Here is a 243,793-nt window from a genome sequence, read left to right on the forward strand (position 1 = left end):
ACTAAAATTTCTAAGCAGGTGTCCAATATGACACTCTAAATCTAAATTTCAAGGCATACTGATTATAATAGATTTTTGAGTTTTTTAGATAATTTAATTTTCTTCTTTTGACATACTTGAATCTTTGAGTTTTAGGAACTCAAAAAACTATATTTCAAAAGTTTGTTACAATGAGTGGTGAACCTGCGTTGTCATCACTTTAGTGCCTGGAAATTCAATGGTCTTAATTAAAAATTATTAAAATTTTGACCATCATTCACTTTCACTTCAATGAATTACCCCCCCCCCCCCCCTTTTTTTTTTTTAATACAATTTTTGTATTTTCTAAAATTCAAAGATTTAAGTTTATCTAAAGAAGAGTAGAGAGAAGTATATTATCCAAATAAAAGATTAGTAGTTGGTTAAAACTTTTTCAAAACTTAAATATTTGAGTTGGGCTCAAAACTTAAAAATCTATTGTAGTTCGTTACCTTGAAATTTTGAGTTTTTCACCTTTTACAGTGCAGGAATTAATGGACACCCTGCAGCTAATCAGAACCAAATATTCATTCAGACCATTCATTCAGATCTAAACATGTTAGATATGGGGGTGAACTATCTCTTTAAGGTATGTGAGCCATGAAAATAAGTTAAAATGCAGAGTCTTCCATATTTTCTAAAGCTGCACTAGCTCCTTTTTCAACTGTCAAGGTAGTAACATAAGTTCTTAAAATGGTAGCACAGTAGATGTCTGAAATGATTCAGCATCCATATGAAGTTGGAGAGATTTTGGCTGGTGGCTGGATATCGCTTTGCTCAAGGACACTTTGATGTGGCTTGACACGTTCGCCATTTCCGAGATTCTAACTGTGACCTTCCTTGGCAGCCTCTGTGCCACCTGCTACCCATGCCCTCCAAATGGTACCGACTGTCCATATCCATGAGACTTGTGAGTTTGAACTGCAGGAGGGGTTACAGCTAGAAGTGATTCAGGATGACCCAAACTGTCATATAAAAATGGTGTTGTCATTTAAGGCCAGTGTAAAGTTTTAGAGGTTTTTTAGAGTGGAAAGTTGCATAAAAGTTGCTGTTTTTTGTCAAGTGTAAACCTGAAGGTGGAAGGAAGGAAGGAGGTCAAACTCACATTTCCCTCATGTTATATATAATCTATACGCCAGCATCTAGCCCAGCAATGACAAAAAGTTGTTTTTTAGGTATTTTAATTGTACTTTAGAGTTGGGGATTTTGTAGGGAAACAGTGAAACAAAAATGTTGATGAATCATCCAGCTTTTGGAGTTTGGAGTTTGGATGAAAAGGAGAACACATCCCTGCGCCGGAGCAGAATTTTTTTGGAGGCTGGGCCTTACTGTGCAAAAGAGCAACTCTTGAATTTGCGATAAAAACACAACTTTAACTGGATCTTACTTTCTTGTGAAAATATTTCCCAGTTTTCCCTCTGATGTTCTCCAGCTACTCAGCCTCAACTCTCAGTGATTTAAATATAGAGTTTCCCCATGGACAGAAAGGTTTATGCTTGCTTGTTGCTCCAGTAGCTTACCGTAACTGGTAACAGCGTTCAAGGAAACTGGGTGTAGCAGCCACCCAGTGAACACAGCCAGATTGGGACTGAACAAAGGCATAATGCAGATTCAAGTAATAAGCACTCCACCAGGGAGTTTCATGGGAACTTTAAAGCTGCACCAGTCAATATTTTTAATGACAATTGATCAAAATGGCTAGTTGTAATGTGAACTGGATCACATGTAATGACAAACCCATGGAGAATGTTATAGGGCTGCACCCGATTCATGTTGTCAGCTGAATCAGATCTGGCTGTTCAATACAAATATTCAACTGAACTTTTTTTTTTATGTAGACTGATCAAGCAGCACTTTATTGAACTGCTAGAATTTTGAATGGGATTTGGCAGGATGGTCAGAGATGGTCACATTAAACAACTCAAGTTAAAGTCTGGATTATACTCCCAAGCTAATGCACACTAACAATATGGATCTGAAATGCGCAACAACATTTTTTGCAATAGTAGATATCAAATTTAAAAAATTCACTACTTTTAAACAGAAAGCATAAGATAATGTTACCTTGGAGTCTGACCGGACAGGCCTCTCTTCCTCCAGGCTGCCTCAGTCTCTTTTACTACTGTCGCAGACATCTTCACTGAGTGTAGGACCATTTAAAATGGTAAAACAGCTGCATTTATATTGTGCTTCTTTTTAGTCTTCTGACTACTGAAAGCACTTTACACCCATTCATTCATATACTAACGGCAGAGGCTGCCATGCAAGATGCCTCTGCTCCTCACAAACTAACCATTTGCACACAGTCTCACACCAAGGGCTATTCCTTTGGGGGAAGCCTGGGGTTCTGTATCTTGCTCAAGGATACTTAAACATGCAGACTCATGAAAGCCAGGGATTGACCTGTCGATCTTCTGATTAGTAGCTGACCCTACTCTACCACTGAGCCACAGCCACCCTGACATAGAATGATTTTACACCGGAGAAAAAAAAAGGGAAGCTGCAGCTACTTTTGGGGACCAAAGTGTAGCCTGATGTAAACTGCACACAGACTGACAACAACAACAACAAAAACTGGGGGGGTCTCCCTTCAACTGATGATTTGAATCCTTCACTTTCAGTAGGCAGCTCAAGAATTTTACCACCCAACTCACTTATTGTTTAATTTACTGCTGTCATGAACCTTGTTTTTGTGCAGCAGGCAGCTGTTTTTATCAAAACTCTGATAAATTGACTGTACCCTATATATTTGTACCCCAAATGGCCATAAAAGAAAAGAAAATTAATCCAAACTATTGAGTATGACAGCCATGTCTGTAAAGTGCCTCCATTTCCATTCATTTTACACTATGATCACCCTTCAGAGCTTATACTGCGTTATCAGGTGTTAATTGAAAATAGTATTTTTTATGGCTGTTGTAAAGTTGAGTTATCAATCTTCATTCTATTATGCTGAGTGTCCTTTTAGTGTCTTCTACAAGTACAAAGTGAATATCAAGCACAAAGCAGCTGAAGGAAGAGGTTAAAGCTTGTATAAAAGAAAAAGGGAGTTTTTCTTCAAAACACACTGTACATGTTAGAACATAGTTGATGAAACGTGAAAAGACTAAAGAACTATGTAGTACTCCACTGTGTTCACCATTTTTTGGGCGGACCTGAAACATGGCTCAGTGACGTGTCAGAGCCATGGTCCCAAACAAATGTATCTTCACCAACTCTATTTCAATCAGGAGAGACTAAGAGTAAAAGAGAAATGGTTTATTGGCACGTGCATGAGATATGAAACATGAAAAGTCTTTGGCGGTTAGACCCCATTGAGGTGAAACAATATGCACATATATAAATGGGGGTGATGAAGCTGTAGTGAAGAGAACCCCCCGGGGTCCAGACACTGGTGGTGGTGGTGAAGAGGTGCAAAGCAGAGACTGGTGAGGTGAAGTGGTTCTAGACTCCTGCTGCCTGGACCTGAAGACTGGAGGAGAGGGCTTCAGGGAGGATCAAGGTGAACATCTTCTGGCTACCTGGGTCCAATGACTGGAGGAGAGAGGGGTTGAGGAGGGCGCGCGACTGACTGAATGACAACTGATGGAGCAAAGACAGAGGCGATTTAAAGTTTTGGCAGCAGCAAACTGACTGGCTACAGCGACCGTGGCAAAATCTGATTGGATAGTAAAGACGAAGGTGAACGCCCACAAACAGCTGATTAGAGGGAATAGGAGGAGAGAGACGGAGTAAAGGAAAGTTATGAATGAAGGCAGTGTAATAGACGGTCTTCCTGATTGAACTTCATTAGTTCAAACCAGCCCCGCAGTTCACTTCAGCTCAGTTGAGTTTCACCAGCCCTGCATGAAATACCATCTTGTTGCTGTCCTCTGGCTCTGGTGGCTCTCTGGACATGTCCAATAAAGCTGCTAGACAGAGCGTCCATATTTCAAGTCATAGTGGTGTTTGACACCTTGGCAGTGGAGCGGTCACGCCCACATCTTTCAGAGCAGAGAAAACTGCCAATTTTTTCATGATTCTGAGACCTAATTTTATACACTTAGGGATTTTTTTCAGCCATTCAGATGTGGTGGTTAATAACACACGTCTCTGCGGTGTGACAAACTCAGAACACAGTTGCTTTACATGATCTTTAAAGGCACTTCAACTGACTCACAATGAATTGCAGGGCTGTCCAGTGCTCTCACTATCGTTTGAGTGCGAGATGCATCTTCATCAAAGTCAAACAGAACAGAGACTCATATTTTCTCTTATATAACCACCTCTAATTAGAAACTCATTCAGCAAATGCTGAAAAAAAAAAAGGAGAAGCCCAACAAACTGCATTGGAAAATTAAATATCAAAACAATTATTCATGAATGGCTGTTAAGTTAGGTACTTTTCCTTTTGTCTTTTCAGATATTGTATAAGTGTGAACACTGTGTGAATGCAGTTTTTTTGGGGGGCCCTCCCGGCCTGTGCTGAATGAGTTTCTAATTAGAGGAGGTTATATAAGAGAAAATGTGAGTCTCTGTTCTGTTTGACTCTGATGAAGATGCATCTTGCACTCAAATGTTAGTCACTGAATAAAGTTTGCTGTCTTCAGTCCATGTGTTCCAGTATACTTTAGACTACTTTCCCATGTATCTCCCATCGCCAGAGCAGAAACTCATTGCACAAAACAAGATAGCAAAAATTGGCCCTTTAAAAACACATTTCAGACATCTTGTAATGTTTTAGACAAATTGTATCCATTAGAAATCCTGGCCTGGAATAAATGGTAATCACTCTGAGAAGATTTGAAGTGAAAACAAAGTGTATACTGTCAGCAGATGGAATTACATTTGGATTTTTGAGATGCCATTTTAAAGAGAATGACAAAAACAAAAAAAACTGCACTCTGACAGATGTTGAAAGAAATAAGAAATAATACACAGACATCAAAAATCACAACTGAATACTGACTAAATTACTAAGTTGACATAGATTTGCATCCAGGTACAGCTTACTGAAGGCAACCAAATGAAAGGAGCCATGTAAGAATTAGCCATCCATCAAATTTGTACTCCAAAGAGCAGCAATCACCAAAAAGTTTGGGTGTCCACTGTAAGAAACCAGGAAATGCACAATCTCTCTCATAGGTCTTTCTTTTGACAAACTGCTAATTTAGCGAACATTTTAATTCTCTCAGTAATGGTATACAATTAGCTACCTTTAGAAGCAATTGCTAAGTAGCTAGTAGACTAGTAGTAGTCTAGAAAAAAGGTTGCAAGTTGAGAATAAAACTTCATCCCTTTATTCAAACAAGAGCGTCTCCAGCGGTGGAACATCAATGACAATGTTAACTGTTTTGCTTCTATTTCTGTCTATTCTCTCTTTGCCACTGGTTATGGTTTCTTACCATAGATATATTATAACTCACTAGATAGGGAATGCAAAAATGTTGCCACTCAGGTCAATGATAGTTGCTCACCTAGCACATAAGCTGAAAACGTTTTCTAACTTTCGGCTTTACTTCTTGGTTATGCAGTCCACTGAATATGCACAGCGGTGTTTCCCCCCTTCCCCTGCCTGTGAGTTCCCGCACAGCCCAGAGACTTTACATTGTAGAGATTTAAAATCGTTTCGAACCCATGGCTGCTGCTGAAGACTCTTAACCTCTGTATATGGGATGTGCACTCTACCAGCTGAACCACCAGAGCACCAATTTTCAAATGTTTAAAACTAAAATTCTGACATGTAGTTTCTTTAACCACAGTTGACTGGTTTGACTTTGTTTAGAATAACTTCACCTGAAATGATGCACAGGAGACATGGGATAGGTTCTGACCCTTAATAAATTACAATCCTTGAAAATGTAGGGTTTCTTTTGGAGTCGCTACTAAGGCTGTTAATGGGCCTTATTTTACTCACATACACAGAACACAACAAATCTCCTTAGTATCTGAAGCCCCTCATTCCTTTCCAAGTTGGTCTGAGATTTAGAAACTTATTTAAGAATATGCACAACAAGAATCATATCAACTGACAGAGGTCTCACAATGCAGTTTTGACACAGGGCTCATCCACACAACAGGGCCTCAAGAATAGTTAAAAATACAGGAGCTATATTTTAAGGCCCCTGTCTTCTCAATTTATTTGGTGTTTTGTGGTGCATAGAAACTTGAAATGAATCAAATTGGTATCAAACAATTATTATACAGTGAACCTGGTGTCTTCCAGGCGCCTAAGGGTCTTTGGCCTTGGGGCAGTTATCCGATTTGTCTTGTTGGTAATCCAGTAACACCCAATATCCTAAAAAGTTTAGCTTACCCCAATCACAAAAACATATTTTCTTTCACCGTTGTGGTAGTTCAGCCCAGTCTCTTCAATCTGCATAGAAATAACACAATCTTTCTCCTGTGGTTCCCCCTGAGGTTTGTTCTATTTTTCTCTGTTAAATGGGGTTTTTGGAGGGACTTTCTCCTTACCCAATCAAGATTCTAAAGGACAGGGGGTGTCTCACAGGATACGGATTGTAATTGTGATATTGGGCTATATAAATAAAATTTGACTTGACTTAATGAGTTTAGACTTTGAAATTGTGTGCAATGTATACGCCAGAGTCCAATTTTGCATGCAGGTGAGACGCCAGGCCGTCCCTCTAAAAAAATGTCAGGTGTAAAGATCAAGAGTCCACATATGGAGGAGGTGGGTTGGATGGTTGGGTCACACAAACACAGGTCTTTCACTCAAGAGACCAGGCTTTTTCTCCCATGTGGAAACCAAAAATCAGCATTGTTTACATTTTGAAGTTACATAACATCACATTATGAGTTGTGTCACATTACCAAGGGTGTTTCCAGACTATCTAGACTGGGATGGCCCAAGTGGGGCATTGACTTATGCAGGAGTGGCATGAAGTACTTATGCCGACACGTGTACGTTAATGCACCATTTCTCATATCCATTTTGGTAACATAGAAATATAATATAAAGCTTCCATACTTCATTCTCCAAGTGCTCAAAAAGAATTTGTATCTCAAAATTCATCTTCCACACTCCATTCTGAAAAATAAGATTTATTATTTAAGTAAATTAACTTGAAAAAAAAGTATAGACTACATATAAGAAAACAATGCACATTTAAAAATACTCACGCTAGCCAGTCATACTTGAGGATAATGGGGTGGCCACTCAGATTTCAGGAAAAACTTGCATAAAGCACATATAGGGTCAACTGCCTCTGCCTAAACTCCAACTGTTTCACAACTGTGACCGCATGTTTATTTTTGTAACCATGACGAAAAAGGTCACCTGACTGTGGATAATGACAAAGGTCACCTGACTATCGATGTGCTCCCCACAGAAGTATATGGGAAGGATTTGTGTTTAACCAGCAAGCTAAAATGAACCTCAGTGTGATTTAAAAGCATAAAGTTATGTTATTTGTACGCACATTGAAGAGACTTGTTGGGTATCTAGTCTTGCAGATGGTTTTGAATTTACTTGCCCAAGTTTTAAGATGTCTGTTTCCATCCTGTCTGAGATTTTTGCCTCCATTTCAATTTAAGGGAGATGAATATATGAATATAAAAAGTTTATTGTGCTCATAGCACTGAAAAATTACTTCTTAAAAATTCTGCAGCAGTATATCTTCAGAAAAACTGCTACTCTGGGAAATAGCCCTCACTATGAGAAGTTTTCATGGGGATGATTATTTTTATTCTTTTACACGCAGTCCAATGTTTAATGTGCATTTATTATTTATTGTTTATTTTATTATTTGTATAGATTTCTAGCCCCAAACTTTAGTTTCCTCTTAAGGAGTGTTAAGATTATTAAAATCATCTGCATCAATTTATTCAAATTACATATTTGGTATCTTTGGAAACTATGATTTCCACTGGAACTTAAAATAAAGTTCTGTGGGTTTGAAGCAAGCTGGGCTGCACAGCTTGAGCACTCACTGCCCCACCTGTGGGTCAGTGAAGTATTAAGGAGCTATACTTTTAAATTGTCTTTGGTTTCTTTTCAGTTTGAAAGTTTGTGAGGGTTTCTTTGTTTTTGAAGTAACAAAAATGTGAAGCAAAAAAGAAGTTTTTCTTCTCAATACATTAACCATGTTATAAAATAGTTGCTGAAAAAAGACTGGGAACTATGTCATACTAAATTATGGAGTTGGACCGTTAAACTGTTGCGCAAGATTTCTGTGTTCAATACTTTTTGGGCGGACTTGAAACATGGCTCAGTGACATGTTTTTTTTTGTATGATTTTGAGATTTAATTTTATATTCTTGGAGATTTTTTAACCATATAAATTTAGCTGGGTGGTTAATAAAACATGTTTTTGTATGACACACATTTATGATTGCTTAACACAAACTTTAGGAAACTTAGATTTCTAAAAAAAAAAAAGTATGTTATACATAATATGTGTTCACACAACTCTTATTATACCCAATTTTAATGGAAATCTTTTTGTGCAATTACAAATGATCAGTAAAGGCTACAAAATGGATTAAAAAATGCAAAAAGAGTTTCATTCGTCACATATAAGATTTGCATTTGGGCATCAATATTCCTGAAAAGGTGGAGGATGTTTTGGCAGTAACACTCCAGAGCCTCTGAACATGACATCCACATTGTCTTGTCTTCCTCGTAAGGAAGAGTCAGGGTCTTTCCTGAAAATGTTAATGATGTTTCAATGAACAGATGGCGCAAAGGGCAAACAGTCAGGATGAACAAACACAGGAGGCCGAAAGAGTGGGTCTTATTCCAGCCAAGTGTGCCGTTCTACATGTTAATCACAAGATGAGGACAATAGATCATGTTTTCAATGGAAGAAACAAAAAAAGGACAGTGATGTAGCAAGCCAAGTAAATAATCAGGGGGAGGACTGAGACAAAATAAAAAAAACAAAAACAAAAAAACAACAGAAAAACAAGAATGGCAATTATTACAACTAGCCAAGCATTCCCTTATTCCCTGCACTGGGATGTTTGGGATGAACGTAAACACCTTCAGCTCTCAGGGCATGATACTAAAAACTAAAAAAATATTGCCTCCTTCTGGTTGGGAGCAAGGTGGTGCCCCCTGTCAAGGATACTCCCTTTGGGTTTTTACTTTAGATATTTGGTGTAATGTAACCTGGGAGAGATGCAATTAATGCTTCTGAGGAAATGAACCTGCACTGACCGCACCACAATCTGCTGCTACAGTTACATCATTTGGATTAAAGTTTATACCTTCAAAATCTGAGTCACAAACAGAAGATGCCCAGATGTGACTGTTGCTCCTGATGTGGCTATACTGTTTTATAGTGTTGCTTTAATTGTAAATTGTACTACATAAGTTATGCTTGCAGTTGTAACTAGTACTGTAATCAGTGGCAATGTACAAATAAAACTGTAATTTGAGCAATATGCTGAGCTCCACCATCAGAGACATATAACATGACTACAACTGAAGAAAAATAGATCCCAGCTGGGCTCCTTAGTGACCACCTAGAAGCCAACCATGAGACACACACACAGACTTTGATCGACCTGGGTTAGGCCTGCCTTGACTGAGGGGCTGCACATTGGGCCATCCCTCTGGTCGTATCCTGAAAATCAGTGCACTCTAATTGGATACATTTCACTGGCAGTTTTAGGTATGCAGAGACCCCTGGCAGTTCAAGTCTTAAAACTGATCCACAGACCAGAAAATATAGAAAGTCACTGCTGTCTGTTCTTGTAGGCACACTTGATTTCAGAGCTAACCACAGTTACCTCACAGTTTGCCACCCCATGTTTTGCCAGTTGAATACTTGATTTCCTGTGAATCCCTCACGTGTGACAGCAGTATGAATCCAGTGGTGAAATGGTGGTTTCCGCCATTAACAATGGCAACCACAACGCATATATGAGGGTTGTGTAACCCGCTAAAAATAGGTGACTGACCCTTTTCCCATTGCATGTGGACGCGTTTGCTCATAGACGTGAGACAGAAATGCAGAGAGAATTTTCTTTTAAGTCTCTGTGTTGAGCTCTCAATACTTTTGAAGTTTTCCTCTCCTTTGTCGCAGTTTGCACTTTCTGATGTGTACCTTATTTATTGTCTCATGTTTGCTCTCAGTTCCAGAGGACTCATATTAAGTTACTGATGACGAAAACCCAACATTAGCTAAATGGCACTTGACTCAGTTTGTGGTACTCAAAGCACCAAAAAAAGTGTCTCTTCCCAAAAATCATGACATTGTTACTCAAGAAAATCCACAGACCTTTTTGTGAGCAGTTTCTTATAGTTCTCTTTCTAGTAGAAAGACAGTAGCTCTGGTTGATTCTCAAGTAGGGCTGTCAATTCTACTGCAGGAAGAAAGTAGTTCCTATAAGTAACTGGGTCATGATCTTTGGAAACAGACATTGGTTTTGAATCGTTCTGTGTAGTTTTTGGTGCTTTGAGCACCACAAGCAGAATGCTATTTAGTCCATTATATTAGAAGGCAAGACATCTCTATGCACAGTATCTCCCAAACTCTGCAACTCACACCAAAGGATTGCATGGATAAATAGTACTACATGCCAGGGGAAAATATGGATTTTAGTTTTTGAGGTGAACTGTCCCTTTAAGCTGCTGTAATTGACACGTTGGGAGTGAGAATGGGCTGGCTGGGTAGAGGTACATCTCAGCTACTGTATGTGGACTCAGCCGTGACCGGGAAACTGATAAGTGGAAGAAGATGGATAGATGTTCAACCTTTGTCTCTGCATTTGCAACGTTTCAAATCAAATTATATTGTGATGACTAAGTATAGCTCTGCAGATAACAGCATTAGAAGACTAAATGGATTGGCATCTTTTGTTGAGTCACTGCTTGACTTGCTCACATTCCAGGTTCAGGCAGTGCACCCACACACCTTTGTTTTTTAAAATAATCTTACTGCATCTCAGATTCATTAGCAGAAATGCTGAATGACAAAGAAGACATTAGGTGATACTACAGTGTCCTGCAAAAAAAGCAAACAAGAACGAAAAAACTTTGCAACAAATAATGCGGTGCTAAAGGTTTGGGAAACACCGATACAAATAACTGCTACAGAGTGTCACAGAGCTTTAGTGACACTGGCCTTTCAAACCGATGGAGCAGACACAAGTTTCTTTCAGTAATGAGTCTCTTATCGATCTCCACACAGTTCTCTCGAACTACTGTCTGGATAAGACAAAAGCTTTTGTCACTTACAAGAGAACAGACTTGTCTGGACATCCAGTGCTGTGAGGTGCCACTTCTCATAAGATTAAAAAACTTATATTTATCACGGCAGTGCCACCTCACTCTGTTCTGACATAAAACCTCCCCACAACAAAGAAATTAGCCAAAGTCATTAACTTGCTGATAATTCACCAAAAGAAATGAAAATTAAAGAGCCTCTCCAGTGAAAATAAGGTTTTTAACCTTGTTAACATGTCCATGTTGTTTTTGCATTTGTTATGAGACATATTAGGAGCAAAATAGGTCGTGATCACCATGTCTGAGCATTTCTTGCTTTGAAACTGCAGTGAGCAAGGGCAGCCTAAAAAAACAAACAGATTCAGTCAGGCTGGATATATGATGTCATAATCCTAAAGAACCAATTCTGTTAATCAAAGGTCTGGTGCGACACATATCATTAGCAGTGATGCTCAGTCCACAGGAGAAGCCAGATGTTAGTTTCTGTGATTAGCCCGCAAAAGACAGGAGAAGCCAGGTGCAGCTGCTTTTCTGGGTTTGGGTGTGTGGAGTGTATGGAGAGGACAGGGACTCTTTGCATATTAGTGAATCCTTGAATAGTATATGGAGGCAAGGTGTAGAGTTATATGTAATAATAAACCATGTTAACAAGGTTTTATTAAAAGGAATTAATAAACATACCAGACACAATTTATTACTTCTTGAAAAGAATTTTATATTGTTTAAAACATGGAGGTGGACTTTAAATTTACATGTTTAAAATTATTATTATTTTTTGTTTTGCACTTTATGTTTATGTATACTTGCCAACCTTCTCCCTATTTCCCTTGGGGTCACAATTCTCCTGTATTTCTCCCACTTACAGACAAATTGTCATGGACAATACAGCTACACCAAACCGGACTGCCTTAGAAGAATATCTGTTATACCTGCGACAGTTCAACCAGAAATGAAAAAGAAAAAAAATATCTTCTCATCCTCATGCCGATTGAGGGTCAGGTTTAGTCCACAAAACACTGCTGGAGTTTCACAGAAAAACTTACCAAACAATATAATTGAATGGTGACCAAGCTGGAAAAAATATCCGAAAGAAAAAACAGAAAATGTCTCAAAACTGCTTGTCTGGTGTATTCCAAGTCTTCTAAAGCCCCAACATGGCAAAGTTGACTTGAAAGACATCATTTACACCATGTCTTTAGCCTGAATCGTCACTGTTCACCCTTGACTTGGAGACACGTTCACATGTGCATGCACACTATCTGAACTAGGTGTGTGGTGTGAGAGTGTGTGCCATGCAGGTGATTGCACCAGGCGAGCAGTTTGGAGGCATTTTATGGTTCTTTTTTTGGTTGTTTTTTTCTGTTTGAAAACTGCCCACTATTTTACTTCAACTGTTTGGGAGATTCTGCAACACTGCTTTCCTGTAAGACCCCAGCAGTGTTTTGTGGACTGAAAAACTAAACCTGACCTTCAATCAGCTTGAGGGTGAGCAGATAACGACTGAATGATCAGTTTTGGGTGAACTATTCCTTTAAGGGAAGTTTTAAAGGGACATGCATTTTGTAAATTCTTCTGTGTCAATTTTCTTTTAAGGGGCTGGGCAAAAAAAGAAAGACAAAGTTTATGCAAGAGATTTACAGACAGTTCACACTAGATGGACAATTTATTCTGTACTATTTTCTGATAATTCAAATAAAATTAAAAGTATTCAACATAAAGATGCAGCTGCTAAGATTTTTCATTCTGGAAAAATCACCAGAATGCCTGAAACAAAGAACTCAGTTTTTTGGGATTTAAATCCTCACAATTTTTGAGGTCTTAAAGTTGGCAAATATGCATTTATCTTCTATGTTTTACTTTTTGTGTTCCATATTGTTTTGTTTTTCGTTTGTCCAGATAAGAATAGATCATTTCAGTGGCACTGATATTTTACATCATAGATCAGCTCCTTTCATTCAGCAGCTTGGTTGTTTGATGAAACCAGTGTGTGAATGAATTAACTGAGAAAAATGTGAAAGAAAGAGGGTCCAACTGATACACTTGTGAAGGCGAAAGCTGGCTTGAGTCAGACGATATCTGGCCATTCATTGTTTGTGGAGCCAAACTGCAAAAACAAGCAAGAGTGAACTGTCTTGGAAAAGAGTTTTTATTTTCAAATGCTGGTAAGGTGTCCATTGAAATCCAGAGCACAAAAACAAACCCACAGCAATTACTGAAACCGATAAAAAAATTGATATGATCATCACAAACAAAATTATTAGAGCCCTTTCATTTCCATCACTGAAATACACAGCTCATAAACCAATTCTTCTGTTGATGAAGAAAAGACATTGACCAATTACAAGCTCTTAAAGACATCAAAACACTTTGATATGGGTTTAGCTGAAGACAGGTTTTACAAAATAACAACACAGATGGCATGTGCATTCCTTTAGGTTGTAAAAGATGTGTACACATTGGCCGACACAAACATATGACAGGTCAAAACCTCACACACAGATAGACACTTCTGTAACACATGAACCTACAGTAGTATAAAAAATGAGTTTTTTGTCAGATGCAAAATTAAAATCTCTATCTAGAGTAGGTCAAGTATTAATTGCAAATAATTATTTGTGTTTATTTTAACCTGCTTGGACTACTAGATGAGTGGGATTCACCACACGAGGACAGGTACAGCAAGTTGTCAATCACAGAAAAGCGTGTAACATTAACTTTCAAAAACTTTTCTGTCATTGTCTTCTGGCACTCGTCCTTGTCCTTTGTTTTTTTAATTCACCCATCTGGAGAATTGGGTTTTTACACTTTTACGACTCAGGCCCTCAGCCCTGCACGGACACTGGCCAGGCATTCGCTGTAAATGACTGAGTCCTGTAATGGCAGACAAGGAGAGGACTTGACACTCGGTTGTCCAACTTAGTGCACAGTGCTATGGCGTAGAAGTCCCCGAGAGTAGGCACTTGGACACAATCAACTCCTGACCAGCAAAGTAACCCATAATTAAAAAATATTTTCAGTTTGTGTCCAAACTAACAGTGTTATGCTACAATCAGATCAATATGGCATTGTAATTCAGCTTTTTGTGGTTTGTTCTTGTGGTTCACTGATAACATAAACTGTGTGGTGTTTGACATTTCTGAATGTTCACATTCAACATAAATACATTCATACATACAGGAAATTTGGACCCCCAAAATTGCTAAGTCTGAGCTACTTAAAAAACAGTATTGTTATATATGTTTTTGCATGTTTCTCACACCACCATGAAATTACAACAGACTGCAAGTGATTTTTAAACTTGTTCCCAGGGTACCACAACTGTATCAGGCAATCACATAGGTCTTAAATACTGAATTAAAAGACTGGTTCAAGTTATCACTCAACTATGAGCTTTTTCGCCTCCTTAACCTCATCTGATACTGACCAAAATCACTGGAACTGATATCAAGAAAACAAGTAGAATCTGATACAATCATTAGTGTAACCTGTCACATAAATGCTTAAAGTGTAATTTTATCCCCAGGTCTGAGCCTAACTCAAGAAAGCAGAGTGGGGGTGCACATGACAACGACTGTAGTGGCTATGTAGCATTTGAGACAAGATAGCTAGTAGTCCGTAGATATTTATAATGAACTGGATAGTGGCGGCAAAGATGACACCTATTCAGTCCAATGAGCTACCAGGTTTACTTCCTGGTTATGTGGTGATGTCACAGATTTTTATATGGCTTGTCAGCTCAATTTTTTTTTACAGGTGATCTTGTTTGCATTTCAGTGTCATGTCTGGTCCATGGGCGAAAATGCTTTTTGGGCTGGTGAGGAATTTTTCGCTGCAATACCACGAGTGCTCACTTGAACGAAACTGGCCCCCATCCTGAGCAGCAAAGCCCTGTCTAATTCATATTTTCCATCTGTATGGTTAGTCAGAGCTAACTAGCCATGATCAGCTGCTATAAGATTGTCCAAGTCCAAGCTGGAAACACAGAGAGTCTGCTGAACTCAACGTAAAGCAAATTCATGGCATTTGTAAAAATGTTGTAGTTGAGCTAACCGTTGGAAGCTCAGAGAGGCTAAGAGCGAGGCTCTCCAGTGTCAGTGAGGCAGTGTCAGTATGTAGCTGTAGCCACCGCTGTGAAGTGAGTTTTTAGTTGAATAATCCAGAATATGCCCCTGGTTCTGCCTGTTGAATATCCAGCTTAAAACTAACTTCACTGTGGTGCCATAGTGCTGCTGTTTATTGTGAGATCATCAATCAAGGGAAAGAACAGACACACCAAAATTGAGAAACACGGATTAGAGAGTTAGCAAAAAACAGTGCAAACTCCGGTGAATGATGAGTCAAGATCAGCACAGATATGAAAGTGAGCACAGACTCACAGCACATAAGAGCAGGAGGTAAGGGGTGGTGGGCCGCACAACTGATGAGAGGTCAGCGTTGGGAGATGTTTGAGGGAGATGGAGTTGGTCAGTTACACGAAAGCGGCGACCACATATGTCAACTGCCCCCAGATCAGCAAACAATAAAATTCAATTGCAATGTCCGGGTTTCAACCAGTTGAGGGCGTTACTATGCACATTTATGACACAATATGTGTAATTCAAATACTTTGCACTACAATGCCAACACTTGAACCTGAATCAATCAATGCCAGTAAAAGCTCATATACACTGGTTTTCAGCTTGAAGAAAAGTGAACTGAGGATTAATTAACTCCTTACCTAAACTTTGAGCATGAGGCTATAACCAGAGATGTGTCATGACAAACAGCTGAGCAGCATGTGTCACATGAACAGTAGCTAGAACGTGAGTGAGAACTGTCAGCAACGCTGTCATCATGTCTGCTGTGTGGAGTTAATTTAGCTCAGAACAGCAGAGTGCTATTTATGTGATTTATTTAAATTTCATTTTGAATATATGAATGATGCTGACAGATAAAAAATGCTGCTGTGTGTGAAAAGGTTGAAATAAAAAGCAGCAGCAATACTGCATAACTGAGTCATGTCGTGTGTTATATATTTGTCTCAGCTTGAGTGTTATGATTTTTACATGGTTAGGTTAAGCAAAGTATACACACACCTTTATGAACAGTTCAGCTGTTTAAGAGGGGGTAAAAGACAGTGGATTTGTATCAGTATCGGCAGATACTCTAGCTTGCAGTATTTGTATGAGACATGAAAAAGTGGTATTAAGTTATCCTTACTTTTAAGCTCATTAATTTAGTTTTTACAGGTGCCACGGTGAGGCTGGAATGATGGTTCTCCAGGCTGCATGTAGGCAAACATGCACAGAGGTTTTTCAATACATTGCCTCAGCCAGTCATTTTGCATGAACAACATGACCACATGAATGAAAATGCAATTAAATGGATAGTGAAAGGTGGGTTTACAGTCATCAGTTGGCCACACAAACTTCAGTGAGATGATTATTTTGCTGCATGTTTGTTGTTTGTAATTAGGCAGTTGTTTGCTTGTGCGTTAACCATGACAAACTGATGTGAAATTAAAAGATCTGTGAGATCTACAGAAATTAAAGGGATACTTTAGATTATTTGAAGTGGGTCTGTATGAGGTACTTATCCATAGTCCATGTATTACCTACAGTAGATGGTGGTCGGCACATCCACAGTTTGAAGAAACAGACAGGAGCACCGGCATGGAAGGTAAGCAACGTACTGCTGTAGACAAGATCAACAGCAAAATGTATTTTAGCCACCTCAGAAGATCAATATCAGTCTAAGTGTACACTATATTTATACTATTTTCCCCACTTTACCTTGCCGTCAGACAGTCTTAACCAATGCTCTCTCTACAAAACAACCAGACTCCTTTTGCAACTGTAATTTTGCCTCACAGAACAAAGGAGTTTCTGGTCTACTGCTGCCTCAGTGGCTTAGTTTGTTTGTGTCATTGTGTAACTTCAATTTAATTGCTACTTTTCTTTTTTAATTTTTATTTATGTTTTTACATTTTTTTTGACTGCTGTAATGTTTGGCATGTTGTATTGTACACATAAAATAAGCCAGCAGCCTGATGATGGTAGATTGAATTGAACTGAAGTTTTAAATCAAACATTTAGGGCAGCGATTCCCAAAGTGTGGGCAGCGGTAGGTGGGCCATGACAGGTCATGAAAATAATTTAATAAAACAATTTTAGTTTCAATTTTATAAGTTTGCAATTACAAAATATTATATTATTATAAAATATGTATGATTAAATCCCACAGCTTTGTTATTTTAGGTAGTTGCTTAATTTCAAAAATTAGATTATGTGTTTATCTGTTACACTGTGCTTGGTGACCTGTCACATTAACACCAGAACCAGGGTTGCCAGGTCCGCATTTTTTCTGCAGAAGTGGGTTACTGTGGATGAATTTTTGAGCTGCTATTTTACATTCAAATGACATTAATAATATCTATAAATACATACCTGTATTTTAAATGAAATCATTTATTTATTCCCAAATCCTACCAAACTGACTCCAGATATGTATTACACACCTGGATCTGGCACACATCACATGCACACTGCCATAAGCACACACAAAAACAATGCACCTATGTGCTCCTTATTGGTTATTGCCATGGTTTTGGGCTGATTTTGTCAGAACCACCTGGACACCCTGACCAGAACACATCTTGTGTCTCATCAGTGTTACGATTAAGGGGCCTTCACATGATAAGAAACACTCACTGCAAGGTAGAGTGCAGAGAGGCAAAGCACAGCGCTGCAACTGCTACGTCCTGTCTGCCGGGTATACAAATGGCTGAGCTAACTTTAGCTCTGGATTTAGCTAAGTTTGTAAAATATATGATTTACAAATTGTATAACCCAAGCTGACTGTTTACATTTTGCCAGGCATTACGTTTACTGGCGAGACCATAATCTGTTTTTGATGTGTTATAGAGTTTGGGGAACCCTGAAACTTTTTTACTTCGGTCATGTCTAGAAGGGAACCCTTGATTTGCAAAACTCTCGCAAGATTTTTGCATGTTGTTCCTTCATTGTGATGTTAAAATCATCACTCTCTTGAGATCTTCCGCAGATCTAGGGTTCCCTTCAAGACCCGGTCATTAGTCACTGTCTCCTCTGCTTGTGTTACTTGAACACATCTGCGGTCTCTTCTGCCTGCGTCATCACATTCAGCTGTTATCTCATTGGTGACAAACGACGTCAAAGTTCAAATAATTTGAAATTTGCGTGCAGCGGTCAGCGGCAGATCCAAGCAGTGCACCATGCTGAGGGTAGCAGTGCTGCTTGGTCGAGTGCCACCACTCTCTCCATAGGAAAACAATGGGACAGCCAGCGCAAAGCGTTTTTACCGCTGGTCATGTGCTGCGGCCCTTAGTCTTGTGTGCTGATCACAGTTATGATTTAAGGTTTGGGTGGGCCGCAGAAAATTCTCAGATTTCAAATTGGGCTGTGGCAATCTTAAGTTTGGAAATGGCTGATTTAGGTAATATCAGGGACTAGCTGTTCAAATGATGAACAAAAAAGTGTGTAGACCTTTTCCTGCACATAAACTGGTATTAATAACAAAGTCTACCTTGAATAATGTGCACCCTTTGTGCATAATTTACACCATGTGTAACCATAGTTTACAAGAGATATCTACATAGGAAATGATGGTAAAGTGAGAGGTAAAGCAATGAATATTATAAATACAGCATAGATTTAAACTGATATTGATTTTTTATGTGGCTAAAATACATTTTGCTGCTGACTCTGTCCATAGCAGTACATTGCTGAGCTTCTTTCACTGGAACTCCTGCTGCTTCTCTAAAGTGGGGGCATGTAGATAGCCATCTACTGCAGGATAAGGGATGTAATAAATTGTGGTGTTTAAATTTTTCTTGTTACATTCAGCCCTACCCCCATATCATCAAATATTACAGTATGCAGATCTCAGTCTACAGCCTTCAAAGCTGTAATAACACCAGGTAAGAAAGGAGACATGTTAACATTTATGGCATGGGATACTGAACTGCTTGAAGAAATCATTTTTCAAAACCACATTAGAGCTGCAAGTGCATGGCAACTTTTTCTTGTTTGACTACAGTTAGTCTTTCACATGACATGATGCAATGATTGCACAGAATAACCTTATTTCCTGGGTCAGTTGCTGTGTAAGGTTTCACAGAGGCAGGGCTGTTACGTATGAGTTATGCAAACTGAATGTTAACACCTTGCCCTATTTCATATATTATCCGGTCTAAGTCTCATAAAAATGTCTTTAACTGTGACGGTGTGACGTGGAGAACACGCATCAATCAATACAAAGTAACTGGGAGACACAGTCGTTCTTCTCATTCGTCTCAGTCTAAATTCAATCACACTGTGGATCGACACCGGGGTTGGGAACATTTATCTCTCCAGTCTAGATTTCTTATCCCTGTGAGTTGAATTTAATTCTGTTTATTTTGTGCTATCACTGTTGCCCTGTCTGGTTGTAGAGTCAGATTTACTCAAATAATAAATAAATAAATTAAAAATAAATGTTTTGAAATATTATAAAAGATTTTTTTTCAGATTTGTGAGGCTGAAAAAAATCTGAATGACCCCGTTTAAGTCACTGAAAGACCTCAAATAATGTGCTCAAAAACACTGCTTATTCTGTGTTGCAACAGCTTTTCAGTCATTTTGTACATAACCACACATTTACTCATGTATTTACAGTCACACACACACACACGCCATGTCCTCTGCTAGAGAACAGTGCTGATGGTGTCAAAGTCCTTGCTGATCTGAGAGCTGCTGGGCAGTGACTTGAGGTACTCCAGGTGCCTCCTGGCATCCTCCTGATTGTGTCTCACGTAGTAGATGACATACGCGATCACCATTGTGAACCATCCGAACATGGTGACGAACATGGCTACGTCGGTGGTCTTGTGGTGAAAGTTGCAGAAGTTGATCCCTGAGTCCAGCACCTGGATGACCGGCTTGCCTGCGTACTCCTCCTGCACCGCTGTGTGGCAGATCACCTCGTTCACTGTCTCGGGGTCCAGCCGCAGCTCCCGCAGGACCTCCTGCAGCGTACACTCACAGTGCCACGGGTTGTTCGAGAGGCTGATTTTTGCTCGTAGCCGGGCAAATGCCTCTTTGGGGACGCTTTGGATGCGATTGTTTGATAGATCCAGGACGAGGAGGCTGTCGGAGACACCTTGAAAAGCTCCGACATCCACAGTCTCTATGTCGTTGTTGGACAGGTCCAGCTCCTGAAGGTAGTGCAGCTCTTTGAAGGCGTGGTTGGGGATGTGGGTGATGTGGTTAGATGCCAAAAGTAGGACAACAGTATTTCTGGGAAGATCTGACGGGATCCTCTCCAAGTTGCGAGACATACATTGTACCACGGTCATGCCACTCTTCTCTATGCAGTGACAACTCATGGGACAACCCATCACTGGTGTATTTGCCACAAATAATCCAATGAGCAAGCCCCAAAAGAGGGCAAAGCCATCAAAGATGGAGGTTTTCCTGGGCATATCAGGCCCCGCTGTATCCTGCATATTCAGCAGCGACCTCCCACAAGTCCTGTCAGGTCAAAGCAATCATAGTTTCACCTGTTTCTCAGCATCAAATTGCGGTTTAATTATGTTTACTCATACAAACATAAGGGCCTATCTTGAGAGAATCCTTCAGAATTGATTTGATAGAGGTTTCATAATCTTTTGAAATAGATTTCAAAGGAGCTCATCCAAACATTGAGCTGCTCACCGAGCATATTCCAGCAGAGAAGTGTAATCTCAGGTCCTATTGTGAGGATGTTGAAAGCTTCAGAGAGTTAGGAGCGGGAGGGGAGCGACACTGGAATCAACACGTCACGTCGTGCACTGAAAGAAACAAAGGATGGTATTATTCTTGGACAGAAAAAGACATTTTTAGGTTAAGGTATAAGGTTGCTGTCAGTGAAGGATCAAACTCATCCAGACTCCTGCTAAGATCAGTCATTTTCTAAGTGCACAGGCTGTTGTCTTTGTCTTCCCAAATTGAGGTGAGTAAATGTGATCCCCACAATGTTTACAAATGGATAATGTGATTATTGAGAAAAATCCATTTCACTTTAGCAAATCTCATAAAGCAGCAGTCACACTCATGGGTCATCGCCAGCATTTTCTCATTCAATTAGGGAAAACAGAATTTTGTTCTGCATTGTCTTCTATAAACATTACATTAAATCATTTTCTGATGCCACAGCACTAAAGTGCATATCAATATTAATTACATTACTTCATAGCTTGACAGAGAAGGACAAAAACAGCTCATCTCCCTTTGACTCCAGCAGTGAGGAAAAGCTTGTCTTTTCGCACAGCTCCCTTGTTTCAAGGACTGCCGTCTCTCATTCACAGGTGCATGATAAGAATAGCTGCGGGCTCTAAAATGACTCCATCTGTCCTGCAGGAGGATCATCACTTTAGGACTGTGCACCCTCTGCTGGGCTAAAGTGATCACACACAATGAACCCCTCGCTGCGTTCGAGGTCATTCGCCCCATGGAGCCACGTCTTCTGCACATTTTTCTTTTCTTTTTCAATTTGTCTTTGGCAAGGGCTTCACAGATTAGGGCCACACACACACACACACACACACACACACAATCTCTCACACTCACTGTCACACAACTGAGTCTTAAATAAGCCCTTCACGTTCTAATCAGTCTGAGCTCAGCAGGAGATGTGGACAAGATGTGGCATCTACACTCAGAAGGGCGGCTAATACACCCCGAGGTTATGACACCACCAAACCATTAAGTAAAATAGTATAATTCAGGGGTTACGCATGCACACTGTGCTGTAGTTTATCTGAGCTCTGTTTTCCATCATACTTTAGTGGTAAATTGAAATCTGGGGGCAAATTGGCTCTTAAACAACCTCATCAACAGATGTTTCCTTCAGTTTAGCAATAAAATCAGTGTTAAATCACAAAATTTAGTTTTCAACGTATGTATTCTAAATAAGAATATTAGATGAACCCGTAGTGGCAAAAAACACATTGACATTTTTAAATCACGTTTTAAATGATAGACATTTTAATATTTTTCTACCATAGAATTACATATAAATGTAACAAAAAATAAAAATAAATATACATTGATTAATAACTGGACTATAATATAGTTCTTGTAAAGGTACTTACCGGAAAATAGTTTTATTTTGTAACGTTTTTAATCCAGCCTCTGTGGATAAAATGTAGTATTGTGACAAAGGGGAAATATCGTGCTCTTTACCACATCTGTATCATCGCTGAAAGAAAACTGAACCTCTGTAAAAACACACACAGCATTCTTTCAAAACATATTTTAAAAAAGAGATTGAAAAAGCACAGTCAGGGATTTGAACGCGTCCACATCTCCGCGAGGGAAGAAACAGCGAAAAGGGTGAAGTTCCTCAGCTGCACGCGGGGAAGTTCTCAAGTCTCCGCGTGAGATCATTCAAATCTCCAAACGAGGCTCTCTGTACGTCTCCTCGTGCAGCTCAACACGGCAGTCACACTTGTTGATGATGATGATGATGATGGTGGTGGTTGTGGTCCGGAAAGGTCTCGAGGAGCCGGTCCGACTCATCATGCGCCTCCCTGTCCGAACCGCGCGCGCATGGCCAGAAGGAGTCCCGGCTGCGCGTGGAGTGGACTGCTGTTCTGCTGGCAGCTCTCCTCGTCCTCCAGTCCCCTTCGCCGGTCTGTCTGTCCGTCCGTCTGTCTCTCTGTCTGTTTGTGCTCTTCCCTGACTACATCTCCTGCGCCTCTCCTCTGAACTCTGCTCTGTGCTCCAAGACAGCGTTTCTCACATGGGGCTGCGGGAACCCCCAGGGGCCGTGGCATTTTCCAAGAAGGTCCATGAAAAATTATCATGATATTAAGAAAATATTTATTTCCATACATATGTTTATTTACAAATGGCTTCATAGTTCAACAAGCAATATTTTACGTTTTAAATCTAAAATCATTCATGAATTGCACAGATTTTTAACTCTTAATTAATATATATTCCTCCCACTAGAAAAACACATGTGAACCACACGTGACCCAACAACGCTGGAAACTAGACCTCTGTCATATTCAAGTTCCAGACTAGGCTTATTATTGTTATTTTTGTGGTTTTTATTAGGCATATTTTATATTTTATATTATTTTTATTCTACATTATAAAAAAGATAATCAGAATTTGCATTTTACTTTACATATGTGTGTAACACATGTTGCATGTACACAGCAAATTGAGAAGAATTATATTTCTGGTGTTGGTGAAATCTAAGCAAAAGCAGTATTAATTCTACTCTGAATAAAATCAAATCCCTTATCTGTAACTCTAACCTTACAAATAGTTGGTGTCAAACCAGAGTGTCAAAACGAAGTTTCTTCAAAATCAAATCTTTGAGTGTCATGGTAGTAACATTAACTATTTAACTTTTAACTCTACACCTAGATGTGACACAAGGTGTAAATTTTACCCCGCCCCCACCGTGCCACACAGGGACAGGAGCGACACACCAACTGAGGCGCCTCTCGTCAAGCAGGTGTTGTGATCGGAGACGGTGAATTTTGGCTCCGATGACAGGCAGCCGAGTGTTGTGGTTGGCGACAATGAATTTTGAAGTTGGTGTATAAACTGAAAATGATTGAAGATTATAGTAAAGTTTTAGGAAATAGAAGTTAGCCAAGCCCTTAAAGATGAATATAAACTTAAATGGGACACAAAGAAAATTAAATACCTTGGCATCAGTATCACTCAGAATTTAGATGAACTGTATGAGAATAATTACGGTGTTCTGGAAAGTAAGATAAGGCAGGATCTGAAATGATGAAGATTAATATCAGAAGGAATACTAAGCAAAGCAGAAACAGTAAAAATGATAGTACTTCCACAATTTTTATTTTTATTCCAGACATTATCAATACCAAGATCAAGAGCAGATTTTAATAAATGGAATAAAGATATTTCAAATTTATATGAATACAGAACTACTTTTAGGCCACAAATCCTTACAATATTGAAGTGGATGAAAGGAGAAACAGAAGCTAAATGGATCAATATAGAAAAAAAACTGCAAGGATATCACTTTGTACATTACCATTTATAAGAAAATGAGCATGGAAAACACTTACAGGGCAGAGCCAATGCACTTTAGATACTGTAAAAAACTGAAAGCATATTTGCAAAATATTAAAAATAAACAGTGAATGTGTGTATTTTAGAGAAATGGTGCATGACCCGGATTTTATGGCTGGGCTAGGAAGAAATTATTAACCTGCTCACAGCTACATAAAGTAAAATAGATTCATTTGAAATTGTTGCTCCAAAGTATGAGTTAGAAGTATTTACAGGTGAGAAGTTATTTTCTGAAAGATTTAGAAGTGGATACACTAACAAATGAGTTCAAAATAGAAATAAAGCTAAAGAAAATCTTTCAAGTACTTATAAAATATTGCAAAAGCATAGCACTGTAGATAATAGCATAAACGAAAAATGGGAAAAATAATTAGAAATTAATATATCAACAGACAACTGGAAAGGCTCCTTGAATGGAAATCTTAAGATATCACAATCCAAATACTGGAGAGAATTTTCCTGGAAAGTGTTAAATGTTACCCTTTTAGTGACGTGTCGGTCATGAATGATCCGGCTCTCTGAAGTGAACAATGGGAGCCAGAGCCGGCTCCTGATTGGGAGCCGATTTGTGGTTGGTTTTTTTTTTCCTCCCTTTTTTCTGCTGAAGCCACACGTGATTGGTCAAGATGTGTAGTGGCGTAATTGTGTCCACACTGAGTAGAAGGGGGAGGGGAGGGGTTACAGACACACAACACAATGAGCACAAGAACAGGAGGGAGGGAGGTGAGAGAGAGAACATGCGCTGCAGACAGAGACAACACGCTGGAAAGGTGAGAAAATAGGCTAGTTTGAGATGAACTGCACTTCGCCTGGAAAATAGACGAGATCAGGCGGCCGCAGCAGGAGGTAAAGACAAAAAGCTGCAGTTAAGTCAGACAGTTTTCAACAGACTTAAGAGAGTGTAGAGGAAGAGACACTAACATCCTGTTAGATCACCTGTAGGTTACCTGTAGTCTCCAGACTGCGCTCATAGCTGAAGTAAAGTAAAGTACGTTCTTGGTCGCTGATTGAAGTTAAAATAGAAGAGATCCCCTTTCTGTCACATGTAACATCTGTTCTTTTATCTGCCTTGTAAAGCATTTTGTTACTATTATTCTGATAAGTCATATAAATAACTTTTTTTATTATCAGACAAAATATCTGCTTGTTCACAAATGTATCCAGTGTTAAATATTACAATTAAACATAAAAATTAGTATTTTATACAACACTTGGTGTTTGTTGTCAAAATTTAGAGCCAATCAGAGCCTGTCAGCTCAATGATCAGGTGACAGCCAGGTCACAGTCAGTAGAGAGCAGTTGTGGCGCCTGGCTCCAAAAACTGCGGCCGTCTTGATCTCGTGAGGTTATCGTTGCCCACATGTGCATGATGTCAGAGCAAGTCGGGATCAAGTCGGACACAAATCTAACTGGCATGCACTGTACGAAGATCACTGCTGATCGATTCTGCACAGGCCTGGCTCATCTCAAATGCACCTATTGAGTGACAGCAGCAAACACAGTAAAATTTGGACGCATATCAGTGTCATAGACCAGGGGTCTCCAACCTTGTTCAGGTCATGGACCACTTGCATGCAGGAGAAATTGTCCGCAGACCGGGTGTCTTTTTTTTTTTTTTTTTTTGAATTTTAAAAATTTTAAAAAAGAAAGAGGAATGTAAATGTAACCACTACACTTTATATTATGCACTTTTAATAAATATTAAATGATTATCACACAATTATCTACTCACCATAATACACAACCAGTGGGAGTCCTGCGCTTGTTTCTCTGCAATGAGACGGTCCAATCTGGGGGTGATGTCCAGTCTACTCTGTAATCTTGTTTTCATTGCTGTCACTGCAGAAAACCCCGCCTCACAAAGGTCTGATGTAGGAAAAGGAAGCAGAGCCTTCAGTGCTTTTGTAGCGATGTCAGGGTATTCTGCCTTGACTCTAACCCAGAATGCAAAGAGGTTTGCAGTTGTTTCAAACATACTTTTAAGGCCACCATCATTTGCAATCTCAACCAGCTGATCTTCTTCTACCAAGATTAAAGTTGATTCACCTGGCTTGTTCACAAACGGGTTGCGGATCCATTCCTTCCAGTCCGTGGATCCTTTTTGGTTGGGAAGTAATGCTCAAACTCTTTTGAAAGCAAACATAGGTGATCCTGCACCAGCTAAGTGAAACCAGTGAATGTAGGCCCAAGCTCAGTCTCTTCCATTATCCCTGCCAATGTGTGAAACATGTCAAAAATCCCTGTGTTCACTCGCCTTCCCAATAATTCCAGTTTGTCTTTGAATGCAGCAATCTTATCTGCCGACTTGAGTCAGTGGTCATTTCCCCCTGAAGTGAGAGATTGAGTTCGTTGAGCAGATGGAGTATGTCACACAGGTAAGCAAGTTTCGTGACCCATTTTGTGTCACTGAATTGCGCTGCCAGGGGTGACTGTTTTTCTGAAAGAAATGTCTGGAGTGGCGCTCGTAACTCAAAAACTCTAGCCAGCGACCTGCCTTCAGAAAGCCATCTCACTTCTGTGTACAAGAGAAGACGTTTGTGCTCTGCATCCATCTCCTCAGAGCTGCTCGAACTGACGCGAGTTAAAAGCATGCACCTTGATGTGGTTGATAACTTTAATCACATCTTGCAAAACGCTGTTTAGCTCAGGTGACATTTTTCGGCTCACCAGCATTTCTCTGTGAATGACACAGTGCGTTGACTCACATTCAGAAGCAACCTCCTTGATCCGTGTTGTGAGACCAGAAAGCCGTCCAGTCATCGCCGCTGCTCCATCCGTGCCAACCTGATATGTAATCGTACAAAGACTTGAATAGTTCTGCAGCTGTGGTGTTTGTTCACAAAAACAGTGCACATAACAAATCCTCGTTCACATCTTCCTGAAAAATATAGCACACAAAAATGAGCAATATTGCCTTGTTGTCAATATCAGTAGATTCATCCACCTAAATAGTGTACCACAGTGACTCATTAATCCTCTCTAACAACTGTGCCTCGACATCCTTCGCTATTTCATCAATTCTTCTTGTTATGGTGGAAGCAGAAAGAGGAACATTTGCTACCTTTTTAGCTGCAGCGTCTCCATAAAGTTCACCGCAAATGTCCTAAGCAGCAGGCAAAATCAACTCTTCACCAATAGTGAAAGGCTTTTTCACTTTAGCAATCCGGTTAGCCACTAAGAATGATGCTTTCAGCGCAGAAACATTTGCTGATGTTGTGGCTGTTAATAATTTCTGCTGTTCTTCGTGTTCATGTTTTTTTTCTTTAAAAAAATCCCAAAGGCTTGTTTTTTAATGCAGGGTGTTTTGTCTCTCTGTGGCGAAGTAGTTTTGACAGTTTCATGGCTTCATTAGCTAGCCGGTCACCGCATATTACACAGAGCAGGTGTGGAGCGTGTGAATCACCTGTTGCGATGAAACCGTAATTTAAGTAGGTCTCTTGATATTTTCTTTTAAATGCAGCTTTCTTTTTGCAGTCTCTCTGAGATCCTTCTGGTGTCTCATCGTTGGCTCCTTCTCCCTTATCAAAGAAACTCTCCAGTGACAACTGTTTGCGGCCCATTTTTGCAAGGGTTAGGTTGCCGACTTTATGAGGCATGGAAAACACCAGGGAGTCGAGCGGAAGTGAGGCACAGGTGGATGTGGCAATTTTTCAAAATAAAATACCCGGAAAACTACTGAAAATAAAATACATACATACGTTTTAAACAGTTTTATTCTTTCGTTGCGTCCCGGTACCAAATGGTCCATGGCCTGGTACCAGTCTGCGGCCCGGGGGTTGGGGACCCCTGTCATAGACAGTTCAAAGGCAGAGTGTAGACTGTGCAAGGTGAAATATGGAGCAGGCTCCACAAACAACCTGTATAGGTATACATACAGTCAGAGATTGGACCTTTTTGTCTAATTGAGACGGGTCTTTGTTTTTGTGCTTTATAATTTATGTTTTGTTGCACTCTGCTCGATGTTGAGTATGTTGAGTATATAAAAAAGTCATATAAATAATAAATATTTGATACAATGTATGTATTTTACATTAGTAATTCATTTTGTATATAATTTTTAGTTTTGGTAATAAATTAATTTAAGCAATAAATAATCTGAGGAGCCACTTGGGAGCCGAAAAAGCCGGCTCTTTTTAGTGAGCCGAGCCAAAAGAACCGGCTCTCTAAAAAGAGCCAAATTCCCCATCACTATACACATTAGTAGGGACTAGTTGTTGGAGAGGATGTGGAGAACTAAATGCAAACTATACACACACATTTTTTAAGTGCCTAGTGTTAAAATCTTTCTGGGCAGAGGTTGAGAAAACCACAATGAATATCTTTAAGTTAAATGAACCTCTGAAACCAGAAAATTATTTAGGTACAAATTTGCAAGGGACAATAAATACCACCGACATGCATCTTTTTAACATACTACATGTAACAGCCATGAAGCAGGTGACAAGGATATGGAAATAGAAAAATCCACCCCAAAGTAGAATCATGGGTAACAACAATAAAACAGATTAGAGATGACATACAACAAAAGAATAAGATACACCCTAAAGACAGACTTGATAGATTTTTTAATTATATTAATAGAACCTGAGATCTGGCGTAGATAGGCACCCTGAACTCCACCCCCACCCCTATAAATTTGTGACATACATGAAAGAAACAACTGTCTGGATTAATCATTGCAATAAAAGAAAAAAAAAATTTTGGTTCAGAAGACATGCAGTCGGGTGTCGCTATTAATAACAATGAATTCAGCTTCTTCCCACAGTCCAAAGACATGCATGCTAGGTTAATTGGTGACTCGAAATTGCCCGTAGGTGTAAATGTGAGTGTGAGTGGTTGTCTGTCTCTACGTGTCAGCCCTGTGATGAACTGGTGGACAAGTCAACAGACTTGTCCAGGGTGTACCCCGCCTCTCGCCGAATGTCAGCTGGGATAGACTCCAGCTCTCCGCGACCCCTTGGGAATAAGCGGTTACAGAAAATGGATGAATGGATGGATAGGCTGCAGGGTGTGGTTTTTAATGACAAACAATTTTGGCTCCAACGACAGTCGGCTGGGTGTCTTGGTCGGAGACAATGCATTATGGCTCAGACAACAGGCCGCTGGGTATCGTTTTTGATGCTGATGAATGTTGGCTCTAATGAAAGGTGACAAATTTTGGCTCCAATGACAGGTTGCCGGGTGTTGTTTTTGATGACAATGAATTTTGGCTCCAACAACAGGCCACCTGGTGTCGTTTTTGACAACGATAAATTTTGGCTCAGGCGACACTCCGCCAGGTGACATTTTTGATGACAATGAATTTAGTTTCGACCACAGGCCGCCGGTTGTTGTGGTCGGCGACGATGAATTGTTGCTCTGACAACAGACCGGTGGGTGTCGTTTTTGATGACAATGAATTTTGGCTCCGATGACAATCTGCCTGTCGTTGGACAACTGGCAAAGTCTCATTGGAGCCAAAATTAATCGTCATCAAAAGCGACCGCCCGCGATCTGTCGTTGGAGCAAATTACATCATTGTCAAAAATGACACCCAGCGAAGAGTCCTCGGTGCCAAAATTCATCTTTCGTCAAAAATGACACTCAACGGGCTGTCATGGGAGCCAGAATTCATTGTTGTCAAAATATACACCAATCAGAGCCAAAATTCATCATTATCAAAAATGACACCAATTGGAGCCCAAAAATCATTGTCATCAAAAATGGCACCCTGAGGGCTGTCGTCGGAGCCAACATTCATCATCATCAAAAACGACACCAATCGGCACCAAAATTAATTGTCATAACGTCACCAACACTCAACGTAACCATAAACGGCTCCAAACGCAGCCAAAGGTCATCCCGACATCAAAAACAACACCCGGAGGGCTGTCGTCTGATCCAAAATTCATTGTCATCAAAACCGACACCCATCAGAACCAAAATTCATTGTCATAATATAGTATGATATTATAATGTGACATAATATAGTATGATGTTATAATGTGTCATAGTATAGGATGATGTTCTGTTACGTCATAGTATAATGTGTCAAAGTACAGTTTAAGGCAATTTCATAGTATAGTATGACGTTATAATGTGTAATAGTATAGTATGACATTATAATGTCTCATACTTAAGTATGATGTTACATTATGTCATACTAGTGTGACGTCATAATGTGTCATAGTATAGGATGCTGTTATAATGTGTCATAGAATAGTATGATGTCATAATGTTTCATAGTATAGTATGATGTTATAACATCTCATAGCATTGATTATAATGCATCATAGTATAGTATTATGTAATGTCATAGTATAATATGACTTATATAATGTGTAATTTTATAATATTATGTTATGCCATAGTATAGTATGGTAATATAATGTGTCATAGTATAGTAAGATGTTATAATGTGTTATAGTATAATATTATGTAATGCCATACTATAGACTGATATTATAATGTGTCATAGTATAGTATGTTATAGCGTGTCATAGTATAGTATGATGTTTTAATGTCTCATAGTATAGTATGATGTTATTTCATAGTATAATATGATGTTATAATGTGTCAGAGTATAGTATGATGTTATAGTGTTTCATAGTATAGTACGATTTAATGTCACAGTATAGTATGACATTACAGTGTGTCAAGTATGATGTTATAATGTGTCATAGTATAATGTTATAATGTGTCATAGTATAGTATGATTGTATAATGTGTTACAGTATAATATTATGTTATGCCATAGTAGGGTATGATGTTGTAATGTGTTATAGTATAGTATGATGTTTTAACCTGTCATAGTATAGTATGATGTTAGAATGTTTCATCGCATAGTATGATGTAAAGTCATACTATAATATGACATTATAATGTGTTATAGTGTAATATTATGGTATGCCATAGTATAGCATGATGTTATGTGTCTTAGTATAGTATGGCACTCTTCTGAACAAACATTTGCTAAGCTAGTTAGCTAGCCTGTTAGGAGTCGGCATCTGGGCTCTTCACCTGTGCTAGCATACCCAGTTAGGGCTTAACAACTTATGTTGCTAAATCCCAACTTATCTTGCTAACCCTGCATGTCATATTTATAAAACAGCTATTTTATATATTTACTTTAAGTGAGCTTACCTGAAGACCAGTCATGGCTGACGTGAAGTAGCCTCTCTGTCTCCAACGCCTGCCCTCAGTTCCGTTGACAATGTATCGCTCCATAGCCGACCTATTGCCGACTTTGAAATGGAGCACATAACCTCGCCCTCTGGCAAACCATGTCCCTGCTATGGGCCGATGCTTCTCAGATGCATTTACAGACGTCAGGAGGAGAATGCAGACGCACGATCTGAGGCGAGACGTATGTGTGCTATTTGGGTAGTCTTGTCATGGGTTTGCCACCATCAGCGATGAAAAAGGGGATGCCAGTGGAAGTGTCAGGGATCGATGACGGAGGAATTTCATCATGGAAAAGAAAGGAAAGAAAATGGTGTTAGTCTTTACAAAGATAATTGAGTCCCTTGGCAAGATTTATCAGCCCTTAAGTGTTTGAGGAAATTGAAAGCAAGTGCTCTTCTGAAGTAAATCAGAGTAGGTGAGATGATGGTGAGGGTTAAAGGAGAGAAACTGTAGTTACCAAACCTGGGAAACCCATAGAAAACATCAACAGAGCTGCTTCCAGCATAATATCACTATAATGAGAAATAACCTTAACTTGAGCTGGACACCAAATAAGCACCAGTGGAATAGCGAGAAGCAGTCTATCGTTGCCTGAAGGGAGAACCTTTAGGACACTGAGGAGCAAACGAATGAAGAGGTTGGCATCAAATGAGAAATCAAATTCCCACTAGCATGGCTTGATACTTTGCAATAAAAATACAATAAGAGCACAACTGCACAGAAGTCTACAGGCAGAGGACTGTGGAGGAGGTTGGTGCAGAAGGATAGTTGAAAACCCAAGTGGAATCAGCGGCTTAATTTGCACTTTGGATAAATCAAATCTCATGCATTTGAATGCAGCGAACGACAGATCCTACAGCGGCTTGAGTCCAGATCACCTGACTGAATACAAGGTAGGGCTAGAGGAACATAGGTTATACTACTGAAATTGAAGCATGAGAGAGTATAACTACTCTAGTTAATGACCAGGGATGGAAGAGCTTGTTTAAAGAAGTTGTTCAATACATGACCAAGTCAATTGTCACATGAGGTATTTATTATTAGCATGTTGAGCTGCCTTAATTATTTATTTAGATGTAGCTACACTGTCACAAAACACCATAATCTGTTCTTGGTTCATCTGTTACCCCAGAGAGAACAAGCAATGACAACTGGGTAAAGCTTGTGAAGAGCAGGATTGATCAAGGAATTGAATTTCAGTTTGCCAGATATCTGACACTCATATTGAAGAATCCCCCAAAACCAACAGAAGCGGCACATAGGGGAATCTGAGGGTTCAGTGAGGTCGTTATAAAAGCAGTGGAAGTTCCTGGTGTCTAATCTCCTAGTGGATTAAACGCAAATCAAATTTAGACAAATCTAATGGTAAGAAAACAATTGAAAAGCAGTAAAATTGAGCAACATTTATAAATCGATCAAGTGTAATGTTGTCCATACTCCTATGTGTAAAGAGCTCTTTGGACAGGACCGTCGTTTTTGACGACAATGAATTTACAGGCCGCCGGGTGTCGTTTTTGACGACGATGAATTTTGGCTGTGACAACATGCTGCTGGCTGTTTTTGACAACAATGAATTTTGACTCCGATGACAGGCTTTTTGACGACATTGTTTGGTAAGTAAGTTAAGTGAAATGAGCAACTTTTTGTTCACGTTAGATTTTGATATTTACATTACTCCTATGGCACCTGGTCTGACTTCCATTGCGAGCCACTGTTCATGGCAAAGTTATGCCACCACATTAGCCACGCTAAGCAGTGATAATTTTAGTCCATCATTCGGTGCACTAAAACTTGAAATTTGATGGCTATGATAAAGGCTTTGGGCCATATTCTTGTGTTGTTAACTTGGCTAAGCAAGTCTTAATTAAGCAGCATATCGATTGTGGGCTTTTAGCATTAAGTTAGTGTTATCATTATGTTAGTTAAAGACTAACTGTGTCGCATAAGCATAATCTGTATGGTGACCTAAGACAATGAGTGAGCACTCAGTATCAACAGGCACTGTCACATCTGTCTTGCTTGTCGACGTTGTTTTGGCTCAGGACACCATGATAGGGTAAAGCTGTAGGCTGCTTTTCTCATGCTGACCACATCGATACTGTAAGTTCTCTTTTTGATGTGTCAGACAAAAATATAAACTTTGTTTTATATAAGCAATGCCGGTAAATTAATGTATGTCGTTGGGAATTGCCACACAAAACTCAACCTGTATGCGACTTCAGATGTATAAAAACATGTCTATGAAGAATTTATCTCCTCAGTGTTTCAGTGGTATTTTGCTGAAGATTCAGGTGCCTTCAAAGTATGCTTATTACTTTAAGGTTGGATACCCCCAGTGCCCAGTAACAGGTAAGGCTATTAAATAAATATTTAAAAGTATTTACTCAGTCTTGGTCTGATATGCATGTGTCAGTATTTCTCCTAAAATTCACCTACTACTTCTTCATACAAAATTATTTTTAGGGAATGGTTTTAAATAAGTTACCATATCAGTTTCATGTGTCTTCCATGATGTTGATGGCTTAAACTATGATTTATTTAATGTGGTAATTAGATTAAAAATAATTTTAAAAAAAAGTTGTTTCCACCAGTCAGTATATGTGAGTATGTATGTTTTTTTCATTCCCCTTTTGACCAATCTTCAGATTTTGACATTAAATTAGTGGAAAACGAATTACAGTTATCGGTATTGCCAGACCCCTCAGCATCATCCGCTTCTTCTATTTCATCTGCTTCAACTATAATTCTCCCATCTACAAATAACAGGCAGAGAGGCACAACAGAGCTTGATCTCAACGAAGCAAGACAAGTAAACCTAGAAACTGTCTACAAATGTATTAGATTATAAATATCAGATTAGCAGCACATGAACTATTATCATGCAACTCATACCACTTTCTTTTAGTACACCAAATTTAAATCAGACAAAGCTTGCTGTCCAAATTCAATGTAATTTGCTGAAATGTGAAGTTAATGCTTTGAAAACACACTATTTTTTGCAGAAGGTTGATACTGTTCTAAGGTCCAATCCAAAGGGTGAAGAAATCTTCAAAGAGTATGACAAAACTAAGACACTGTCAGATGCAACACGTAGACAGATGATCAACATTCTAGTTGCAGAAATGACAGAATCCTATGGGTAAGAAATCGCTTCAAATGACCAACACATAAATTAGACACAAATGTAATGAATGTTTTGTTTCAAAAGGAAGATTCCACCCACAAGTGTGCGGACCAGTTGTGCGCTGGGAATTGTGACCCCTTTCCCATATCTCCAAGATCCATACATGGATATGTAAGTTTTAATGTGTCTTTGAAATCTAAAAACTGTTGCTTTAGTAGTTGTGTCATTCGTCCATATTTCTGCCTTATATTTTTCATAGCTGTGATTGTGTTTTCGTGTGTGTATGTGCATTTTCTTGACATAACTTGGATGGTAATGATGTCTATATATTATTTGATAGCAACCTAAATATGGATATTTTGTGTCGATTTAAATATTGACCAGGATTTTTCCATGATGTTTGGAGTAAACAGTAAAATAAATTTAAATTAGCAGTACTGAAATATGGTCATTTGAATATTTACTGCAGCTTAAAAATGACTTAGAAGTTGAACTTACAGCTATTTAAAACAGGTTGAACTTAATTTTAGCGTTATTATCAAAATGCCACAGGGCTGTTGTTTTAAGTTAAATGGCAGTAGTATTAAGAAATAAGTAATCATTGTTTTCCAATTCTTTTCCCTATTCTGTGTTCAATACCATTTTTGTCTTAAAGGCTGGGATAGTGATATATCAGCTCTCTTGTTGCTGTTGCACCTCCTGCCCCCTACATCAAGAAGCCATAAGAAAACAGCCAAGATTAGCTCAGCACAGGCAGCCAACCATCTTCTAAGATTTGTTAAGGTATGTACCATCATTTTTTATAGTACCAAAATCAGAATTATTCTATGCTGCAGTTGTATGTAAAGAAGTGTGAGATACAGGTTGATGTAGGACTAAGGGGGGAATCTGCTTATCTAGTATGTTATACTAAATATACTATATATATGCATTTGTGTCATTCAAACTACAGCAAGAAGCCAGTGGACCAGAAGGCTCTCCCATGCAATGCTTTGACATCAGTGGCTGCCTCTGATGGGCTGTTCAAAGCTCACTATGTTTTCAGCTTGTCTTATGATGAAGCTCTTTCCAATTTCTACACTTTCATTCAAACCACAATCTACCACATCAATGTTGGAAACACAAAAGAAAGCCAACAAGTCAAGGAGCTGAGAGCATGACTGCTGCAAGAGCATTAAAATGCCACCATTGCACAAAGGTCAGAGCATGGTAAAAAAAAAAAACTGTTCAGTGAGTATCTTCATGTGTTTTGTTTGTAAAATGTGCCACAAAAATGATTCACTTCTTTGCCAACATTTAAAGTTTCTACATGGTTTGTATCCAGCCAAAAACTTAAGTTTAAAGCATGGAGAGCAAGGATGTCCTTCAACTTTTTGTACATATAATGGCTTCAGAAAGCACCTTAACACTGCACATAGTTATTCCTGTGATGAACATGTTGATGCTAACCAGGAAGCAGACATGCAAAGACATTTTGAGGTTGAATTACAAGTGATCAGCCATCAACTTCTGCATCTATGTTGTAGGTTCCCCCCGTTAACACAGAACTCACTGGATAGAATGTGCAGTTCTGTTGTTGCATACTTACAAACTTCTGGTCTTTCTGAAAGCATGGTCCAAACAGTTTGTTCAATGGAGGAAGTTGTAAATGATGTTCAAATTCAGGTATAACAAGCAGTTCACCAAATGTTTTCCCCTGAAACTAAGGAGTCAGAAATTTATAAGAAAATAGAGCACAGTTTAAATCAATTAGATAATCATTTTTCAACATTAAACACAGAGACAAAGAAACAAAAATATTATGATGGAAAATGGGAAATGGTTGAGCCAATAGAATGTGTCCTTGGTGTGAAATTTGATATACAAAGAGACAGAACTACCGGTGTCTATAGTCAGATTCCTGTTACAGGCAAGTACATGTATGTACCATTTTCAAAAACACTGAGATAAGAGAATGCTTCTTGCAAGAGAAACACAGTAAAAAAGGGGTATACAAAGACATTAATGATGGGTCATTTTTCCAAAGCCATCCTCTGTTCTCACAACATAGGTATGCTCTGCAAAGTTTGCTCTACTATGACGATTTTGAAACAGCTAACCCATTAGATTCTAAAAACACATTTCACAAACTTGGATGTATTTATTTTACTTAAAAAAAAAAACTCCCACCAAAATTGAACTTCATGCTAATGAATGTACATCTTTTAGCTCTTTTCTACAGAGAAAACTTAAAGATAAGGTTTTGATGAAATACTAAAGTCACAGAAGATAATCTTGCGTTAAATAGCTTGTTAGGTTTTGTTGAAAGTTTAAGTGTCTAATAAATAAAGACGAAGCCCAGTCATTGCAGTATTTTCATAGTACTGATGATTATGCAGTTGAAATGCATGATTTGTTAGAGGGTATCCTACAGTATGAGCTGAAGCTGTTTTTTTAGTACCGGATTTAAAATGGTTAGACCTCTATGAACACACTGTTAGACAGGATACAGAGTTTTAATTATGGTTACTTAGAATGTAAAAACAAAACAAGTAGGTTAAAAATAGATAACAGCAAGCACTTGGGTTTAAATGCTATTCAGTCATTCTGCACTCTCCGCAATGCTCAACTTCAGTGAGTCTTGGCCAAATTAGCCAAGTTTATTTTAAATATATAAAATATCTGTGCCTGTACAGTTCTATGCAACTGGAGGAATGTTGTTCATAGCAGTCTGTGGCGCTCTGCAAAGGGGTCAGTGGAAACTTTTCAGATTCACTCATTTGAATTATCATGCAATCAAAAAGTTCTTTATTTACTTATTTATTCATTAATTTGTTTATTTATTGAGTTAAAAAGGCTTCATAGTTCAACAAAAAATATTTTAACTTTTAAATCTAAAATAATTCACAGATTACATTCTATTTTAATAATCTATATCACTCTTAATAAATATAAACCTTCATTCCACCAGTCAAACACACATCATCTATTAATGGTGGAAACTGGCTCTGTCTAATCAGAAATACTTTATTGATCACGGGGGACATTGTTCACATTACAGATGCTCCCATTCAGTAATCGAAAATATATAGCATAGCTCAATTAGAAGAAAATATAAAAAATGTGTGTAAAAATATGTACAGTCTACTACCATACATATATATATATATATATATATATATATATATATATATATATATATATATATATATACTGAGACAAAACAGCAATAATTGATAATAGAACAAAATATTTACAGTAAGAGTATGCAAAGATATCTGCCTTATTTTCCAAAACATCCAAGGGACATATATGAGGGGGGGTGGATGCAATTGCCCTCCCTGGTGCCCCCATGTTTGAAAAAAATACAGTAAAAGTGCAATTTTTTCGATTATCCTATAGTAGATAAAATATGTCCTCCCAGTGGACAAATTTGATGTAGTGCATCAGGACTTTTGGCATGCTGGTGCCCTACCACATACAGCTGGTGTCCTTTTTATTTTTTTCACCCCTGCCCCTCAGACAACCTGAGTCCGTGAGTGGTCATCTGTAAATTTTCTATCTCTTAAGGGGTCCTTGGCTGAGAAAAATTGAGAACCTGTTTTCTGAACAGTCTGTTTTTTGAAGGTTTTTCAGGTTGTGGTGTTGTGGCTGGTAAACTGAAAAGGTCACTAGAATGCCCTCTGTGACACAATGGTTGTTGGGGAAGAAACACAATGACAGGAACATTTAGCATTTTTTTTTCTTGTGTCTTCCTGCTCAGGATATTTTATTGGGTGATTTGTGTAGTTAGTTGCCCTCATTGTACGTTCAGTTTGTCAATCAAACCATGCTGAGTAACACAAAGGTCAGTTGTCTCTGTAAGGCAAGAGTGGGCACAGTGTAAACTCAGGCTGTCTGAGAAGCAAGGGTGAAAAAATAAAAACAGCACAAGCTGTGTCAGGGCAGCAGTGCATGGAAACTCGTGATGCATTTATGTGCCGTTCCAAACCCTGGTTTCGATCAAAATCATTTTATTTTGTGACTCGAGGACAACAACATGCACTACATCTGTAATAACTGTGAACTATTTAACCATTTAGATGCACATAGAGGCCAATTAAGTGTCTAGCATGTAGGGCAGCCTATTGGGAGGGCATTCTAGAGGGCAGTTCACCATGTTTTCTCCACAGGAAGGACACTCAAGAGGGCACTTTATTAAATGCACTTCCTCTGCACAAAGCCAGGCTAAAGTTGCCCAAGCAAAAGCCCATTTGCTCTCTTTGGCTAAGCTGCCCCTCTAGAGGAAAAAAAAAAATAAAATATTCTTGTTGTTGTGGTTGAGTAACCCATAATTGCTAAAGTTTAACCTAATTAAATCACTATATCATCCAAACTATTATTACTTTGTCTCCATGGGACACAGAGATGGGGCAGCCTGCTTGTGGGAGAAGTTTGCCTTTCGAGCTTATTGCCAGAAAGGATAAGGTTAGGGAAATGGTTCAGCCCTGGAGGCAAGCCTCTCCCATGTGCAGCCAGTCCAGAGCCATATAAAAAAAATAAAAACACATGGTGTAAAGCATTACCCTGTCTGCCCTGACATGTGACAATGTAGCATCCAAACTTGGAACTTGGTTGAGCGAGAGCTCCATGTGAGTCTTTGGAAGTTATGGAAATGACTAATGACGAATTGGATGCCCTGTGAATCAAAAAATTCAATATGATCTAATATTAAGCTAACACATGAGCCAATCTTACCTAGCTAGCTATCTGGCTAACTTATAGACAACAGGGTGAGGGCTATTTTTTTCAGGTTAGATCAGGGCTCTTAAATATTCAGAATATGGACCCTTTAGTTTATAAAGAGATGGAGTACAAAGAGTCACAACTGAGCTGGGGGGGGGGGGGGGGGGGGGGGGCGGGGGTGGTTTGAGCAGTACCAGCTAGAGATAGTCAGGCTCACCACCACACAGTCTGGGCTCTGGAACCCAACTCCTTGAGAGAGGCTGGACTCTTTTCTACTCTGGAGTTGCCCATGGTGAGAGGCAGAGAGATGGTTTGGGCTTGCTTATAGCCCCCCAGTTTTCCCTGGTGAACGAGAGAGTGGTTGCCCTGCGCCTTCGGGTTGGGGATAGGTGCCTCACTGTTGTTTTGGCCTATGGGCCGAACGGCAGTGCAGAGTACCCGGCTTTCCTGGAGACCTTGGGAGGGGTGCTGGAAAGTGCTCCGACTGGGGACTCAATCGTTCTGTTGGGAGACTTCAATGCCCATGTGGGTGGCGACAGTGTTACCTGGAGGGGCGTGATTGGGAGGAACGGCACCCCCGATCTGAACCTGAGTGGTGTTCTGTTATTGGACTTATGTGCTAGTCACACTTTGTCCATAACAAACACCATGTTCAAGCGTAAGGGCGTCCATCAGTGCATGTGGCACAGGGACGCCCTAGGTCAGAGGTCAATGATCGACTATGTAGTCGTGTCAGCTGACCTTCGGCCATCTGTCTTGGACACTTGGGTGAAGAGAGGGGCTGAGCTGTCAACTGATCACCACCTGGTGGTGAGTTGGATCCGCTGGCGGAGGAGGAAGCTGGACAGACTTGGCAGGCCCAAATGTATTGTGAGGGTCTGTTGGGAACATCTGGTGGAACCCTCTGTCATAGGGGTCTTCAACTCTCACCTCCGGGAGAGCTTTGACAGATCCTGAGGGACGCTGGAGATATTGAGTCCAAATGGACCATGTTCTGCACCTCCATTGTTGACGCGGCCATTCGGAGCTTGGCCGTAAGGTCTCCGGTGCCTGCCACGGTGGCAATCCCCAAACCCGGTAGTGAACACCGGAGATAAGGGATGCCATCAGGCTCTGAGGACCTGCTAGGGGTTGCAGAGCCCCTGCTGAAGATCCAGAGATCAGAGCAACAGCCCCTCAAAATGTCTGTGCATGGTTCTGCTGCAAGGCCCTTGCTAAGACAAGAAAATACACACATCTACTCTGCACAAAGCCAAAAATGAAATAAAAACATTGTATTTTTCTTCTTTTAAACAAATTTCAATGTACTGTCATATTGAAGTTCAACATTAATTTAAACTTCCTCCTGTTTTTCAGTGAAACAGAAGTTACTAAAACACTCTGAATCAATTCTCATGTAAAACATCCAACCTCCAGACCTTGTCCACATCACATTGTGATATACTGATGAATTTAATCAAGCCAAGTGCTGTATCAAACAGACAACCACAGAGCTGGGGTGTTAGGGATTTGGGCTGCACGGTGGTGGATCAAGATGTCAGCTTTGAGTTCTGCACCATATTCTCGTGCTAATTGCCCTTTTCAGACCGCAGAGGCTTATTCCCCCCTCAAACTGCATGCAGAGTATGCTATATGTTTTTTACTTAATGCTACATGACTCTCTGTGACTGAATCGAGCACCATGCATGTCTGTATCATCTAACACCAAATGGAAACACTCTAGGCTATTACTGGTGTTTCATTAAAATTATGTCTTCAAAGTGTTATGCAGCATTTTACTTATTATAGAAGCAAACTTTTTTCCACCTCATGCTGGAGGAGTGTCAACAACACGATGAGTGTAACTGCATAATTATGGTAAATAGTTTCAGATCCAGTGTAACCTTCAAGGGACTGTTTGCCCCCAAATCAAAGATACATATTTTTCCCTGGCCTGTAGAGCTCTGTGTCCATCTAGATTTAGTTGGTGTAAGTTGCAGAGTTTTGTAAATATCAGTTGAAAAAATGTCTACCTTCTCTGCAATATAATGGGACTAAATGCCACATGGCTTATGTGCTCAAAGCACCAAAACAAATATACATTTTGAAAACACAAAACCAGTGTCTCTTTCCAAAAATCATGACCATTGTACTCAAGATAATCCAGATACCTTGTTGTGAGGAGTTTCATGTAAAAACTACTTTCTTTCTGCAGTAGAATCTACAAAAACTGTTTTAGAATCTACCAGATCCACTTTCTTTCTACTAGAAATAAAGTATTTCCCACATGAAACTGTTTTTTTCAAATGTAATTTTTGGTGCTTTGAGCACCACAAGCTGAGTGCCACTTAGTCCCATTATATTTGAGAGAAGGCAGACATCGAAATCTAGGATAAATAACATTACTGGCCAGGGAAAAATATGCATTTTTGATTTGGGGGTGAACAATCCATTTAAAAGATTGATTGTATCTGACAGTGCATGCAGTTGAACATCCAAAATTGTTGTTTTCATTAGTGTAACTCAAACAGTGTTGAGCTAACTTACAAGTGCACTGAGCCTAAATCATACAGTTGTTACTGCGGTTACAATTTAGTGCAAGTTATATAAAAAAAAAAAAAATGCCAATCTTCCAGATGACCTTGACAAGAGCACAAAAAACTGCAAATATTAATTTAGAAAAGTGAGTTTAACCAACCACTTAAATCCCATTTGCACTCCTCCCGTGTGATTCCAATGTAGGTCAGCCGGTCCCGTTGCTCCAGGTGTCATTTGAGCCATGGAGGAGAGCACGTTTTTCAAGGGGGCCAGTCCTGCCACAGTCTCAAACTTGTGTTTGTGCCAGCAGGCATGATGAATTGCTCTATATTAACTACTGAGCTCTTCAACTTGATGTAATATGGTACACTATAATGCACTATATTGCATTTGGGGTAACTGTGGGGCTGTTAGTCATGTAATATGTTCAATACAAGAATCTAAAGCTCTTTAGTTTACATGACATTATATTTGTAATCAGCCATGTAATTGTCTCATAATGACCTTACTGTGATTTATTTCATTTACTGAATGGCAAATTGTGTGGAGCTGGCTGGTCATAATGACATCTTAAAGCAGCACTAATCCATATTTTTACATTAGCGATGGATCAAATGACTGTGTGCAATGTGAAAAGTGACAAGCCCACAGACAATTATCATCAATCTCTGTAGTTCCCCTCAGCTTAACAGAGCATTTTTAGCATCTTTCAGCCAGTTTTATGGCCCACAACTTGACTGTTTTGGTTGTGGTTCTCAGCACTCATAAATTTCCTGCCATAGCACCCAGCTGTGACAATAAACATAATGGAGCATTTAGCAGCTATAAAGAGCCAGCTATTTCCCTCAAGAACTGGTGGAGATCAAACAAAGCTAAAAGAAGATTGAATATTGGACTTGAATTGACAGGGTGGCTCCGAATGAATGCTGAAGCTGCTCTATGTCTGCTGGATGTGTGAACAGGTTAACACGTTCTCACTCCCAGTTTGGTCAGTGGCTTTGTGCTTCAAACAATGACCTTGTCTGTATCCCTCTAGCACCAGTTTGCAGGTGCAGGGCTCCATTTACCTTGCAAGACAGCCGTACTTGTGAGATCACATGATCACACGATCACACGAGAATCCATCTTGCCAGGCTTCAGGATAATCTGTTTGTGTCCGCACAAAAAGTGGCCAGCAAGAGGTGTCCATGGCATGACTTGTCTCAAACAAGACATGGTGGAAGAAGTGCAGATACTGTGATAGCATCAGTAATAACAGAACTGGAGAAAGAAGAGCAAAGAAGGCTTTTCTTGATAGAAAATATGTTTTCACTCTTCCCCTGACCATCTTCTGCAAGAGTTTGATCTGATTGGTTGAAGTTAGGCTACATGGCTCATCTAATCACCTGCCAAGTGTCTGCCCTTTTCCAAACAGTTTCTAAGGACAACTTCCCAGATGATTCTGTGGAACAAACCATCTGGTGTGTCAGGTTAGGGCTCCATGGTCAAGCTAACAATAATAAATATGCACCATCTTTCAAAATGTTGGTTATGTTTCATAGTTTGGGTTAAAATAACTATGTTTCTGATGCAAATTCACATGCAAAACACACGTAAGTATGCACCATAATGTTATGGATGCCTTAAAAAGAATTCAATTGCCCTTTTAACACCAAGATCCGACAATTTTGCCACGATGATGGCTCACCTTGAAGGTGGCTTTGTGTATTTACACATTAAAAGAGGCATGACACAGCACAACACCACACCAATCAACAAGTGATTCTGCCTGTCTGCTTTTTTCTAATCATATATACAGCCGATAACCTCATAAGTCTGTGATATAAAGCTTTTTATGTGTTTCTGTATAAACAGACAGCTGCTTCTTCTGCATCAGATGATCTGTGGGAAGAAGTTTCTCTCCTCCTGTCTGTCTGTGTTTGTTTTATGTGCATGCAGCACTGTGTTAATGCTGTAAAAAGTCTTCTCATCTCTCTCCCCCTCTACCTAAAACAGCTGACAAATACTTGGAATAAGTTCATAATTTCAAGAACACAATCAAAAACAACTCAACAGCATCCTAAACCACCATGGTGGCTTACCCTTTTGCACAGACATTGGCTCAGCTCTGTTATGGCTCCGGTAATACCTCCCTTGGTGGATTAGTTGCAGAATGAAACTGGAGTGGGAAACCGTTTGTAAAGAAGCCACTGTGCATGCAAAAAGCGACTTTGGAGCCATAGACTGTATATTAAATAGGCTGTAATCCTGTTTAATATATGATCTATGGTTGAAGGGAGTTGGTTACCCCCATCCCCTCCTCCCCAGACACAGCAGACACAGGCAGGCTGCAGGAGCTTTACGGGAGCACAGGCTCTGTGCAATCTCATAAAGTGACGACAAGTCCTACACTGTAAATTGATCAGCTGTTTACGTCTGTCAATGCAAAGTTAAGCCTGTTTTCCTGAGTGTGTAGTTTCAGAGCAGTGGGCTTTTGTTTTCAGGATAACGAGTTAAGTGGCTGTTTGTCTCACTGCCTGCCAAACTCCATTAACATTTTGCTCAATTTAACAATTATAAATATCTATGCCTTTTACAAGATTATTAATAATTTCATAATCAGCCATTTTGTCATTAATTTGATTTCTAATTAATGTGACACAGACATACAGGACAGTTAGGAGGACAGCGCAGCATGTTACGCTGCCCCCAAATGGCCAAAAACTAGTTTAACGCAGGGTTAATGAACTGGTCATACAATCAACAAAAACTTAGCATTATGGAGAAAAACAACAAGTCGCGAGAATCTCAGTGTTCTGTCAGCTTGTGCACCAGTCTTGGCAGTTTTCAGCATTCAACATAGCTGGAATATTTTGAAAAAAGAAAGACCTTGCAGACCAACTTCATTTTGACGTTAAAGTGAACATTGTAACTCCAAGATCACCACACATCATCACTGTGTGCATCAGCTGTTCCTATCAATTGTTCACGTACTGTTCTAAGCCTTCCTGTCTTCATCTGGTAAGTTTTATTAGCTGAAAAGGCAAGTGAAGGAAAAATAAAGTGTGCAGCTTTTCAATGGCCCAATAAAACACTGACGGGAGGCCTTGAAACACCAATCTAATACCAGGGTGTGACAGCTGTTATCATGGAAGTCTACTAGAAAATCAGTTCTCTGCAAAAGATGCCCAAATGTAAACAAATCCGCAAGGCAGAGACAGATAACTGTCAAACATGGATCTCAATTAAGATATAAGCTCTGATGATAATATCTTCCCTTTTGATTAGATTTCTCAAGCATTTTTCTACATTTTTTGAGTCTTCAGGCAAGGCACAGGACATCTAAAGAATGAACCCGCCACTGACAAAGAGGAGTCAGCCTATGGCAGTGTAGATAGTGTGGCTGAAGGAAGATACTATCTTCTTCCCATTCTTTGCGTTTTGTCATGTTGTTGGAGTGAGAATGCGGGTGCTTAGATAAGAAGGTGTTCATTTGTAAATTTACCTATCTGCTCTATACAGCAGAGGTACGGCCTGATTGTCATGCAGTGTGAAAAATGAATTTCCACGTTTGGATAATGAAGTTTCCTAAAATTCCTCGAGATGATGCCTTACAGAGAGTTTAAAGACAGAAAAGGTGTAATCCCTGCACTCAGGTAGTGTCACTGGAGCAAGTTTGACTTTAAACATTCAATTATTGATAAAAAAAAAAGAAAGAAAAAAGAAAAATGTTGAAATATGGCGTAAAACAAATAAAAACAGAATGCAATGATTTGCAAAAACTTTTCACCTTGTATTCAAGTAAATATAGTACAAAGACAAGATATTAATGTTCCAACTGATTAACTTTATTGTTTTTTGTTTACGTCCTTTACTAGTCCCCCTTGAAGGAAATTCAATTTTTCATTCCATTGGTAATCAAGGCTACACTGACAGGACCCAGGAGGTGAACTGGCACTTCTCCAGCTACCAGTCCACTCTGTACTTTTTGGTCCGAGCTGTACAAAAGTACAGAGTGGTACTGTAATAACATTACTTTTTTCAGTAACTAGTAGTGTAAGGCATTACTCGTCTGAAAATGGTAATATTATTACAGTTTTCCCAAGCTAGTTACTTGCATTACATTTGCCAGTAGCACCTTCATCACACACAACGCACACAACACAGAGAACAGAAGGGAAGGGGAGGGGGGCGTGAATGGAACAGTGATTGGTCTGGGTTTGGCACGAGGTATCATTTACCGTCACCGATTGGTCGACAGCCAGCAGCCAGCAGCAGAGCGGCACCCGCAAAGACAGATGGGAAAAAATGGAAGCGTCAGCAACGGCAAGCTCTTTTTCAGAGGAAGGTTCCCAGCAGCAGAAAGCTAGTTTCGACGGGTGGAGATTCAGTCATTATTGTTCATATTGTTCAACGGAAGGAAAATAACTTGATGGTGAAGTGCACACTCTGCCCGGGGAGAAAGCTGCTCTCCACCGCTTGTAACTCTACCTCCAACTTGAAGAAGCACCTGGAGCGACAGCACAGACACATCAAGCTCGTTGCGAAGCGACGGAGTGACATGAACGAGCAGCCCTGCAAGTAGCAAAAACTTTCATTTGAACATAAAGTACTACCAACATCAAAATCCGAGATAAATAAGCTTGTTGCCTCGTACGTAGTAGAAGAAATGTTACCTCTTTCTACCGTCGAATCGCTGTCTTTTCGAAAGATAATCGGCAAAATACCGATAGCAGGGGGAGACCAGCCGTTTTCTGACAGGAAAACCTTCACAATGTACTTAGATAAATTTTACGCCATGATGGAAAGTGAGCTGAAGAAAATGTTTGAGAGCATTGAGTATGTGTCAACGGCCGCTGACATCTGGACTTGTCACAACAAAAGCTACATAGGCATGATTGCACATTGGATTGATCCAAGCAACTTCCATCGTGAAAAAGCAGCCCTTGCCTGCAAAAGAATCAAAGGACGACACACATATGACATTGTGGCCACTGAAATTGAGCAGGTTCACTCATCTTATGGACTGTCAGAGAAGGTCACAGCAACAGTCATAGACAATGGATCGAATTTTGTTAAGGCTTTCAGGTCAGTTGAATAATAGTTTACTTACTTGTACTTATTTGCAAATGTATAAGTTAATGAATTGTTTAATTTGATTGCATTAATCAAGAACACACATGATATGATTACATTTTAATTGAATAGGCCGCACATTATAGTTTTTTTTGCTTCTTTCACTTCTCACATTCAGGGAGTATGAGCCCAAGCCAGCAGCAGCAGCAGCATCCGATTCAGAGGACGAGGGATCAGGGGAGGATGAAGAAGTGACATTTTCTGATGTACAAGAAGTGCTCTCCACGGAACAAGAAGGCCCAGGACACTTTACTCTCCCCCCTCACTTAAGATGTGCCTCGCATACACTTAATCTGATATCAACTGTTGTTATTGAAAATGGGTTGACAGTGACAAAACAATTTACAGAAGTGCCACTGCAAAGTGCTCTGCCCTCTGGACTAAGGCCAGCCGGTCTACAGTAGCTGCAGAGCTAGTGGAAAGCCTTTGTGGAAAAAAGCTCATGGTGCCTACAGTGACGAGATGGAACTCTTTCCACAATGCAGTTGCACGAATAACTGAGATATCCATACCACAGTTAACAACTCTCTGCAGTCAGTTTGGTGTACGAGCCTTTTCTGAGCGAGAGTACAAATTCCTTGTAGAGTATTGCACAGTCACAAAACCACTTACAAAAGCTTTGGACCATTTACAAGGTGAGATAAAGTAGAGGTTAATGTAAACCTGTGGCTTCTTGCCTTTCCTTTTTTTGAATGTTAAACATTTGAATCAAACAAGTAATTCATTAATTGATTCATATTCATTCATTCCAGGGGAAAATGATTGTTATTATGGCAATCTATTACCGACACTGGAGTTTCTGATGTCAAAGACCTTGGTATTGCATCCCAGCCTCTCCGAGATGATGGCAAATCTGCCTGATGTCATAGTGCAGGTAGGCTGTGAGTGTGTATTTAAGACTTACTGACTGTAACTTTGTGTGATATGAGAGAAACCTGTCATATGCACAACTGCACATCCCTCCACTATCACGGATGCTTCCATTATCACAGTCTTCTAAATTTCACACTGAAATAGGCTCTTAGAGAATGTAAGAATTGTATACTGGTACTGTGTTTCTGAAGACCTGGTATAGTCAATATGCCTGTTGCATCATTTACATGTCAACTCCTTTCACAGGAAGGTATGCTTTGCCTCTTTAAGAGAAATATCTAATTTTAAAAATCTCTTTCTTACAGGCCATCAAAACATGCTTTGCCTCTGTTTTGGACAGTAGGGAGGCTCTCCTGGCTGCTGTCACTCTGCCGAAGTTCAAGGTAAGGTGGCTGAGGGAAGAGACCAGGAGAGAGGCCCTAAAGACTCCGCTGATAACACAGTGTCGTGCTTCACCCCTGGCTGCCCCCCACAATGAGGAGCATGAGGTCAGGCCTCCACAGATTAGTCCAGCATCCAGCAGTAGTGAGGATGACTTTTTTGTGTTTGAGGAAGAGCAGGATTCAGGATCTTTTGGTCCTGACAGGGAGGTGATGGAGTACCTGAAGTCTGGGTCAGAGATGGGGGTCTTTAAAATACAATACAGCACCAGCATCCAGTGCTCCAGTGGAGAGGCTATTCAGCCTGGGAAGCCTTGTTCTCACTCCAAGGAGGAACAGGCTGGGAGACAAGCACTTTGAGAGACTCCTCCTTATGAGGTATAACCACTACTTTGACAAATAAGGTGACACATTCAGAAGCTCATATTTTGCACCAGAAAAATGCACTACAGTAAATGCCAACTGTATTTTTCATTTATTTACTTTGAGTCTATTGTATTTGCTTTAACTCATTTCAACAACCTACCTCTCCTCTGCACTGTGTTTTGCTTTTTAACAATTTACCTCTCCTCTACACAGTGCTGGTAAGACCAGTCTTTTTTATTTATGGATATATTTTTTGAGGAAGTTAATATTTTTTGTTTGTACTTGTTAATCGACAATCAAATTGATTGTTTGTACTAGATGGTTTTTGTTAAACATTGAGGAAGTTAATATTGTCTTGTACTTGTTATAAATTGACAAATTGATTGTTTGCACTAGACAGTGTTTGTTAAACATTGAGGAAGTTAATATATGTTTGGACTTGTTATAAATTGACAATCAAATTGATTGATTGTTTGCACCAGATGGTGTTTGTTAATCATTGAGGACTTGATTGCACAAGTACAGTTGTTTGGTGTAATAAAGACCCTAAAGAACACTCCTCCTTTGTCTGTTCTCCCTCCATCTGATGCATCTCAGGCAATTATAGAGTAATTAAGAAAAAAAAATGTAACTAGTAATATAACTAGTTGCTTTCTCCAGGGAGTAATAAAGTAAGGCATTACTATTTTTGAGTAATATGTAATATGTAATTTATTACTTTTTTGAGTAACTAGCCCCAACACTGCCCATACCATCACAGCTGCTGGCTTCTGAAGTTAGCGTTGCCAAAAATCTGGATGGTCCTTCTGCTCTTTAGTAAAGAGGTCACAACATCCATGATTTCCAAAAACAATTTAAAATGTGGACTCGTCAGACCACAGAATACTTTCCAGCTTTGCGTCAATCCATCTCAGATGAGCTCAGGCCCAGAGAAATCTGCAGCATTTCTGGATGTTGTTGATACATGGATTTCTCTTTGCATGGTAGAGTCTGAACATGCATCTGTAGATGCAGCAAGAAACAGTGTTTACTGTCAACAGTTTTCAAAGTGTTCCCGAGCCCATTTAGTATCCATTATGCAGCTGTGAGGGTTTTTAATGCAGTGGGTCATGGGCATTTAATGTTAGTTTTGGGCCTCTCTGATGTCTCCCTCTCGTTCCTCTTCCAATATTTTCACATCTGAGGCTGTGAATTTAAGGTTTATTTCGACCACCAGCCAGAGTTAATGATTGTTGGAACAGTGGAAGGATGAGGTGAGACATTTTAGGTGAGATTTATTTTGTTTCTGTCGAGTTTAAAAGAAGATGACAATGTTAAAATTACAGTTTTGCAAAGGGAGTCTGGTTAGTTTGGCGAGAGCAATATAAGACCTAAAAAAGGTGTATTTCTGTACGAATCCTCTCCATTATGTTGTCAGACCCTCAATAACAATCTGAGGGTGTCACTGGCAAAAACAAGCACTTTTAGCTGACTTAATTTGATGGTGCAGTTGCCCACAGATATTAAGTTGTAGCTTAGTTTCTGCTGGCTGCAGCACTCTCCCTCAGTTGTGGACCAATTTAAAATATATTGTTTCCATTAGTCACTTAGACACAAAATTGGGAAGTGAGGACATTAATTGTTGAAGGTTTGAAAGTGAAATTCTTTTCTATTCTTGCTTGACATACAACTGCGCTGTTGGCGCATTTTGCACCCCATAATGCACCACCATTCTTGAAGGGAGACAAGACTGAAATGCAGGACAGTCAGTCTAGTACCCAAACTCTTTTACTAAGAACCCATGCAGAATGTGTCTTGGCATTGTCTTGCTGAAATAAGCAGACGTCATGTGGATGGCAGTATATGTTGCTCCAAACCTGCATGTTAGCCATGCCTTAAATGCTTAAACACACTTCGGGTTAATTAGGTCCAGGTTGAAAAATACCTATGTTACCCTTTAAAGAGGCTAAACCCTATCAGCCCAAGGGTAAATAAATAAAAATACAGTATTAAGTAATACTGTAAAACCACTCGAGGTACTGCCTAGACCAATAAAAACACCCACAGAGTGGTGGCAAGCTAAAGTGGGAGTCATCGTGCTGGGCAGCAGGATAAGTCCAGGCAGAAACAGTAATTCAGAGAGCCAAAATCACTTACATCCAGAGTTTACTGCTTCAGACTGCCAGACAGCTTTATTTTCATCCGTTTCCTCCTTTTATATAACACACACAGCCGCAAATCATCATCCATCATTCTCTTAGTCCCAACAAAGAAAGACTCCAGCAGCTATAAATATGTTAAAATAGAACAAATGAGTCCAAAGATATATATAAGTTGAATACAAAAGCATTACTCCAAGACAATACAAGCCACTAGAGGAGGGATTTTTATCTTCAGATATATCTGCTGAGCTTGATGGTTCTTACGCAAGCATACACAGACATTCAGACACAAATTTCACCCTTTGTCTGATTAGATAAAGGGCCATAATGGGGCTCACTGGTGGTTTCATTCTGTCAAAACACACACATTTGCTGGGACAGAAAATGGGAGGTTTGGGGCAGTCAGATAAAAGAAAAGCCAAGGTCGGGAATTTGGAGCACAGCTGTTTTGTCAATGGCAGAAATACCACGCATTTGCTGCCAGAGAGATGCAGCAGGTTTTCCACATCAGGGGCTTGGGCTAACCTTCTTCAATCACTATAAGGAGGCATGCAGAGAAACACAGAGGTAGGAGGGGGGTATGGGTAAGTGGCTATTCATCTAGATGAACAACAGCGCCACGTTAACCTCCATATCAATTTATCGTGATTAATGTAGCCACAGTGGAATTTCCTCTATGTCAGGACTTTTTTTCCCCTGCAGAAAATGGTTTTGTCCCAAATGCCTTGTGAGGCTGGTTAGTGGGACACTGAATAAGATGCCGTTATTCCACATTCGTCCCATGATTAACGCCCCGGTGAAGTGTTTCTAATGATCACCATCTATTTATATTATGCACAGTTTAGGAAAATTCGACTAGTCCCTGCCTGTAATCGCCCCTGGGACAACTAATAACAGCTCTGAACACAAAACACATTCATTCAACTCCGCCAAGAGCCAGAGGAGATGGGCCGCTGATATATGACCAGTTGGTTGTGACAGTGAAGATAAAAGACTGATGTGTGGTTTGGTGTGTGTGTGTGTGTGTGTGTGTGTGTGTGTGTGTGTGTGTGTGTGTGTGTGTGTGTGTGCTGGCATTGGTAGAATTTGCTCAGCAGGCAAAAACCTCTCGTCCAGTTGTCACCAGGAGGCCTTTGCCATCATCTTCCTGTTCACCTGTGCCTTAATAGATCTCGAAATGCTTTAGAAGAGACAAATTACCCACGTCCAACGCTTCCAGTCAGTTCAACCTCCTGTCGCCTACTTACTTATTCAAGTGTATCATGTTAGATTCCCTTTGACAAAGTAAATTCATCTTTTTTTTGAAGGGGGTCAAGATGCTGATGAGTGGAGCCTCTAGTTTGGAACAATTCATCACAATTACACACTTAACTGTAGCAGCATCCAAGGGAGCAGAGCATTAGCAGCTAATGGCATTCACTGGCAAGGACATGGGGTGTAACTGTATGATGAGCTGCTGTAATACATCTAGAGCTGTTTGTGTGTGACAGGATGACGTGTAATAAAACAGATTCCACTGATGTGTGGCACCACGTAAATTGGCAGAACATGTTTAATGTGTTATGACTGATGTTGAACCTGTGTACGTATATAGATTACCCAACCACACACGCACGCATCTTCCCCACATGAAACAGGAAGCAGAGTGATATTTGCTCTCACACACCGCCTCTAAGACCAGCAGAGGTTTGAGGAATACAGTTCAAAGGAGGTTTCATTCCCTGGCACCCCAGGGATGGGTCAGCTGATTTATCTACACAGCTAACCAAACTGACAACAGTTAGTAAAGCAAGTAAAGCTATCTCTCCTTCAGGAAACTCCATAAATGACCTCGGTACCACATACAGAGGCAAAGTCACACCCCTTCTGGTGGACCACAGGGAAAAAATATAAACTATAGTCTAAGGTGGGAGACTGTTTGAATTGTGCCACGAATCACACATATGTTGTTTGTCAATTTGAAAGATGATTTTACAGGTCAAGGAAATTGCTGTTTGTCATAAAACTGTTTAAGCACCAGACTGTGAAGATAGGCAAGTAGAGAGACTACACACTCAGGGGTCATATGAGTGACATCGTAACTTTCTGCCTTAGCCACTGAGGCTGTGATGCCTGTGTGTTTACGTAGCAGGGTGTGGTCACGCAATAGCGGGTCTCAGTCATTTTTTTTCCACAGCTAATGAAAGGATCAGGAGTCACTGAATAAAACATTTCACATAAGATAACATTACAAGAGACAGTGATATTCATGTTGATGACATATATTGTGTGAGACGAGAGATGTAGTTCACTGAGCAGTTTCACACAAAACTAAACTGCCTGAACCAAACACAAATTGCAACTTTCCTGTCTTATTAAATTATATTCTAAATTGACAAAGATTCTCAACAAAGACCATTCATATTTTTTCTGGAGTAAAGTTGCATGGGGCACCTCACCTCTTTATTATCTTGGAGGCTTACCCACAATTTCCACCAGGCGCAGCCGCATCATGTTGATTCCACACCACGGCAGCCAGAGCAATCCGCAGCCATTCTAGAGAATGCTTGCGATTCCAGCAGAAGCGTTGCGGCACGTCCCAGAAGTGGCTCTCTGCGTCAAATACACGCCGAGTCCATTTTTGACGGATGCCACGCCACTAAGCACAGAGTAGATCAAACGGGCAGGAAGGACAGACTCATGATCATAAAGACAGACAGAAAAGAAACTATTTCACCATATAACCTGCTTATCCATAGTAGAAGAGTACACATAACCAGGCGTTTAAAATGCTTTACTGCTGAAATGCTTCTGAAACACTGCTGGTGGGCGCTGCAGCTGTGCGGAGGACAGACCATGGGCATGCTGTGCTTGGTGGAATCAAGTGGTTAACGCCAGACAGCGAGGGACATACAGAGGGAGAGCATTTTAAATTATCCAGTTGTACCTAAATCTGTGAATAGAGTCACTGAGTTATTTTATGTGTGAACGCAAATGTTGGCCTGGACTTAGGCCTGCCAGGTCCCTAATACAAAGTCCTGGTGAGCCACATGTGTGAACATATCAGAGTGAACAAGTGGATGTGTTGATGATGTTGCACCATGTGTAGCTGCTTCATCTCCTCTCTGCCAGCCTGTATGTTGCTTTCCACTATGTCACTGATCATTTCATTTTCATATGGAGTATTCGCCAATCAATACCAGCCTACATGAGTATGTTTTTTAGCTCTCATTGTAGTGGTCTTTCCTTGTCCTCTGAGATGTGAAAAGATTAACAGATTAAAGTCAGAGAAAGTCATGCAAATCCCAGTGCACCATGAAGCTCCTGCCAGGCAACCAGACTCAAGTAGCCTGGTGTCTCTGTCCATCACCCTTCTCTGCTTCTATCACAGGTAATTCACAGTGAGACTTAGTTTGTATTGTAACTCCATTACTTTTTGCAGTAACTAGTAGTGTATTTAGTTACTTTTCAAATTCAATAACACTATTACATTTACTGAAACTTAAAAGGGCACACCTGTGGCTGGTTAGCCAACTTGTTGCGCTCAGCATGATCAACTATGTGATATTAGTTTGATATTTTGCAGAGTTGACCGAGTGTTTGTTGGTTTGGCACACCTGTGTGCACCTGTGCTGCTTTGCCATGACTGTAAAATAATTTCATCTTCATCTTTCTCCATCTTCATACTCTGCTCTTCGCTGAACTGTGACAGTGCTTAACTTTGGCCTACGCGGTCTCAAAGCTGTCGGCTTTATTTTCTCCCAGTCTTCATCCACTCATTGAGAACGTTTGATGTTGTACTGAGCTGCACGGCCTGAGCGCATATGAGGTTCTGTGCTGTGTCACTATGCATGACACTGTGGTATGATTTCATATTGCACTGCAATTACCTGTTTAAAGTGATCATACAAACAACTACTCACTGCTGATACTGTTGCTTATAGATAAAAGAGTGATACAATACAGGATATGCTTTGAATTTCTTAGATAGTGGAGAGTGGGGTAAGATGAATCAGTGGGTAAGTTGACCCAGCCCCTGTTTCTAGGCAACTATAAACAACACAATAGGTGAATCATTTAGCTAAAGATTAGCTTTGATTGCTAAATTAGCAGTTTTTACTGATACTAATGCATAAGTTACTTTGCCTAATAACTAGTTACTTTTATAATGCAGTTACTCAGTTAGTAATTCAGTCACTTTTTGCGAGCAGGAACTAGTAACTGTAACTAAGTACTAATCTTCAGTTACTTGCCCAACACTGATTATCAACCCAAAAGTAGTCATTGTTACAGATGAGTTCTCCTCCTGCTACACAACCTGTATGGCACCACCACTCGCCTTAACCATATGAAGTATTTCCAACGTGTAAACATGTCTAAAACATGCTGCATGTGTGAAAGGACACATGACACAGACAATGTCCCAACCTGATTCTCAGGGCATAGTTTGGAGTGCATATGTGAACACTTAAGTACCATATCTTAGCCTTAGTTTTGCCTGCAGCACAAAATGTTGAAGACAGATTGACAGGTGGATGCACAATATTACAGGGCTTGATAAAGGGGTAAAAAAAAAGACATTTTTCATATCTTCTTGACTTTAATTTTTTATTGACATTTCAGACATCCCGTTGTGATTACAAAAAGAGAAAAAGACAATTAAACAAAAATACAAATATACATATATACATCAAAATAATTTTAAGAGGGTCCATGTACTGTATCTCATAGAATTTGGAGTTAATTTCTTGCAGGAAGTATTTAATTTTAACCAATTTGCAAGTGAAACAGTACATCCTTCAACCATCTGGCATGACAAGGGGGGTCTAGACCCTTTCCAATTTCACAGAATAAGGCAGCGTGCCAAAAGTGTTGTAAATGCTATCACATTATGCATATTAGGCTACCATTTTGCATTCACACACCAAACAAGGCAGTAATGGGTTGTACATCAATAGTGATACCATATGCTTCACACAGAGATCCAAACACAGCCTCCTATTAAGCACAAAGGCTGGGGCCAGGCCCAGAACATATGAAACCGAGTGAATGGAGCCACTTTGCACTTTGTACCACTCCTCTCACCACTTTAAAAGGAGTCAATATTTGGATATATTCTTGACAGTTAAGTTTTAGAAAGGCAAGAAATGGACTATTTCCATCTGGATAAGACCACGTCTACACCGTGGGTATGATTTGTGCATTTGTTCTACTGTTGCCTTCCACATATCCTCAGAAAAAGGGCCGCCCGAGTCTTTTTCCCAAAGAATTCTTAAAGCTACTAAAAGGAGTTTTTCACTGGTTATGAAACAGTCTCTGTTTATTATTGGTGCTTGACCTACATGACCAAACAAGACCATCCTTGAGAAGACTGGCTGTTTCTAGTTATTCTTAATGGCTGCCACCAGGTCGAAGTCTTCTTGAAATGAAATAAAATGAAATAAAAAAAAAAAATACATAACACAATACAGTACAATACAATACACAATGCAATACATAAAAATACATTTTCCATGGCACAGTTACACTGAGTAGTATGTTATCCCATTAAAAAGATTTATTTAGATTTTATTTTATATTTTGTGGTTATGGTGAAGGAAACACTACTGCTTATGTCAATGGAGGCCTCCAGCAGCTTCCAGTGGCTTTAAAGTATTTTTATGTTGCATTCTCAAAAAAATTATTATAGATGAATGTTGGATCCTTACTGGCAAGGGTTCAAGGACAGAAGTTTATCTACAAAGGCAGGTGAGTAAAGGAATGTAGCCTTTTAATTGAAACTCTACTTATTCTTCAACCAGTTGGTTGGCACATGGGGAAAAAACCTGCACATTAACTAACTTGAACTGAGTGGCTCTACCTGGTAGCCTAAATGGGTGCTAATCAAAATTACAGCACACACATACAGCAGCAACACAAACTGACAAACAGAACTGACTTCCAAAAACAACAAAACTGCAGTATAAACCACAAAAAGCAGCATGAAGAAGCAGTAACAGGCATCAAACCTACAACTGTTATTCAGCTGGCCTCAAATGAGGCTTAACATTCACAGTTTCTCTTTTTTGTCCCTCAATATTACAGCATTAGCCCAACATCACCCCAGCCTGTGGGAACAGCCACATTAGCAACAACATGATAACACTAAACATCAATCAACTCCATAAACACCTCTAATGTACGTAAGTGATGAGGCACAAAATCTGCATTCCTCAAAGGTAAATTTAAAAGTTAACTCATATAATGCTTCAACAACCTATGTTTGGATGTTTTCCAAATTTGTAGTCCTTTCATCACAAAATTCCCTTGTTGTGTTTCCACACAGCATTTCCTTGATAAACTACAAACTGATAGTAACACAAAGAGGAAATTAAAATGCTGTAATTTTAGATGAAACACTTCATTTGTCTCACTCCAACAGCTGGAGCCTCGAGTAAGTTCACGGCACACACTGGAACATATTTTTGCACAGAACTAGGACTGTGGATTTTGTTTGCCATCACTAACAGTGAAGTTGCATTAGAAAGGGATTTCTTCGTGGCCAGGATGAACAGGACCTATTATAGCAAGAAAACCCTGTTTTAATGTTTATATGGTGCCTGACTATTTATTTAAGACAGACTTAAAAAAAAAACTGTAACCCTATACCTTAAGGGCTAAGGTAACATACCAAAATGTCCATAGTAGTAAAGGATGCACAATATGTTGGTGACCAATATAATAACAACCTCTGATGGAGGTTGATCAATTCTTATTTTTGTCACAATTATTGAATTTCAAATCCACTAATTCCATATGATAATATGGAGTGTTGCAGTAGGAAAATCATGAGAAAATGGCCTCTTTAATGTTAACTACAATTGTTTACAAAAAATAGATATTTACAGTGGGTAAACAAACTGGTCAAGCTAAGTTAGCCTTTGTTCTCTTCATATTTCAGCAAGTGTAATTTGTTGTGGGTTAGCATGGTTGCAGTGACAATTATATGGTTGCTTACCAGTGGTGGACAAAATAGTTAACCGCAGTACTTGAATCAAAGTATAGATACTCCTGGTCAAATATTACTCAACTACAAGTGAAAGTTTCTCAGTCAAAATTTTACTTGAGTTAAAGTACTAGAGTACATGTTTTTTAAAAATACTTATATTATTATTCAAGTATTATTCAGTATTCAGAAGTACAAATTACAAAGAACATTTTCTAATATCACTACATTGCTGTTTTGTTTTCATGATGCATTTACAGAAGCTTGTAACTCTCTGAAACCACATAATGATGCACTGACTTGTTTGTAGAACCACTCTGCTACACAAAGTCTATAGAAACACCTATAAAAACTTCAGTATAGAAATACAATCAAAAACTAAAAGGACAGCTGTTGTTATTTTCTGATGTAACTGTTTTAAAATCACCACATAAAATTAGATTGAAGTCAACTGTAAGGAGTTCTCCAAGTCTGTTAAATAACTGAGATTTCTTTCTGTCTTCAGAGGCAGTATGTACAGAAATTATGTGGTATTTTTCACCATGGTAAAAAAAAAATCCAACTTTAAAAGCTACCTGGAATAATTCATAATTATAATAACATCTGAGATTTAATTTAGTCTTTCTCCTGCCGTCATCATTACCACTTTTTGTTTAAATGAAAGAGGGAGAGCTTGTTTGTTCTTGTTACAGAGCGTCTGGATGATGTATTTCTGCTTTTACATCAATCCCAGTTGAGAGCGAGTACTGTGATTGGTTTCCTTCTGTGAGGAACACAGCATGTGACCAATTGCATTTTAGAAAAGAAAAAACACCAACAGCTGACTTCAAAGCTTAGTCGAAAAGTAATAACAACAATACATTCTTTGAAATGTAGTGGAGTGAAAATCAGACGTTTCCAAAAAAAAAAAAAACAAATCCTCCAAAAAGTTGGAGTTTTAATTGTCTATTGAAATGACACTTTGATACAATGTAAAGTAGTCAGTGTACAGCTTGTATAACAGTGTAAATTTACTGTCCCCTCAAAATAACTTAACACACAGCCATTAATGTCTAAACTGCTGGCAACAAAAGTGAGTACACCCCTAGGTGAAAATGTCCAAATTGGGCTTTTCCAAACTGAAACTTATAAAATCTTATCTGAGCAGCACAATGGGACGGACCTGTTTATTTGTCAGTCAAGAATGTCCATGCCTGCCAGCTGGATCTAAAGGATTTAACAGACAACTTCATACAGCAAAAGGCCCGGAAAGTGCACCTATAATCTAAGTAGAATTAATTTACTATTTATTTGACTAATAATCAACCCACAGACGTGTTGTATATTTATAGGCTAATGGCTGTGCTGCAACATGAATAATGTTGTCAATGTACAGGTATGTCCTCAGTGATTACATTTTCATCTGTGTTATTGTACACTGACAGGGCCCGGTGAGACAATCTTGCATAGGGGCCCAGCACTGACTAGCTACACCACTGCTGTGAGGACATTACCTGAAGACAAGAAGAAATAGAATTAGATAAGATAGAGCATAAAATCTAAAATATAAAGTATACAAGGAGTGAATGCAAAGAAACAGAATAACAAAAGACGTAAGACAGGTTAAGTACAAATGTCAGCTACAATAGAAAAAGTAGTGATGGCAGTTACATTAAAAAATAATATTGGCTTTCATACTGAGAGGTTAAAAAAAAAAAAGAATTGTATTGCACAAGTTAATGAAGGTAAAATAGCACATGATATTGAATGTAATTGTATATAATGATACAATTTTTTTAACTTAACACATGGTATTAAAAAATAACTTTGGTTGTGATAGAAAAATTACATAATGAACGTAACGTAGGCTGTGATATTGAGAAGTAATATTGTACATGATATTAAAATGTTAAACCTATTAAAAAATGCTATTGCACATGATCATGAAATGTTAGATGAGTAACTTGTGCTTTTATAGTGACTTTGCATTTTTAGATTAATGTAAAAACTTACATTGGATGATATTTGGTTTGACATTTTTTCCAAACTTCATTCCTTCTGCATATCATATCCAATAAATACAAATCATATCAGTCAGTGCCTAGTAAACATGGTATCAGGGAACACTGCAGAGTTTTAATGTCAGTGTGTAAATAATATTTTATTCAGCAACATGCAGTTTTCAGCAGGGAGAATGACCTCAGTTTCAACTCATGTTTTTCTACAGTGTTTCAACATGAATGGTAGGGAATACTCCTCAAATTAAGCCTAGGGTCTAATGAAGGATAAACTGTTTACAGACACTCATATACACTTCACAGCAGGGGTTCTGAAAGTTTTGATGACTGAGTGGCACTTCAGGCAGAATATGATTAAGGGCTGCACAGAAAAAAACATGAACATGTTGCAGGGTTTGTGATTGGTCTCATAATAGAGTTTAACATTAAATGCCTTCAACACAGAATTCACCTGTTTGCAGATAAGGCAGATCATTTCATCTGTCCTCAGAGGTCAGACAAAGTAAGAGCTGATCTGGTTCTCTTGAAGCCTCCTTTTCTCTACAGCATTTTTTCATGGTGGTTTTTCATCTCACTTTTACCTTAATCTGCAGAGTTCTCCACCAAAAGCGCACACACCAGTGGGGTATTTCCATTATCACTGTTGGCTGCGCCGAGTCAAACTGTGCCACACTGATTTGCATTTCCATTACCACTTTTAACATGCCAAGCTGTGATATGAGGCGCCAGAGATGGACCTTCTCAGGAGTATGGTCAAAGCGCACCCGGGCTGCAGTTGTGAATCACCGACTGTGGCCAACCTGTGACAGTCCCCCTTCTTCCCCCCTGGCACATGTTGCGAGAGTGAACTCATGCCTGTGCAGGAGCCCAGAGAGAGAAAAGTTTGTGTTCAAACCACAGAGATTCAGTTGGAAGTTACAAAAGTACTGAGGGCTGAAGTTTAGGTCCTGTCCTGTGCTCATCTTTTTACATTCAGATATAGTTTCATGTTCACTTTCAGATTGGTAATAATCATATGAAGTTATCATTGATGAAAATCCAATATGTCCTGGTTTTGCTGCTTCATAATAAAAGCTTTTGAATAATGAAATAACGTGGGACTTTTATTGTGAAAAATTAAGGTGTTTATTCACCATTCTACAGCCGGTTGACTCAAGCTAAGCTCATCTTCAGGTAAAAGACAAATCCCTGCAGTGCTGGGCTGATGTGCCAAGCCAAACCAAGTCAAGTGTGAAGAGAATTTGGGTAAAACTGTGGCAGGAGCTGCCACAGAGGCAGATTTGAGTACAAGAGTTTATATGTCTATCTGTGGACAAATTTTGTCGTTCAACATGCCCTTGTTGACTTCCCTTGGCACTTGCCCTAGGGGGATCACGCCATCATAAGTGTTGTTCTATTTGTGTGAAACACTGAAGTGAACTTGGGGGAGAGATACTTGGAAGGCTGAGGTCAAGAGTGGGCACTTCTAGGAATCATGAATTTGGTGCAAAAATATATCCATTGTTAAGTGGCAGTAATGGACATGAAACACTTAATTTGTCAATTTATTTAAAGGAACAATGCATATTAATTAACATCTCAGTTCACACCTCAGTGTAAATGTGGTGGCAGCAAATTGACTGGCTATCGCGACCGTGGCAAAATATGATTGGATAGTAAAGACGAAGGTGAACGCCCACAAACAGCTGATTAGAGGGAATAGGAGGAGAGAGACAGAGTAAAGGAAAGTTATGAATGAAGGCAGTGTAATAGACGGTCTTCCTGATTGAACTTACGCTGAGCTTCATTAGAGATGATTTTTTCTTTTCAGTTCCCAGTTTATTTTGATCTGTCTCATAGGTCTGTAAAGGTAGAATTACATGAGTACATCTAGTTAAAGTCTTATTGACATTTTTATTGTACTTAATATTTTCTTAGAGTTGAACTGTTCAGCGATGTTACGACCAAGTACAGACAACGCTTTTGCCTCATTGAAATGAGTCTGCAGGTTTTTGTGGAGCTTTTTGAGCCTTTATTCGATAGGACAGGTGAGATGAGGACAAGAAAGAGGGAGAAAGAATGGGTGGATGACATGTAGCTGTAGAGGACTTACTGACTCGGAACATGGGGCGTACACTCCAACTGAGCTACCAAGCCACCAAGTATTTCTGGTGATCATGGATGCATGTTACTTTGGCTTGAAAGTATGCAAGGGCAACTGCGTTTCATTAAAGTTCCCCACTAATCATTCCTCCCCCACTCACTTTCCCTCTGCTCTCCAAGTGGCCTCTATGTGAGGCACAGGGTTGGCAGGGTTACGTATTACCCCTTTAAAACAATAGTCAGTAACCTAATGCAAGTATCACAATATTAAGGTAATGTAACTTGATTACTTTCCATTACTTTTGGATTACCTCAGTACCAAATATGGTGACATTCTTTTGCTTTTTATGGTGTTTATGATTGTTTTCATCAACAATTAATGTGTCAATTATTTTCTCAATTAATTGATTAGTTGTTTTTTTAAGTGTTGATAAAAGCTCAAGATGAGGTGTACACTCAAATGTCTTGTTTTGTAACTTAAAAATATTAATTTTACTGTCAAAGAAAAGTAAAGAAACCAGAAAATATTCACATTTAAGAAGCTGAAATCAGAGAGTTTGGGCTTAGGACTCTATTTTATAAGTCTTCCCTGTAATACAATGGAATTTTCATTCACCGTTAATCTGTCAACCATTTTCTCCATTAATCAATTAGTCATTTGGTCCATTAAATATCAGGAAATTGTGAAAAATGTTGATCAGTGCTTCCTGAAGTCCAAGATGACGTCCTCAAATGTCGTGTTTTCTCCTTTAACTGAAAGATATTCAGTTTACTGTCAGAGAGGATTAAAGAAACCAGAAAATATTTATTCTTTTATTTGCAAAGCTGAAGTCAGAGAAGCTTGACTTTTAATTAAAAAAGAGAACTCAAAATGCTTAATTGATTATCAAAATAGATGCAGATATTTAATAGTCAATTAATAATAGATAAATCATTGCAGCTCTGTGTGTTTTACGTATGTTGTTAGGTTTATTAGTTTCTCCAGCTGTTCCTGCCTTTGTTGTGCATAATTCATTAATCGACTGATGGATTTAAAGACAAAAAAATTGTATCACTAAATGTATCTGTCATCTGATTATGTCTTTTTTTTATCTCTAACTATCCAGATTAAATAATCCATTACTCCGGTGCCTGAGAGTTAGTAAATCAAAGAGGAAAAACAAGTCATGAAGGATTTTCAAACCATTGCATTTGTTTTTTGTTTTTTTTACAGTGTCACAACTTTTTTTTTTAATCAGTTGCTGTGGATGAATGAAATTATGTGGGTTGATTTTCAGTGTGGGTTTTCAGTTTTTACCATGAGCCTAATCAATAGTGATAATTTATGGCCCAGCTGAGAGAAAACATGAAGCATTTTGTCCAGCAGTCTTGCCAGCACAGCACTGCTAATGGACTGTGTAGCCTGGGAATCATTTTTCTACACCTTTGTGGATATCTTCCTTGTGGCTGACTCCATCTGGACAACAATTTCATGGCTGAAAACAGTCAAATTTAAAGGATATGGCTGGTTCCATTCTCTCTTTAATATTATCAACGATTACCCAAAACTAACAATAAATTTATCCTATTGGTATTGACATGAGCTTTTGTCTTTGTACCACAAAACTCTGTTTTCCATTCCATTTTCATGGTCTTTTTCAGTCATTAAATTAATATTCACTGAAAAATATGTACATCTGTTGAAAATCTTAAATTATTTAATTATGTTCAATTTACTGAACTTCTGTTTCTTAAACTACATGACTCTGTCAACTTGACAATCGTGTTTTACATTAGTACATTCAATTACTGTCTGTTAACTTGATGTATTGTATGTACAATGTTTGCATGTTCTCTTTCTTTTTAGAACTTGTGGAACAACTTAGACACATACATTTGTTATTAGGCTGATATTCTTTTCATGTCTGTTCTGAGCATTGTTATGAAATTATTCTTCTGCACTGGCAGTAATAACTTTTTTGGTACAGGCAGCAGCAACCTTGAATTAATAATATAATAATTATACTATTCACTTAACATACTTTGTGGCTTCTCACTGGAGTTTAACTAAATAAAATTTTAAAAAAGACAAGTGTACTCATAATAAAAATCAAATAAAGATTAAAAAATGAAATAAATACATGTAAAAATAGAAAAAAGAGAGAAAAAGAAAAGGGGGCCAAAGAGATCTGACATCAGCTGTATTAAAGGTAACAATCTTTCAACCACCCTGTCTGTTTTCTATCATAATCTCACTGTGATTCTCTCCATGATAAAGACCTTTTTTACTGTCTCTCCATTGCGATATGTTGGGGGACTGCGGCTTCAACCAGGAAACTCTTACTATTTTCTTAGCTATTGAGAGCAGAGTTCTCAATAAAGAAATCAAATCCCTATCCGTCATATTATCAGGGAGTGTATATAAAAAGCAGGATCTAAAGCAAAGTTAATACTCAAAATCTGTTTTCAATGTTTTCATGTGCAATATGCTCAAGTAAAAGCTCTGATATGATTCGTTTAGCAATTTTATGATAATTTGTAGAATCTGATTTCTGATTCATTTTTGAAAGCAAATAAGGAAAACATTTCTTGTACACACACATACACACAAAAAGATTTGTATTTGGTTACAGAATATTAGACTCATGGAATGTTTTCTCTCTTGCACATGTCACAGCAGATGGCAAATGAAGAACAATCTCAACAAGCCACCAGTGCTAACTTCAGCCCCAACTTTACTAAAGCATAGAAAGATTACAAGAATAAATAGATAGTTAAATAAATAATTTCAAATTGCTAGAATTACAAAAAACACATTTACAGTTTTTATCAATATAAAGACAATTTTCTGTAAAAAGCTTTTTTAAAGATTTTTTCTGTCTTCTTTCTGCAGACATTACATGGACAAATTATACTTTCAACTTGGCAATTAAAAGAAATCTGAGCCCGATCAGACAGATATTTCCGTTATTATGGCACAAAGAAAACAAATGTTGCCAGACAGTTTCCAAGATAAGCTGGAAGTAAAACAAGGCTGAGCAACAGAAGCTTAGACTGACGTAGGCACCAAGATGTCCAGTCAGTCCTCGAAATTAGAGCATCATTTGTGTGGGCTGCAAGTGTTGCCAATCAAAAAGACTCCCACAGGGATGTCAAGGTTATTTCGCTGTCTTTGCTCGCTGAATAGCAGCTTTATGGCTGAAAGTCATTTGTGTCAGAAAAACTGCTGTGCTGACACCACTTGTAAGGTTTCTCTCATAAATGATAAGCAGCAGAACAGGCAACATGCCTTATTTATCCAAACTTCAAGAATACATCTTTCATCCCCTTGGAATTAGAAGGTTCTATCTGACATTTTTGTCAAAACTGAGATATTCACACATTTTTATTCTGTGACCACTTATTAACAATATGTTAGACTTCGTTTTAAGTTATATGTGATTTTGGGCTTTTAAATTGGAAAACAAAATCACTAAAGTCAAACTCTTATTTGGTTTCATAAGGTTGAAACCATGCATAAGCCAATCAGCACAAGACGCACAAGAGGACCAATCAGGTTCAGCTTCTTTGTCATGTTGCCACATTGCTCAGTGACAACAAAAAAACAATGCAATGTTTATAAGGAACCTGAACATAGAAGATTTCACTGAGTACCAAAGCCAGGAAAGTTCCGTTTTGTTTTGTTTTTATAATTAAAAATTAGCTTGCTACCAGTAAGCCAGCTAGCTTCCTGATGTTAGTCTGCTAATGCTAACAGGTAAGTTAAGGTATTTGCATTAGCTACCAGCCACATGCTGGTAAAATAAGTGGCTGCTAGATTCCAGACACAAAATAACAATTTACATTTCAGTGGCTGCTGAATTTCAACATTTTATCTGTCAGTGGCTGGTAGATCACATTTAATTTCCCAGCATGCCTGCCACACTAAGATTAGGAAGCTAATGTTAGCTGGCAAGCATCATAGTTGACAATGAAAATAAACTCCCAGCAAAATCTAAAATGATTAAAAAGACTGAAGTTGCATTGCGTCACTGTTGTCCTTCACAAGTTTAGAACTCAAATGTTAACTCAGGAGTTTAAAAATGTATTTACTGAAATATTCGCCGTCTCCTTGCAGTTTTTTAAAAAGTCTTAAAATGCCTTAAATTTAATGAATATTAAGCCTTACATTTCACTAAATAGTAAGGTCTTAATCACAATTCATCCATCATTTTTTTCTTTTCTTCCCCCCAAAACAAGATGCATACTCGGTGTATCAGAATCAACATTTCTGATATAAAACAAAACCTCATAAAAATGTCATATACAGCAATAAATGTAACTTTATATACATATAGACACTCTGTCACAACACTAACTTTTATGGTTTAAAACAAATTAAGACTAAACTGTTTTTGTGCCTTGAAAAGAATTCTTTTTCACATTTTGCAGGTAGAACCCTATAATTACAAGCAGAAAATGAGTTCTTAGGATAAGAAGGTTTATCTGCATGCGCCCTGTTCCAAAAATTACAAATTAGATAAGATTTTGATATTGCACATTTAGAATACATCTAGGGTGTCTGACATTTGCATGTGTGAAAGAGTAATTTTTTCTATTTGGAATGCGAAAAGCAAATATCTCAAAACCACTCAGAACACAGATATAATTATAGTTATAATTCCAAGGAGATGATTTGATGATTGAAGGATGTTAAGTAATTATAAATTATTTAACTGACTAATTCACATGTTGCAGCACAGGTCAACTTCAACTTTCACTCAGTTAGAAATAAACCCTTAATGGGAGGGTGAATGTTCTGGTTAGATTAAGTATAATTAGTTGTACATAAGACTCAGCAGCATCACTCACACAGAAGAGACTTTTGTTGCCCCAAAGCCGCATGTAAGACCATGAATTATTCATAAAATAAATTACCTAATTGCATAGATGTAGATTTAAGAAGTTTTTTTGGTAAGAACTAATCTAAACCCAAGGGTGGATTCATTTCCTACCCAGCATGCCTTGCAATTTGCTCTGAGACTACTTAGAAGAGCTGCATCTCTGTTAAGGGATAGAAACAGCAAAGAAAGAGAAATGTGATGTGGTGAAAGAAATTCACTCTAAATGAGATGAGTAATTCCACAGTTTGACCCTGAAATCTTCTGAATGTGGACCACCGCCTGCATTCAGACTCGTAATGCAGCATGACAGATTCATGACACAGATGTTTGGGTTTTTTTTTCGGTTTTCATATAGAATAAAAAATAAATAACATCCTCAGCGTCCTCCTCTGTCTGATGACAGGCTAATCTGGCCTTCTGTCTGACCTGTTGTATTGACATCATGCTGTAATGACGCTGCCACCAGCATAACCCTAATCCTAGCAAAGCTATTGATTTCAGTGTGTTTTTAATGAAGAATGGGTCGAAAGAAGCCGTCAAATGTCAATGGAAATTGGTGCTCATGTTTAAACTCTAAGGAGAAGTAATATGATGAGAGCATTAGTAGCCGTGCTTCCATGAAGGTATTTTTATGCACATTTTTAAATATCACATCAGAAAAGGTTCATGGAAACAGTCAAATCTGAAAAAAACTTCCCACTCACTTGAAGTGGTTTTCATCTTTTTCAAAAAAAAAAAAAAAAAAACCCTCATGCGCTTAATGGGAGATGGATGTTTTCTGACGTAGCGAACATTTAGCTCATGACAGATCAGCTGTTTCTGCTCTGATAATCTCCTCACCGCTCCCATGCTCTGTGATGAAGATGACATGATCCATGATGGCTCCACACAGATCTGATGGAACCATTTCCAAATTCATGAAACAAACAGATATGTCATATTTCCATCGTGTTTGATTTAGTCACCTTGTTGCGCCCTCTTCTTCTGCAATAGTGAAATGGTTTTCCAACTGAAAAATACAATTCTGTGAAAAAGTATTTGCCCTCTTACAGATATGTATTAAGCTGTGTTCAATTTCACTAGCCACACCCAGGCCTGATTACTGTCAGACCTGTAGAATCAAGAAATCCCTTAAATAGAATCTGTCTGACAACATGAAATAGGCTAAAAGATCTCAAAAAGCAACACATCATGCCCCAATCTAAAGAAATTAAAGAACAAATGAGAAACAAAGTCACTAACATCTATTAGTCTGGAAAGGGTTCCAAGGCAATTTCTAAGGTTTTGAGACTCCAGCGAACCAGACCTGTGTGTTTGTGACCTTAAGGTCAACCGTACTTGGGTTCTACAGCAGGACAATGATCCAAAGCACACCAGCAAGTCCACCTCTGAATGGCTAAAGAAAAAAAAAATGAAGGTTTTGGAATGGCCTAGTCAAAGTCTGGACTTAAATCTGATTGAGATACTGTCACATGACCTTAAACAGGCCGTTCATGCTCAAAAACCCTCCAATGTGGCTGAATTAAATCAATTCTGCAAAGAAGAGTGGGCAAAAATCCCTCCAAAATGATGTGAAAGACTCATTGCCAATTATCGCAAACACTTGATTGCAGTTGTTGCCGCCAAGGGTGGCACAACCACTTATTAGGTTTAGGGGGCAATTACTTTTTCACATAGGGCCAGGTTGGTTTGGATAGCTTATTCCCTTTAATAAATGAAATCATTTAAAAACTGCATTTTGTATTTACTCAGGTTATTTTTGTCTGATATTAAAATTTGTTTGATGATCTGAAAGATGTAAGTGTAACAAAAAAGCAAAAACAGAAGAAATCTGTAAGGGGGCAAAATTTTCTAGTATAAATTTTCACAGGACTGTAGACCTTTTTCATAGCAGCCATTTTGACCTGAAGTAGTAAACACAGGTGTTACCAATAGTACTAGTTAACTCTTTTTTTTAAGTTGCCAGCTCACGGCAGTGTTAAACAAAATTCAGATTTTTCAACACCCACAGAACATTCAGGTCTATGAATATGTTAAACTGGAACATATCAAAAGAAGGAACAGATCTGATACTTTCAGACACACAAAAAACAGTTTTGTTCTAGCTTTAGTCATTCTTTTTTTTATAAGAACTTGAATGCTGGCTGGAAGCATCACAAAATCAAAACAAAACAAAAAAATGAGAAAACTCTTTGTGACAAAAAAAAAAAAAAAAAAACATTTCTAAGGAGTGAAAACAGCAACTGATGGATAATCTCATCAATGATGGTGAAAGGATTAATGTTCTGTTGGTTAAATTGCTGCAACTGTTTATGTTGGTTCATTGGAAAGACTTTGCTACACCAAATGGAACAGGACCTGAACTATTGTCACTGGTAACACCTGTGTTTACCCTGCTGTTTCTTATCAGTATAGTTGTTACGAAAAAGGTCTATCGACCTTATTGCATATCTTGATGAACCAACTCTTAATAATTGTAACAAACTTTTGCATTTTTTGCTCATTTACTCAAAATTCTGTTACATTTGTGACACATTTGGATGGAAACAAGGCTGGTGTTCACTCAGATAATACTAAATGTTTAATTTAGGAAACAGGAATATTAAATAGTTTGAATTCCCTACTTAATCTACAATCTAGAGTGACGAGTGACTATGAGCCCTACACTGTAACTCTGTCCAAAGCCTGTCAGTATAAAGTTAAGCCTGTTATCCTGACGCAAAAGCCCACTGTGTTGAAAATAAACACCCTGGAGTTGGAGTTCAGTGACTGCCTGTCAGATTCCATCAAATTATTGCTATTATAAACATCTGCTCCTACTAATCTTACTCCTACATTAATGATTTCTTACAACTCATAAACAGACACTGCCAGATAACATTACTTTTAACTAATAGATGTCAAATGGATGAACATCGACAGACATTCTACACCAGAATGAACATTTCAAACAAGAACGTGCTGGCCGTAGCAGAGAAGTCAGTATTTCAATGGCCATTTTAAAATTTATGACAGTAAATATTTTGTGATAAAAAGTCGAAATTATGAGATAAAAAGTCATAATTATGAGATAAAAAAGTCGAAATTATGAGATAAAAAGTCGAAATTATGAGATAAAAAAGTCGAAATTATGAGATAAAAAGTCGAAATTGTGAGAAAAAAAGTCATAATTATGAGTTAAAAAGTCGAAATTATGAGATAAAATGTCAAAATAATGAGATAAAAAAGTTGAAATTATGAGATAAAAAGTCGAAATTTTGAGATAAAACATTATTTTGACTTTTTATCTCATAATTTTGACTTCTTATCTCATAATTATGACTTACCTTGAGGATATTTTTTTTCTTTCAGTGGCGGAAACGGGCTTCCACAGTATTAGCATCCTGTGTGATTCAGTCACAAGTGGACAGCTCTAAGTACAGGTCTGAACACTCTCAGGACACGTTTGAAATCCAGTCTCTCAGACCACATTCAGAGGTGGTCTGAGTCGCACATGACCAGATTCTTTCAGCAGCATAAACATAAATGTGTCCTGGCCCACATTGAAAGACCACCTGGCACATTATTTGTTTCATTGTAATGCAGATTACGTGTTTGAGCTTTTGCCTGCAGCAGAAGTTTGTGAAGACAAGGGTAACCCCAGACTCCATTAACAAATCATGCTATTTTGACAGTTGTTGAGTGAGGAGAAACTTTATAAAGTTTGTGAGAGAGTGTCTATAACAAATTCTGAATTATTTGAGTCTACTTGTAAATTCTGCAAGTCTATATGCAGTTATGTCTTCTATTGTGGAAAAAACGTGTCTTCTTGTCTCAAAAGCACATTGGCTATGGCGAATTATTAATCAGTTGATCTTTCCGTAAATTTAGAAAGTCTGTTGAGAGAATTCATTGGGGCTTTTGCATTTTAGCAAGTTTGTTTATTGTGTTATGATCCATCATCCATGAAAGTGTCCTCTACCTGGAGAGCACCATGCATATTCCACTGTATAAAAATTAATTTACCAAGGTCATTTCTTCTTTTGGATTTATGTGAGCTGACAGAGGTTTCAAGTGTTTATCTGTGGCTTGTAAATGAGTTTGTCTTAAACAATATCCAGCAGGCTGCTTAGAGTATGCTGAGCATCTGATTTCACTAAGCTGCAAAACCAACCACAGAGACGATTTTACCCCACATGGAGTACCAGATGGAGGGGACCCCACACACCACAGCACAGCAGATTGTGTCACATAAGCTGTCAATTAGTATCTTAAATTAAAGTTTCAAATAATTTTCCTCCATAAATTGCTGGTATCCTGAGGGATGTTCATTGTTTGTACTTAAAAGCAACATTCATTTCCAACGATATGGACTCATTTAGGATTAGGGTTGTTCTGATACTGATAAGTATCACAATGCCTCAGATACGACCTAAAATGCTGGATCACGTGTATGCGAGTAAACAAGTCTATGTTGTCGATTCCAACAGCATCCTGTACATCAACTTATTTTAACCTGAGCCTGGCCATACAAGTATGTTAATCACATTACATTCATACAGGGTTGCTAGTATACAGCTGTTCAAAAATAATAATAATCCACTGGTGGTACAGGATTACCTAATCAGGATACAAAACAAAGGTAAGAATAATGGAAAAAGATCAGTTTATTACTTATGTCAGATGAAATCCATGTCTCTACTATCTTCTATTCACTGGTCAACACGTCTAACTAAAGGCATTCGGTTCTTTTTTTGGCCCATACTAAAGTCTTCAAGTTTCATGAAAACTGGGCCTGTAGCTTTCAGTAATCCTACGAACAAACAAACAAAATGAACCAAAACTTAACTTTCTTTGCAGCTGAAATAATGATAAGCTTCCGAATCCTTGGATTGATTGCCCTGCTCCAGGCTGCTTTTGGAGGGAGGACACCACTTTGTGTTTTAACCACTGATAAATAAAAGATGGATGACATGAGGGCTCCAAAAACTGTGAAGCCAAAACATCCTGCTGCCCCCCTGGTGGCTGGCTGCAGTACAGGTCATAAACCACCCCCCCTCCATTTTAGCAGATAGGACATGGGCTAAACTGGAGTTGGTGTCTGACGTTTTAGGTAATTCTTTTCATGCAAATTTGTATTTCAAGTAATTCTTCTAATAAATTTGGTTTTAATTAGTTATTTGATGCTATAAAAAGATAATGGCAGTTTGAAATTTGCCAAACCAACAGTGCAAAACCCAAACAAAGTTTCTTCCAGGAAAATAGTGAGTGGAGGTGAGAAGATGTTTTGTTTTTTATTCTAATTTTTCTGAAAATAGCAGACACACTTTGCCTGCACTAAAACAATGCTGTGAGAAACCCTGATATGCAGTTTACTATTATATAAAGCAGATTGAAGCTGCAGATATTCCGTATTTCATCCTTTATTTTCTTGATAAATGACACACTGATTAATTAATAAAATAACTGATATGCAAAGATAAGAAGTCAGCAACTCAAATAATCTCTTTGTAAACATTTCTTTGTGTTTTTTCAGTTAACATAACCTGCATGTCTTTGTACTGTGGGATGAAACCAGAGCACCCAGAGTAAACCAAAGCAGACATGAGGAGAACATGCAAACTCCATGCAACAGGACTGTGAGGTTACAGTACTAACCACTGGGCTGCTAATGACACCCTCACACCCTCAGTGAGGACAAGGAAAATATCCTCAAATGCTTCAATGTGAAGGCAAAAGGGAAGAAACCTTGGGAGGGGAAGAGATCCTGTTGTTGCTGTTGTTGCATAATGCAGTTGTAGGCTGAATGAGGGATTAGTTGGTGACATGTTTTACAGGAAGGGCGCGATTTGTCCTTGCTCTAAACATCACGTGGGTGCATGGCATTGATAAGGTGCACCCATGAAATGTGACGCACACATGAGATGTAGATGGTCATTGTACACATCACTCGATACACATCTGATCGTGAAGCATTTACACCTTGCATTAACATGAGTTTTCCTTATCTGGATAAAGATACAGATCACATTTTAATACCAGGTGCAAATGGGGTCACACATTGTCATTTTCACATCACGTTAAAGATGACTCAAGGGAAAGTCATGCCAGTCCCACTGAACTTTGCCCTCTAGGATCCACTTTATCATTTACTTTAATGATAAATGACGAACTGCGGATAGAAGAAAATAATCAGTTACAGTCTAATAGCTTCCTTCTAGCTAATCTCTCTTAAAAATAAATAAATAAAATCAGTACATTTTGTAATTAGTGGCACTTTAACTGCTTGAAAAAAAATGAAAAAACAAAATACCATGTCAAGAAATAGAAATTTCCAAACCGATACAAATTTGGAACAACCCACCAAAATTCCCAACTACACTGGGAGATGTTGATAAACGCTTGAATTCAGAAACTATCAGAGATTATAAGCCATAACTCAGTAATTTCATTTAAGGAACTAAAGAACAAATAAACTAAAAGACAGATTTTTTAAAATTATTTGCAGCAGTAAAATTGGATGACAAAAAAATTTGACCGTGGAAACTGAGATAGATGGAATTCTAAATAACAGCAATAAAGAGACAATAAGAAGGCACTGTGTACAATATTCTTCCCAAAGCTGGGAACAATGAAGAACTGCTGCAAAATATATGATACAATATACTTTATTGTCCCCATAGGGAAATTTGTTTTGGACTCAAATGCTGCACACAACATGCCTCCACAATAATAAAACAAACATAATAAATTGCACATAATCCACATTGCACATTACAAGATATTGCACATACAAATACATAACACATATTACACATACCATGTGGTAAAAAAACACCATGAAACTATTGCACAGTCCCTGCAGCCTCAAACAGCACTATTTAAAAGTTTAATGGAGGTAGGAATAAATGAATTTTGAAATCTATATAAGAAATGGAATAAAGATCTCGGTATGGCAGATGCAAACAAAACAAAATAAATAAATGGAAGGAATGTTTACAACGTACATAAACTCACCACTAATGAAAATTTAAGTTTCATTCAGTATAAACTAGTGACAAGAATATACTATAGCACAAACAAAATTCATTAAATTCAAACCAGCTCCTCAGATAAATGTTTGACTGCATTGCTTTGTTAAATACTTGTTTCTGATTGGTCAGTAGCCATATTCTAAGATCTGTTACTTCTTTAAAGCAGACCGAGTACATTGCTATGTACAACAGACCGTTGTTTTGAAGAACAGGCCGTTGCTATGGACGCAGTTGCGACCATAGACTGGTGGAGCAAAAAATCATTTCTAAATTCTTTTTAAAATCAATATTTTGGGTCAATTTATTCATTTATTTTGGTAAGTAACCACATAATAAGTGGGATAATGTAGATTGGGCAGTAAATGAACAGAAAGTAGTTTTGGTAAACAAAATGAAACTGCTCACAACAAGGTTTGTGGATTATCTTGAGTAATGGCTGATATCTCCAAAACTCTGCAGCTTTCACCAAAAAAATCTAGATAGATAAACAGCATCACATGCCAGGGGGGAAATGTGTATTTTTGATTTTGGGGCGAACTGTCCTTTTGTCTAAAAATCACTTTAAATAGCTCCGGTGGGTATTCTGCATTCCAGCACAGGGACAATGAAAATGAAACCTGCAAACCTGTTGATAATGTGCCGTTCAGGATTTATAGCCACACGAGCTTGTTTGTACTGGGTGTTAGCCAAGTCAAGATAAAATGGGAGGAATTTAATGCCAACACACGCTGAAAGATAACTGCAGGAACTGACTGTGCCAGAGACCAATCTCTGTTGTAGTTTTTATTTCTCATCAAACTGACAGACTGTTTGAGGTTCTTCTTGTGTTGGGTGGGGGATTTCCACTTATCTGGCAAATTACAAACATTCATAAATGTCAAATTTAATTTGTATATGTATATTTAAACCTGAAAGGTTCTCTGTGGATTTTCTGACTGAGGCTGATGTTACATTCAAGTCAGTTCGAGAAAGTTTGAGCTGAAAAGTCACCAGTTAAATTAAAACTTTTGTATTCAATAAGCAAGACACTGCCCTGAATAACCACTCTGCAGTATTTCACTCATTCTTGGGAAACAGGACAGAACAGTATTCTTAGAGAGTTTAGATATTTATTCTTCAATTATGCTGGGAATTTTTTTAAAAAGATCAAAGTCTTGCTGGTTAAACTTTGTAATGGACCAACCTTCTTATGATTTAATTTCTTGTTAAATTGCGTCAACTCTGTCAGACACACAATCATTCATAGCACAAAGACCACACAAGGTTTATCATGAATTATTTTGAATTGAAACTTCTGATTTCTCTATGACAGCCAGCTGACATCACGTATGGAGGTGTGTCCAGATGAAATATTACTGATTTTTTAGAAACATATGTATTTATTTTATTATTACATTTTTTAAAGTACTCATTTCAAACAATTCAATTCATTCAATTATTAAAGAGAACTGAGAGCGACGTCACCTCCATCAACATACGTAGCCGTCAACTCTGTAAAAAGGAAAATCTGACAGAGTTGATGTCTTATGGAGTTGACGAGAAGTCATTTCACAGGAAAGTCGCAGTGAGCAGCCATTTTATTTTTCAAAGCTGATCAGAGTTCTCTTAATTCTAATCAAAATACACATTTTAAAATCTGATAGCAATATAACTTCTGAGTTTGTCAAAAAAAAAAAAAAAAAATAGAAAGCTTACCAGTGCTTTTATAAACCAGGAAGGGAAACAGGGGAGCTAAGGGTACAACTAACCATTTTTATGTCTGATTAAATCATGTTTTTGTAAAAATTTGACAGAATTGAGGGAAATCTGGGACACAAAGAAGTTGTGAATTCTTGTCTAGGACAAGTTTAAGCAGACCAAAACATTTTATACATCACGTATGTTTCATATATATATATATATTAATGTCCTCCCAAAAAATGTAATTAGAGTGTTAGTAATAAAAAAATATTTAGTTTTTTTAGTAGGAAATTATCTGTCCCATTTCTCAAGAACTGGTGATTACTCCAGGAAGATGACAGGGCCTGGTGGCTGAGCAAACAAGAAATTAGATTGCTGATGTGACACTTGGCTCAATTCCACCTCTTGGAAAACATAAACCAGTGAGGGAGGAAATGGGAGCAAGTCCTTCTGTTTATGGGGGGAGAATGAGATAAGCAAATTAACACAGAAAGATCTTCTCATTGAAGTTATTTTGATTGTCACATTTGCACTGATCAGTGTCTGAGTGTACACTTCTGTCACAGATGATGGGGAGTTTCCTCTGCGATGATCATCCTCACTCGTTCCAGCTCTGTTTTCACATCACAGTCATTGTAATGATGATGTTTGTCTTCTCATTTGTAAATGATTTGTTTCATCAATAGAACTTGATTCCACGGCGGGAAAGAAAATTGACCCACCCACTGCACAAATAACAGTCTTATAGCTACGTTCCTTTTAGTGCCAATAAACCAACATTGCATTGGTTATTGACAGAGGTTTAAAAAAGGCTTTGTGTTCCTTCGCTGCTGCTGTAATATTACAAAGATGTCCCAATGTTATTCCTGACATGAAAACAGCAATGACAACAATAACAATATTGAAGCTGCAAGCAGCATTGAACGGGCTGTCGCACCCATCATGGCATGTGCCCGCCATGACCCCATCACCAGGGCTCTGAATTGTCTTGTGCTTTGGACACCTGAAGGAGTTTAATGCCACTTCCTTTCTCCACTAACAGCCACTAATTATGTTATGTTCTAGTATATTAAGTGTAGACAACACTGTTGCCAGTAGGTGGCACAATGAGTATAACTCCTGATAGGATGTAAATGTGATCATGAAGGGACTTTTATCAAACATGTGAAGGGGCTGATTGGATCATAATACTCAAATTACAGTACCTTCCTGTGTCATGGCGAGACATCGAAACTCTACGCTATGCCACGTCCAATACCAATTTTGAAGTCAACCTAAATATTTCTCTGGGAGGAGATTGTTAAAAAACAACACATGGAAAACATCAAAATTCAAAAAATGCCTGACTTCCTGTTGGGTTTTAGGCTGCGGTTCCAAGAGGCTTTTTGTGCACCTGGATGTGATACATGTGCCTACTGATTGTTGTACGTGTAGATGAAATGTACCACATGGGCAGCTTCATTGAAATATTGTAGTGGGCACGATGGATTTGACCATGAAGTACAAAGTTAGAACAACTTGATGGCATGCCACAGTGATGTCCTTCAACAACAGCTAAATCTTCTTTAACTTTTAACAGAGGAGTGCAGCGACTGACTGAGAGCTGAACATTATGATGTCTACATAATTGGCTACTTCCAACATGACCACCAGGCTCAGTTCTTCACTCCAGAATCTTTCAGACCTCTTTTCACAGCAACTCACATAAGTTTGGAGCCATTTTTTATGTCAATGAAACAGGCAGTGTTAAATAATTTTGATTACAGTTATATTCCAGTTGTTATACGAAGGCTTTAAAAAAATTTCCCACTTTCCCAAATTTCATTTAATTATATGTGACTCAAGACTCACAAATGAAGTTATAAACTGAGTTAATTTGCTAAAGATAAATTTACAGTGTTTAGGGTTAACTATTAGCAATTTTATGTTTACAGCAGCGTCTTTTAAAACAGTTAAATTTGCTGAATCTGTCTCACACATTTACCTCAGTCTTCTTAATTTACTACAGCATTCAAAGGAAAGAAGGAGACACAAGAGAAATCAGTAGAAGTAGAAAGGAGGACATTAATCAGTAATCCTGCTACAGGTGATGTGGACATTGTGAACTACAGAAAAAACCTAATTTTATACTGCCCAAGATAAACATGAGACACTTAAAACTACACTTCAAATAAATTAAATAACATAGAGTATAGACATTAGAGTGTGATGAGGTCTGTCTTATGCAGACTGGACAAAAGTTTTAAATACACACATGAGTTCAGGCCAGAGTCCCAATAACATTTGGAAAGCTACAAAAGTAAAAGAGGTTATCCTCCATTTGTCACCTCTAACATTATCACTCATAAATTTTTCATACAATAAATTAATTAATTCTTGAACGTACCTGTGAGTCCATAAACGCCTCTTTCATGGAGCAGCTGTCTCTTTGGCTGAGGAAGGAACAAACCTGTTGTTCTTCTTCTTCTTTTTCGTTTTATGGTGGGTGGCAACCAGCTTTTAGGTGCGTTACCGCCACCTATTATGTTGGAGTGTGGACCAGAGGTAGAAGGAGGAAAGAAAAAAAACAAGATTCTTTTAATCAGATTTGTTTCTTTCACAATATTTTTTAAGCTTAGCTCTCCTATGCCTGTTTCATGACTTCCCTCTTCCGTGTTTCTCGCTCTCTGGAATACTTTTGGCAGTGAAGAATTACATGTTCTACTGATTCCTGTTTCTGACACAAAACTGTTGTGGAGGCAGGAGTGAACAGATATAGTGCCTGAGTCAAACCAAATAACCCACAAAGGGAAAACAAGATGGACGCCAACTACAACTAATACAAGACAAAAATTAACTAAAGCCTGACCCCCCCTCTGACTTGGCAGCACATGGTTTGGTCTGATGAGCTGGCTTTCAGATTTAAGAGCCTCCACCCCTCCTTGAACCGCCACCTTATCGTGGTGGAGGGGTTTGAGAACCTAAATGATCTTAGGAGCTATGTGTTCGGGGGCTTGTTGCCCCTGGTAGGGTATCCCAAGGCAAACAGGTCCTAGGTGATGGGTCAGACTAAGAGTGGTTCCAAAGCCCCTAATGAAGCGTTCAACACCAGGATTGTTTACGTCGCCCGGATTGGCATTACTGGGGCCCCACCCTGGAGCCAGGCCTGGGATTGGGGCTCGCAGGTGAGCGCCTGGTGGCCGGGTCTTTGCCCACGGGACCAGGCTTGCTTATAGCCCCCCAGCTCAGCCGCCATGTGTTGGAGTTTTCCCCGGTGAACGAGAGGGTCGCCGCCCTGCGCCTTCAGGTCGGGGGTAGGTGCCTCACTGTCGTTTCGGCCTATGGGCCGAATGGCAGTGCAGAGTACCCGGCCTTCTTGGAGACCTTGGGAGGGGTGCTGGAATGTGCTCCGACTGGGGTCTCCGTCGTTCTGCTGGGGGACTTCAACGCTCACATGGGTGGCGACAGTGTTACCTGGAGGGGCGTGATTGGGAGGAACCCGAGTGGTGTTCTGTAGTTGGACTTCTGTGCTAGTCACAGTTTGTCCATAACGAACACCATGTTCAAGCATAAGGGTGTCCACCAGTGCACGTGGCACGGGGACGCCCTAGGTCGGAGGTCAATGATCGACTTTGTGGTCGTGTCAACTGACCTCCGGCCGTATGTCTTGGACACTCGGGTGAAGAGAGGGGCTGTGCTGTCAACTGATCACCACCTGGTGGTGAGTTGGATCCGCTGGCAGGGGAGGAAGCTGGACAGACTTGGCAGGCCCAAACATACTGTGAGGGTCTGGTGGGAACATCTGGTGGAACCATCCATCAGAGGGGTCTTCAGCTCTCACCTCCAGGAGAGCTTTGACCAGATCCTGAGGGAGGCTGGAGACATCTGAATGGACCATGTTCCCTGCCTCCATTGTTGACGCGGCCATTCTGAGCTGTGGCCGTAAGGTCTCCGGTGCCTGTCACGGCGGCAATCCCTGAACCCGGTGGTGGACACCGGAGGTAAGGGATGCCATCAGGCTGAAGAAGGAGTCTTATCGAGCTTGGTTGGCTCGTGGGACTCCTGAGGCAGTTGACGGGTACCAGCAGGCCAAGCGCGCTGCGGCCTGGGTGGTTGTGGAAGCAAAAGTTTGGGGAGGCCATGGAGGAGGACTACCGGTCGGCCTTGAGGAGATTCTGGCAAACCGTCCGGCGCCTCAGAAGGGGAAAGCAGTACCCTGCCAACACTGTTTACAGTGGTGGTGGGGAGCTGTTGACTTTGACTTGGGACATTGTTGGATGGTGGAAGGAATACTTCAAGGATCTCCTCAATCCCACTGACACACCTTCCGTAGAGGAAGCAGAGGCTGGGGACCCAGATGTTGACCCATTCATCACCCAAGCTGAAGTCACTGAGGTAGTTCAGAAGCTCCTCAGTGGCAAGGCACCGGGGGTGGATGAGATTCGCCCTGATTACCTCAAGGCTTTGGATGTTGTAGGGCTGTCTTGGTTGACACGCCTCTGCAATATTGTGTGGCAGTTGGGGACAGTGCCCCTGGACTGGCAGACCGGGGTGGTGATCCCTCTATTTAACAAGAGGGACCGGAGGGTGTGCTCCAACTACAGGGGGATCACACTCCTCAGCCTCCCTGGTAAAGTCTACTCTAGGGTACTGGAGAGGAGAATTCGGCCAATAGTCGAACCTCGGATCCAGGAGGAACAATGCGGTTTTCGTCCTGGCTGTGGAACACTGGACCAGCTCTATACTCTCCGCAGGGTGCTTGAGGGTTCATTGGAGTTTGCCCAACCAGTCCACATGTGTTTTGTGGACTTGGAGAAGGCATTCAACCGTGTCCCTCGTGGCATTCTGTGGGAGGTGCTTCGGGAGTATGGAGTTCGGGGCCCTCTGCTAAGGGCCGTACGGTCTCTGTATGACCGGAGCAGGAGCTTGGTAAGTAAGTCAGACCTGTTCCCGGTGAATGTTGGACTCCGGCAGGGCTGCCCCTTTGTCACAGGTTCTGTTCATTATTTTTATGGACAGAATTTCTAGGTGCAGCCAGGGGCCAGAGGGAGTCCGGTTCGGGGACCACAGGATTTCATCTCTGCTTTTTTTTCTGCGGTTTGCAGCCAAGTGCGAAGCGGCTGGGATGAGAATCAGCACCTCCAAGTCCGAGGCCCTGGTTCTCGACCGGAAAAAGGGGGCTTGTTCCCTCCAGGTCGGAGAAGAGTCCCTCCCTCAAGTGGAGGAGTTCAAGTATCTTGGGGTCTTGTTTACAAGTGAGGGGAGGATGGAACGCGAGATTGACAGACGGATTGGTGCGGCGGCAGCAGTAATGCGGTCGTTGCGCCAGTCTGTTGGGGAAAGAAGGAGTTGAACCAAAAGGCGAAGCTCTCAATTTTCCGGTCAGTCTACGTTCCTACCCTCACCTTTGGGTCATGACCGAAAGAACAAGATCTCAGATACAAGCGGCTGAAATTAGTTTCCTCCGCAGGGTGGCGGGGTGCTCCCTTAGAGATAGGATGAGGAGCTCTGTCACCCGGGAGAAGCTCGGAGTAGAGCCGCTGCTCCTCCACGTCGAGAGGAGTCAGCTGAGGTGGCTTGGGCATCTATATCGGATGCCTCCTGGACGCCTCCCTGGGGAGGTGTTCCGGGCATGTCCCACTGGGAGGAGGCCCCGGGGAAGACCCAGGACACACTGGAGTGACTATGTCACTTGGCTGGCCTGGGAACGCCTTGGGGTCCCTCCAGACCACCTGGAGGAAGTGTCCAGGGAGAGGGAAGTCTGGGCGTCCCTGCTCAGACTGCTGCCCCCGCGACCCAGCCCCGGATAAGCGGAAGACAATGGACGGATGGATGGCACCCCTCAGACTCACCTTTGGAACTTATATCAAACCTCAAAGAAATGAGGTTGAATTTGGACATAAGAGATATTTTACAGAGAAGTTCAAGTGAGAAATGTTATCAAGCACTATTACAGTACCTTAGATGAACAAACCTGATAAAGAGAATATAACTGTGTGTAATTTAATTGTCTAACTTTTTTTTTTTTTTAATTATTCGGGGCTAGTAGAGTTAAGTTAGATTCCCGATCCACACTCCATACCAGTTGGTGGCGGTAATGCACCATAAAGTTGTTTGCCAACCGCCATAAAACACCAAGAAGAAGAAGAAGAAGAAGAAGAAGAAGAAGACTCACCTTTGCTCAACCAGGAAGTGAACAGCCCCCCCAACAACCACAGTAAGTCAAAGACAAAGAAACACATGGTTAATAAAACAGAAAAAAGCCTGTTAAAGGCCACAGAGTCAGAATGTGTTCACTCCATTTAAACAGAGTGAGGACACAAGCAAATTAACAAGATTTATATCAAAAAAACTGTGTCATGTGAATTGTTTGGATGTCTTTGACTGCAGATTAAATGAACCTGTGCAGGCAAGTGTGAATGGCTGTTAGCATGGATCTTAGCATGTGTGGCTGTTAGTGTGACTGTTAGCATGGCTGTTAGCATGTATAGCTGTGGTCATCAAACCTTTAGCCCCCTTTTTTAAAGATACCACTGAGCAGCAAAATATTCTCTGCATCTCCAACCATGTACAGAAATGAACCAAAATGGTAAAATTACTGGTGTTAATCTGTTTAAAGGGACATTCATCCCCAAATCCATTTTTTTCCTTCCATCTGTTTATCCATCTAGACAGTTTGTGTGAGTTGCAGAGTTTTGAAAACACGTCTTCTCTCAAATATAATAAACTAAATGGCATTTGACTTGTGGAAAAAAAAAAGTAAGTAATGTCTTTTTCTCCAGTTTCATGTAGGAACTGTTTTCTTTCTGCAGGCATATCTACAGGTTTTGGGAGGGTTACTTTAAAAATGTACTCCAAGTTGCTAATTACCTGCTAAAAATGTAGTCCATAACCTAATGTAAGTGTCACAATATTAAAGTAATGCAATTTGATGACTTTCCATTACTTTTGGATTGCCTCAATATACAATGTGGTGAAATTGTTTAGCCTGCTGTTTAAAGGGCATAGCCAAACCATTTGGCTGCACCCACAGACAAAAGTCATATCATATGTTCAGGCCTTGATTTTTATAAACCATGTGAAGTGTCAGGGAGATTCAACTGTGTACACTAAAATTAATACAAAATCCTGTGTTTCGGCTGATTTGTAGACATGATCGTTACCCCGCCAGGCGAAGGTGGGAGGGGATTATGCAATCACTGCTTCCTGTGCATGAGCATGAATGTGTGTATGCAATCAAAGGATCTGCATGTTGTCCGGAGCTATCTCACATACTATTGGACCAATCAGCCAATCGGGCTCGCTCAACTTCAGGTGGCTGGTGAGCCATACAAGGTATATTTAATAGGTTGAAATCTGATTTAATATACAACCTATGGTTGATGCGAATTGTTTACCCCTGTCCCCTCCTCCCCTGACTCAGTGAAGCTCAGGCAGGCTGCAGTAATACTGCAGGAGCACAGGACAAGCACAATATTGTAATTTGACAACAAGAGAAGTGAAAAGTACACACATTCTGTGAAGTAGAAGTACAGGTACTTGTGTAAAAAATGACAGGTAAAAGTAGAAGTACTGATTCAACTTTTTTACTCAAGTAAAAGTGAAGACGTACAGGCTCTGAAAAATCATATAAAGGTGTAAAGGTAAAAAGTGGCTCTCTGATGGACATTTCTGCTGGCCGTTTCTGTGCAAAGCACTCTGAACCTAAGATTTTCTCTATGGTCTAGTCTCCCTGTTTCTTTCGTCTTGTTACGAAACACTCTCACCGCAAGCCTTAGTGCTCAATTTGAATTTATTGTTCAGAATTTAAAAGATAAGATTCCATGTGATTTGCTCTTGCTCACCCTGCTACTTTTGCCTGCAGTGTGAATGTGTCTTCATGTATTTTGCAGGCACTTGCAGGCCAGACTGTGCACCACGGTGGATGGACATTTCAGCCTCCACTCCCTGGTGCTGCTGCTGTTTTGTCTCCACGTGTTTTGTCTCCACTTCACTGTCCCTACATCGATGGGTTTTACTTTTATGACTTTGTTCTTTCTGCTGTCCCCCCAGCTGGTTCAGCTCTGCAGCTCTGTCCACACTTGCCTTGGCTGACAGTGAATTAAAGCTGCCCATTTTGGATACTGTGAAGATTGTGGGTTACCCTTTAATGTTATAGTGCATGCTTTCTTTTTTCTTCTTTTTTGGGGGGGCCGGGGTTCCTTTTACTTTGACTGATTTATGTTCCTTTTATGCTTATATTTTTAGGTTTTCCCTCATTTTTGTTCCTCCATTTGGTCAACTGTATGTTTCCATCTGTATTTGCTTGTCACAGTTGACCATTGTAGTGACATTATCTGGTGTTGGGGGGGTTGGAGTGCAACACTGGTGTACTTATCGGCTGGAACAGATAAGTGGCCTTTAACTAATTAGACATCAGTATTCGTTGTGTGCCCTCCACCCTGCTCCTCTCTGTTAACTGTCTGCCAGGACAGGAGCTGTGGGCCTGTGGGTTGTGGGTGTGGGCTGAAATCACCTGGTGGTGGTGGTGGTGATGTCCCTTCATTGATCCCATACTGTAGCACAGAGGGCGTCTCTTGGGTTGTGTAGGGTGTTCACACAAGTTGTGTCTCTTTAAGACCCTCCCCTCCTCAGCACTGTATTTAAAAAAAAGTTGAGAAAACTGAGAAAATTTAGTCATTTTCTATTCATCCTCATGCCAGGTTTAGTTTTTAGCTCAGAAAAGTTTCACGCTATAAAATGCTGCCATACTGCTCATCTGGTGTAATTCAAGTCTCCCAAAGTCCCATCATGCCCTTCACTTGCATCTGCACACCACTACACCACACACACTCAGTTCAAGCTAAAGATGTAGAGTGAAGATTTAGGCTGAATTTTCATTTTTTTTCAACTTGATCACAGTGAGCTGTGAAATTACAGCTCTGGAAAAAAATTAAGAGACTACTCTCACAAGTGCTTCTTAAATCAGCATCTCTACATTTATGACAGCCAGTCCATTCCAGTGTTTGTTGGATTCCAAAACAAGCCTCCTCATTCTACTTAATGAGACACTGATTAGATGTTCACCTGAACCAAATCTTATTTTATGAGGAAGATTATAAAAACCACTGCTGTGATTAAAGACTGAGATTATCCCACCAATATTGATTTCTAAACTCTTCTAAATTAAAATATTAGTGCTGTGTTGTTTAAAAATGAATATGAATGTGTTTTCCTTTGCATTATTTGAGGCAACACAGCATCTTTTTTGTTATTTTGACCAGTTGTAATTTTTTGCCAATAAATGCAGTAGACAAGTTAATCTCTATCTTCGGGATACTTTTTCTGATACTGATACTGAAAAGTTTCAGTTGGGCTGAAAACTCAAAAATCTTTTGATGTAAGTTGACTTGAAATTTTGAGGGGGGTTTTTTGAGCTTTTTCATTTAGTACCGTTACCCTTATTGTGGTAAGATGCACCTGTCTCTTGTGTCTTTTGCTTTACATTGCAAACCCATGGGCCTGGTATTATGTAATTTTTGATATGTAGCTAAAACTTTGTGCAATGTTGTTTATATTTTTTTAACTAAGTATCTATCTGCCATTTTAAGAAAGAAATATTATTGCTAAATTTGAATCTATTTTGGATCTCTGCTACGTGCTTTGAACATGTATGATCTTTTGTTGAGCCCTCAACTGATTCAACTGGAGACGAGTCAGGTGCTCTATGACCCATGGGTGTCACAGCCAGTTCTGTTCATTCTGTTATCTGCTCTGTGTTTTTCTTGCCATAGACTAATTTTCCTCTCATTTCAAATCCAGCTACTCCATCCTGCCCTGCGGTAACCTCCTTCCCACCATTCCATCACCTGACCTGCCCCGCCCACTCACCTGTCTCTCATCTCCCAGCCTCACAGCACATATACCAGCCCAGCTCCACTCATTCCCTGCCAAATTGTCTAATTTGCATCCACCCAGCTTGCCGTTCTAAATTTCTGCCTGCCTGATTCTGTTTGCAGCCCTGTTGTCTGACCCCCATCTGGCTTCTTACTGGTATCTTTCTGTCAATCTCTTTGTTTTGTCTTTTTTTAAGTTTTTCTGAGCGTGGACTCACTCAAACTTTTTCTTAAAGTCTGTGAAAAGGGAATTCTGAGAGTTTTCTCTGAACACATAATACATGTAGGAAAATATTTGCTGAAAACATGTGAGAAGACTGAGAACTGGTTCTGAATTGTGGAGTTGATTTCTGTGTTCAGGATTTTTTGGGCTGACCTGAAACATGGCTTGTTGATGTGGTGGAGCCATGGTCCCCCAACACTGTATAAGTACAAACAACATAATTGCCTCCCCCTCCACTCACCATCCCTAATAGTCAATTGCAAACACCCAGCAGTGACTCTCCTAGTCCAAATCAACCCAGTAGTTCACTTCAGCTCACCAACAACCCGACAGAGAAGGAAAAAAAATACCATCCTGTCACTGTAAACCAGGGGTGCCCAATACGTCGATCGCGATCGACTGGTCGATCGCAAAGGGAGTGTGGGTAGATCGCATGTCATTCAACAAGAAAATTAGATGTTAGCCTATCATCCATACCCAGTATGGCATTTGCCACTTGACTGACGTACAGGGCAGCCAGTGTGAGACATAGCCGCAGGAACATATTCTCAGCACTCGCAACTCCCTGCATTGATAATAATGATTAAAAAATACCCGCACAGTAATTAAGACTGCAAAAATCTGTCTGTATAACTGTCCATGGTGCCGATCACCTTGTCAACCATAAACAATTTGTCATGGCTGCTGTCCATGTCACTGTGGTGCTGAACCCTGTGTGTAAAGGCGCCGTGTGCTGCGCGGCGGCAGCATTAGAAAAGAAAAGTGTCTGACCGGCGTCACATAACTCCAAATGTGGCTTTCCTCTCCGGGTTGGCGCTGATGAAGCTCCTCATTAGGCTGCCAATGTCCAGACTGTCCAAAACATCTCCATGAACATGAAACAAACAACGCGATCGCCGTCCTCAATATAATGGAGCCATCTCCATTTGCTAAACCAGCTCGCACTGAATGACCGACAAAACGTTTCTTTACCAAATGACCTTCCCGGAAATGTGAAGCTAGTTGTTTGATGCGGTGCCTCTGAAATACTAGCATTTTGACCTGGGACGTTAGCTTGAGTTGCAGGTGCACAGCTGATGTCCCGGTCCCGGGGGTCACAATCTGGGGGTGCTGCTGCTGTCTTGATCATTTTCGGGGTGGGTGGACTGGGCTGTGAGTCTGCCTCCTCATTTTTAATGTAGGTAGATCATTTTGACTTGGTCATTTTAAAAGTAGCTCGCAAGCCGAAAAAGTGTGGGCACCCCTGCTGTAGAGCTACATGGTGTTACATCAGAGTTTGGCATAAACAACATGAAAGCATGGATCCATCCTGCCTTGTATCAACAGTTCTGGCTGCTGCTGGTGGTGGTGTAATGGTGTGGGGATATTTTCTTGGCACACTTTTGGCCCCTCAGTACCAACTGAGCCTTGTTTAAATGCGACAGCCTGCCTGAGTATTGTTGCTGACTATGACCATCCCTTTATGACCACAGTGTACACATGTTCTGATGGCTACTTCCAGCAGGATAACACACCATGTCACAAAGCTCAAATCATCTCAAACTGGTTTCTTGAACATGACAGTGAGTTCACTGTACTCCAGTGGCCTCTACAGTCACTAGATCTCAATCCAATAGAGAACCTTTAGAATGTGGTGGAACAGGAGATTCACATCATGGATGTGCAGCCGACAGATCTGCAACAACTGCGTGATGGTATCATGTCAATAAAGACCAAAATCTCTGAGGAATGTTTCCAGCACCTTGTTGAATCTATGCCACATAGAATTAAGACAGCTCTGAAGGAAAAAGGGGTCCAACCTGGTACTAGTATGGTGTACCTAATTATGTGACCGTTGAGTGTATATTCATAGTGTTCAATAACCTGCTAGTTACTAGATTTGTGGGGTTTATTGCAGAGGGATGTTAGGAGTAACAATCGACAACCTGTTCCACTTGATTGTCTGATCTATTGAAATCGAATGCCTCTGAGCTTGTCAAGTCCTTTTACTGATGCAAGGCTGTGTGTTGCAAAACAACGACATCAAACTCATGTGTCTACACTGCTGAAAACTTACAGCAAGAAGGAGTTATGGCAGAGAAGAGGAAACTGTCTAAAGCATGGCTTCATTTCACAAAGAAAGATTACAACAGTTCTAGTTGTAATGTCCAATTAAAGAGGAAACACCGGCAATATGCTGAAACATCTTTCTACACAACATGGGCTCAAATTTCAGGAATTCCATCTATTTGACACACAAGTGTCGCTTCCCCGTTGAATCCCATTTGTCTATTAGGGTAAATAACCCATGTTATAAAATTAGTGCAATGCAAGCAGGCTTAAAAGAATTTTTCTTTGACTAAGAAAACCTAAATAAGAAAGAATTCTGTGCAAATGCTTTCTAAAGCTACGATCATTTTGCAGACCAACGTGGCCAAATTTGATCTTTTTGCTCAAATGTGACTCAAATCAGTTTCAGTTTGGGCCACTTTCATAAGTGGTCCTAGATCAAATATCAATCTGATTATTCTTTCAATGTGATCTCAGTATGAACAGTAATATCAGATTTCATGTGACTTTTATGCCTGGAGTTTCTTGCTGCAAAACTCTTATGGAGAAGCACTGACAGATGTCAGGCTAAAAGTAGCCCCTTGACAGCCTTAACTACTGGATGAAATCTGTACCGGGAAGCCATTCATGCCACAAACACATCACTCCCGGTTCTGATTTGGCATCCAAACACACCTCTCTGCAGAGGTAGCAGCCATTGCTCCACAGAAAGCCATAATTAAAAATATGTCTGACGTCAGCTTTATTTACTTTCGCATGACAGCGTACTGCATGTGAAGTCTTTGTTATTGCTCTTTTGTGTGTGTGGGTCATTTCAGGACTGTGAGCTGTTCACACTGTAATTTGATTTTGGTCACATTTTAGGAATAGTGTGAACATCCAAACAAAAATCGTCCATCAGCTCTCAGCAAAAACCTTATGTTCACTGCAAAGGCAGGGAAAATGAGCAAGGACATGGTGAATGTGTGTCTACACTGTATCAGACTCAGAGACGATAAAAATAAAACAGTTGCATTGATGCTGAAAACCTGCTTCACCTATATTGTTCCACAAATTGATCGAGAATCAATAACGCAGCAGAGAATTGGACTGATAAACAGAGTCCACAATGGCATTGGTACCAATAAAATCTTAAAATTCCCATCACTAAGGCCATACAACCATTGGTTTGTTATGTTTTAAGTACCTCATATCTCCTGAAATATCCTGAGCGATCTTAAAAGGACAGCTCATCTAAATGTGAGGTACCATCTCTTCCTTAAGAGGAAATGACAAAGGAGTCATGATGAAGTTATCGAATGTTGCGAAATCACAGCGAGCTTCCGCTTGTCCTGGCAAGGTTGTCAATTGTTTAGCACGGGGATTATCTCCCCGTATTTAGACTTGGTAAATGTTCTACTAAATGCAATCAGGGACTTTGGGAGCACAATCAAGAGCTACTTGAAACTGGGCACATTTAACAGGCATGAAAGATTTGGTGTGGACTGATGGCCAAGCTGTGTACAAGGTGACCTTATGTCGCCCCCGAAGAGCGACGATGTTAATTTGTAACATGCCTGTGGACAAAGGCGTCCCCTGTGGCTCGGTCCCCTGTGCACAGTCCAGCTGAATGTCAGACCGTAGCAAAGCGGCGTCCAATTACCAGCAGGGACTCTTTAAGATGAAACCAACACTTACTGTAGGAGAAATTATAGAGCCTTTTTACCTTACATCTGTTTTTCATTAGGACAGTGGTCACTTTTGAGAATTGTGGTAATATTAAAGTTGTGTAAAATAACAACAAATATGTGATCTGAGTTTGTCACACCACAGAAACATGATATTGGCCACCAAGACTAATTTGAATGATTAAAAAAAATATATGGAAAAATCATGTAAAAAATTAGCTGTTTTCTCTGGTCTAAAATGCTGGGGGAATGTCCACTCTGCTGTCTCTGTGTCAAACACCACTACGCCCTGAAAACAACCTGAAACATGGATGCTCTGTCTAGCAGCTTTATTGGACATGTCCAGAAATGTTTGAGCCACCAGAGCCAGAGGACGGTGACAGGATGGTATGTCTTTTCCTACTATGCCGGAATGTTGAACCTGAAGTGAACTGAAGTGAGCTGCTGGGTGAACTGAGAGTGAGAAACGTACTGAAAGTACATTTGTAACTGACCGTTAGGGAGGGTGGGGGTTGACGAGGACGGTGTCATTTGTGTGTCAGTTTGTGGGGCTTATATAGTGTTAGGGGACCATGGTTCTGGAGCGTCATCAAGCCATGTTTCAGGTCGGCCCAAAAATTCCTGAGAACAGAAATTGTGAAAACAGTTTAACTTCACAATGCAGTACTACATAGTTGTCAGTCTTGCCACATGTTTTCAGCAACTATTTTGTAATATGAGTAATGTGTTTAGAAGAAAAACTCCCCTTTACAGACTTTAAGTGTAGATTTAAAGAAAATGCCTGCTTAACCCTCTTAGATCTCCAGTCATATCGTGCACCTATTTAACATAATACATATTTTTAGTGACAGACAGAGCTGAGGCAGATTACTGGTTATAGCTAGCAACAGTATGGTACACTCTTATAAGATGTTCACCATCCGTTCTGCTTCACCAAAATACTGTGGGTACAGGTTTGCTGGATAGAATTTATTCACTTTGAAGAAAGCGGTATCTGTGACAGTAGACTATGCATGAAACATTTTTAACAGTGCACTCCTTCAGCACCTAACTAATGTTACCTACATGGAACATAAGGTTAGGGGCCCTGGGGTCATTACATTGTGTTTGTGTACAAATTACTTTATTCACTGATTTAGCTGATACTGGATCATATTTTATGGAGCAAATGCTTTTGGGTTTTCCCTCCGATGTCCTCCAGCTGCTCAGCTTCAAACCTGGGTCACAGTTTCTGCTAAATTAGCCGCCAGTAGCTGCAACTGAACCGTGCTCAGCGGCCTCCCAGTGAATGGCTGGGACCAAACACGGCCTCTGAGACCAACGTGTCTAGTCTTTACTTCCTGTCTTTGTTCTTTTCCTGCTCTTTTTGATTGTCATGTGTTTCACCTGTTTGCCCACCCGTGTCTCATTAGTTCAGTCTATTTAGTCCCTGGGTTTCTCTGTGTCTTTGTGAGTTCGTTTGTTGTCTCCTGTGTTGAGGTCCTGAGCCCTGTCTGTGTTTCTTCGTGGTTTTTTTTATTTTTCTACCCTGTCTTGGAATTTGGCAACCTTTATTTTGTATTTTGGACACCCATATCGTTAAAGTAAGCCTGAGCTTTTGTTACCCTTTTGTTTGCAATTAAAACCCTTTTGAACTCTGCTTCCTCTGTTCCAGTCTGCATTTTGGGTCCGCTCTTTGTTTTAATGGTTTACTCAGCACACATAACAGTGGAGGTCATTAACCAACCTTTTTTATGCTTTCCTGAGCACCCTGATAACTTTATTTGTTGCTAAAGTAGCTAACCACTAACTGATATTAGCTCTGTTAGGAGCTTCTGTACAGTCTTGCTGTGTCCACTGGTGGCTCGGTTTAATGGACTGCTGCATTCATTCAGTGCGACTGGCTATTGCTACAAGCCCCTCCTTTGCAGCCCATTTTTACAGGAAATAAGTCGGTATGCAGAAACAATTACACTGATTTCTGTTTCATAAGTACTTTAAACAGGCTTGAATTAATATACCTTAATGTATAGGGTCTCTATATGAGCTCAAGGAGAAAGCAAAGAAAGAGAACTTGTGATGTTGTTTTCAGTCAAAACTATTAACAGTTAACTGTAGTCTGGACAGAGAATAGCAGGCCCAATTAGCATGTGCTTAAATGGCATAAAAACATACCTCAAATACTTAAATCCAAACCTGACACTGACAGTCTCAAGACAAACTCAGCATTATGAACTTCATACATTTAGGATTCTTTGCAGGGATGTTGCAATTGATTGCATCATATTGCAAGGTGTTTCTGGTATTTTGTCCACCCCCCGCACATTCCAGTCTGTTGTTATAGATTCTGAAGTAAGGGCGAGGAAAACAGATCGAGACAAGCGCACGAGCTTTCAGTCAAAACACAGTGGCTAAATTTCAGCACTGATGGAGCACAAACCAAAACCCTTCATAGAGCCTGACAATAATACTGTGAAAAGCCTTATGAGAATACAAGAGAACTACCTTTCCCATCAGTTGTAACTCATTTTCATTGTTTGGATGAACATTTGGCACTGTTGGAAGCCTCTGCAGAATCGATTAATTAAGTTACAACTCAGATATTCTCTTTATTGCCATAAAGTTTGTGTGTAACTTACATTTCAGAGACTTACTGTGGCTATTTTCTCCACTTCATGGCCATTAGGTTGTGCATAAATATGAACTAAGTGACCCCATGCAGGGTTGTCTTGGTCTTATTTGGAATCAGTTACACCCAGTAGTAAAGATCTACTTATTGGGAGACAGACTTGGATTAGATGAGAAAATCGTCACAGACCCAGGTCTACACTGCTCATGTGATGCCATGCTGCTCTAGTGTCCTGGAGCAAGACTTCAGCAAGGGCACAGTTCCTTGGCTGAATGTGACTCTCCCTGTGTGTGTGTGGGGGGGGGGGGGTAAGAGCAAAGCAGCAGGAATCAGAGTGAATCACATATTGTTGCATTAGACTGGTAATGGATTTGAATGTTACTCAGTCAGGACTTTGGAAAGAGTTTTTGATCCCTCTTCTACTTTTAAGCATAAATGGTGCCAAATCATCTTTTTTCTACAAGGACACCAAAGTCTTCTGTAGATGCTTTTATAACATCCAGAACGGAAAAGTGTAATGCACTCCCCTGATCCTCTGATCTGTCCATGACAGCGACAATCATTTGGTCAAAAAAGCAGCTCCCTGAGTGCCTTTAAAACTGAGGAATTGCCATCAGATTTCGTCTATCCTGATGTCTTTGCATTAGTTAGCAATAAGCCAAAGCCAGTCATCCTTCTGCCTTAAAGGGATAGTTTACCCAAAAATGAAAATTCAGTCAGTATCTACTCACCCTCATGCTGGTTGAAGGTCAAGTTTACTTTTTTAGTCCACTGCTCAAGTTTGACAGGAAAACAGCACAGTTGCAGAATGTCCCAAACAATGGGGGTTAGTGGTGACCTGTTTTCAAATGGAAAAACAACTTAAAAAAAAAAACATTTAATACCTCTATACTGGTCGTCTGGCATAATACAAGTCTCACAGAGTCCCAAAAATTGGATGTCTTTTTTTGTATGTAGATATTCTATTTTAATTTCTTTAAAATGTTCAAATTAAAATTTTATCTAATCTAATCAAACCCAGTTTCTTTCCTTCCTGCAACCAGGGTACCAACTGATGAACAACTGTTTTGGTTCTGAAAAGAGAATATTATGGATCCAAGATGAAACTGACAGAAGCAGTACTCTGATAAAAAAAAAATTGGAATAGCTCCTTCCTAAGTTCCTCCCCTTTTTGCTCTTTGCTCCAATAACAATTGGGCGAGCACTGTATTCTAAAGAACCTCGGTCAACTTTCTCCTTTCCTGTTCCCTGTATGTATTTGTTATGTGCTGGACTCATCTATGTTAAAGACAATTAAGTTTTAAAGATTATTAAAAGATGCTATTGGGAGGACCTGTGACATTTATATACTGTAGTCACATGTTAAGTTAGCTTATATTAGCTAAAGTAGCTAACAAGCCAGGTAACATCTGATTTAGATTAGCTTGTTAGCTAGTGTTTTGCTGATAGTAGCTATGAGATGCAGCTAAAGATTTATGTTGATTAACTAGCTAGAATTTTGCTAACATTAGCTAACTTCACGTGACTGGTAGCCCATATCACTTTTACCCAACAACTTTTAATCATTTTCAAATAAGGTTTAGTCTAGCACATAGCATATCCAAGTATTAGAAACAAGGAAAGAGGAAGTTGACCGAGGTTCTGCAAAAAGGGGGGCGGGAAGGGGATGGATTAAAAATCCATCTGCAACTTCAGCACCACAGACAGCGACAGCACAACACAGCACAACACAGCACAGCACGGGGGGCGGGGGGGGCAGCTTAACAAAGGGGATGTGCGTTTTGGTAATTTAGATAACAACAGGGGTGTAAACTATAATTTGCAGAACACTAACGAGAAGTAACCAACCAACTGTATATTAATAAGATGTAACAAGCCATAGTTTGGCTTAGAAATAATATGTTCTTTACTAGACAGTATTAGACCATTACGGTCTAATAAAGAACAGATTAGACTTCATTAGAGGATAATTAGCGACACTTTACAATAGACCTATACTGTAAACTAAAGTGAAATCACACATCTGCTACTTGAGACACACCTTCTTTTGCTGATAATTGGCAGACTGGCTGATACTGATGCTTACTTCTTTGATAAAACCACATTTTCACAATAAGTCTGTGAAGTCACTCAAAGACATATTCCTCCACCTCTATTACTAGATGCGGTTCACATATTGTCTTTAAATGGGAAGTAGCAGATATGTGATTTTACTTGTTTTACTAGTTTGCAGTAGAGTACCTGTAATGTGCTTTAAAATGATCCTCTAATAAAATCTTATAAGGGAGACAATACATTTTAGTTTGTAATACGGTTGTGGTGTAATATGTTGCTGTTTACTATCTAATAAGGTATAATAAGGGTCTAATTAAGGGTTTAATACTGTCTAATACAGAGCATATTATTTTTTGTTTTCATCTCATATGATCCAAAGGTCGACTTGTTACGTTAGTGTACTGCAAGATAAAGTGTGACCCAATAAAAATGGCATCTCATCTAAAAATCACCTAATATCCCTATCTGCTTCAAATTGTGCACAGAGAAACTTGAGCAGATTACGTAATGTGAAAACAGCCTTCTAGCATTAAACTCTGCACAGACATCATTTATCATAGTGAAGAAACGGCAAAAACACATTTTTGAGTGGAGGAGGACAAAAAGTGTTTTAGGGTACAGCCTTTGCTGCGTACTGCAACATCAGAAGGCAGGACCTCTAAATCTATAAGATTAAATTGAATATTTTTTTCTGTGCTATGGTTCCTCCTACTTTCACTGGCTCCATAAATGTTCAGCTGACATGTATTTGAAATTTAGAATAATAAAGGGGACCTATAATGCATATCCTTATTTTCTCACATTTACTGGATATAATGTTACAGTGTTGGATATTCACACAGTGTGCACAGCATTTCCACCCACTTCATCTGTCTTCACTCCAACCACTCTGCTATGTGTGTATTCAGTATATCTCGCAGAAAGTGCTTTTTCATTTGCTTAACTTTTTTAGAGATTTTCTGATGGAAAGATCTTAACATGTTGCCTGCTACACCTTGTTAGCTGTGGACTCCCCCCAGCGTTTTGAGCCCCGAGTCCAGGCAGATTTAGCTGCATGTAGGCTAACCGAGCTAACTAGCAGGTAGTGGCTGATGTAGCTAACCACTAACAATAAATAAAACTTTGTCCATCACCAAAGTCCATAAAATCACCAAAAGTTGAGGACATCACAGAAAATATTTCCTCCATAAAACTGATTGAATGATTCAGTTTCACCAAAATCAGTGAATAAAGTTATAAAGTTGTGTGCTTGTGTACAGTAATCCATTCCTATTAACACTAATTGTTCCAACCCAATTTCGTCTTATTTGTGATCCGACAAACAATAAATTAATTACATTCAAGGCCTCATATCCCTATTTTCCATGCTAAGAGGGAGCTTAGTAGCACTGGGTGCTGTAGTCTCCCAAAGCCAGACCTGTCTCTGTGCAAATTAGCCAATTAGCAGCTAAAGTAGCTGCTAACAACACTTTTCTGGCAATCAGAAAACTCTGTAGCATAAATCACTGAAAGTTGAGGCAGAGCAGCCAGAGGACATCACAGGAAAGACCAGAAAATGTTATCTTCTTGTGTTGTGTTTTCTACAGAAATCAGTGAGGATTAGCAGTCAATACTTGTGTCTGTCGATGTGAAGCAATGCTCAAATGCTCATGAGCAGAGTTCCTGCCCTTCGGTAGGCTTCTGGGGCCTTAAAGTGACAGGAATTAAAACAGTTTGTTTCAGATAGAGAGTGAACAGAGGGGCTGCATAAAGGGCCAGTACAAGATAAATAAGGATGTTTCTAAACTGTGAATCATTCAAATCTATACAATAAAGAGCTGTAAAAGAGCATAATAAACTTAACTTTAACTTAAATAACAGTAACATCATATTGTCTTTGTGTGTGTGAGACTCTCTAGGTGATATTACGCTTAAACTTATGTTGACTCAACTTACCCTCAGGCAGAAGGTTTGAAGTTTTCAGATGTTTTCCCTCAAACATTTCAATTTTCTTTTGAAAAATGAACTCTACACCATGTGTATTGATAAATGTTTCATTTTTATTTTGAAAAACGATGTGTAGTGAAGCTAAATATTTCAGCACATTCAATATCTCAAAAATAATCTAGTCTGTACCTTGCTTCATTGGACAAGGGGTGTCAGCGCTTCACTGGCAAATTGAACATAACATTTTGGAGCTTATATAATAATGAAGACACATATCCAACACAATTTACAATAAGTACAAACTGGAAAAAATATGAGAAAGGTCCAAGTCAAGGGAAAAAACACAAACTTTATTCTCTTCTTTTTACAAAACATTTCAGAATCAATCTCAATAAATAAATCCAATAAATCCAATACAGACCTTCAAGAAGCAAATGATCAAACATAAACATGACACATTCCCTCAAACAGCATTGTACAGCGCTAACCTTTAATTTTTTGCTGCTCTAGCACAGTAACAAAAGAGTGTTCATGTATCAGAAAAATGACAAAAGCAACACGGGAAGTGTTTGACTTGTGGGTGGATGAGCACGTGAGCGATGCCATGATTATGACAGGCAGAAGTTTGACAATCAAAAAGGCAACTGAGATGTTTGTAAAGTAGCATGACTGCAACCAGCAGATACTTTGAACCTCAAACACAACCATTAATGTGCACTTTACAGAAAATATGATGATATTTTAATGATGAAATGATGCGGATGATTAAAAGTTTTTAAATGGCACATTAAAAACTGGTTAGCCCTCGATCACCTATTCCTCAGTTTGTTTGTTTGAAACACATCTGGATGCAGCCAGATGAGCGCTAATGTACAGATTTACATTCGTAATGTAAATGTATTCATGTAAAGCAGCTTTTTTTCAGCATATTACTGACTCACAACCTACCTATTATGTAATCAGTTCTACCAAAAAGCCAAGTACCTGAGCCTGAACTGTAATGACGCAAATAATATTCCATCATTTCTATATTTACCAGCAGAGTAATGCATATCCAGACTTTGAGAATGAAATGTGTTATTGTATTGAAGTGAGGTGGATTAAAAATAGTAGCTACCTGCAGTCAATAACGCACAGCTGTCATATTGCTGCTGGAGTGTCATGTTTGACTGTGGAGTGATGAATATAGATATATATATATTTTAAATCTTATAGCCTACATGTTGAAATGAGAGCTGCAGACACTAATGAGGCCATCCATTCATATGTTTGTAGAAAATACAGGAAAGTCTTGGTTTGAGTTTATCTTTTATATTTAGTATAATAAATAGTCAGATTACATGACATTGCATGTAAATAGTGTAATAAACTGTAGATTACAGTTTTAAATACGTAATCTGACATCATTTTGAGAGTAATCTGCCCCACCTTATAAAATTCAAAACATTTTGATATATAAGCATTTCAACTCTACTATATTCATCAGTCTGCATCATATTCTATTATATTTATTCTAGCGCCTGATTAAAAAGACACCCGTATAGGTGTTATAAAGGTGCAATATGTAAGAATTGCATTTTGGCCACCTATTGAAATCATGCTCCAAACAAAGAGGGGGCAGCATATCAGCAGAGTGTACTGTAGCTGCCATTAGCTTAGTTAGCTCAGTTAGCCATGCAGCTAGTAGCAATCCTGTCAGCTGACTCTGCTCAGATTGGGAGCCTGGGCACCAGAAAAGTGTTTGAACCTCTGGCACTGGAGCTTTGGACCGCCTTGAGGAGGTTTTCAGACCTGGGACGTTGGGGATCCAGTGGAGAATGCCAAAAACCCCTCCAAAGTCCCACCTTGTTTTGCTCTGTGCTCCAATAAGAGTTGGAAACTTGGTACCTCAGTCAACTTTCTCCTTCTTCTGTAAACATGATTTACGATGATTTGATGATCACAATTTAGATTAGCTAATGATAGTAAAATCCAAGCCAACTAGATAGCTAATTAGCTAATATTTTGCTAATATTAGGTGACTTAAGATGGTGTATGGTTGAATTTTTCTGGGAAAATACGTATAAGAATATTTCCTTCTTTGACATTTTGTTAAAAAGTTTACAATGTTTATTAGACTAGATTAAAAATCTAAGAGAGCTTGTGTCACACACAAACTTGGTGCTCACACACACCTCCCAGCTGAAATTTAGGGGGGGTTACCAGAGCTACTCTATCAGACTATCGCCTCTTGAGGTACAAAGTCGTGTTATGAACCAGGACAGGCTGGGGCTAGCTGGTTAGCATGCTAACTATAGTAGATATCTCTGCGACACAACAACCTACTGCACATAACCATACTGTACATTGTTTCTCCACATTCTGTTCATACTTTTAGTAAATTTTTGAATGTTTTAAATGATTACATATTGCACCTTTAATCGAGTATATGACAAGTAAATGTTAGCAATTAAAACATATTTGGAAATACATTCAGCTTTAGTTTGAAACACGGACACATGTTGGCTGTCTGTGCATTTGGAAGAAAGACAGCTTGATTGGCTGACATAACTTGTAAAACCAACATGTGGTTTATTGTAGATACATATGTTAAAAAATACTCCGATATTTCATACATGTAATGTGTAGCCTGTTCCCTACCGAGCATCTGTGAGGAAGGAACTGAAAAACAGACATGATTGACTAACAGAGTCTTGCTTCCCAGGAGCTTTTCAGCCCTTTTGACATACACTGAAAAACAACATGTGAGTGCGAATTTACACCAGACAGTTCTCAGACCTTTCTATATGACCCGTGCCTCTAATACATAATGAGATGGCAGCATGAATAACATGATTGCATGTCTGTGTAGTATAGGTGAATAATGTATGGTTTATTTATAGCATGCATTTGGAGCTCACTTTCGCTGCAGCCATTTGCTTGGCTTATATTCATTTATCTTCCCCACTCCGAGTCTCGGGAGGACTGATATTTGTGCATTACAGTGGATGCTTATTGGCCTGTACTGACGAGGTCATTTCAAATTGGCGTGATACATCCAGATCATGAATAGACCATTCAAGGCTTGTTCCGTTCCCTTTCACCATTCAGTCGATTTTCTACCTGTTTGATTTTAAAATAAATTGCAAATGCAGTGTGTCATGCAGATCAATCTATGGTGTACATACAACACTGAGACAAACAGGCGCACAGAAATAAACTGGAATAAAATATCTGCTCTGGAGTTGCTTATTGGACTTTTGTGTCTAGTAATGTATTGACACAGATACTCAGTAGTTTAAGTATGGAATAAAAAACGTGCCAATATATTAAAGTGTAGGGCAACCTGGGTTTAAACTGTTATATCAGTCTTTAGGTTTACTTTGCATTGACTTTCAGGTGCCTGCAGTACAAAAAACAAAAGAGAAGTACAGTGACGTGTTAAAACATGAGGGAAAACAAAGCGGTGCAGTGCGTGTAATGCCATGAAAGGTACTAGAGTGTCAAAAAAGTAAAGCGACCTTTCAGAAACAGAAACAGCAGGGTTGTCAGATAGGCGTGAGGAGTCCTAGTAACAGTGCAGATTGACATGTTTACAGTAAATTACTAGAAATTATAAAAGTTAAAGTCACTTAAATATCAGGACAGTCAAATACAGAGAGATAAATAAACTAGGTGCAATGCCATTTGCTCAAGGGTCATGTGATGCACTGAGGGAAGATGGGTAGAAATTAGAGTGTGCCCATTCCAGTGACTTCAGACGTCAGCCTAGAACAGTTCAGGGGAAAAAGGCGGGGGGAGGAGGGAGGGGGAGGAGGAGAGGGGATAAGACAGAGAAAATAAAACAGCTGTGAAAGAAGAACTTTCGCTTGAAAGTGAAAGTTATGCTGCAATGGCTGGCTTTAGGCTCCTTTTTTTCTGAACCCTTTTTTTTTTTTAACAGATTTGATACCATATTTTCATCATACCTTTTCACATAAGACATCTTAACATCTAAAAATATGGTAACACAACCATGCAGTACTAACCCCCTTGTGAAGCCATGCAGTGGACAGAAAAGAATGGCAGTGTCATGAAATGTCCAATGTACAAGTTTGCTGTATTTCCCTGACAGAGGCATCACATCACTCTTCTTTCTAACAGCATTGCTCAAGTGGCAGTCGTGTGTTCTTTTTTTCTTTGCTTTTTTGTTCATTTTACATTTTTTTATTAATTTTACTCTTTCCAGACAATGACACAATAGGACTTAATAGGCAAATTCATCTAATATAGTGAAGACAAAAAGAAATACAATATTATTCTTGGAATGAGGCATGCTAAATAAATACTTCAAGGAACAGTTGGACATTTTGGGAAACATGCTTATTTACTTTTTTGCAGAAAGTGAGATGAGAAGATCGGTGCCACTCTCATGTCTTTATGTTAATGCTGGGAAATAGATTTCCTGGATTAGCATAGACTGGAAACATGGGGAAAACAGCTAGACAAGTTCAGTTTGAAGTTAGCCAAGTCTGCCAAGTGGTAGCTATGAAACTCTCTAACTGACGTACTAGAGCTTGTTTGTTCCATTCAGATATAAACTACAGTGTAAAAATGAGAAGTTATGGTTTAACAGGGAGTTACATGCCAAACTGGAACAGTGACTTCCTCGCGTCTTGTCTTATTGTGGTTAAGAAAACCCACGTAAGGAGGTGGTTTGGTTTCATGTTACGTTATGTTACATCGCGTCAGGTCAGGTCAAGCTATGTCAGGTTAAGTTAGGTCAGTTACGTTACATCACATCATGTTATGTCAAATTAGGTCACATTGCATTGTGTTACCTTGCATTGTGTTGCATTATGTTTCTACCATTGCTAACATTGTTAGGTGGCTTCTAGAGGCTGTGTAATTATGACAGGAGGAAGTTAAGTGATGTAGTGCAAATGGTGAGAAACTCCTTTACAAGGAGTTTGTTGGGTTTTACATCACCTTACCTTATCTTACATCATGTTAAGTTACATCACATCACATTATGTTGTGTTACATTGCACTGCGTTGCATTGCATTGCATTGTAACGTTGTTAGGCATCTTTTGGAGGCCATCTCAATTATGACAAGAGCAAAGGAGGAAGTCAAGTGACGTAATGTAAATAGTTAGAAAGTCTCTGTGAGGAGTTGGTTGGGTTTTGTGTTGCGTTGCTGTGTGTTATATATGTGACTTCACCTCCATCATGTAACATACTAATTTCAGCCACGCTCTTTTCCTAAACCTTCAAAGTGCAATGTAGTTTTGGTGCCTAAACCTATCCAAACTGCATCTTTTTCACATTATTAACCATGCACTTAATATTTTGTGACTCATGCAACACACTTAAGGTATAGTATGCCTCTCACTGGTACTCTCCAGTGCTCATATATGTCATTGTGGAAGTCATTGGCAACCTGTTCTGTTGTCTAAGAATGAGTATGTGTTGGCCTTTTATCTCTGAGCAAGGCCAGGTTAGCTGTTTCCCCTTATTTCCTGCCCTTGCTAAGCTTGGCTAATAATCATCTGGATCTATCTTCATATTTTAACTGATAGAGATGAGAGTGGTATGGATCTTCTTATATATTTCCCGAAATGTCTGAATATTCCTTTAACAATACACTGGCTACATCCACTTAAAACAAATCCCATTGTTGTGAGTGTGACTTTTACTATAGGTGTCCCACAGGCTAATGCTTAAGTGTTATGCACAACCAAGGGAGTCTAAGGGAAGTTCCATGGGATAACACATAGAGGTTAATTGTGAGGTGATGCTTTTGATGTTAGCTTCTGCAAACAGAACCAGATTTGGGGTGACTTCAGGATGTAGTCATGGACGAGGGGTCATTCCACATGGCAGCCACGTCCCTGAACCTGCCATCGGAGTTGTGGGAAAGTAATAGCCATTAGTTTCTCAGCGGACGGCTGTCCTCTCCTTAAGAAGTCGAAGACATGAAGTCCTGTTTGTTGAGTGTGTGCGTTCTCCTGTTCTAACGCTGATAACATTTGGCTTTGAGTTGCAGGTAGCTTGTGGACATCAGTGACGTCCAGTTTTCTCAGAATTGTGGATAATGCATTTATTTTCTCTGCTGATAATGAATCAGTTTCAGTGGACAGAAGGGAAACAGAGACAGAGACAGAGACTGTATGTTCCTCAGTATTTTTACTACTGTGTATACAGTATCTCACTGACCAGCCCCTGTTTATTTCTTGTCAGCCTCCACAGATTTAGTCTTGGATTAATTTGCTCATTTAATAACATAAATGGCTCATGTGCAAATACATCAGGGTTAGGTCTTATTTATATCAGCTATATTAGGCTTTTTTGAGGCTAGAGTTGGGTATCATTTGGATTTCAATGATTCTGATTCCATTTCTGATTCTGCTTATTGATACCAGTTCTTAACGAACACAGAGTTAAGATAACGTTAACCAGGTAACCTTAATGACGGTAGTCTATTTTCTGGTTTCGTGAATATCTGGGTGTTTACTCAGGCTACTTTACTCTAACAAGAGAGTATTTGTGAAGCATTTTGTACAAGACCCACAAAATTTGTGCAATTCACCAGCACACTGAGCAACTTAGCAACAGCTCAGTAAGTTAGCTGAGCTTGAATGCATGCAACTTGTGTGTCTATATGTGCAGAAAGTTAGCCAGGTTTACAGTACAATTTTTGATTTGAAACTAGCACAAATGAAATTTAAATTTCTTCATGATTCCTTTGGAATCGTAATTCTGGAATCAATTCTTATTTGGATTGATTCTTATTTGTAATTAGTTGCTGATGCCCAACCATTATAATGTATTACACTTTTATTGTGAAGAATTTGGCCATGAACTCTCCAAACTGAAGCAGGCAGTGAACATTTGATTATTGATCATCTCATTTACTAATCTGCAGGTTCTGTTCTAGGACACAGCTTACTTGTCTCAGTAGTTGGCATTGGTCCCATGAGCCACTTACTTGCACAGTGTGTGCTGGCTGAAACTTAATGCATTTTAATATCTATACTTGGATGAAAATAAGGAACAAAAGTGGACAGGAACAACCAAGAAAAAAGCATGAATAGCCACATTATTCATGGGCTTATCTGTCTCTTGTCAAGACCTGACAGATATCATGCATTTTCTAGCAACTCATCAAAAGTGTCAGTGTTGTGAATGTTGAAACTAAACAAGCAAGTTTTTTTTTTTTTTTTTTGTCAAACAGCACAATCAGAGATAGCAGTTTTTCTCAGATCTTCGCTATGTGCTGGAGCCCAGCTGTTAGAGTTAAAAGGTTACCTGGCATTGATGAGATACTGGGCCAGGCTGATGTTAGCAGGGGTCCCTGTGATGGTGATCTGGCGCTCTGACGAGCCCTCCATGGCGTTGGCAATTTTGATCTGCGCCCCAGACATCTGTCGAATCTCATTTATTTTGGTTCCCTGGCGTCCAATAATGCAGCCTATTAACTGGAGAAAAAGCAGAAGTCTTTGAACGTGAAGCAAGGAACTCTCTGTTTTGTCTCAGTGCATTCATACTAAATACCTACAGTAACACATTCGACGTTAGAAAGGAAGTTTAATGAGTTATGAAATGATGGGGGTTTAATTGAAATTCCATCATTCAGGAAATTAAGCTTGATTAATGATAGTATGGTCAATAGATCAGCTCACTGGGGGTGTTCTGCTGTGCCAAAAGTAAGAAATGAAGTTCACAGGATCATTGTTGGTAATGTTGTTGATCATTTGTTCTTATGACATTGATAAGTTGAGAAAGAATATGATTATGTCAGTGTACTTTTCTAATTGCAAAACTTTTCCTTATCAGTTAATTAACAATGAAAGCTGCCACCTGTCCTTAAAATTTCAGTTAATTAACATTAACATTGTGCTCGATGACAAAGGTCTGCATAACTTTAGGCAATAAACCAGTGATCGACTACTGGTGGCCTGCGGGCCATCAAAGCTTCTCATCTGATGAATGTATTGCAATGTTAATGAATTTGCAGTTTTATGAACTGGGCGAAATTCTGTTACTGCAAATGCAAACCATTTCACACTGCTGCAACTTCACATTAAAAGCATTTAACTGGTGAAATATGAGTTGGCATTATTTTCAGGTAGTCACAGGAAATGCAATGTGTTTGCCAGTGAGATAAGCACTATCGTTCATCAAAAATGCATCCACAAAACAAGATAACAGTAATTTTTGGCATTTTTTTCACAGCAGATCCGTTTGAAATATTGCAGGGAGTAATTTGTGACTAAGTGCTGCAGATTTGTCAAGCTTTGTGTTCCCTACATGTTGAAATGGTGTGCATGGGGCTCTAAGATGAGCAATACTCAGTGCTTCATAAGTGTGGATGGTGGTGTCATTTTTTTGTCATCTTTCAGAGATGTAAAACACAAGAGCACACATGAGGGTAATGGATCAAACTTAAACTTCAACTGTCTTTATCTGATCTACCGTAAGCTGAGAGCATTAGCATGTCTACCTGACTAACTCTACCTCCAGCCAAACTTGTGTTAGATACCACTGCACTTGCCAAACTCATAGTCTATTCCCAGGCTTAAATTGGGATCTGTTATGTGGGAGGTTTGAGGAGGAGGATGGGGGCTGATGCAGAATAAAAGTGGGCCAACGACAACACACACCTCTTACACTAGCTCTCTTAGGTCTAAGCTAAGTTAGCTTAGCTCTTATCCCTAATTAGGCCCCCACAACATCTTCTTAAAAAATTTGTGCCAAATATTCTTGATGAGCCTTGTATTAGATTATGACATATCCTCTCTACAGCCTTTGAATTTATGATTGAAAAATACGCAATTTGGAGAGTACAGAATTTTGGAACATGTATCACTCAAGTCACTCTGTTTCATGAAAGCGTTACTCACATCATTTGGAATGGTGAGTTCATGGGTGCTGGCTGGTGGACTGGCATCCAAACCTGAAATGGGGAGCAATGGGATAAGAAAGAAAATGTGACTTTCAGAAGTCACTTTAACGGAGTTGAAACCTCTTAAAGGACCTTTCGAGAAACATGCTTATATGCTTTTTGCCAAGAATTAAATGAGAACATCAACACGTCTCTGTTTGTATGTTGCATATAAAGCTACAGCCAGCAGATAGTTAGCTTAGCTTTGCGCAAAGACTGGAAACAGGTGGAAACAGCTAGCTTGGCTTTGTTGACAAAATCTGCCGACCAGCAAGAAAGCTGCCAGCAGTCTCCTGGCTCCAGCTTGGTATGTAACAGAGGTGGGAGGTGGGTGTTTTGTAAGTCTCAAGTCTTAACACTCAAGTCCCAAGTCAAGACAGGCAAGTCCTGAGTCCTAAACTTCAAGTGGTGAGTCCTAAACCACTCATACTGTGCTCTTCACCAAATGCTGTAATGTCAATTTAACATCAGAGCCTTGACTTACCATTCACTTCTTCAAATGTTGAATACTGTAGTTTGTTTTTTGTTGACCACCACATAGTTTTGTATGTGAACAAAATTATCTTTTGTATCATTCTTTCTAACTGTGGCTCAGGAATGTAACATTACTTCTTCATGGTTCTCTCCTGCAACCTGATTGGATGCCGTCAGACTGGTTCAAGACAAAGTTGGCATGGGACATTAAGTCGGTTTGCTGAGGATGAATAGCATTAACAGTTTGCTGATTCAGGTGTTCACCAGTGTGCAGGATTTAGTGGCATCTAGCAGTGAGCTTACAGATTGCAAACCCATCATCTTACTCTCCTCTTCCAAGCGTGTAGAGAACCTATAGAGAACGCAAAATGTGTGCAAAACACTGAAGGCCCTGTCTAGAGCCAGTGTTTTGTTTGTCCCTTCTGGCCTACTGTAGAAACATGGCGGTGCAACATGACAGACTCGCTCCCATCTGTAGACTTTAACGGCTCATTCTAAGATAATGAAAACATGATTCTTATTTTCAGGTAATAATAAACTGAAACATACTTATGAATGTCATATTCCATTTCTACCAATCCTCATAACTCTTACAAACTGGACCTTATACTTTTTAATCTTTGAGTTTTGGGGAAGGTAAAAAGTGTTAAATTGGTGTTAAAGTTGAGTTGCAAGTCTATTTTTATATTTTGACAAGTCAAGGCTAAAGTCATCAAACTTGTGACTTGAGTCTAACTCAAGTCCAAGTCATGTGACTCAAGTCCACACCTCTGTAATATACAGATAAGAAGGGTGTATCAATTTACTTTACTCAGTAGGAACATTTTGCAGCCAGCCAGTATAGCCATTTTCCTACTGTCTCCAGTCTTTTTGTTTAGCTAAGCTAATGACACAGGGTGATGGTGATGGTGATAGTGCGTGTATGTGTGTGTGTGTGTGTGTGATGGCTGATCCTACTGACAGTGTCACAAGGGAGTCGTACTGACCCAAAACAGCTTGCAGACAAAAACTGTGCGAACAAATAAAATAATTTATATTAGCTTTTTGATAAGTTAAGCAGATTTAAAACTGAAAAGTCCTGTAGGAGGAGTAAAATACCAGAGAGTAAAGGGGCTCTGGGTTAAAAGTCCATGCAGGGTCTAGACCATGTAAAAGCGGTCATATTTTAGCTTTTGGCAGCAGTCCGTGAGGTCTCCAGCCCTCTGCTGCTTCATGGCGTCTTCAACTGGTGAATGCAGAGGACGACATAATTCAGCAGATTTATCACAGCCTCTCAGTGCATCAATGGTTTATATGAAAAGGTAGAAAATTAAAGCTACATTAACTAATAGGTTTGAGCCAAAATAATTTGTTAAACACTGCAATCAAAACAAACTAAATATACATGCAAATAAATCAAAAAGCAAACAAAAAGCAGAAGGAAATAACAACCTATTAGTTAATATAGCTTTATTATTCCACCTTTTCATATAAATTCTTGATGCACTGAGGGACTGCAATAAATATGCTGATATATGCCATCCTCTGTATTTGCCAGTTGAAGATACCACAAAGGGTCGGGGGACTGGAGACATCATGGGCGGAAGCCAGAATCTAAAATAGGATTGCTTTTACCCAGGCTTGACCCTGCATGGACTCTTTTAACTTTTAACCCAAAGACTTTTTACTCAGTGGTATTTTACTCCTCTTAAGAGACTTTGACTTTTAACTTGAGGTTCCACTCTGCTTCTAACTTTCTGAAAAGATAAAATAAATGATTTTATTTGTTCACCCATTTTTTCCTGCATGCTGTTTTGGGTCAGCACAACTCCACAGTAGAAATGGTTTAATATTTCCTGTAAAGTCACTGTCCACAGCTGTGACAAATTTTGGCACATATAGATTTTCTTACGAATGCACACCATCACCATCCCACTGTGTCATTAGCTTAGCTAAACAAAGACTGGAGACACTAACTTGCATTAGTGTTGTGTCAATATTCTCACTTAATGCCTGTCAAGAAAGTGACCCAAAATATCAAAAGGTTCCTTTAGCATATTTATCAGTGGAACATTTAACTGTAGTTTCAATAGTTTCAGCTTATTGAATATTGTGTGATGAGTCTGAGAAAAGTTGGCTGAAATGCATTTTTTGAAGAACCCATGTTGATTCAATAAATCATTCCATGTGTAATGGTAACTGCCGCATCCTTTTAGAAAACTGGTGAAAAGAAGAATCAAACATGACTGTATTTATTCATGAGATCTTCAGTCGGCCTTTTGCCACGTATGACGTCCGTGTGAAACACTTCAATTCAAGATGTGGGGGGTGAGTCAGTTGGCTATTCTAGTACAATGTGCCTACACTTTTGAACTGGGGCTTTTCATCTTTAATTGAAAGTAAAACAACCTAAAAATGTGTATGAGGAAGCACGTATGCTGTTGCCAGGTGATAATGCCACTTTGAATACATAATTTAAAGTGAAGCCCAGTGACTCTTTTTTTTTTTTTTTTTTTTTTTTTTTGGTTTTCATTGGCGTAATATCCGACAGAGCCGAGAGAAAAATATATACATGAGAAAATCAAAGAAGGAGAGAAACCACAGGGGGCCAAGTCATGCTGTGCCAAAAGAGAGATAAGGTGGAAGGTAGGGAAAGAGAAAAAAATGTTTCTCTGGATGCAAAGAGAAGGAATTATCTAAAGGGCCTCGTGGGTACGTACCAGGGAAAGCAGGGGTGGTCTGTCCGAGAGGGGTAAAGGGGGTTTGCTGCATAGCCAACTGGTGGAGCTTGGTCAACTGCTGAAGGGTTAGGAGGGAAAGTAGAACTAAGAGGTTACTGTTACACAGGTCACACCAAGAAATGAAGTCAACCAAAACTAGAGTGAAGAAACAGTGAGGAGAAAGGAGGCCATGACACAGGGTGGTGGAGGACAAAAAAGTAAGAAGAAGAGATACTGAGAGAGGATGATTGTCTGTCATTGAGTTGCAAATTGCTCGGTAATTTGATGCTATTTACTTTTCTGCCTTCTATTTCCTTGTAATTTTCACACACTCCAATGTCATTTCTTTTCAATTTACAAAAATGGAGAGGCAAACAACTCCTGTTCATGAGCACACTGACCAAATGCAGGGGGGAGGGGGCGATCATTTGCCCCGTCAATTACCGTGTGTCCTTCTAGTTTGCACTTATGACTCAGAACCGGAGAACCTTTTGGTTTTACATGCCTGTCAGAGCAGCCGCTTGCTCCCCCCGACATGGTCACAGGATGTCCATCCCCTGCTGTGTATCATTTCCATCAGGAACAGGGGGAAGACAGATGCTTTCAAGCCTTCTTCTCCTTTTAAGAGGAGTTTTAATGAGGGTGGAAGAGGGTGTCAAGCCCGCACTTGAGTGATTGTACCGTCAACCACCACCTCCAGTGGCATCAATCACAGCCCTACTTTGAATTAGTGGATCTGACACAAGGTAGCTCCTCAGATGCTCTCACGACAAGGACAGATGAAGGCAGATTATTAATGGAGACTATATGGTCCGCTGGAATTAAAAGGGTGTCTACATCAAAACTGCCATTACTGTCTTTGCCTTTATCATTATCGCATGGAGCCACTGTTTTGCTATCGGCCACATCTGGAAAAAGATCTTTCCGGTGGTTGAGCCACAGTCCTCCCTTAACAAGGACAGAGATTTTTGGAAGTCATGATTTATGACTTGCTTCTTGGAGCTGGCGGGTCCATGTAATCAAATGTCTGCTACTATTTTAATTCTATATGATTAAGATACAGGTCATAATTCTTGATTAAATTAGAAGGAGACCAAGAACTCACATCTGGGTGCGGTATGGCGTATTGTCCCTGAATTGTGTAGGCCTGGAAAGATGAAAAACATAACAGATAGCAGATTTTAGCAAAAATCACCCCATAAAACAGTCTGACCTCTTCATAAACCTTATTTAGACTTTTAGCTCAAGTACCCATAGTAAGCTGTTGCTCCAAATTTATTTTGATTTTCAAAAACAGTGATATTACAGTGAATGATCTGCTTATTCATACCATGTTCAAAGCAGTGACATCAAAAGCATATGATATGTAGATGACTGTGCAGTGCAATGCGACCTTGTACATGCAAGCCTTACAAATTATATGATACAACAATGTAAATTTAAAGGGTAGCATCTGTATTTTTCAACCTGGACCCTATTTTCCCATGTTTTCGTGTCACTAAGTCACTAACATTGTAAAAACTCCCACATGAATTCTTGTAGAATCAACTAATCTTTTCTCATTGATTTCTGATTTACTATCAAGTTTACGTCAAACTGTCAGCCATGATAATCCAGACAATTAATCCAGACCAATAAGGATTGTCTAGAAGGATTAGGGCACATCCTCTCAGATGTTTTCAATGCCTAGTATCTAAAGACTAGTAGTAAAGTTTGATTAATAGCAGATTGTGAACATATGCATCACATCTAAGTTACATATGACTGGATTGAACACATTAACAGGACCACTTGCACAACATGGTGTGATCCAAAGTGACACCATCAGCAACTGCAATTTTAAAAGCAATCATAGAGTGGAAACCGCTTAAAGTGATCATGGTTACAGTTATCAACCACTTAATCACAAATGTTGGGACAGAATCATTCCTATATAAATGCTAAATAATTCACTTGGAGTAATCAGGTTGTCCGCTTACAGTGTTTATTTTGGGTCTCTTCCTACATCAGCCATTCCCAAATTTAAGAATGCCAAGGCTCAGTTTGAAATCTGAAAATCTTCTACAGCCCACCCAAACCTTTAATCACACCTGTGATCAACACACAAGACTTATTGTGCTAATGACAAGATATAAGACACTGTATTTGGTGACTTGTGACACTGACATTGGAATGTATAACACCTGTTAAACTAGGTCAGATACATGAAGAATAATGCCTCATTTAAATCCCATGGTTTTGCTTTATTAATTATGATTACTTTTTAAAAAGAATTCATAATTATTTTATGTAATTTCAAACAAAAATTGCAACTTAAAAGTGTTTTATTTATTGATTTTTTGTGACTTTTCAAGGCTCGCCTGCAGAACTTTCACAGCCCACAGTTTGGGAATCACTGTCCTACATGACAACATATGGGGGGAAAACAATATGGTAATTCTATATTTTTTATTTGTATTACTTTACTCTCATGAGCCTGTACTTTGCCTCGTGGTGACCCATCTGCTTCCAGCTGGCTACCTGAGGCTGTTGCTGCATTGAAATGACACACGATGACACAAAAAAAGTCAACACAACAGATATTGCTTTTCAGTGTACAAATGGCTGGAGGGTTAATTTAGCTAAATAAGCAGCTAACCACATTAGCTTTAGCATAACTTGCTCCAGTGTGCTATAACAAGCATTTTGTTTAATGTCCACTTACACAACGGCTTTAATGTTTGGTGGTTTCTGGCTGTAAGTAAAAAGGCTACTTAAATCACACTGACAAGTTCATGTTTATTGAAGGGGATATATGTGCTTGGTCATTCAGAGCAGAGGAGGTTTTCATATCAAGCCCAACCATATTGGTTCATTAAGTTTTACTGACATATGTAGAACAAGGGGAAGTTTGTCCACTACCTACTGGACTGGGGGAGCAAAACAAGACTGTGTATAGAAAATAAAGAATAAGAAATGATCAGTCTGACTTGGACAAGCGTGATCACCATAAGCTATTTCCACTATAAATAATACATTGGAAACTGTCTTAATAAAGCTGAACTCTATAATCTTTACAAAGGTAGTATTTCTGCAGGTGTTTTGCATTTGGCAGCCCTATATTGCACAGGTGCTTGCATGTTTCTGTGTACTCCTGTGTGAGTGTGTTCACTCTTTAAAAGCAAGGGAAAAAAGGCTTGAGTATTAGGTTGTCTAAGGGCTTTAATGCCCACTGGGTACAATTTCCAGATAAAACGCCCCCAAATTGGAGCCATTACAAGTAGTTATGTGCTGTGTTTCTCAAATCTCTCTCTTTTGTTTGCTAACTTTTCAAATGCATCCTTTACAGCTTTTAGACCAAATCTGCTTGTAAATTACCCACATTAGCTGAACAGATATTTGAATTTGTCGTGCAAATTGCCAGCTGACACTAATGTTGTTGTTGTTGAATCACACTTTATGGTGTAACTTATAGTTCACCCTCCCTCCTTCACGTTCCTGCGTGCCCACAACAAGTCACATGTTGTATACATAGATTGAACCAAGCCTGGATGGTCTTTTGTAGCACTTTAATGTCACACTACTTTGACCTTTGCTGCTGAGAGTGGACAGCACCCATTCTCGAGTACTGGGTTAAATCATGTCCTACCAAAATATCTTTAAAAATTATTAATGACAGGACTCTAATTCCAATTTTCAGTGATTTTTTTTTTTTTTTTTTTTCATTTCTAAACTTGCTCTGTACCAGAAAACACCCCTGTCCTGGACAAGAATTCATCACTTCAATTTAAAAATGTGTTGAAAGAGTTCAACATTTAAAACTAACAATACCAGCTGATAACATAGGTATGACAAAAAAAAAATGAAAATGTTGGCCCTTCAAAGTTGTGTCCCAGATTTTTGTCAACTCTATCAAATTTTCACAAAAACATGATTTAATCAGGCATAAAAGAGGGTTAACTATACCCTAAGGACCCCTGTCTCACTTCTTGGTTTAAAAAAGGTAAGAATACTGCTCAAGCGCTGGTAAACTTTCTATTTTTCAACAAATTTATTGAATAATATTGCTATCACATTGTGCATTAACCACAACCTGTCAACTCCATACCCCTTCTAAATCAAAGCTTGTATTAAAAGTATGGATTATGGTTTAAAATTGTGTATTTTGATTAGCTTTAAGAGAACTCTGGGCAACTTTAAAAAATAAAACGGCTACGCACTACGACTATGCTGTAAAAGGAAAAAAATGTAAAATTTTGACAGCTCCATAAGACATAAACAGATGGAGATGCTGATGTAGTTAACATCTACATTTACTAAAAAATGCAATCACTAGCAAGGTTTACTAGCCAAGAATTTGATCTTTTAAAATCGATCTTACCAGCATAATTGAAAAAATCAAAACCCTCTCAAAATAAAGTTTGTCCCAAGTCTCAAGAATGAGTGACAGGCACATTTGCACGACTACAGGAGGTTGCTTGTCAGTAAAATGAAAATCACAGGTCACTGTAGTGTTTGAAGGAACGACTGATGCTGTAGTTTTTCTAACGAGGACAGCCTGGTTTGTAAAAAGGTTTATGACGGTAGTAAGGCTCGCAGTACCAGGCAGCAGCTGATGCTGCAGTAAAAGTCTCAGGCTGGCTGTAGGCTCAAACTAACAAGCTGGAGCTAGCTCAGCTCTTACCTGGCCACCAGAAAAAATGACTGGGGTGGAGGCGGGCTTTGGGCGATAAGGGATCGTGGCACCTTTTGGTGGAGACTAAGAGAAAAGGAAGACAGAAGAGAGGCAGAGTCAGCATGTGCTTACCTTTTGAACATGAGTTCAAGTTCAGCAAACTACTCCTGGTTTAAAGGAATAGTTCAACAGTTTCTGTTTTGCTAAGAGTTAGATAAGAAGGTCAACACCACTCTCACATCTGCATAGCAAATATGTTAGCTTAGGTTTGTGATTTTTTAAGGGGTATTATACTGTACTCAGTGGTATAGTGGTACCTGGAGAAGTGAGTATGCCCTAATTTATGCCACCAGATGTTTTTAAAAGGGGCCTGTCCAGCAAAGTAAAAAAAAGCCCTGTGTTCTGTAGTGACTTGTAAGACCACTTTTGCATATTAGTAGTATTTGCACATTGTCACTGAACTTCTGCTGCTTGGATTCAGGGAGTAATGATCATTATGAACTTAACATCAGCCACAGATGTGCAAATTCTCACAATACTGGCCCACAGACTATAGGGTAAGTCCATTACATAATTAGGCATATTTAGTGAACTATTACTTTTTCCTTAGTCCACCCACACATGAAAATTGGACAACTGTGCTGGACAACTATTCTCTTACTTTGCAAATAGTCTATGGGCCAGTAGTTTCTTTTGTAAGCTGTGTCTAGGAGAAGCTGATTTACAACAGATAGGGTTGGCCAGAGTGAGCCACCATTACAAAATTAACTTTTTAATTGGTTAAGGGCCAGTTGGCAAGTATTACTGCTGCTACACAGGACTAATGCATGAGGAGACGATTTATTCAAGATGAGGCTGAAACACCCTGTTTCAGTCAGAGATTAGTTTATTTTTCAGGCTTTTTTTCTACAATGGTGAAGCAAAGGCATGAGCTGCCTTACTCTTACTGTAACTCTAACCAGTCTCTTCATGCCTAAACTTTACCAACGAAGGCAATGAGAAATAGCCAATCAGAGCCAGAAAAGGTCATGTCTTTGCCATCTTAGGGAAAACAATTGGTTTGCATCACATTACTGAGCAAAGCGAATCAGAGGAGATTTAGATTGACTAAACCGACTAAAAATATACTCCATATACCTGCATTTACCCTGCACTACACCACTGGTCAGACTATTTCTTGGCCAGAAGCAATGACTTCATGTTAATAAGAGCTGTTGGGCAGATTTTCTTACCTTTAGACAGCGCCAGTCTAGCAGTTTCTCCAGTTTCCTGTCTGTATGCTAAGCTAACCTATCCACTGAACAGATTGGGGTTGCAGCTGATGATTAATTTCATTATCAATTAATCTGACAATTATTTTCTCAATTAATCGATTACTAAATCGATTAGTGGTTTGGTGAAAAATGGGACTGTGTTTTGGACATAACAAGACATTTGAGGATATCAGCTTGTGAACTGGAAAATAGCAAAGATTTTCATTTAACTGTCATAAAAGAATTAAAGAAACCCTCTTTTTAAAGCGTGCTGCGGCCCGGGTGGTTGTGGAAGCAAAAACCTGGGCATGGGAAAAGTTCAGGCAGGCCATGGAGGAGGTCTACCGGTCGGCCTCGAGGAGATTCTGGCAAACCATCCGGCGCCTCAGGAGGGGGAAGCAGTACCCTGCCAACACTGTTTACAGTGGTGGTGGGGAGCTGTTGACTTCGACTGGGGATATTGTTAGACGGTGGAAGGAATACTTCGAGGATCTCCTCAATCCCACTGACACGCCTTCCGTAGAGGAAGCAGAGGCTGGGGACCCAGAGGTTGACTCATTCATCACCCAGGCTGAAGTCACTGAGGTAGTTCGGAAGCTCCTCAGTGGCAAGGCACCGGGGGTGGATGAGATCCGCCCTGAGTACCTCAAGTCTTTGGATGTTGTAGGGCTGTCTTGGTTGACACGCCTCTGCAACGTCGTGTGGCAGTTGGGGACAGTGCCTCCGGACTGGCAGACCGGAGTGGTGGTCCCTCTATTTAAGAAGGGGGACTGGAGGGTGTGCTCCAACTACAGGGGGATCACACTCCTCAGCCTCCCTGGTAAAGTCTATTCCAGGGATCCTCGGATCCAGGAGGAACAATGCGGTTTTCGTCCTGGTCGTGGAACACTGGACCAGCTCTATACCCTCCACAGGGTGCTTGAGGGTTCATGGGAGTTTGCCAAACCAGTCCACATGTGTTTTGTGGACTTGGAGAAGGCATTCAACCGTGTCCCTCGTGGCATTCTGTGGGAAGTGCTTCGGGAGTATGGAGTTCGGGGCCCTCTGCTAAGGGCCGTATGGTCTCTGTATGACTGGAGCAGGAGCTTGGTTCGCATTGCCGGCAGTAAGTCAGACCTGTTCCCGGTGCATGTTGGACTCCGGCAGGGCTGCCCTTTGTCACCGGTTCTGTTCATTATTTTTATGGACAGAATTTCTAGGTGCAGCCAGGGGCCAGAGGGAGTCTGGTTCGGGGACCACAGGATTTCATCTCTGCTTTTTGCAGATGATGTTGTCCTGTTGGCTCCTTCGAACCAGGACCTTCAGCATGTACTGGGGTGGTTTGCAGCCAAGTGTGAAGCGGCTGGGATGAGAATCAGCACCTCCAAGTCCGAGGCCATGGTTCCCGACCGGAAAAAGGTGGCTTGTTCCCTCTGGGTCGGAGAAGAGTCCCTGCTTCAAGTGGAGGAGTTCAAGTATCTTGGGGTCTTGTTTACGAGTGAGGGGAGGATGGAACGCGAGATTGACAGATGGATTGGTGCAGCGGCAGCAGTAATGCAGTCTTGCGCCAGTCTGTCGTGGGAAAGGAGTTGAACCGAAAGGCGAAGCTCTCAATTTTCCGGTCAATCTACATTCCTACCCTCACCTCTGGTCATGAACTTTGGGTCATGACCGAAAGAACAAGATCTCAGATACAAGCGGCTGAAATGAGTTTCCTCCGCAGAGTGGCGGAGTGCTCCCTTAGAGATAGGATGAGGAGCTCTGTCACCCGGGAGGAGCTCGGAGTAGAGCCGCTGCTCCTCCACGTCGAGAGGAGTCAGCTGAGGTGGCTTGGGCATCTATATCGGATGCCTCCTGTGCGCCTCCCTGGGGAGGTGTTCTGGGCATGCCCCACTGGGAGGAGGCCCCGGGGAAGACCCAGGACACGCTGGAGTGACTATGTCACTCGGCTGGCCTGGGAACACCTTGGGATCCCTCCGGAACACCTGGAGGAAGTGTCCAGGGAGAGGGAAGTCTGGGTGTCCCTGCTCAGACTGCTGCCCCCGCGACCCAGCCCCGGATAAGCAGAAGATAATGGATGGATGGATGGTCTAGAACAGATATGAGAAAGGTATTGATGGTCTTATCTAACTCTCAGCAAGAAAACTGATAAGAGTAATCAACAAAATGTTGAATTATTTCTTTAAAATATTGTAATGCTCCTGTGTTTTTCTATCTGGTGAATTACTGAGTGTGATTTAATGTATGTAGCGCAGGAAATGTATAATAACACACATGACTATTCAGTTTTCCATAAGGTAACTACAAGGAAACATATTCATCCACTTGGTAATGCAACAGCAGAAAAACCCCTCTGAGGCAATGTTGTGTCTTGGTAACTTGGTGTTCTTATTGTGAGAAATGTTTTAATGTGCTGCTGTTTTTGAAAGAACTGATGTATGTTATTGATAACAACAAAAAGGAGCCATGGAGGTCTCTATTCATGGAGATGATAAAAAATACAAAGGCCTGACATGTGTGAAACCTGATGATCAAAGATTAAATGCATCTCCAGGTCTGTAATTTTTCCTTTCAATGGTGCAAGCTTTTCTGCTCAGACAGCAGGGAGGTGGCTGACGAGATGAAAAGGCAGAGCAGGTCCAGGTTGCAAACTTACTATAATGACACACAGTTATTGATTCATGCTGTGTCGCAGCAACGAGGCTGCTCAAGACAGTGGAGAGGGCTTAATCAGATTTCCTCCACGCTGTCGAGGGAGGAGTATCCACTTTGGTATGTACAATATCACATACCAGCGATGGTGTGCTTAATGTTACACAGACAGGCCTGGGTTCTCCTGACAGTTCAGCTGGATAGTTATTCGAAATGATTATTCAAAAATGGTCAAGTGCCTCCTCTAAACTTTAATGAGATGATGATTTTACTCATTATTCTGAAAGGATAATTATAGTGGTTGTATGAGGTACTTATCCACAGCCAGTGTATTAAAAATGGTGGTTGACATATACCTACCACCACCATGCATGCACCAGCATGGAAGCTAAGCAATGTACTGCTGTGTACATCATATTTAGAACAGGCCAGGGAGCACATAGTTAATAGAAAGATGCAGCAGGGACCCCTACTACAAATATTACATTGAATATTTTTGTGTTTGTTCTTACCCGTAGCTTCTGAGTCAGCAGCATGGCTAACATGAGCTGTGTTAGCTTCACCCTCTGCACTTTTATCAGTGGTTTATGAGGTGGAGGGTCAAGTACAAGTCAAGTTACAAAATGATCCATTGTGGTTCACAAGGAGTGTCTGTACACTTAAAATAAAAAAAAAAAAAAACAATCAGGTGGTTTACAAAATAATAAACCACCTAATTGTAGTAACTCTGAGGTCCCACTAGGGGTCCCAGAACCTCTGTTGAAGTCCTATGATTTAGAGTATTTTCAGTGCTTTACCTTGCCATCATATTGTTTCTGAGGGGAAACCACCATTATATAAGCCAAATATTGCTCTCTCTCACTCAACCAGACTCCATTGGGGAAATCATTCATTTGAGAGAGAGTGATATTTGGCTTATATAACAGTGGTTTCTCGTAGGTTAAGTGGTTAAAAATATTCTAACTAGAAACCACCTTTAAATACGCCAAATATCCCTTTCTCTTGTTCAACCAGACTCCACTGACAAAATCAGTCATTTTACCTCACAGCACACAGGAGTTGCTGGTCTACCGCTGCCTCGTTTGGTAGTTAGTTAGTTTGTGTTATTGTGTGACTTTGGTGAATCTGAACATCTGAACTAAACTTTTAAAACACCAAATTCACACACTAAGACAACTAACTAACCAATCAAGGCAGTGGCAACCCAGCAAATCCCATGTTCTGCAGGGTAAAATGACTGATTTCACCAATGGAGTCTGGTTGAGTGAGAGAGCGCAATATTTGATTTTTATAACAGTGGTTTCCCATCTGAAAAGGGTGTCTGACGCCAGGGTAAATAGGTGAAAATATTACAAATATAGCATACACTTAAACTTATTGCTTAGCATTGCTTAGCTTCCATGCTGCTGCTTCTCCAAACTGGGGGGGGGGGGGGGTTAATACCCTTAATACACTGACTATTGAGAAGTACCTCATACAACCCCACTTCAAATAATCAAAACTATCCCTTTAAGGTAGTATATGCAGTATTGTAGCTCATTATAAATTGCCCTCTGCAGATTGCTTGTCAGGTTGACATTTATGGACAGTTAAAGCCAGGTGTTTCTGACTCAGACATAGCTTAGCTTGTCTGTCATGGTGGCATTTTCTTTTTCTGTGAAGCACATTTGAAACATCCGAAGAGAAAATGTGTTTTACCACCACAAGCAGTGTATACAAACGGAAACATGGTGCATGAATGTCTAGCTGGAGATATAGCACAACCTTTTTAGCCTCTCACTATTTAATACTAGCTTTCTTAAAATGAAAGTTTGGATTATTTTAAGTGAGGTTTTCAGATGTACTTCGATCAATAGTTTATCAGTGGTGGTAGACACGACCCCTGCACTTAAGAGCTCTTTCGTTAAATGTCGACATACTCTACCTCCAGCATGACCACACAGATTTGTTTGACACACTGGATGATGGCTTCTGGGGTCCCAGAGATTGTCACTGCACGTTCTGTGGAGTTGGGCAGCATGTCCCCCGCCACCTGAACCTGGGCTCCTGTGGACTGGAGTAGAGTAAGGGACTTTGAGGGACTCGACAATGTTGACAAGATTCATTTCTATGTCACAGGCTGTGCAGCACTCTGAAGAGTTGGACATGCTCGCTTCTGTAGGGCAGCACACTAAAATTTGAATTTACTTATTCTGTCAGTCATCCTCTATCAAGAAACCCCACCTGGTGCAGGCTGTATAAATGCTGTTTGAACTCTACCCCTGTATCAATATTTAAAAGAGCACCAGGATAAATAAGTTGTTTAGCCTGGTCACTTGTTTGATGTAACACTGCTGCTCTTGCCCTGAGCTGTGACATGTGCCATGCTAGCTATAAAGGTCCATATGCCTTTAGGACTACAGCAATGTGCCTTTGCTTTAGGCTCCACGTCTTCTTCTGGCAGGGGTGTCAAATTAATTTCATACTGGCTAAATCAGTTTTATGGCTGCATTCAAATGGCCAGCTGTAAATGTAAAACTATATAAATGTATCTATTTTTTTTTTTTTATCATGTGACATAATTGCCTTTAAAGTCGATTATCATCTGTTTAAGTAATAACTAGAAATAACTAGCTCTGAAGGAGTTCAAGGAAAATAATGGCAAGTGTACAATGATTACACATTTTTCAGAAAATATACCAAGTAGTATAAGAAATTAAGTCAAAATAACAGTAAGAGTTGTTTCAGTTTGTGTAATCAACATAAGGTAAAATTCTAAATTTTCCAAAATGTATATTTGCTTAAATGATATGAGGCCATTTTGCCACTGCTGACTGCTGGAACATACACACTATCTAGTGTCTACTGACAGTCTGGTGAATACTTTCTACTGTGCACAGATAAAATATTGGGATGCATTCTGGGATGTGGAGTTTATAGACACTGTAGATCTGTATATTCACAGTGGTCATTAGTGTTGTGCATGTTTCACTAAAGGAGTGTGGTCACTGAAAGGGCTACATGTTGGGGGCTACATTTTTCTTTCACTCCAGTTGATAAAGCAGCCAAAAGGAATGTCTCAAATGAAGGAGAAATTAGAGCTTGCAATGTAATGTTTTGTTACCTTTTTAGCTAGCTAGCAAACAATAAAATGTTTTGTTTTGTTTTTTTTGTTCTGTTGACTTTTTATCTAGCTAGCAAAAAATATAACATTTTGTTTTTGTTTTCTGTTGTTTTTGTTTTTTTGTATTTTTGACATTTTATCTAGTTACCAAAAATGTAGCATTTTATAACTTTTGAGCTGGATAACAAACAAATTAATATTTGAAAAGGAATATAGAGCAGCTCAAAGTTTTTTTTTTTTAGTCATAGCTGAAAGAGTTTTCCTTGCTCTTACTAGTCCTGACAGCACTAAAATTGATTGATTGATTGATTGATTGATTGATTGATTGATTGATTGATTGATTAATTGATTGATTGATTGATTGATTGACTGATTGCTTTTAATATTGGTAAGCAAGCATTTTCATATTGATTGAACTCTTTTTAACTTTTTAAATCGTTAATCTCAGGTTTACTAAACTGAGATTGGTTTTTAATTTTGCAACACAGCTCTGCCTAATTTCAAATCTGGACTTACTCATTTTAAACCTAGTTTTGCTAAATTCTCATAGAACGTGGAGCCACACTTGTTTATGTATTAATTCTCGGCTTGTTTTGTGCCCCTTCAATCCCCCAAAACCTCCCACAACTGGGCCAATCATCTGACTTTGCTGGCCTAAACTTGTAAGCTTGTTGACCCCATAAGAGGACAATGCTTGTGTGAAATGGAGGTCGTAGCCCTACTCATGCTGCATGACCAAAGGTGGAGCTCTAGCAGGGGTCACCCCTCAAGACCCTGACATAGTGGATAGCAATTCACTTAGAGCAAGCATTTATATACCTTCACTGCAGGTGAGTCTGTCCTGATTGGGTGAACAAACACGTCAAAAGTTCAGTGTGCTGCCCCGATGAGCTGAACACAAAGACGTGTTACAGGGCTCTGCATGTGCTTTCTAAACTGGAGCTGCAATGCTGTTGTTTCCAAGGTCAGAAATTTGTGCTGAAAGTCATTATATTATCTGATTAAATTAAATTATTATCAAATCAAATTCCTACATACTGCATTATCAAATGAAAACAAACAATAAAGACAGTTGGGGAAATCTAATAATTCAATCAAACAAATAGTCATCCTATTATAGTACTCATGGAGAATGTAAATTTTATGAAATGTTGCTAACACAAGCGGAGAGACAAAACTATTCAGCGGCTCTACATTTGGCCTGACTCATAGATTTGGATAGAATTTTCTAAGTTAGCCATAAAAAATGTTCCATATCCTACCTCTCTCATTTCTTTGATTTTGGAGCCTCCTTTCCCTATGAGGGAGCCACACTGGCTGGCTGGCACTACAAGCCTTAAGGTGACTGGGGGCTTGCTGGTTGCTGGGCTGTTGCTCATGGAGTTGATGATGTCCTACAAAACAAGAATATGTATCTCATTTTTTTAGCAGTAATATTTTCTCAAAGTGATATAAATTTTTCTGGTAATGACTACCCATATGAATCACTTTACAAACTTCAAAGTCAGGACAAATGAGCTGCAAAAACTACATGTGTTTCAATCATTCTGTTAGATCTTTTCTGCCTGCTGAATGAGGACTGCTCTTTGTCCTCTGTGAGGGCACAGCAGTAGGTCTCCTCTCACAAGATTCAGTCACAGTGCTTTGAATGTATCAATTAGATGAGTGACATCAAAGACAGGATCAGAGGAACAGATAGCTGAGAGGAGACAATTATAATTCAGCTATTACAGCCATGGGATACAAATATCTACCACAATGAAGATGATTGTGCACCTTATACACATCTACTATATATGAAAAGTCTTTAAAAAGTTTTTATTTCCTACAACTTTGCATGTGTGAAATGGAAACATTATGAAAACTAAGTTGTGGTCCATTATGGAGTGTTCGGGCCGGGCATATGCTGAAACAAATGAGAGGAGGAAGAATGTTTTTACTTTTTATTTTGAGAATTAAGTAAAAATGTCAAGAATAACATGAAACATTCAGCATTAGTGCCAAGTGTGAGATAAAAATAAAAAATATATAAATAATCTAAATAAATCATTAAAGAAGGGGTTTAGAGAATGGCTGTTAGTCAAAATGTTGGCAATTAAGTCAAAATGTTGACAATTAAATCAAACTTGCAAGAATAAAGTCTAAAATATTGAGAATAAAGTCGAAATTTCAAGAACAGAGAGGAATTTTCAGTATTAGTGCCAGGCATAGGATAAAATAAATAAGAAATAATCAAAATAAATCATAAGAAAACTTCAAATTTCGAGAATAAAGTTGAAACATTGTAATGTTTCCGTTATAGTTTATTTGGGAGGGCACCCCACACCCCCCAACAGATGCCCCTGACCTGCCAACAGGAAGCCCACCCAGAAATTCAAGTTGTAGAATTTTTTTTTATTCCATTATTTAATTTTTATTTTAATCAAAAGGGCCTAACTCTAATTTGTGCAACTTCAGAGTCAAATTTTAATTTTAATTTTGGGTGGGCCACGGTAACTTCGGTTGGGCCTTTTAATTACAAAAGTTAACACTGTTTCCAACTGATAATCTCACTTTAACAAAAATGACTGATATCATACTGTGGATGGCGACGAGCACTTCCAGTTGATTATGACACTTTTAAAATCTTTTGAACAGTTTCAGTCTGCAGTTTATATTTATTTCAGATGGCACAGGATATCTCCTTATCTATGTTTTCACTATGGATCAAGTAGATCAGTACATCAATTCACTGATTGTAAGGAGAGGGAGAAACGAAGCGACCAGAATAATGGGTGAGCTACAATGACTTTTAACAGGAGAGAGAGCGTTGTGTGATGCGCTGTTCATTCATAAACTTAACTATCTGTCATCTGAAGACATCAAGTCAAGCAGCAATATTCAGCTCTACCTCCTGTATTGTCTACATTTTATTGACGTTCTAGTTTTGATGAAAAATGCATCTGCAGGTATAAAATAAAACAATGATAAGCTTTCCTCAGTACACCGATCATCACTTCTGCTGAACAACCGCCATAGTGTGACATGCATGTACAAGCGTAACATATCTGGTGCGACGAATTATGGCCCATTGTGATTGGTCCAGACCTCACATGTGATAATAGCTGAATAAATGTTGTCTTTTTGTCAAATTTTGTCAAACTTTTTTGTCTTAAGGCTGTATTAAAATGCAGATTTTAATAATTAAAAATAAAAGTTAAGTTAGTTAAAGTTAAAATATATGTTCTCCCAGTCATTTAAGGTGGGCTAGTTGTATAAGTGGGTGGGCCCAGGCCCGTTAGGCCCACCCATAACACCAAGACTGATGGATGGATGGATGGATGGATGGATGGATGGATGGATGGATGGATGGATGGATGGATGGATGGATGGATGCATAAATAAATAAATTAATGAATAAATTAATAAAAACAGTGTTGCACTGCTAAAATAAAAAATGTGAACACAAATCAGTGTTAACTGTTTATTCAGGTCCAAATGCTCTGTAATCCTGGTAATGGGGTCCTTTGACGGACCACGCTCATTCAAAGGAGGACAAAATGTCAAAAATAAAATCTAAATGTGGAGAAGTCACGAATAAAGTCAAAATGTCCAGAGAAAAGGTGGAAGTTTAAGTATTAGTGTCAGGCATAAGATAAAATACATTAGAAATCATGAAAATAAATAATTAAAATAAGGCTTTGGACAATTAAGTCAAAATGTCAAGAAAAAAGTTTAAGTATTTACAGTAAATTCAAAATTACGTTTCAACTTTATTCTTGCTATTTCGATTTTATTCTCAAAATGCAAGATTTAAGAAAAATCTACCTCTTTATTTTTTCCCTCATGCCTGGACCTAATGCTTCTCCATGTGATCAGCTTGTGTGAGCAGCCTCAGATTGAGATACAGGAACTGTGAGATTTAACACTAATCTAAAGTGACACTAATAAACCCCTGGCAGACAGGTGCTTTGTGTGCGCATTAGGAGGGCAAACGGACATGAGCTCTCATTTGATCTGATCAGTGCATGTGGCCGGTGAGCTCTGCGCTTTCACTTTAGATAGAATTCACAATCTTATATACCTCTTCAAATTTGTAGGCAATCATAGCAAAAGCCTTGAAGATGGTGTCTGTTGGTCCAGTGATGGTGACAATCCTCTCTGGACAGTTGCCCTCAGAAATATTGATTCGTGCTCCACTCTGTAAAAACAACACACACATACTGTCAATGGACTCAGAGTATTTGATGTGAGACCTAAATCTACTCAACACTAACAGAATGAAGGCCCTATACAAGGTATATATATTTACAAGATTTAGTAGCTGCAACTTGCATGGGAGAAGTGTTAATAATTAATTGAGAGTATTTAAACTGTGCTTTGTTGAGACTGAACCCACCTCTTCTCGCATCTTTTTTACTGTTTCCCCTTTCTGTAAAAAACAAAGGAATCAAGAATTTAAAATCAAAAAATAATTAAAAACAAACTTCCATTTTTTCCTGGAGTACAAACGTGTGATGTAACAAAAATAACATACCTTTCCAATTATACTTCCAACCTCCTGCAATAAAAAGAAGAGAAAAATATTGATTTTTTTCTATGTTTAATAATAGAATCTTATGAAGAAATGTACAGTACTAAAACTGCTTGTTGTTTTTCCTGAACAACTTGCAAACAGGGGCATGCAGAGGTTACATAGCTGCGTACACAGCTGTGGAGCCGTGTTGGGGGCCACACTTTCCATGTGCATGTAATCACTCATCATGAGTTTGGTGGTGGCATGGTGGGGAAAGGGCAGAGGGGCAGCGCTGGCTGCGAGCGTCAACACTCCCTGACCTCTCCTCGTTGACTGCGACGGTTACATCATTGCGGCATTAAACCTTCAGGCCAGAGGCTGCATAGTGTCAGATTCTTCCCCAAGAATTCATTTATATTTGTCAAACATTATGTAGAGTCATTGAGGAGAGATACTTTGTTGTTGCCCTCAAATATTCTTGTGGACAGAAATAAGTTCCAGTGGTAAGCGCACCGCAACTCAAGTACGTTACACAAGTCACATGGCATAAGTTGTGGTTAATGTGAAAGTAGTTTGGTTAGGTTTAAGAAAAGATTTTGATTTGGGTTAAAATAAATATGCTGAGGGAAAGACCCCTTCCTTTGCTGTGGGTGACAGAGCCAGACTTTGGTCATGCTGCCAATGTCCCCCATCGCAGTCATACATCTTCTGGCAGGTCCTGGCTGGGCCTGTCTGGCTGCAGGGTTATTCAGACTGTCACCAGGTCACTGGTGTCTGGAGCTGCTGCATGAGCAGCCGTGCAGTGGGTGAGTTCTGGGGCTGGAGACTGCTTGGCACACAAAGCAAGGGCAAGAGTTTGGCTCTGAGTCTTTGTGATGCACTGCCCACCAACATGGCCAGCTCAGTGGGGGTGTGCAGTCTGGGTCTTAGAGATTTAGGCATTGAAACAATGTGACTCATTACCTTCACTCTTAAAGAACTTAAAGGAGAAATCTGTAATATATTTAGTGTAATAAATAGGGGTGTAACAATTCACTCATGCATCCGATGCATCAGACTTTAATGTGTAAGATATGAGTGCATCAGTTCAGACGGCCTCTATCGGTAAAAAGGGGAACATGAATCGGAAACAAATCGATGCAGCACTGGTGTATCGATACGTCTCATTAGGACGTGCATTTATTTCATTTTTGGCATCAGGGAGCTGCCACTGTAACTTTCCTCTGTTTTCACACAAAACAAGCGCTCCCTCCTCCCTCTCCTGTGTCTCCTCGTCATTTACTCAAAACAGGCCGCGCTGAAAACAGCAATAGAAGAGACATTGTACCGCGTCGTATCGCCAAACTTTCATAACGTGCAAGTGTGGAATAAGTTTTGTTTTATAAGAAAGATGAGAAACACTGCTGCAGATCATTTATGTAAAACGTGTTGGACAGCGGACAACAGAGACACGAGTCTGACCCACAGAGACGTCATGTCACTGTGAGAGCAGGTAACACCTAGCATCATTGTTCCTCCACACTACTCAAAACCACCCTCTCCTGTCACTGGATTTAGTAAAACTATCAGGATTTCTTTTTGTAACTAACAGCACTCTACAAATGTAGCATTAATTGAATGAAAATGTAAAGATTCACACATTGCATTGTCTTGTATTGCATCATATTGTATCATATCGAGACAGAGCTGAATCACATCAAACCAAATTGTTGGCCATTTAAAAATTTTAAGTTGTATCTTATCATTGAAGACGTATTGAAATACATATCGAATCGGTCTCAGCCAGTGAGATATACACCCTTAGTGATAAATAACATGAACACGTTACGTCATCAGAGATTAAGGAAACATACCAAGTTGAATTGTTTTCTTCTCTGTAACAGCACTACGGCCAACATGTTCTCCTTTGAAGCTTCTATTCCAGCCCATAATTGTGTTATTGTTTGCTAGTTTCATGTTAATTATCCCTGCCAGGTGTAAAGTGGAGGGGATCACGTAATCGCCTCTGTGTGTACATGTGTCAATGAGTGTGTGTGTATGTGATCACTGGACCTACAGCTTGTCTGCAGCTAATCTAAAGTAGTACTGGATCAATCAGCCTAATTTTTTTGCACATTCATGACTGCTTACTGAAGGAAAAAAAAAATTTATGGCCACAGGTATTATATTTTAAGGTAGTCCCATTCTTGTGAACACCATATCAAGAGTGTTTTGAGGGAATGTTCACTTGGACGATAAAGGTCACTGTCATGAGGATAAAGGTCACTGTGACCTCACTATGCATCTTTTGGCTAACTCTAGAAGTCCTATGCTAATTATGACAAATTACACACAAATATCGAATTGGATAAAATGACGAGGTGATGACATTTTATATCCAAAAGAGCTGGGAGATGAGTGAGAAGAAAACAGCCTGCAGAGTCAGACTCTTTACACTCTTTTCACATGGTGAATTAAGGATTTATTTTGAGTTTTTTTTCGAGTTGGTGATTGTTGAAAGACTGGACAGACTAACAAGGACGGTTTTGGTTTCTTTTACATGTTTTTCTGTCAAATTTGAATTGAATGTGTTTTCCATGGTGTTAACGAGCCAGTTAAGGTTGTCTTAGTTTGGTAAGAGAGAAACTTGAGTTCAGAAGGTGTACAGTTGTATTTCTCCATTTAAAATGGAAAACATAGTACATAAACAACATGTAACAGTGAATTCACTGCTTGTGCACATGCCTGGAGGAGGTATGAGGGGGATGAAGATATCATCAGTCGCCAATGGATGGGCTGATGATGGTCGTTTGGAAAATTTTAACATATTACATAACTTTTACTGGGAGGCAGTAAGTCTATTTTTTGACTGCTCTGTTTTGTACGACCATTGGCAGCTGACTTCACTTTTTTTAACCAGCCACTAGGGGCCACAAGTGATCAACAACTGCCTAAGTTTGAAATCTTCATGTTAATGTTGGTGCAGATCTCCACTGGTTACATCCGGCAGTTGCAGTATCCTGCAGAAGAAGAACCGTCACTGAACTCAAACTCCAGTGTGTGTATTTTCAGAGCAGTGGGCTTTTCAGGATAACAGGCTTAGGTTTACATCAATAGACAGTTATAAACAGCCGATCAACTTACAGTGCATGATTTGTTGTTGGTTGTTATTGTCAAATTGCAATGTTACACTGGTCTTGCAGCCCTGCAGTGTTCCTGCTGTCTGCCTAAGCCTCACTGAGTCTGGAGAATTCACTTCAACCACTGATGTTATATTAAATGGGATTTCAACCTATTTGATATAAAGTCCCTCTTTAGCACTTTACTGCAGTATGGACATGAGAGCAACAGGAGAGGCCATGTTAACCAAGCATGAATGATCTTACACAAATGAGCCAACCCACACACCCACGCACACACTGCAACTCTGACTCTTAAAGAGTGGCAGGGGAGAGAGAGCACACTACACGCAAGTGCCGATGTTGTTGTCCACTTACAGGTTACATGCTGTGTCCTGGGAAACGTGAAAACACTAAAGGGCTGACAAGACTGATCGGAGTCGGCAGAAGCCTGTCACTCTTTACGTCTGGGAGAGGAGTTTCTATTTGGAAAAGGCTAATCAGCCATCTTGATTCCAGAGGCTCGGCCTGAGATCAAGCTAGTGCAGAGAGATTGACAGTGGCACTTGAAGACAGAAGACAGCTGCTGGGATGTTTCTAGCTGAACCTAGTGGTGATGTGTCTTTGGCTTTAAGGATTGTGTTGTTTAGTTTGTATGTTGTATGTGTTGTGCTTTTCTGTGGCTTTTATTGTACTCTATATCTTAGGACCAAACACAATTTTAGCCCCCATGCCCATTGCAAAAATACTGGCAAACATTTTTAGAGCCCCAAATCCAAAATGGCTGCCATCAGCCATGTTGGAAATTTGTTTTTCAATGGTTTGGGCTAAAGTGCTGCACAGTACCTGGTTTCTGGGACTTTTAGGGTCATAACTGACTTGTTTCTAAAGATTCTACCTGTTTTTGTCCTTCAAAACCAAGATGGCTACCTATTTTCAGCTCTGTAGACCCTTCATGAAAGCTCTGCTCGTGCTGAGTTGAGTTATAAACAATAAAACAAAAACACAAATGTCATCTCAGAAGTCGCAAAGGTCAGTGTATGCAGGAAACAAACCTTCACCATTATTACAGATTTCCCGGAGATAACCCAACTAATTTATGGATGAATTCAATGGAATTGAATGATAAAGTTTGATGTTTCATGGAATACAGCGGCGTTCGTTTATACATCAATATCCACTTCATGGACGTACTATCGAACCTGAATTCAAAACTTTAAAATGTTTATATATTTAACTAATGGGCCACTACTCTTCATCTGAATCTGCTGATTCTCTGCATTTCGTCCTTTAATCATTGCTACTACTCTCATGTGAACAGTCATGAAGTGTGAGCTGCTGAGGCGAAGGGAGGTTGGTTATGACATACTGGTTTTCATTTCCAAGTCACGATTTCCCAGCCATGACTAATGGAAGAGGGATGCTCTGGCAGGGCGCAGTGGAGTTGGCCATTTGTAATATTGATTCTTCAAAATGAACACAAAATGGTCCTGTCAGGGACAGAATAAATATCTTAAGCTCTGTTAGTGTGAAAAATACATTTATGAGATCAGAATTATCCTTATTATCCTTATTGTCTTCTCTGGCAGAGCTCATCATCCTAGTGGTCTTTGCACAGCCTGAGAGGCTATCACACAAAGATCAGCCTTCTTTTACCAACAGCCTCATTTATCTCATCATACAAAACTGTTCCTCCTTCCAGTATGAATGAATTTATTTTCACTGTGAATTAGAAAATGGTCAGAGAGCCTCTAAACTTTATAGGGGGACCATCAGAGCTAAAAGCTATGGGCCAGACACGGTAACAAAAATTACCATGTTGTGATTATTTTGACAGATACTGTTATATGATTCATGATTAGTGGGACTTATTATTGCATCACAATTTCAAAAAAATAGTAATATCAGGATGATGTTACATTTGTTGGGGTCTGTACCAAACATCTTACATTTGGAAATTTGTCAGCCAGAGTATCTCTGCAGTCCCTCATTATTATGGTGTTTTGTCACACATATTTCCTAAATTACAAAATTGCAGCCTGTATGAGTTGGATAATGCAATTGGCCATATTGAGATTTTGATAATATTTGGATTAATTCAGCACTGAGTCAGAATGTGCAGGACTTGTCAGTTCCTCTTTGTAAATGGACCAGAAGGTAATACTTGATTGTTGAGTCTCATTCCCAGGACGTCAAATACAGACTACCCAGAGCACAGCAAAATAATTAGGAAATAAAGAGGTGCAGACAGAGGGCAGGGTCTCTGCAGATGTAGACACTGCCTCACACTTTCTGGTGGGTCGTGGGTGATGGCTGAGAGGGATTATTTTTGTATGAGTCTCTTATATTGTTTTGGGACGAAAATCCTACATAGTTTGCCTTTCACACCAAAGGTCATGTTTTATTCCCAGGCAGACGTCACAGAGCCTAGACCTGTCATGGTGAGTCTGGGGCAGGAGGGGCAGCATCACAGCGAGGAGATAAGATGAAGCCATATGTCTCATTCTTCACACTGATCTTTCAGAATAAAAGTGAGTACCAGGTTAGGATGTAACAGGTGTACAGCTGGTGCAGACTCCTGATGTGAATATGAATCAGCGAAACCAGTTTATTGGACTGCTGTTGCAGAAAAGTAGAGCTATTGTTGCATAATGATTTAATTTTGAGTGCAGCTTAGATTTGTCCATATGGAGGTGACTGCAGATGAAAAATCAGCAATTACAAGGAACAGATTTAGAAAAGAATGTTCCAAATCAAAGATGAGCTATCCTGACTTTTTGTTTCTACTATGAGTCAGAATTCAGAAACTCCTGAATCGATATACTTCCCACAATGCAGCTAATGGCAAATTTTAATTAAACCCCCCAATCTGATAAATATCTTTCAAGCTCCTTGCCTCCAGCTCATAACTTGGGCTCTCTGTTAAAGGGAAAGTTCACCACCAAAAACAATATCCCTCTTACCTGTAGTGCTATTTATCCATTTAGATTTAGATAGAGACGTCTGCTTCTCGCCAGCATAAAGGGACTAAATGGCACTCGGATTTTGGTTCTCAAAGCACCAAAAGGAAAAAATAATACATTTAAAAAATTCAGCGACAACGTCTCTTCACAGAAATTATGACCCGGTTACTCAGGATAATCCACAAACATTGTTCTGAGCAATTTCACGAAGGAACTAGTAGTTCCAGTGGATTCTACCACACCAAGAAAGTAGTTCCCACATGAAACTGCTCACAACTGGAGAATGATTTCTGCAAAGAGACACTGGTTTTAAAATTTTCAAAAACCGTGACTATTAGAGCCAGGACTTCAGTTTGGGCAAAACTTAGCCAGACACCAAAAATGCAGCAAAATGGAAATAGATTGTGCTGGAATAAGCAGCAGGCAGCCAGGCAGACTGTGACATCTAGACATCTCGTCTTTATAGTGTGTAAGTGCCATGTACAAAAAATCCCAGTAGGTGGCAGCAAACACCACACAATGATAGCAGATTAAGAAATGTTTTTTCTTGAGTTTTCTTTACTTAAGCTTGTGTTAAACAGTAGATGATTGCCATTGACTCTGTTACTATTGTAATAATCTACATGAATCATTCTGAATTTCTTTTTATCATTCTTATTTCTCTGTTTCAATACCACGCACACAGTTACATGTAACATACTGTAGGCCTCCAGTGATATTATATCTGTCTGTCAACACAGCTCTGTCTGCTGCAATGCACTGTTGAAAACAGCTTTAAAAAAACAGAAAATTCAAGCATCTGAAAATCTTTTCTAACAGACTAAGGGACGAGTGCAATTTAAGTCTCCTAAATAACAGGCCTTTGCAGATCTTTCTCGACAGCTGAAGTCTGCCGTGAAAAAGGCAGCGCTATCAAGTTAGCCACCTCGCAACAGCATTGGTCTCGACTGCTTTGTCTGAGAAAGATATCTCTGTCCTTCAAGAAGCTCTTAGGGGATTTTTTTTGTCACATCCACTGTAAATCAAATGTGACTAATTACTTCACCTGTCACTTTCCAAACAAACACACACAGCCTGTGGCCTTCTGTTCCAGTGATGAAGCCCTAACCAGTGAGTGAGCCAGATCTAACCTTTCTCCGCCTAGAGAGAACAACAAAAAACCTGATTGGATAACTCTATTTTGCAGTTTTCACGACAGTAACCCTTAATTTCTGAAGCAAATGTGATAGGATAGAAGGATAGAATCAGAAAAGAATAGCCTAATAATTAAATGACATAAATCAAATATTATAAAAAAAAAAAAAATTAATACCGACATGTTAGGACTTCTCTGGAAGCTTAGAAGACCTTCAGGGTTCCCCTCTGGTTACAGGCCAAATGAGCCCCTCTTACAAAACAACTGGCCCCAACTGACCTCAAAGTAAAATTGGTCTAGAAGTGCCACTGTGGGCGCAAATGAAGTGGTTACCTAACAGCTAGCTACCTGTGACAGAACCCACCTGTCACTCAAAGCAGGCACCAGTGTTTCCTCTATCCTGGTCCTCAGAGCTCACTGCCCCGCATGTTTTGATGTTTCCCTGCTCAAACACACCTGATTCAAATGATCAGCTCGTCATGAAGCCTCTGCCTGACAGCCTGAAGCCTGATAACAAGCTGATCATGTGAATCAGGGGTGTTGGAGCAGGGAAACATCTAAAACAGGCCCTGGGGACCAGGATACGGGAAACACTGGGCACACTCTTAATTATGCAAGTTTTAGCATCATAGTTGTCTTGAAGGGGGAAATTAGCTGTACAGACCAAAGCCATGTTTTTTTGTTCCAGGATGTAAACATGCTTATTTCTGCTATGATGTTTGGCTTTTTAATTCAGGGGCCTAATGGGATTGACTCGCTTTTGGGGTCAGCCTCAAGTGGCCGTTCAAAGAACTGCAGTTTTTGGCACATCTGCAACGGCTTTATTTTTCAGTCCTTGAGCAGAGCTTACCACTTGGTCCTCCAAGTCCTAGCGGACATAAACCAGATGATTCAACAAAGTTCCTCCAGAGCCACACAAGAAGTTATACAACCGTTTTTATGGGCTGAATAGATAACTCCAAGACTTATATAAGTGTAAAATCAGCAGAGTGACTCTTAAGGTATTGAGGCTTCTGTACTGCAAGCAGATAATAGGTCTGAGGGTATGCTTACGAAATTTTTAAAGGTAATAAATAATAAAATAAGAGGACCTCATCAAAAAAGAATAAATTCCCTACACGTTTTACTTTTCACCACAGTCAGTACAAAAGTCTGTCTGCTTACTTTTCCATGCATGAGGAGGCGGATGGTGAGGGTGACATTGAGACCACCCTCTGACTGGACTTTGGTGGGCTCCATGCTGTGGGGGAGGTGAGACCAAAGCACCGTCCTGGAGTGGGATGTCCTCAGAAGGAGAAGGAGTGGGGTGGTATTCCAGCCAGCCAGTCACCTGCAAACACAACATCATACAAAAATACATTTTTACATTATTAAATTGTGTACGTTCCTATCAGACAGAGCATAAATATTAGATGATACCCTCTTTGAAATTAAGGTTCCAGAAGGTTCTTCCTAAAGGGCTAAGGGTCTATCCAGAACCATTTGTTTCTGAAAACGACTTTTTAAAGTAGAGGTTCATCAAGGGTCCTTCGTAAGACTAAAGGTTCCTTTAAGAACCCTTTTCATCCAAAGAACCCATTTTAGAAGAAAGAGTTGTTTGAAGATTGTTGAAATTCTTGAAGAACTCTTTTGTTAAGGCTTTGCCAGTGGGCTCTTTGTGCCATAGTATAGAAAGGTTGTTGGCAAAACCCTCTGGTTGGGTTCTAGATAAAATCCTTGTAATACAAAAATGGTTCTAGATAAGAACCATGTAATATAAAAAGGATCTCAGTAGGACCCCCAGATTGCTTTCTAGATAAAACCCTTGGAATATGAAAAAGTTCTCAGAAGAAGTCCTTGGGTGGGTTTTATATAAAACCCTTGAAATATAGAAAAGTTCTTGGCAGAACCTCCTGGTTGGTTTCTAAATAAAACCCTTGTAGTATAAAAAGATTCTCAGTAGCACTCACTGGCTGGGTTCTACATCAAACCCTTGGAATATATAGAGGTTCTCAGTAGAACTCACAGGGTGGGTTCTAGTTAAAATCCTTGAAATGGGTTTTCAGTCAAACCTCCTCGGTGTGCTCTAGATAAAACCCTTGTAATATAAAAGGTTCTTTATAGAACCCCCTGGGTGGATTCTTGTTAGCACCTTTAGAACATAGAAAGGTTCTGAATAGAACCCTTAGAGGGGGTTATGTGTGAAACAATTACAACATAGAGAGGTTCTCGGTGAAACCTCTCATAGGGGGTTCTGGATGAAACCTTTCACAGATGGTGCTAGGTATAATCCTTTATTTAGTTTTTTTGAGGGGCGACCCAGGTGGAACCACAAGGAACCAATGGGGACAGACCAAAGAACCCTATATGTTTCTAGTTAGCACTTTTATTTCTAAGAGTGTACAAACTTCTGTTCAGTCGTGTTACCTTACAAGTCACCACACACCTCATGCTGCAGATGATAACTTAGACAAAAATGTGGGCTAAAAATAAAACACTAGTTTAGTCTGCAAATACAGCACAGCTAGACATCACTTTTATGAGGTCCCTGCACAATATTTGCTCCATGAATGCTGCATAATTTTGAAGAGAAGATCAGGAGATAACCATGTGTAATTAGATTTGCCTCCCCTGGGTCTATGTGATTCTCAAATGTTTTGTTTTTAATTGGACACCACAGTTCATATCACAAGAGGGGGCACTTCAGCCAACCTAAATATTTAATGGTAAATGTACAGCTACTTTGGGGATGCTAAAGTGGTTTACAAATCATAACACTGACCACTATAAGATCAAAACTGTTTGCTTTTCTCAAAGGACTGTGCCAGAAGATAAAACTCGACTAAACTTCTGAAAATTAATTTCTCGCTGTAATAATGTTCACTTGACAGTGCAGCATGATGACTTGCAGATTCCTTAGTGGCAAAGGTTTAAACAGTGAAAGGCTTTTTTCTGTGAGTCAGACATTAAAGTTTTTCCCCAGTGCCCTCATTACAGTGAGTCAAATTACTTTGCCCCTCTTTGCCTTTGCTACTAAGGCAAAGGCAAACAGGACAGTCTGTATGCATGGACGGCTGTGCCAAAAAGTGAAACTTACTTTTTGTCTAGAATAAGTTATATAAGAAATTACCTATTGTTCTGTTCGTTGTAATGTGCATGTATCTTGCCAAGCCGATATTATGTATATCACAGAGAATCCACGGAAGACTGAATAAAGAAAGTTTCTGTATGGTTGCCAAGAGACCGTTATGTTAGCATAACGGCTTTTTCATGCCTCTGCCTAACCCCACAATGTTTTAAAAATTATTAATCATGATAGGGACAGCAATTATTAAAAAAGGATCCATGGCCCTCTGTGAAAGTGGTTGGTGTAATCCAAATTATAATCAATTCATGCAATGATTCAAAAATAGAATTATATCTGCTTCATATCAAAAACTGATGACAAACAAACATTCTAAACTAAATATTTACAAGAAAAATAGAAATTAAAGTTTAACAAAAATTTCAGATGATGATTTGCAAGATGTGTGGAAAACCCATCAGACATCCACCAGTTCACAGATATGGAGGGAATTCTCATTTTTTAATTACGCACAAGGTCAAAAGTACATTTAAAAGTATTAATGTGCCAATGCTGAGGAAAAGCCCCAAAATCTTTGGTTGGTTCAAGAGTTTTATTCCATGTTGGAGACAGTGTGGAGAAACGGATGCCGACCACTCAAACAAATTTTGGAAATGCCACAAAAGATTGAAGTGTTGGAAAATTATACAAGACACTATAGATAAGATACTGGGATATGATGTCCCTATGAGCTACATGGCACTGTACCTTTGTAATTTTAAGAGTGTAAGAATGATGGGTAGCTACAGGGATAGGTAACAGTGAATGGGGATAGCGGTGGAAATCCACACAATAGAAGAACTGACACATCGCCTGACACTACAAGAAACACAGCTAGAGGAAAAGTGGGAGAAATGGACATTATTCAGATTAACTGCTGAAAATGAAACTCCCAAACATTGCTCTTTTTCTTTTCATATGCATGTAAATGTTGAAACTATCAATAAAAACGTAAATGAGAAAATAGGATCCAAGTGGATAGTAAAATAATGAATGAATGAATGAAACCTTTATTGCCCCAAGAAGCACAAGGAGCATAAAAAGACATCAACGACCACACATGACAGCGCATAATATAACATAAAACATAAGCATCATAAAATACATAATGAAAAGCATCATCAAAACTCATCTGGGAAATTCAGGATATAAGGTGTAGCAATGAAGTGCTAAATCCACCATGTGATCAGCTTGTTAAGCAGCTGAATGCTGCTAGAACAAAGGATGCGATGCCTCTGATGTGAGTCTACATACTGGACATGCTGTACTTTTGTCCTGAAGATATAAGTACATATTCAGGCCATAGAGGGTGCAGTGGGTCTGCCATGATCTTGTGAGCCAAACTCATGGTAAAACAGTCTGGCATGAAAGTAATACTGTGTACTGATTCACCTGTTATCTAAGAAAATCTCAGGCAGATCCCCAAATTTGTTATTGTTGAATTTGTCGATTCCACAATGCTGTTTTACTGTGAAACTCCAGCAGTGTTTCATGGACTAAAAAACTAAACCCAGCCTTCAGTCAATGTGAGGGTGGGTAGATAAAGACTGAATTGTCGTTTTTGGGAGACCTATCCCTTTAAAGACAGATCACAGATCAAGATTTTGGTATAGCGTCTATACCTTATTCTGTTTCAATTTGGAGCCCGACAAGGGATGTTCAGGGACTGTGTCGCTAATAAAAACAGGCAACGTGAGGTTAGAGGTACGCTTCAGTGCACCTCTGCCCCACACAGTTAATCTAATATGTTATTCTGTTTTTAATTCAGTTATTGAGATATCAAACAAGAGACAAGTAGTTAAAAAACTTCTAAACCACAATGAATGAGAATATATAATAATTTAATAACCGTGTAAGACACAAATATAACTTTATATCCCAAAAGAACCAAGAACTCAGGCCACAGAGGAGAGGAAGTGGGGGAGCTTTAGGGTGAAGAGTGTGAAAAGTCAAATTCATGATCAAGGGAAGTGTAGATGGAGGTTAGAATTTTATTTTATTTTTGTTTTTTGTCTCTTTTTTCCTGTTTAGTAAGTGAATTGCATTCTGTTCAAATGTGTAGACACACCGATCTTATTATTTTGGGTGTTATCCTGAGTGTATGGGTTTAAGTGTTTTTTATTTGTACTTTTATTTTTGGTTATTTCACTTTATTTCAAGCAGTGAAGATTGTGAAAATGTATCTTCTTCTAGAAGACAAGTTCAAGACATTCATGCTAGAACCTGTGGTCAGCCTCACGTACTCTTTTCTATGTCATTTACAAAAAGGGATACACAGTTGATAGATACGTATGAAACTAATATTGTTTGTAGTGACGCTGTGGTTTGTTGATTTGTTAACAAAATATAACATGCCTGACATAATTTTATATGTGGACAATCTGGAAAATGATGTACAATCTAGAGATACAATTTGCAAAACAACAATGATTGCAAATAAAAACAATGGAAAACATTATTTTATTGATACTTGCATTTATTTCAAATTTTCTAAACAATTTCAATAGGCAACTGAACAATAAATGATGAATAAAATACATAGAAAAAATACATTCTGTCATCAACACAAGTATAATAAAAATCAAATCATTTTGTAAATGATAAATTTGGTGTATCTTATATAATAATACAGAGAAATACACTCATTTTGTCATTGCTACAGCATTAGCAAGCATAGTAATAATATATTGGAATACTAAAAAATAAACATTCCAAAGGTACATAGAAATAAAAAATCTAACCAATCAGTAGTGTCCAATCCAAGTGACTTTAACTCCTTCAATCCAGGTGACTTTAGGAGGTCTGCTAAACCTGTCTGAACCAGTCAAGTTTTCTGTTTTTTCTTGTGTTTGATTTGTCAAAACTGTGTCATCACCCCCTTTATATTCTGCAATAGACCTCGCCAAAGTCTTAAAAACAGTTCCCATCCCAAGGGTCTGAAACTTTGTGATGCTGACCGGTTGACTCCCCTCTGTTCTGTCCAAGATAATCAAACTCTTCATTGACTACAAAATGTATTCCCGCTTCTTTTAGGCATGACTTGGCACTTCTAGAAGCAGGTCTGTTTTAGTATCATCATTAGAATGGAATCTGACATTGAGACTGCCCAGATCCTTGATCTACCACAGCCCTATCATGTATGACAGACCTAGCTCCCTCTTTTGTCCTGTCCTGTTCAGTGTCACAGTTACCGGCCATATCACACCCCGCCCTTTGTTCGCTGATCACAATAGGGGTGCTGTGAATGGCACAAGAATCAGAGTGATTTGCCATATCACACCCAGTAGGGATGTTGTGGATGGTTAGTGAACTAGAGTTACCTGCACGATCATACTCATCCCTACTGTGTATGACACTTGAGGCACTGGTGGCTTCACTGTTCTTATCTACACTATCAGGCTTTATAGCAGCAGCAGCACGACGTTTAAACATCGGTTCCACCTTTCTTCCCAGTAACAGGATTCTTTTATATTGTATGTTCGACCAATGCTGCAAGAAGGAATAATTACCTCCCACCAGACCTTTCCATTGAATCATATTGCTCACTCTTAGCCATCCATGCATCCAATGCGTCACTGACGACATCATCATCATCCAAATCATTAATGCCAGCGGCTGAGCGGGACCCGTGCCTACGTTTGAAAAATTTTTTTGAAGGGGCCATGCCAGCCTAAAAGTTAGGAAAATGGCTTCATTAATATACAAATAACACAGTCAGCTTGCAGTGTCTCCTCAAAACTTTTTTCATTTCAGCCCTAATCACTTTCAGAGAAAGCAGTCTTTCACACCTGTGGTTATTGCAGACCTTAAAAGGACAAACATACTGAGTTTAATTATAATAAGTAGTTGTATTAATTATCAGATAGAATTTACCATCACTATGTATGTTACCCACTGTTTGATTGGTGATTGAGCTGTTATTCTGCACAGATAATTCCGTACATCTGGTAGATGGTTCTGTCAGAAAAAAGCAATACTATCAACCAAAGGAAAAAGCATAATTGATTAAAACATCAATAAAAGTATTATATTTAAATTATAAAGTATTATACTAACCTTTGGTATTGGTGTGAGGAACGTTACATATCTACCAGGTTTTTACAACAGCTGCAGACACCTGGGGGATAAAATTTTTAAGAACATTGATAAAAATACAGTTTTACTAAAGTAGGATTATCAGAAAAAAACACTAAACAATAAAATACGTTTATTCAAGTGTGTTATTAGTAAACTTAGTATAGTATACTTTCAGTTTACTTTGTATGTACTCATCAGAGGTATACTTGATAAAATTACACTTAAACATAATTGGCTTAGACTGAAAAGCCAAAGTATATTTGACTTATACTTGTACTTAATCCTTCTATCAAGATATACTTATAAATATTGTCTGTATATTTCAAAACTAAAACCAATACATTAATAGTATACTTTAAAAGTGCAAAAATATATAAATAGTAAATAATAAGAATGATGTTCTCTTACATCTTTCAAACGAGTCATTTGCTGAGTATAATTGAAAATGTACTTTTATAAACTAAAAAGTGGGAAGTATATAACTGGTGACCTAGTAAACAGTATACACATAAGTTTTATTTTGTATTTGTTTTATTTTGGTATGTCTTCCCATCTGTGTCTTTGTTTACTTCCTGTCTTTGTCTGTTTTCCCGCTCTCATTGATCACTGATTAAATCACTTAAATGCACTAAATAAATTAACTTGAAGTATACTTCTTTCTTTGTAAGGTAAAGAAGAGTATGAGGCCACTAGAATACTCACCTTGATGATACGCCTTTGGGATGCTGTTCAGAAAATAGCCGGTCAAAAAAAATGGGAAAAATGTGTGAAAAGACAACAAAATACTCTGAATGATACGTCAGTTTTTACAGGTGACCCCGATCTCTAAGGAACCTTTCACCAGTGGAAAAAAGAAGGGTTAAATGAATGAACACAGCTTATATGTTAGATGTTAACAGGCAAACCCACCCCTCACACAAACACCCACTAATAAACACACCTACAAGGTGGACTGTGAGTCAGAAGGTGGAGGGGAGGGTGGATGGCTGTCCTCCATGCACTGACATGCTGCTGTCTTTCAGTAAAGAAGTTGTGTATCCATCTTATGAGGGGAGGATTTGTATCCATGCTACCCAGCTTCACTGTCAGTAGATCTACCTGGACAGCAGACAATTGCACAAGTCCCTCCAATCCGAGTCCCAAGCAAGTATCAAGTAAATTTAATTTTTTTATAATTTTATCTATTCTTACATTACATGTTTGATCATTTAGACCAAGGTAGATGGGGAAAGGCTACATTCCAATAAAGATGTGACATGTTTCAAACAAACTTGTAGTTTTTGTATCCAAAGTTGACCACTTTTGGGACACTCGCCGTTGCCATGATTCCTGCTGAAGGGGGGAGACTAACAGTAGTCAGGTCTGTTGTCCTGGGCCCAGATTGGAGGGTGCAGGGGGTGCCAGGACCATAGATAAAGAAACTATATACTTCTATTTCTATATCTATGGGTGGGACCTCATTAAATTATGGAGTAATTATTAAAAATATTTCAAAACAGGCCTATTTGTGGAAAAAAAATCTAATATTTGAGTAATCATAATAGCTTCCCCCCCTAGTTGTTCTTAATATAGTGAAGACCCCCCCCCCCCAAAACACACACAAATGGTTTGGCCATCAAACTTTGACATTGTCTTTTTTTTGTTCAGTATGCTCTATGTGCGGTCGGTAGAAGTCCAATGCACAGAGAAGAAAATAAAAGAGAAGAAGAGAAGAAGAAAATAGAGGCTTTAGAGATTTATTAAATATTTTTTAAAAAGGTGATGACCATAAAGTCATGTTTTTGACGGGAACAGCTGACTGACTGTCAGAGAGGAGGCAGAGAGAGGAGGAGAGCAGAGCGCTGCGGTCAGGTGAAGGAGGGGCTCATTGCACCGTGGTGAAGCGGGCGCGCGCGGGGGGAGGAGAGAGAGGAGAGAGCAGCAGTCAGGTGAAAGAGTGATGCGGGAGGGGCTCGTTTGTCGTGTCTCAAGTCGAGGGGAGTCATCAATCTTGTCTCAAATCGAGGGGAGTTATCTTGTCTCAAGTCGAGTCGAGTCTCGAGTCTCTGACCCTCCAAGTCCAAGTCGAGTTGCAAGTCGTCAAATTTGCGACTCGAGTCGACTCGAGTCCGAGTCTCTATGACTCGAGTCCAATTGTCTGCTGGACAGTGTTGCAGGCAGATGGGAAATCAGCAAACAGTATGCACACATAAGATGATGGGCCTTTAAGGTTTTTGTCTAGTTGATTCAGAGGAGTTACTGTTCCTCCACACCCCTCTTTGTTCTTTGAGTTAAAGATAACTCCAGTCTAAAATTGTGTGGTCTGAAATAGTTTAATTCATAGGGATTTGTGTCTTTAGGTAGTGGGATTATTTTCCATCACCTTTTTTGATTTTTTTTTTTCTTTTTATGATTCCAGTGATGCTTGAAAAAGTTTAGTAAATACAGAGCCTAGCTAACTGCTCAGAACACTTCTGTAGAGTATTCCCATCCATTCAATCAGAACCCATGGATTTCCTAGTGTTTATCTGGGAGAAGGTCAGCATGATATCAATCCATCAATAAAACTGTTTGTATAACACCTTTCATACAGGCTAGTGCAATTTAAAGTACTTAACAGATGACTGACAAACCCGTAATAAGGCAGAACAAATGTAGACTGTAATACAAATAAAAACTGCACAAAATAGAGTAAAAGGAAAAAACAAAGGCTAAAAATTATAAGGATTACGTACAATGAAATACATTTAAATGCAATGATAATAATAATAAAATAGTTAAATAAAACTTACACAGAACAGATTAAGAAGGCAAAAAAGAAATTAAACAAAAATCAATAACAGATTAAAACAGTTCTGATAATCATAAAATGACAAAGTTAAATAAAATCAAGCAAATTCTAATTGTAATTATACAACATAAACACACTAAAATACCTGAATAAAATAAAGTTAAAATGTCTATATCCATTCTTAAAATGAAGAGGTGGGTTTTAAGTTTGCCTTTAAAGATTTCAGCACTTCCAGCTGCCCTCAGATCCTCAGGTGGACTGTTCCAGAGCACGCAAGCTAAAAGTTTCTTTACCAAAGATTTTAGTTCTGCACTTTGAAACAACTAACAGACTTGACACTGAGGACCTGAGGGGCCACGCTGACTCATACAATGAGAGCATGTGAGACAAATATGCTAATAACATCAGCAAACTGTTGTTGGTTTATTTTCACTACATAAATCATACTCATTCCACAGCCCCCAAGTGGCTCTATGCCCAACTAGGGGGTCCCGCCCCACAGTTTGACAACCAGTGATTTATAGTGTAAAGCTTCCATGAATGGCTTTATAATGCTCACAGCTCATTAGAAAGGTTGCATATCACACTGCACATGAAAATATTTTGCCAATAACTCAAAATCGTTGTGATTTATGAAGTGAGCATGTTCATGCTAGACATTTTCAGTTTGGTTGCAGCACTGCTGAACTTTTCTTAGAACAGAAGTTGCATTTACTCAAAGGTCCAGTGTTTAAGACTTACGGGGATCTATTGGTAGGCTGTCAGATTTAGTGGCATCTAGTGTGACTGCAGATTAAAAAATAGATATGTCTGGAGCCACAGATTTTTTCATGGAGGCTTTTCTTTTCTTTTATTTGATATCCACAGCAAGTGAGACTTAAGACTAGCCAACAGCAAAATTTAGAGGAAAAGACGCTAAGCTGTAGACGCAGGATGTGACACACATTTTAGTGTATAGGCTACACATTTTTACAATTGGAGAATGTAAGAATGTGACGTCATGATAATTGACCCCTGGTATAGAAGAACATACTATGGCGACAAAACTCTCAAAAAGCTGAATCTAAAGCTACTGTTTGGTTTGTCCATTCTGGGCTACTGTTGAAACATGACGGTGCAACATGGCAGCCTCCATGGAAGAGGACCTGTCCCCTCTGTTTCTATAAAGGGCTCATTCTAAGGTAATGAAAACACAACAGCTCTTATTTTCAGGTGGCTATAAACTAATGAAAACACACTTGTGAATTCTATTTTGACAATAGATTCCCTTATATCTTACACATTGGAACATTAAATAGAAATTTCTTAAGTTATATTTTTTCTCTGCTGTTATCTCCTGCGCCATGTGAAAAAGAAAGTGAATTTGCCCTTTTTTAAACCCAGAGTGGCTTTGAACTGCTCCCTTTGGTCACAAATGTTCTCTAACCATTTGGCTATTGTCATTTCACAAAGACAGCATGATCCAAATGTTAATTTCAAGTCATCAGCAGATGCTCTACCTGCTGTCCTCCTCCACCCTGCTGACTTCCTGCCATTATCACTGCACACGCACATCCTTACTGTTTAATTTTCTTAAGATACCAGACAGCTCCTGTGAATTCTCACTAAAACTGGACTGTTCTGATATTTTTGGTGGCTTGTTTAGCTACAGATTCACGTCCGCAAGCAAATTCTAATTTTCTGCCAGACACAACCTCAGGCTATTGTTTGTTTTTGTGCTCATACAAAGAAAAAGTCACCCCCTCTGTATCTCAAAATATATACTTCAGGCAATGTTTGCACTTGAATATTTTTTCCTTTAATGAGACATTTGTAGTAGTAGTTGTGGTTGTAAAGCTGCTCTTATGAAAAAAGAAGAAAAAGGATTTAATATTTTGGTAAAACAGCGCCCCCTAAGATGGTATAACAGTCCTGGATAAAACAATCATTCGACTGTGCTGCAGGCTGGTGGGGAGCCAGGTGGAGCTGGCTGTAAAATTACTTAATTATCAGCTGAATATGACCACTTTCATCCTGCTGCCAAACTGCAAATGGGAAATGTAGCCAGCTATGATACAACACAGCAGGTTGGAAATATAACAACTATCTAAGTAAGCTAACAGGTGTGACAGCTAACTTTTTGTGCTAGCTAGCACCAATGGACTTCGGCGAAAAACAACTTCAGCAACAACAGTGGGACACTAACCAGTGCAAACATGGATATTAACCAGCTGGCCTCCACAAAGAACCAGAAAATGACCTTCATTCATTTTTTTATTTTCTCATATTTTACTCTGTGTAAGAATTTTATGAGGGATGCAACAATGGACCAGCCAGAGACTGGAAATGACCAGTTGCCTGCGTGACAGGCCCTGACCGGTGACCTGGGGTCAGCGCCACATATCCTATTCTGGTCACATTTGCACACATGCTCTGCACAATGGTCCCTCCATGCGCACAGCAGACACTGAGGTTAATGTCACACCCACCACAACGCTGATCACAGACACACAAACACATGCTTGCATAAAGACAGTCAGTTTTAGCGAGACACTCCAAGAACAGGATAAAGATAAGACAGACAGTCTACAATAAGACAGGGCAGCTGTCAAACAGCGGCAAACTTTCTAGCCCTTCATGCTAATGTTAGCCAGCAGCAGACTGCTGTTCACAGACTAACAGTTCAAATCTCACCTCCTATTCTGGTTGAAGAAAAAACAACCTGTGTTGATGTGTCTCCTCAAACATTTTCTCATACAGACTCCTTTAACTTCTGCTTGTTTTTCTCACAGCAAAGATTTACTACAGCAAACTGTTGCACCACATCAGTGTCTTGTTTGTTTACACCTGCGACCTCATGAGATCAAGTGAAATCACATCCAGCAAAATCTCACAAGATTGTGTTCCCTCTAGTACATAATCTTAATATAATAAGGCCTGGCTCTAATCTTGAGCACTTTTGGAGAAAATGTATAAGTTATTTAATTGTCAGTGTTTTATTATGAAAACACGATTTAGTTTTACAGGACAAGTTGCAAAAATGCTGTCAATCATAGTTCTTAGAAAGACTGAAAATCGGACTTGGCTAAAATCTTAATCAGCAGGTCAGACTCTTTAAAAATCAGAATCAGCCAAGAAAATTAGAATCGGTGCAGCTCAGGCTTCAAAAGTTGCAAGCTGCAAAATCACTCCTGCACACTGTCTAACTTGTAATTTAACATTTATTTGTGATATTTCAGACCTAGACCTTCATCAGGCAAGGTCAGCAACGGTTTGATGAAGGTCTAGTACAGAAATGTGACATATAAATGTTATATTGCAAGTTAGATTGTGTGGTTTGCAACTTTTTGTCTACTTGCCCCTCTCCTACACACCTGTCTCATCTAATAGATGTGTGAAATGTTACTTTGTTCTAAATCAAAAGACTTCACAAACATACTTTTTATAGATGTTTGCTGAAGAATTTTAATAAATGCTTTGTTATAATCTGTCAATTTAGATATTATAGCTGATATTTATCTGATAATATACATTGATATCAGTATAGAGAGATATAGCTGTGATAAGCCAATACTGGCTGAGAATTTATCGGTCAAGATATTTATTGTGCATCATTTCTTGTGACCAACAGTTACATATATACCCATACTGAGGATAACGTAAGGCTGCATCACATAAAATCTGCCTTTATGTGGAGGTGTGGGCCCACTTAGTCGTGCTTTTGAACACCACTGCTGTGAAACAATAAGAAAATAACATTTTATTTCTCTGATTCTCTGCTTCGTTCTCATTAACGCCACTCGCTGTCTTCATTGACTCTCTATGTCTCTTGTTTGTTGGACTGAGCAGAGAGGGGCTTTCAATGGTTGGTACAAACAGTGTTACATATTCTATTAATAAAAGTATCCCAATCACTAAAGGAGTGCTGCTGTAGGCTATTTTGTATGCCAGACATATTGATAAGTGAGGTCTGTAAGACATGTATTTGGTACATGCACTGATTCTCACACAGATTTTAATGTGATGGTAGGATTTAAATGTTCTGTGGATTATTATGGCACAGCTGTATGTTACTATTACCATTCAATGATTACACCTTTTCATACTTGAATATGCTTTGTATCCAGTTTTTCTGAGCTCATGAAAATTTAACTTTTGATAGATTATCTTTCTCACATGACAGACACACTACAAACATGTAGAATATTATGCATTGCTGTAGATTAAACTATAATACATGATATATATTATATATATTACCATAATAATACAGGTATAACATAATGCAAGGTTAGGTTTATAGGCAGCATTTTATGTATATTTCTGTATATTTGTATTTGCTCTATTTGTGTTTTTTGTTATTTCTAATTAATAAAAATCAAAATGAAAGCTTAGTACTGTTTCATTGCCCTGATGGTGTTTTGAATAATAACAATTATTTTTAAACATAAATATCCTGCCTCCATTACATAACTTCATGAAGAAGTGTGTCCACTTTTCAGGGATCATTACAATTTTTTTGTTATATATTCTTCATATTATCTTCTGTATAAAGAATATTAGCCCATTTAGCAATATCACAATTTTTCCAACACCAGCCTCAAAAATCCAGTTTCGTTTGGGCTCTATAGTTGTTGAAATTAACTTACTTAAACTTAACTTAAAATATCTACAACAGTAAAATATAACACACAGATTAATGCAATAGTAACCATTTCAAGGCAGAATGAGTACTTTTACTTTTGATACTTTAAGTACATTTTGCTGATAATATTCATATACTTAACTAACTTAAGTGAGGATTTGAATGCATGGCTTACTTGTAGTGGTGTGTTTTTTTTGTGACAGTGGAATCATCAGACGAGGCTTTCTAACACATTTTGCCAGGCTGTTGCTAAAATGATTTTGAGTGTGAAGGTTGATTTAGCTTCCCATCATACAGAACAGATGGCCCCAGTCCTGCCTCTGTGGTTTAAATGGGCCAGAACCACAACCGGCTTTGCCTATCACACATACTGAATCTTAATTTCACCTGATGACATCACACATCCAAGTTGTAACACTGGGTATCTTTTAACATCTCACATCAAACAGCATTTAGGAAATAAGATTTAGGCTTTCTTGTGCCATCTCCTTCTGCCTAGGAAACACATCAACATAGGAGGTACAGTTGTGTTTCAGCTGTATACATGAGTACATTTTCATCTGACTTTTTGTCAGTTCAGAGAATACTTACCACTTACATAGTTAATATTTGGCTGCTCTGTTATCTTATGATCTCCTGCGATGCCAGGATGTGTGCTGGAAGCATTTTTGTGAATTACTTTGCACTGTGGGTGTCCTTGTCTGATTCCTTACAAATTTGACTTTTGGTTTGACACAAATGTAATCAGCCAAAGTGACTGAAATCACTGGCGCATGGACAAGGCAATAATGTATTTAATAAATTTGCTTGATTGATATTTGGCACATGGCAGGGACACACCTGCTGCTAACTTTACTTTTAGTTCAAATTTGTTTGGTTACTGCAAAGTGATAGATGTGGTGTCAAAACAAATTACTCATTAACAAAACTGGCAACTTGTTGCTTGTAGCGAGGCTTTTTGCACCTCCTGGTGATGTTATTTTTTTCAAACCAACTAGCAACACCTAAAGAGCAGTGAAAAATGATGTGCTGACTTGGAAAAATCAGGGAAAAAAAGGGAAAAACACCATCTATTCATATTTGTCCTACTTGCTTTGTTAAAAGGTGGCAGACAGCAGGACGTGTGTAGTATGTGAAGGTGCTAACAAGCTGATGTGTCAGGTAAACATTTGGACTCTGCCCACCAATGGATCTGCTCATTTCACTATGAAGAAAACCTGAACAACTGCTCAGTTGGTCTTGTTGGAAGCATTTGTGTGCATGTTCGCCGTGGACTGCTGTGCAGGGGAGGCTGAAGTCATATCCTGTTTGTTGATTATTGTTTGCTGAATCTTATCGCTGGATTATGTTTATCTTGATATTTAATTTATGTCACAATAAGCCTTTTGCTGTGGCTTCTGCGATGCACCAAACCAATATAATGGTATTTGTGCTTTTTGAAAAATATGTCCTTGTCCTAAAAGAAATAAACAAATACACAACTCGCCCCCTGCAGGACTCCAATGTCCACTTATTTATTGCACCAAGGTGACGTTTTGAGCACAGCTGCTTGTCATGATGAAGAGCAGTTGTGCTCAAGACAAAACGACATTGGAGCCTTGCAGTGCACAATTCATGCATTTCAATATTTGCTCATTTTCAGCTCAGCCCCTGCCCTCTTTGGTCTGGATGTACTTTTATACTCATACTCAGGGCCATGAGAACATGTGTTTTCATATGCTCATGAAGCTTAAAGGAACAATTCAGGAGTAGGAATAGCCATTTTGTGAAAATGGTGACCAATGACATCATCTTTTCTCCACTGGTTGCTTGGCAACTTAGTGCTGATGAAGGAAGCCTCTGCCCCCAGCCAAGAAATAGTCTGTAACATAGCCATCTAGGAATGCACTGATACCATATTTTTTTCAAAACCGAGTACAAGTACAGGTGCTTATCTTTAGGCACTAGCTGATATTGAATACTGATACAAGTACTTAATAATACCATTACAATTCTTACTCTAACTTTACAAACATGTTTTATTTTCATCAGATGTTCCTTACTTTTCTGTTTCCAGCTGTTAGTGTAATCATAGTTACTGTAGATAGTACATTTTTGGATTATTTGTAGGACTACTTTTTTATTACTTACTTGTTTAATTTTGTGTTCTTTATTAAGCATATTAAGTTTACTGTGTACATGATATATTTCAGTATAATAATTACATAACTTTATTATGGAGTTGCAGAACTAAGTTTACTGGTACAAACTGTGTTACATATGATAATTATTTCATTATGATTTACAGCACTTCAACTAGTATTTTAATTACATATTCACATGTGTAGTCTTTAAGTTGCTTGTCCATGTCCCTCTTGTGTAAGAGCTAATTAGTTCCTACCTGTCATTGTTTAGGGAGGACAGGTATGAGTGTGGTACCATGTGCAACACTTTTGTTTACCCTGCTGTGAACCTCAAAGAGTGAATGTACTGTGCTGGCAGGCCATTTTGGTGAAGATTAACAGGAGAATAAAGAAGAGTACACCAAAGCGAAGTTGTAGCAGCTTATTACCAAGAAAAGAGGGTTACAGACCGGTGACAGTGGTGTTTTTTTCTTCAACTTCAGATTAATTAGCCGAGGCATTCAACTTGTTTACACGTGCTGGGACTTATTGGCCAGCAGCTGGCTGTAGTCTACAGGTGGACTCTGTGAGGTTGTTTCAATTTTATATGAACTTACATGAATTTTTACAAACATTTGCCAAAGTAGCTGCGGTCATTAGTGGATGATGTTGAGGACAGCAAGTCTCTTGCTATGATCGCGATCAAAAAAGAGGGTAAATTGGTAAACTTCTTGAACTCTACATTGTGTTGGCTCTTTAGCTACTTTTAAAGCTACTATTTGTGATGTGGTACTGGGTGTGGGTTATCAGAGTAGTTTTATGAGTACAAGTATGAGTATGTGAGGACAGTATCAGACCAATACCCAACGTTGGTATTGGTATAGGCGCATCCCTATAACCACCCTTGAAACTACCAACAGTCACCTTTATACAAAAGAAAACTGACCCTACCACTGATTTGTAATTAAGAGATTTCATTGTAATCATCAGATTGATTTCATTGTGATTAAAATCACAGCATACATAAAATTATACCTTACTAACTTTGATCTGATCGGTATCCATATAATTGAGAGTTTGGATAAAAAGGCCTACATGAAATAAACAACCCCGTCCCTACCATTAATTTGTTATTAACAGATTTCATTCTGGTTAAAATGAAAGCAGCATCACCCTTATGCATTGAATTGTGAGAGGCTATTATTACTTATGTAGTCTGACTCACAGGATTCACACTGTGAGTATGTGAGTATAAGCCTGCCATTGATTGCTTGGTTTCAGCGTCATCCACTAGCTGTGTTTTTAAAGCCCCTAGGAAATAACAACAATGTCCGAGATAGCAACCTATACTCTGAAAATGACAGATTAGCACCTGGGTTGCTAATAGTACAAACCTAAACTAACTAGCAGCTGTTACTTTTTCTTTCGTGGGGATTTAGACATTTCAATGGCTCGCCTCCCCAAGTGCAAATGTTCCCAAAGTTTCCCATGGTGCTATTTTGCAGGGCGTAGCTCTCCTCAAAATGATTGTGATTGGTTTAGAGAAATACAAACCAAGGAGGGCATTCTTTCCTTTATAGCAGAATATCAATGTGTGGAGGCAGACCTTTCTCCTATTACTTATTTGTTTGGAGATGCATCGGAGAGAGGCAGAGAAAAAAGAAAAAAAAGACACCCAGTATTTTTAAAGCTGACATCTGGACACATTTCGGATATTTTAGGAACTTACTAGCTAATAGAGAGCTCTTGAAGGACAGAAGTATGGGCCTGGATGTGTTGACAGCACTGAAGTTTTCATTCATGAACATTTTAGTATCCCAATAAAATTAGTAGCACTCAATGTTTACAGTGACAAGACAAGGCTGGCAGATTCAGGACAAACGCACGGCTGAATAACTGCGTCCTTTTGTCAACTCTGACAAAGACAAAGCTAAAGTTAAAAATTTAATCAGTATTCACTTAGAGAGGTAAGAACTGAGGCTTTACTTTTACACAATTCAATTAACTGAAAACATTGCAGATAATTTATATTAGGAGCAAAGTGAAATTTAAAAATATAATGTTGCCCAAAACTGTCCAACTGCTAGTACACAGATATGACTTTTATCACTCATCTAATTCAGTGTATCAGAAATTCTTTTCAGCAACCATAATGGCTGAGAGGTGAAACAGAGAAATTAGGGCACCTTCTCTAGAATAAATCTAGCAAAGACACACTTAAAGATGGTAGTACTTATTATTATGTGGCCCTTTGGTACTGATGCATTGAGGTATTGACATTCTAATCATAATTCATTTGTTTCTTCTCGACAGAATTTGCTGGTTTCTTCAGAAAAAGGACAGACAGTTGTAACTATTTGTTGTAGCATTTGTTGTCTTTGACAGGTATAGTTTACAGTTGTTAACAATTTTAACAAAAGCACACCAGGGCATCAATGATTTTCTATTCTTTTTTTTTTTTTTTTTTTTTTTTTTTTTTTTTTTTTTTAACTATAAATGTAAACAGAGCAGACAAAAAAATCCCACTGTGGAGTGTGTTAAGGGTAGAAGTAGGATCAAGGGTTGCAAATTGCAAGCACTTTCTTTAATCCATCACTGGTATTATTAATGATCAATTAATCAATTATTAGAAAAATCATCAAAGATTGCTCATACCAAGTAGGGGTGGGGAAATTTGATTCTTGTCGACGGAGCGAAAAAGACGAGGGCAGCGCAGCACGGGGGCAGTCAACAGTGTGCAAACACTAGACAGGGAGATGCACTTCACCTTCTCAATAGGCAGTGGTTGCAATCATGTTTTAATTTAGTGTCTAAATAATTACATTTGCGAGATGAAGGTGAAGAATATTGTGAATACTGTTTACCAGAGACCTTAATTCGTTCATGGAGCGGAGCAGCGATAAGCTGAAACAAACAAGAGTGGCTGAGCAACACACACAGTGGCATTTAACAACTTCAGCCAACTTTGTGGTGAAGAAAATCACTCTACTCAGTCAGTTTCACCATTAAAACTCTGTACCTGCTGTACACGCTGGACATCTTTCATCAAGTCTTTCCTCAGAGCTGATGGGGCAGCAGAGAGGCTTTTATCCACGTAAAGTGTGTATAACACGACACACAGCCGAACACTCTGCCCCCACCTCATTTTGCTTTTATCATACTGCCAGGGGACTGTAAGATTCTTTCAGTTTGATTAATTCATTAATTAATGCTATAAACTCTTTAAAAATACAAAAGGCTGCAGACCATTTAATTGCCAATTATGTTTCATATTTTATTTCGGGGAAACTTTTGCAAGAGACTGAAAATTGCCCCCCCCCTCCCTTTCTATTCGGTCAAAAATAGATTCTGAATCCAATCAGACAAAAAGATTCCACCCCTAAATTTATCATGTGCATCACATTTACTTAAAAACTAGGCTACTTCTTGAGTTTTTTTTAGTCCAACTGGCACCTTATGGCTTAATAGTTGATTTTGATGCATCGAGATGCAGCAAGATGCATCAATAATCTTTTTATCATTGAATCGGTGCCCTCTGAATCGAAACTGAACCGTACGGTACCTAGAGATTCCCACTTCAAATACCAAGCACTACCAAATGCATTTTTTCCCTCCTCAACCAAAGCTTTATTTCTACAGCAACATACTGCATATTCTCTGAGAGCATTACATGGCCTGTTAACCATTTAAAGAGGAAGAGGCCCACTACTAAACATACAAAGTAGAATATCATATAACATGTGGAGCAGGGTCATACAGATCTGTTATATTTCAGATCTGTATTTGATAGTAGATTGATTAAATTCTTCAAAATCGATTAATCAATCATCGATTAATCATTGTGATCCCTAGGAGCAGAGAGTCAAATTGTGTTTCCTGGAAAGCTCAATGATGTCACGTTATAACCCAGCTTGGCAAAAAAAAATTGGACCTGCAATCAGTTTCTTCATTTCATTTGCTGTGTTTTATATTATTTGTTTGTCCTGTCAATGTTAGTTGCTTTCTTTGTATGTTATTGACATTAATTTCTATCACAAATGATCTTGTGAATATCTTTTGAAAAGATTTTTTATATAGGCTTTAACTGTTAAGTGTCTGAGGTGTTCACAGTTCAGATTGAGTACTGGGTGTCCAGAGTCTCGTTCCCAGCATCCATTCATGGTGTTTCCAAGGACAACCATGGGATTCAATATTCCTTGGCATGCAATGAAGGCACAGCAACATAAAGCTTAGGCCTAAACGGTGATGACAGGCAGAAATAGGAATAAATAAAAACCCTCACATTATGGTGCCAAACAGAACACATGTGAATGTCACAACACTGACGATGACTTGCCTGCTGAAAAGACAATAACTTATTGTTTTTGTTGTGTAGTTTTTTTGTTAGTCAAAGCATGGCATAAAAAATGGCATACTGGAAGAAATGTCAGACTGTACTGTGAACGTTACATCTGCGCAACAATAATACGCACAACTGCATCATCAAATATGCACCATCAAGCACACAATAGATTGTATTGGCTCTATAAAAGCTCGGTCTGTTTCTGATCCTTAATTTGTTGTGTATGGAAAGCCAGCTGTCAAACTCCCCCCCATTTGCGCCGAGTTAAAACGCTGCACATGACTGTACATAGAAAGGCAGTATTACCACTGTCAGTCACTAATGAACCATCACAAAGCAGTTCACAAAGCGGACATCTGGATGAAAAGCATCCATCATGAGTGAATCCCTCCATCTTATCTGTGCAGTTTTAATCGTATGGGTCCCTCCACCAGTAAAACAATGAGACTTTTGTACAGTTGACACATCCTAATTGTTTTAGACTAGTATTTTTGCCACCACATGAACTCAGGCAGCCTCTGCAGATGAACAGTTATGATACTGGCAATACTAAAAAATGTATTTACCCTAGCTGAAATGTTTTGGTAGAAAATTATAGTATTTCAAGCATTTCAATGAGCACTTGGCTTTTCTGCTTCCTGTAGTGCGAATCACCAGAACATGTTATCTTTCCAAATATAGCAGAGGACCAATTAAGTGCCTTTGCTTGCCAGGAACATCTTTTGAGACGATAACCTTGAGCAAGAAGTGCCATCCCTTTGTTTGGGTTAAACATCACCTGCTAGCTACTGTGGCCTATCGGCACTTCCCCCTGTGGCAGAGCACTTTCTAAGATTTGAAAAGCAGTCATTCAGCCCCAAACAGCGTCCATGCATTTGGCAGAATGACTTGTAGCGAGCAGAATGGGAAGGTTGAATATATCTGTAGATGCACACGCTGAGCAGCCTTTTGTTGCAGCACGTCAGTCCTCTACACAGCCACCCTGCCAGACCTATCTGCCCCAAAAGCGGTCTGTAAACCTGTCATCTCCAATCATCTGGCCTGGCTGAGACCTCAGCCCAAATTACAATCACAAGCTGACGGCCCCGTTGCATTGTTCCTCTGCCACCTAGCATTAGCTCGGGGAGGCTAACGTAGTTCATTGGTGCGTGTCTGCTAATAAGCCATGCTAGCTGACAGGGTTTTTTTTTTCTTTTTTAGCCAAAAACTACAAAGACAAGGCTTGCTGTGCCGATGGTGATCACTAATGGCTAAATAAAACCTATCCCATACTGACTCACAAGTTACTGATATAGACATGGCTAACACAGCCTCCATGTTTCCATTTAAATAGAAATATTTCAGTTTTTCAGTTGCATCATGAATTGAAATTCCACACAATAAGACCATCATTCAAGGTAAATCTGCCACTCTGCAGCACACACCCACACTTGAAAACTGAACACACATAACTGCCTGTATAATACAAGTAATATAAGCAAGTAATTTAATAGTTCTTGTCTTAACTGAAATGATTTTATTATAGCACCACATTTGTTTAGGTTATTGCCTGCAATAACTTAAACTAAGATGGTCTTGCTTTTTAATCTATCGAGTAATGAATCCATAGCTATATTAGGAAATGTCAGAAGCTAACATGACATGATATAATCTATCCAATCAGGGCGATTCACTGGAAAAGTTTAAATTTGTTATCTGCTCTGATTATTTTTTTGCTCCCTAAGATGTTACACTGAATGCACTCACTAGTAGTCGACAAACCGAAGAGCACTGGAATAATATCTTTACTATGCGAATCACAACAGTTGACCACAAAAATATTCAATATTCAATACACGTGTTTAGAATTATTTAGAAAGTATTTACCTTTTATGCAGCTCCTACCAGTTGATCACCACTTCAGCTCTTAACAAAAGATTAGCAAAAAGGAATTGAATTATTATATCCCCCCCGATGCTAAGACGAGATAAAATGCTGGCAAGTCATTGGCCAACACTTGGAGTCACATGAGCCATGCATCACTACTTGTGACATCACCTTTTGCCGTGTATCCTGAAAATAGTCCCCCGGTTTAGACAAGTGCTACAGCCCGTCTAGCCGTTTCGTCATGCTTTAACCATTGCATGGGCGACTGTTCTCATCTACGTGGGCAGAAGACATGATGGGTGCCCCAGATTAGGATGCCCCTAGGGGTCTGCGGGGTGGGGGGGTCAGAAGTGGCACACAATTTAAATGGCTGCCTGGATATTCTGAGTGACATGTCAGCCAAGCCATCAAACATGGTAGCTTGATACTACTGTCGGCTTGTTGCTAAATTCGGCCTCTGCACTGCCACTCTGTGTTTCTGTTTTGTTACTTGCAATGACTAGTAAACATGAGAATTAGGGCTGGGCAATATAAAGATATTATGTCAATATCAGGACTAGATGTCATTTTAGACTCTGGATATTGGTATATGGTGATGTGGCGTGACGTTAGTCTTTATATCAACATGACTGATTATTATTTATCAAAGGTCTCTGCAATATCAATATTGAGGACTTTGGTCAAAAATATCTTTTCTCTGCCACTAATTGAGATTTTATGGTATGTTACTCTATTTTAGAGAAAATATGTGTAGTATATAGTAGGGATGCACCGATGCCACTTTTTTCAGACTGAGTACAAATACCTACATTTGGGTACTTGCCGATACCAAGTACCGATACGAGTACTTAAAAATGCCATTGAAGTTGTTACAATCACTGTTAAAATATGTTTTATTTTCATTAGATGCTCACTTTCTAAATGTAACAAATCATTGTTGCTGTTTCCTGCTACAAGTGTAACTATAGTTCAATCAGAATAAAGAAACTAAGAATAAAGAAAATGGTTTATTGACACGTGCATGAGATATGAAACATGAAAAGTCTTTGGCGGTTAGACCCCATTGAGGTGAAACAATATGCACATATATAAATGGGGGTGATGAAGCTGTAGTGAAGAGACGCCCCCAGGGTCTAGACACTGGTGGTGGTGGTGATGAGGTGCAAAGCAGAGACTGGTGAAGTGAATGGCTCCAGACTCCTGCTGCCTGGACCTGAAGACTGGAGGAGAGGGTGTCAGGGAGGATCGAGGTGAACATCTTCTGCTACCTGGGTCCAGTAACTGGAGGAGAGAGGGGTGGAGGAGGGGCGTGCGACTGACTGAATGACAACTGATGGGGCAAAGACAGAGACTATTTAAGGTTTGGCAGCAGCAAATTGACTGGCTACAGCGACCGTGGCAAAATGTGATTGGATAGTGAATACGAAGGTGAACGCCCACAAACAGCTGATTAGAGGGAATAGGAGGAGAGAGATGGAGTAAAGGAAGTTGTGAATGAAGCAGCGTAATACAAGGTCTTCCTGATTGAACTTACGCTGAGCTTCATTTACTGTACACATTACATTTCTGGATTATTTGTAGTAAGTTACTTTACTGATTTTGTGTTCCTTATTAAGCTGTGTAGTTTACTGTATATATTTGAGTATAATAATTTCACAACATTATTATGGACATGCAGAATTAAGTTTACTGTTATATATGATAATTATTTCATTATGATTTACAGCACTTCAACTAGTATTTTAATTACACATTTACATTTATTTAAGTTTCTTCTTCATGTCCCTCTTGTCTAAGAGCTAATTAGTTCCTACCTGTCATTGTTTAGGGGGGACAGGTATGAGTGTGGCGCCATGTGTATAACAGTTTTATTTATCCTGCTGAGAAACCCCAAAGAGTGAAGTTGTGTGTAATGTGCTGTCAGGACGTTTTGGTGAAGAATAAGTACACAAGGAGAAGTTGTGGCAGACTGGTGGCAGTGGTGTTTTTTCTTTGTCTTTGGATTAATGGACAGCGGCTGGCTGCAGTCTACAGCTGCATTCTGTGCATTTATTTCAGTTTTACATGTACTTGCAATTTTTACGGACACTTTCCAAAGTTGGTGCAGTCATTAGTGGATAATGTTGAGGTCTCTCAAGACCATGACAGTGCGACCAAAAAAGATTTATGAGTACGAGTGCAGGAGGATAGTATCGGACCGATTCCCAATGCTGGTATCAGTATAGGTGCATCACTAGTATATAGTGTAGATACATATTGTTTATCGTGGCATAGCCTAAAAATATTGAGATATTATTTATAAGCTACTTGGCACAGCCCTAATGAGCATTACTTTGTTGCTACAATGTTTGTTATGTGTCAGAATCACCAAAGCAAATGATATAAACCTGATTCTGATTCTGCTGCCTCAATCAGGTTACTTTTGCTACATAGAAATAAAAATGACGACACAGTTGTGATTCTTGTGCCACTCTTTTGCCACAAGAAAACAGAAAGAGTATTAATCAACTCTTAAATTAAACTATTTAATTTCTCTAAGGATTCTCTCCCAGACATTCTCCAGCATGTTTTTTTTTTTTTTTTGATTGACTGATAACACATTTGCAATTACTTTCCAGGTCAATAATGCCACTTGCAGACCTTATTCTTATCTTATTGTGCCGCTTTTATGTTTGTTTTATTAATTTCCCTCCATTCTGATAACACTCGCTCCTGTCAGTGTCTGTAAGACATAGATATGTCTTGTGATGTAACCATCCTCAACCTGACTCTGCATGCAAAATTAATAGTGTTTTGTTTGTTTTTGTGTGTGTTTATCATTTATCAATGAATCTGTCAAACAAAGTTTATTGAAGGCAGAACCATGAAATAACAGTTTTACCACAATCTAATTCATGACATCAACACTGTAAACTTCTTCAGCTGACTGCAGGAACAGCTAAAAGTAGATAACTCACTCTTTATTCATTTATATGCTCTTGCACTTTGGTTAAATGTATCGAATTTTGTGTATTTTGGGTTTTTTTATTTTCTACTGTGTTATCCAATAACTAGCACCTGTCACCCATTTTCCACATTTCCTGATTTGATTGCCATACTGGAGAAATTTAAGGCTAATGGACATTGCATACAGTTAAGATAAACAAGTCTATTAATAAAGTCTGGGTGAAGAAAAATCAATTATAAGTTAATTATAGTTAAATGATTTACTCTGTAACTGGGCCAGGTGTGGTGCAGTAAAAATCACCCATACATATTTTAAAAGTTACATCTAAAATGTAAGCGTGGGCCTGCTCCAAGCACTAGTTGTGATGAACTTTGAGCCAATTTAGCAGAATTTGCAAATATAATATTAAGATTAAATGAATGAATGGTTTAGCTCAGGCTGTATTTAATGCAATGTTGTTATGAGAGCAATATAGTATAGGGAGGTCCAGAAATACTTATACACATGTGCATGAGAATTTAAGCTCGAAACACATAAGTGCATTAGTCTTTCATGTATATTAACAAAATTATTAAGACACTAAAGCAATGTCGCAGGTTGAAAATATTGGAATGCTCTGGGCTCAAATGATCTGTCTTAAGAAAAGGAGGTCACGTTGTGTTTAGTGCACCCTGAAACCTTGTGCAGCCAAAATTCTATCATGACACACAAATGCAAAATCGTGCCTGACCCCACATGTGGACCTCTACTCAGTCTGAAATGTAAAATGACCTGTTAGAATTGGCCATAGCGTGTTTTGTTTGTATAATAAATTATCCACGACCTCCACAGGAAAAAAACTGCTGGCTGCGGTTGTGTAATAAATTAACATGCAGACACAAAAAGCGGCTTTTCTTTCCACACCTTTGTGCTCTTGCTCATGGGCTTTTTAGCGGTGTTTGGCAGCGTTAATGCCAGAGCTTGAATAATAGCCCCGTGGCAAGCTCTGTAAGACACAAATAGTAAACAAGAGTATGAGAGAAAAATATATGTGTTATTTTACTAAAAAAGCATATAATCGTATCAATAGACCAATTTCTGTTAACCAGCATAATACCAGTATAATATCACATCAACACTCAGACACAACCTCCACGTGTTGCTGTTTCATGGTCCTATAGCTCTTAATGGCCTCTCAGGTTTAAGCTATTATCTTTCCACATAGGGTATACACTATCTCCCTGAACCTTGACCCTTTCAGAGAGGAAGACAACCTTGTTAACACAGTGAGATATATCTAGGATTTTTTTCCTCTTTAAAAAAAAAAAGGTTATTTTAACAAGTTATTTGTCTAAAACCAGTGCAAAGGCTTGAGTGAAAAAAGAAGGGCAAAGAGTCCATGTAATTATGTATCATTTTTTTCCTGTGAAAAGGATTATTCTTGTTTAATATCAGATTTCTAAAGTGTGGCTGAATAGGCATAGCTCACTCACAAACAAAAAACACCATTAGTCTGCACATGGATCCACCATCATATCTGTATCCAAAAAGAAGCAGCATTAAAGTCTATTAAAAGCCTGAACTGAGGTCTTTTATCAGATGTGATAAGGCTTTACAAGTAAGTGGGACAATTCACTTAACAGGAAAGGTATTGTTCAGTGGATAACAAAGTACCCCGAGGCAGTGAATCTAATTTCATTCACAATAAGGCTTTTTTTTTCATGACTTCATATTCAGAGATGAACCGCCGAAATCAAATGGTGAGTTTACATATAATAGATAATATCAACTGAAAGAACAAAGGCCAACACACTGCACAAGTGCCCAAGCCCAAAATAATATTACTTTCCCCAAGAGCAACATCCCTCTCAGCTCAAGTGCCCACACTACTGTGTGAACTCTCTCATAGGCCTATTAAATCCTGCATCTATTGCCAGCAGTTCATTTTTTAGCAACTGTTTTTCAAGACCACACCTCATGTGTTGTTTGGACTTAACTTTACATTCTGGAGCTCCTTAACGAAAAGTTTTTGACAGATTTGAAGGTCAGATTTTCATCTGATAGAAATGTAAATGGACTTGAAGTAGATAGATAAATACTGAATATTTGAAGTGGTTTCAATGCTTTTTTTTCACAGTATGATACTAGCTGCACTTTCTCGTTCTCTTTTCTTTTCTACAGCTGGCTGACACAAGCGGCTGCAATGCCTACATAGTACCACCTCCTCTTAGTTATCCACAGTGATATCTTTTTCTCATCACTCATTTCAATTGATACAAGAGCCAAACATTTGTGATTGGCTGTTGTAAATGCCCCCTGTGCTGTGATTGGCTGCTGTAAAACTGCCCTGTTTTGTGATTAGCTGTTGTAAAACCCCCATGTCTTCTGACTGGCTGTTGTTAAATTAACCTGTCGTGTGATTGGCTGTTGTAAAAGCCACCTGTGCTGTGACTAGCTGTTGGAAAATCCATCTGTGTTGTGATTGGCTGTTGCAAAATCCCAGTTTGCTATGATTGGCTGTTGTAAACACCACCAATGCGGTGATTGGCTGATTTAAATTTCCCCTTTGTTGTGATTGGTTGAGCAAAATTGCACCTGTTTTGAGACTGACTGTTGTAAAACTCCCCTGTGTTATGATTGGCTGATGTAAAACTCCCCTGTGTTGTGTTTTGCTGTTGTAGAATCCCCCGTTTTGTGATTGGCTGTTGTAAAATCCCTGTTTGCTGTGATTGGTTGTTGTAAACCCTACCTGTGCAGAGATTAGCAGTTGTAAAAACCCACTGTGTTGTGATTGGCTGTTGTAAAACCCCCATGGGCTGTGAGTGGCTGTTGTTAAATCAGTCTGTCCTGTGATTGGCTGTTGTAAAATCCATCTGTGTTGTGATTGGCTATTGTAAAATCCCCATGTCTTGTAATTGGCTGTTGTGAAAGCCACCTGTGCTGTGACTGGCTATTGCAAAGTCCATCTGTGTTGTGATTGACTAATGTAAAATCCCCCTGTGTTGTAATTGGCTGTTGTAAAATCCCAGTTTGCTGTGAGTGGCTGTTGTAAACACCACCCGTGCTTTCATTGGCTGTTGTAAAATTCCCCTGTGTTGTGTTTTGCTGTTGCAGAATCCCCCGTTTTGCGATTGGCTGTTGTAAAATCCCTGTCTACTGTGATTGGCTGTTGTAAAACTCCCCTGTGTTGTGATTGTAATGGTCAGTGCTAGCAATGAATGAAAAACTTCTACCATATTGTTATATACACTGCTCTCTGTTTATAAGAAAGGGAGAGAAGGAACGGATTCCTCACTGTCTAAGCTTAGAAAATCCATGTATTTTTCCAACCAGCGTGTCAGAAGAGTCGATCACTGGTGTGACCAAATACTTTTTCCACATTTACTAACTCCACATTTTCCCCTTCATACAGAGCTTTACGAAATGATCACAGTGAGACCAGCTGTGGTGAGTGAGAGCATGCTACAAAAGTAGTAGGCTGGGGTGAAACAAAAACTGGATTGGGCTTTTTATTAGGGTTGTGACAGAGGTCAGCAGAAACCCCCATGCTATGAGCAGAATTTAGTAACGCCAACAAAAGGTTATATTTGCATTTTGGAACAAAAACATCTGCATTCATGTCCTAATTGGATGGTCCCATTTTCCACCTTAGAAGTCATTCTTCCCACTTCAGTATGTTCACAAGCTTTTAAATCATAATGTGGAAAGAATATGGACATGAGAGATTTTGCTTTATCTGACATGTCGGCAGGGTTAATGCTAATGAAGAAGTTCTCAGACTAATTGAGGTCACTCTGTGTGGACAGCAATTAATGGTTACAACCTAATACTATATTACAGATTTACATGTGAGCAAAAAATTGATATGTAATGCATAAAATAATTTTTAAAATTATTTTGGTCCATGATGTTTCTGCATATCATGAAGTCAACAGACAACTCAAGTCATGTAACAAAATTTTCCCAGGCTTTCTGAGTCTTGTTCCAACAAGAGGGGGTTTCCTTTTGAAGTTTGCCATTTAAGAACTCATTATTCCAATATTCAGATGCCCAGGGTTCCTATAGCTTAAGGCAAGTTTGATGTAATACTTTTTGAGACTTTTTTAATGCCTCTTGGAACAAGATTTAAGACCAAATTTACATGAACTTAAAATGGAGGAGCTGAGAAAAGAAAAGTTCTGCATGAACCCGTATGATGGGTATTTTAAATGCCTTGTCAGGTTTGTTTTGCTCACTGTAATATGTGCACACTCAACAAATGACACATTTGCACTAGAAGCTGCAATTTTTGCTAACGCCCCACTTACAGTGGACTGGAAATCTGCTGGTTATACTGAAATCCTCTTTAATTGACTGAATGAAAATGAGGACTGTATATCTGTAGGTATATTCATGTTGATGTATGTTATTGTGCTGGATTGGAATTATGGTATAGTTTCCATACAGAGTGGGGGTAGTGTTATAAGAGTAGCGAGGCTGCTTTAAGAGACAGGGCGTGTGTGCACATGTGGTTTGAGTTGATTAGCGAGAACGAGCGAGCGGGCATTATAAGTGACAATGAAAGGAACAGAGCAGAGAGACAGGTCTGACGAGGACAGTCAATACCTGCTGTCTGTTTGCAGTTTGACTGGGCAGTCTTGTGTTTTTCACTTTACATGTGGGACTCTACTGCCTGTAAACACATCATGCTGAGTTTAAAACACTTAAGATATTACTGTGTGAGGCATTTGGTAATTTATTATTTAAAAATAAATTTAAAATTTTAGTGTAAGAAAATACAATTTATAAAATCCTACTTCCCATGTCTTTGCATTTTAAGACTTTTGAGGGGTTGATCTAGCACATTTTAATACAAATAAAGGCCTTATCTTTAGATTTATTAATTCATGCCTTTTAAGACTTTTTAAGGATCTGTGGGAATCCTGGACACCACATGAAAGCAGGATTTATCTAGCAAAGGTAGTCTAGCATTGCATGATGGCAAATGTGGGGCAGTGCTGTAACATTTTAACCTACATTACAAACTGAAGCAGAGCACCAGAAAGCAGCACACTGCTCTGCTTCACTTTGGCAGCAAAACATGGAGAAATATATTATTCATTGCCTTTTTATTGGGCATCATTTGAAAAAATAGACATTAAACAGAAATAAATGCTTCAGCTTGTGGCTACACCCGTGACATACAACTGAGATGTAAGCCTGCACAGAGTCAGTGCAAAGGGTGCAAGAGTATTTGCAAGGATACAGTGATTTGCAACAAAAAGAGTGTGGGACATGGCCATAAACTGATTGGATGCGCCATATATGTGACCCAAATAAGAACAAATAAAAGTTAGTGCCTGCGTCCAATTGCTGAGGTTAAAGGGACGATTCTCTGCTTTTTATGTAGATATCCAATCAGTGCGGATGGTAAATGTTGTCAGTTGAAGAAATTCCTCAGGTTGTCCTATATCGACCGAAAAAAGCTAAGTTCTACAAAGTGCTGAGTGTAGCTGAGTGCTACAAAATCTGTTGCTCTCCATGCAGCGATAAAGAACAACTACAGGCTGTCTCAGATTAGATTTCCAGTCTCTACCTCTGAGTAGCCAGTGGGCATGCTGAATGAATTTTTTTGTCATGCTGTGTTTTGACAAGCAAAGCAGCAAACAGCTATAGGCTTGAGTGGTGATACATGGCAACATGTGCGTCAGCAGCTCGTGTAAAATGCATCCTGGTACACGTAGGCACTGCTGGCATGGCTTCGCAAGCAAAACTCAACTTTCTTGGTCAATATAGGATGCACAGAGGAACCTATGTCTTCAGTTATATATATTTACCATCAACACTGACTGGGCATCTGGATAAAAAGTGAATTTTCCCTTTAAAGGGACAGTTCATCCCCAAATCAAAAATGCATGCATATTTTTAATCATGGCTGTAGTACTATTTATCCATCTAGATTGTTTTGATGTGCATTGCTGATCTTTGGAGATATTTATTGTAGAGATGTCTGCCTTCTCTTGATGGAAGTAAATGGCACCCGGCTTGTGGTTCACAGAGTGCCAAGAAATACATTTGAGAAACTCATAAGCAGCGTCTCTTTCCAAAAATCATGACCCAGTCACTCAAGATAATCCACAGACCTTGTTATGAGCAGTGTCATGTAGTAGGCACTTAATTTCTGCAGAAGTATCTACTGGAGTAGAAAGACAGTAGTTCCTACATGGCACCACAAGCTGAGCGCCATTTAGTCCCATTATACTGGAGAGAGCAGACATCTCCAAAACTCAGCAGCTCCACCAGAAACAATCCAGATTGTCCTGTCTGTTTAAGACCACTAACCAGGCCAGACATCTTGGTGTAGTCATGAACCTAAAAACTTTCAAAATAAGGCAGTTACCGCAATGCAACAGCAAGCGATTGTTTAGGTTCAATTGATTCCCTGAAGTTCGTATTATGCCTCTGAAGTTCTGTGCCTATAATTGGGAGGACATGGTCCATTTGCTGTGGTGGCGTCCTGAAGTATCTGCTGCGGAGAAACTCAACTTCAAACCACAGCTCTGCAGCCAGCTGATAAAAAGCACCTTATTGTTTCCTGCACTGGTTGGTGGGATGCAACCAAATTCACCTCCTCCTGGTGATTCTCTTTAATAGTAAAAAAGGGGCGAGTGCTTTCCTCCTATTTACAGCAGCAGCTGTCCAAACAATTCACATAGGAAAAAATTGTTGTCTGCACCAAATATGAATCTAACATTTGCTGGAAGTCAGTTAATTCTGAATAAAAAACTCTTGACGTAACTGTTTAACTGAGAGATCATATGGGAAACTAGTTGCAACAGCAAATTAATGAATTGCCCTAATTTTACATAGGTATTTGTCCATTTCTAATTTTCTTTAATAAGAAATCAAAAATTTGTATTGCCTACTCTGTATCAACGTTTTTTCCTGGATTTCTTTTGAGTGCCATTCACAAAAATCATGAACAAAATCAATTTTACAGACAAAGAAACTAGAGAGAAAATGGACTAAGGGCACAGTGCCATATATTTAAATAAAATCATGAATTTTCCATGTCATGTCGTATTTATGTGTGTGTAAATAGATTTAAGACATAAAAAATAGAAAGAAAGTATGTTTTCTACAGAGTCTTGAGAGGATGCTTTAAGCTGATGACGACTGCTTCTAGCTGATTATTTACTAGTTTACTCATTGAGCAAAGCATTTTTGTGGTTAACAAATCACATACACACTGGCAGACTCGCATGCAAATACCACACACACAAACTCTCACACCATACACATCATCATTATCTTTAAATACAGACATTAAAGGACATGCTGATTTTTAGGGTCTCGTTCTGTAGCTTTATTTATTGCTTTACTACCAAATGAATCCTAACAAGAATAAATATACAGCTTTCATCTGGCAGATGCTGCTTTCATTTTTTTTTTCTTTCCAATGATTCGTTGGAAAAAAAAAAGTTGCTTTTGGTGATAGAGTGCTCAAAAGTGACAGCCTTTGCCCTTTGCAGTATGCATTTTAAAGCTAGGTTTGCAGCTCCAGATGGCAGCAGTAGGTAAATGTATTTAACTTTGAATTTTAACTTCAAAATCCTGAACCATGTCACATCATGTTTGCTGGTTGTGATGCTTCATATGAAAGGAAACTAAAGGAAAGAAGAAAGAAAAAAACAAGCTTTCTCTGGGTGCAGTATTTCCTGGCAACTGATAATGTGAAAGTAAACTGGCATAAATATTGGTTTTATCATTTATTCACTTAATATGGACTTTGCTCACCTTGTTCACCCTGATCAAATGTTTTCAATGGAAATATGACTGCTCCTCCAGCTCAAGGCTGTGAAAATCTAAATTTATAATTAGATAATCAATATTGACTAACAAGGTCACAGAATTAGATTTTATGTGTACATGTGTGTATGTAGGATATGTGAGAGAAACCAAATCATGTGTTCAGATTACATCAGTGTGTGATCAGAGCATGTCTTTTTCATGGCCTCGCCCAACTGGTTGAATGTTGTTTTCCTTTGGAGATCAAAATCACATTTCATTCTTGTCGTACTGCCTAATATAAAAAGGAGAATTTCATTTTTGTCCGTTACGACTGTCCTGACTGGATTCTTATGATGAGGTTCTGCAATGCTGTTTTCTGGTGAAACTTCAGCAGCGTTTTGCAGACTAAAAATCTAAACCTGACCTTCAATCGGCATGAGGGGCAGTAGATAATGACTGAATTTTCGTTTTTTTTTTTTTTATAAACTATCCCTTAAAGCTCTTAAAGGTTTTAACCACAGGATTAAACTAACTTCAGATTGTCAGATGACTTTCACCTGACTGCTGATAAGTTCTCAAGTTGTCCATCATAATATTGCATGCAATATGTACAACTAAATAGTGTTGAAATGGACTAAATTATGTCTAACAACAAAACTCTTCTAAGATGTGTATCTGTATTCTGATATAAATATAAGTTAATATCTTGCATCAACAGATGCCCAAACAGACTTACAAGAAAGAGAAAAGAAATGTCCAGGTACATAGGTATATGAACAAATATACAAAATATAAGAAAACACATTATATTCTGTATGCCTCTATATTTGACATGAATTAAATATACTGATCCCACATGTATGTGTGTACTTGGGCTGAGATGGTCACAGAGCTTGCCAAAGTGCACACTGCTGCGTCCTACAAAACCAAGCCTATCCAGGTGAAATAACATGTTTTAGGTCCTGTTTTAAAACATTCAGTTATCTAAGCTGCTGAAATGCCTTTGTTGGTTTATTGCTTTTTGTGGCTATACAGTGGGCAAGTCTTTGTTAACATCATAGATTAGACATAACGTTAGATTGCTGAAATGACTGCTCACTCATATAGTTCATAGTCAGTCAGATTAGCCTATCACCTGTACACCTGAAAGATCGACTTTCACTGTCCTCACAAAACCTCCATGATACACGTACGGTGGCATGATGTAATTCCTCCAATAAGCACCCTTGGTAAGCTAAGTTAGGCGCCAACACTTGGCTCTTTGTTAAAGCTGTAAAGAAATTTCAAATGCCGTAAAACATTTATTAAGGCCCCAACACATGATCAGTGGTAAAAACACTTTGCGCTGGCTGTCCCATTGTGTTCCTATGGAGAGAGCGGTGTCGCCCAACCAAACAGCACTGCTACCCACAGCGTAGTGCACCGCTCGGATCTGCCACTGACCGATGTGCTCAAAGTTCAAATTATTTGAACAAGTGTGTAAATGCAAATATTATACACGCCAAAATTTGTTTAATATAAGCAGCTATTTTGTTGTTTATCTTTAGTTTTCTTTTCACACTGTTCATCATGTACCAACACCCCCACCTCCTTTTCACCCTTCTAAGAGGGAAACACTAAATAATGAATGATGTTTCAATTGGGAAGTTTGTCCTGTTGTTCACGATTTCTGTGTTCAGGATTTTTTGGGTGGACCTGAAACATGGCTCTGTGATGAACAAAAGTGAATACACCCCTAGGTGAAAATGTCCAAATTGGGCCCAAAGTGTCAATATTTTGTGGCCACCATTATTTTCCAGCACTGCCTCAACCCTCTTGGTCATGGAGTTCACCAGAACTTCACAGGTTGTTACTGGAATCTTCTTCCACTCCTCCATGATGACATCACGGGGCTGGTGGATGTTAGAGACCTTGCGCTCCTCCACCTTCAGTTTGAGGATGTCCCACAGATGCTCAATAAGGTTTAGGTCTGGAGACATGCTTGGCCAGTCCATCACCTTTACCCTCAGCTTCTTTAGCAAGGCAGTTGTCATCTTGGAGGTGTGTTTGGGGTCATTATCATGTTGGAATACTGCCCTGCAGCCCAGTTTCTGAAGGGAGGGGATCATGTTCTGCTTCAGTATGTCACTGTGCATGTTGGCATTCATGGTTCCCTCAATGAACTGTAGCTCCCCAGTGCTGGCAGCACTCATGCAGCCCCAGACCATGACACTCCCACCACCATGCTTGACACACTTGTCTTTGTACTCCTCGCCTGGTTGCCGCCACACACGCTTGACACCATCTGAACCAAATAAGTTTATCTTGGTCTCATCAAATCACAGGACATGGTTCCAGTAATCCATGTCCTTAGTCTGCTTGTCTTTAGCAAACTGTTTGTGGGCTTTCATGAGCATCATCTTTAGAAGAGGCTTCCTTCTGGGACGACAGCCATGCAGACCAATATGATGCAGTGTGTGGTGTATGGTCTGAGCACTGACAGGCTGACCCCCCACCCCTTCAACCTCTGCAGCAATGCTGGCAGCACTCATATGTCTATTTTCCAAAGACAACCTCTGGATATGACACTGAGCACGTGCACTCATCTTCTTTGGTCGACCATGGTGAGGCCTGTTCTGAGTGGAACCTGTCCTGTTAAACCGCTGTATGGTCTTGGTCACCATGCTGCAGCTCAGTTTCAGGGTGTTAGCAATCTTCTTATAGCCGAGGCCATCTTTATGTAGAGCAACAACAGAGAGTTCTTTGCCATGAGGTGCCATGTTGAACTTCCAGTGACCAGTATGAGAGAGTGTGAGAGCGATAACACCAAATTTAACAGACCTGCTCCCCATTCACACCTGAGACCTTGTAACACTAACGAGTCACATGACACCAGGGAGGGAAAATGGCTAATTGGGCCCAATTTGGACATTTTCACCTAGGGGTGTACTCACTTTTGTTGCCAGTGATTTAGACGTTAATGACTGTGTGTTGAGTTTTTTTTTGAGGGGACAGTAAATTTACACTGTTATACAAGCTGTACACTGACTACTTTACATTGTATCAAAGTGTCATTTCTTCAGTGTTGTTCCATGAAAAGATATAATTAAATATTTGCAGAAATGTGAGGGGTGTACTCACTTTTCTGAGATACTATATATCAGCTATATAAACCGCATGTATGTATGCATGTATGTATGTATGTATACATATATACATATACTAGTTGAATATATATACATATATACACACACAATACTTAAGAGAATCCTTTTTTTTCTACAACCTCTATTGGTTACAATACCATGACATTATTCTATACAAGTCTTAACTGAGCCTACAGTATACAAAAACACAAATCTCTGCTGGCTGCATCTGGCAGTTGTGGTGGCTTTGCAGTAGGTACTTCACCGTCTGTTGCCTGGTAGAGATCTGCACTCTACTGAGTATCCTCTTTTAGTTTCTTGGTGGGGTGTTTGGAGACAACGAGACAGTTTGCATTTAAATATTAAATTCAGTTCATCACTCTGTGCAAGTGTATATACCCCAGAGTCAGACTTCTCATTTTGGTAATTGTGTGATTATAGTGTGTCTCAGCTGTTGCTGTGTTAAGGATGGTATCCTTTAATCAAATATAGTATCAAACTAAATCATTCCATGCAGCTGTGAAACTGAATAGAAAGGGGAAAAAAGTGAAGGGAAGGCAGCTGCACAATCTTTAGTTTAATTTAAGCAGGGCATGGTGTGGAGCCTACAGCTGCTTTATCTGACTCAAACCAACCTGTCAGCAGCAGTCCAGACTGTGGACAGTCTTTTTGCTGCGTCTTGTCCAGTTTGTATGTGATGACATCCAGTCATCGTGTCAGTGTGACAGCTGAGTTGACAGTCACAGTTTAAGACAACCAAAAAAAAGAAAAGAAGAGGAGCAGCAAATGATGACAAAGAAACAGCTTGTTAAAGAATAGGAAAAGTTTATTCTGCTCAAAATGTGCAGATTGTGTGCAGTTAGAGCCAGGGGTTCAGACTAAACTTTTCAACTTGCAGTAATAGTAGTAGCAGGGAACTGGTGTTCCCTTCTGAAAATTTTAGGAGAACCAGCCCAAAATTTAAAGGGATGGTTCCCCCAAAATTGAAAGATCAGTCATTATCTACTCAATCTCCTGCTGATTGAAGGTCAGGTTTAGTTTTTTAGTCCACAAAACTTTGCTGGAGTTTTACAGGAAAAGAGCATTGCAGAATCTCCCAAACAGTGGAAGTGAATTGTGCCCAGTTTTCAAACAGGAAAAGAATGCCTGCAGTCCCCTGTCCCCTGGGGGTCTGGGAGCATCTGTCCTGCTCCAGAAGAAAAATGTTGTGATTTTAACATGTGAACAAAACATTCTGGTGACTGTTTCAGTTAAAAGAGTTAGTTCACTCTTCTGTTTGTGGTTTCTGCAGACATTACTACCTTTACTTTTACCTTTGTACTTGAAAAAAAAGTAGAAAGTAAAGTAAAAACATTAAAAGTAAATCTACAGTAAAAGTAAAGTTACTTTACTGAGTATGTTTACTTTAGCAATTTATAGTTGTTCATTTAATAGACCTGTCTTATCTTCTTTTTTGTATATTACCATTGTTCTTAAATAAAGCAGGTAATGTAATAGAAAAAAATGCAGAACACGCAGTATTTTTTATCCGATTACTTGATAAATCGCCAGAATAATTGATAGATTATGCTTTAATTTTACTGGTCCGGCCCATTTGAGATCAAATTGGGTTGTATGTGGCCCCTGAACCAAAAATGAGTTTGACACCCCTGGCGTAAACCATTTAATCAGGTTCACAGTTAACTGTGACCAAATTCTGAAAAATGTTTTTTTTTTCTTTTTTGAGTTTCTCTAACTTTAACTTTTACTATAAATGTATCTAGGAAGAATAGTAAATTATCTCAACTAAAGGTTAATATTTCTTCAACTAAAATATCAAAGACTGTGTCTACGGCTCGGTGTCTTTTCTTCTAAATTATGAGAGTGGCTCGTCTTCTTGAGTTTTCCACTTTTTTGGCCAAGAATGTCTCTTTTGATCGTAAAGGTACACCCCTGGTGTAGCCTATACACTTAAGTTAAAAGAATAGTTTAATATTTTGTGAGCTAGCTGTGGATGCCAAATCCAAAAAAAGAACAATCTCTGAGGAAAATATAGAATTTAATAGTAATGATTGCTGACAATAGTAACTGACATACTATAATTATGATTTTAAAAACAAAATAGAACAAAATTCTCCACAAATGGTTGTAAAATATAATATTTATATAATCTAAAAAAAAGTTCCGTAGCTGAGATGCAACTATACTAAAAAATCTAAAAAAAATCTACAATATGTGGACTGATGAGTTGTATCCTCTCAAAGCTACAGATCACTGCCATGATGCCATGTTAGATATTTTGGCTATGGCATCAGTTGAAACATCTACAGTCCATTGTTTTCCATGGTCGCCCACACCGGTGGCGTCTGCCAGCTCTTAAGAAATGAGGTGGCACATCCCACCTTGATTACTTTTTCTGTCTGTATGACACATCCAGTCAGTGTTATGTGCATCATTTGACACCCGTCAAATGATGTGGGTTAAGCTTTGTTACCAGAGACAACAGTGGCCTTTAAGTAGATAATACTAAATCACATCTGTAGGAGATTTAAGAAAATCTGCTTTCTGTTACTGTGCCACACAAACTTGGAATTTGCTTCAAGAAAACTTTAGGATGACTTCATTAATACCAATTCCAGGATTTAATTATTGATCTTATTGTTTGTCTTGTCATCATTTAATGCACCTTTACCTTTTAACATTGTAAATTTTACCTTGTTTTTTCCATGTATTCAATTAGTGCTGTCCCTGAACTTTCTTTGATGACCGTAGTTGTCTTCTCTCATTGTATGTTAGTAACCCAGCACCATTCTAATTGAGGGTTCAACCTTTAATGTGTTTTCTAAAGATTTTAATGAATAATTGCAGACAATCTGATCCTCATTTCAAGAGTTTGCTGAGTTTTCAGTTTTAAATATTACAGTGTAAGCGGATAAGTTTTTGTCCAGTTGTAAATTGTCTGCAAACTAATAATTAGAATTAGCCCATCATCTTAAATGAAAGTGCCTTTTAAAGCAGGAACAAAGCATATCTCTGATTTAAACTGTTTCTTGGTACAAGGACTGATGCCTTTAACAGCCATAGTACTGAGGGACACAGTGGCTACATCTAACAGTAACATGTTGAACACTGCTGTATCCATTATTTGCATCACCCGCTGCAGGTGGAAATCCACCTGTGTCGCTTTCTCTCTCTAAAGCCAGGACTGAGTTGTGACGTTAATTTACAAGTGAAGCAACTGAATTTCTGACAAAGTCCTTAATTTGTAAAAGCAGCCAGTCAGACAGAGGTGAGTAAACGGCTGTTTAAATCGCATTTGGTGCTTGGGGAAATCCCCCTGCAAGATTTGAGAGTTAAATAATGAGTCTCCGGGATCATGTTTTGAAAGCTAATTTCAACAAGTTCATTAGTATTTGACTAGAGTGCATTTCTACAGAGGTGGCTTTAGTGCCCCTCCTTGGCCAGTTTAGAGGGAGTGTTGGAGAGGGCAAAATAAAAGTTACAGCAGAATAATGAGGGCAGGGTGCAGTATGAAATTGTTCATAAAAAGTTGTTTAAGACTGTGTCTGCTACTGTGGTGTGTAGATTCATTAGGTCTCCGTGAGCTGTGTGTGTTCCACATGTAATTGCTTTCATTGCACCATCCTTATACTCTATGGATGTACTTGTCTGATTTATAATGAAATCTATGTGGGGTTGTAATTTTGATGATCAGTTAAAAGACATCTGGGAAAAAGACGGTGAACCTTCCACTCCATCAACAAAACACACAAAATCTTTCTCTGTGTCCTCGTCTATGCTGTTCCCCTAGTATTCCCCAGTGGTCCTGCTAGAACTACAAACCACCACAGTTATACTGGGCAATTAAGGTTACAATGTAAGCAAGTGTATCAAAGTGAAGCATGAAATTTCTGAGAGAGTATATAACCCAGTGAATCACCTTAAAACTAAAAGAGGTCACTCAGTAGAGTGCAGATTTTTGACAGGCAACAGATGGTGAAGCACCTGCTGCAATGCCACCACAACTGTCAGCATTGTAAAGTTCCGCCAACATTAATATGATCCCCTGAGCTGAAACAAGATTTCAAACTGAAGCAGTTGCTGAAGTTGCGGCCCCTAGTGGCCATGTACGAGGACTGAAAAGTCAGCTGTCAAGTGTTGTATGAACGGAGCAGTGAAAATATTTAATTACTGTCCTGCAGTTGTATGTCTCCATCAACAAAGCCCCATCAGTCAAGTTGTCAAGTTGAATTTAATGAAAGGAATTAAGTGTGTTTTTGGCAAAAACGAAGATAAGACCTGAAACTTTTTTTTTTACCAACCACTCCTCTCATCCTCTCTCATCAATTAACCAGCACATGTTGTCCAAAAGATTTTTTTAAATAAGTGTACCAGCTAATATAAAATATGTTCATGATTCCTCTTATTTATAATTCCTCTTTGAAATGTTCTCCCTGTGCATTACTATAAATTCTATCCATTTCATCCTGTAACTGTAATGAGAAGTGACTGACAAAGGAAAAAATATAAATGTCCAACAAGAAGAATCTCAGTCAACTCAGGGATCTGCAATCAATGGAATCTTCAGCTGTCCAGGGGCAGACCTTGTTAGAAAATTTTACTGGTGACAGATATTAACATTGACAGTTAAAGTCTCACCTTCATTTTTCACTGAAGAATAGACAATCTGCACTGACTGCATCCCCCCAAACAGTTTCTTATCCAGGCAAGTTTACCTTCTGCATTACTACAGCAAGCTGTTGCACCACGTCAGTCCTTGTTTACATGCTTCCCAGTGAGATCACATGACATTGTGTTCCCCTGAGATCACGTGAGATCATGTTCCCTCTGGTCAGATCATCTTATTGACGTCCAATAGTATGTGATGCACCATTTAAATGTTGTAGTTAGTGTTGTTTAAGAAATGAGAATCTACTCACTGCATCATTTAAGGTTAAATAACTTGTTGTCAGCTGAAATATATTAATAAGTGCAGTAATTATCCAATGAAAGGCTCTTAACTATTTGCTTAGTTAAATCTAGGTGGTGACTTTTTTTGGCCAGGCAGTGTATATAACAATTAATTTACCAAAAATGCACATCAAAAATTTGTCTCATTAATATTTCAACATTTTATTCAGTCATAATCCTAAAAAATAGACACAGCAAGCACATGAGAATAATGATAATAGTAACATATTTATTTATTTAGTTAGTCTAATTTCCACCCTATTTAATAGATTCCATGTCAGATTCTTGATCAGAAAATACTAGACCTCAAATCAAAAGGAGCTGTGATGCATGTAAATTTAATCACTAGTCACTGTCAACCCTTCACTGAACTGTAACAATTTGACTTGAAACTTAAATTGGTTATGAAATGGAGTTATTTCATAACTGAAGTCATATGCAGGTAAGATGATCAGATGTATTTTTGCATCAGTGTGAGCCAAAGAAAATGCTTTTTGACGTTTTTCTGCCAACTGAAATGAAGTACAGACAGTCTGTAATGTTATTTTTAGCTATTTCTGTCTTATATGTGGCTGATAAAGTGAGCAGAAAGACAACCGTTAGACAACACCTTTACATGACTCATGGCGTAAAGGTAACAGCAGCGGTGCGGGGGGGGGGGGGGGCTGGGGGTCATGCAGAAATTCTAGAAAATCTATTTAAAGTGACATCTACAAACAGAAACATATTCCACGTGTTGATAATCCTCATATGTCGCATTTGGGTGCTGACAGTGCTGTTGCAGGAGGACAGGTTGCTCGGTTCTTCACCGCTGCTTCACTTCCAGCGCTCATGTGGAGCAGCTGTCCTGCTGTGATAAGTCACGTCCATTTTGTGGAGCTAAAGAGAGCCAAACTGTTGTGTCTCGGTTTAAAATACTCCCACACTTAAGGTAATCATGGTGAGGCTTGCTGTCTGCAGCCTGTTCTCTGAGAGAATTCATGCTCTGACTGTGCGCATTACGACACGCCTATGCACAATATGCAAATTGACGTGTTTACATAATCAATTACGTTGATGAATGGCCCCGCCTCTAATAAACATACATACATACAGTCATACATACTTGCATACATGTATATACTTATTAGAAAAAATGGAATCTGCCAAAATTGTATTTCTAATTATTAATCCGATGTAATTGAAGACCCAGCAGAAATCCTAGAGTGCTCAGTATAGGGATGTTTTATAAGACAAGCCTTTTTCTCTTATCTCTGTTTGACTGTAGGCTTGGGCACTATCCTTAGGCTTGGGCAGCCTTAAATTATGACAAACTCAAACCTAAACTGTAAACTTACAGCATGATCTCTGTATATATTCTTCCAGAATGACAACTTCACTGCTCACCTTTCCCCCGACTATTTCGCTGAATATCAAAAGAGCAAAAAGCAAAATGCTTATCAAATTGTTGGTCCTGTCGTACTGTCCTAAACAAACTACGCTGATCAGCTCACCTGTTTGAATCTGCAGAGGAACTTCTTTCAGTCAGATCATTTATAGATCTAATGTACTGTGTACAGTGTCACATTGACCTACTGACACTAGATTGTGTGATGTGTTTTTAATTTGATGAACAATTATTCAAACTAGTGAATAGCGTGTCTGGTTTTATTTAGGCATTGGTGTGTTTTTTGTTTTTTGCTGTGAGCTTATTAATTTGGCCAGCAGAGTTTATATGGTGGAGGTTTTCAAAGGAAAGTTGTCTGAACCATATGTGCAAGTGTATTAAATCTCCAATGTGTCTAGTTAATCCGTCTACATAGCATATGCTACTGTATTATGGTATTATGGCCAGAGGTAGCAGAGGCACAGTGTTCTGGGAGTTAGTTTAGATATTCTTTCAGAGGATCAATCTATAAAGCTAAGCTTTGATGCAAGAATTTAATAGTCAAATCACACATACGCGTACAAACATGTACAAACATGCTCAGAGGTTTTGAATACAAGCAGGCAGTCAGACTTGTGCACTTTGCATTCAGGCAATATCAGTCATAGCAACACATACAGACTCCAGTGTAATGTGGGCAAGTCATGGGCAGGAACACTAAATTGCAAATGAGCAAGAAGTGCACTGATTTTCAGATTGTCTTAGTGAGTGGATTACTGAGTGACCAACACTGCAGGACAGTTTTAGTGAGCAGCTCCTCTGCATTGGTATTAGTACTGTAAATCCTGTTTACAGACCTTGCAGGCATTACATCAAATAATTTTAAAGTGATGCCCAAATTTCCTCTTCAGAACAGGTCCATCTGGATGAAAGCAGCAGTGTGCACTGCCATAACCACAAAATATAATGTCAAAAATACAAGTAAATAACAAAAATTGTCCTCTTGGTTAATTTCATCTGGCTAATGTACGACTCACTGTAACTGTGCCTGGGAAATTATAAACACAGGCTGGTTTCACTTGATTTCAAGGAGAATCCGACCCGGTGCCTGGCTATATATAGAACCTACACAGAAATAGTCGATCTTCCGTCTGATGGTCTCTGATGGTCCTGATTGCTTGTGTGAGTCATATAGAGGCATCAGCATTAAATTGAGACAGTTTCATAACCAGTTAAAAACTCCTTGTAGTATATCTGACCTTTCTCCTTCGATAAAGGTTATAAGAGTGTAGGAAGTGCTTCTATGTCTTGCAAGTCATCTGGGATTAATGTCCAGTCCCTCAAAACAAGTCAGCACAGTCTGAGTAAAAAGTGATTTGGAGATAAAATGAAACATGTGGCAGATGTTGGAAGAGCGATTGAGAATAAGAACAGTTAAGTTTTGTACACAGCTGTACTCAGCTGAACAGGCCTCTGTTGTTATTGCTGATGGGCTTTTGATCCTTGCAGTTAGCTGACTTAACATTTTAATCACATGGGTAAGTCTCTCAGACAAGATGAAAAACAAACTGTGTTCCTTTTCAAGAGTTGCTTGAAAGTCTATATATCGAAGCTGAATATGTGATTACGGCCAACGAGGTTGTCCTTTCCCGATCACTCCACCAAATATGTTTGACATATACTGCTTTCATTTTCTCAAATTTACATACTCTTAATGTGTCATGCTCGGGTTGCTTGCTTGAGGGTTCAGGCTTTCTCGTGATATTTTGTGTCATATCCACCACATCCTTGTCATCAGCGAATTTGCTTAATTTTAGCACTGTTTTTTAATATTTTGTTTGATGTTTGAATGAAACTTGGCAATAAACCTTTTTTTTTAGGGCAAATGCCAATGGATTGGCTGAGGAGTGCTGCTTCATGAATGCAGCTATCAAAAAACAGGCGCGCTTTTTGGTTCCAAGGACATATCATGAGACCAAAAAGGAGGTTAGAGGTTAGACTTTTGGTACTCTGCTTAGTGAAAATTAAAAAAAAGCCTTCAATAAATGGGCTTAGTGCCTACGCTCAGCAGTAAATGGCAGCTCACAGATATACTGAGGCTGGTGTCAGCTGCCAGGTGATCAGAGTAGCACTGGGTGCAGTCAAGATAGTGGGTGTGCACATAATTAGCCCTTTGATGTACAACATGGGTCAAAAGTGACCTGACTGAGTTTTTATTTTCTCTATCTTTGCAAAAAAATATTTTTATCATTCAGTATTCCAGGTATTCACCTCTGGTTAATCCAAATCCTAATTTCCTTTGTTCTTTCTCTCTTTTGGAATAAGAATTATTTTTGCATCACTATCCCACTAATGCCTGCATGGGTCAAAATGACCTGTATTCATTCCCTGTGTTATTTCATGCCTAACCCATAGAAGACATATATGCCCTCAAGGACAGAGGAGAATTGGGTACCTGGAGGCATGCCGAGGGCAACCAGGGCAAAACCACTGCACTGCACTTAGTTTAATGTTTCGAAAAGGGTTGGCCAGGCCCAGTGTCACCTGGCTAGGACCCCAATGCTCTGCGAGTGCTTAGCTGAGCTGGGGCATAGCACAGTGGAGAGGGAGGTTGGGACAGAGGTGTCCAGTTAGAATGAGGCTCAGACAAATGGGTTAAACACGATGCCCACAGGGCAAAGGCAAATGCAGACCTGCAGGCTGGAGGGCAACAGATGTGGAAGGGGTGATGACAGACATTGCACTTCGAGAGACCTGCCTGGAGAGGTGGAGGTGGAGAGGATGAAATGAGGAGGTCAGGGGTGCCAACTGACCAACAGGGACACACACCTCCACCGCGTACTTGTTGATCACAAAGCAAAGTACAAGTGTAACTTGTACAAGGGGGAGCACAAATACATTTTTAGGCTAATTTCAGTCCAGCCCCTATACACTCCCTCTACCCACTCTCACTCCTTTTGCACGTTCACATAGATCCACCACACTTGGTGTCACGCCAAACCAAATTATAAAGCTCTCCAACAGTGAGTCTGCATTGACACTGGCTCACAAACTAAACTCCTCTCAGGTGCAGCACCTTTTTTTGTATCTGGGATGGAGGAAACGCCACAACAGTTAGTTCCGTGCAAGGTATGTGTCACAGCTCCATTCTCCCAGTTTCCCTCCTGTCCCTCTGCATCAGTAATTTTCCTCTCCCTGCCTCTGCTCCACTCTACCTGTCAGCCACTCCCAACTCATCAGCTCAACTCCACTCACCTGCAAGCTCAGCTGCAGCTCATCCCCAATCAGCCCTGCATATAAGCCTCACCAGCCGAACCTGTCTGCCTCTGACCTGCCTGCATCGCCTGTCTCCCGGTAAACTCACCAGCCTTCTGTCCCCAACCACGACTTCTGCCTCAGTGTCTCTGGTTTCTGTCTGCTCACCTGGTCCTGACTTCTCCGCCTGGTCCCAACTTCCCTGCTGCTCATCTCTAGTCTGCTCTTCTGGTTCTGGATTCCTTGCCTCATTGACCTCATCTCCTGTAAGCCCCTCTCTGTCACTCCTGTCTGCTGTTGAACGGAACTGTATGGGTCTGAGGGTTCACGTCCTCCCCCTCAGTACCACGTCCAGGTTCAGCTCAACCCAATCCCCGATCCTGAAACCCAGAGACTTTGTGTTGGCTCCGAGCCTGAAGAACAAATTGTTTCCTGTGTTTCTTCATCTGTTCAAGTTGCTGTTCTGCTTGTGTGCTAATAAAGGTCTTTACCAACTGTCCCAGATTTCCAGAGTGCTGCTTTTGGGTCCTAAGAACACCCCTGACAGTATGGTTATTTCCAATGGATAAGTAATAAGTTACTTTACCTCAAACAGACATTTGATAGACATTTTTCGTGCACATATCAATGGAATGACATGATGAAAAACACGTCCAACAAAACAGAGGTGTGGCCAAAGAAGCGTGGGAGTGAGGTTTTTATGTATCTAATCATTTTTCCTTTCACAAGCTCACCAGGTCATAGATGTAATTAGTGTGTCATGTCATTGCCACTTAAATCTTTGTCAATGTTGTTCATAAGATTATAATTTTAATATTTATTTAATTACAACATCCATCATGACTGCTCCTCTTTCTGTCAAAAAGGCGAGGGCATCCCAAACCTTGCCGGTGTATTTACACCCTCCCCCTTATTTACAAAACCCTCCATACTGTGAGTGTGACGCCACACAAAGTTGTATAGTCAGAATGTCTAGAGGCTGGATCGGAATTGGACCTTAGTTTTGGTCGCAGAGGATACATGGTTTTATTTAGAGCGGAAACTGCAGGTAGAGCCAACTTGCCTTGGTTCTTCCAACTGCTAACAGTTGTACACAATGGATGTTCAAATTTGTTTCTGTAAGTGTGTGTGTGTCTTTCTTTTTTACCCCATGGCTTTTTGTGTCTTTATTAGGGCTTGGTGTTGAGTGTGCTATTTTCAAACCTGTCAGTAGTGCCTTTCCTCAGTGACCCCTGACTGCTGGTAAAATCGCAAAAGTTGTTACAGTGACAAAGGGCAAAATCTGCCTTAAGGAATTCTTTCACTCTAAAGGGGTAAAGTAGACTTTTACTTCAAAATAGGCCCATTGTGTTGATAGACGTGTCATAAAATTATCTCAAGGGCTGAATCTGGAAGTCCATGCTTGTAATTCATGTATGTGATTGATTTCACCACTGGCATTCATTCATCAACACAGTTTTCTTCCCAAGAATGGGGTATTTTGATTTTGATGGCACATTGGGCTGAAAAGATATGTCTTCTAGTGTTCAAGCAACAATTACCTGTGGGAAAGATGTCTTGTAGTAGCCTTGTGGCACTTGTAGTGACTGAATGGTTGCTGTGAACGCGACCTCTAAGCTACTCACTTCAGTTACAAGCAGCTTCTTTCACTTTGATACAGCAGGGAGTAATTATGTCTCTGTCATAGAGGCAGAAGACTGAGAGAAAGATCTTTTTCTGTTTCCTGCCATCCAGAGGGACTGGAAACTACTGAGTCTTTGCCTGCTGATGAATGTATAGCAGACTTGCCACTTACAAAAGAGGCTATTGTAGCTGGTAGACTTAAAAGATGCTGACTGTCACAGGTGGTACCCAGTGTAGGATGTAGTTAACTACATCTAGTTCAATGACTGATCAAAATACAATTTGTGGTGGTAGTTTAAAGATCATGTAAAGCAACAATAAATGTGTATTCTGAGTTTTTCACAGCACAGAAACATGTCATTAATTTCACAGTTAAATTTGCATTTCATTAAAAATTCATTCATTCATTCATTTTCTGTAACCGCTTATTCTGTAAGGGTCGTGGGCTGCTGGAGTCTATCCCAGCTGACATTGGGCAAGAGGCGGGGTTCACCCTGGACAAGTCGCCAGTTCATCGCAGGGCTGACACATAGACAGACAACCACTCACACTCACATTCGCACCTATGGGCAATTTAGAATCACCTGTTAACCTAGCATGCATGTCTTTGGACTGTGGGAGAAAGCTGGAGAACCCAGAGAGAACCCACACAGCCACGGGGAGGAACTTGCAAACTCCGCACAGAAAGGCCCTGCCCCAGCAAGCCGGGGGATCAAACTCAGGACCTTCTTGCTGTGAGGCGGCAATGCTAACCACTGCACCACCATGCTGCTCTTATTAAAAATTTAAATTATGAAATTGAATGTTGAATCACTGGAGTGTGTCTGCTCCGCTGTTTCAGTGTCAAACACCACTACGACCTGTAAACAACCTGAAACATGGACTCTCCATCTAGCAGTTTTATTGGACATGTCCAGACATGTTTGAGCCACCAGAGGACAGTGACGTCTTTTTCTACTGTGTTGGGTTGTTGGAACTGAAGTGAGCTGATGTGAACTGCTGGACTGATTTGGACTGAGAGAGTTGCTTCAGGTATGTTTGTAACAGACTGTTAGGGAGAGTGAGGGGAGGGTGGGTGGTGTCATTTGTGGGGCTTATATAGTGCTGGGGGAATCTGGTTCCAGCATGTCACTGAGCCATAGATCAGGTCCTGAATGCAGAAATGGTGAACAGTAGTTTAACGGTCTAACTCCACAGTTCAGTATTACATAGTTCTCAGTGTTTTTATTTGATTTCAGCAACTGTTTTTTGACACATTTAAAAGAAGTAGAATAAAATCTGAGTAGCTTTTTCAGTAGTTCACTACTGTGGGTTATATAATTTAGGTAATTACAAAATACATATTCATAGTACTCAGGACCTTTTTTGCCAGACAGTATGACACAATGCAACAGCTCATTGGCCAGGGTTGTCAGTTAATAATAATCACTTCCTATTTGATTAAAACCATATGGTTTGCAATCAAGATGTCTTCGATTGAATACTATTAATTTCCCTACAAATATAGCATTTCCCTGATTCTGCCACCAATAATTGTTCTCTATCCTTTCCTTAAAACACATAGTCAGGCTGAGGATGGCATTGCTGCTTTTTACAGATGATGTGGTTCTGATGGCATCAGTGGTCTGTGACCTCCAGCACTCACTGGATCGTTTCACACATTTCACTGAGTGTGAAGCAGCTGGGATGGAGATCAGCACCTCTAAATCTGAGGTTCTCTGGTTCTCAGCAGGAAACCAGTGGATCGTCTACTCTGAGTAGGGTATGAGTCCTTACCCCAACTGAGGGAGTTTATGTATCTTGAGCGTCAGATCACAATATCACAATATATTGAATCGTAACCTTTGTATCGTGATACATATGGTGTCACCAGATTCTTGCCAATACACAGCTCCAACTTCAACTTCAACCAGTCAGTGGAAGAGTGTGAACTTACTGCAGTGCCTACTACTAGCAAAAATCTCTGCAAAGTAACTTAACTACAGCTAATTAGCTACAGAGCTAATTTAAGGACCCCATGGCTATCGGGCAGCTTGTAAATAGACAATAAATACACTTAAAACAAAAATCATCACTCACAAAGTACAGGCCACTCTGTAAGCTTGATTTGGGTTGTGGTTTCTTAAGCCATTCTCACATTTGCACTCCAGACAAAGTCCTGAGAATCAGGTCGGGACAGAGGCTACAACGAATGAACAGGAGGAGGAGGACTCAACCATAATGACAGGGTTTGGCATTGATTTCAATACACACTGAGTCTCAAAATTAACTAACAGGGATAGAAGTGGAGAAGGGTGATAGACACAGATGATCAGCAGATAGTCTTTATGGAAACGGAACCATAGCGTGGAAAGGAAACAGGCAAGCAGAAAAGAGACAAAGCAGCTACCCACACTGCTCACTCTGGACAGTGACCTCTTCTATTCACACATGTGGCTCACAGGACTTTTGACGAGGGAGCTGGCAAGGTTATGACTGGGACAACTGACTCGGTCATTTGCTTTCACACTTAGATCTCCTCTGGGGTAATGTATAGAGTTGCAGTGCATTTGTGGAAGGGGAGTTATGGTGTGCAAATAAGTTTGGGAAAAAGTGCTCACATGACTAAATATTTAATCCAACCCCCTACCAGATCAAGTCTAAACTGCCAGTGGGAAAGAACCCTAAACCCTGAAAGCTCATGGGAGATTTTGTTTAAACCCTCAGTGTGAAAAGATACTGTGTTACAGAGAGTGGAACAGAAAGGAGATGAAGTCTATGCCTTGTTACTTTATCTAACAGTACAAGAACACTGAGACAGGTATTTAGACAGACTGAGAGAGGCAAAAAAAAAAGAGATAAAGAAAGAGGAAGGAGAATATGAGAAAAAGGTGTGCAGTCATTTGATTATTTGGTGTGTTGTCCCAAATATTAAACATCTCTTCGTTTATGAGCAACTACACATTTTCCACACTGTATCATGAATATTAGCCTGTGCCTTCCAAGCAAATAAAATTATATGATTAAATGGCCAGGCTTATTCAAAATGGTCTGACTCATTGTCACCATCATCCAGCATAAAACTTCATAGCAAGGACACCTGCTTGCATAGACGGGAAAGACACACATCAATTTACCACTGACAGATCAAAATGAGTGTCGTTACTCACCAGGTTTGCGCTGGGTGTTCTCAGGGCATATAGGACACCAGAGCAATGTGGTCTCACGCAGACACAGATCAGTTCATCAGCCTTTGGACTTCCCTTCAGGTTGATAGCCAGCCCATGCTAAAGCCCAGTGAAAAATAATAGACATGAAAAGTGAGGTTAAGTAATGTCTTTATCAGGTTTGTGTTCATCCAGATAATGTTTTTTTTTTACTAGCTATGTACTTTCATGTATTTTTTGTAAATAAATATTACTGTCTTGAAGTTGATATTAATGTATAACACATTTTTTGTGGTAAAGACTGTTATTGCAAGTTTGTTTCTGCGTTCAATCAGAATAGATGAACCCATCTCTCATGTTGCGCATGGTGTGTGTGCAAGCAATCACAATAAGATGGTGTGTCTGACCGAAGAGGGATCCGAAAAGTCTCCTAGGTTTTTTCTTCCAGGTCATGTGACCTGTGGCTGGCAGCCTTCCAGCAGAACGGGGAGACTGGACGTGGGGTCGATACACCTAAACACATCACGGATGAAAACATGGTGAATTGGTGTCTTTTCACAATTCGATTAAGGGAGGTGCTTACAATTTGCAGCCCCTCTGGAAAAACAAGTTGGCACCATTCTTTCGACAGCCAAACTAAACTAAACCAAAGACTTGAGACTTGACTTGGACTTGCCCCTCAGAGGCTTCAGACTTGACTTGGACTTGAGCTCAAAGACTTGAGACTTGACTTTGGACTTGGGATAAAAAATTACCTGTGCCACCAGTGATAGTTGAGTTATAAAGATGCATAAAATGCAAACAACTAAGTAGCTTGTGAATTTAGTAGAATTGAACACTTGAGTCTATTGAACACAAATATAAATGCAACACTATGGTTTTTGCCATTTTTAATTTTTCTATGTACACAAAAAGCTAATTTCTGTATTTTTTTTCCCACAAATTCATTAAATCAGTGTTAGTGAGCACTGAGCACTTTAGATAGGTGTCATTAGGATTTGACCAATATCAATGCTGATACTGCTTATAGATACTGATCTAGATATTCTTGTTGAAACAGCTCACCATAATTTTACACAAAAAAATAGATATGTCACAAAAAGTGTGAAAAACGTCTGCTATTTTCTCATTTCTTTTTGCTGAAATAACAAGTCAAACTGCTTCCTGAGTTGTTGCATTTAGCTGCTTTTTCATCAAATTTTGTAAAGTGAATCCACACCTGTCTAATCCTGTCAGTTGTTTACGGACCATTACATAATAACCAATAGTATATAATATTGTTTGTCCAAGAGCTTATCCATATTTCGGTTCTGACCAGTCAGGAACCAGTACCAGTTAAGTGTTGGTTCTTGATACCCATTCCGACTGAGAACAGAAAACTGCACATTTTAGAGTGACCTGTGATGTGACCAGCCCAAGGCACACCTGTGTAAAATCCATGCTGTTCATCATCTTGAAATACCACACGTGTCAGGTGGATGAATTATCTTAAGGAACACTGCTCACTAACAATAATTTAAACAAATTTTACTCTCAAGATTTGAGAGAAATAAGCCTTTTCTCTGAACAGAAGAGGTCTTAGATCTCTTACTTCAACTTGTGAAAAGTGGGGAGCAAAAACAGAAGTGTTGTGTTTATTATTTTGTTCAGTGTAGTAACACTGCAAACTTATGTATCATAATTAATTACTTTGGATATTTTCTTTTCTGGAGACCTTCTGTACATGAATGGGTTCATAGATAAAAAGTCTTTAGCAAAAAATACGTCTATATTTTAGATAAAACCTCTCTATTATTAATATTCAGCCTCACCAAGTATCTGCTAAATTAATTATGAGGAATGAGAATTTTTCATATCACTGAAATAAAAATAATTGCACTTTAATGTGTTTGTAATGCCCATGTAATTCATAACAGTTTATACAGTTTCTCATTGTAAATTCTAATTAGCCTGTAAAAATCTGTGGCTGGGGCTTAATGCTACTAGATAAATGTGCTTGATAAATCAGAGGGCCTGCATTACTTTTAACATATGCATTAAAAGTGCTGCTTCTTAAAATTTCCACAAGTGTGAAGAGCATGAAAGTGATAAGTGAGTGGTAGAAGGATTGTGACACAGGCTCTATAACTTTTGACAAATGTGGACTCTTTTGATGTGAGGATAAACATTACACCTTTTACTGTTTGTGCTCAGATAAATCAAATTTAATATGATCACTTACTTTGCTGCGCCTGGCGAGCAGAAGTGTGTTAATGTCAAATGAGTTGTGGGAGTGGTTTCAGCAGATCTGTCAAAGAAAGGGAAACGGGCAGCACTGAATATGTGAAAGTACACACCGCACTCCTCTGCTGTTAGAATGAATTAGTGCATCATCACACTGGTTTGTTTATGAATATAGCCAAAATTAATGATTCATCAGTTGTTACGTTTGTTTCTTACTTTGTGCAGTTGAGTTGTTGTTGACAGACAGATAGCACTCCAGGGGAGGAGAGGAGAGGAATTCCTGTTAATGAGATAAACAAATGAATTTTGCTTTAATTGTGACTTCAAATTCATACAGTAACAGCTCCCTCCTTTGCCATCTACCTGTACCGCGAGTAATCAGAAGCCACACCCAGCTGTACAGTACACACACACACACACACACACACACACACACACACACACACACACACACACTCAGACACATATACACACAGGGTTTGAGTTCCTCCTTTAGAAGAGGATGACTGCCCTCTGTTGGTGCTTTACATGACAAACAGTCTCAAGTTAAAACTTAACTTTGATTTTGAACAAATGAAAACATATTAATCTAAGAATAACACCATTTACAAATAGTCATATAAGAATACTAACAGGATAAATACTTCTACTGTGGTTATATTTGTTCTTAGTGATGACGGTGAGTGTAACTGCATATGAACAACCTGTGAAGAGTGAAGCTGAACTAATTAATCTGTAATGATTTGTTTAATGACAAAAAAAATAATATTAATATCATGATATTTTAACAGTACGTAAACACAGGTATTACTCTGCATTAAATGGAACTGGACCCTTAATTAGTATCTTGGTAACACCTCTTGTTACCTTATTATTTTATATTTATATCAACATGGTTGCCGTAAAAAGGGTCGACTTTATTGGTCGACTATGTGAACATGGAATTTACACACAGTTGCACACAAATTATGGCTGCAACTAATGATTATTTTCATTGTTGATTAATCTGTCGATTATTTTCTCATTTAATTGATTTCATTTGTTGTCATTTATTTTGAGGTAAAGAAACTAGAAAGTTTTCACATTTAAGATGCTGGAATCAGAGAATGTTGACTTTTTTTCCAAAAAAAAAAAAAAACAATAATAATAACAATAAATGTTAACAGGTTAATCAAATGGCAAAATAGTTGACAAGTAATGTAATAATCAAATAATAATTGATCAAGCAATAAATCATTGCAGCTCTAATGTCAATAGAAATAGACATGAAGCTAAAAACAAAGACAACACAGAGAGGAACAAATAAACAAAAGTCTTATTTACATACACACAGAAAAAAATATAGGTATATAGATACAATATGAAAAGCATCAGTGACCAACAAAATATGATGGCTTTATACAAGTCAGGTGTTTATGTAAAATGCCAACAAATAAATAAAAAATAGTGCAAAGAAAAACATTTTGAATGTTGGTGATGCCATAAATGCATGTGTCCATTAAGTTCTTCTTTGTCACAAAAATGCCAACAGTCCCCTCATTCCTGTGAGGATTTCCTGCATTAGTATATCTTATTAATAAGGAAGCTGAATATTTTACTCTCCAAAGTGTAGAATGAGCAGTTTTATGACATCACCTTGGGCTTTATGAAATGTAATGGACACTTTTTACTGTTTTCTGACTGTTTAAAGATGAAACGATGATTTAAAATGATCAGCAAATTAATTTAGCATTATAATTGTTGCAGCCCTGCTGAACTGCATCACTCAAATTCAATTATTCTATTTATTATTTATTGTATTAATTTTATATTACTTTATGTTATATTATTTTTGTTATATTTATTTTTATATATTTTATTATTTAGGGAACACACATCAGGAAAACCATACAGTGGTGAAGCAATGTGTTAAATTGCTATTTTTTAAATCTAATATTAGGAAAACTGTCATAGTATAAAGAAAACAACATCATTTGCATAAAATCACTGACAGATCCACACAAAATCAGACAAATTAGCAAATGATGCACTGATACAGAATATAACAAGTAATGAGAGACCTTGAAGTCTCGACCATTTCTTAGTTTAAAACAGAGCAGAAGTACTTTGCTAATACTTAAGCATTACTCTGGAAACACAAAAATAACTTCATATGGACAAGTATTTGAAGTGCTTCTCTGGATTAAATATTGAATTAATATATGCAAGTCTCTGAGGGCCTTTAATAGTTTTAGAATAGTTCTAATATGCGTATATCATACAGCATGAGTAAAAGACAGGAAGGAAGCAAGAGCGAGTGCGTGACCTCACATAAGCTACAATTAACATACACACACATGCACACACACAGAGAGAGACAGACCCACTAATCTTATCCTCAGAAGCGGGGTGGCGATCTGATTTTCCCTCAGCTTTAGCGATGTGCTGAGGGCTGGGTGGGGGGTGCTGAGGTCCCCAGAGGTGAAACTCTATTAGCACGCAGCATGAAAGTCAATGAAAAGGACCCCAGTGTGCTCCAGTCCCCTGACAGTATTAATGTTTAATGATATCTAAAAAGGCTAATACTCATCCCCCCCTTTCGCTTTTGCTTTTATCCTCTCATTAAATATCCTCACAATATCATCACCTCCTCAGATTAGAGCGCTGACCCCGTCTGCTGAAGGACTCGCCCTTCACTGATGCTAAATGCACATCTCTCCCTCTCTCCCCCTCTGTCTCACACTTGCACACACAAGATTAATGCACTGAAGCATTTGAGATGTGTCAAGGGGAGGCAGCAGAGGACCATATACTGGAATATGTAAAATAACACCTTGTGTACACACAAAAAATGATCTTTGGGTTTATACCAAGTGCATAGAAACATAACTCTATCCATGCACATATCATTATTATTATTATTATTACATTACAGTCCAGTGTCTTGTGTGTGATAGAGGATTCATGTAAAAATAATAGACTAATGGGCCACCAGTGGCAATAACAACAAAATGCATTGATTACATGTGCAGAGACTGACTTATCATAATTTGAACATTAGATCTGATATCAATTTGTAAACCACAAATATCAATATTAAAGTAGCCTACATTTTGTGCCATTCATGTGTGTGAAAACTCACCTAGACAGAGACACTAACGTGGATGACTTATGAGAAGGAAGAAGGGCTGGGTGATTTGGCTTAATTAAAATAATACCTCACTATTTTTAGGCTATTCCACGATATTAAATATATATCTCGATAAATGCATGTAAAATATTGTATGGATGACATGATGAAATTTTTGATAAATCATAACTAATGTGGATATAATGACCAAGTGGGTAAAGGCAAATAAAAGAACAGCTAGAACAGTCTGCTGAGTTCAGAACATTAGATCACTTTACAGGAAAAGACGATGCTTATATAATGATATAATGATATCCAAAATATAAGACAATATTTTGTCTCATATTGATATAATACTGACATATTGCCCAATCCTAGAAAGAAGCAGCTGATATGGGGGCATATATACTGGTTGAGCAGCTTTCATTTTTTGCTGGAAGGCACCACAGCTACAAAGACCTGCATAAGATTGCCGTGTTCATCACTATTTGCCAGCAGAGACTGTCAGTCAAATTGTATTCTTAAATTGGGAACTCACATTCATTTGCTGCAGTAAGCTTATGTTAAAGTGTAAAAAGCTACTGTTGATTCTACAGTGTCTTAAAGGGTTAGTTAGGATTATTTGAGGTGGGGTTGTATGAGGTGCTTATTCATAGTTGGTATATTACCAACAGTAAATGGTGGTTGACTCACCCCCAGTTTGTTGAAGCCGAGAGGAGCACAAGCATGGACATTAATCGACGCACTGCTGTGGATAGGGTTAGCAACAAAATTTAGTTGAAGGGTATGCTATATTTAGAATATTTTCATAATGTATCTATACATACAGCTAAGTAGCATGTGGAGGCTCATAGTAGCTTACAATGATGCATAGAGGTTCTTGTTTCAGGTTTCCAGATAGTGTTCAGATAGTGCCAGTCAAGTTTATTTGTTTATTGGTGTTGTGAGGCACTTCTAAGACATCTTATGTACAATTTTATGTTTCTTAGATAAGTCAGAGATGATTCAACCAGCCCAATGAAGAGCTGCTCTCAGTACTCATCTAGGTTTAGTAAACACTGGTGAGATGGCCCACATATATAAACCTGGGTTCAAGATTAACCATGGCCTGTGGCCACAAAGAGTTAGTATGTGGCCACCAAATATTCCATATAGGTGCCCCCCTGTGGATTCCAAGGTTTATCCCAATATGGCAAGGCCATATTACAGTTCCTCTAACATCCTGATCTGTGCCTTTTTATTCAGAATTCTAACAGAACAGTGAACAGCACTGGATGGCAGCTAGCTACCAATATGATGAGCCTATTAAAGTATGGGTTTACTAAGCCCGCTCAAACATGATCCTTACAGAAGACCCAGAAGCACAAAAGGCAGCCTGTGAAAAAAGAAAACAACAACAAACAGGTGTGAGTGGAGGCAGGAGTTTAAGTGTTTAAGTTTCCAGTTTGGTCAACAAGCTGAGAAGTCTAGCTCATTTTTCCTAATTTTTCAACTAGGGATGCGCGTGATTAGTTGGCTATATGATTAACCCTGTAAGACCCACTGTTGCAGAATTACAACAATTTTTGTTATTCCCCAAAACCCCCCCTTTTTTTTTTTTTTTTGGTTCAACCACATGAACATACTCGTTTGGTCCTATTGTTCGGTCTCAGAATGCTATTGGGTCATACATTTGTATATAAGGCCTGCCATCGGGTCAAGAAGTCACACAACCTCCAGATTTTTGAGAGAGCATCATCCCCTCGATTTACTGGACTGGATTTATCTGATTGAAGTAAGTAAAATGCTTTAAATATATTTTTTTTGTGTTTATTACAGTGTCTAGAACATGTCCATATGTAGTCATTGTGGAAAATGTGCCTTACATTTTATTTAGAGCTTGTTTTGTAATTGTTGCAATATTACAACATTGGGTGAATGTGGTAGTCAAAGAAACCCTGTTTTGAGAGGAACGTCTTGAGAGAAACTTCAATTTAAATTTTCCCAATATAACTTTAAACTACACATGATTTACGCATTCTAGCCTGATATTAGATTACATATTAGTATTAGAAACTAATGTGCAAAGATATATTTCCATATCTAATCATTTTCTTTTACTTATAATGATTTCTAACCACCTTCAACACTCAGTATTTTCCCCTTATCACAGAAAGCAGCACTTTCTAACAAAGAAATTCTGTTTGTGCATGTCTGCCCTTTGTCTTGGCTATCGATAAGAAAATGTTCCTATCAATTCATAGTCAAAGCAGTTGTGGGGGATGTTTGGGGGAGGGCATTTTTCCATTGTTCTGGAACAGGTGTTGATGTTCAGGAATGTAAGGTGTTGTTGTAAATTGGAGGCTACCTGCATACCTATTAGTATGATAATCAAAGTTTACAATTGGTCAGCTATACACTATTGTGTGACCAGTTAAATGTGTGAACAGGTTACTTCAGTGCAATGTGTAAACGCTTCATATTGAAATCAATCTCCCCACCATCCCCTCTTTTTCTGCAGGTTATCTAGAATCTAATAAGAATGTGTGCTGTTTATATATACATTTGTTTCAATCTTATTTTTTCCATTTCAGAATGCCACCAGCAAGGAGAGATCTTCGGTACAATGTGCAGGATGTGATTGGGATTGTCCAAAATGGAGAGAGTGATGTGGACATAGAGTTCGACGACACTGATGCGAGTGACGAGGACTCGGATAATGATGCCTGTGTGGACAAAGAAAACCAAGAACCTGATTGCCCAGCCAATGTGGACATTGAGCCCCAATCAAATGAACACATCAAGCCCCCTGACAGATATCAGTCCCAATACTGAGCAGCAAGTGTGATGTGATGATGAGGACAAGAACTGTTTCTGGGACTATCACTGTAAATAAATGTCAAAGTTCTAGTTGTTGCAATAAATGACTGTTCATAACAACATGACTGAGATTATTTTTCATGTTATACTGTTCTGGGACAAAAGCAAAACCCTGCAAATGAATCCTTAGTTCTGTATTGTTGTTCAGACAATGAGTACAAATACAGGAGATTCTGCTCCCCATTGAGCCCAATGTTGCAATATTACAACATTTCTGTAAAAACTTACAAAAACATTTTTTTTTTAAAAAAACACCTCATTTTTAGCATCAAAGGCCTCCTACAACAACATCTTAATGGTTGAAAAAAATTTTTTTAGTGTTTTTTTATATTTGGGTTTTACAGGGTTAAATGTCCCAACCCAAGTTAGTCGGCACCAGAAATACTAGTCATTTAAAATATTTATCAATATTTCATTCATGCATGATGCCAGTTATCCGTTGCCTCTAAGATATTATGCAGCTGCCCTCCACTATTTGGGGCTGCAGCTCTGTCCAATGGCAGCCCGACTCGCCTAGCGCGTATGAACCGATCGCCATGGCAACCCCGGATGTTTATATCTGCAAAGTTGGACAGATGAATGTAGACTGTGACAGAATAAGCTGATATATATTCACTCGACTGGAGAAACATGACCACATTAAGCACAGACATAGACATAAACCTACAAGCAGAGCAGCTGCTGCTGCTGCACTGCTAACATTAGCCACACTGTGTGTCAGGCTGGCAGCTAACGTTAGCTCTGTGTCCTCTACCTGCAGACACTGTGACTCTCTTCAGTCTGAAAAGGTGAAGCATTTCCGAGTTGTTATCATGTTTTGTACATTAATGTGTAAGGCTTATATTGCACAGTGCAAAGTACCGCGCATTTCAGCTGCATTTAAAGTACGATTTGGTGATTGTTGATTGTGAATAACGGCTTCAAATGGCTCTTAATACACACAGTATTTTTTTGGACAGTGTTTAACATATTAAATTAATAAATTCTGCTCAATTTTAACTGCTTTCTGAGTGTTTTCTTAGTGTGAGACTAGTAAACTAGTCTAAATAAAATTTTGTGTTTAATTGACAGGGAAATTAGTCGCCAGGAACATCAACAGCAGACTTCATGGAAGAACCACTCCTACAAACAGATTTGTTCTTAAGTGGTCCGTACGAGTGATTTAGCAGAATTTGTTGCATTCACTCATATTCTGAAATCTTTTTCAGATATGAACACAATTCACAAGTGGTCCAGACCTGTCGTAGAGTCCTGTGCAGTCAGTCAGCTGTTATCCAAACCAGGGTTTTCCACTAATGACTGTATATTTCATTAGTTTGAAGACATTTTGACTGTGAAAAATAAATTAAACTTAATAACTTTTTCAAATTCTAATTACCAAATTGCTAAATTATAAATTTACATATAAATGGCACCTGCTGTCAGGTGTATTGTATATCTGCACATGCAGGTAATGAAGTCTCTGTCCAGGTAAACATCCTCACTTATTCCGTCCTCTGTCTCCATGATGAAAACTTCCCCTGAGCCCCCTCCTCCAACTGCAGGTATTGATTGCCCCTTACTGTGGCTGTGGTGACTCGTTTTTTTTCCCTCTTTAGTCATTTTCATATCGAGGCGTTTCTTTATTTCACTGACAGTCCAACCCCATCAGCCAGCATTACAGCATTTGCTTTTCCTGTTTCTTTGTTTTAGCAGGCCTTTTAATACCACTGCAGACGCTGTTACAATGACAGATTTTCCTTTATGGATCTCTAAAAGCAGAACTTCAAACCCTGAACTCATAAAGTTCTTCTTTTTCCTTTCTGGTGCTTTTTTTTCACTTCCTGACATATGAGGCTAAGCCATATGTGGTATTATTGGGGCATTAATTATGCCAATTTGCAAGTCTCATGTATGTGCACTCTAATACAGATAGTTACAAATAGTTATCTGAAGTTATGATCATTTGCTGAATCTGATGTGGCGCATGAGCTCTTTGTATAAAAAAGGAGAAATTTAGGATAAGAATACGAAAATGTTCTTGCAATGAGGCCAAATGCCTTCCAGAAACACTGCATCACTATTTATGGGAAAAGTGGGCAACACAGGTGTCACAGTTAAAGAAGGCTGTGTTAAGTTGAGTTAAATGTCCTTTTCTGTAGTGTTTTTTACACTGGGGACACCAGAAACGTACTTTGGCCCCCAAATTTAGGGGCTTGGTGGCATGTGAGGCCAGTGCTTCAAAATATTAGCATCTATCTCTGCAAATTGGTTAAATGAATGTTTTTTGTCTATTTTATTGCTGTGGATCCCTTTGTAAGTCTGACAAAGTTTGTATTGAATTTTGTCCTTACAAGCTGCTTCACTGCACTAATTCAGTTTTTACATGGGGCATTAAAATCTTGTTTAAAATGATACAAAAACACTAACTAGCACCATGAAGCAGGACAGTTAAAACCACAAATGTATTCCCTCGCACACATGAACACACAAAACTACCACAAATGCACACACACACACACCAGCACACTCCCAATGACACGCACACACACGAACACAGTGCAAGCTGGCAAAAAGTCAGAGGAAATGCTTATGCCTACAAACACACTCAGGAGGGGCTGCATAGCACTTAAGTGGTCACTTTCACACACAAAGGCCAATCACAGGAGCTTAGCTAGTCCCATCAAGCTTTTTAGCAAATGCAGCGGTGCTGAAATTGCTTGTTTAGTTAACCCTGTGTGCTACTGACAGAAATGTAGCTCCATCACTCACGTCTGTGTTGTGGCTTCACTTTGAAGTCATTTAGAGGGAGACCATTCATTGTGTGTTTGATGACTAGGCCTTGTCATTTGTGAGGAGGGATTAGTCATGCTATGTTTATTGGAGAGTGCACATCAGCTTTCTTGACTGCTGCATTTGTTAGGGATTTTTGCTTCAGAGGTGTTTTTGTCAGAGTTGCCAAACACTGACACTGTAAGGGAACAACATGTGAAAACTTCAGCATCGAGCAAACTCTACAACTATGACACAATGGTTAAGTTGCACCTTCATAGAGAGTTCAAGTTTCTCAATCTTTGATGTGCGCTTGCTGAGTCACATCATCATTGAGGGGTTCTGCTCTCCCAGGAGTTATAAAGCAAAGAATCGCCTACCACCAGGATCTGGTTAGTTGTGGACCTGGAGTAACTCTAACTAAAAGCTGCAGAGGGTAGAAAGCCTAGGAAAAAAAACAGTTGATTGCTGAGTCTCATCTCCCAGATGTGAGTTAGGTTTCATTTTCTCCGCCCTAGGCCCCCTCTGCCAGAAGAGCATATGCAGGTGCATGTGTTTCATGCACGCACAAACAGTTAGCAAGGTAACCGTGTCTGTGTGAAATAAAGAGGGGGGAAGGAATTGAGACAGGAGGGACAAAATGGAAAGAATTGGTGAGTGTGAGACAAATACATTATTCTGCTGGTCAGCAGTTAATACAGAGAGAGAGACTAATTAGTTTACTGTAAACAGCTGAGCATGGTTGGCTGGATAGGTTGAGAAGTGAGAGCGAAGATAAATCGGCATTTTAATCCCAAAAGTTTGAAACAAGCTCTGAGTTTTCCTCTCGCTAGTAAAGGTGTCAGAGTCAGAGCAAAATCAGTGGGACTCTTCAGTCTCTAGTTCGTCACTGGCCCTCTTCCACAGAGCTCTCCAGCTTACAGCAGCTGTGTGTCGGCTCTGTGCTTAGCTCCACCCCAGTCCATTATGGAAAAGCCCCGCAATAGACACAAATAAACACAGCTGAAGTGAATGTCAAAAGTACAATCATTCTGAAACTACATATATCTCCTTGCCCAATTATAGTAATTACAGTAGAATAATGTATAATTTACTATATATGTTTTATTTAAGCATGTAGTGACTCCATTTATCAATGCAGCATGCACATTCCCTGGTGGAAAGTGGAACCTGACAGTTTTTGATTTTTTTTTTTCAAAATGGACATAAGAACATATAAATTAGAGAAGCTAGTGATAAAGTTGACAAGTGGAAGATTTTTGTGGAACATCCCTTCTAATACAGAGAGCATCGTTATATTTTAGGTCACTTGATTATCGACTCAATATTCAGCATGTTTACAACTGTTGGGATAATTGTATTTAAAAAATTTGATTGTAGATAAAATGTGCTACTTCTCTGCCTGTAGTCAAAGAAGCCTGTGGTCTTCCTCAGTGTCCCACCCATGATACTATCTCATTTTATTCACATCATGAGTAATAGCCTATCAACGCTGAAGCCTTCTGTGCCACAAACAGACACAGAGGATTGAGGTTTTGAGTTGGAGTTTATGTTAAAAGTCTTAACAAGTACCAGAATTTGTCCCCAAATCCCAAAAGGCCAGGAAATGTAGAACCAAACCAGACAATCTATTATTTGAAAACTGGGACCTGGATGCAGGCAGATCTGAGAAATGCTGCCTCCCTGACAATAAAGTTGGTTCCTGGTGGCTCAGTTGGTAGTACTGAGGCTGTGTTCCTGTGTCCTCTGCAGCTGCCATTGGTCTGACTTACGCCTATAGCCCTTTGCTGCAAGTCATGACCCTACTCTCTTTCCCCCTTTCCTGTCTGCACTTCAGCAGTCCTGTATAAAAGCCCAAGCTAACTGACACAACATGGGTTATTTTAGCTTAAAAGTCCACTTGCTGTCACAAGATAACTTTGACTGTTTGCCCTTCTGACCTGTAATTATGGTTGCTCCTTCATTGCCATGGCTGCTAACATTAGCATTGCTAATTTACTATCATCTGAGCTCTCTGAGACTACCACTTTGTGTTAGTCTACACAGCAGGATCTTCATTTTTACTGCAAATATATATCAGTTCCAAATGTCGGTTATGAGTTTCCTTGATCACTGATCATAGGTATTGTTGGTTGTGGGTTTGAATCTCGGTTTACATGTTCTTCCCGTGCCTGTGTCAGATTCTCCCAAGTCATCCAGTTTTCTCCCACCATCAAAAACATGTTTGCAAGGTCACTTCTCCTGTCAGTGGCCCTGACAAAGGGGTAAATAGTCCCTGAGTACCGCAGCAGCTGCCCACTGCTCCTAATTGTACTATGTGTGGTTGTCCGAATATAGTTGACCTTAAAAAAAATAATAATAATATATCAGATGACCCCTGAATTCATTCAGTTAAAAAGAAGCCTGTACTGGAGGCTGGCTTTAGATTACACACAGAGCCTCTATTCTGTGAAATGGAATGCTTTATCTCATAACCATTAGCAAGCATAGAAATGGACCGAGGTCAATCAAGTTTGAGCTCATGGACCTCTAGCATAGAAAACATTATTCTTCTGTCCAAATGAAGGAACGGTATAAGATGCACTTGACTATTGCACCACAATCAGCTACAGCTACTAGTAATTAACCTGTGATAAGGAGTAGGATTGGGCCAATGGACGATGGCTGACAGTCATTTACCACTGAGCCATCTATCATTGTAACATCATGATTGATAGGCCTTCTGTATTTGAGGTAGTGTGTCCTCTCAAAGTTGCCATAGAGTTGTTACACAAGTTTTGTTTTTGACAGGTGGGAGAGAAAAAAGCCTTTGCTGCTGTTCATTCCACTACCTCTCCATGTCCCATACCATTTTACTTTTTTAATCAAAGACAAACAAGTTGTGGTTGACATGTTATGTGGTAAAAAGGACCCTTTTAGATCCAGCAAGGATGCTGTCGTCCATCATGATGTTTCACTGTGGACATTATCAAATGCCTATTCAGTAGACATCACCCAGATCTATGCCAATGGTTTTATATGCAAAATAATTTGATTCATAATTATTCAGAAAAAAAACAAAACCTGGAGTAATTCCCAGGTGTTCAGACTGAAAAGAATGTTTTCATGTCCCCTTCTGGCTTATGTGGCTTATGATTATACTTAATAAATGCTGTAATCAGTGAATGAAAGTACATTGACATGTTTTGGTTGCTTTGTCTATTTTGGCACAATGGATTCATGGATCCATTATTTTTAACTGCTTATCCTTTGCAGGGTCATGACCAGGGTACACCCTGGACAGCCTACCAGTCAAATATTAGGCTACGAAGGCTTTAATTTTCCACTTGTCCATTTACTCCTAAATGGATCGTAACACTCTGAATTGAAATTGAATCAAATGGAAAGGTACCTAGATTCAGGAAATTACAAAGAGAGAAACTGACCTTTGTATTTAATCAAATGTTGCACAGTTCATAGAACCACCCTGCCATCCATCATGATTCACTTCTGTTTAGGATTAGTCTTGCCTTGAAAGATGATTTAAAACCTCAGTGAGGCTGCTTGGTTGCAAGGTTAAATGATCAGCTGCTTCCTGGTGGTATCAGAAGCAGATGATCAGGTCATATTCTAATATCTTGTGTATTGTAAAATATTTCAAAGATTTAACATTTGATCTAGAGTCACATATGTAATAATGTTACTTTTGTCAAAAAAAAAACTACAACAACTAGAAGAGGTCACGCAGGGGAGTGCAGATTCCCATCAGGTAATAGATGATGAAGCACCTACTGCAATGCCACCATGACTGCCAGATGTAACCAGCAGAGATTTTCAAAACTGTGCTAACATTAACATGACACCCACATACATTGTCATGAGCTGAAACAAGACTTCAGACTGAAGCATCTGCTGATCACTTGCAAGAAGTCAGCTGTCAATGTTTGCATGAAACAGCAGTCAAAAAATAGAATTACTGCCTTGCAGCTGTATGTCTCTACCAACCAGTCAAGTTACAGTTTACCTCCATGTCTGTCCAGACTTATATGATTTCTGTAGTGAAGACTCTCAAGGAACTGAATATGAAAATTACCTTACCTTACTTATATTGACTAAAGATGTTCCTGACAACTAATTTCCATGTCAATTAAACGCAAAATTTACACTATGAAAACAACTAGAAAGCAGTTAATTTTTAGCAGGATTTATTAATTTATAATGTTAAACACTGTCTAAAAAATACTGTGTGTATTAAGAGCCATTTGAAGCCGTTAATCACATGTCTACAATTGCCAAATCGTACTTTAAATGCTGCTGAAATGTGCGCTATGTTGTGCTGTGCTATACAAGCCTTACACGTTAATGTACAAAACATGACAACAACTCACTGAACGCTTCACCTTTTCAGACTGAAGAGAGTCACAGTGTCTGCAGGTAGAGAACACAGAGCTAACGTTAGCTGCCAGCCTGACACACAGTGTGGCTAATGTTAGCAGTGCAGCAGCAGCAGCAGCTGCTCTGCTTGTAGGTTTATGTCTGTGTCTGTGCTTAATGTGGTCATGTTTCTCCAGTCAAGTGAATATATATCAGCTTATTCTGTCACAGTCTACATTCATCTGTCCAACTTTGCAGATATAAACATCCGGGGTTGCCATGGCAATCGGTTCATATGCGCTAGGCGAGTCGGGCTGCCATTGGACAGAGCTGCAGCCCCGAATAGTGGAGGGCAGCTGCATAATATCTTAGAGGCAACAGATAACTGGCATCATGCATGAATGAAATATTGATAAATATTTTAAATGACTAGTATTTTCTTAATCATATAGTCGACTAATCCCGCGCATCCCTAATATTGACCTGTATCTTAGAAGGAATTTCATAAAAGGTATTAAGTGTAGTCTTTGGCCAAAATTATACATGTGTGATTCTGCTTGAATAATTTCAAACATGAAACATGCCATCTTCACTTAGAGACTATTTTTAAAGAGGAGTATAGAAGACTGATAGAGAGGTGAACATTATAAAGTCACAGTGAAGCTGACCTTTGACCTTCTCAATATAAAATGTCATCAGTTCATCAGTTATCCCATTAGATATTTGTATAAAATTTTGTCATGAAATCTTGAGTTATGACCAAAAATGTTGACCCGTGTGACCTTTAACCACCTCCAATTTAATCAGTCCAAGTGGATGCTTAAAAAAAAAAAAAAAAAAAAAAGAAAAGAAATTCCCGTCAATTGTTCCTGAAATATGACCTTCATGAGACCGGGATGGACATGAGGTCACTGTAACTTTGACCTTTGACCACCAAAATCTGATCAGTTCATCCTTGAATCCAAGCAGTCGTTTGTGTCAAGTTTGAAAAAATTCCCTCTGGGGGTTCTTTTGTCATTGCATTCATAAGAATGGGATGACGTGAAACATAATGCCTTAGGCCATAAAAACATAAATGCATAAAAATCATAAAAAATGCAAGGTTTTTCAAAAATTGTAAAGCACAGAGGTGCTTCAGTATACAGTCATGAATATGCACATGTACACACACACAAGCAATCCCATGATCCCCTGGCAGGGATAATAAGCATTAATTGAAAGATTTTATAATGAGTATCAAAGTTATCACAAAGACTGCTTCTTTGGTTGTAGGCTGCAGCTCCACTGCACAAAGCATCAGTGTATGACATATAGATGTATTTGCATAATTCTCATTTCAACTGGGAGGTGGTTTTCATTTAGTTAGATATCCCCTCTTTAACCCTCCTCAATCTGTGTATCATGTGCCTGTGCTGTGCATGCACGCGTGCAAGGCCGTGTTTTCATCTGTGTGTATTCCACCCCTGCATGAGTTGCAGGGAAGGGCCAAAAAGCAATCGGCGAGGCTTCAACTGGAGATGGAATTGCCAGTTGTATATCTTGACACTGGACATATTTATGCCCAGAGAGGTTCGCCTTTCTGCCTGCTCATCACAGCTACTGTCAGGTGGTGAACTGTGTGTGTGTGCGAGGTCTGTTTGTGCCGTGTGTTGTGCATGTGTTGATAAGACGGGACCCAGTGCATGTGCATACTGTATGTAGTGTATGTCTGTGCGCAGTTTGAGAAGAGACAAAAACTATATCATTAATATGAAATTCAGATTTTCTTTATTAGCATTATCAGAAGATGAGTATTACCAAAGCATGTTGTACAAGATTTACAATCTAAGTAATCAATGCAGGATGTAAATGAGATAAATGGTTTGCACATTATGATATACCACACTATGCTGCATACATTACAAATGAAGGACTTTCTATAATCTGAATAAAATCTATAGACCTGCCAACTAACCCAAACCTGCCAAAAGAAGAAGATGGAGAACAGTCTCCTCAGCCAACTGATCCTCATCCTTAGTAAATTCCAGTGCCTTTCAGCACTGAACAGTGACATATTATCTCGGCACTGTGAGCAACCAGAAACCACAACTTCCAATACGACCATTTTTCTCGAGTTTCTTCTGTACTTCAAGGCCACCTCCCAGTTCCCTCCCTTTTTGTTTGCACGACCCTCACCAGGATAGATGACGTGACTTTTGCAAAGCCTCCCAACAGAACTGAAGATCTACACATAGACTGAGTGACCACAGTCTGGCCATCGATGCTGGTGGATGCAGAAAAGTCTGGCAACAGACTGTGTCAGTTCTGCCAAAAGAAAGAGGTAGAGACAAAGCACCTCTCTGCTACACTGCAGTCTGTGTAAAGACAGAAAGACCAAGTTCTGTACCAAAATAAAACTTGCATGGCAAGTAGGGGTGTCACGTTTCTCCAAATCCATGATTTAATACAACTTTTCATAAGGTGACTATTCAGTTTGAATTTTCAATTTAAACATTCTTTTGCTGTCACCACTCTCCATTCTTAGTCAATATTCATTTGTAAAGATCAGCAGATCATTGGTTTCATGTCCTGACAACTGTCATTTACATTTCAAATTCTTCATTAAATAGATATGATATTAATACATGGTGATAAAATGGCTGGTAAACTATGCTGTGTTGTCTTTCAACTGTTCTTTTTTCCTTTGGATACACACTGAAAATAGGCAGGGTTGGAAAGAACAAAAAACATTGACATAATTGCCAATTCTGCCTTCAATTCTTGAATTTGAAATCTATTTTTAATCAATTTTCTATTTTTGTAGGTTGTAACATCCCTAATCTGTAACCCCAAAAATCTGTCATGCTCTGGGAGGTGTGTGTCAGTGTTCTAATCTCCATAAACAAATTTCTGCATATGCAGAATCTGTAGGCAGATGGTTGGTATCGGAAGCATTCTTGTATCTGTTTATAGTCCAAGCGGTACTGACCAATCACATTTGAGTGAGCTTTGCTTGCATGCATGTGAACAGTCAATGTGAAGAATAAAAGAGGCAGAATGCATCAGCTGAAACCCATCAGTTATTGTCTGATGACAATTTAGCTTTTTAATATTGTTTTTTATTTATTTTCATTAATGTGCAGATATCTCCTTTTAGAGATTAGCCAAAATTCTACTTTGTCTTCATTCTTGCGTATTAAATTGATAATAACGCTGTAACCTATGATCAGCGTATGGAATAAGTCATCTTGGTCTGGATATCTGTTATTCAACATCTGGATATCCTGGCTGCATCTGAAGCCTTTAGAAACTGGCCATTGCCCCCAGAAGATAAATTACTGTCAGACGATAGCCGATTTTGAGAGACTGAGGGCTCGGAATGATTTTTGCGAATCTGTGAAAGAGGCATGCTCCGGGCAAACCATGGTGTTGAGTTGCTCCTTAATGATTAATTTGCAACAGTATGTTTTTATACTATAGTAATTAGGGATGTAAGAATACCAAAAAATCAAGCTATGATAATACCACAATAAAATTTCCACAACATATTTGTTGCAATATCAAAAAAATGACGAAAAATGAAAAATGATTAACTTGAAACAATGCTTGTTATTAAATGGTATGCAGCATTTTTGTTTGTATAACATTTACTTTTCCTTTTAGCATAAAGCACTTCTGCTTTCCTTCTTTGATTAAAAAAAGCATGTGCAAAAAATTGAAGTGAATTGTTTTTGGCAGTGAATGTTTGAATTGTGTATGTACAACTGCAAAACAAAAACAATGCAGCAGTCCTTTCATAAAATAAAAATAATAAAATAACTGACCATGTCGTATATCACAGTAGATGTCATCACAGGTACATTTCTTTATTGCAATATTCAAAATATTGTTACATCCATAATAGTAATATCTACATTGTGAATGTTTAACGCTGAGCAAGTGTGACTTGAATGTCCACTGAATAAAGTCCAAGTCAACCCAAGCAAAGGACAAATGCGGATATAAATGTTTGACCAAACCAGCGGCTGTCAGGATAATTTTCTGGGCTGTTAGGTTGCTGTGTCTGATAAATCACATTTCACACTGGTTATTCAGATCAGTTCATCCTTGGTGACATCTGTGTGAATGAGCCCTGAGACACAGAGCTCTGAATACAAATCACACATTTTCTCAAAAAACTGTGAATATTATTTTGTTTGTGTTCCTCTGACCTGATTGGACAAAAGTGATTAGAGAGGTGTCAGTATGTCAAAGACAATTACCTACATGTTTTTGCAGGACGCTTTTGTCTTTGAGTGTCCCTACATCCTCTGTGTTTTAGTATGTTTCCAATCACAGCGATTGAGGATGCAGATTCTCTGGTGTGGAGTTAGTCATCACATCTCACCCTCTCAGTTTTAAAAGTGAGTGCAGTATCCCCTGCCTACAGTTGGGGGTCACCCACAGCTTACTGTTGTTTGTGAGCTGCATGGAGGCATTTTGTGTTATCAGCTGTGACAAGCAGCTCATTCAATAAATAAGGTTTCACCACCAATTTATTCTAAGATAGGCAGTCAATCACGGCCTGCTAAATCAATTTTATGAGCATTTCTTAGATTTACAGGCACAAGTGTGTTCCTTACTGGCATCATATGTATCCTGCAAGCACGATGCTCAGTTTATGAACAGATTTCTAATTGATATTTGCTTTTTTATCTGTTCTGTTTCTTTCATTTGCAGGGTTTATTCATCACATACCATCTGTTTTTGCATGCTGATACAAGAACAGAGCTGATCTTCAATCTCCTCCACCCAAACAACTATCTGAATATATAAAGCTCAAGAAAGAGTTTTTCTTGTCTTTAGTAAAGACTAAGGCACGAAATAATGTAATTCATGAAGAGACATTATCAATATTTTCCCCATTATGTCACTCTAATTATAGTTTAGCTTATTCCTCATTGCCAAATGAGTAACATTAATGTAATGCCTGCAATGGAGGATATGAGCCTTATTAATCCTGCAGACATGTCCAGTAGGAAAGAAGCAACTTTTTCATTGCTGCTTCATTGCTATTGTCCAGGCTAACTATTCATATCTCAGTTTCATATTTCTGATTAAAGAGAGTAGAATTCCATAATGTGCTTTATTAGGCTGCCTAACATCCCAATTCTATTTAAATACACAGTCAGCCAAATGAGTTTCATGCATCATGAGACACCCCCCCTCCTATATGTGCATGGAAACTGCACAGCTGTTTTTCCCCTTACTTGTACATTTTTTTTCTGCAGATGAAAAGTGCCAGCTTTAATAAATCTGATAAATTACCAGTTGCAAATTGTTGACCAGTCAATTTTCCTGACAGAGCGTGTTACCTGATTTCCTCCTTTCTGTCGAGACATACTGCAAATGGAGCTTGATTGCTCCCCAAGGTGGTGAGTTACACATTTAATGATGTTGAACTAGCTCAGCTTTCTTCCGTCTCAGGTGCATTTGCTCACGTGAAGGCAGCAGGTCGCTCAGTTTAGTTTTCCCTCCTTTTGTCTCTCTCACGTAAACAGATGCACACAAAGGAGCCATTATTATAGAGAAGCTACATTAACAGCTGTGATTACCGGCTCATATGCTCACCGGACCAACGATTAGAGAGTGGCCTCTGTGGCTTGTTATCCCTTAAAACAAACTTTTTTTCTGGACAGAGTCATGATTTCTGAAAGAATCCAAATATATCTCACACTCTGTCATCTGCAGTGTAGTGTCTTTTTAAAAAATCTAAATCTTTTTATTGAGGTTTTGCTGTGCATAACAAAAGCTCAACGCTGTTCAGTCATTGAAGAGAAATAAGAAACAAATATGGTAACAGCAGCTCACAATATAGTGGAATCATAAGGGTCAACACATTAATAAGAAAAAAAACATGACAACAAGATCAGTCTAATAGAGAAATAAGGTGAGGTTCTTAAAGAGACAGTTGGCCCCAAAATCAAAAATACATATTTTTCTTCTTACTTATAGAGCTATTTATCCATCTAGATTCAACCATTATCAGTTGATTCTGAAAGGGCTCAGTGCTGTGTTCATTGGAAATGATAATGAACTGTACATTTTATATTAAATTAACTTTCTTTGTTCAATCCATGTTCTTTATGTTGTTGTTCTTCTACTTTTGCTGCTACTATTGTTGAAGCCTGTATGCATCATACATGTTACACTGTAAAACATCAAGTTTTGGACATTGTCAACAAAATAATATCCCAAGAGTCATCACATGGAAATTTTGAAAGGATGACCAACAGTAGAAGTGCTCTATATACAACACTTCTGACCATGTCATTATTAGAGAATTGGCAGTTTTAACATCATATATTATTTGTGTCTGACCCACAGCAGCCTGATCAATTTCTCTTGTGGCCCCCCATGAAAAATAATTGCCCATCCTGAGTTGCCAAGTTTTGTAGATATTGTTTATAGACAATTTTGTGTTCTCTAGAATATAATGGCACAAAATGGAACTTGGTTTGTGGTGCACAAAGCACCAAAACATTTTCAAAATTTAGATTTATATGTATAAATCATGACCTGGTTGCTCAAGATAATCCACAGACCTTGTTGTGAGCAGTTTCATGTGGGAACTACTTTCTTTCTAATGTAAAGAAAGTAGTTCCAGTAGATTCTACTGTACCGTTTAGGGTCATGATTTCTGGAAAGAGACACTGGTGTTGAATTTTTCAGATGTGTCTTTTTGTTTGTTTGGTTGGTTTTATTTTGCTCTTTGAGCACCATAAGCCGAGTCCCATCTAGTTCCATTATATGGATATGGATGGATAAACAGTGCTACAGGTAGGAGGAAAAACACATATTTTCAATTTGGGGGTGAACTGTTCCTTTAAAGAACTGTGACAGGACTTTTTAGTACTCTCTGATGGACAAATAGAAACACTATTTCTAAACTACCTCGAATTATCTTTACATGGCAACAAGTTATGTTTGCATTAAGTGTTTCTGCCCCAAACGCACTGTGTAGAGCCTTGAGGTCTAACAACATGTTGAATATTTATAATCCAGCATTTTGTACGTCCATATTTACTAGCTTGTCTTCTTCCTCCGTGCCTTTGATGGTGCACTGCAACATTCCTGTGACTGTCTCAAACAGTAGAATAACATTAAAACCACCAACAGAGCAGGTCCTGACATCCTCTGGGTCTGAAGCAAAATTCTGTTTAGGGACTCTTCTACCTGACCGCTGTAAACCTGCCACTGCCACACAGTCTCACCTGACACCCCTGTGCCCTCACTACAATCCTCCCTCCTTTAAAACTGTTTTCACCATCTGTATGTCTCAGAATAAGTAGACCTATCCAGAAAAGAACAATGTATAATCATACAATAAGAACTGAATAGAATATTCTCTATCAAATTCTAAGCTAAGAATATGAACACTACTATAAATAAGAAATTATAGAAAACATGAAAACTGAACTTTGGCTCTGCCGTCCAGTAATTAGTCAGTCCTCACAATATCATACAGTTAGCTTTGGCTATACAGTGTAAACATAAACCTGTAGGCTGTGGCTTAGGGCTGGGTGGTATGACAAAATTTTCATATCACAGTTTTTTTAAAAATCATATCCTTTTCACAGTATTTGACTGTATTTTTTTTTATGCAAGAGTGTTCTTACCTACATTTTCTTCTAATGAGAAAAGAATTACTACAGTTGATTGGCTTTAAATCCCACGCTAGTTGGCACCAGAAATACTAGTCATTTAAAATATTTATCAATATTTAATTCATGCATGATGCCAGTTACCTGTTGCCTCTAAGCTTTTATGCAGCCACCCGCCACTATTCGGGGCTGCGGCTCTGTCAGACGGCAGCCCATCTCGCCTAGCACGTATGAACCGATTGGCGAATGTAGACTGTGACAGAATAAGTTGATATATATTCACTCGACTGGATAAACATGTGACCACATTAAGCACAGACACGGACATAAACCTGCAAGTGGAACTGCATGCTGCTGCTGCTGCTGCTAGCACTGCTAACGTTAGCCACACTGTGTGTCAGGCTGGCAGCTAACATTAGCTCTGGGTCCTTTACCCATAGACATATATACGTAGACGCCACATTGAGCGCTGAATCATACGTCGACGTCGTTGCCATATTGGATGTGGCAAGAGCGAACAGAGAAGATGCCTCATTCATTCATGCAGAGTGGCAACTCACAGAAAAAGCTGTGCAAGACCATTCTTTTCCAATGTTTTCAGCTTACAAACACACACACACACAGACTGTAGTTGTATAGTTGTATAGATATATGTATGTATATATGTTAGGCGTACAATGTATCACAGTTTTGAGTTTTGAGGCTGTAAAATGTTTATTTCTGCTGTAAAGTTGGGCATTTTAATCAATGGGTCCATGTAGAACTGACTGAAAATGAACACAATTAGTTGCAATTAAAAACATTGTGTCACACCACTAGTAGTGGTCAGAAACTCCACAGAGTACCTTTAACTCAATGACTACAGAAATACCAGCATATCTGTTTATCTATCTCCAAACCCACTGGTTACTGTTTGATGACAATGTAGCCTCTAGTGCCAATGTCCAAACTTTAGAACTTCCAGTGTAGCCAACGGATACCCAAGACTTCATCTTCTATGTGCCAGTCATCGTTTACAGTCCAATTAACTTCAGGCTCATCAGTGTCCCCCTACTCTTTATAAACAGATATCTGCCTATCAATGCAAAAAAATTATAAAGCCCTCAGCAGACACTGGGTCCCGAGACTGCATTTCAGCCAATGCATTCCTCCTCTTTTGCTCTCTGGGATTCTTCACCTGCAGGCAACCAAATCCTGTTCAAATGTGATTGGTCAATATCACTTGGACTACAAACAAAAACCAGAACACTGTAAACTAGGGCTGAGAGATATATCGATTATATTTGTTAGATTTAAGTGTGATTTATGCACGATATAGCAAATGACCATATTGTCATATCTGACTTTTTTGTGTTTCCACTGGTTGCTGCTGAGGGGCAGTTACTTTACTTTTCATAAAGCAGTATAATAGTTCCTGAAAGGCTGTGGGTTGTGTTTGCTGCCACAAAAGAAAAATGAAAAGTGTCTGTTTATGTGACGTTACTCTGCGTCTTCCTGTACTCTTCACAGCAGAGCTGTCCCATGAAGGGGTTACATGGCTAGTTAGCAGCTACAAGTGGGCCTAATTGTGATTTTTTTTTCTATTCCCATGGGGAGAAAAAAAAATCTTACATGAGAAAAAGTAGTCAATCATCTGATTGTGTTTGCTGCTCTACCTGCGGCTTCCAGCTCTATTCTGAATCTGGAAGACCTCAAGTTTTAGGCTATTTTAATTGTCTTCAGTTTGACTCATAGCAGCTAACTAGCTATCTCACTTTCACAACAAACCCCCCTAACCTCTGTCACACAGGTTACCCACAAGCCCACCTTTCTTTAAGGGGAAGGCTTGTCCAATAACACAGGTACAGTGGATGTGTAATGCAAGTCTATTACTTATGAAAAAGTATTCTCCACATTGAAAATACTCCACTATGAGTAAAATTTTTGCATTCTAAATTCAACTAAAGTAAATGTATGTCAGTATTATAGCTGGAATAGAAACATTTACTGAGAGTGTCAAAAATAAATATATCATTACTCATCCTGCAGTAAAAATGAATGTCAGTGCTTTACTTTTATATCTGATGTTTTTAGGTTTAATATTACTGCTGCATTAATGTATATGTTGCATTTTACTGTTGTAGATGTTTAAGGTTGAGCTCATTTTAGCCACTTACAACAATGCACCATATTTTATAAGATCATCATATGTTTGCACAATTAGAGAATTTACAGTATGTTATTTTAGAGAAAAAGTGTACATCAAGATATATATTGTATATCGCGGACTAGCCTAAAAATGTTGAGATATAATTTTTAAGCCATAACATCCAGCCCTACTGTAAAGCGTTTTTGGTAACCCACAAATAAAGCCACGACCTCCAAAATTGTCTTGCAGCCCCCTGTGGCGTTCTGACCCCACAGTTGAGCACCCCATTGCTAAATGGTAGATAAAATATGATAAAAGACTGTTTGATCTAACCACATTAATGAGGTCAGCGGCTAAGAAGACCTTTTGACAGCACAGGCGCTCTGATGTACATGCAAATGAATGGAGCTCCACATCAAAGGTAGAATTGTCCAAATCCCCAAAACCTTCATGCTTCATGTACGTCGCACCAATGAATGGATATTAGGTTAATGTGCAGATTTACAAATACTGTAGCTACGTGGGATGTGGACACTTCAGTGTGTCGATTCATAGCCAGTCGTATTTGATATACAGTATAGCCTTAATGTTTTGTGGTGAAAACGTGCCTGTTTGCATTTTATATGAATATGTGTGCGTTTGTCTGTGTGTGTGTGTGTGTGTGTGTGTGTGTGTGTGTGTGTGTGTGTGTGTGTGTGTGTGTGTGTGTGTGTGTGTGTGTGTCAGGGGAAGCCTAATATCCTGCATCGTTAAGTAGCATTTGACATCTTCACACCTTCAGCAAAGAGCCTTTCCTTAACATGGAGACGACACTGAAACTCTTTGATGTTCCAGAGTCTTTAACCACTTAATCCCAAAGAGAGGGGGAAAAATTTAAGAACCTCCTACATCTGAATGTCGTTTTTGTAGTTTTCCACTCTCTGCACATTGTACACATAAACACACACACCCATGTATATTTTTGACATGTATAGAAACATGTATGTCGTGCTTTTGTAGCTTGACATCCATGCATTTGTGATTTATCGCATGGAGATTTCAAAGGCTTCCCCAAGAATTTACTCAACCAGCAGAGCTTAATGCAGCCCATCAAGTAAATGCACTGAAATTACCCCCAACATTTGGGAGTTACAAGGTTTGCACATGACACCAGCAATATGCTCGTGTGTGGCGAAGTGACTGTGGGGGGTAATCATGATGTCATACGGCTCTCCCTCTTGCAGAACCACAAAAGCGAATTAGCCGATGGATCAAGTTCCATCAAATCTGGGCGCGTGGAGATCACACCACGCTGGTTAAATAATCTGCTTCCACTTCTGATTCGCCTGCAGGGAAACAGATTGCAGCTCAGCTCGCGACGAGCTCTGCAAAATGTCAAAAAAATCAAGAGGACATTTTTGCAGTTATTGTGCTTCACAATGTCAGTACACAGAGAGAACTGGGACAAACCATGTCCTACCAAAATATATCAATACCAACACTCTAATTCCAATTTATCGTGAAATTTTTTTCTTTAGGGATTTATATGTATGAAACACATGTAATTTATGAAATGGTTTGGTTTGCTTTAATTTTCATAAATTTCTTAACTTGCCTTGTGCCAGAAAACACCCTTGTCCCAGACAACAATTTACATGAAACAATTTAAAAATGCTTTTAAAGCCTTCAGAATCTTACTAACAATATCTACTGATAACATAGGTACAAAAATGCTCTATTATAATCATCTTTGTTTTAAGATTGATTTATTTTAATAAAATGTTTCAAGTTGTGTCCTAGATTTCTGTCCAGTCTGTCAGATTTTTGCAAAAACATGATTTAATCAGGTATAAAAATGTTTAGCTATAAACCCTAAGGACTCCCGCCTCACTTCCTGGTTTAATAAAAGGCAGGAATACTACTCAAGCCCTTCTAAATGAAAGCTAAATAAGAATTATGGTTTGATAAAATAATACAACATTAAATATCCAAGAGTTTCATCTTTTAAAACATACTTTCCTAACATAATTGAAGAATAAAACTACAGTTTTCTCCCAGTTCTCAAAAATTAGTACATTATTGTGTACATTATTATAAAAGTTTGGTCTCTGCTAATTTAAAGCAAATGTATACCTGTTTCTTTCAACAAGAGGACAATGCTTGGTTTTCGCTGTCTCAATTACTGTACAGCACTGATCTGAAACAGATGGTGTGGGACCGAAACAGGCCTGCGAAATGTCACGTCTCTAATGTCATCAGGTGACAATACATGACAGAGAGGAGATAAGGGGACAAGGTAATGGCATGCAAACAAGACAGCAAAGACTACAATGCAAGAGGGAGAGGGAGAGCCACTGTTGAACACCAGGTCTGGTACAATATCTGAGCAGTAGCTCTGACACAGTTTCAGTATTCCATTAAATGAATAATGGAGGAAGAAGGGAGGGTTAAGAGCATTTCCTCTTTCCTAATGTGGAAAGAAAGCAAAGACAGGGAAAAGGGGGCGTACAACAAGGCACAACTGTAAAGTGACATTCCTGGAACATTTAACTGAAATTAATGCACACTTTGAGCATCATTTTGATGCATCCATTGATTTAAATGTTACTCATAATAGCACATGATAGAATTCTTAAATGTGTCCCCTGGGGGTGGGGAGGTCTCTGAAATTTTTAGTGATTAATGAATTAGGTTGTACATATGGGGAGGTGGAATAGCGCAGCGCGGGCTAATGGGATTTTAAGCTCTACTTTTTTCCAGTCCTGCCCCGTTTCATTACGGCTGCTCTCCCCATCAAACCCACTACCTAAGACGCTGAGCACACGCCAGCGGCAGCAACCCGGGGAAGTGTTTTCTCAAGCTCCTGAAGCGCTCGCCTCCTTTTCTACATCTGCTTAAGCACACTCGGCTGAGTTCTCGCTGACTTAGCAGCCTCCTCTATGGATGCTTCGGGAGCTGCACCAAAAAAAAATGTATATATAAAAATAAAAAAATAAAGACAAGAGTGGAAAAGTGTGTCAGGGAAAGAGAAAGCACAGCTATACCATTCTTTGTCCTCTAAGACAGGAGGATGAAATTAGAAAGAAGAGACACATAAGAGTGTGAACATGGAGAAATGGAAAAAGACATTCTTAGAGGTTCACAGCAGGGCTAACGGACTTGTTGCCAGTGTAGTGAATCCCCGGCCTAATGACCTAACAACAGGAAGTAAGAAATGTAGATCTAATTTGGTACTCTGCTGAATTCCTGCCAGCTGTCCTGCTGCAGTTGCTTAAATATTTTTCTGCAAAGTTTAGCTTTTCTCTGTAATACATCTCTGGAATGTGATTGCGTAGAGGTTGATTTTCTTCAATTATTGACACTTAAATATTGTTTTATGCCTGTAAGGCATTTTGTAAAAGTGTTTTAAAGTGCTGTGCAAATATAATTTGATATGTTTCAGTTCCCTGCATAAGTCCAAAATCAAATAAAATAAAAGCCAAGACAAAGATGGCACTTTCAAAATATATTTGCTGAGCACACACAGGACAAGTCTGGCAATATTTTTCTTTGACAAATCCCACAAGAGGAAACACTGAATTGATCAACAGGTTTTTCTCATGTAGTCAAAGCCTGATTTGTTAATTTTTCAGTGTGCCATCAGTGTGCCACATTATTGTGCTGAGTGACATAGTATTTGATTGTGAACATGAACACACACAATGTAGTTTATTTTGAGTCAATCCCACATTCACCATCCTGCTGCTTCAAATACTTTGTACCAAATCCATGGCTGAAAATAGTCCCCCACCAACAAACTATACTCCTGTTTGAATAATGTTTGCACACTACCCAGCTGTTTTGAGACATTTTTTAGCTTTAAAGAGATGGTTCATACCCCATTTTCTTCTGGCCTGTAGTGGTAGTTATAGATCCAGTTTATTTTGATGTGAGTTGCTGAGTTTATGACAGTTATCTGATGTAAAGATACTGTATGATGGAACTAGATGGCACTCAGCTTTTGGTGCTTGAAGCACCAAAAAATAATCCAAAAACAATTTCCTAAATAGAAAAAGGGCTGCAAATTTTGTTTTCCTTTGTTTCCCTAATTTTCCTTAGGGATGAGTTGATCTGATAGCCAGTATCAGTATTGGTCTGATACTAGCCAAAATTACTGCATTGGTTATCCTTAGCTGAAATTATTGCATTAAAGCTGCTAATTTTCAGTGCAAGGAAAAAGTTTTTAAATAAAAAGAAGTGGCAGTGTTACTTATCTGAGTCACACTGTGGACTATGTATCCTACACCCTTCATGTGACAGTAATATATTTCACAGTTCGATGTTTTTAGTTGGTTATGGAAAGCAAATGCATTCATACAAATGTATAATATACAGCTTAGTTGTTTAAGAGAGTTAAAAATACACTATCAGATCTGTATTTTTATTGGCAGATACTTAAGGTTGCTGTATTGATATCTGTATTGGATGTGAAAAAGTGGCCATCCCAAATTTTCCTTAAGAGATAGTTCAAAATGTTAACACTCAGTTCATCATTAATAATGTATGAGCTACAGAATGTACTTTTTTCCATAATTTTTTTCTCATTTTCTTCTTTTCTCCTTTTATTTGTCAGTTTCCTTATTTAATAAATGGCCTTTCCAGACAAAACACTGGCAAATGAAGTGCAATTACTGCCATTTCTAGACTATTAATTAAAACATTTGTAATTACTTAAATTCTTAACAGCGATTAACTGGCTGAGCACCACAAACAGAGTGCCATTTAGTTCCATTATATTGGAGAGAAGGCAGACATCTCTACAGCAGATATCTCCAAAACTAGGCATCTCACACCAAAACAAATTAAATGGGTAAATCTAATTTACCAGAGGAAAAATACATTTTTTGACTTCGGGGTGAAATGCCCATTATAAAAATAAAAAAGAAACACATTTCCTTTGTTTTTCTGTTCATTAAGGCGTTGGAGACAATGGGAAAGTATAGAGAGATGAACTGTATGGTTGGTTTTGATCTTTCAATGGGATTTGTTGACAATAAAGCACATTATGCACTCTTTCATTGTACATGTCCACAATAGCAGCTGAATCACTTGGTATCACTTGGTAAGCGTCTGCTGTGTCTGTTCCTGCCTCAGCCTCCAGCTGGGACCAATCTGTTGGTCAGGTGTGGCTCAGTGGTAGTAGCCAAGGCCTCGCCAGCAAGCTGGGAGTGCACACAGCCCAGATCCAGAGAGGGCAGCTCACACTGCAGTGCAACCAATAACACGAAATGGATACAACATATCTTTGCGGCAATCCATTGTTTCTATTATGGAAATGTTTGTATATAGCTAGAATGACATTTAAAAAGGAAACACAAATGTTCTTGAGTGTCTGAATAGATGGAAAGTAAATGAACAGACTCAGTGATGCAGAAACTATAATGCCAGCACAGTGTGTCGGGCCGTTGTGCAGTAACAGAGCAGGGCTGGTGAAAGACCATTTTGATGACAGCTGCCTATACATCGAGTGTTCACCAACCATGTCAAGAAACAGGTTTTGATCTGCTGATGATGACAAAACAGCACTGTTGTGTGCATGTGATATTTTGACCCCTTCCAGGAGGACATCAGACAACCACTAATGCATTAAATCCCACTGGAGGGACCTTCCCTGTGGTCCACAGTGTAGGACAATACACAGCCTGGCTACTGCTAGCCAGATCCATACAAGAAGTTGCAAGCTAGGACCCTACGTAGGGTGGATTATGTCTAAATAAAGCCCCGGCAGTGTATGAATCACTGTGTCACTGATCCCCTCTGCTTCCCAGACAACAGGTTCGCCTTCTGCAAGCTGTCACTGGCTTTCCACTCTTTCAAATGAAGAATAAAAGGGAGAGAGGGAGAAATCGAGACTGTGTGAAGGAGGGAGGGGAGTTGACGTTCATCACTCGAGTGCCGTGGCTTAGCCTAAGAGGCTTGAATAATCAGTATGTTAAGCTGTCAGGGTGTGCGCTCGCACCTACCACGCGCTTACAAACTCCTGGGCGCTTTTTAATCAAGCAAAAACGCTGAGAGGCAGTGGCGAGTGCCAAGAGCCCAGGCTAAGAGATGAGCTTTAGAATATCTGTTACACTTTCTCCTGACATCACCAGACGTGCATTTTCACTGTAAGCTGCAGACATGTCTGTTTTTTTTCTTTAAAGAGGACACAGTGAATTTTCTTCATGCCCGTATTTAATGTGAATCATCATATTCAGTGAAACTAACTCACAGTACGACAATTCTCTGCAGTTTCCACAAATAGATCGACTGTGAATGAATGTGTAATCTACATTGTTTTGGTAAAATCCAGCCTACTGTGCATGTAACTTGTTGTCATGGCCCACTGCACTACATGTGAGACCCTACTGTCAGCAGCAGCTGCCAGCATTGCTCAACTGTCACAGAGTCTGATTTTGTTAATGAACATTGATTACAAAATCAAGGATGTCGGCTTCATGTTCTGCCTTGGCTTGGAGAAAATATAGACTTATGCTTCTACTGTTTTCTGCAGTTGCAGAATGTTCTATCATTTGCCCTTAGCTATTATATTTTTGCAAGTATCATTTATTCCATCCAGAAACCTGCTTGAAAGCGCTGTTGAAAACTTGACTGAAAAGTTCTCCACAAATGGTGCATTCATGTGCAGTTGTACAGCTCAAGTAAATGACTCTAAGTGAGGCCAGCCTATAAATGGAGTGCTGTGTTCCAGCTGATTCTCTGCACTCCAATGTATCTAATGTGCCAGACTCTGGTTTGTAAGTGCAGTGCAAAACAACTGTCAGATAAACAGTATATTTTGGATACACTGTTGACCCCTTGGCTTTTCATGTTGCGCCACGATCAGGGTGACACTTTTGTTTTTAAATTAAATGTACAACTGGATGCAGTTTCTTAAAATTTTGCAAATGTTAGCATGCTAACATAAACTACTAAATTAAGATGGTTAACATTATTGAATATCTGCTAAGCTGATCAACATGTTAGCGCTGTCTTAGTGATCATGTTTGCATGCGTCTGTTAGTATTTAGCACAAAGCACTGCTTTGCTAAAGTATACCCTCAAAGAGATGTTATCTTGGCTGTTGACTCTTCATGGTTTAAATATTATACTCTGCCAGAATTGTTAATCTTTGTAAGATAAGGTGTAAGCCTCCAGGGGATCATGCAGTTGGTCGTGTGTGTGTCCATGTTATATCTGTCTTCAGCTAATCTCACATACTACTGAACCAGTGATTAACAATTTTTGAAAAATCTTTAGTGATTGATATGACTCAAATATGACATGCATAACAAAGGTTCATATCTTGAACCGGAGCATCTGCAGATCTGTTCCATACAAGATGATTTAATCCCTGTTTTTTAATGTTTGGCATCATCTTAACTGTACCTCATTGATCCCTGCAATATCAATAAGGTCCACTAGTAAACAAATACAATACTACAGTCAAAATTATACTTAATTCTAAACTGAGAAATTGAACATGACAGTTACTTGTTGAAATTCAATCCTTTTTCTGGGGGTGATATAATCAGCTCCATGCCACAACATTAACCTTCTAAATAGCCACAACTTCCCTTTACAGATGTTGGTCTCAGGGGTTATGTTCCAACATTTCTGTAACTTTATGAAACCTACAAGCCAACATGAAACAGTAAAATAAGGTGGATACCTGAAAGTACAAACAGCAGCAAAGGAGGGAAACTCAACATCAGACTGCAGAGATTCAGTCAGAAGCTACAAAAGTACTGAGTGCTGAACACACTGACACTTAAAAACCTCTTTCTCTCTGCACAGACATGAGTTTAGTCTTGGCTTTCCAGCGCACATCAGAAAAAAACAGAAAGGCAAACGGATCTACTGGCAATGGGAAAATGGTCAATTGCCTATTTTTAACAAGTTTAGCTGTGTTTAAAAAACGTGTATTTTGGTGAAATGATATAGTCCTCCATTTTCAGTCTTAATACAAGTATTTATTTCACTTTTCATGTGAACAGTTGAGTGCAACACAGAAAAATGTCATCATTACCGTATTTAAAAAATATCACGTCTCCACCTCTCTCTGATGGGTGGCTTTTCACTCCACGTTCCTGTGTGCCCATTTAGAAAAACCACAAACATTGATAGTACCCAACAAAGGACGGTGAAATTGACAAATACACTAAGGGGAATCCCAATGTTGACTCAGGGTCAAAATACTCCCATTCATCATTTAGTCCATATTACGAAAGCCATAAACAGAGGAACAATGGTAATTAATAGAAAAAAAAAAAAATAACTAAATTGCATAATTGCATGTCTACATGAAGCGTTGTATACACCAGCAGGATGTATATAAAACTCTGCAGGGTCTCCTGAGTCTTATTTTGCATGAAGGATTGTGCAGACAGATTTGTCAAACATTATTGCAGGATTGAATCTCTGCAGGGATGGGTGGGAGTGGTCTGAAATTCTGAGTGCGCAGGTGGGTGCAGGATTTAAAAACAGTCCCACGCTGGCCTGTAAATAATTAATTACATTGCATGTTGCAAACACAGCTAAGGTGTGCATAATGCATCGCAATCACAAACAGTAAAACAACATTATTTGGATCCCATTTTCACCTGCTCGTCACATGAAAAGGTTTCAAGTTAAAATAAAAGCTCTCCAGTCTCTTAGAAAACAACATCAAAAGAGATATTTTGCTTAAAAAAAATAAAACCTAAGTGACAATAGAATAATTCATGGCATGGGTTGAAACTTTAGCCCATATCATCTGAGGTCAAGGCCAATATCTGCTCGAGCACTGCCTGAATTCTGTGAGCCTTTCTTCCCATTGTGCTTATCAAAGTCAGACTAGTGCCTGATTCTTGTGACACATATTTCATTAAATCATTTTCTTGTTAGGAAACTCAGTTAATTAATTTTCCATGAACACACATCAGAAACACCATGCTGTTTTCACAGAATTCGTTGGAACCTGTCACACTTTCCTGCTGTTTTACCCAAGCAAAGAGCTTCCCCACACAACATCAACTGTGATCTCCAGTAGGATGAATCATGTAGACGGTAACGCGGACACATCGTTGAACTTTTGACTCGATGACATCGAAATCAAGACACCATCACCATCTGGAAATGGAGCCAATATACAAATGCTTCAATACATGTCAGATTGGAGCCCAGCCAGAGTCCTAAATGAGCACATTCGGGCTCTAATCTAATAAAAAAAATAACAACACAAGGCTAATTCTGCCACAGTGCTCCTCCACGGGTATGTGCATAGTGCTTTGATCACTACAGCTCTCTCTTACTCTGAGCCAACAATAATATTTTCTTGTCACTTCACCACTTGATCTGGTTCTCCAAACCCCACGTATTAGCGAGTATAAAAATAGCACTAACACAGGGGGCAGAGGGGCTGCCTATTTATGACCATGCTTCACCACCCAGAGCGATGCAAGGAAAGCAGCAGGGAAGGCTAAAGCTCTATTCCTGCTCCACCCTTCCCTCCGTAACCCCACAGCCTCTTTCATATTTTCCTTCCCAACTCTTCATCTTGGGATTGATCTTGCAACCCTTCACTGGCTTAAATTACATCAGGCGGTGGCTCTGTGCAGAGACAAAAAGGCTTGCAGCTTTCACAGATCATAATTCTCTCCAATAGCTTCAACTTCTAAAAGGTGCCATGTTCAATTTCAGCCTCCAGCAATGCCTCACCCCTCCCCCAAACTCTCGTATTCTGTTATGAATTATGACACAGGATAGATTGTTTTTTAAGTTTACAGCCCAGCTCAGTGACAGAGAACTGCTTACCAATCAAGTGAGTGTGAAGGAGGGAGCAAGAGGTAAAAAACAGTCTATGGCCGCAGGATTGCCCAGTGGATTGTTTGTGCGTTTTGCTATGTCTGATCAGCTGTGTGTTGACCCTGTGTCTGATATCTGTGCATAACTGTACACACACATTTACTCTTGACTTTAAATTTTCAACCTGTTTTGCCATTTTTTTGTGTCTAATGGGGACAAGACTTTTTGAAACTGGTCCAGAACTGAGCGAGACTGCTACAGTTGTCAGCCATGAAACAGGTTGCAATGTAATCTCTCCAGACTGCACGCTGTCAAAGTATGTCCACTAAAGGTGTTTGTTTTTGCCACTGACAGACTCAAACTGTTATTTCAAGTGTCTGACAACATTATGGAAACAGTCCCTACAGAGATAGACCTTTTTATAAAGACTAAGATCCTCTTTTAATCAGAAACTATATCACTGTTCAAAGTCAGTATACTCCAAAACAGAAATTTTACCTCTTTGGTCTCCTGCTGCCTAGAATGATTTTTAATAGGGATGCACAATATTATTTTTTTCAGGTGATACTGATAACAATAATTACCTCCTTCATGGTCAATACCAATAACATAACTGCTAATTTCACATTTTTAGTTTTTAAATAGAAGAAACGGGTAAGAAAGGTTGAGTTGTAAATCTGACATCACTAAAACAAAAACAAAGACAGGTTCTGATTTGACATTTATCAGCCACAATTTCACAAATGGAATAATACAAATAATATAAATTTCGCATTATCAGCCTTAATTTATTAGCCTTAACTTTTGTCGTGCAACAAATCCTTACACTAACACAAGGGAATAGGTTGATTGCAAATGACTCCCAAAACAACATATATGACTAGTGTAGAGTAGCAGCAGCAGGTCATACTGGACCTGAACTATTTTAAGGAACAGTTCACCCCAAAATCAAAATACATATTTTTCCTCTGGCCTGTTCTCCTGTTTACTGCAGAAAACTGTTGCACAGCGTCAGTCTCTGGTTTGTTTACATCTGCTTTCACAGGGGATCACCACGAAATCCCATGAGATTCCATGACCTTGCAAGATCGCATTCCCCCAATTCATAATCTTAATATAAAACTATAATAAGGCCTGAATAATAATAATAATAATAATGATAATAATAATAATTATAATAATAATAATAATAATGAATATTTAAGTTAGTGTCTTATTATGAACATCCAATTTAATTTTTACAAGAAAAGTTGCAAAAATGTTTGTGAATGCTGTCAATTAGAAAGACTGAGTATCTGAATTGGCCAAAATCAAAATCAGCATGTCAGACCCTTTAAAAAAATCAGAAATCAGAATTGGCCAAGAAAATTGAAATCGGTGCATCCCCAGATAGCACGCATACGTCTCGCCAACGTCGGCCTCAGTTCGTGCGTCGGCATTCTATTCCTGACGTCTGTAAATGCATCTGAGAAGCATCGGCCCATAGCAGGAACATGGTTTGCCAGAGGGCGGGATTATGTGCTCCATTTCAAAGTCGGAGATAGGTCGACTATGGATCGATACATTGCACGTTATCCAATTGGTGCCAACGGAACTGACAGCAGGTGTTGGAGACAGAGAGGCTACTTCATGTCAGCCAGGACTGGTCTTCAGGTAAGCTCACTTAAAGTAAATATATAAAAAATAGCTGTTTTATAAATATGACATGCAGGGTTAGCAATGTAAGTTGTTAATACCCTGACTGGGTATGCTAGCACAGGTAAAGAGCCCAGGTGCTGACTCCTAACAGGCTAGCTAGCTTAGCAAACATTAGTTGCTTATAAGTCACAGACCTGACCAGCAAATGTATCAACTTAATTTAGCCATTGCTAGGTAGCCATAAGTCTTTCCAGCACATGAACAATCTCCATCTGGCTGGTGGGCTTCGGTGTTTTTACAGCTGCGGAGTTAACTTTAGCGGTTAACTGGCAGCTAACGAAGGGAAGCTCTGCTCTGCTCTATTTGTAAAGATGGCTCGGTGTAACATTTTCTCATAGTTTGGTACTGGTTACGGGCTGTGTTTGCACTGTAAGTGAAGTTAATATCCACTTCACGTAGGTGTGTCTGAGTTTAGTGCAGCGTCTCTGGAAAACACAAGAGATTCCAGTTGTTTCTGGCACGTCTTTCCAGTCAAGACGTGTGTGTGCTATCTGGGTCTCTACTTATTATGCCCACTACAGATCGCCACCTAATAATAAATTGAAATAGGAGTTGGATAAGTTGCTTTCACATTTGACCTAGATGCTTGTTTCTCTGGTGAGGACCGTCTGTTATTGTACATCCCTAGTTTTTAACACTTTTTAAAAAAAAACAAAAGTCACATAATAACACAAACAAACTAAATGATCGTGGTAGAAGACCAGAGTAGTAGCAGCAGCATTAGACCAGAGAGGTAAAATTCATATTTTTGTCAATAGTCTGGTGGCTTTGAACAGAGCGATGTAGCAATTTGTTTCTGATACGTAAAAAAGATCTTACTTTTTCAGTCTCTGTGTAGCAATTCTATTGTTAGACATAAAATAACAATCTGAGCAATGCTCTGGCTCACGACTGGACCAATTCCAAAAATTCTTGACCCTGTACATGCAAAATACAGGAAAATAGTTTATAGTAATTGAAATATAGAATAAAAAAATGATAGAAATTGAAATACATAAATATAAATATAGAATATAAGCTAACAAACTGGATACTGAGGGCTCCGCAACCACAAATTCATGCATCATTGGCTGAACTGACTGACTGTCTGACCTGGCATCCCTATGTATCTACAGTGACTTGGCACTTGTTGTTCCTAATGTAATGTTAGCTTCTGCCACTCTTCCATAATAAGGTAAGGACAAGTGAGGATTGTCACATTCATTTGATCCAACATGTGCACCCAGTGATGTTTGTAACACGTTCCAACCTGTGTTGTCCTCTTGCTCTTGTATATGACCTTGTATGATTTTTCTTGTTTTGTCTGCTCTGCATGTTATGCACGTTTTACTTATGACTATATGGTAATTGTCCCACACAGCTACTGACGATGACTCTACTGCAACTCCTGGTTCAAGTGTAGAGGACAAGAATACAGATAATGTACATGGTAAGTAGTGTAGTAATTTTTCAATACATATCAATGCTTAATACTATTGTATTGATAATACTTAATACATGGTCTGGCCAAAAAATGTCACTCACTCTAATATTTCGTTGGACCACCTTAAGCTCTGAATACGGCACGCATTTGCCATGGCATTGTTTTGATGAGCTTATTCAGCGTCACAGCATTTATTTTGGTCCAGAGTTGTATTAATTTTTCGCCAAGATCTTGTGGTGTGTAAAGTCTTCTGCAGCACATCCCAAAGATTGTCAGTGGGGTTAAGGTCTGGACTCTGTGGTGTGAAAATGATGTCTCCTGCTCCCTGAACCACTCTTTCACTATCTGAGCTCCATGAATCCTGACATTGTCATCTTGGAATATGTTCGTGTCATCAGGGAAGAAAAACATCCATTGATGTAAAAACCTGTTCATTCAGTATATTCAGGTAGTGAGCTGACCTCAGTTTTTGGACACATAACGTCTCTGAACCTCGACCTGAGCAACTGAAGCAACCCCAGATCATAACACTGCCCCCACAGGCTTGTACTGTAGGCACTAGGCATGATGGGAGCATCACTTCATCTGCCTCTCTTCTTACCCTGATGCCCCCATCACTCTGGAACAGGGTAAATCTGGACTCATCAGACCACATGAACTTTTTCCATTGATCCACAGTCCTACGCAGCTGTTTAGTCCCAATCCCTTGAGTTCTCTTCTCATTGTGTGGAAATGTTCTTACTTTCACTATTAAACACAGCTGTGAGTTCTACTGTTGATTTTTTATGATTTGATTTCACCAAACCTTTAAGTGATCTCGGATCATGATATTCAAGTTTTTTCTCTAACCACATTTCTTCCTTGAAGATGATGGTTCACCACTATCCTCCAATTTTAGTAGTTTCATCAATCTCCTCAGTTGTTTTCTTTGCTTGATGCAGACAGTAATTTCAGCCTTTCGAAACAGAGTAACATCTTTTCCACGACCACAGGATATGTCTTCTGACATGGTTGTTTAACTGATGCTGTGAGCAGCTTCTCATTTCTTAGATTTAAATAACTTGTTACCAGCTGAAACATATTAATCACTGCAGGGATTATCAATGGAAGGCTCTCACCTATTTGCTTAGTTAAATCCAGGTGGTGGCCAGGCAGTGATGATCAGATCATCATGAAGCCTCTGCCTGACAGCCTGAAGCCTGATAACAAGCTGATCATTTGAATCAGGTGTGTTCGAGCAGGGAAACATCTAAAACATGCAGGGCAGTGAGCTCTGAGGACCAGGATAGAGGAAACACTGGATATTGTGGAAAATGAGTACTAAAATAACTTCACAACACTGATATCAATACAACAGGATGAACTTAGTTTAACTCTTAGTGAGGCTAATGAAACAAGTTTTTACTGTCATTACAGCCAGTGGTGGACAGTAACGAAGTACATTTACTTGAGTACTGTACTTAAGTACATTTTTTGAGTATCTGTACTTTACTTGAGTATTTGTTTTTTTGGAAACTTCTGACTTTCACTCCACTACATTTCAAAGATAAATATTGTACTTTTGACTCCACTACATTTCTAGGAAGGTTGTTGTTACTTTTCGACTGAGCTTTGAAGTCAGCTGTTGCTGTTTTTTCTTTTCTAAAATACAGTTGGTCACACACTGTGTTCCTCACAGAAAGAAACCAATCACAGTACTCGCTCTCAAATGGGACTGATGTAAAAGCAGAAATACGTCCAGGCGCTCTGTAACAAGAACAAGCAAACTCTGCCTCTTTCATTCAAACAAAAAGTGGTAATGGTGACGGCAGGAGAAAGACAAAATTAAATCTCAAGATGTTATTATAATTATTCATTATTCCAGGTAGCTTTTAAAGTTGGATTGTTTTTATTGGGGTGAAAAATACATCATAATTCATGTATATCCTGCTCCTGAAGACAGAAAGAAATCTCAGTTATTTAACAGACTTGGAGAACTTCTTACAGTTAACTTCAATCTGCTTTTATGCAGTGATTTTAATGCAGCTACATCAGAAAATCATTTTTGTTTTTGATTGTATTTCTATGCTTCTAAGTTTCTAAGTTTTTATAGGTGTTTCTATAGACTTTGTGTAGCAGAGTGGTTCTACAAACATCAGTGCATCATTAGATGGTTTCAGAGTTACAAGCTTCTGTAAATGCATCATGAAAACAATAGAGCATGTATTGATATTAGAAAATGTACTTTGTAATTTGTACTTTTGAATACTTAAGTATTTTTAAAAACATGTACTTTTGAATACTTAAGTATTTTTAAAACCAAGTACTCTAGTACTTTAACTCAAGTAAAATTTTGACTGAGCAACTTTCACTTGTAGTTGAGTAATATTTGACCAGGAGTATCTATACTTTGACTCAAGTACTGGGGTTGAGTACTTTGTCCACCACTGATTACAGCATTACAACAGACACTCAATATCAACTAGACAGTACAGCACTGTGAAAACTGAGACAGAGTACTGCTGGATAGCTGTGTGACAGCTGTAATATAGCTGTAAAACAAGCTACATCGTGTACCAATGATCTTTGTATACAGTGTATGTGAGATTGACAGAAACTGAAACACACCCGTAATTTCAAAATAGAATTTCAAAATGAAGGCCAACATAAACATCTGAAGGTGACAAATGCACAACAGACATGATATATCTTTTGTAATGGTAAGGGAAATGCTGAATTTATCTTAATTACAAATCTAAAATTAAGGTTGCCTGTTTTTCACTCTGGCATTGAAAATGTTGTTGTTTTGTTTTTTTTAAACTCTTGAAACAAAGTTAGAAATTCCAGTATTGTGACAACAATAACTATGTTACTGTATGTTTGTAAATGATTGTATTTGTTTGCAGCAAACTGCCCATTTGTATGATTCAGTTATAATGATTGAGACAATGCTTTAGACTTCACAATTCAGAAAACAACTTATCTTAATGTTTTCGTTTGATACATCCATTTGTCTTTTTCCCTTCCACTGATACACTTGATAGGTTTCTTGTTTGTTGCCACAGTGTCTTTAAAAAATGGTGCATGCAGTCAGTCAGCTTTTTAGTGAGTTTGAGAGAGTGTGCCTAATTAGCAGTAAAAGAACTGCTGCCCATCATGTTGACAGAGGTACAATAAAATGCAGACGGATTATACCTGCATACGGTAGCTGTTCGTATGAATTTCTCAGTGTCATCCACAATGAGGCACTGTCATCCTACTCAGGGCCCCCAGATGTGGAGGTCCGGCCCTGCTGAGCATGGTCACTGCCTGACATAGAGCTATCACTCTCCAATAATCTTTTTTTCCCCATTTTAATGAAAGGTGAGTGTTCACCCAGCAGGTCTACAATAAAAGGAAAAGCAAATTAGTGAATATATCATTCTAGCAATCTTGAGCAAAGAGAGTGGAGATAGATCAATGTGATGGCAGGAAAAGCTGACACGTTCAACAAGTGCTAGCACTGAGCTACAGTGATAAGTCACTGAAAGAACAGAGATGGCAGCAGGGGCAAATCTAGTAAGGGTGGATTTCAAACATTTGATAATGTAGTTTGCAAAGACGCAACTAAAGGTAAATATCAGGGTTCAGTAATGATTCAATAAGGACTGCTCACTTGCCTAGGCCTAAAAAATGTCATGTCAGGTGTCGTCTCAAAAGTTTAAAAAACAAACTGAGCTCTCATCTGGCCGGTCAGCACATCCAAATTTGTTTCATGAACCGCTGCTGGAGGCAGGAGTAAAAATAAATCCACTTTTTCGTCTCAAAAGTTTCAAAAACAAACGCTGGCTGGTCCGCGGCTCCATGACTTCTTCCTTGTTGCTGCAGAAGGTTGAAGCAGGAGTGAAGATAAATCCTCTTTTTAATCCCAAAAGTTTGACATATACACTCTGAGATCCTTTCCTGTTTTTTTTTCCTCCAGAAACGGCAGTCTGCTGCAGGCCCTCCTCTGCAGAGCTCCCTGGCTCTGAGCAGCTGTTTGTCGGCTGTGTCTCAGCTCCGCTCGGTCCTCTCAACTGAAGGTGAACTCAAAAGTAAGTGAGCTGACAAACTCCTGGGTTGAGCATGTTGCTCATTAGGCTCTTTTCTCGTTTTAATAATGTGGGATCATAGTGACTTTTCCTGCAGTAGGTCCTAAAAGACCTCTGATTGGTTTAAGTCTACCGTCACGGAGCAGATTCTCTAAATGCTAGAAACAGAGCCATAGGGGAGGAGCAGAACAGAAGTATAGATCTGTCTCAGAACACCTGATTTACAATATGCTGAAAGGTTTTTATGATTTTTTTTCTCAATTACACCAAAACAGCGTTGCCTACTGGAGTTTTAAAGATATCAACTTTGACTTTGAAAGACTGGGATGTACAGTTTTCACTATTTTCTTACATTTTAGATGTTCCAGCCATAGATTAAACATCAGCTTTAGTCTTTGTTGTTATTTGATAGCTGCTAATGAATAAAACTTTTCATCAAATTTCTACAGAGGCATGTAAATATTGACTCTGAGCAAATAGGTTACTTGAAAAACAAGACAAGACTAACGCTGAGCCCTGAAACACCTTTGTTTTACTGCTGAACAGTCTTATAATAATAAGCTTCTGCACTGCTGTTGAAAGTGGGTTGGGCAACTTTGACCTCATCCAGAGGTTCTACTGAGGTCTGAATCCAGCCGTGCCTGCAGATAGTTTAACCCCTCTTCATTTCTTGCAGTAGCCCTCATATGAAATAATAAGTCTAAAACAGACTACAGTATCTCAAACATTAAGTGGGTTGAGATAAAGACAGACTAAACGTTGACTAAATCTTTCCTGAGTCAGTCCATTCACAAAGCCCGGGTTTATTTTTCCACACTGCAGAAATTTACAGATCCAACAGATTCAGTCTTTAATTTCTTTCATGTGTTAAACTATGTGAAGTTGTTCGTGTAATACATTTTATACTGAAAGAACTGACGAGGGATAAAAGCAAATAGAGACAGAAATCAGCTCAAAGTGGCTACAGAACCTACTGTTATCAGTTATCATGAGTTATTTGACAATACTCATAGAAATGTCTGGCAGATGCACACAACGTTACTGAAATGAAAGAAGTTTCAAAAAGTCCAGCGTCTGATCCATAATATAATAAAGAAAATATTAATGATCAAGACTGAGTGCAAAAATTGTTGAATGACTCACTGGGGATGCAAACAGAGCAGCAAACTCTCATAAAGTAATTTAAAAAGTAATAAAAAATTTAAAGTAGATGTGTTTTCTTTACTCCAATCAAATTTTGAAATGTTCTGATATTCAAAATAAAAAAATGATGCATTCCTAGATTTTTGTAATTATTTTGTGCAAAAATAATCAACCCTGAAGAAAACTTGTGCTATATATCATCATCTTTTCTTGCCTCAATACAAATGACAATGTTTTTATGCTGTTCTTTTCTGAACCATGTTCATATTTTTAAAACATTGTGGGATAAAACTTGTGTGAGATTATTTATGACCACACTGTGGTCATCATCTTTTACCATCAGTCTTTGAATAAAACCCTGCAGTGTGCACAATTTACGTGTGATAACTGTGCCAAAGGTTTATGCTGAAAGTGTTACAAATTACAGTTCACCAAATTATCATCTTAAATTTAGCCCATTAAAGGGACAGTACACCCCAAAATGAAAAAATACACATTTTCCTCTTAACTAGTTTTGTTTGAGCTAGAAATGTGAATGATTAATCATTAGTCGCTTAATCAACATTAAGAATTTAACTGTTCAAAAATGTGTATTAATGGCTGAAACGATATTAGTTTGTGTGGCAGAGCTAACTGATGAATGAGAGAACTAAAATTCAAAATGAGAGTACGAGATAGAAAATAAATGAAACATGTAATAAAAGTATTTGTTTTGTATATTTTGTAGAATTATTAATGACTAATCGATTGTTAGCATTATCAACCATAGTTTCAGGAAAATGCACTAAGTTTGCAAACCTAGTCTGAGTTGCAGAGTTTGGGTGATATCGACTATAGAAATTTCTGCCGTCTCTCTAATGTAATGGGACCAGATGGCACTTACTTAAGTTCGTTATATTCAAGAGAAGGCTGATATCTCCAAAACTTTGCAGCTCACACCAAAATAATCTAGATGGATTAATAGCACTACAGGCAGGAGGAAAAAGTATATTTAATTTTTTTTTAAACTGTCCCTTTAAGTTATTGTATGCATTCTGTAAAACACTGTTGAAAAAGGAGCTGCCAGCCTACAGTAGTTTTCCATTATATTAACTCTTGGGGCCAGCGCCCAACAGACCAAACACACTAATTCCTCTGCAGCCCTTTTGTCTACGTCCATTTGCCCTCCATCACTCTCCGACAGCCACCAAGACAGCAGCCAGTCAGTGTCAGTGGCCTCGTTCACACTGAGCCAGTCCCTACCCCGGCAACTCCCGGCACACTCTGTGCCCTGAGCCAGGCCAGCGGGAGATCCGGAAAGGCTCGAAAGGGCCAAGGCACAAAGGGCCAGCTGCTTGCAGAGCATTGGCTTTACATAGAAGGAAGCAGGGCTTACTGAATATACTGGATACATGTGATCCATCTTTTTATAGTGTGCTTGTTCCAAATGGAAAATTAGTGTTGAGAACAGGAACACACTGAAAATAAATCGTGAGGAAGAAGTTTATAGAAAATATACATATTAATATAATTACCCAGGATTCACTTGAGTGATCACGATCAAATATCCCATGATCAACTGGTGAGTCATGTGCCATCTTTCTTCAATGACATCATCTGCAAAACAAAAGCCCGTCTCCTCACATTTCACATGCTGCCACTTCAGAACCTCAAATCAATTCCCAAACCTCCCCAAACACCTAGTGCCCCTGGACTGACATCTGTGGCATTATGTGACATGAAAGTGTAAAACCGCTCTGACACGGTGAGCCACGCTCATTGTCTGTATTAACTGCGCGCAGCTCAACTTAAAGCTTAAAGCAGCGGCTTATGAAGGCATGCAGGAGTGTGCAAACACATCACGAGGCTCATAAATATCTCGTTCTACAAGGGATTGTACGCATGCATTCTTATGAGAGCTTACGCTGAAAGAGTCGATGTGCAGTAAGTGCATTAACTGTGGCTGCAAAAGAGCTGCTGGTGAGGGGGAAAAATGAGTTGTGTTTGGAAAGCAAGGCCAATTTATTTTCTTTCATAGTTCTTTAGTGCTCTCAGCCAGTTTTCATCTACAGTGATAATCCATGACTAAAGCTGGACTCTTTGACTTATGGTGATTTACAAAAAAATAGTACATTTTTTAAGATGCTGAAGATTAAATAATTTTTAACTGTTTATGGGAAAGAAACATCCTCAAAAACTAAATAATTGTCTGTTGAGACCATACATCAGGGATACTGAGCTTGTTTTGCCCGGGAGCCACTTTTATAAAATGACTGGTGGTTAGTAAACAAGTATTAATGTATAATATGCAACATTTTACTGAAAAAAATGTATAGACGCATATATAGCTGCAACAATTAATTGATTTATTGGTTTGAGTATTTTTTTAAAGAAAAAAAAGTCAAAATTCTCAGCTTCATGAATGTTTATATTTTTTTCTTTACTCCTCTCAGACAGTAAACTGAATATCTTTGGATTGTGAGTAAAATAAGACATTTCAGGACATCATCTTAGGCTGATTGACATGTTTCACCACTTTCTGACATTTTAAAACAAACTACTATTAATCAACTAATTAAGAAAATGATCAACTGATAAATCAACCATGAAAATAATCATTCGTCAGAGCCTTAGACTGAAATATAAATAATCCCTTTCAATCATCACTTACGACTTGCGATATGTATTTGCTGATGTCTGTTTCCTTATTTTTCTCATTACTTTGCCGTGCTCAGGATGCTTCACCAACCTAAAACACTGTTTTTTTACAGCTCGGACAAATCCTGCAGATTCTACCTTTAACACCAACGATCAGATAAAATGAATAAATATTAAAATGCCCATAACTCATCTTTCTTTTTGAATTATTTTCAACTAACTACATATTAACTTATTAGCTCCATTCAGGATTGACAGATAAATCACATACTTTACTGCATTTAATAACTGCAACTGCATTTTCGTTGCAAATGCTTTGGTGACATTTCAGTTTATACAACATTAAACATAGCTGGAACCTCTTCCATCATGCTCTCACTGAGATGTTGGTATGATTCATAATCAAACACAAAGTGCTCCTGCCATGGACAGAATGATCAGCATATTTAAGCTCATATAGTATGAAATACACATTTATGGAATCCTAAATTCTGATGAACTTTTGCTGCTCCTCAACTCAACCTGTATTTGTACAGCTCATTTCACATACAGGGCAACACTCTGTGCTTTATATTATCATAAAATCAATCGTAAAAATGCAAGTCTAGAAATAAGATAAATATGCATATCAAAAAAATGTGCAGTTACACAAAAGTCAGTGACATTTCCATATTTTTGTACATTTTGCAAAGATATATGAAACACACACACACACATGTCAACCAATAGTTATCTTGTCCTGCAGAGCTCACCATCTGATCACACTCTACTTTGCACAGCCTGAGAGGTCATCACACAAAGATCACCCTTCTCTTTTATTAACTCATTTACTTCATGCAACACGACCATATCTGTCCCTCCTTCCTGCATAAAAATGTGAATGATTTTATTTTTATTGGGAGTTAGTGTTGTTTCTCAACCTTGATGATGTGCAGATGATGAAGGAACCTCGCTGACACTGGCTTTGTATAAAATAGGTTTATTACAAAAAGACCAGTTATCATACAGGCACCATGGTTTGCCTGGGAGATGACTTAAAGCCAGGATGAGTCTCTCTCCCAGAACTGTGGTTTCAACCAACCTTTATAGGAGTATGCATACATCTCTTTAACATATAATTGCATAAACAACAGGGCTTCTCTTAGCATATGGTCTCTGTCAATTCCAGAGCATCTCTTTCTCCAAACAAAGGAATTACAGATATATTGCCCCCTGTAAACAGGACCCCTATAAACCTACGACTGAACCCTCTCCTATACCTAATTCACTTCCACCCTTTTAACCTTTAACCTTTTAACATTCCAACATGGTCACACATATACTCAATCTTAACTTCTTCTAAGATACACATCTATACATGCACAACTAATGGAACAACAGATACTACATTAGAAAATGGGTGGAGGGCCACCCGCCATCCTACTGGGTGCCAGATTTGGGCCCAGGGCCACAAGTTGAGTACTGTGAAATGTCATCACAACATTCATGAAAATACTCAGTAGTAGTTCACTAAATAGTGCTTAACATAAAAAAAATAAAATAAAATCAATCTGCCACGTTTTCTTTTTTTGATGGCATTTATATTTTCAAGTTTATTTTGTTTAACGAGCAGCAAAATTTTACACCCAGCCTCGACTCCACTAAGGTTTAAAGGGACAGTTCACCCCAAAATCAAAAATATATTTTTTTCCTGTTGCCTGTGCTACTGTTTGTCTATCTAGATATTTTTGATGTGAGTAACAGAGTTTTGGAGATATCGTTTGTATGTCCGCCCTCTCTTTAATGTAACACAACTAAGCTGGTGTCATCGAATTTCATTATATTTGAGAAAAGACAAATTACAATTAACCAAATTTTAATTTGTCAGGATGGAACTTAAATTTAGGGGGAATTATTACATTTAAGGGACAGTTCACCCCAAAGTAAAAAATACACATTTTTCCTCTTAACCATGGTGCTATTTATTCATCTAGATTTGGTCTGAGTTGCCGATTTGTGGGGATAATAAACTTAGAAATCTCTGCTTTCTCTCAAATTCAGTGTAGCAAGGTGACACTCGATTTGTGGAGCTCAAACCAACAAATTATACACCTCTATGAGTAATGCTTACTGAAAACCACAGAGCCCATTTTTTCCTCTGGCCTGTAGTGCTCTTTATCCATTCATTTCCTTGGTTTGAGCTGCTGAGTTTTAAATATATTGGCTGTAAAGATGTTATGGAACTAGATGGCGCTTGACTTGTGTTGCTCAAAGAACCCCCCAAAAAGAAAAAAAAAAAGAACTGAAGCTCCACAGCAATGTATGTTTCCACAAATCATGACCTGGTTAGTCAAGATAATCCTCAGACCTTTTTGTGAGCAGTTTCATGTAGGAACTATTTTCTTTCTGTGGTATAGATGTCTCTATGGTCAATGTCTCCAAAGCTCTGCAACTCACGCTAAAGAACTCGAGACAGACAAACAGCACTACAGGTAAGAAGAAAAATATGTATTTTTGATTTTGGTTGCATTGTTCCTTTAAAGGCCTCCTGTCAACGTGCTCGTGATGATACATGAAAATGAGAGAATGAATATGTGGAGGAAGAGCTGTTGTGACTTTGCTTTAGCGTTTGGCTTCGAGCCAGCTGAGCGTCTGAGGGGTAGAGCAGACAAACACCTGCATGTTTCCTCAAGAAGTGAAGACACCCAATTTACACGTCCTAATAAACTCACAACCCAACACCTGAACGCTGCCAACAACATCATAAATATGCTCTTCACTGTCATATTTATGGTCAAAACATCATAAATATGCTAAATCAAAGTTAAGAATAAAATTTTAAGTGTCAGGCATTACTTTTTCCACACCAACTGTCAGAATAAGAGAAGCTTTCAGCAGGAAGCTGCTCTCCCTCGAGGCAGTCCTATTGGGAAGACCCTCGTTCCCAAGACGCTTTGTCTCAGATGCTCTTTTTCTCTAAATTGGAAAATGATAATCACAGAAAGAAAGGTCAAAGTGTCTGATAGAGAAAGCCTGCTTTTTAAAAGTTGAAAGTCAGAGGCAAAAATACTGTAAACATGCAAATGAAGATAGCTTAAGTCAAGCAGGAGACCTCAAATGTAACAGGCCTCCGCATTAAAATAAAAGCGATGTGTATCGGCAATATATGCTTCATCAATAACAATAAGGAAATTGTTCAATAAAGCATCCAATAGTTTCACTTAAGTGCATTTAAGTGCCGTGAAGGCAGATGTGACTTTGCTCATAAACAACCTATCAGATCCCTTGATGGAGTGTGCTGCAAATGACACACAAACAGCCAGTCATTTAACAGGTATGTTGTTCAGATGCACCATTGACATGTGACACAACAAGAGAAAAAAGAAGCAAAGTATGGTGGTTAAATTCAAAGCAAATATTTATTAAAATAGGTCATTAAAAATGATCAATAATTAGGCTATCAGTATCGGCTGAAATTAAATGTTTGACTGTGCTAAGTTTTTAGAATATGGATCCTTAGATTATAATTAACTTATGCTTTTAAATTGAGTTATCTGACGACTAAAAGAAGGACAACATGGACACTCACAGCTTCTGGAATTTATTTACAAATGTAAATATGATAAAATAGTAACATGTGATTCAACCCCTCTGGTTTTCCTCCACCTTTGCTCCTCAGTCATATTTAAACACCCACCTTCTCAGGAAAAAAACCCTCCACAGAAACAAAACACCACATCAGGAGACGCATTTCCTCAGCTGTTGACATTGTTGTAAGGTCCAATTTTCAGATATGATGGAGTGGCTTTAAAAACTCCAGGCTGCCGGTATTGATGTCTAAAGCACTTTAGCAGTATCTCTGTCTCCCTCACAAATACACACATGCACACACACACACACACACACACACTCCACTTCCCCTTCCTGGTAAAGTACAGGATGTGCGGATGGAGAACTAAGCAGTTTTTTTTTTCCTCCTCTGCTGTTGCCAGGAATGCTTTATGGGCCATGTGAATATTGGAGTTCTCCTGCTGGAAAGATTGCTTGATTCAATCAAGCAAGTCACTGCCTTGTAAAGTCATTACACTTTGTGCAATGTCATGCGTTCTGCAGCCAGTGGACGGTCCTGCGTTCTGTCCCGGCATTAGGGGAAGTGGCATAGCAAAAAAAAAGCACGTGCGCCTGGCACGTCAGCACCTATAAATAGCTATCTCCAACTAACGTAAACACTTTTAAAAAATCAATTAGGGATACATCTTCCATAACCAAAAATACAGCATGTTGTCCTTGTAAACTTGCGCTCAGGGCGGACTTAAAAATAAAAAGACTTGACTCACTTTCATATTGAATTTGCACACGCTGAGAGCCAGAGGGTATGAGATTGCAAAAGACATGAGGAGATGAAGAGATTGTGGGGCAGAGAGGGGAGGGGGAGAGTTGATATCAGGGCAGAATATCAGAGGAAGAAGAAAAATACAGTGACCTCGCTGATATCATCTCCTGTAACTGTGTCACTTTTTCTGAGAGGGACGGAAGTGCTGCAGGCGAAACTTAAAACATGCGTACAGTAAAGACAAGAGAGGACTGAGACAAGTGAGTGCAAAGAAAACAAAAACAAGAGGAGAAGAAGCAGAGGGGAGAGCAGAGGAGAGGCTGGAAGTACTTTTTAAAGCTGAGTCTTACCTGCTCAGATGTTGTGGTTGGTGGGACGGAGAAGTGAGGAGAGTCAAAGGGTCCCGGGGTGGTCTGGGTGGTAGGGTGGGTGGGTGGGGGGGTCTCGGTCTGGCTCGAAGCAGGGCTGGAGGGTGGTCCAGGAGAGGGGAGGAAGGATGGAGTGACAGGGAGCAGGGAGACGGGGAGGCTAAAGGGGGGAGAAGAAACGCTGCTTGGCTCTCCCTCCCTTACTCTCTCTCTCTTTATCTCTTTCTCCCTCCAACATACACACACACACACACACACTCCCGCTCTGAGGCAGACACCAAAACCCCGAGTCACTCAGATAATAGGCAGAGAAAGAGTCTTTACATTTACACGCTCTGCCACAGGGGGGGGAGGACGGGGTGAGCTCTCCTCCCACTCTCCTCCAGGCAGCCAATGGCAGGCGGCACAGAGGTGTCCAGGCAGCCAATGAGAGTGGAGGCAGCCGGTGCCTTGCCCCAGCCAATAAGTGCAATAGCTCATATCCAGTTGAAATAATTACAATATAGAAGGAGTCGTGAAAAGCTTCCCTTTTTGAAGGACAGACCGAGCGTTGCACTCCAGCCAGTGAGTGTGATTTAGGGCTGCGACAGACATTAGAGTGATTAGATTCTGGGCCACTTAACCCAGCACAATATCAGTGCACGCTCCCCCCCCTGCAGACCTGGCAGGAACCCTGCTTCCAGACAGCAAGAGGGAATTCAGTCAGCTGGAGTTTGAGAATTACTCATGTACGGTCGAACAAGGCGGGCACACATGATGACACACACAGGCATGTGTTCACATTCACACATAGTCACATGATCAATCATCTGCCACATTTACACCCCGCATACAGCGTATATCAACAGTGCTGAGAAGAGAATAAGAACAATGTATTGAAGGAGGAAACTGTGATGTATTTACTGTAAAACGATCAAGGGAACATGTTAAGTTGCGAGACTGGCTTTTCTGACAACAACGCTGCAGCCACAGTCACCCCCTTTTAAACTTCTATTTGAGGAATGACTGTTTTATGTTAATTAGAATTAAAGGAATCGTTCACCCCAAAATCAAAAATACATATTTTTCCTCTTACCTGTAGCGCAGACATCTCGGGCTGATATCTTCAAAGCTTTGCAACTCACACAAAAATGATCTAGATGGATAAATGGGACTACAAGCCAGAGGAAAAATGTGTATTTTTGATACTGGGGTGAACTGTCCCAATAGAGTCGTAAGAAATCATTGATTCAGTAATTAACCAATCTTTTAGCAGGACTAGAGGTTTGCAACAGTTAAACTGAGCAATATGTTAATGGAGTCTGGCAGGCAGAGAGCTAGGCGGTCAATGAGCTCACCAGAGTGTGTATTTTCAGAGCAGTGGGCTTTTGTTTTCAGGATAACAGGCTTAACTTTGCACTGACAGACAACTGACAGAAACAGCTGACCAACATGCAGTGTAGGACTGGTCATCTCTTTTTATTGTCAGTTTACAATGTGTCCTGTGCTCCTACAGTGTTTCTGCTGCCTGCCTGAGCTTCCTCTAGATTGGGGAGGAAGGGAGGGGGAGGAGGGAACAACTTGCTTCAACCATAGATCGTATATTAAAAAGAATTCCAACCTATTTAATATACCGTCTATGGCTCCAACTTGCTATTTGGACTGCTGTGCAATTGCTACATATTGCTTCTTAAATTTCATCAGGCGTCCGCAGGTGCTCGTGTGTTCACTAAGGAGCATACTTCACTTCCACAAGTCTCATTTTATTTCCCCCCTCTCCACTCAATCGATGGCTCTGGCAAGCACCCAGCTTGATAAATGATCAATGGTGAACTGTCAGGTTGAGGAATGAAAGGCTTGTCACCGTCCCACTCCTCACCCTGCACCAGGGAAGTGAAGGAAACACCAGTTATAATGTTGCATCAAAACCAGTGCAAAGAAGCAGTACTTTTCCGTTGCTCTTTTTGTCAGCAAACACAGCTCGGCGACTTGCTGAAAGGTAGATTTTCTAAGGGATGGAGGGAATTCTCCTGGGCAGCCAGCTGTGGGGGTATTCAGGGTTTTTATACACCGCTGTGAAACTCTGGGTTTTCTCCATGATGTTCACAAGCTCCAACAATAACTTGGCTTCACTGTGAAAAGTAAAAGTCCCCAAGGAAAATTATCCACCTATTTCTAAACAGCTGCTCAGGGTGGTGGTGGCAGGGGGAGGGCTAGAGCCTATCCCAGCATGCATTAGACAAGAGGCAGGAGTAAGCCCCGGACTCACTTACATTCACACATGTGGGCACTTGAGTGTTTCCAGTTCACTTAACCTGCATGTGTTTGAGATATGGGCATATGTACAAACTGACAACAGCCAACCAGTGGGTTTCCACACAATGCTTGTAATTAAAAAATAAAATGTTTTTTTTTTACCTTGCTTCCTTTGTAAATAGGCTTGACGATGTTTAAAACCATTTCTCATTTTCATTTAAAAAAATTGCTGCCTTCATGGCTTTCAAGCACAGGTCTTCATAAATGGCTCATTCAGGCTTTATTCAGACATGACTGAGGGTCTGCGTTACTAAATGAACACTTTTCTGTGTGATGACATGTCTTGTCCCCAACAACCTCTGTAGTCTCATGTAAGAGCTGCTCACACCCATAACTATAACTATAAAAATATCGTGTAAAAGAGTAAATATAATAAATATCTAACTCAAGTGGATGGAGGAGTCTGGACTGCAGCTTTATGGTTGTGGTGCGGACTCTGCCATCCACTTAAGTTAGAGTGATTTTTACAGCAATACTTTAACAGCTCTAGTTCTTGGTGTGGACGGCCCTGTAGCCACTTGTTAGCAGCTGCCTTACGAGCTTCAGAATTCATGAGTGTGGTATTTACTGATCTATTCTATTTTGTATATCAAAACATGAAAATCTTTTAACCCCCAGACTTCATTTCAGGCTTCTAATCAAAAAGGCATCAATTTTGAGACATTTTAATCCTGTTTTTTTTTTTTCTTCATAAGAAATTAGAATTAAGTGTAGGGCTAAATAGAAAAAAAGTGAAACCACAATTTCCTAAAGCTCAACGTCACATCAGAGAATTGCTTCTATTGTCCAACCAACGGTCAAAAACCTGAGGATTATCACCATGGAGAAGCAGTAAATGCTCAGAACTGAGACACTGGAACAAGGGGCCATGTGGCACTTTTGTTCGAAAAATCTATCTTTTATTTAGCCAGAAAGGCCCCACTGAAATACTACTGAAGATCTCTTCTTCCAGGGGGTCCTGGTCAAGACAGTTAGTTAATTGATAATCAAAATAGCTGCCAGTAATTTGTCTCTCTACCGACTTATCACTTAATCATTTTAGTTGTAATTAAGTGACAAACTTGTTGCAGAACTCTTGATATAAGACATGCATTCGATATCTCTGCTTATTGGACTTAGTGCTGCAGCAGCCTTTACATAACTCTGACACTATTCAGTGTAAACGTCTTTACATGCAGTGACTCAGTCACTTATTGAGACCAACATGTAAAAAATTGGCATTGTGTTTTTGCATGGAAGTGCAGTACAGTAACAGTAATGGCTAAAACTTTTTAGTCCAGAAGATTATTTTTTTCTACTTTTACATTGGCATAAAATGCATCCCTTCTGTTCAACATAGAACAATTTGAGGTTTTTATTATTTCATATTATTTCATACCACCATACTAAATATTAGAATTAAAAAAATATTTTATACAGTACATACTGCAGTGTATGTTACTTTAGCATCATGGTAAAACTGCTGCATGTGTATGGCCTGCACATGATCGCATTACTCCCTTCTGAATGATCTTTTGCGGGGGCTCTAAAAAATCAATGCGTCTGTCAATACGCAAGAGCATTATAACATGGTCGGATATGCACAGCACAAGTGTTGCATCAAACTGTCAGTTTAGCAGAGAGGAAAGTCCAGAAGTTTGTCTTTTCTCCAAAATCGATATCACCAGATGGGGGATGCAGGAGAAAAAATAATTCTCCAGTCTTGCTTGTGTAATGTCATCTAAAATTGGACATACCGGCTCGATTCATAATCAGAAAAATAATTTCATGGACATTTATAATATTCAGCATGATTTTCCCCTTCCATGGATGCAAAATTTGTATCTTGACTACACAATGATTGTGATTATCTTATGAATGTGCCCACAATGCTTCACAATGTCTGATTATGGATCCTATACTGGAGCAATCTATAGTAATAAGAGGACAGAAGGGTCACAGATTCCAAAGGCAACACTGTAATTTACAGTAGCATAGATTTACAGAACAGGGCTGATACGAGCCCCTGTCTGCGTGCGAGTGAGAGAGGAAGAGACATAAAAAATTCATTAGAAGATGGAAGGAGATGTCACATCGAATATGTAGCCAGCTGCAGTGATGACCACGGGTAGTGAGCTGTGTAAGCCTGGTGAGGTAGCTGTGAACCGGCTCTGCGGAGCCGACCTGTGGGAATTCTAAATGACGCCATCATGGAGGTCTCATCGAGAAGGAGATGCAAAAGGCAAGATAAATATCAGCAGACATTTGTTTTTAGTGGCTATTTGGTAGTTGATCATAAAAGGTCTGACAAGCTCTGCCTGTAGGTAACAAACAGCAGCTCCGTATCCAAGGAGCTGCTACGTTTTGGCTCAGAATTTTGGCATGAGCTGAAGAATGATTTTTCTTTCTGTTTTTAATCATTTCATAAAACAATACATAAAATATGCATTAAACCCAATGCACAGGCACAAATTACATTAATTAAATTATGTCAATTTTGGAAAAGGCAAACAGTAATATAAATAGTATTGGCAAGTAGGGGTGGGAGATAAATAAATTCTCTTAAAGGAGAAATTATATTTACTAGAGATAGGTCATGATTTTTAAATGTTATTTACTTTAATTTATCATAAAATGAGCATGATATGTTATCAGAGATTAAGGAAATAAAGTGAAATACTAACTTCTGACAACATTATAGCCACATTGTCCTTTAAAATTTCTATTCCAGATTGAATAACTGTTCTTGTTCGCCCATTTCACATTAATTAGAGTTCAAATTATTGCCAGTTTTTCTTAGTTGTAAGAAATCATTAATAATCTTGTAGAAGGAGTAGACGTTTATAACACGTAAAGTGAGCATTATGTTAATGGGATCTGGCAGGCAGTCATGAAACTTCACAGTGTGTATTTTTAGAGCAGGAAGCTTTTGTTTTCAGGATAACAGGCTCAGCCTTTCTTTGACTGACAACTGACAGTTATAAACAGTTGATCAGTTTACATGATACGACTCATCATTGCTTGTTATTGACAAACTACAACACTGCGCTCCTCTTGTGCTCTTGCAGTGTTCATGCAGCTTCAACCATAGATCGCATATTAAATAGGATTTCAATCTATTTAGTATACAGTCTATGGCTGCAGCTCACTATTTGGACTGCTGAACTTTTAGATGCACAATTGCAACATACTGTATTTCTCCTTTAAGTGTTGTGATTCTTTGTTTATAGATATATAAAATCGATTCAGAGATTGTAAAAATAAATACCTAGACCTTAGTCTGTTTGCTCGATGCTAACACATAATGGGAATTACCATTAGGACGCTTTTGGAAATTAGCATCACGATTGCAGTAACATTGTCTTAACAAACAAACTTTTCACTTCACATGCTGAACATTATACGACATATGTGCTTATACCTTAAGCTATATATTCCCTCTGCTCTTTGAAAACTAATAGTTGCTAGCTTCCTATTGCTTTTACATGAAGGAATATAAATTTAATGGGGCCGTTTACCCCAAAACACAACAAACACACATATTTTAACTTTACTTAACTGTAGTGTTCATTCATCTAGATTGTTTTGGTGCAAATTGCTGAGTTTTGGTGAGCACAGATATATCAAATATAATGAGACGAGATGACACTCTTGCGGTGCTCAAAGCACCAAAACAACAGATTTGAAAACCCGAACAGCAATGTTTCTTTTGTGGAATCATGACCCAGTCACTCAAGCTAATCTACAGACCTTCCTGTCTGCATTTTAACTTTCTTTGTCTTATAGAAACCACCACAACTAGTTTCTCTTTACAAGAAAGATAGTTCCTACATGAAACTGCACTATAAGTGCCATCTAGCTCAACACCTTATTTGATTATTTTCTGATGGCACTAACTTGAGCAGGAACAGCTAAATGTAGCATTTTGCTACTGAAATAATACCCAGAAATACTGACTGACATGTGCTGCGCTTTGTTTTCAGAAATATGGCTCATGGTACACAGTTTTGACAAGTGTATGATTCAACTTTTTCCCATGTTCTAGTGTTAAAAAAGCAATCAGAAATAGCAGTAAATAACAATACTGAATCACAGTACTTGTAGAATTGTAATACATATTGAACTGGCATCCAGGTATCGTGACTGTATCAGGATATTAGTGTGTCAGCCCAGTCCTGTTGGCCAGTGTGGTAGGATCCACAGAAAACATCACGTCCCCGAGGACTCTTTTCGAAGATGCGGCTCTGCCTCGACTTTGAATGATACCTCGCGAGACAAATTTAAATGTAAAGGTGATAAAAGGCTGCAGAGCAACACACCTGTGTCAGTGTAAAGGTGAGAGCAGGTATGATGAAGTGGTCAGAGCCTATCTTCACAATGCCAGGAATATCCGCTCCAGATAACATCCTGCTCATCAAATATTTAAAGACAGGAGGGAAAAAAATAGACTTAAATGCCAGAAGATTCACAAGGGGATTTAAAGACTGGGAGACTGTTACTCATTATCTATCTAAATGTCAGTGAAATGTGAAAGCCATGCAGTAGGCCTTAAGTACTTCAGACACTACACAAATGTTGCTTTAGGCCTCCTTATTACCCTTTCATTTGATGGGGAAACATGGTGGTCTAGTTAGAGGCAGAATGCATTAAAACGGTGATACTTGAAGACATTTACTAATGATTTAAGGCAAGTGGTCTTTTTACACACACACTTATATCCCTGTTAATATGCTGATGTTGGTGTTACACTAAAATAAGGTTGCTCCTCTCTCAGATAGAACACATTAGAAGGTCACAAAACAAATTGGCTGTGTAAGTGCACAGCGTTAAGATATTGTTAGATTTGGGTTAACGTGACAGCGAGTCACCAGCGTCGAATAAACACAGAGCAGAGATCTGACAAGTGTGGCTTTCTGTCCCGCCCCGAATGTAATTAGGTCCCCCAATATCTGGTTGTCACCTTGTTGTATCATTACCGTAGCTGGATCATTTCACTGTACTTAGTTATTACTTAGCGCCCACTAAATATAGCTTTCCCCAGGCAGCCTCTGTGATAGCACTTTGCAGCAAAGCCAGCTGTGGGTTATTACATCCCGACCACCCCCCACCCACTCTAACCTCACTCAGTCAAGAAGACTTAAATGGATAATACGCCACTCTCTAAGTTACTTTTCCTCCTTTAGGATTTCTTAACCAAGGACATTGAGGAAATAGACGGGAGTTATGATGCTAGTTTATTTTTCTTTCAGCCAGGGACACTGCAGCGGCACCGAGGCCCCCTCCCTCCCACCCCCCCCGGCCAGTCAATTAATATAAGCCTTATAGCTCTCATAAGGCTGCTCAGCGGGCTGAGATGCTTAAGAGACAGATTTGATTGAATCGAGTGGGAAGTGACTGTATTTACTGATTATTTTTAGGGAATGCTCGCCTTTTATTACCGGGTGGGCGCATACCCCACGCTTGATTCTCAAATGACATGCCACTTAAGATGATGCCTTCAGACTCCCAGGATGTAATACCAACTTCAGCATGAGTTTATTGAAATGTGAAACTTAAAATAAGCTGACCAGAAAAGTTTTTACAATGTTCACTAGCCCTATATATAGAAGTGCAGGCTTGTTTAGTAGACATCCAGGAAATTATACTGTGCATCCCAAAGTTAAAGGGTAACTTCTTTATTTTTCAACCCGGATTGTATTTGTCCATGTGATGAATGAGCACTGTGCAGTTAAATAAATAAATAAATAAATAGATGTATAATAGGTTTACTGAATTAAAGGAATGTTTCCAATATTTTTTTTATTTAATTTTGTACTAATTTCCAGCCTTTTTCCACGGGCAATGATTATTTTTTTTACGTTGGTTCTAGGTGGAAATTTGTTAAAATTATTAACATTGAAATGACATGTTCATAATTTTAGAAAATAAATTTAACTGTTTCTCACTCTGAGTAATTCTAGATTCATCTAAAATTTTAATCGGATCACTGATGGTTATTATCCTACAGAAAAATACCGTTGTGAGTATATGCAATCATTCTGGTTTACTACAAGAGATGGCATGCATATTTTGGTGTTATTTCATTTTTAAAAGATTTATTCTCTTAGTCTGGTATTTATCATGAGAGATAATAGAAGCAGAATGGAACAGAATGGAAGTAAAAGGTCAAGATGACCTCTTACAGCCATTCTAGTAGTTATTTAATTGTCAAGACAACACATTCAAGTGTTTTTTTTTGTTTGTTTGTTTGTTTGTTTGTTTTTTTCAGATCAAACCACACTTGGTGATCACTGGAATAGTGGAAAGATGAACCAAGATGGTTCTGTTGAGTTTTATTGACCAGCAGCTCTAAAGGGTGCATGGCAGTGGGATTGGTCTAGTGCAAGATGGTGCATAACTTCCACACCTAGCCACGCCCTTTTAATAACTCATTATCAGTTTGTTTCGAGCGCTTGTAGGAGTGAAAAAAGAACACAAAAAAACACAACATGTCTCCATACTGCTTATGTGGAGTAATGCAAATGTCTGTAAGCTGCAACATTCAAATTTGATGAAAAAAGACACCAGTAACACCATATTTTTAGTTTAAATGTCAACTGTAGCCTCACAGACCTGATCTGCATTTACACACCCAAAGCAGGTACACAAGCTCTCACTCCAAGTGGCGCAGCTGCAGCAAAAAAAAATGATGTTCCTCTTCTATGTCGAAATCCTTGGACATTTTCTTCTTTGTTGAAACTTTGCGAAGTCAGCTGTGCGCATAACAAGTCATTATTTCTGAGCAGATCTCTCTCTGTTGTCTGAGTCACTTCCAGGTAGCATGTAAACACAGATGTGAAGGTATTGCAAGATCATATATCTCGTGTCGCGCAGCTTGGGCAAGAGCCTGTGTACCCACATCAGGCGTGTGCACAAGGATCCAGTCTGAGAGGCTACAGTTGACATTTAGGCTAAAAACATGGTGTAAATGGCGTCTTTTTGGGACAAATTTTAATGTTGCGGCTTATAGACACTTGGATTACACCACACAAGCAGTTTGGAGACATATTGTGTTTTTTTGTGTTCTTCTTTTTTTTTACGTTGTAATACTGGTCACCACTCACTTTAATTGTACTGGATTTGGCTGCAACACTGTTTTCCACTGAAGCTCCGGGAGTGTTTTGTGAAGTGGAGATCTTCACTCATCCTCACATCAGCACAGGGAGGAGGAGATATTGAGTGAAATTTCATTTTTGAGTGAATTATTGCTTTAAGCGATAGTCAAGAAATTCATTAATTGTGCCTCATTTGACTTTGTTTGGTGAGGCCATTTATTGGATAAGGAAACATGAAATTAAACTTAAAACAAGGAAAAAACAAGAATGAAATGAAAATGAGAAAAAAAATGTGTTTGTATCCTTTTGATTATTGTTGATTGTTGAGCGTTTTCAACTACTGGGAAAATGCACAAAATCTGTAACCCTGCTGAGTTTCCATGTATGGGAACATGAACATGTTGGCAGGCAGCTGGTGTGATCCCACTGTAAGATGGTCTCTAGTTAGCAAATGTGAACACTGTCAAAAGTTGCAGAACCAGTTGTGATGACACGATTGCAAGTTCAGTATTCCAATTAGTTTTTCCCACAGTAATTTACCTGTTACTGATATGTGTGTGTGTGTGTGTTTAATTATTTTAGGAAACCTATTTATTCAGCAGTATGTACTGATAAGTATGCTGGGTAATTGTATGCTTGTTTTTATATGTGTGCCTCCTGTTGATTTTAGACTTGCTACAACTGAATAACTCACACAGCTGCTCTCCAGACTTTCCTGTTGTCTGCAGAGCAACTTTTTTAAGTTTGCAACTCCAGACTTACCTGTGGCTGTCTTTTTTTTTCTTCGCCATTTGATATTCAGTGTTTACCTTACTCTATTTTTGTCATTTGGATGTGTTAAAATAGGAGAACAGAAAAAGCATGCTGTGCAGGTGCTCTAACTCATTCCAGTCAGCATGCATTCACAACATGAACACATCTCCACAATCCCATGGTGCCTGCGCTATGAGGCAAAATACTTAATTAATACAGAAAAAAAATATGGATGATCAGGGGAGACAAAGTTAAATGGAGTAAATGTTTGCTGATGCTATCACACTAACCTTTGTATCACAAAAATTCAACCTTTATCCTTTTTTAAAATCAATTAATTGCCTAATTATTGGTAAAGATTGATCATAATTGTGTGTGTGGGGGGGGGCTTCTGAATGGGGGCATGCTAGAAAAAGTTCGGAAACCACTGAGTTAAACTAAATACACAAATTGTGTTTCTTAATGAGTGCTAGAGATGTTGGTAGGTGGATTTGGACACCAGCTCTTTCCAGTCTTAATGCTAAGCTAACAATGCTGCTTGCTTTATATCTAATAAACATTTAATCTTAAGGAATTTTTCTGATGGGTTGATTTTGGAGGCCTCTGTGGACAAAAGCGGTAGTGTGTCCTCCACCGTAGCCCTAAAATATAATGTGAAAAATAAAGTCATCTGAATACAAATCTCCTGTTTCTCTTTAACTGGCTGGCAGATCTCTCCAGTAACTTTGGCCTGGAAAATGTAAACACAGGCTTGTTTCTTTTGATTTCACAGAGCAGTTAAAAACTCCTTGTAGCTTCAGCTTACATGGCAAGTAAGCAAATGAGTACATTTCCCTGTTCTGTTCTTTTACAGAAGCACAAAGCTTGAGGGAGTCTCTGTACCTGGACCCCTGGGCCTCGACTTCTAGAACTGCCAGGACTGAATCTCAACCAATGAAGGGCAAAAGAAGGTCACCCGGCAAGTCAGTTAGTGGGTCAGGAAAACCCTGTTACTGGTCTGTTATATTACAGGCAAATTTCAGGTTGTTATAATGCAGAGATGAGTGTACAAAGGCCACATTTGATTGCTATAAAATGTGCTTCTTGCAGCACATTGTCTCTATGA

At 39.1% G+C, this 243,793-nt stretch overlaps 2 protein-coding genes across 5 annotated transcripts; both read right to left on the reverse strand.

Annotated features, from left to right (window-relative positions):
- Positions 1-19,892: 19,892 nt before the first annotated feature.
- lrrc3 (leucine rich repeat containing 3) lies at positions 19,893-20,982 on the reverse strand. Its single transcript, XM_084723937.1, has one exon. The coding sequence runs from the start codon at positions 20,691-20,693 to the stop codon at positions 19,893-19,895; it is 801 nt and encodes a 266-aa protein (XP_084580063.1). The 5' UTR covers positions 20,694-20,982.
- Positions 20,983-98,841: 77,859 nt separating this feature from the next.
- On the reverse strand, positions 98,842-232,865 carry pcbp3 (poly(rC) binding protein 3). 4 transcript variants are annotated; one of them, XM_084724247.1, is made up of 17 exons: positions 232,550-232,865; positions 184,549-184,612; positions 184,331-184,396; positions 182,517-182,622; positions 182,113-182,229; positions 132,229-132,394; positions 123,890-123,913; positions 123,752-123,784; positions 123,437-123,553; positions 120,636-120,767; positions 118,195-118,323; positions 112,396-112,470; positions 108,838-108,879; positions 107,733-107,808; positions 104,519-104,571; positions 102,924-103,093; positions 98,842-99,402 (listed from the first exon to the last, which is right to left on the reverse strand). In XM_084724247.1, the coding sequence occupies exons 6-17, from the start codon at positions 132,301-132,303 to the stop codon at positions 99,366-99,368; spliced, it is 963 nt and encodes a 320-aa protein (XP_084580373.1). In that variant the 5' UTR covers positions 132,304-132,394; positions 182,113-182,229; positions 182,517-182,622; positions 184,331-184,396; positions 184,549-184,612; positions 232,550-232,865; the 3' UTR covers positions 98,842-99,365. The 4 variants fall into 4 exon arrangements, with proteins under 4 accessions (XP_084580373.1, XP_084580371.1, XP_084580372.1 ...); XM_084724245.1 differs by having other exon boundaries at positions 98,842-101,512; XM_084724246.1 differs by having other exon boundaries at positions 107,733-107,811.
- Positions 232,866-243,793: the final 10,928 nt, after the last annotated feature.

The sequence above is a fragment of the Lutjanus erythropterus genome, chromosome 8, assembly GCF_056507025.1.
Source record: "Lutjanus erythropterus isolate fLutEry1 chromosome 8, fLutEry1.hap2, whole genome shotgun sequence".
NCBI classification, from domain to species: domain Eukaryota; kingdom Metazoa; phylum Chordata; class Actinopteri; order Lutjaniformes; family Lutjanidae; genus Lutjanus; species Lutjanus erythropterus.

Bases quoted from the DNA above. Each gene is read 5' to 3' on its own strand.
- lrrc3 (XM_084723937.1), bottom strand. From the start codon at position 20,693: ATGCAGGATACAGCGGGGCCTGATATGCCCAGGAAAACCTCCATCTTT.
- pcbp3 (XM_084724244.1), bottom strand. From the start codon at position 132,303: ATGGAGCCCACCAAAGTCCAGTCAGAGGGTGGTCTCAATGTCACCCTC. The intron at 123,785-123,889 runs GTATGTTATTTT...TGTTTTTTACAG, and splicing joins TTGGAAGTATAATTGGAAAG to AAAGGGGAAACAGTAAAAAA. The intron at 103,094-104,518 runs GTGAGTAACGCT...CTTTTTCTCCAG, and splicing joins AACTCACCATTCCAAATGAT to TTAATAGGCTGCATTATTGG.